Genomic DNA, 265,556 nt, shown 5'->3' on the forward strand with positions numbered 1-265,556 from the left:
TGTCCCGCTCCGAGCTTCCCATCCCACACTATATCACTGGGAGTGTCCCGCTCCAAGCTTCCCATCCCACACCATATCACTGGGAGTGTCCCGCTCCGAGCTTCCCAGGCCGGCCAACAAACTCTATAGCCACACTGCGTATGAATACACCACAGCTGCTCTGGAGCCCGTCGAAGCCGCCTCCTGTTGTTGAGCTCCCTTTACCAGGAAGGGAAAGAAAGGAAAAGAACAAGTAAAAAAATGCAAACAAGGATGACAAGCTCATACACAGGCTGTTCTGCTGTTCAGGATGCTCAGCCTCACTAATATCATAGAGGCATAGAATCCATATCGTGTAAAAGCAAGCTACCCAGCACATCAAGTTCACACTGCCCCTCTGAAAAGCATCCCTCCCATACATTATCCCCATATACATCCCTGAAAGTTGCCACCCAGGTTGATAGGATTGTTAGGAAGGCATACGGTGTCTTAGGTTTTATTGGTAGGGGGATTGAGTTTCAGAGCCATGAGATCACGTTGCAGCTGTACAAACTCTGGTGTGGCTGCACTTGGAGTATTATGTACAGTTTTGGTTGCTGCATTATAGGAAGGATGTGGAAGCATTGGAAAGGGAGCAGAGGAGATTTACCAGGAAGTTGCCTGTTATGGAAGGAAGGTCTTATGAGGAAAGGCTGAGGGACTTGTGGTTGTTTTCATTAGAGAGAAGAAGGTTAAGAGGCGACTTAATAGAGACATACAAGACGATCAGAGGTTTAGATAGGGTGGACAGTGAGAGTCTTTTTCCTCGGATAGTGACAGCTAGCATGAGGGGACATAGCTTTAAACTGAGGGGTGATAGATATAGGACAGATGTCAAAGGTAGGTTCTTTACTCAGAGAGTAGTAAGGGCACGGAATGCCTTGCCTGCAATGATAGTAGACTCGCCAACTTTAAGGGCATTTAAATGGCCATTGGATAAACATATGGATGATAATGGAATAGTGTCGGTTAGATGGGCTTCAGATTGGTTTCACAGGTCGGCGCAACATCGAGGGCCAAAGGGCCTGTACTGTGCTGTAATGTTCTATGTTCTATAACCCTGCATATCCCATGACCAAACTACCTAACCTATCTTTGGGCTCTGGGAGGATACCAGAGCTCCTGGAGGAAACCCACGCAGACACAGGGAATATGTTTGAGATGTCGACAAATTTAAGATACAAAGGATGGGGTGGTGGTTTTAAAAGATGCTGCACAAACAGCTTCAGCTTAACTACTTCATGCAAACTGGTAAATGTTTACTGGACGTCTGGTTAGTTGGATGATGATTATACAACTCAGACTCAACAGCTACAGCACAAGTTCAATTCCTATTCTAACTGATGGAACCTGAGTTCCTACCTCCTCATCCTAGCCCGGAGATTGGAACACAATTGTGAGTCACTACTCAGGCTGAAACGTCAGAGATGGTGATGGCTGAGCAATGCACCCAGTGTAAACAGAAGTTAACATGACCCTGCAGCTCACCGCTCATCACATGCAGAGACAGCTGCGTCAATGTAATGTGGCATTGATGGGCAGTCACACTCCTCTGTGGAAATCAGCCCTTTTGCTGATGCTTGAGCCCAGGCTCCAATGTGAGTTGGTACCTAACCATCCCAACAGAAGCCCCATTGCTGCTCTGACAAAACGTCCCAGACCTAAAACCTTGGCTCTGCCCCTCTCACCATAACTCTCTCCAGCGCACCATGCTTTTAATTCAGATTTCCACCAACAGTAATAATTCATTTCTGCAAGCAGAGACATGGCCTAATAGATCATTGTTGGATTGTTAATCCAGAGACTCAGATTCAAATCCCACCACGATAGATGGTGGAATTTGAATCCAGTAAAAACCTGGAATTAAGATTTTAGTGATGACTATAAATCCATTATTGGGGGAAGAAAACCCATCTGGTTCACTAAGATCCTTTCAAGAAGGAAACTGCCATCCATTCCTAGTGTGGCCTACACCTGACTCCAGGGTCACAGCAATGTGGTTGACTCTTAACTGCCCTCTAGGGATGGGCAATAATGCCCTCATGCCCTGTATGAATTTATTTTGAAAATTGAAGGCAGAGTTGACCACCAAGGTTTGGAAAATTCCCTCTCGCAACAGAAGATTGTGAGGGAAATACTCCAATTCCCCTAAATATTCAATTCTCAACGAACCGTACTGGAATGAAGTGGCCAGCCTGGAGTTAATTTTGTTAGCCAGCAATCTGTTCCTCAAAGCTACAATTCTGTCGAAAAAGATTTTATTTCCAACATCTAGTCACACCTTAGGCTTGTTAATTCTGTACTTGTTCCAGTTCTACATTCAAGTTAAACTCCATTCCACTACACAAACTAATAATGTAATGCTGGCCAGATGGCATCTGTAGAGTCAGACATCAAACCATTCAGTTCCTCCAAATGTGGTGAGAAAGGCTACAGCTAAACAGCTCGCTTTATTCTTCTTTATCCTGAGTTCTCTGCCTGAAGGCTTATCCGCAGCAGTTATTCACCGAACCATGGCAAGGTGCCATGGTTTTTTAATATGGGCAGGATGAAGTCTAGCTCAACTGGTACACTGTTGGCATGAATCTGATCTACACACAGGCTAACTAGTCTCGTCTACTCAACGCACAAATTGATTATTTTCTAATTTCATTAATTGACAGCTTCAAATCTGAGACGGATGGATGATCTTCTTTTCACTGGCCAAAGTATGGAAGCAAGACGGCTGAATGAAATTAAGATGCAAATGAGGCATGCTTTCATTGAACGACAGAACGATCTTAACGAGTTGAACAGCCAAACTCCCAATCGAATGCTAAAATCAAGGAAAGAACTGCAGATGCTGAAGATCTGAAACTAAAACAGAAATTGCTGAAGGAACTCAGCAGGTCTGGCAGTATCTGTGGAGTGAAGGTTATGTTTGAATCCAGTGCTGATGAAGGGTGAATGGACTTGGTACATTAACTCTGCTTCCTCTCTATAGATGCCATCAGGTGCGCTGGCTTCCTCCAGCAATTTCTGTTTATGTTCCTGATCAACTGAGTTTGGGAGGTGTTGTCATGCACAGCAGTTGTGTAGAATTATACAAGCAGCCCAATCAATGTATTTTATTGATAAAGAAAGACAGTCGAGGCGCGAGTTAACTTGACCCCATGTTCTAGTTGCTGCTGTAAAAGTAGCAATTCATGGTCTGCAACAATTGTACAATGTTAGAAAAATTATGTGTAAATAAACCTGTGTGGCATCTTTAGGGTGGCATATAGCTTTTTGCAATCTATCAATTGTGATCTGAAATGTAGTCACTATTATGTCAAAAAAACATGGCATAGAAAAAGATGATCAATTTATCAGCATTGCCTTATCGTGTTTGACCAGGAAAGCTAACAGGGTTCCACCAGGACCACTTTACTCCAGATCTCCATGTACCTATAGTCAAATATAGACTAAAGATGAAGTGAGAGTGACTGCTTGTGAAAATCAAGGCAGCACTTTACCAGGCCTAGCAGCACTGAACCCGAACGACATGTAAATCAATGGGAATCAGAAAAAAAAACTCCACTCTCGGAGTCAGACCTGGCACAATTATTTCAGTCCCAGACCAACTGTGCAGTGCTTCCTCAGGCTAATATCTAGGCCCAAGCTTCTTCCATTGTTTTGTACTTTACCATTTTCTCTATGTAGTTTGAGTTATAAGGAGATGCTGAATGGGCTGGGGCTATTTTCCCTGGAGTGTCAGAGGTTGGGGGGTGACCTTATAGAAGTTTATAGAATCATGAGGGGCATGGATAGGGTGGATAGTCAAGGGTACAGGAGCCCAAAACGAGAGGTTTAAGGTGAGAGGCGAAAGATTTAACAAGGACCTAAGGAGCGTCTTTTTCATGCAGAGGGTGGTGCGTGTAGGGGACACACTGCCAGAGGAAGTGGTGGAGGCTGATACAATTACAACATTTAAGGGTGTCTAGATGGCTACATCAATAGGAAGGGTTCAGAGGGATGTGGGCCAAATACTGGCAAATTTTTATTCATTCATGGGGGGAGGGCATCGCTGGCTAGGCAGCATTTGTTGCCCATCCCTAATTGCCCAGAGGGCAGTTACAAGTTAACCACATTGCTGTGGGTCTGGAGTCCATGTAGGCCAGACAGGGTAAGTTTCCTTCCCTAAAGGACATTAGTGAACCAGATGGGTTTTCCCTGAAAATTGACAATGGATTCATGGTCATCATTAGACTCTTAATTTCAGATATTTATTGAATTCAAATTCCACCATCTGCCATGGCGGGATTCAAACCCGGGTCCCCAGGACATTATCTGGGTCTCTGGATTAATAGTTCAGCGATAATATCACTAGGCCATCACCTTCCCCGATAAGACTAGATCAGTTTCGGATAACTAGTTGGTGCAGACAAGTTGGACCAACGGACCTGTTTCCGTGCAGTATAACTCTATGACTCTATGACAGCTATGGGGCTTGGGGTCACTGATTGGACTAGCATTTATTGTATATCCCTGGTGACATTGGGAACACGGCAGTCTTCTTATACCATTGCAGTCCAGTCATTGTAGGTAGACCCAAAGTGTTGTTAAAGAAGGAGTTCCAGGATTTTGACCCAGCCACACTGAAGGAACTTTGATATATTTCCAAGTCAGGGTGGTGAGTGGCTTAAGGGGAGGTTCAGGGGGCTGGTGTTCCCATGTATCTGCTGCCTTTGTCCTTCCAGCTGTAAGCTGTTGAGAATTTGGAAGGAGTTGTTAAAGGAGCCTTGATGAATTTCTTCACTGCACTTTGTAGATGATACACACTGCTACTAAAAGTCAATGGTAAAGGGAGGGGGAGTGAATGTTTGTGGATGTGGTACCAGTCAAGAAGCTGCTTTACCCTGAATGGTGTCAAACCTCTTGAGTGTTGTTGGAGCTGCATGTGTCCAGGTATGTGGGGAGCTTTCCATCGCACTCCTGACTTCTGCCTTGTAGATGGTGGACACGCTTTAGGGATTCAGGTGATGAGTTACTCACTGCAGGATTCTCAGCCTCTGACTTGTTGTTGTGGTCACAGTATTTATATGGCTAGTCCAGTCAGTTTCTGGTCAATGTTAACTCCAGGATGTTGGGGGATAGTGGGGGATTCAGTGATGGCAATGCCATTGAATGCTGAAGGGTGATGGTTAGATTGCCCCTTACTGAAGATAGCCATTTTCTGGCATTTATGTGGCACAAATGTTACTTGACACTGGTCAGCACAAATTTGTATATTATTCATGTCTTGTTGTATTTGGGCATGGACCACTTCAGTATCTGGGAAGTGATAAATGGCACTGACCATCGTGCATCAGAATATCCCCACTTCTGACCTTATAATAGACCGAAGGTTATGGATGAAGCAGCTGAAGATGGTTGGGTTGAGGACACTATCCTCAACCTGAGCAGAGATGTCCTGGAGCTGAGATGACTGAAATCCAGACCATTTTCTTTCTGCCATGTATGACGAGAATGCTTTCCCTTTGATATCCATTGATTCCAGTTCTGCTAGACCCCTTTGCTACCACACAGTCAAATGCAATCTTCATGGCAAGGGCTATCACTCTCTCCTCACCCCTTGTACTCAACTCTTTTATCCCAGGTTTGGACCAAGGCTGTAATCAGTGGGGAGTTGAGTGGCCCTGGTATCACTGAGCAGGTTATTGCTGAGCAGGCGCTGCTTGATAGTGCTGTTGATGACATCTTCCATCACTTTACTGATGATTGAGAGTAGAGACTAATGGGTAGGAATTGGATTTGTCTTGAATTTTGTGTACAGGCCATAGTTAGGCAATTTTTCACTTGGTTAGTTATATTGCCAGTGTTTTTACTCTTCTGGAAGAACTTCGCTAGGGATGCAGCTGTTTCTGGAGTACAAGCATGAAGTACTGTTGCTGGGATGTTGTTAGGGCCCTTAGCCTTTGTAGTACCTAGTCCCTCTCACCTTTTCGTGATATCATGTGGAGTGAATTGAATTTACTGAATACCGGTATCTGTGATGCTGGGGACCTCCACAGGAGGCCGAGACGCATCATCTATTCTGTGTAAGATTGCTCCAAATGCAGTCAGTTCTGCTATTATGCACATTCTGGTAACACAAAATGGCTATAACGCGACTGGCAAATAGGGAAACGTTACTTTTGAAATGCAAACTTGTGTAGATTATACCGTGATTCCATCAGTGAGTGGAGGTTTACGCATTGACATCACATGATTGTTTTGCGGGGTTTGTCCTGAGCACACGTAATGTTAGTGCTGAATGAGTCTCCACATCAACATCACATGATCGTGGCTGGTTTGTTACTTTTAAGAATCAGTATGCTTTCCATAAAGTAAGGTTATATGGCGAAGCTGTCAATGCAGGTGCAGAGCATGTGATGGCATTTCCTCCCAAAGTAAAAAGAATTAATAGACCAAGAAGGTTACCACTTAGATCAAATTTTCAACTTGGATGAGACAGATTTAGACCAGAAGTAAATGCCATCAAGAACCCAAATTTCTATGAAGGAAGCACATGCTCCAGGCTTTAAGGTGGCAAAGGATCATATGACTGTGCTGCTGGGTTCCAATGCCAGTGGAAACTTAAAGCTCAAGCCTGTGGTAATGTACCACTCGGGCTGATGAGCGAACCTTGAAAAGTTACCTTTAGTCTACTCTAGGCATCACTTTAGGTCAAGCAGAAGAGATTGGATGCTGGGGCAAATTTTTTCTGGCAATTTTGTTAATGTTTACAAAGATGTTTTTAGAAGGTATTGCAGGAGAAGAAACATGAATTTCAAGATACTCCTCATCCTGGATAATGTGCCAAGCCACCCTCAGACCATTGGTGAGCTTTCTGAAAACATCAGAGTGCTATTTCTAGCCCCAAACACAACCTCTCCCCTTCAACCCATGGACCAGGGTGCAACAGCAGCTTTTGAAGCTTATCGTTTAAGATACACGTTTAAGAGGCTGATTGCAGCCCCTGAGGGGGATAAGGACAGTGCTTTCCAATTTGGGAAGAGCTTCAACTTCAAGAATGTAATTGACATCATCATGGAGGCTTGGGGTAATGTCAGTAAGGACTGCTTGCATGCTGTTTGGCAGAAGCTTCTCCAAGATTTTTTTCAAGATTTTAAAACCTTTGATTTGTCAGAGGAGCTCCCAAGAATCAAAGAACATTGTGTCAATCTTGTAATGCAAGTTCGATTTGAAGAAGTGGAAAGTGAGGATGTGGAACAGCTGCTTGAGTCCCACTGTGAGGACCACCTCCAGCTGATCTACAACAACTTGTCGCTGAGCGGAGAGTGGAAGCTGGAGATGAAGTAGTAGTAGTCCAGGATGCAGCACCATGACAGCTTTCCACTTCTGTTTTGTCTCCTATCCTGAGGGAAATTGTGAAGCAGTTGCAGCTCTTAGAAGACAACGATTACAAATGCAGAACACAGCAGGGTAGCAATTTGTGGAATAAGATCTTACTTGGCACCCCAGGAACAGAAATGAGAAAGTTCACTGATGATAGCAGAGTGTTCCCCATCAATTAAATTCTTCAAATTGCAGTGCATTCATCCAAAAAACCTGAACAAAATCTAGGTTTGGGCTGCTGTAGAGCAAATAACATTCATGGCAGACAAGTAGTTAGGGGAAGTGCAGGAGTTTTAGGCTCCCTAAGCAGGACATCAGCCTTATGCTCCCTTAACATCCCAAAATTAACCTTCAAAAAATAATACCATGTAGCAATATGAATGTAAATTATGCTTTTATAATTTCAGTTTATTTTTCATGGAACAGGAGAATATGATGATACTGACTATATATTCTCTCTATTCTACAATACTTACAGAATATGCACCAGAGGAAATACACATTATTGTTCAAGATAACAAAATGTGAGGCTGGGTGAACACAGCAGGCCCAGCAGCATCTCAGGAGCACAATTTTTTTGTGCTCCTGAGATGCTGCTGGGCCTGCTGTGTTCATCCAGCCTCACATTTTGTTATCTTGGATTCTCCAGCATCTGCAATTCCCATTATCACTCACACATTATTGTTCACTGTTTCTGCATCTGTTATAAATGATTTTACCCACAATTTACACAATACATAACCATTACAATATGTTGGGCTGCATTAAATTCGGCATTTGGAAACTATTTACTGGGTTTGTAGCTTTCAGAATTATCATCTGGATGCACAACAGGATGAGGAACAATGTATGAAATTCTTGGAAGTCTGCCATGTAAATGTCTGGCCATTGATATGTAAATATAAATTAACGATCAAAACATCCCATTCCCACCCTTCAACTTGGCTTGCTTACTTATGTAGTTCCATAAACAGGTGATTCAGGATACTGATAGCACGCCCCCCAAGATTTGCTACACCCAGCAATAGCTTTGTTTTTACACCAACCCTTCCAGGTTTTAAAGCAACAAGAGAAAATCTAACCATCTCCCCTTGAAAAGGTCAGAAAGTGGGAATTCTGCAACACTTCCCAACTCCCTAAAGCTTGTCTGCATCTCCATGGCATATTTCAGGAGCATAGAACAATACAGCACAGGAATGGGCCCTTTGGCCCGCGATGTTGTGCCAAACATGATGCCAAATTAAACTAAAACCTTCTGCCCGCCCTTGGTCCATACTCCTCCATTCCTTGCATATTCATCTGCTTATCTAAAAGTCCCATAAATGCCCCCACTGCAAGATTCAGCTCCCAATTAACACGCCCCGTCAAGGAGTTAAATCACGCTGCAAGCACTCTTTACATGCACCTCCAACATACAACATACAGTGGTTCAAGAAGGCAGCTCATTGCCACCTTCTCAAGGGCAATTGGGGATCGACAGTAAATGCCAGCCTTTGCTAGGGATGTCCACAACCCATGAATGATTTAAAAAGAAGAGTCTTTCTCTTCCTATAGTTCCACAAGATTTTATATCTCCATCTGAATGGCCAGATGGGATTGTCAGTTTGATTTGACAAATGGCAGCTTTAACATTACACTGCTCCCTCAAAACCCAGTCTTGGAGTGTGACAGGAACCCACAGTGACCTGAATCAGCAGTGAGATTGTAGCAACTGAACCTAGCAGCTTGAAAATCTGACTGAATTTCGCAAGGAAGCAATGGATTCAGTTTTGTAAGAAAATACTGAGCTCCACCAATAAGCCATAAGTGCACTTCAAGGTGTAAAACTGGAGGGTAAGTTCTATTGCCACAGAAAACCAATGTGGAAGCAGTTTGTGTTGTACCTAAAACTGTACCTGCGTGGGATATTCTATATTCAAACACGAGAATTGTGGGGAATAATGAGAGCACAGTCAAATGCATGAATAAGATTTGTTAGAAGAGAGATATGTTGCAAAGCTGTCTACTATTCTGCACCATGTAACACCAACAATTACTGTCCAGTGCAGATTCTAAAGAAGCATTGACACCAACAGCCTTTCACATACAAATGCACAAAGTGGTACATTTTAAATGGTTTCTTAGAATAGCTGGCAATGTAATGCTCTTACAGAGTCATAAGTTCATGCAGTCAGAAAGTCATACAGCACAGAAAAGGCCCTTCCATCTGTCAAATCCATGTTGGTCAATTTACACAAGTCCCACTTCCCAGCACTTGGCCCATAGCCATGAATGTTAAGAAACTTCAAGTGCTCACCCAAATACTTTTTAAAGGTTGAGAAGTCTCCCGTCTCTGCTACCCTGCCAGGATTCCCACCAACCTCTGTGTGAAAAAAAGATTTTCCTCAAATTGTCTCCAAGCCTCTTGCCTTTCACCTTAAAATTATACCCCTTCATTATTCACCTGTCAACTGAGGGAAGATGGATTTCCTATCCACCCTGCCTCGCACAATCTTCTGCACTTCACTCAACATTCTCTGCTCAAAGGTAAAACACCGCGGGCTTATGCCGTCTCTCTTTGTGGCTCAACTGTTCCGTTCCAAGCAACATCCTGGTGAATCTCTTTTGCTCATCTTCGTCAACACTAAGGGAAAGTGCTGTAGTTCTGCAATGTCCAAATATGCTTGAAAGAAATGATTCTAGTCACCAAGAAGTGGTGAACTCCAGCAGATTGTAAACATCTTTCTGAAAATGGGTTGAGTTTAGGATTCGTGGCCCTCCAGATCAGCTCGAAGTCTCCAGGAATTAAAGATCAATCTTCAGAACACTGCCATGAATAAGCCTGAGTAAAAACGTTTAGGACATTGAATTTTTTTTGTTGTCATTTTCTTTGAACACTTCTCTTTACCAAACGTTTAAAAAATTAAAATTAGGAAAAATGGTTGTTTGGTTGATAATCAAACATCACTAACTAGGTAATCAGTCTTTTTGCTTTCTGTGTATTCTAGGAAGGCAATGTATTAGTCAACTAATGACTTGAGTGCAGGGGCAAGTCACGCAATGAAATCTCCCAGAAATGTGTTTAATCATTGTTAGCAATCATATTTGGCTCCCTCCAGAAATGAGGAAGAATTTCTTCCCTCAAAGGGTAGTGTGTTTGTGGAATTCTTTACCATAAAGGACTGTAGACATAGGGTCATTATATGCATGGTTGAGACAGACAAATTTTTGATCTGTACAAGAATTGAAGGTTCTGGAGCAATGGCATGAAAGTGAAGTTGAGGCTTAATCAGAGATAATGGGAACTGCAGATGCTGGAGAATTCCAAGATAATAAAATGTGAGGCTGGATGAACACAGCAGGCCAAGCAGCATCTCAGGAGCACAAAAGCTGACGTTTCGGGCCTAGACCCCTCATCAGAGAAGGGTCTAGGCCCGAAACATCAGCCTTTGTGCTCCTGAGGTGCTGCTTGGCCTGCTGTGTTCATCCAGCCTCACATTTTATTATCTTGAGGCTTAATCAGATCAGCCACAATCTCAATGAAAGGCAGGGGTGATTCGATGTGCTGAATGGCCTACTTCTGCTTAATGTCTTATGGACATATTTTCCTGACAATAAGTTGTACTCATTCAACCATCTGATGATGGGTCAGGTTCCCTTTAAATATCCAGGTCTGAGCACAATAGATATTCACTTGAACATGCAACTTTTCCCCTCTTGTAATGTAGTTTTCCTCCTAATTTGGTTCCATTGGCTCCAACACTGTTTCCGTAATTGGAAGGATTATTATCTTGAATACAAAGACAGTTACTTTAACATAATAAAATGTGAGGCTGGATGAACACAGCAGGCCAAGCAGCATCTCAGGAGCACAAAAGCTGACGTTTCGGGCCTAGACCCTTCATCAGAGAGGGGGATGGGGAGAGGGAACTGGAATAAATAGGGAGAGAGGGGGAGGCGGACCGAAGATGGAGAGTAAAGAAGATAGGTGGAGAGAGTGTAGGTGGGGAGGTAGGGAGGGGATAGGTCGGTCCAGGGAAGACAGACAGGTCAAGGAGGTGGGATGAGGTTAGTAGGTAGCTGGGGGTGCGGCTTGGGGTGGGAGGAAGGGATGGGTGAGAGGAAGAACCGGTTAGGGAGGCAGAGACAGGTTGGACTGGTTTTGGGATGCAGTGGGTGGGGGGGAAGAGCTGGGCTGGTTGTGTGGTGCAGTGGGGGGAGGGGACAAACTGGGCTGGTTTAGGGATGCAGTGGGGGAAGGGGAGATTTTGAAACTGGTGAAGTCCACATTGATACCATATGGCTGCATATGGTATCAATGTGGACTTCATCAGTTTCAAAATCTCCCCTTCCCCCACTGCATCCCTAAACCAGCCCAGTTCGTCCCCTCCCCCCACTGCACCACACAACCAGCCCAGCTCTTCCCCCCCACCCACTGCATCCCAAAACCAGTCCAACCTGTCTCTGCCTCCCTAACCGGTTCTTCCTCTCACCCATCCCTTCCTCCCACCCCAAGCCGCACCCCCAGCTACCTACTAACCTCATCCCACCTCCTTGACCTGTCTGTCTTCCCTGGACCGACCTATCCCCTCCCTACCTCCCCACCTACACTCTCTCCACCTATCTTCTTTACTCTCCATCTTCGGTCCGCCTCCCCCTCTCTCCCTATTTATTCCAGTTCCCTCTCCCCATCCCCCTCTCTGATGAAGGGTCTAGGCCCGAAACGTCAGCTTTTGTGCTCCTGAGATGCTGCTTGGCCTGCTGTGTTCATCCAGCCTCACATTTTATTATCTTGGAATTCTCCAGCATCTGCAGTTCCCATTATCACAGTTACTTTAACAGTTTGTTTTATAAATTTGCGTTTCTGTGGAAGTTACCTCACAGCCTTATTGAGCTATTGACAACAGCCTTTGCTCATGGTAACCACAATTGCCTTTAAGATGTAAGGTCTGCATGACTCTGTCCACCCCACTGAAACATTCTCTCAGTAAATCTACACCATGTGGAGATCCACAGTAGCAGCTGCTCAAATGAAAACCTCATGCAGTTTTTAACGCGTGACTGATAAAATTTCTAGTATGCATTGTTAGCCGGAGAGGCCCATTGATTTCTGAGCAATCACAGCTATTTCTCTGTTGCCGTGGCATCTTTGCAAACTCCGCAATCGGAAATTAATATTTCCCCTTTCTTTCATTCGGTGTGCAGTGTGCTTGCTAGATGGCAATTCACCCACTCACCCAGCCCTCAGCCTGGTGACCTAATCCACCGCATTACCTGCCAATCAGCTTGTAAGGGTCGATAGGTGAGGAGGGAAAGTCCCTTGCCCTATCACACGCCCCGACACTAGCCACCTGGACCATCAGAAGCTTCTGGCCAATCAGAGACTGACAGAATGAATTCCACTATTCAGACTTTCCTTGCTGTGGCAGGCTGTCCACTGGCAAGAAGGTAAGTCAGACCACAAGTTACAGGAGCAGAAACAAGCCATCGAATCTGGTTCACCATTTGATGAGAAAGAGCTGATCTTATTCTGTGAATCTCTTATTTCTTCTCATGCTTTTTGGAGGTAGCAGTGAGAGAGGACTCAGACCAAGGGCAGCAAGCAAGCTGGCTTCCGGAATCCACCGCCGTACCTCCTGATCCATGTCTCTCCTTCTATTCTGAATGGGGCATACAGAAGCCTCCACACAACTTAGCAGGTCGCCCTGGTTCCCAGTGGGGAATCTAATACCTGTATCTCATGATGTGAAGGCAGGTGATGGGGGAAGTGGGCCATTAACTTCCTGAAGTAGCCAAAGGACGGCTAATTAAGGGCCTTATTTAAAACCATAAGAGTCACGGATGCTGCAAATCAGGAACAAAAAGTTGCTGGAAAAGCTCAGCAGGGCTGGCAGCACCTGTGAAGAAAATGATCAGAGCTAATGTTTTGGGACCTGCGATCCTTCCTCAGAAAACTAAGATCCTTAATTGTTGATGAAGGGTCTAGGCCCGAAACGTCAGCTTTTGTGCTCCTGAGATGCTGCTCGGCCTGCTGTGTTCATCCAGCCTCACATTTTATTATCTCGGATTCTCCAGCATCTGCAGTTCCCATTATCACTCACACATCCTTAATTGTTGGTCGGTCAGAAAAAAAGAATCCCCCAAGGACATTGTTACCCAGCATTGGATAGGTGAGGTGGTGAGAGGGTGTTTCCCACTAGGGCTAGCTCACCTCCCATCACCTCCAGGAAGATTATTGTTGCGCCCAATTGCTTTATTCATTCCTGATGGTGCTGTCTGGTTTTGCTGCTTTTCGGTAGATGAACAGCCTTACATTTGAAAACAAGTCTTCTTACCCTCATTAAAACTGTAAGCATAAATCCTAGCTCCTAAAAACGCTGGTTAAACCTCAAAGCCTCAAAATTGTATCAAATCACAAGGTAACTGATGCCCATGGGAAAGCCCTCGGGGTGGTAACTGGGGGCCACATAAGAAAAGGGTTTTTTTTGCACAGCAACCAACTTTATTTTTATTCATTCATAGGGTGTGGATGCTGCTGGCATGACCAGCATTTATTGGCCATGGGAGTAATTAAGAATCAACAGCGTTGCAGTCAGCCTAGAGTCACGTGTAGGCTTGACCAGGTGAGGATGGCAGCTTTCCTTCTCTGAAGGCCATTTGTGAAACTGATTTTTTGTTTTTAGCAACAATGGTCACCATTAATAAGACAGGCCTTACATTTCAGATTTATTTATTGAGTTTAAACTCCACTAGCTGCTATGGAGGTGGTTTGAACCATATGCCCTGAGCATAAGCCTTAAGATTATTAGGGTTCTGAGGAAGGGTGACGGGACCGGAAGCGTTAACTCTGTTTTCTCCTTCACAGATGCTGCCAGACCTGCTGAGCTTCTCCAGCAACTTTGTTTTTAGTTCCTGATTTACAGCATCCGCAGTTCTTTTGGTTTTAAAGATTATTAGCCTTGTGATATTGCCTCCGCTCCACCATCTCCCCAACTAGGGTCAGTTGAGACAAATAGCAAACATACAGGGGATAGATTAGTGGTGTAGCAACGATTAATCCAGAGACCCAGGTAACGTTCCGGGGCCTGGGATCGAATCCCACCACGGCAGAAGGTGCAATTTGAATTCACTAAAAGAAAATCTGGAATTACAACTCTACTGATGACTATTAACCCATGGTCGATAGTTTGGGGGGAAACTCCATCTGGTTAACTATAATGCCCTTCGGGGTAGGAAATCTACCATCCTCACTTGGTCCAGACCCACAGCAATGTGGTTCATTCTGAAATCGCCTAGCAAACCACTCAGCTGGGTCATTCGCTACAAAGTCTCAGCAAAGAAATTAAGCTGGCCCAACCTCCTAACATTGACCTAGGCGATGGAAAAGTCAATGGCAGAAACAGTCCTGTCAACCTTGCAAACTCCTCCTGGCTAAAACCAGAAGCCTAGTGTCAAAATTGGGAGAGCTGTCTCATAGACTTGGCAAGCAGCAGCCTGACATAGTCACACTCATGGAATCAAATTGACAATGTCCGAGACACAACTGCCACCATACCTAGATATGTCCTGTCCCACTGGCAAGATGGACCCAGCAGAAGTGGCAGCACAGTGGTATAAACTCTGTAAGGAGTTGTCCTGGGGGTCTTCAACATTGACTCTGGAAATTGTGTACCTCCTGTGCTGTAAAATTCCATGATTTTAGGCTGTCATAACACCAATGTTTTCTCAAGGGCAATTGGGGATGGGTGACAAATGTTGGCTCAGCCGTTGAGATCTGTATCATAGAATCCCTACAGTGTGAGAACAGGCCGTTTGGCTCAACAAGTCCACACCGATCCTCAGAGCATCCCACCCAGACCCATCCCTTTATAATCCATCTAATTTACACATCCCTGAACACAACGGGCAATTTAGAATGCCAATCCACCTAACTTGCACATCTTTGGACTGTGGGAGGAAACCAGAGCACCTGGAGGAAACCCACACAGACACAGGGAGAATGTATAAACTCCACACAGATAGTTGCCCGAGGGTGGAATCAAACTCAAGTCCTTGGCGCTGTGAGGCTGCAGTATTAACCACTGAGCCACCGTGCTGCCCTGATGAATGAATAACTTCTATGAATCCAAGTCCCCTGAATAAATAAAAATAAAATATGAATGACAGTGGTTTTGTCAATAGAGTATAATCTGCAATAAATAAATTAAACTTTGAGTACAATAGTGATTCTCCTACGCGCTTCTTGGAATTTAGAGGAATGCGAGGTGATTTTATTCAAACATTAGATTCTGTAAATGCGTGGCTAACAACTAAACCTTGACTGGTGATGTAGGAGAAAGAAGTCAACCTTATGAACACATCAGTCTACTGTGGAAGAAGGGAAGTGAAGCCAGACTGCTGATTCCGCAAATGTTTGGGAGTCAAGGAGCACTTGACACTTGTGGTTGGAAAGGTTAACAAAGTTCAGGGCGGACGGAGAAATGGAACAGATGTGTACTGCTTACTCAACCCTGGGCAGATAATCTCAGGGTCATAGAGTTCATGGGCAAGAGTTCACTTAGCCTTTATTGTCACATGCACTCCAATGAGAACAGTGAAAAGTTTGTAATGTTGCCACTTTGGTGTCATCTTAGGTACAGGGTACCTAGGTACAGAATACTTAAATATGTGTTATAGACTTGAAAGAATTATAAATAAAGGTTCAGCATGAAAATAAGGAATAAAGAAGTCTTCTTTGTAAAAAGTACTCAAAGTTTAGCCTTTTAACCAAGTTTGTGCTGGCACCAAGCCTTCAGAGTTCCCAGGTCAAGTCTCTATACTGCGTTGGACTTCAAACCTCCAAGCTTCGTTTCCAGTCCCCAAGGATCTCATCTCCGCTCGGAGACTTGCAGCCTCCCCCCGGCCTCGGCACAGTGGCTCAGCGGTTAGCACTACTACCTCGGGGCGCCAGGGACCTGGGTTCGAATACACCGTCAGGTGACCGTCTGTGTGGAGTTTGCGTGTTCTCCCTGTGTCTGCGTGGGTTTTCTCCGGGTGCTCCAGTTTCCTCTCACAGTCCAAAGATGTGCAGGTTAGGTGCAACTTGTTACACTGTCCATAGTGTTAGGGGTGTGAGTGGGTTAGCCATGGGAAATACAGGATTACAGGGATGGGATGGGTTTGAGCGGGATGCTCATCAGAGATTCGGTGTGGATCCATTGGGCTGAATGGCCTGACCCTGCACTATGACCCGTTGCCCCCATGCTGGCCTAGTCTGGGACACACCAGCAAAGGCCTTCAGTCTCCTCCATTTGCGTCTGGGTAAGTTTCAGTTAAAAGTTTGAAAAAGAATTGTGGGAGCTCTGGCTTCAGTGTCCTACTCTACTGTCATCTTGGACTAATCTCAAGTGAAGGTCATCCAAAAATTCTGAAAGATTGGAAGAAATATATAAAAGGAGCATCTGGAACATTGGCAGTGATGCCTCTGGAACAAACATTGCAGAAGGAAGGCCCTGAGTTCGAAACTCAGAAAACTTCGAGACATTGGAATGAATCTGGCCGGGACGCCTCACACGGGTGATATCTAAGCTCAAGTCATGTACCTTGAGATTTAGTGCAATGTGTGACAAACTAGAATGGTAAGTTAAATGCCAAGTTATTAATTAAACTACCCGAGCACCTGTATATTTTAAATGATTTAAGTATTTACTTAGTTCTACAAAGTTGTATGAGACTTTAGTTTAAGTGTCTCTTTTTCCACCACAACAGTTGAAACCCCAAAGAGTAAACAATTTTAATGAGGATTGTTGGGCTAGTTAATCCCCCCCACCCTTGAATAGGGGGGCAGTTTAAAGATAAAGGATCTCCTGTATAGGATGGAGTAGGGAGAAATTTATTCTGTCAAATGGTCAGTAGATGTGGAATTCACTCCTGCAGTGAGCATTGGAGGCTGTGTGATTGAGTATATTCAACTTAAGTTCAAAGCTAGGTTAAATAGATTTTATGTACTGACAAGGAAGTCGAGGGAGGCAGCTAGGAAAGTGGTATTGAGGCTATAATGAGATTAGCTATGATCACATTGAATGGCTGGAGGGGCCAAATGGACTGCTACAATTATTTTTTATAATCACATGTCTCTGATAAGCACCTAACAACAATGATAAATTAGTTTAACTTGGAAAGAGCTTGTAAATATCCATGTTCTTCAAGGACCGCAACTTTCCCCCCCGCAAGTGGTCGAGAACGCCCTTGACCGCATCTCCCGCAACACATCCCTCACACCCCGCCCCCGCCACAACCGCCCCAAGAGGATCCCCCTCATTCTCACATACCACCCCACCAACCTCCGGATACAACGCATCATCCTCCGACACTTCCGCCATCTACAATCCAACCCCACCATCCAAGACATTTTTCCATCCCCACCCTTGTCTGCTTTCCGGAGAGACCACTCTCTCCGTGACTCCCTTGTTCACTCCACACTCCCTTCCAACCCCACCACACCCAGCACCTTCCCCTGCAACCGCAGGAAGTGCTACACTTACCCCCACACCTCCTCCCTCCCCCCATCCCAGGCCCCAAGATGACTTTCCATATTAAGCAGATGTTCACTGCACATCTGCCAATGTGGAATACTGTATCCATTGTACCCGGTGTGGCTACCTCTACATTGGGGAAACCAAGCGGAGGCTTGGGGACCGCTTTGCAGAACACCTCCGCTCAGTTCGCAATAAACAACTGCACCTCCCAGTCGCGAACCATTTTAACTCCCCATCCCATTCCTCAGACGACATGTCCATCATGGGCCTCCTGCAGTGCCACGATGATGCCACCCGAAGGTTGCAGGAACAGCAACTCATCTTCCGCTTTGATACCATGGGGCTGCAGGGTTCTCATGTGGACTTCACAAGCTTCAAAATCTCCCCTCCCCAACTGCATCCCAAAACCAGCCCAGTTCATCCCCTCCCCCCACTGCATCACAAAACCAGCCCAGCCTGTCTCCGCTTCCTTAACCCGTTCTTGCTCTCACCCATCCCTTCCTCCCACCTCAAGCCGCACTACCTCAGCCTGCCTCCTTGACCTGTCCGTCTTCCCTGGACTGACCTATCCCCTCCCTACCTCCCCACCTACACCCTCTCCACCTATCTTCTTTACTCTCCATCTTCGGTCCGCCTCCCCCTCTCTCCCTATTTATTCCAGTTCCCTCTCCCCATCCCCCTCTCTGATGAAGGGTCTAGGCCCGAAACGTCAGCTTTTGTGCTCCTGAGATGCTGCTGGGCCTGCTGTGTTCATCCAGCTCCACACTTTGTTATCTTGTAAATATAAGCTATTGTTGTTACTCCATCAAACCTTGGTGATATTCTACACGGAGGTCTGGTCCTTAAATGTCTCAGCTTTAAACATTCTTGCGTCTAAAAACGCTGGATCCGCTAAATTGCTCATTCTACAGTAATACAGTGTCTTTCTTGAAATGCTGCATGAATTCTAACATTCTATCAGGCTAAATAAAAAGGAGCTGAACCAGGCCATTTTGCCCATTGAGTCTGCTCTGCCATTTGATCTTGACTGATAAATTTCTCATCCCCATTCTCCTGCCTTCTCCTCAGAACCCTTGATCCCTTTACTAATTAAGAACCTATCTATCTCTGTCTAAAAATACTCAATGACTTGGCCTCCACAACCTTCTATAGCAATGCTTTCCACAGATTCACCACCCTCTGCATGAAGAAATTCCTTCTCATCTCAGTTCTAAAGGGTCATCCCTTAACTCTGAGGCTGTGCCCTCAGGTCCTAGTCTCTCCTGCCAGTGAAAACATCTTTTCCAACCCACTCCATCCATGCCTCTCAATATTCTGAAAGTTTCAGTCAGATTCCCCTTTTGCCTTTTAAACTCCATCAAGCAAAGACTCAACCAATCCTCTTATGACAAGTTCTTCATCCCCAGGATCACTCTTGTGAACCTCATCTGGAATCCCTCAAAGGCCAGCATACCCTTCCTTAGATATGGGACTCAAAAGTGCTCACAATATCCCAAATGCAGTCTGACCAGAGCTTTATACAGCCTCAGTCATACATCTCTGTTCTTGTATTCTGACCTATTGAAATGAATGATTGCATTTGCATTTTGCCTTCCTTACTGCCAACTGAACCTGCATGCTAACCTTAAGAGAATCCTGAACTAAGACTCCAAGTGCCTTTGTGCTTCAGTACTTCCAAAAGCTTACCCTGTTTAGAAAATAGCCTATGTCTCTACGTGTAGCATTTCTTTCTATGAGTAATTTCTGTAAACATAAACAAAAAAATTCCAGTGTAACCCAACTGATGTCGCGCACAGTCTGGTGCCTGGCAGGATAAAGCATTCATGTTTTGAAATGTTGCGAAATTTTCTAGGTGGACAACTATACCTGAGGACTGCTGCCACAGATGATTTCATGTTACCCTGGACAATCACTTTAACGCTATGGCTCAGACACCTCTTATTGTCTACTCACCACTGTTACTGATATCAATTAACACCCAAATATTCTTGCTGTTGCAAGTTTCTTTAAATTGACAATGGTTAATTCCATTTGTTACCTTTGCCTCAATAGTATCCAGATTCTGTTAGTCAGAAAATACTAGATTTGTATGCACACAGTTCTTTTCGATCATTCCCTGATGACTGGCTTTTACATTGTACAAAAAAGCAACATATGGAGCATGTAACAGGCTCTAAAAACCTTTAAATAAACTAACAGATTGCCCATCACGTTACTTCTGACAAACCGATGATGAGCTGTCAACAACAGGAGCTTTATCTCAAACAAGAAGAGATCAATTATTTTGCTGCCAATGTCTTAACTGTCTTTCCCGTTACAATTGCAAAGTCTAATTGGTTCTCAAAAAATCCCAAAGTGCTTCACAGCCAATGTGATGAATAGTCACTGATTTGCCAGCAATGTAGCAACTAATTTCTGCACATCAGGGTCCAACACAGCAGTGATAAAGGATCAAACATTCGGTTTATCTTCGGCATTAGTTGATAGAGAAATGGTGACCTGTCCCCCAGGGGAAAACTCAGCTGCCCTTCTTTCAGTAAGGATGAAGGAAAGACGAGCAAAACTTGGAAATGATGCAAACTGCTTTGACTTGTGTTATAGACCTGACAATGGAAATCCAGCACGACCATTATGTTTGTATCCCCATATTATTGTTTGATTTTTGCTGACATTTTCATCCAATAATTTACATCCAACCAAACCACCGTCAATTTAACCTCTCACCCACAAAGCAGCACCTTGTAGGGATAGTGTCAGAATAAAAGGGTGCCCATTTAAGACTGAGATGAGGGACAATTTCTTCTGTTGGGTGGTTTTAGGGACTCCTTGCTATATAGAGCTGTGGGGAGACAGTCCTTGTGTATTTATTTTAGGCTGAGATCGATTCTTGATCAGTCGGGGAATCAAGGGCTACAGGAAAAAGGCAGGAAAGTTGATGCGAGGAATGCCGAAAAAGCTCAGCAGGTCTAGCAGCATCTGTGAAGAGAAATCAGTTAACGTTTCCAGTCCAATGACCGTTCCTTTTCTCTTCTCTTCACAGATGTTGCCAGACCTTCTGAGCAATTTCCATTTTTGTTCCTGATATACAGCATCTGCAGTTCTTTCGTTTTTTTTTGTGAGGAATATCTGATCAGCCATGGTCCTATTGAATGGCAGAGCAGTTTTGAGGGGCCAAATGGCCTGCTCCTGTTACTATTTCTTATGGAAGTATCAGCCTACATAACATGCTCAAGTTTCTGGAGTGGGGCTCTCAGCCTCACAAGTGAGAGAGTGGGCCCAAATGACAGCAAAGTGAGCTTCTACTGGTTCACTAGGCACCATGTATACATAGATAAACTGGCTCCTCTACTTATCCAGCCTACGCCAGTGTAGGGAGTATTGCTGGGTTTATTTCGCCGGTTCTGACACTGGTCTAACGTTGTGAGAATGCAGTGTGGTGGAAAACACAGGAGGCAGATGCTTCAGAGGGAAAGAAAACTCTGATTTTAATGAAAAACAAGCAAATTGAATGTACTTGCAGAAAAACAGGTAAATTGAATATGCTTACAGGAAAACAAGAAAGTGAATATCAAACTAATGACTGAGACCTGTCTCACAGTTAACTTGACACCCTGTTAAGACTTACAGCCAAGACTTGATATGGTGGGTAAATAGATACTGTGGGTTGCTGCTACCTATGCTAACGGAGAAAAGAGAGAGAGAGAGAGATTACCTGCTAACCCAAAGTCCTTTCCAAAGTCCTATTTTTCTGAAGAAAGGTCTAGGCCCGAAACATCAGCCTTCCTGCTCCTATGATGCTGCTTAGCCTGCTGTGTTTTTCCAGCTTTACACCTTGTTATCTCCTATCCCACTTCCCTCCTTAGGGTTGCCCTTGTTAGTCCCTGAGCCCCAACTTCCCCTAGCTAAGATTAGTCAAGCTGGATTAGAGGGTCCCGATGGCTTTAGGCTTATCCCCAGAGTGGAACATGATTTTGACCTGCTCTTGTCCATAGTCTCTTGCCTAGGGGCTCCGCAAAGGACCCTCTTTGCTGCTTTCAGTCTCGTGGTACCCGCTGGTCTACAAGGCTCACGAGGGTTCACGAGGTCAATTCCCAGAATGGCGGGACTATCAGCGGTTGAAAGATTGGAGCGGGCTGGGCTTGTATACACTTGAGTTTAGAAGGCTGAGAGGGGATCTGATTGAGACGTATAAGATTATTAAGAGATTGGACACTCTGGAGGCAGGAAGCATGATGGATGAGTCCAGAACCAGAGGACACAGTTTAAAAATAAGGGGTAGGCCATTTAGAACAGAGTTGCAGAAAAACTTCTTCACCTAGAGAGTGGTGGATATATGGAATGCTCTGCCCCAGAAGGCAGTGGAGGCCAATTCTCTGGATACTTTCAAGAAAGAGATGGATAGAGCTCTTAAAGATAGTGGAATCAAGGGTTATGGGGATAAGGCAGGAACAGGATACTGATTGTGGATGATCAGCCCTGATCATAATGAATGGTGGTGCTGGCTTGAGGGGCTGAATGGCCTACTCCAGCACCTATTGTCTATTGGTCTGGTTAGGCGCCTTGGACCTGATGGGTGAATACCTTGGGTTTCTTTTCTCTCTTGGAGGTCCTTGCGAGCAAGTTGTTGTCTCGTTTGGTGGTGGATGTTGCAGGTATGGCCCTGGTCGGTGTCTCGTGTCTCTGGATGCTCTCAGTCGCCTCCAGACATCAAGTGGAGGCTCGCGGTTAGTCAATGGTGTGGCGAGGGTTGGTCTCAGCACGGAGGGTTCGCAGAATCGTTGACTCAAAGGAACTTTTCTCCCGATCGGGTAAGACTGACCGACCTCCCTTCCCTTCCTTATAACTCTGGCTCAAGGACTCCTCTGTGTGCGGGGCCTATTAATTGTTCGGGATCCCACAAACCGCTCACACTTGGCGTGCGTGGAGCCCACCTCAGAGTGCACACGCCAGGCTGGAGTTGGGGCACATTAGTGGTATTGCAGTGCACAGTGCTGGGATGGGGCCCCCCAGCTATGCCCAATCACTGGCTCCTTTATCTCCCACCAAACCTGGTGTTGGCTGCCAAGCTGTTGTTCCTCCTCTTGGGGCTGAATGAGTTTCCTGATCACTGGAGGAGATATGTATGGCTTTTCGAATAAGGTGAAATGGTTTCAGTGGCTGGAATGTTTCCCTTGGACGGATGGTCGTTGAGTTTTGAATAGTAGTGTGAATCTTTTTGCATTCAAAGGTGAAACAGGTTTTCATGTAGCACAAAGGTGTGAAATGTATAGTATGTCTGTGCCTGAGCACTGGTTGGAAACCGAATGGCTTTGAGCTGCCGTAGGCTCCAGAAGATCTGAATAAAGAACTGCTGTAAATCAGGAACAAAAACGGGAGTTGCTGGAAAAGCTCAGCAGGTCTGGCAGCATCTCTGAAGAAAAAAATCAGAGTTAACGTTTCGGGTCCGGTGACCCTTCCTCAGTTCTGCTGAGTGCTTCCAGCAACTTTTTTTCTGTTCCCGGAGATCTGAAGTTGTTTGTTTCCTGCAAATCTGGCTTCCATTGTTTGAGTTGTGTTGTGAATGGGGATCTTCCTTTAGTTTTGTGAGCTAACCCCCGTTCAGGACAACTGCCTTCTGTATTTGCATACTGCCCAGTCTGTCCCAACCAGCCTTTCCCTGGTTTGCTTGTTGCCATGGTTTCTTGAGTCCGGAAAAAGTTTAGTGACTTTTAATCAGTGTAATTTCTGCAAACTTCAGTCTTCAGAGGGTTTTAATGCAGGGTATATCTATAAACTGCTGGGGATTTTTGCCCCACCAGTTATACGCTATTTGAAACTCGTTATTTCACTGTGAAGCATCTTGGGAATTTTTTCCCCACACCGGAAGTATTACAACAAGTGGAAAGGCAGAAAGCTGCTCTTTATATGGTTAGGTGACTAGATAGATTCTGAGAACCCTCATTTAATATTAAGCTCTTAAAAGCAATCTGAAAAGTAGTCTATTATAGTACTTTATTTATAGACCTTCTTAACTCAATTCCACTTTTAGTGTATTAATGTCCATTCTGAATTCTAGGCATATATATTTTATATTGTATATGTTGTATTTTAGTGCAGTAATTATATCCATTCATCTCGACATAAAGGCTTTCCATGGATAAAGAGACTGCCTTTTGTATTTTCTATAATCTGTCAAAGTGGAGAAAGCCAACGAATGGAAATGAAACATGAGCACCCCCAATTGTAAGACTTTAGTATTGCAATACACTGCATGGTGACACAAGGGTCGATATTACATGGAATTGTAGATCTCTAATAAACCACACATGGACAGCACAGTCAATAGCACATCAAATAACACATCAAATTTCAGAACTCCAGTAGACTACGAAAATGTCAGATCATTCAGTAACATGCAAAATTTTGGAATGTAAGGATATCAGAAATAGGTCCAAGGGAAGACCTTTCAACCATCTTAAGATAACAGTTGTTCTTTTCATCTTAATGTCAGGTTCTTACAGTATCTGGATAAAAGTCTTATTGACCTCTGTCTCAAAACTATTCAGTGACAAATTATTCACAATCCTCAGGGTGGAAAATTCCAAACATTCGCTTCCCTGTGAAGAGATTTTCATTTCAATCCTGACAGACCAACTTCCAGATGAATAACTTTATTCTTCCCCACATTGTAATCCATCTGCCATGGTCTTGTCCACTCTTTTAACCCCTTGGAATCCATTTGCAACCTCCTTTTATTCTCATCACAGCTATGTATTTTCAGCAGGCTTGGATACATTCTTTATGGTAACTTCATGACCAACCACAGGAGCACAGGTATTTGATCATATATTCAAGCATACACTATCACTGCGTATCTTAGGGTCAGTTATCAGTCTGAGGAAGTACAGGAAAGGGCAGTATATAAATGTTTTGCCACATGGAGACCTCATTACGTAAATTGCAATCTTGCTTCATGAAACATAGGAAACAGACGTCCATTTTACATCATGGGCTAACGTTGTCAATGTCTTCTCCATCACTCTGTCAAAGGACTTTTAGTCTGGCATAGGTTTTGCCTCCATCAGTTATCAGCACCCATCATCGGCCTGTCTCTGAGCTTCTATCTAAGGCCTTGCCAGAATATTTTGGGAGCACTAATTGTTATTTATAGGCTCCTGCTGATGCTATCCTCATGAATGCTTAAGTTTCATCCAGTACAAGGTTCATTAATTACCCGCTCTTTTCTTTTTCTCTAATTAATCCTTACAATCTAACTCACTCTAGCACCTTAGACTCAATCCCTTCATCTTCAAGATTTTGATGAAACTTGTAAATAACTGATGTGCAAGCACTAATATTTGCAGTACCCCACTAGTTACATCTTGTCACCCCCATAGTAGCCCATTTATCCCTATTTCCTATTTTCTGTCTCTTAATGAATCTTCTACTCGAGTTCACACATTAATGCCAAGCTGATTAACCCAAATTTGACATAATAAACTCCTTGAGTAGCAGCTTTTCAAATGCTTTTTCAAGCCCAAAAGCAGAACACCCACCAATGCCCCTTTCTACCAAACTAGTTACCCTGATTATCGTATGATGGAAGAAAATTTTAAGCAGTTTAGGCCAGGATGTAGCGGAGTATAGAAGAATGAGTGGCGATATCAGCAAATTCACCTCCTAAAAGACACAGCAAACAAAACCTGATATTTTCCACCCATTAATGACATTCCCAGTGTTTGAGTCAAAGTAGCCCATGTGTAGAGTGTAGAAAATACACTCTCAATCTTTCATTCATGTCCTCATCAGTGTCTTCAGGTAAGGTCATGTGACATTGATTTTACAATATACCCAACATGGAACTATACTCAGTGTGCAATCAGTAATGTGAACATATAAAAAAAATGCAGTGTTAAATTAATCTTTTCTGTTCACAACATCAGACAAAACGGATACAGTTTCTGAACTAACCTTAAGGTCCTGCTGTAACAGGAATCAGCATGAGGTTTATCTATTCAGCCCCTGGCTACTATTCAGCTTATCTTTGATTTTTTGAAAGTGAAGCTCTCTTGTAAACAATAAGAAAGTAGTGAAATCTCATTCAGTTTGTCTTTTCTGCATTTTCTTTTCTGTTACTTCATTTACTTCTGAAACACAGTGGGCGGGCCCAGCGTTTATTGCCCATTCCTAGTTGTCCTTGAGAAGGTGGAGGTGAGTGGCCTGCAAGAACTGCCAGAGTCTGCGCTGTAGAATGATCCACAATCCCCTTCGGGAGGGAATTCCAGGATTTTGACCCAGTGACAGTAAGGGAATGGTGATATATTTCCAAATCAGGATGGTGAGTGGCTTGGACAAGAACTTGCAGGTGGTGGAGGTCCCATATATCTGTTGTCCTTGTCCTTCCAAATGGAAGTGGTCATAGATTTGGAAGGTGCCGTCTGAGGATCTTTGGTGAATTTCTGCCGTGCATCTTGTAGACAGTGCACATTGCTGCTACTGAGCGTCGGTGGTGAGGGGAGTGGATGTTTGTGGATTTGGCACCAATCAAGCTGGCACCTTTGTTCCTGGATGGTGTTAAACTTCCTGAGGGTTGTTGGAGCTGCACCCATCCAGGCAAATGGGGAGTATTCCATCACACTGCTGACTTGTACCTTGTAAATAGTGGATGTGAGTTACCAGCCACACTATTACCTAGCCTCTGGCTGATAGCCTCTGTACTTATATCGCAAGTCCTGTTGAGATTCTGGGCAATAGTAACTCCCAGGATGCTGATAGTGAGGGATTCAGTGATACTAATACCATTGAATGGCAAAGAATGGTGGTGAGATTGTCTCTTCTTGGAGATAGATATTTGTGAGCCTCCAACCATTTCTTGATATCATGTGGAGTGAATTGAATTAGTTAGAAACTGCTACCTGTAATGCTGGGGACCACTGGAGGAGGGAAATGCTCCAGCCTCATCTTTTGCACTGATATGCTAGACTCTTCCATCATTGAGGATGGGGATATTTGTTGAGGACCGCCCGCCAGTGAGTTTGTTACTTGCCACTTTTCTGTCCAAGCCTTGATTTTGTTGCATTTGTACACGGACTGCTTCAGTATCTGAGGAGTTGTGAATGGTGCTGAACATTGTGCAATCATTGGCGAACATCCCCACTTCTGACCTTATGATGGAGGGAATGTTGTTGATGGAGCAACTGAAGATGGTTGGGCCTAGGACACTACCCTGAGGAACTCCTGCAGAGATATCCTGGAGCTAAGATGGCTGACCTCCAACAGCCACGACCATCATCTTATGCGTCAGGTATGACTCTAACCAGCAGAGGATTTGTCCCCTGATAACCATTGATTCCAGCTATGCTAGGGCTCCTTGATCCCACACTCGGTTGAATGCAGCTTTTATGTCAGGGCAGTCATTCTCACCTCACCTCTGGAATTCAGCTCTTTTGTCCATGTTTGAACTAAGGCTGTAATGAGATCAGGAGCTGAGTGGCGGAACCCAAACTGGGCATCACTGAGCAGGCTGTTGCTGAGCAAGTGCTGCTTGACTGCACTGTTGATAACACCTTCCATCTCTTTGCTGATGATCAAGAGTAGTCTGATGGGGCTGTAATTGGCCGGCTTGGATTTGTCCCACTTTTGGGAGTGCAGCAAGTTCTCGAGCACAAGACTTCAAGACCATTACCAGAATGTTATCAGGACCCAGAGCCTTTGCAGTATTCAGTGCCTCCAACCATTTCTTGATATCATGTGGAGTGAATTGAATTGGTTAGAAACTGCTACCTGTAATGCTGGGGACCACTGCAGGAGGGAAATGCTCCAGCCTCATCTTTTGCACTGTTATGCTGGACTCCTCCATCATTGAGGATGTGGATATTTGTTGAGGTCTCCCCTCCATTGAGTTTGTTAATTGTCCACGATCATTGATGACTGGATGTGACAAGACTGCAGAGGCTATGTCAGATCCATTGGTTGTGGGATCGCTCCTCCATCTATCACTTGCTGCTTATGCTGTTTGGCACAGAAATAGCCCTTGTTTGGAACCTTCACCAGGTTGACACCTTATCTTCAGGTATGCCTGGTGCTGCTCCTGGCATGACCTCCTGCACTCGCCATTGAACCAGGGTTGATGCCCTGGCTTGATGGTAATGGTTGAGTGAGGGATATGCCAGGCCATGAGGTTACAGATTGTGCTGGAATACAATTCTGCTGCCATTGATGGCCCACATTGCCTCATGAATGCCCAGTCTCGACTAGCTAGATTATTCAAAGTCTGTCCCATTTAGCACAGTGATCGTGCCACACAACACGATGGAGGGTGTTCTCAATGTGAAGGGGAGACTTCATCTCCACAAGGACTGTGCTGTGTTCACTTTAATGCCAATTGGAAGAGGTCAAGTATGTTTTTCCCTCTTGTTCGCTCCCTCAGCACCTGCCACAGACCCAGTCCAGCAGCTGCTTCCTTTAGGACCCAAACAACATGATCAGCTGTGCTGCTACCAAGCCATTCTTGGTGGTGATCATTGAAATCCCCTACCCAGGGTACATGTTGTGTCCTTGCCACCCTCAATGCTTCCTCTGCTGTTCAAAATGTGGTGGCATCATTGTCCAAAAGTGACATAATCATTAAACAAAAGCATGAGATTTAGGAGCAGGATTAGATCATATACCTCATGAAGGCCTTCTCCACCATTCAATAGAATGATGGGCTTCAATGCACTTTCCCACTCAGTGACTATTTTCCAAGATTCCTTGAAAGATCAAGAATCTATTTCAGCTTTAAATATATTACTTCCTGATGAAGAGGAGCAAGAAGGGAGCGAAAGAGTCTTTCAGTCTCGTTGTTATAATTTCTGTTCTGCTGCTCAAAAGCAGCTGCTGAAATATAAATTTAGTGTGTATTCCTGTTTCTGATTTCATAGGTTTTCCATACTGGCTAACTGGCTGGCAAGCCCTTCAGTTTTTCTTTTAAATCATTCAGGGGATGTGGGTATCACTGGCTGGGCTGGCAGTCATTACCCATCTTGGCGGCCCGTGAGAAAATAGTGGACAGCTCTCTCCTTAAACCACAATAGTATATTTCCCAATATGTGAGATTACTGTACAAGTACAAATTAAAACTGGAGATGCAAACTTCTTGACAATGACTGAGTTGCCTAGCCTCGATGTGCTTAGATAAAACTGTTTTCAGTTTCATTTATTGTGTATTGGTGTTCAGGATTTGCTTCAAACAGCTGATCATGCCAGCCAGTTTAGGTCTGTATCTGTCATTTTATTTAAACCACTTTAGTCTATGAAAGATCTCAGGCATGATAATCAGATAATGGGCATTAACATTCGACAGTCCATTTTTAACCACAAAGCACATCCTTCTTTAAATATGGAAACTAAAAGTGCATACGGTACTCAGGATCTGATTTCACCAAAGCCCAGCGCAAGTGCAAAAAGACCTAGGCCGTAATTTCATTCTTAAGGATATATAGATTTTGAACCCTTTGTCTGCTATTATCCTTCATGGGGGCAGCACAGTGGCTAGGTCTGCTACCTCACAACACTGGGAACCCAAGTTTGATCCTGCTCTAAGGGTACGTGGAGTTTGCACATTCTCCCCTGTGTTTGCGTAGGCTTCATCTAGGTACTCTGGTTTAATCCCACAGTCCAAAGGTATGCAGGTTAGGTGGGTTAGCCATGGGAGGTGCAGGGTTGCAGGGATAGGGTGGGGGGGGTGATAGGTATGGCTGCAATGTTCTTTGCAATTTTGGTGTGGATTCCACATTATAGGGATTCTCAATGATGCATCATGGACTAGTAATCTAAGCTAACTGACCTCCCTTCCCCTACTTTATCGCTGGAATAGATGTCCAACAATGAATATTTCCATTATTTGCACAGTGTTGAGAGGTTTTTATGACCCACAAAATCATAGGTGTCTTTTCATGGTTAAACTATTAAGAGACTCTGTGCATACACATTGCCATCGAGGTAATTCAAGATGACATTGTTTATATGGACACCGAAATCAACACTGCAGGGTTAACAAGCCTTCATTATCTATAACGTTTATGTGAATAATGGCAAATTAACTGCTTGAGAGGTGTTCAGTAAACCATTTTTGCTGGTATATTGAGATTGGTACTTTCCAAACCTCAAGCGAATGACCAAGTCAAGAGTCATGGGGTTTGAACACCTTCTGTCATTGGACTACTGGCTTTAAAAACCACTAAGAAAGGCAAGAGACAAAGGAGGAAGTGAAATTCGACCGATTGTATTATAAAATGGATGAGTGCGTATTGACAGCCTGCTGTAGACACTGACCAATTTCCCTTTCAATCAGATAAAACATCAGGTGAGTTGTAACCTATTAGCCATTTGGAAAGCAGAGTACTTCGCTGAAAACATGGGAAAAAGAAGCAGAAAGTCCTCAACATTTTCAGCCATTTAAGCAACATCTGTGGAATCTGAGAAACAGGATTGACATTTCAGGTAAGTGGCCTTACGTCAGATGGAGGTAAAGTTAGAACTGCAAACAGATTTGAGAAAGGGTTGGGTGAGGCAAGAACAAATGGAAGGTCTGGGATCAGTATGAGGACAAGAGAGATTGGGTTAGAAAGGTTAACTTTTCAGGACTAAAGGGAATGGTGAATGGGGCATGATAAGAACCAAAATAATTGCTTTGTACAGACATGGAGCCATCAAATAAAAATAAACAAGGAAAGAAAAGAAAACAAAACAAAGCAAAACAGGGATGAGATTATAGCCTGAAATTATTGAACACAATGTTGAGTCCAGACGGTTATAAAGTGCCAAATCAAAATGTAAAATGCTGTTCCTGAAGAATATATTGAGCTTCACTGAAACAATACAGGATGCCATACAGAAATGTCAGTAAGGTGGAGTGTTAAGGTGAAACTTGAAAGATTTGCCAGGATGTTGCCAGGGTTGCAGGGTTTGATCTACAGCCAAAGGGTGAATAGGCTGAGGGTACATTCCCTGGAGTGTTGGAGGCTGTGGTTTGACATTATAGAGGTTTATAAAATCATGAGGAGCATGGATAGGGCGAATAGCCAGTCTTCTTCCCAAGGTGGGAGAGTCCAAAGCTACACAGCATAGGTTTAAGGCGAGAGGGGAAAGATTTAAAAGGGACCGGAGGGGCAACATTTTCTCACAAAGGGTAGTACATTGATGAAATGAGCTGCCAGAGGAAGAAGGGAAGCCTGGTACAATTACAACATGTAAAAGGCATCTGGATGGTTGTATGAATCGGAAGGGTTTAGTGGGTATGGCCAAATGCTGGCAAATGGGAATAGAATAATTTGGATCATCTGGTTGGCATGGATGAGTTGGACTAACGGGTCTGTTGCTGTGCTGGGTATCTCTTTGACTCTGTGATCCCATGACAAGCCACTGGAAACGTGGGGTCATCTTTCCACCTAATCAGATGTTATTCCACAAAACAGTCACTCAATCTGCATTTGGTCTGTCTGAAATAGAGAAGAAACTATTGTGAGCTGTGAATACAGCATGATGTGGAGGTGGAGATGACACAGTGTGAAGCTGGAGGAGCACAGCAGGACAGGCAGCATCAGAGGAGCTGGAAAGCTGACATTTCAGGTCGGGACCCCTCTTCATTTTCTGTGTTATCTCTGACTCCAGCATTGGCAATTCTTACTGACTCTCGTGATGCGGAGGTCCCAGTGTTGGACTAAGGTGGACAAAGTCAGAAGTCACACAACACCAGGTTAGAGTCCAACAGGTTTATTTGAAATCACAAGCTTTCAGGGAGTAGCCCCTTTGTCAGGTGAATACAGCAAACTAATTGGAAGTAGTATACAAGTTCTGTTTCACCAGCTGGGGGCGGTATTAGGGGCTGTGAATGAAGAGGGGAGGGATAGTTATAAGGCAGATATTTACATGGAAAAGTGCCACGGGTAGAGGCCTCGGTGGTGTGAGAGGAGGGGGCGATTGAGAACAACACCACAGTATCATGATGGGACCATTTACAGTTGCCTGTTTTTACAGCATGTTGGAAGTTGATTTTTTTTTAAATCCCATTATCACTAAAAGTCTTAAAAACTTGTAAACCCTGTGCAATCTACAGAATTCCTACCTTTGTAGCTTAAAGGGCAATAAAACTGTAAAGGAAAACACGAAATTGGCCTCAGCCAAGTTGCACCCGTGATCAAACATTTTTGCTTTTGAATGTGCTTGTGTTTGATACTTTGCGATCTGAACCAATCGATATTTATAGCCATGTGTTTCTCATTCTTGAGCTCCATTTGCAACTAATTAATTTAACTGTTTTGGACTGCTATGTCCCATTTCCTTTCAATTCAAATTAATTAGCAACTCAGCAGACAGCCTTCTAATAGTTTCAGAATAAAGGGATTCTGGAAGACGCACCAAATTCAAACATAACAGCAGAGGCCAAGAGTGAGAAATTTTCCACGGCGTTTGAGACTGTTATCATATTTGGTTCCAAACAAGTTGTATCTCACTTACACTGCCCAGCTCCAACTCCAATTCTCTTGCTTAGATGGGATATTTGTACTAATGGTAGCCCCCTCACCTCTGAGGCAAACTATCATGGGTTCAAGTTCCACTTCCAGAGATTCAAGGATCATATCCAGTCTGACAGTGAAGTGTTGAGAAGTGGACAGCGCTCAGTTGCTCGGTACTACAGGGCATGAATATGGCTGAAAGGATGGACACCTTGCTGAAACTTTTTATTCCGCACTCATTAGGACAAATGCAAGAATGCCAAATTTCAAACAGTTGTAACAAGTAATGCCACAGGGCAACAGGGTGTCCATTGATTAGTGAGTTAACTCTGACTAACTGAGATGTTGGCATGGAGGAAATAATTGTTGTGATCCTTCTGCATTTGGCATTCTTGCATTTGTGCGAATGAGCTATGAGATGAAAAGCTTTGAAACCAAAAAGTTACAAGAAGGAAGAGAAATAAGCCATTCAGCCCTTCCAGTCTATCTTGCCATTCAATGAGATCATGGCTGACCTGATAATCTACAACTCGACTTTCCTTACTTTTCCCTATAATGCTTGATTTCCCTTGCTGATTAAAAAGCTATCTCAGCCTATAACATATTTAATGACCGAAACTTAACAATGCCCTGCTATAAAGAATTCCACAGTTTCACTTCACTCCAAGGGAAGAAAGTTCTCTTAATTATGTGGCGAATCAAGGTTTTGGAGAGGCTTTGTAGCTCGGGTTGTGAGTGTTGAGATTGGTTGGCTCGCTGAGTTGGTTTGTTGTTCCATAGATGTTTCGTTACTATGCTTGGTAACATCCTCAGTGTAACCTTCAATGAAGTATTGGTGTGTTTTCCCGCCTGGCTTTTAAACTCTGGGACCTGTTGCGATGGATTGCCTCACTTCCGATTTTCCTCCGCAGTGGAACGTATATGGGGTCGAGTTCAATGTGTTTGTTAATAGCATGCTTCGTGGAGTGCTGTGCTTCCCAGAATTCTGATGTCTGTCCCAGGATCTTGGTGTTGTCCCAGTCAAAATGGTGGTTCTCCACAGGGACAAGGAGAACCGGGACTTCGACTCCTCCTCTGATGCGGCTTGGCCTGCTGTATTCATCCAGCTCTACATCTTGTTATCTCAGGTCTGACTAGTGCCTTGTATAGATTATTAACTTGTTTGCTGAGCTGGCTCATTTTCATTCAGATGTTTCATCACCATGCTAGATAACATCATCAGTCAGGCCTCCAGTGAAGCGATGTTAATCTCCTCCGTGAGTACAACCTCACCCACTATCCGAGCGACAAATCTTTGCTAAAACTTTAAAAGTGCCTTGTATATTTTAGCACGACTTCCCTATTCTATAGCCCATTCCCTTTGATATAGAGGCCATTTGCCATCCCGGTTTCCCTCTGAATTAAGATGCTAGCCAATTGTGATTTTTAAAAAATTAATTCACAGGACACGGGCAATGCTGGCTAGGCCAGTATTTATTGCACATCCCTAATTGCCCAGAAGGCAGTTAGCCGTCACCCACATTGCTGCAGATCTGGAAATGCATGGAGACCAAACCAGATAAGGACAGGAATTTCTTTCGCTAAAGAATGTGAGTGAATCAGATGAGTTTTTCCGAACAAATAACGATGGCTCTTAACTCCAGATTTTTTTTTTGAAATCAACTTCAAATTCCACCTGGGTCTCTAGATTAATAGTCCAATGATAGATAATAAAGTGTGAAGCCTCCTCCCTCACCCCTATCCCAGGCCCCAAGATGACTTTCCATATTAAGCAGCGGTTCACCTGCACATCTGCCAATGTGGTATACTGTATCCATTGTACTCGGCGTGGCTTCCTCTACATTGGGGAAACCAAGCGGAGGCTTGGGGACCGCTTTGCAGAACACCTCCGCTCGGTTCGCAACAAACAACTGCACCTCCCAGTCGCGAACCATTTCAACTCCCCCTCCCATTCTTTAGATGACATGTCCATCATGGGCCTCCTGCAATGCCACAATGATGCCACCCGAAGGTTGCAGGAACAGCAACTCATATTCTGCTTGGGAACCCTGCAGCCCAATGGTATCAATGTGGACTTCACCAGCTTCAAAATCTCCCCTTCCCTCACCGCATCCCAAAACCAGGCCAGTTCGCCCCCTCCCCCAACTGCATCACACAACCAGCCCAGCTCTTCCCCTACCCCCACTGCATCCCAAACCCAGCCCAGCTTGTCTCTGCCTCCCTAACCTGTTCTTCCTCTCACCCATCCCTTCCTCCCACCCCAAGCCGCACCTCCATCTCGTACCTACTAACCTCATCCCACCTCCTTGACCTGTCCGTCTTCCCTGGACTGATCTATCCCCTCCCTACCTCCCCACCTATACTCTCCTCTCCACCTGTCTTCTTTTCTCTCCATCTTTGGTCCACCTCCCCCTCTCTCCCTATTTATTCCAGAACCCTCACCCCATCCCCCTCTCTGATGAAGGGTCTAGGCCCGAAACGTCAGCTTTTGTGCTCCTGAGATGTTGCTTGGCCTGCTGTGTTCATCCAGCTTCACACTTTATTATCTTGGATTCTCCAGCATCTGCAGTTCCCATTATCTCTGAGTCCAATGATATTATCACTGAGCTAGTTGCTTGTGACAAGGACACCCAAATCCCACGGTTCTGTAACTTTCTGCAGTCATTCTTCATTCAAATTATTTTCAGCTCCTCTTGTCTTCCAAACTAAGTGCATAACCTCATATTTTCCTGCATTATATGCCAAGTTCCGCCACCACCACCCCCCCCCCCACTTAACCTGTCTATATGTGTCCCATTTGCCAGGTGGAGTGTAACACAGATAAATGTGAATTTTGTGCATTTTAGCTGGAAAATTTGCACTTGGGAATCAGAAGATGTGGTGTACTTGGATTTGCAAAAGGCATTTGACAAATGCACATGGTGTACAGAGTAACAAAATAGTTAACAGTTAGCTAACAGGAAGCAGAGAGTAGTGACAAATGGGTCATTGTAGGGTTATCATTGCCCAATGACTGGAACTGGTGGAGTGTCACAAAAATATTTCAGCTCATCACAATCTATACCGAGGATTTGAAATATTGTGACTCAGTGATTAGCACTGCTGCCTCAGGGCCAGGGACCTGGGTTTGATTCTACCCTCAGGCATCTGTCTGTGTGGAGTTTGCACATTTTCCCTGTGTCTGCATGAGTTTCCTCCGGGTGCTCCGGTTTCCCAACACAGTCCAAAGATGTGCAAGTTAGGTGGATGGGCCATGCTAAATAGCCCGTAGCGTCGAGGGATATGCAGGCTAGGCAGATTAACCATGGGAATTCAGGGTGACAGGGATAGGGTAGGGGGTGGGTCTGAATAGCAACCTCTTCAGAGGATCAGTGTAGACTTGATGGGCTCAATGGCCTGCTTCCCACACCACAGGGATTCTATGAGAGGATTGAAAATGTCACAGCTAAATTTATCGACAAAACCAAGACAGTATTCAAGTAAGTGATCAAGGTGAAGTAGAGCACCCGCACAGGGATGTAGACAGAATTAGAATTAGCTTCATAGATGCGTTCAGTGGATGGACAAGAATTTGACAAACATAGTGTAATTGGTGTAAATGTGAAGTTGTACATTTTAGCTGGAAGAAATGAAAAACACAATTCAAGTGGAGAAAGATTGCAAAATTCAGTGCACACAAAGATCTGTAAGCCCTGGGATACACAATTTTTCTTTAAAAAGGCTATTTTACAGAACAAATTGAATGGTGTAATTTACCGAAAGGAGAATAGAATACAAAAGTAGAGATAACAAGGTGTAGAGCTGGATGAACACAACAGGCCAAGCAGCATCAGAGGAGCAGGAAAGCTGACATTTTGGGCCTAGACCCTTCTTCAGAAATGGGGGAGGACAACCGGGTCCCTAGACCTGAAACATCAGCTTTCCTGCTCAATAGATAGATACTCAGGGAACATTTCCTCTTGTAGGCCAGACAAAAAGTATGGCACATGGTTCATAAGAGGGCTTCTTTTAAGATAGAGATGAGGAATTTTCTTTTTCGGATTTGTTAGAATGTAGGATTATCTTACCAAGAAAGTAATGGAGGCTGGGTGTATAAATTTATTTGAAACTGCATTACATGGAGTTTTGACAGACACCGAGTCATGGATTAGGAGGGGCAGATAGAAAAATGGAACTGAATGGTGGAGCAGGCTTGAGGGGCTAAATGGTCTGCTCCTGTTAGTCCAACGTTTCTCGACTCCTGCACTCAAACCCATGCTTCTTTAGCCAGCTTTGCCAAATTAGAGGCATAGAGTAGATGTAATAACACGAAAACTCTAATCAGTAGCTTTAAATACAGCAACTCAAATTATTTTAAAATCTGAGTGTTTACAAACATCGTGGAATCTTTTCCTTCAAATCATAGGGTACACTGCCACCCACTGGCACATTGCTGTATGTGTAGATTGTCTCCACTCCCGAGCCTGAAGTTGCCTTAAATCGAGCATTGTACAAACACATTTCACTGATCAGCACACTGGGAGTTATTGCTGGCCAGAACCATAACTGGATCCACCATATAAAGATTGTGGTGATAAAAACAGTGACTGGGAATCTGTGGCAAGTAATTCACTTCTTGTCCTACCAGTTTGTCCACAAGGCATGAATCAGGATTGTATTGGAATTCTCGGTATTTCCCTGGTGGGCAGGTGCAGCTCCAACAACATTCAAGGAGCTCGAAACCATCCTGGACAAAACTTGATTGGCACCCATCGACCTCCTTCAACATTCACTCCATCTGCCTCTGATGCCCAGTAAAAACAGTGTGGACCATCGACAAGACACACTGCAGTAATTCCTTGAGTCTCCCTGGACTGCAGCTTCTAGCACCCAGAAGGACCAGGACAGCAGATGTACGTTCCCTTCCAAGTCACATACCATCCTGACTTGGAAACATAGTGCCCTGCTGTCACTGGATTCAAACATCTAGTACTCCCTTCTTGTCATGATTCCACCTACACCAGGACAGCTTACCACCACATTCTCAAAAACTTTGAGGTGCTCAGCCTATCCCACATCTCATACAAAAATAAAAAATATATACTTTTTCAACTCAGCTTATCAGAAAACAACATTTTATTTGAATAATAAAATCAGCTCTGTTATCTTGAACAGAACCTTTCACTGAAAATAGCAGTGTTCCTTTATTTATCATTTATATTTTTAATTTGATACATCACTGTTGACACATGGAAAGACTTTGATGTTATAACATGGAAGGAGACCATTCATTGCTACCAGACCTTCCCTTCAATGAGAGCAAATGCCTCTAACAACATGTAGCCACATTCCTCTCTCTCCTTACCTTTCAGACACCACTGCAAACTAATAATGTAAATATTCATTGTTTTGCTTTAACCAATAACCTAGGGAGTGGATAGCATACACCTCGTAACTCCATAGCTGAAGAAAGGTTGCCAGCCATCAGCTCTCTATCCTGCCACATTTGTCCTCAATCCATTAACAAACATGTTGGAGTGGAGTTTTTCTTTTAAACCAAGCCTCCTGCTTAGCCAAGCACTCTTAGGACACATGGTATTATCAGTGAGACACAAAGCACCATCTGTAATCATTGAGGAAGATACAAATGCAAACTTAAATCTGGTTTACACAGCTGGATTTAGTCTGTTTATTCCAACTCATTCCACATGCCTGCTACAACATGTTATCAACTAACTCTCTAGATATCTTTGTATATGTAGAGACAGATGTGACTGTCTGGTCTCTCAGTGACTACTCCGATAGCGTTTCTCCATGTCATTCAAACCACGTCCCCTGACAGGATTCCAATAATGACGCTCAAATGCCAGGGGAGCCATTATTACACATCAGTGTTCACATCCTAGAACCTTTAGCCTCTCTGGAGATAGCTTGTCAGATTTCTACAATTTCTTTCCAGATTTGGCTTCTTGCCTACTCTATTCTGTCAAGAAAGAACATGGCTTTATTTGATAAGATGTGGTTTAATCTGCTTCTGATATTAAAGAATAAGTTGCATTCATACAGTGGATGTAATGTTGCAATTAGTTCTGAAACACTTCACTGGGAACTTTATCGGACAAAATTTGACCTCGGCTGCAAGGAGGTATTTGGACAAGTGACTAAGCATTTGGTCAAGGAGTTAAGTTTTAACGAGTGGCTCAAAGAAGGAGAGAGAGGTAGGGAGACCTAGGGAGGAAATTCCAGAGTTTAGGGCCAAAGAACCTTAAGACACAAACGTCAACTTTCAGGGCTGTGCAAGAGGGCAGGATTGAAGGAGTGCAGGCAATCACGGATGGTTGTAGGGCTGGAGACTTTGGGAACTCTCTATGAAACCATGGGAGGCTGGGTTAATAACTCTCGGTGCTGTTAAAGGCTGAAGTTGCCGACAATGCTGTGGCCTAGGACATGTAGCAATGGGGGTCCAGTGAGTTGCATAGCAACAGCTATCGAAATTGCTAAGTTCCTGATTTGAGCACAGTGCCATGCAAGAGGCTTATTTTGCTTTTGTTTTGCACTCTTTTGCTGCCAAGGGATAAAACAGAATGATGCAGCAATCCCATTTAGTCAACCCATCTGTATTAGTGGAGTTGATGGTTGGTTCGCCAAGCTGACTGATTTTCATGCAAACATTTTGTCCCCCTTCTAGGTGACATCTTCAGTGCTGTGTAGCCTCCATTGAAGCTTGGCGAACCAACCAATTACTCCAGTCGTAACCCGATATACAGATTTTCGCTAAAACATTAAACATCTGTATTGGTGTTTATTCCATATATGGACAGTGGTCCTAATCTGAAGAGGCTTTCGAGCTCCCTCTCCTTCAATCACCTTGTGTTGGTAGACACAGCTGTCAGCTCCATCTTCATCGTCAGGAAATGGAACGAGATATGCTTTGGCATCTGGGCAGGTGATAAAATAAGCACAAGGCCACCCCACAGCAACATCATTACCTCAATATGTGGCTGAATGTGAATTGCTGTGCTGTAAACATGGGGAATTTGCACACAGATGTACTCCCGCTGTGTCCAAATGCCACAGTGGAAGCTCGGACTGTTGCTAAGGTATGCACAAGGTCCTGAAGGGTATCAAGGCAATCTGATCCACAAGGTTACTAAGACTGCTGAGGCACTGTACTGCCAATGGCTCTACACCACTCCACTAGTGCCCTTGCTGATACCCGCTAACAGCCCAGACCATGGCTGCCCATGTCAAGGGAGGACTCCCAGGCCATTGGCTCCTTGGGGTTGTGGGTCAAGACCATGTGGAGTCACCCACTGAACGAACATCAGTGGCTTAACCATCAGCTATGCTGCAGCCAGTGGGGAACACAGACTCATCCCAGTGAGAGTGTACATTCATTACGACCATCTGATATATTCCGACTGCTTGTTCACCTCAGGTTGTGCATTTAAATAAAGACATTCGCATGTGCAATATAAAACTGATTTTCCAAAACAAAATTTTAAAAAACCACTTAATTTAACACTTCTTCCCTGTTCACCTTTCTTTTTCTCTTCAGCCATTATTAGCTCTCAATGAACAGAGAACCTTGGGACTTGACTCTTATAAAAGCAAGCAGCAAACTACATGGGCTTGCAAATATTTCTAGCTCCAGCTTGAAAGGATCGCAAAGCATTAATGTTCATCACCTTGTTAATCTTCACAGTCACTGTCAATGCAGCTGTAGCTGCATCAATAGGAGGGTTTAAATGAAAACGCCCTGACTGAGGTCCAAAGGTTACACACAGTTTTCTAATATCATCTTTCCTACAGCAGAGAGACCAGAAGTGAACACCGTGTTCCAAAAGTGACCTAACCAATGTCCTGTACAGCCACAAAATGACATCTCAACTCCCATACTCAATGCGCTCTCACTTCTCCTCCTCCCTCCTGCGAATGTTTTTCCTGCTCATTTGACCTCTGCCCATTATCTAAATATTACGCTGTTGCTAGGGGAATGCTGAACCTAATTCTGGGAACAACTACTTGTGCAGAAGCATGAAAGTTGGTGAAGGCACCTTCACACTTGTTCCTGTTGATCTTCGCAACTTACAGCAGCTGTAGAAAGCAGCAAACATTTGTAGAATTGAAACAATAACCAATCAACCATCAACTAACCTGCAATTAGCTGAAGGCAGCGTTGATGGTGAGGTCCTTACTGCTGCTAAACACGTTAAGAATGGTATGAACTGAAGCATCAAGCTTCAAGATGGCACCACTGGCATCAAATCCATGTTGCTCTTTGACTAATGCCACTTTCTACCATTGATGTTGATCTGGTGGCCATTCGCTGTGTGTAAGCTAATGCCCTCACTAGTGTGAAGTCTGACAGAATTCGCCCCAAACATGTGCCCACCTGCTGCCAACACCATTTGGTAACACTAAACCAATAGGCAAAGCCAATAGGCTTCAAAGGAGCTCTGTTTCTTGCCCGTGGTATTTCGTTCCTGCTGGCGTCATTTCGGAAAACTTTGGTTTACGTATTCACAAGAGTTCAGGCAGTGAAGCCATGCGTATCTTTTTAAATACATTCAGACTTCTTTGTGTATCCACATTTTGGCTGGGCAAAATAAAAGTAATAAAAAGCTGGCACTGTTACATCAAAACCCATTTCAGGTAGATATGTCTTAAAATTATATTCTTCGCACAACACTGCACAGATGGTTCATCCACTTCTTCAACAGAGCAATCAGACCATTTATTTTTAAATAGGTCAGACACAGTTCGACTTCAAATAAAGAATTTTTGTTCAAATCCATTAAGTACTCAGGGAGCTGAATTTCAAGGCTAAAATTATTATAATTTAAAAAGTACAAAAATTTACAAAAATAAATGCTGCATTATTACAGCCTGTACACGTTTCACTATTAGAAAAATTCACCAGATGTACAATTTGTTTATTAATTCCATCAACTCCAGGTAAAGATGGATTTGATTCTAAATATAACTCTCATCCACACTTGGAATCTGAATAGTTCAAGCTGCTCATTCACTCCGATTCCACACAACATTTAAATACAAAACACTTCTGCAATTATTCACATTTCTAACCCTGAACACAGTCCAATCAACCTGTTGCCCAGCTAAATCTGGAGACAGCAGCACATTTTGGAAGTTTTAGACTTTAGATCAACGTTTCATGTCTCTTTTTAGGTTGATTCGCCTGGGGTCATAAATGAACAGCTTATCTGCAATTAAACAAAGCCAGAACATCCACTAGCAAAGGAGTTAAACATTCAGTGGGAGTGAACTAAGCTGTGGCCATTTCTCCTTGTTAAGTGTGAACTGAGTTCAAACCTATGTACATGGCACGAAACAATTGGAGAATGTGCAGAGAAGAGCTTTTAAACTGATTCCATGTCAATATTGATGAATTAATCAGAGATTGTACCATCTAGAGAGAAAGCAGTTAATGGAGATCCTTAATGTATACGGCACAGCAAAAACAAACTGTACTTTCAAGAAAGCAGCATGAGCAGGACATGGCGGCACGGTGGCTCAGTATTTAGCACTACTGCCTTACAGCACCAGGGACCCGGGTTCGATTCCACGCTCGGGCAACTACCTGTGTGGAGTTTGCACGTTCTTCCCGTGTCTGTGTGGTTATCCCCTGGGTGCTCCGGTTTCCGCCCACAGTCCAAAGTGTGCAGGCTAGGTGGATTAGCCATGGGAGATTCAGGGTGTAGAGAGGGGGAGGGTGTAAGTGAGATGCACTTTGGAGGGTTGGTGTGGATCTGATAAAAGCGAATGGCCTGTTTTCACACAGTAGGGGCTCTAGCCTATGACCAGAAGATGAATGAAGTGAGAAGCAAGTTCAAAACAGACATTTCAGGAACACTTATTCAGTGATAAACAATCAGACAGAGGTCTAACAAATTATACAATAGGCACTGGTGTGTTGTAAATATATTTAGATACTCTAACAGGCTCCTGCAGGGATTAACTCTGTGGGCCAAATGGCTATTTCTCAGCCCGAATGTTCATCACTCAAAATGACAAGGAATTGAGCAACAAGGTTAACCAGCCAAACCTTGGAGACAAATTCTAAATTCCTAGCAAGGATTGAGCAAACAGGATTGGGGGAAATGATAGATGCACAGCCAATTCATTTTATTCTTCAAGTGGCAACGTTCAGGCAAGCACAGGATCACTGGGGACAGACAGCCTGCAAATGTTTTAAACTGCCAATCATACCTTGTCTGCTCACATAGGATTTCGACTGTTTGATATCCACACTGTGCAGGAAATGGGAATAAAGGTTAGCCAGGATGAGTTGGTTGCCTTGGGGATGGGTTGGACATGCTGACTCGTCTCCACTGGAGTTTATCAGAGGGAAGGAGCGAAACCTGGCCGAACTGTGCAATATCCTGAACATCCTTGACAAGGAGGATGTCTCCTCGCGTGGGCCATGTTCCCTGTTTGAGGGCACGCCTTTCAAATTACAGGTCGCCCTTTCAGACGAGGGATGAGGTGATTTTCTTCTCCTTCAGAGGTTCGTGAGGCTTTAGAAGTCTCTGCTTCAGAGGCAAGTGGTATCTTTAACATTGTCAAACCAGGTTCTAGTTAGGCAGGAGTTTCAGGGCATGTGGATTTCTGAACTTAAACAGTTCCACCATGACCTTATTGAAGGGTGGGCGAGGCTCAAGGGGCCAAACGATCTGCTTCTATACCTGTTCTGTATGTTTGCAAATGGTGGGGAAAGCCCAGAAGTCAGTGGTTGGTAACACAACAGCCGTCACTTAATTGCTATAGTGCAAAGGTCCAGCAAATTAGGAAAGCAGAGTAAATGCAAATGTTCAATTCTTCTTTGTTAAAACTTCCTGGTGACTAGCCTCGACCTAATGCAGCCACAAGAGTGGCTCAGTAGTTAGCACTGCTGCCTCACAGGGTTCAATCCCACCCTCGGGCAACAATCTGTGTGGCGTTTGTACATTCGCCCCCTGTCTGCGTGGGTTTCCTTCTGGTGCTCCGATTTCCTCCCACAGTCTAAAGATGTGCAGGTGAATTGGCCATGCTAAATTGCACAAAGGGTTGGGCACGGTGCCTCAGTAGTTAGCATTGCTGCCTCACAGTACCAGGAACGGTCGGGCAACTGTCTGTATGGAGTGTGCACGTTCTCCCCGTGTCTGCATGGGTTTCCTCTGGGTGCTCTGGTTTCCAGCCCCATAGTGTCCAGGAATGTGCAGGCTGGGTGGTTTAGCCCTGGGAAATGCAGGGTTACAGGGATAGGGTTAAAGAGTGGGTCTGGGCGGGATGCTGTTCTGTGTGGACTCGATGGGCTGAATGACCTGCCTCCACACTGTAGGGATCCTAATCATTTCCATTTTCATGAATAGCTTATACAGTACCATTGCAGAAACAAAACAGTTTGTTACTTTCAAAATCATACTTTTAACCTCAAGACTTTTTACTTATCTACAAAATGTTTTGTCAGGGCAGCAAGATTTGTTGAATGTTTCATTCCTCAATGCTTGCACAGAATAATAAGCAAAATTTAAACAAGAAATGAATGGAAGCCATATTTTTCAACAGAACTTTTTTTTCCCCTCTCACATTGCACTTTGGATGCATGCAGTTGGTACAAACAAAGCTTATTCCTTTTCATTACGTTGGGGTGAAAAACATCCACCTCAACCTGAGGGCATCATTTTGCAATTCCTCCTTTCTGCAAAGGCCCTTCATTGTTTGTGAATCCAGGGGCAGGAAACCGCAGTAGCCTGTCCTGAAGTGTAATCGTCTGTGCAGGCTCGCTGGGCTGAAGGGCCACGTCTGTACCGTGTGACCTCGGTGAGATTACATTACCAAGGATAATGCTACGCACTCACTAACTTACCCAGGTATCCAGTTACCCACTGACTTGTTTTTTTTTAAAATGTCCCATCTTTGCTTTCAAACCCCTCCCTGGACTCCCTCCTTTCTATCCCTGAAAATTCTTCCAGCGTCCGAAACGTTTGCACTCTTCTGGTTCCGGTCACAAGCGCATTCCCAATTTTAATTGCTTCACTCCCAGCTACAGAATTCCCTTCCTAGCTCCCTCTGCCTCATTCCATCTTTCCCCGTAACCTACGCTGACCAAGCGTTCGACCATCTCTCATTATGTCTCCTCATGTGGCTCAGTGTCAAATTTTATTGACCATGCTCCTGTGAACTGCCTCTGGACATTTTGATGTCATCGTAAGTAAAAGGTGTTGTTGTTAAAAGCCTTTACCCAGGCTTTAAGAAAAATCATCATTGCCTGGAATTGCACAGAACTGTCATCTGCAAAGATTGCAACTGACCACTTAGCAATCCGTAAACTCTCCTACAGATTGCACTGACCACAGGAATTAGCAGAGACAGGTTACCGGAGGGGAAAACGCAGGGGGAGAAAATAGTAGCTGAACTGCAGGAATGGCTTCCGTTGTGCTTAAAGATAGCATTCTTCCAAAATTCAAGTCCAAGTCTGAACAGATGTATTGGCTTGTGCAGCAAAACATAATCAGTCTGAATCTAGGTCCAGCTCATCGTCAGTAGTGTCGGCCGCAGGGTAAGGCTGGTCATTCTCCAAATTCACATAATTCACTTGCAAGTTGATATAGTGTTCTCCTTGTAACATGGATTGAATGTCTTGAATTTCGTAGACAATTTCAGTAAACAGCGGTCGCATCTCAGGCTTTGGATCCCAGCAACGCAGCATAATATTGTACCTGTGCAAGGGAGAGGGTCATTGAGATAGTGCATGGCTTGTGGGTCAAGTTAGAACTCTACCCCTTTCACGTTGGTACATTGCATTCCCAGCACATTCCCGGCAAACCTTTCCAATTCCATACACATTCATTATATCATCCAAACTCCTGCCTATCCAGCTGACGGATGATTGATTCAAGAGGAAGGATTGTCTACAATCTTCATAGCTACATAAACAATGCAAGCAAAACTAGGACCCTCATGAAAATCAAATGCCAGATGTAAAAATCATTCTGAAAGCAAAACACTGTGGATGCTGGAAGTCAGAAACAGACATGAGAAACTCAGCAGGTCAGTGGTGAGAGAAACAGAATTAACGGCTCTAGTCCAGTATGACTCTTCTTTTGAACTGAAGTCATGTCAGTTCATGGGATGTTGGTGTCACAGGTCAGCACTTGATGTCCATCCCTAACTTCCCCTGAACTTTGTGACTTGCTCAGCCATACCAGAGGGTAGTTAAGGATCAGCCACTTTGCTGTAGATCTGGTTTCAAATGCAGCCATTCTTTTTTCCTTTACTTATTCTCAGGATGAAGGGATTGCTGGGTGAGGGCAGCATTTATTGCCCATCCCTAATTGCCCAGAGGACAGTTAAGAGTCAATCACATTGTGTTGAGTCTAGAGTTACATATAGGCCAGGCCAGATGAGGATGGCAGTTTCCTTCACTGAAGGGAATTAGTGAACCAGATAGGTTTTTCTCCAACAATCAACAATGGATTCCTGGTCATCATTAGATTCTTAATTCCAAATATTTTTATTGACTTCAAACTCCACCATCTGCCATGCTGGGATTCGAACCCAGGTCCCCAGAACATTATCTGGGTCTCTGGATTAACAGTCCAGTGATAATACCACTAGGCCATCACCTCCCCTGGTGACCAGGTAAGGACAGCAGATTTCCTTCCCCAGCAAACCAGATGATATTTTTCTAACAGCGATCATTTGCTTTTCATCACTAAATTTAAATGATGCCATCTGCACTGGCAGGATTTGAACCCATAACTTCAGCTTAGGATGCGGTCCTATAATTACTAGCCTAGTGATATTACCACAATGCCACTGTCTCCCGTGTTATTCTAGTGTAATAATCTTTGAAATGAAGGGAAGGTAGCCAAATAGAAACAAATACTCACAGCTCATCCGGACAATATTCTGGTTGAGGCAATCTTCTTCCTTTTAACAAAAATCTTGTGATGTCATAAGGGTCGATTTCTGGATAGGGTGGTGCCCCTCGAGTTAGCAGCTCCCACAGCAATACTCCAAATGACCACTAAACACCACAATACCAACAGAGAGAACTGTCAAGGAATGCAGAACTTACACAGAGGCACACTGGGATCTAATGGGGAGGGTAATACAAACAGGGTTTGATCGTCTAATCTTCTGCTTCCCTCTCATCATTTCCTAGAACAACTAACTATATATTTAGGGGCTGAATCTTTTTTTGTCATGTGTTAGCCACCAAGTTGGTGGAGAAGTGCTATGCGAGCAGTTGTAAACCCTTTCAGTATTGTTTACTGTGAGGTTAATGATGCATTTGAAATGATTCATTGTGGAATTTCACACTATCATTTTCCACTGTGGTTCAGTCCTTGTGAGATCTAATTTAGTAAAATATAGGGACACATCAATGGCTGGGACCTTTCAGGCTTTTTCCTCAACTAAAGTTTGGCAGTGGGTACCATGATGTGCAGGATATCCCCCATCACTACAAGCAGGAATGTCTGTCATATCTTGCCAGGCAGTGAAGTGGTCACCCAGTGGGCTTTTCAGTGCATCAGGTCCTGAGATGGCAATGTCCCATCTCACCTGAAAGCTGCCTGCTGCTCTGGAGCTAGGAGCAGTGCCTGTCAAGGTGCAATGGGCTGAATAGCCAGAGTAACAATTCTGTGAAGCCACTTGTAGAGGTTGAGGTTTCTGGGTGACACTAAAGACCAGAAGCAGTGCGCAAGGCTGGTGATTTTTCAGGAAGGGTGCAGAGGAAGAAGGAAGGTTGGCTAAGGTCATAGCTAGGACAGGGTATGGCTTTCAGCAGACACACTCCTGCCTCTATCCATGCCCCCAGTTCACCTCCAGATTGAGGGCCCCACACATACACACCTCCAATTCAGCAGACAGACCATTCTGTTCCACCAATTGGGAGTCTGCCAGTGCACTTACCTACCGGGAATGGAGTTAATCCTGGTGTGAAGAGGACCTTATATGGTCATTCATTGAGTGGTGGTGAGTAAGGGAGGCAAAGCCTGGGCCTCCCTACCCAAAATTTAATTTCTGTGGCGAGAGGAAGACAGCAGGGTGACCCCCCACGTGAGTTATAGGGATAGGTAGTTTCAAACTCTCCAAGGTCAAAGTGGGCATTGCCTCCTGAGGAAAACATTGTATTTCTAAAGGCAAATAAGCAAAGTCAGTCCTCTCTCTCAATTTTCCATGCTAGTATGAAATGCAAACTCACTGCGTCTCATAGCCTGACCATCATATAATTGCAGTGTAGGTGGATGCATGATCACACACATTGCTCACCAAATATTTAGGTCTTTACTTGGTTTTGCGAAGAACAAGGCAACAGATTTGTGGTGTTCATGGAATCCTCAACATATCAGTTAAAAAAAACCACGCAAATGTTTATTTCTGAAATAGAATTCATCCAGTCACCAAACATCAGTAATCCTGCCCCCAGAGGCGACTGGATAGTGAGCCGAGTCACAGGAGAACGTATATACCCTCATTCTCTTCATCCCACTCCAAGAAATCAAGATTGCAGTTGTCCCAGTTATAGAGGTTTAGGAGACGCTTGCCCACCCACCAAATAAACTGTAGCATGGTGTGGGACACAGAAATACTTCACAGCAGAACGAGAATATACAACACAAAGCACTGTCAGGAGGAGACCAGAGCTCCAACCTCAAACATCCAGCTTGTTGCTGCTTCATGAGTGCAGAACATAACGCTCACAGCACTGATCCCCACCATAAGGTCCAACTTGCATTGGCACTAAATGTAATTGTACATCTCGGGGTAGCACGTTGATTCTCTTAACCATACTATTTAAGGAAATATGAGAAGGACATGTCATTCACCCGTCAGTAACAGGGTTAGGGGCTACTGCTAGGAGTCTCACAGCAAGAATTCATTAGTAAAGGGAGACCCAGGGGTAAGAACTTTATACACAACTACAGCCAGCATCCTGACAATTCGGTGAAGAAATAAATTACAAGCTGGCCACACACAACAGAAGGACCCAAATGGAACAGATGAAAACCTACCACATCTGATTTAGTTGTGAACTTTTGGGTCTGCAGACTCTCAAGTGCCATCCATTTCACAGGGAGCTTGGCTTTCCGGTGGTCTTGAATGCTATAATACTCTTTGTCCAACACATCCCGTGCCATTCCAAAATCTGCCACCTTCACCACGTAGGTCTCATCCAGCCTGAAGCATGCAAGGTCACACACAGGTCAACAACGTGGAGAAAATCCTCAAGTACAATTTCAAGGGCATGTCCTTACAGAAATCCCGTCTGTATCCCTTCGCAAAAATTAATCGACCCTGACTTTTCTTGGAACACTTATCTCATTCAAGAGGGGTCAACGAGACAGGAAATATATCCAACACTTGTACTTAAGCATTTAATGCAGAAAATCCCATTACTGTTGCTTGTAACAGCTGTAGTTCAGTTGCTATCACCCTTCCTCCTGATTCATAAGTTGTGAGTTCAAGTCCCACTCTGATGAACTTGTCATAAAGACCATGGGCATCTCTCGCAATAGATTACATGTGCAATTTAAGGGGGAACCACTCTGCAAGGTGTGTGGCAAAGCAGGCCCCCATGAACTACAACTGCCAGTACAGGGATTGAACCCATGCTAGGAGGGGTACATCATCCTGCACCAGACTAGTCTAGTTTGGGGTGGCATAGTGGCTCAGTGGATAGCGCTGCTGCCTCACAGCTCCAGTAACCCACGTTCAGTTACAGCTTTCAAGAAGCACCTGGATGAATCTATGAATTCGGAAGGGAAGAGAGGGAATACAGATCCTGTGAGTGAAGACAGTTTTAGTATGATGAGGCAAAATGTGACAGCATGGGCTCAGAGGGCCAAAGGGCCTGTTCCTGTCCTGTACTGTTCTTTGTTCTCATTAATGCCAGTTTCCAACCAAATACCCAAACAACTAATAAAAGTAAAATACTGGGAGGATAGAAATCTGTAACAAAACAAAGAAGGCTGGAGGAACTCAGCCGATTTGGCAGGTCCATGGAGAGAGAAACAGAGTTAAAATTTCAGAGTCATAGAGATGTACTGCATGGAAACAGGCCCTTTGGTCCAACTCATCCATGCCGACCAGATAGCCTAAATTAATCTAGTCCCATTTGCCAGCATTGGGCTCATATTCCACTAAAGCCTTCATAGTCATGTACCCATCCAGATGTCTTTTATATGTTGGAATTTTACCAGCTTCCACCACTTCCTCTGGCAGCTCATTCCATACACGCACCACCCTCTTTGTTAAAAAGTTGCCCCTTAGGTCCCTTACACATCTTTCCCCTTTCACCTTTAACCTATGGCCTCTAGTTTTGGACTCCCCCAGCCCAGAGAAGAGACCTTAGCTATTTACCTTACCCATGCCCCTCATGATTTTATAAACTTCTATAATGTCACCGCTCAGCCTCCGATGCCCCAGGGAAAATAGCCCCAGTCTATTCAGCCTCTCTCTATGGTTCAAACCCTCCAACCCTGGCAACATCCTTGTAAATCTTTTCTGAACTCTTTCAAGTTTCACAACATCCTTTCTATACCAGGGAGACTAGGATGAAAGGCAGTATTCCAAAAGCAGCCTTCAGCTGTAACATGATATCCCAACTCCTGTACTCGATGCAGTGATCAATAAAAATAATCATACCAAACACCTTCACTATCCTGTCTGCCTGTGACTCCACTTTCAAGAAACTATGAGCCTGCACTCCAAGGTCTCTTTGTCCAGCAACACTCCCCAGGACCTTCAGGGCCTTACCGCTAAGTCTTGCTCTAATTTGCCTTTCCAAAATGCAGCACCTCACATTTATCTGAATTAAAGTCTATCTGCCACTCCTTGGCCCATTGGCCCATCTGATCAAGATCCCAATGTACCTTCTTCACTGTCCGCTACACCACCAATTTTGGTGTCATCTGCAATCTTACTAACCATACCTCTTACATTCACATCCAAATCATTTATATAAACGCCTCATCTTTGGAACTCAACCAGCTGATGTTAACCTCAATGCAAAATTGATAACTGCAATATACAAAGCTCATTTTTAAAACAGCTACTGATATTTCCTTGTTCCTCAGCCATTTGGCTCTCTATGCCTCCTAAAGCCATGTAATTTTGAAAAAGTTTTGGTTTCTCTAAGACTTTTGCTCAAGGGGCAAATCTTTACAAGCCTCATGAGAAATCAATGTAATTTATTTAATCAGGAAAGCCATCGTCACTGAATCTAATATCACCCTCATCCCATATTGAAGTGCATGCATCTTTCAACTGCTATCTGCAACTGATCTTTCCTTCTCCCTTGTGCTGATGTTGATGTTAATTGAAGGCAGCTAAACTCACTTCTCCATAAAATCAGCTAACTCAGCACACACCAAGAGTGTCCAGTCAATGTGGACTCGTTCTTGGTGGTGCCTGTACTAATTAGGCTGCTGAACAAAGCACTGTGTTGCTTTTCGTTTCAGGAAGATATATAGCACAGAACATCAAATTCTCAGCAAAATCATTCCAGCAAACTTTATCTACCAGAGGAAATGTAAAGAGAGTAGAAGAGAGAGGTCAATTAAGAGCATATTTGAAAATCAATTGTAAAATACTTGGTATTTCTCTGAATACAACAGACTTGCGAAGTTATAATTTACTCATGTACTTACATGCAGTTTCTTGCTGCAAGATCTCGATGAACAAATTTCATTAGAGCAAGGTATTCCATTCCCTTGGCAACCTGTAGCCCGAAGCCTATTAAATCTTTCACTGTTGGATTCTGTACATAAAAGGAGAAAGATACAAATGGTTGCAATCAGTCTCGACACTCAACAGAGTAAATGGACACAGAGCATCTGTCTGTAATCCTCCAACAATGCCGGTCCAAACTGATCAATGGAATATTGCTAAAAGAATAGCTATTTTCCTCAACCCTTTTCAAGAATGATGCCAGCCATGGTTGGCAAAGATCAAAGCCAAATTGCCTTTTTTAGGAGTATATGAATGTCAATTTATCTTGGCCATTAGGAAGGGTGTTGATTGATTGGCAAATTGACTCTGATTGGCCAAGACATTGCCCTTGCAGAAGGCAGTGGGGAACCAATGACTGACTAAGCTTCCAAGAGATTAAAGAAAAGGTGCAAGGCTTGAACATATTCTTTTTGTTGGAAGGGTCGCTGTATATGAGTGTACACGAACTCCTCGTTACACACAAAATCATTATCTGCAGATCCCTGTGTTTGGGAGGTCAGCCCCAGACTACTTCCATTTTTCCCTAAAGGACAGGTTCCAATGGATCACAGGGTCCCTCATGGTAGATAGGGGCATTCTATGGGAGCACTATCCATATTTTTTTGTGTTATCCACTGGAGGTCCATGTCTCTATCCTCCACTGATAACAGGGATTTGTGCAAATGTCACTTGCAGCAAGCGTAAATGAGCCATGTTTTTAGGCCAATTAATTATATTCAACAATCCTGAAAAATTTGTTCACGGGATATGAGCATCACTGGCTCGGCCAGTGTTTGTTGGTCTTTCCTAATGGCTAAGGGTGCAGTTAAGAGTCTTATGGATGGGAATCACATGTAGACCAGACCAGATAAAGATAGTATCAGAGATAATGGGAACTGCAGATGCTGGAGATTCCAAGATAATAAAATGTGAGGCTGGATGAACACAGCAGGCCAAGCAGCATCTCAGGAGCACAAAAGCTGACGTTTCGGGCCTAGACCCTTCATCAGAGAGGGGGATGGGGGGAGGGAACTGGAATAAACAGGGAGAGAGGGGGAGGCGGACCGAAGATGGAGAGAAAAGAAGATAGGTGGAGAGGAGAGTATAGGTGGGGAGGGGATAGGTCAGTCCAGGGAAGACGGACAGGTCAAGGAGGTGGGATGAGGCTAGTAGGTAGGAAATGGAGGTGCGGCTTGGGGTGGGAGGAGGGGACGGGTGAGAGGAAGAACAGGTTAGGGAGGCAGAGACAGGCTGGGCTGGTTTTGGAATGGGGTGGGGGAAGGGGAGATTTTGAAGCTTGTGAAATCCACATTGATACCATTGGGCTGCAGGGTTCCCAAGCGGAATATGAGTTGCTGTTCCTGCAACCTTTGGGTGGCATCATTGTGGCACTGCAGGAGGCCCATGATGGACATGTCACGTAAAGGATGGGAGGGGGAGTGGAAATGGTTCGCAACTGGGAGGTGTATTTACCACTGTGTCACCTTTAGTTGCTATGAGCACATGGCAACACCTCTCTCTATTCAGCAATATTCTCTACAGCCAAGCAACTGGTTTTCAAAGCTGTAAAGTAAAAAAGAAAACATTGCATTTTACAAAATCAATATAAAGGAATAAGGAAAATAATTTGCACAGATGATTGGAAGTTTGTTGACACAAGAATGTCAACAAGTTGCAATGAGCCCTGTGCTCCTAAAATCATCAGAGCCTCTGAGCTATTTTACTTAAAGTCAGCAACAGATTTGATTCTCTCAAAATCTCTCGAACATGATTTGACATCCTAATACAGTAATAGCAACAATTAGAAGGTACATTTTACATTGTATGCTGCCACTGTGTGATACAATCCTTAAAAGCAACATTTAACTGAGACCATTAGCCAGGGATACTGTGTTGAAACCAGGTCATCTGTGCATCAATGACGGGGCAGCGACAACAACTCACGCCCAGTTAATCATCCCACAATTGATGAATTGGAAAATTAGAAGCTGGGGCAAAAGACAACATGAAATTGACACCCAAAGATCTGTCTAAATTGTAAACTTTGGGGATGAGGTTGATGCTGAGGAAGATCCAGGAAGACAAAGAGCTCAGGAAAATAACACAGATTTGAGGATATGACAGATCTACCACAGAAATACTACAGAATGAGTGGGTCTTTCAGCCATAACCACAATTGTTCATAAAATGAGTTTCTGTATGGCCTTAAAATGTCATTATAAACAGATCAGAACCCTTGTCACTTCCACAAGGATTTACAGATGGAGCTTTGCCAAGTAAATGCAATTCTGGTTTTCACAGGCAGGAACAGGAGAGCATTTTAACTTCTGTCGATTACTCAAAAAACAGCTGATATCGGACTGACCATCGCAATTTTTTTTTATTTGTTCATGGGACGAGGGCATCACTGGCTACGCCGGCATTCGTTGTCCATCCCTAATTGCCCAGAGGGCAGTTAGGAGTTAACCATACTGATGTGGTCGGAGTCATATGAGGGTCAGGCCAGATAAGGATGGCAATTTCCTTCCCTAAATGGCATGAGTGAACCAGATGGGTTTTTCCTGACGATTTACAAACTTTTATCAAATTCAATTCAATTCATAGAATTTCATTGAAAGTGGTGGGATTCAAACCCAAGTCATTCAGAACATAGGGTGACACAGTGGCTCAGTGGTTAGCACTGCTGCCTCAGTGCCAGGGACCTGGGTGCAATTCCACTCTCAGGTGACTGTCTGTGTGGAGTTTGCACATTCTCCCAGTGTCTGCGTGGGTTTCCTCCGGGTGCTCCGGTTTGCCCCCCACAGTCCAAAGATGTGCTGGCTAGGTGGATTGGCCATGCTATAGTGCCCAGGGATGTTTAGGTTGTGTGGGTTAGACATGGAAAATGCAGGGGTAGAGGACTGAGTCTGGGTAGCATGTCCTTCAGAAGGGCAGTGTGGACTTGTTGGGCTGAATGGCCTGTTTCCACACTGTAGGGATTATGATTACCTGGGTCTCTGGATTAACACTCCAGTGATAATACCACTAGGCCATTGCCTCCCTTATAGATACTTGTTTTGGCCTAATGGTTTGCCTACCAGTTAAAACTACTCCCAATAGCCACAATTTAAGATAGCCTGTTTCCCCAGTGATTTCATACAGTTACTATTTAATTAATCATCACTTACCCGGCTTTCCTGACGGATAAAATGTCGTAGGTCTCCATGCTTCATATATGGCAATACTACCAATGGTAACCCTTCCTTAGGAAGGAAAATTCCCAGCAAAGATAAAACATTTTCATGGTGGAAATCCTTCATGATGATCCCTTCTTTCAAAAACTGCTCCACCTCTTCGACGTCTGAAATTCCTGTCAAAAAACCACAGCACAAGGAGGATCAATACCAACGTGATGCAGACTAATTTTAACTTGCGTTTTCGTTTCTGGACTGGAGGGTTTTGGATATTAATTTTGTGTCGCACATTGGTCTTCCCTCCAAAAGGAGGTGCACTGAAACGTGTCCTGTAGCCTGGAAATTCTTGGGACCCTGTTCTGGAGGTATCATGGAACTATAGCACCATTACAGCACAGACGTAGGTCAACTTGTCCATCAAGTCCATGTAGACGAAACCAGTTAGTCCCATTTGCCCAGTCTAACCATTTAAACTTATAGTTTATGGGCACAACTATTCACTTTTCTTCTTAATCTAATCTTGCCATAACTCTGTTCATCTCTATCAATTCTCCTCTTGATTCTTTTTGCTGCAAGGAAAGTAGCTCTAGCATTTCCAGCCAATTCTCACACTTAAGATGTCTCACCCCAGACCCACTCTGATGAATATAGGTTGCACCTTCTCAAGGGCTTACAGATAGAGGACAGAATCCCTGTAAGTGTGCAAGCAGGCCATTGAGTTCACACTGACCCTCTGACAATCATCCTTCCTTTACCCAGATCCCTACCATATAACCGTGTTTCCATGGCTAACTCACCTAGCTTGCCCGTGTCTGGGAACAATGGGTGATTTAGCATGGCCAATCCACAAACCTGCGCGTGTTTGGACTGAGGGAGGAAACCAGAGCACCAAAAGGGAACACACACAGGCAGGCAATGTGCAAACTCCACACAGACAGTTGTCTGAGACTAGAATTGAACCCAGCCCCTCAAGCTGTGACGTAGCAGTGTTAAACATTGAGCCACCGTGCCATCCAATTCATCACAACTCCTCCTCTTTTGTACTCAACATCTCTACTTCTGAAGTCAAAAATCACATGACACTAGGTTATAGTCTGAAAGGTTGATTTAAAATCGCAAACTTTCGGAGTGCAGCTTCTTTATCAGGTGCAGTGAGAGGAGAGCAACTGTTGTCATGTGATTTTTGACTTTGTCTACTCCAGTCCAACACTGGCATCTCCACATCATATCTACTTCAAAAGTGAGTGAGATAACACAATGTTCTACGCTGAGGGTCGAGACAGACAGTATCCAGACCTGGAGGAGTCACTTATATAACCAGAGGGGGCTGTCAGTTCTTTCAAGGATTCATCAGCAGCAGTGACACTGGCTACAGCTACTTAGCCTTTCTTCAGATGGAATAACAAACAAAAAATTTACTTTTAAAAATCTCAAAATTCACACTGGACAGACACTGGTTGGAGAATTCCTTCTGTTTCAGTTGTCTTAATGAGTAATGCTTTGGGCCATTCAAAAGGATAAATGATTGTCATGGTTAAAAAAAAAGGGATCATATACGTTTTCCAGTTGCTCAAAAACTCTCCTCAATGTATATCCTGGATATCGAGTAAGATTGGGAGTTGTCCACCCACAAGATCTCTTTCACTGAGAGCAGTTTAAAGGTATCAAACAAACAGAATCCCAGGCAAGTCAATCTCTAGGTCACTTCTCAGATGCCCTCTCTAGAAATGGGATATATACCTATCCCAGGATGTTGGAAGCTAGAGTCTGATTGTAACTCTGAGTGAGTGTTTGAGTTTTCAGTGAATTGAAATCTTCACTCATTGTCTCACCATGTTCATGGAGTTGCCTAATCTCAATCAGTCTATTGAAGAAAGGGGGGAATTGGGATGAGACACAAGGTCTACATTTATACACAGTGTAGTGGCTTTATCATGACAGAGGCCTGCTGGTAGGTTCCAAATGTACCTCCTTGCTTCAGAAATGGAATAGAACCGTCAGATGATGTGACAATGAGCACTGCATGAAAAAGAAATTAAAACAGGAGGGATGTAGAAGAGCTTAACACTGATTCTAATTATAACAAAGGTGTATCATTGGACAGAAATTATTATTCTAATAAAACTCAAAAAAGTGCAGGATAGCATAGAACAAGGCACAGGCCAGTCTCAAGAAGGAAAAAAAAAACCAGAACACTTACTTCAGATTTGAAATATATAAAAGGACAATTCACTAGGTTCTAGGTTAATTGCCCATCTAGGATGTGGTGTGAGTAGATGGAAAGTGATGTTGAGAACTGATATAAAAGAAGTCAATTCAACAGGAAAACCAACATTTATACTGCTTGAGAGGAAAATATTGATTGGTTGGCAAGTGGACTCTGATTGCTAACCTTGTTACCATGGAAAATGAGCCCATTAACACTGATTGACAGTTAACTACCAGGTTTTGTTTTATTTGAACCGATGTAGAGAAAGATCAAGCACTTTGATATTTGAACAACTGGAAGAGTCAAAAAAACGGATATGGAAAGACACAGAGGATGAAAAAAGATTGACAAAAAATCTAAAACTGTTATTAAGGGGTAAAGAAAGAATTCACAGAAAAGTAACAGCATGTCTGTTATATTCTAATACATACTATTCAGAGACTTCACAGCACAGTGGATTTCTTTCTTGTTGTGGTCTTTGTACAGGCCATGGTAAACACTACCAAAATGCCCTGTAAAGAGAAACATCATTACTTTAACATTTTTTTTTACACACTGAAAACTTCACTACCATTCGTGCAATTTGGTTTTCCATCTAGAGTGTTCAGCAAACATTTATGTTGCACATGATGGCAGTACCCAGTGGTTTGCACGTGGACTATAGTGCAGATGTTGCCATAAAGATTTCACCCATCAGTGCTGATTAACAGTCACTGCCAGGCTTTGTTTAAAATGTAAGTGAGGTAGTTTGACATATTTTTTCAAGGCATTGCCTTCAGAAATGAACCAGTCAGAGGTTGTTTACTTTTTTATTCATTTTCTTTCTTTTCTTTTAATATCCATAAGTGCCCTTACACACAGTTGAATGATATTTTACACCAAATCCTTGGGGTATTGTCCTTCCTCTATTAAACACCACCAGGAAATCATCTGTATCCTCTAATTGGTTAATTTATGTGCAAAGCCCATTAAGGACAATGCAGACCATGAAAAGAGAGGGCAGTTAATGGTTGTCACCTATGCATTAAATTAAAACAAGTGCAGTGCATGTACTTGTTTTTCTGTATTTTTGCAAAATGTCCAGATGGGTAAAAGATGAAAACCTAGGAAAAAAACGTATTTTTTTCAGCAAAATTCAAAGCAAAGTTCAATGTAATTTTTTTCACAACTTTGCTACTAGCTAGGGAGTGGCCAAACATAAAATTCTTGCTTTGCACAAAATAAATGGCAGTGAAAACTTTGAGGGCCGCTGATTGCCTAATAACATACTCATGAACCTACGAGTAATATCAATGTTCAGGGATTCCAGGCTGCACTTGAGAACCGCTGGCATTTGATCAACCAACACTTGGTGCCTGGATCTTTCCTGGAGCGGGGGTGAAGAAGGGTTGTAGTTCTGCGCAGTACTGGCAGCAGCCACTGCCTCCCCAGTGGCACTGCTGAGTACAGAAGAATTGGCCGGTTGCATTCAGAAGGCGTGACCTCTTATACCAGAACCTTCGGCCCCAAGGGGAAAACCTACCACTGACTTCTAAAGGAATCAACACAGACTCCCCAGCCAGCAAGAGAGACCCCACACCATTTCCACTAGATTCAATCATGGAAATCAATTGTTCAACTTGTTTTTTTTCCCCTATTGATGACTGGTCTAGCTGAGGACAGTCTGGGCTCTTGAAACTGGAGGGCCAGAAGCCATCGAGATTGAAACCTGCAGCTGGCTCCAAATAAAGGTAACTGAGAGACAGTGCATTTGTGTTCAAAATGGCACCCTCTCTCCAATTCTGTCAAACATTATCCTCAAAGGTTTAGGGAGGGAAGGGAGATCCTTTACAGAACGGCAAGACAATACGACCATAAGATATAGAAGCAGAATTAGGCCATTTGGCTCATCATATTTGCTCTATCATTCAATCATGGCTGATATGTTTCTCAACCCCATTCTCCTGCCTTCTCCCCGTAACCCTTGATCCCGTTACTAATCAAGAACCTATTCATCTCTGTCTTAAATACACTCAGTGACTTGGCCTCCGCAGCCCTCTATGGCAATGTGTTCCACAGATTCAACACCTTCTGGCTGAATAAATTCCTCCTCATCTCAGGTCTAAAGCATCTGGCCCTTCACTCTGACAATGTGCTCACATTTTCCTGCACTCAGCCAATCACTTTGTATGCACTGGCATTGCAAGTGCGCATCTAAACGCGTCCTAAATGTTTGGGTTTCTGCCTCTACCACCCTTACAGGCAGTGAGTTCCTGCTTTCCACTGTCCTCTGTGAGGAAAAAAAACTTCCTCAAATCTCCGCTAAATTTCCTGCCGCTCATCTTCAATCTATTTCCAGTCATTGATCCCTCCATCAAGCGGGGGGAAGTTTCTGCCTGTCCATCCTATGTATCATGACAATTAATTATTAACTGATGACTGAACTCCGCACCCCTGGCAGTGGATTTGGGACCATGGAACAGTCCCTAGTTCTGTTTGTCAAATGTGCCCCCTCCAGAGATAAAAACCAGCACCAAGACAGACACAGTGGGAAACTGGGAAAGAGAGAACGGAGATGGGCAGATTGTATACCCATATTAAAAGTGACCCATACTAGCTTCCATGAGAACCTCTGCAGCCATTGGGAATTTGAGGAGACAATGCTTCAGTCCTATTTAATGTTGGGCAGTACAGTCTCAAAAACCGGTTGCAGGAATGTTAATGAATCAACAATTGAGCACATACCAACCTTTTCCAATCACCTGGTCCATGTAAGCAGTTAAACATTCGCTAGGGATCAGAATATCTTTTACTTCTTCCAGTAGCTCTGTCCTCAGGTTCTGTGGTTGAATTTCTTTAGGACTTAACAACGGGATCGCTGCACAGTCAGCGCTGCCTTTATAGCCTCGAAATGTGATTCCACTTGACCCAGATGTTGTGTTGGGACTGAGACCTAACCAATAAACAAACCACTTTCCTTAAAAAGTCCACATTCTCTCATCTTTAACATTCCCTAAAGATGATCAAATGAATAAATATTAGGCCATGCTCTGGAATTCTCTGTGGCCCTGCCAGATACATCATGTTTGTCTGTACCAGTGATTATTGCTGAATGGAAAGTTCCAGATAGTTCCATTCCACATTTGTACATTTCCACATGGAAGAGAAAATAAAAGAAATATTTGCATTTACACTTGGCCTTTCCACAATTTCATGAGGTCCCAAAGCATTTTCTGACAATTCAGTCCTTCTGTGATGCAGGAAGTGTAGCAGCCAATCTGCACACAGTAAGCTCCCATAAAAGGCAACAAACATATAATCTAATGATTATTTTGGGTGGTTTGGCTGAGGAATAAATATTGACCATGGCAAGAGGAGAACAAGGTTTCTCTTCACTGAGGTAGTACCATGTTAAGATAAAAGGAATGCGTCATAAACAATTGGAAGCGAGTATTCAATGGAATGCAAACATTCCTCTTACAGGCTGGCTTCAGTTACCACTACAAGAAAATACAGTCTCTGGGGGTTTTCCATAGGGGCCTATGCAGGAATGGAAAAAGCACACTACATAATAAATTCTTCATTTTCAACAGCTACATCAATTACGATTAGTCAGAAATATCACTCAAGCCAAGGAAGCAGCGAGATACATATGTCCTTCAAGTGTCATGAGCAGGTACAGAAAATAAACACAAAGCTTAGGTGGGGATGCTGGCAGTGAGACCAAAACGATGGGATGAAGGTGGTAGAAGTTATGGTTCAGTTGTACAGTTAGTTTATATCTTAATTGGAATACTGTGAACAGTGTGGACACCACATCTTAAGAAGGATATAACTGGCTGCAATGGGAGTGTGGCATAGGTTGAGAATGATGCATGTACATATAGGGTTTAATGATGAGGAGAGATTACACAAATTAGGAGTGTGAAGATAAAGTTACTGGCAAGAAACAGATTTTGTGGGATCATAAGCTGAATTCACACTGGACTCACGAGAATCTCTGTAGTCGCTGGGAGCAGGTGGGACTGCATTGAGAGATATCATATTCACCGATGCCTCCAAACGGTTCAGTAGGTCCGCATGCTCTGGAAAATAAGACAGCATTTTGTCGGCTGGCTTAAAACTCCCCACAAAGCCTTTATTTGAGCCAAATACAACATATTATTATTAGATAATATAAGTAGAACAGATATGTGGGTATTGAGAGGTGATTCATTTTCAGTAAATGGAAATCGCACATCACCATCCGTGGGATATTCTTGAATGTCAGCAATTAAATGATACTTCTGCCTTAATTCACAGGATGTAGTCTTTGCTGGCTGAGACATTTGTTGCCCATCCCTAATTGCCCTTGAGAAGGTGGTGGCACGCCACATTTTTGAACTACTGCAGTCCATGTAGGGACTTTGAGGATGTTGGCCCAATGACTGTGAATAAGTGACAGTGTAGTAAAAGCATTGGATTTAACAGTGTTAACCACTCTATACGCCTAAATAAGCAGATGCATGATATTAGCTGCAGGAAGAAAATCGAGAAGACAAAGGATCATAGGGAGAAAATATAAAGAGCTTTCATTTACAGAGCAACTTTCACATCAACAAACACTACAGGGCAGTTCAGGCCCTTCAGCCCTCGATGACAAGGAGTGTGTTTTGTCTCCAGCAGGGTTTCCTTAACTGATGTGGCAATGTTCATGTTTTGCCATGTAACAGAAGAAACTGGGATATGGGCAACGTGGTATTGAAAGATCCAACAGCCATTTATTACAGCTCTCTGATGTACAACTATTATTTTCACAGGTACATCCATGTCAGGGTTAACATTAAGCTGCTCGGTTACAAAGAGTAACATGCTTCCAGTGGTGTGTCATGATTCAAGTGGCCTGAGATAAGATGGATCTTTATACCTGCAGGTCTGATGATATTGTAAACATAGCTCTTAAAGGTGTACTGATAGTACGACATTGCACAATATCCCCTTTTTAACTGAAGATAGAGAATTATCTGAAAAAAAAGGCAGTACACCACATGTTGTCAATTTGATAATTATACAAACGTGTTAAAAAAAATTTAGAAGATTAACAATTTAAATTCTGAAGTACACTTTGCTTTGGAGGTTTGACAGTTCACCCTGATCCGGTGATCAATGTGTGTCTGGAAATATATGCATAGTTCTCTGTTGCACTTGGCTATCTTGTCACTCAACAGCAACACGCAAGCATCAACAGAGTTTTCACTCCTAGTCTCTCTATGCATGGCTGGTATTCTATGCATTGGCCTGAACTGGTTTTGCTTCCTACTCATTACAGCACCATGATCAGTTACGACTTTGCATGGATCTAGGCTGATCGCATATTTTAGAAACCTTTGCTTGTATTTGAGTCTTTGTATGTGATTTGGGGAAGATTCTGTTATTGTTGTAATGTGAAGAACCAGTAATCAAAAACTCCAGGCTAATGCTGTGGCGATAAAACAAAGAATTGCAGATGCTGAAGATCTGAAACAATAATAGAAATCGCTGGAAAAACTCAGCAGGTCTGGAAACATCTGTGAACAGAAAGTAGAGTAAATATTTCGAGTCCAGTGACTCTTCTTCAGACTGCTGTAGACACACGGGTTAATTCACACCATGACATGTTGGTGATATTTAAATTAGCTGTTTGGAATTGGTGATCCATTATATACTGTAGGTTGTAAAATGGCATGCCACTTTATTTGATTTGATTTATTATTGTCACATGAACCTAGGTGCAGTGTGAAGTTTTATTTTGCACGCAGTACAGGCAGATTGTGCCAAAAAACATGCATTGGGGCAATACAGTGTGGAATACAATGTTATGGCTGCACAGAAGGTGCACAAAGAGTGAGGTCAACATTAAAATTTAAAATCTGAGGTCAATTCAGAAGTCTGCTAACAGCATGGAAGAAGCTGGTCTTGAATCTGTTGATATGTGTGTTTCAGTTTTCGTATCTTAGGCCTAACAGAAGACTTTGGAAGAGATTATAACCGGGGTGGGCGGGGTCTTTGATGATGTTGGCTGCCTTCCTGAAGTAGCCAGAAGTATAGATGGAGTTAATGGGTAGAAGGTTGGCTTGTGTGACAGGCTGAGCTGTGTCCATAATGCTCTGTAGTTTCTTATAGTCGTGGGCAGAGCAGTTGCCATAGCAGCCAGATTGAATGCTTTCTATGGTGCATCTACAAAAACTGGTCTTCAAAGAGTCTTTATGGACATGCCAAATTTCCTTAGCTTCCTGAGGATGGAGAGGTGTTGTTGTGCATTCTTGACTATAGCATCAACATGGGTGGGCGAGGACAGATTGTTGATGAGCTGAGGTAGATGTCTTTCAGGATACACAATGGTAATATGTTGGCATCAGCTCCTATGTTGATGTTAGCTATTTTCAGGAGTTATGATATTAACAGTTTCAGTTGACTGTGTGGAGGTTGCACACTCTCCCCGTGTCTGTGTGGGTTACTTCCGGGTGCTCCGGTTTCAAAGAACAAAGAACAAAAAAAATTACAGCACAGGAACAGGCCCTTCGGTGCTCCAAGCCTGCGCCGATCGAGATCCTCTGTCTAAACCTGTCATCTATTTTCTAACGGTCTGTATCACTTTGCTCCCTGCCCATCCATGTACCTGTCCAGATACATTTTAAAAGAAGCTAACGTGTCTACGTCTACCACCTCCACTGGCAACGCGTTCCAGGCACCCACCACCCTCTGCATAAAGAACTTTCCACGCATATCTCCCATAAACTTTCCTCCTCTCACTTTGAACTCATGACCCTGGGTAGTTGAGTCCCCCACTCTGGGAAAAAGCTTCTTGCTATCCACCTTATCTATACCCCTCATGATTTTGAGGTCCTCCCTCAATCTCCGTCTTTCTAATGAAAATAATCCTGATCTACTCAACCTCTCTTCATAGCTAGCGCCCTCCATACCAGGCAACATCGTGGTGAACCTCCTCTGCACCCTCTCCAAAGCGTCCACATCCTTTGGGTAATGTGGTGACCAGAACTGTGCACATTACTCTAAATGTGGCCAAACCAAAGTCTTATACAACTGTAACATGACCTGCCAACTCGGGTACTCAATACCCCGTCCGATGAAGGAAAGCATGCCATATGCCTTCTTGACCAGAGTTGCCACCTTCAGGGAACAATGGACCTGAACACCCAGATCTCTCTGTTCATCAATTTTCCCTAAGACTTTTCCATTTACTGTATAGTTCGCTCTTGAATTAGATCTTCCAAAATGTATCACCTCACAATTGCCTGGATTGAACTCCATCTGCCATTTATTTACCAAATCTCCATTCTATCTATATTCTGCTGTAATCTCTGACAGTCCCCTTCACTATCAGCTACTCCACCAATCTTAGTGTCATCAGCAAACTTGCTGATCAGACCACCTACACCTTCCTCCAGATCATTTACATGTATTACAAACAGTGGTCCCAGCACAGATCCCTGTGGAACACCACTGGTCACAGGTCTCCACTTTGAGAAACTCCCTTCTACTACTACTCTCTGTCTGCTGTTGCCTAGCCAGTTTTTTTATCCATCTAGCTAGCACACCCTGGACCACATGTGACTTCACTTTCTCCATCAGCCTGCCATGGGGAACCTTATCAAACACCTGACTGAAGTCCATGTTTATGACACCTACAGCCTTTCCCTCATCAATCAACTTTGTCATGTCCTCAAAGAATTCTATTAAATTGGTGAGACATGACCTTCCTTGCACAAAACCATGTTGTCTATCACTGATAAGCCCATTTTCTTCCAAATGGGAATAGATTCTATCCCTCAGTATCTTTTCCAGCAGCTTCCCTACCGCTGACGTCAGGCTCACTGGTCGATAATTCCCTAGATTATCCCTGCTACCCTGCTTAAACAAGGGGACAACATTAGCAATTCTCTAGTCCTCCAGGACCTCCCCCAAATTTAAGGATACCGCAAAGATATCTGTTAAGGCCCCGGCTATTTCCTCTCTCGCTTCTCCCAATAACCTGGGACAGATCCCATCTGGACCTGGGGACTTGTCCACTTTAATGCCCTTTAGGATACCAAACACTTTCTCCCTCCTTATGTTGACATAACCTAGAGTAAACAAACATCTATCCCTAACCTCAACATCCATCATATCCCTCTCCTTGGTGAATATCAATGCAAAGTGCTCATTTAAGAATGTCACCCATTTTCTCTGACTCAGCGCATAGCTTTCCTTCTTTGCCCTTAATTGGGCCAATCCTTTCTCTAGTTACCCTCTTGCCCTTTACATATGAATAAAAGGCTTTGGGATTTTCCTTAACCATGTTTGCAAAAGATATCTCATGTCTCCTTTTAGCCCTCTTAATTCCTTGTTTCAGATTCGCCCTACATTCCCGATATTCTTCCAAAGCTTTGTCTGTCTTCAGTTGCCTAGACCTTATGTATGCTTTCTTTTTCCTCTTAGATAGTCTCATAATTTCACCTGTCATCCATGGTTCCCTAATCTTGCCATTTCTATCCCTCATTTTCACAGGAACATGTCTCTCCTGCACGCTAATCGATCTCTCTTCAAAAGCCTCCCACATATCAAATGTGGATTTACCTTCAAACAGTTTCTCCCAATCTACATTCCCCAGATCCTGCCGAATTTTGGTATAGTTGGTCTTTCCCCAGTTTAGAGCTCTTCCTTTCGGACCACTCTCATCTTTGTCCATGATAATTGTAAAACTTCCGGAATTGTGGTCACTACTTCCAAAGTATTCCCCTACTGTAATTTCAACCATCTGGCCGCAGTTCAAAGATGAGCAGTCTAGGTGGACTGGCTATGCTAAATTGCCTGTACTATACATTAGGTGAGTTGTAGGGATGGGTCTGGTGGGATGCTCCAAGTGCCACTGTGGATTTATTGGGCCAAAGGGCCTGTTTCCACACTGTAGGCATTCTATGACATTCTATGAGAAAACCTTCCGATTGCTACATGCTGTTGACATGGTGCACCAGTTAACAATATGGAAATCTTGATCATTTCGTGAAATTTGCCTTTTACTTGGTTGGCTCTGCGCCTCACTTGATGTGTTGTACACTTTCTTAGCATTTTCCTTGCTGCCAGATTGTGGTGTCATGTTGTCTTCTTGGTCACTTGTGTTTCGTTCTGGCATTTGACTTGGCCTTTCAGAAACAGATTTCCAGCTCTTCTGTATGCAATCTTCCTTGGTGTTGCATGTTTACAGATGTTGAGAAAAGCCAGAGAGCATTTTGGTAGGTACAGCAAACTACATCTGTTACAGATTTTGCTGGTTTGGAGTGTTTTGCTTTTCATTGCAATAGTGTTTGCTGCATTTAAAGCACAAATTGTTGTTGATCTGCCATTATCGTTTCATACTTGTGTCCATGCCCAGGCAATGAGTCAATGGTCTGGCCCCTTTTCTTTTCCAGGAGATCTTTCCTGAAAACATTATTTAGTGTACAGCCGATGACTAACTCAATGACGGTTCCACTTCGGCAAAATCACACTCATGTGCTCTGCTGCGGCATCCGCTGACAAACTGGTCAATAGACTATTGCAGTTACCGTCTGTAAGACATGGGTTGGGGTCTGTTAATCCTGAAATTAACTCTTAACAAATCTTTGAGTATGTTCTGCATCTTTCTGATTGTCCATGGATAGACCAGATGAGTTGATTCTGCAATTTTGATGCCAATGGCGAGCAGGATTTTCACAGCTCTTTTCCTAGGATCATCTATTGCTTATCTGTAGGACGAACTACATTCATTGCTTAAATTGTACTATTGTGAAGGGATCATTGGATGCTTATTTCATGATTAACTTATATGCCTCTGTTTCGAGGCTTTTGTGCATATTTTGTTTTGAAGGAGAGTGCAGTGTTTGATTTTTTTCTTCTTTTCTCCTTTCTGCTTTTTTTCTTTTGTGTTTCTTGCTGCTACTCTCACCTAGGTCCCTTTAAGGGTACTGTTGTAAAGGATAGTCATGTGGATCAAAATTGCAGGCTTTTACTTGCAGGTTTCAGCCAAATAGGTAGTGTCTGCACCAGATAAGGAGGGATAACATCATGAGGATTTCCCTCCCCCTCTTACGCCAATTTGAAGAAATGAACCAAACTCTGGACACAGGTAATTTTGTATCAGAGCTAATGGGAACTGCAGATGCTGGAGAATCCAAGATAATAAACTGTGGAGCTGGATGAACACAGCAGGCCAAGCAGCATCTCAGGAGCACAAAAGCTGATGTTTTGGGCCTAGACCCTTCATCAGAGAGCAGAGAGCCTCTCTGATGAAGGGTCTAGGCCCGAAACATCAGCTTTTGTGTTTCTGAGATGCTGCTTGGCCTGCTGTGTTCATCCAGTTTCACAGTTTATTATCTGGACACAGGTAAACCTTCCTAGTTTTTAAGCATCTTTTAGCTGTACTTTCTTTCAGAAGGATTTGTAATTATGCTTTCAGGGCCAAGGAGCTGCTGCTTCCTAATTTTTCTTTAAATCAGAACATCAACCTGGAAGTTCATTTCATTTTGAAGGAGAGAGACAGAGAAATTACAATATTCATTGACTCAGCTCCTGCTTGCAACACCCAGCCTTTTGTTTTCAAATCAAAAGAAATATTTTTTAATATTTAGGAAGAACGTAGATTTTAATCAAAAAGCCTTGGGTCTGCTCTGCCATTCAAACAGACTCACTGTTAATCCGAAATTCCTCAGGACCATTTTCCCACCCTTCCATACGATGCTATAAAGTAAGGTCAGCTCTTTTCCATTGCGGATTTTATTTTATTCTAACACCGTTCACTGCCACACTCCCCCGCACCATCCCGCAAAACCCTTATTACTCCCTCCTCACTAAACCTTCTTCATATTGGCTTGGATGATGAGAATGACTGGTAACCCTGCTAACTCGGGTAACCCTGGTGGAATAATTCTTTCAAAGGTTGGAAAGGAGGAAAGCAAAAAGCAAAGTTACCTTTATTTTTCTTCCTGTATATCAATAGGATGGCCACCAAAATCAGTACCACCAACAAGATCACAATAATGCCAATGATAATTCCCACAATCGTTCCAAGACTTTCTTCGACGTAGATGACGTGCCCAATGAACTTCTCCACATTATTCACCCAGAGCTAAGGGGACAAACGAGAAAAGAACAATAAAATCACTAAAAAGCCTCGACAGAGAATTTTATTAAGGGCTAGATTTTCTGTCTATTAGTCAGGGAGGGATGGGGGTGTGGAGGTAGGCTCACTGGACGAGTAATCCAGAGTCCCAGGCTAATGTTCTGAGGACTTGAGGTCAAAGGCACTGTTAAGATTTGAAACTATAAAATGAAAAAAGCAGATGTCCATTTGCTTCTTTTGCCAATTGGCATAGAACTGTGACTTCCCATTCTTGATCCTAAAGCATATCACCTAGGGTCATGGACAGAAATCACAGGTCTTGGTGCAGATGCTTGCCCAAGCCCCTGATTTGAGCATAACGAAGCCCCTAGAACTACAGGCCCTGGTTATTGGGCCCAATGTACATCTCCCCTCCAGAGTCCCAGGTCCTGGCAACGGCCAATAGTAGGCATAGAGAAATGACAAACAAGGGTGTCACAGTATGTCAGGGTAAGATGATACAATGCATTGAGGCACAAGAGATAAAATTCCTCTGTGGCTTTATACGAATCGAAATTACGAAAGGGGTCTATGAAGCAGATGCTGTATATCTCACAATGAAAGATCAGAAAATATAGCAAGAACATGTAGCGAGATAAATAGTTCAACTTGTCAACCTTGACTGGAAGCCCTTCGGGGGGGATCAATTCAGTTTCAACAGTGCAGGTGATCTCTTGCACCAGGATCTTTGGATCACAAATCGTGTCTCCTACCAAAAGGGTCACATTCAGGCAGTTCTTCAGATCAAACAACTTTGCGTGCTGTCTCCATAGAAACAAAATGAAAATCGTGTTAAAAAGAAATTGCCAAATAAACAGCTCACCTTTCAATACTTCCAGCAAAAAGACATTTTGTGCCAAAAAAGAGTCGTACATTTTTCTGCCCCATTTTCAGCGTTGTGTTTGAAAACCTATCTGACAGTTCGTGGCCTGTGATTTACATAATGCCCAACATGATCCCTCTGTCAACTGTCAACCTATCCTTTACAGAATGGTTTCTTTAGAAAAATGAAGAGGAATCTGGTGGAGGTGTCATGCATACTGCGCAGTGGAAAGCCAATCAGCCCATCAATCCAGACTAGCTCTCTGTGGAGCAATTCAACTAGTTTCATTGCCCCCACTCTATCCTTATATTTTCTTTCCCTCAAATTTCAGTCCAAGTTCCTTTAGAACTGAACTTTTAAAAAGATGATTAAAGGATTGGATGGAGGAGAGGAAGAGAGAAACTCTTTCCTCTGGACAGGGAGTCCAAAACAATGGGGAGGAGCACACATATTTTACATTAGAGCTGGGTCATTCAGGATGAAATTGTTGCTGAATGGCTGTGTTTATTTGAATCACAGTATGAATGGGATCACAGCCAGCAACCATCAGGTCGGCAGCCTGTGTTAAAACAAACAAGTTGACTCCATTGTAGAACATCTCATTCCTATCAGTGGCACCCACAGAATCATTCAGCAAAAAGTTGTAATCTTATGGCTCTGAGCATATTTCGATCACATGAATCGACTTTTAAAAAAACTGGGCATCTTTTTCTCAGTGCAGCTTTTTCTCCTCAGCTGGAGTGGCACAACGCTGCATCCACTGTGTGAATTTCAACCTCCTGAATGCCCTCAGGATGCCAGCACCAACCACCAGTCACTACCCACTGACACTGCAGTACCAGGCATGGATTCCAATGGTTGGGGATCTGTCTCATCTATGCAGCTAAACCAAAGTCAATGCAGAGCTGTCTCCCAGACTTTGCATGAGCAGCAAACCGGATAACCCCACATTTGGCTTATACACCAGTGCCTTGCTGCATAGCATCACTCAGGGACAGTAAGAACTGCCTGTGCTGGAGTCAGAGATAACATAGTATGGAGCTGGAGGAACACAGCAGGCCAGGCAGTATCAAAGAAGCAGGAAAGTTGATTTTTCAGTTCGGGACCTTTCTCATGTTGTGATTCAAATAAACACAGCCATTCAGCAATAGTTTCATCCTGAATGACCCACTAATGTGAAATATGTGTGCTCCTCCCCTTTGTTTTGGACTTCACACTGTGTTATCTCTTTCTACATAACATGTTACTTTTTCAATGTATTTCCTGTGCACATATTGATATGCATCTAAGAAAGCATCCCAAGAACACAGATTTTCGATCTAATTAATGGAATTCTACATACAAATAATTTTCCCATTTCATTGTGGAAGATGAAGAGCCAAAACGAAAGACTCACTTTGAACTCAATTTCGTCTTCATCCTTGGTTAGCTTGTACACATGGTCCTCATCATCAAATGGAAAAACCTCATAGTCTTCCTTGTACTCCAGTTCAAATGACTTTAGGTTCTGCACACCATCCATAATCACAGTGAGCTTCCCTTCCACTTCCTCATCCTCAATTGATGGGGTCTCACAGGTCATAGTCTCAGAAGATAGTGGTGGCAGATTGCATAACTGCAGTCAGGAAGACGGGATATTTAGGATTGTGCAAACTGTAATACATTCAGCTGATTCACAGAGGTGGCTGGAAGAGGTCAAGATGATAGCTGGGAAATTTGGGACTATGGAAGTAATGGCAGAAAGATTTTCTTTTTCCTCATTCAAAGCTTTATGGCAGAGAGACAGAATTAGACAGGCGGAGAAACAGAGAAATAATAATGTGGAAGGGAAAGAAATAATAACAGTCCATGTACACCCACATCCACCTCATTTCCCTCCTTGAGCAATTTAGTTAAACATGATTGGCTTGTGACAAATCCAGGATCAATATCCCTTAATAAATCAATAGTTGTTAAAGTAACTTAATTTTGTGCCAAGTTATTGTTTTTAAAGACTTTCCCACCATTAATTGTGGGGTCAGTAGGCTGGAGGCTGGTTTGCAATGCAAAGTGATGCCAATGTCTATGGAACTCACCTCCACAGAAGACTGTGGAGATCAGGTCATTGAGTACATTTAAGACTGAGATAGATAGGTTCTTGATTATTAAGGGGATCAAGGGGTATGGGGAAAAAGCAGGAGAATGAGGTTAAGGAACGTATCAGCCACTATTGAATGGCGGAGCAGACTTGATGGGCCAAATAGCCTTATTTCTGCACCAATGTCTCATGGTCTTATGGTCTCACAGTGATGAATCCACTTCCCACAACAGCTGAGGTTACCATGAAGGACTCTCCTTCTCAATCGTTCCCCCCATCCGATGCATGGTGACCCTCAGGTTAAACCACCACCAGTCGTCTCTCGCTTTCTCTAATGAACCTGGTAAGATTATGGTCACGTTACCTTTCCCCACCACCGAGGTTAAGCCAACAGGCTTATCTTTGCAAGGTTCTAACAGTGGTGCTACGTACTTTGGCAACATTCACATTGTCGTCTGGAGTTGTGGAAGCCAACGACAGAAACACCAATCTTCTTTCCCTCAGGTGGCAGACCAGAAACGGCTTCTTGCTCTCACCATCTGCCACTACTGAGGGATGGAAGGATTTGCAGTTTGACATACAATTGAATTGGCTATGACATGAATGCACTCTCTTTGGGCACCAAGATTTGGACAGGGACTTCAACCCAAAGCTCCTGGTTCAGAGGCAGGGACACGGCCCACAGCACCAGAAGCCATCCAGCAAAATCACATACCTCCTCTTTGCTGACTTTTTTAAAAAATGAATATTTAGCTGATCCGGTTTTGTGGGGAAGACAGATGAAACATTTTTCATTCAAAAACCTACCTTTACAAACGTGTCATTTTTGTCATCGGTAAATACTAGTTTTGGTTGGTAGACGGAGTTCAGATTGGTACCACTGATGGTGATGCTGAGGCCACTGTGGAAACAATGGAATAATAAATACATGACAGAGACAGAGTCAAACTTACAGACAGAGAGACACAGGCAGCACACCCTGCACACATTCAACATCGCAGGAGACTGAGTAATTTCTTTTCTTCCCAGAGATGTTTGTCCTGATCATCACTGGGCGCAGTGGGAAATTCTTCACCCTTGAGAAACCCTTCAATAAAGGCCCAAACATAAACAATTCCAGCCTGTGTGTGTGAGTACTCTGCTTCTATCATGATCTGAAAAAATAGCTTTAGATTTCTTCACATTGCCTCCTTACAGGAGCCAAGGAAGTGCGTGAGAAAGAGGCAATAATTTACAGTGTTGCCTTTTCTCCAATGGGTCTGCTGTGAATGATTATTTTGTTTTGAAATCTAGAGTTTAGGAACAGGAGGAAAGTGGGTAGTCCCATGAACCTGTTCTGACATTCAACAGATCATGGCTAATCTTGTGATTTAACCCCATCAAAATTATGCTTGTCTTGTACTCCTTAATACATTTGGCTGATGGACTATACTAATCTCAGTTTTAAAATTAACAAATTAAGAAGTCTGGTGCCAATTTTAAACTGCATCTCATAGTCCAAGACCATCCAGCCAGTGAGAAATAATTTATTTCTATCTAACCTGTCAGTCAGATTGTCAGTTTTATCAGACTATAAGAACTTCGGTGATAATGGGAACTGCAGATGCTGGAGAATCCAAAATAATAAAGTGTGAAGCTGGATGAACACAGCAGGCCAAGCAACATCTCAGGAGCACAAAAGCTGATGTTTCGGGCCCAGACCCTTCATCAGAGCTTTCTGATGAAGGGTCTAGGCCCGAAATGTCAGCTTTTGTGCTCCTGAGATGCTGCTTGGCCTGCTGTGTTCATCCAGCTTCACACTTTATTATAAAAGAACTTCGGTGTTTCTTTTAGAAATCCATTTCAAAGTTTTCCATTGCTATTGCGTAGTTTCTGAGTTGTGGACCTAGTGGATACAGGGGTGAGTGGTTTTGGAGGATACCTGTATTGGTGGGGGGGCGCGGTGGCAGGAGAACATCAGAAATAAGAGCAAGAGTCACCATCTGGCCTTTGAGCCTGCTTCCATAGTCAATAGGATCATGGCTGATCTTAAAGCGGCTTGACCTCTACTACCTTGCCTCTCCCTCATGTCTCCAATCAAATCAAAAATCTGTCTTACTGAGCCTTGAGTAAATTGAATGATTCAGGGTGATGTGGTGGCCCAGTGATTAGCACCGCTGCCTCACAATGCCAAAGACCTGGGTTCAATTCCACCCTCATCTGACTGTCTGTGTGGAGTTTGCACCAGTTTCCTCCCACAGTCCAAAGCTGTGCAGGTTAGGTAGATTGGCCGCGCTAAATTGCCCAGGGATATGTGTGCTAGGTGAATTAGCCATGGGGATACAGGAGTGGGTCTGGGTAGAATGCTCTTCATAAGGTTGATGTGGACTTGATGGGCTGAATGGCCTACTTGCACACTGTTGGAACCCTGTGACTGCAGTGTCTATTCCCTGGGGAAGAGAATCTCAGACACTAACAACATTCAGGGGTAACTTAGGCACAGTGGAGGTGGGAGCTCTCAAAGAGCACGGGATTTGGATAAGTCGGGTTGAAGGGGCGACAGAGGGTTAAGGATCACCAGAGAGCCGGGTTAACCTTCTAACCAATCCTCCTCGGCACTGTGCTACCACTGTCCAAAGGGAGGCAGCAGCTCCACATCCGTGGGTGGCTGAAATATGGTGGGAAGGGGAGGAAGTATTCTGACCGTCTTATCATCTCAATACATATAGCGAAAAGCATACAGCACCAAGTCAAGTTGGTACAGGTAAACTAGACACCAGCCACGATCTAAGTGGATGGCAAAACCAGGGCTGAATCACCTCCTGTTCCGAAGTTCCGCCCAGGAAATGTCTCATGCACAACCTGCAACAGTGAAAGGAGGTTGCACAGGGAGAGAAAAGGAGAATGAGACAGATAGAGCAATTTCACTGCCAGACTTAGCCACTTGCAAAAGACTCAGCTATGGCTTACCTCTGGGTGCTGCAGCTTGGGGAGATGCTGTTCAGGACAGGGTTCTTTCGGTACTGGAACTTGAAGTTGCCTTCAACTGTTACCTTTGCAGAGTCTATCATCACAACAGGAGGCTCTTCCTTCAACAAATCCATCTTTGGAGTTATGCATTGTATACAGGTACTATTCTTGCTGGCAAATAAAGGTGCAAGAAGAAAATTAGGATTAGAACTGTCGGACATTTTCCAAACTTGAAACAAGATGTACTTGTCTCAGCAAAAGGCAAAGTGCTTGATGATCACAATAAATGGAGGATCAAGCTCAATGGGCTAAATGGGCTATTTCTGTTTCTACATTCTGTTCTACTTCTGGACATTAAACAACAGAATAAAAGTCAATCATAAATCTTTTATTTCCTGGATGTGACAGAGTAGAAAATATTTCATTTATCACTTGCATTCTGCTATGAACTAAACAGTACATGGAAAGATCGCACTTTATCTGCAGCAATCCACTGTCTTCTGTCATTCTGGGATCTAGAACTGTTTTGCAAATTGGTCATCATCAGTTAGAGATGGACAGACCCTCGGAGAACCTCAGCAGGTCTGACAATATCTGTGGGAAGAAAGCAGAGTTAACGTTTCAGCTCCAGGGACTCTTCTTCAGAACCCTGTACCCAAAATCCTTCTGAAGAAAGGTCACTGGACCCAAAACATTAACTCCGCTTTCTCTCCACAGCCCTGTTGAGTTTTTCCTCCAGAAATTTTCCAGTTTAAGATTTCCAGCATCCATGGTTCTTTGTTTTATTTATTATTATGGACAGGCCTTTGTTGGACAAGGGCTAAAAGACCTACAGAACAGAATTAAAATACAGATCAGGCACAAGTAAACTGAATGGCAGAGTAGACAGAGGGGTTGAATGGCCTCCTTCTACTATCATACTGAGTTCCTCAAGCATTCTCCGTGTTCGTTTCAGGTTTCCAGAAGCAGCAGAATTTTGCCTTTACTTGGAACTAGGAGATCTGCTTCAAAGCCAAGGCCTTGAAGAGCTGCACTTTGCTCCACCTTCCTTTCTTACCTCTTTATGAGGCAGTCTTTCCCACCAATTGTCACTTTTTGGTTATTGCCAGCTGTCAGATGTCTCCCCAGGAATGTAACCAAAGTCCCACCATCTTGAGGGCCATACATTGGAGCCACACAAGTTATGATAGGTTCCTACAAAACAAAAATTATACGCGTTCACAGCTGCCTCACAGATCCTAAGATTTGCAGGAAGTTTAGGCTACTCCAAAATCCGAATATATTGGCGCGATTGGTACAGCAAGTGCATTTATTAAGACATTAAAGCAGAGAGACTGATTCAAGTTCATTCCTTGATTTTTGCAGAGCTACGTGATTCAAGCTAGGGACCCGTTGAAATAGCAGCACAACTCATTTCGCAGCCAATGACTAGTGGAAATTACGAGCACAGAAAGCTCCCACTTTTCATCACCATCGGAAGGCAGAAGGTGGAGGAGAAAAAAAAATGCTGGAAATCAAGCAGCATCCATGGAGAGACAGCAAGCTAACATTTTGAGTTTAGAATTGTCTTCATCAGAGCTGAAGACAGAGGGAAAACAAGGTTGAGTATGGCTGTGGGGCCCTCCACATCATTGTCAAAATGGCTGCTGATCCTGGTCTTCCCCAAACAGCAGGCATTTACGACCATTACAGGAAAATAAGCTGGAACACTGAAACCACAGTCAGGTTTCCTGAAGAGCCCCAACCATGCTTAGTGGTTAGCGCTGCTGCCTCACAGCGCCAGGGACCTGGGTTCGATTCCACCATCTGTCTGTGTGGAGTTTGCACTTTCTCCCCGTGTCTGCAAGGGTTTCCTCCGGGTGCTCTGGTTTCCTCCCACAGTCCAAAGATGTGCGGGTTAGGCGGACTGGCCAGGTTAAATTTCTCATTGAGTCCAGAGATGTGCGGGCTAGGTGGGTCATCCTCAGGAAATGCAGGGTTAAGGGGATCGGGTGGATCTGGGTGGGATGCTCGTCAAAGGGATGGTGTGGGCTGAATGGCCTGCTTCCACGCTATCAAGATTTTATCTTGGTGGAAAGGATGAAATTTGCAATCAGATTGCCAAACCTATTCAGCTCAGTGGAGGTGCTAAGAGCTTTATACAGAAATTGGCTGCATTTGGAAGCAAAGTTGAGTGAGAGGAGCTGCAAGGAGACAGCTATGAGCCGCTTATACCTTGCTCCGGTCCTGTCCTTTTCTCATTGCTATGTATTGCTGATTCAGAATGCGAGTGGCTTAAATTCGACACTGAAGCCCCAGAGAACTAAAGAATACCTTCTGCATCTACAATTTAAAGGGAACATCTTCATGACAAAATACAATACTCAAAACCAACTTGTGGAGAACAAAATCGTAATGATGATGCTGTGAGAACCTCACCACAAATTCAAATCCAGCGAGGGACGTGGACCCACTGATGACAAACTCGCCGTTATGACTTGCCTCTCGAATAGTGATCTTGATGGTAGTCAAATTGGCAGGCTGAGGCTTTCCAGTGATTTCCAGCTGACATGACAACCTGCCGCGAAACATGACACACTTGTCTTTTCATCTTAGAACTAAACCAGGCATGCATTCCATTTTGAAACAAGGCAGCACGGTGACTCAATAGTTAGCACTGCTGCCTTACTGTGCCAAGGATCTGGGTTCGATTCCAGCCTTGGGTGACTGTCTGTGTGAGGTGTGCACATTCTCCCTGTGTCTGCACAGGTTTCCTCCCACAGTCCAAGGGTGTACAGGTTAGGTGGATTAGCCATGCTAAATTGCTCATCGTGTCCAGGGATATGCAGGCATGGTGGATTAGTCATGAGACACTCAAGGTTACAGGGAATAAGGTTAGGGAGGAATGGGTCTGGGTGGGATGCCCTTTGGAGATTCAGTGTGGACTTGGTTGGGCTGAATGGTCTACTTCCACACTTGGGATTCTAGGATTCTACGTCTAGTAGTCGAAAGGTGTGCCCTCATTCTAACAAGAAAACATTGAATAAAAATTGCAAATGTGCCTTTATCAGGGTGGGAGAGGCAAACTTGTTTGATCACCACAATGCTTTTCAGGAGAAATTCAATTGAATTATCATCCATACTCCAAGAGATAGTTTGGACAGGGTTTTGCCCTTTGGGTCGGGTCCCTAAATGTCTGGGTAAAATGGGTTCAAGCCCACACTGTGTGGAAACAGCAATCAGGCAGTAACTGGCCAGAGTGTGGCTTGGCATCTAATTGAAGATGATGGACATGCTCATAAACAGGAGGTTTAATTGGAAATCTGGGAACATGCCGTTGGAGGTCACCAGCTGGCTTGGACTAGAACACCTAGGAAGGTCCACAGACCAACCAAAAAGTTCTAGTCAGCTTCTGACCATAGCCCTTTAACTATGCATTATTTAGCTGTGTGCTGTTGTGAGTGCCCAGCCCTGTTTCGCCTTCATTCCATAATGATCTAACGATGGGAAGGAGCCAGAAAATCAGCATCAATTTTCATGCCTTACAAACCCACCATATTCCCCTCTTGCTGTACCCCTCACATACAGAATAGAATATTTTATACTAGAAACAAAGCTAATATTGAGAAAACAAACACAGTGTGGAGTTGGAGGAGCACAGCAGGCCCTGAAGGGTCCCGACCCGAAACATCAACTTTCCTGCTCCTCCTGTACTGCGTGACCTGCTGTGTTCCTCCAGCTCGGCACTGTGTTATCTCTGACTCCAGCATCGGCAGTTCTTATTATGTCTAATATTGAGATTTCTCTGTTAAGCTCAATGGCAGTTTTCATTCACAAGCATCTCCAAAGAACAAAAAGAGATGAATAGTTTCTTCATTTTTGAAGCAGGTAAAGCAAATCTTCATCAGAATTTGTACCTACTGCATTAGAAATTTTGTGAAGTCAAGATACCTGGACCACCATGGTTTAGTAATGTGCAGTAAGCTCATGACCCCTTCTGGTCATGCACAGAATCATTGAACAACAGAAGTGAAGTTGCTTTGAGACATTTCCAAGCAACAAATGAAAATGCCATAAAAATATAACTCTTTTCTTTCTTTACCATTGCAGAGTGCTATTTAAAATTATTTTCAATCAAAATTATTTTTAAATAATTTTACCATTATAAGAATGTGCGCGCTCGTGCAGTGATTCGCTGACAACTAGAAGCTTGTCCATTAACGACCTACACAAAGAGTTCTAATAGATTGTGAGAGGTGGTTTTGCTGGAGGCAACAAATGGAGCACCACCTATTTTTAAACTGATTACAACACAGGATGATTGTTGTCATGGGAACAAACAGTGCACAAGGCAACACAACTCCAAAACAGTACACTGCTTTGGTACGTAATGGCTTACCGTCAAAACTTTGCACTTTTGCTTCTAATCCCCATAACAGGAATAGGCCATTCGGCCCCTCAATCCTGTTGGGACACACAGTTGGATCATGGCTGACGGCATGTGAACTCCATTTGACTGTGCTCAATGTCATAGCCCAACAAAAATTGGCTAATCTCAATTTCACCATTTTCTGATCTTCAATTTAAGCTACTTCAATGGTTGGTATCTGATGCCCATCTCCAATTGCCCTTGAACTGATGGGTGGCAGGGTGGCATGGTGGCTCAGTGGTTAGCACAGCTGCCTCACAATGCCAGGGATACAGGCCTGAATCCAGCCTCAGGTGACTATCTGTGTGGAGTTTGCATGTGTGGGTTTCCTCCAAGTGCTTCGGTTTCCTATCACAGCCCAGAGATGTGCATATTAGGTGGATCGGCCATGCTAAATTTCCTCACAGTGTCCAAGGGTGTGCAGACTATGTGGATTGGCCATGGTAATGTACAGGGGGTGGATTAGCCATGGTAATAAGTGGAGTTGCAGGGATAGGGTGTGGGGCTGGTGCTGGGTGGGATCCTCTTCAGAAGTTTGGCTTGGACCTGTTGGGCCAAGTGGCCTCTCTTTATGCTGTAGGGCTTCTATGAATGGCTTACTATACCATTGCTCTGGTGCTACACGTAGGTGAAAGCAGGAAAGAATTACAGATTTCCCTCTCTCATAAAGGGCATTAGTGAACCAAATCAATTTTTCTAACAATTGATGGTGATTTGACAGTCACCATTATTGAGACCTGATTTCATGGAGCTTCTGTAATGCTAATCCAGTGACATTACCTCCTGCTCCATCTCTCCTGCTGACTACACAGCCTCAAGTGCTTTTAGCCTAAGAGATTTCCATATTCCATTAGCCCAGAGCAAACACCATGGTGTAGCTTGGAGGGTGGGTGTGTGATCTGATCCACTTTAGGAGGCAGCTAAGTGTAACTAATGATGCTTTTAGCTTTTCTCCCTCACTCTGGGGAAATCCTCCAGACTATGTTGTGTCCTCAAGTCACAGTGAGGCTGACAGCCCAGCTCATTAGAGAAGCTGAACCTTATTGTGTGGGTATCATGCGCTGGGCTATTTTTATTTTTCTGAAATGAGTACATTTTCTCGTGGGCGAAATGTTTTCAATGAAGGAATTCTTACCAAAAAGCAACAGGAAAATGGGAGATCATGACCACTCTTAGATCAAAGAAATGTTCAAATACTTTTCACTACGGAGAGCGAAAATACTGCTCATAGCACACCCACATCTCACATCAAAAATATCCATTTAATTGTTCCCTATAAAAGATAACTAAGAATAAGGGCAAAGGTCACAAGACAACAAGGTGTGGAGCTGGATGAACACAGCAGGCCAAGCAGCATCATAGGAGCAGGAAAGCCGGTGTTTCGGGCCTAGACCCTTCATCAGAAAGCATTTCTGATGAAGGGTCTAGGCCCGAAATGTCACCTTTCCTGCTCCTAAGATGCTGCTTGGCCTGCTGTGTTCATCCAGCTCCACACCTTGTTATCTCAGATTCTCCAGCATCTGCAGTTCCTACTATCTCTGAAACAAGTGTCACAAGTTTCATTTTAAAATTCTAATTTAATTTACACATCATGTTTGGGCCAAATTTTAATATCCTGAATCCAGGACTTTATAAGAGATGGCATAAATTTATTCAACATATCAGTGAACATGTTTAGGATGGTGCAGGAGGAGTGAGCTAAGAATTAAACGTAATATAGTTTAATGAATATTTTGAGTTGTCATGAATATATTTTGGCTGATTAACTCTAGACATATTTCCATGTTCAGTGCATCAGGCTGATGCCACAAAAACTCACTATCCATGCCAAATGAGATTGCACAATTACATGTCCAATGCCAGGCTAATTCCAAGACTTATTAAAATATTTATTAGAGAGTCATACAACATGGAAACAGATCCTTCAGTAAAAGTATAGACATTGCTGTCCAGGCCACCATTTACTGCCAACTCTAACTGCCCTTCAGAAAGTGGCACTGAGTCAACTTCTTGAACCACTGCAGTCCCTGTGGCCTTGGGAAGGCAGTAGCGTGCTGGTCCTGTTACAGGCTGACAATCTGGAACACCACGTCAGCGCTCAGGGCAGACGGGTATGAATACCACCATAACAGTTTTGAATTCAACCCAAACAAAAATCAACCTGGCCTAATGGTGACCATGGAACCACTGTTAACTGTCATAAAGACCCATCTGGGTCTGGCCTACTTGTGACTCCAGAGCCACCGCCAAGTGGTTGATGCTCAACTGCCCACTGAGCAATTAGGGCTGGGTAATAAATGCTGATATCCCCTATGAACAAGTAAGAAAAGAATGTATCCAAATCATACTGTTAGGGAGAGAGCTCCAGAGTTTTAATCCAGCAAAACCAAAAAACAGTGATGCATTTTATAGTCAGGATGATGGCTCTCATAATGGGAACTTGGAGATGACGCCAATCCTATGCACTACTCAAAGGAATTCACTCTGGTGTCTTAGACATAAAAGAGTAGAGCACAGAACAGGCTTTTTGGCCCACCATGTCTATGCTGACCAAGATGCCATTCTAAACTAATCCTGTCTGCCTGCACAATGTCCATCACTCTATATCACCTTCCTTTTGTGTGTCTGTCTTAATGCCTCTTAAACATTGTTATCATTGCGCTTCTATCACCAACCTACACCCCCAACAGTGCATTCCAGGCACCTTCCACCTTCTGCATAAAAGAACTTGCCTCATACATCTCCTTTAAGCTTTCCCCCTATCACCTTAAACCTATGTTCTCTTGTATTTGACATTTCCACTCTGGGAAAAAGACTCTGGCAATCCAGCCTGTCCACGCCTCTCATAATCTTAGGTAGTTCTATCAGGTTGCCCCATAGCCTCCAACGCACTAGCGAGAACCATCCAAGTTTGTCCAATCTCTCCTTTACAGCTAATACACACCAATCCCAGCAACACCCTGGTAAACCTCTTGCACTTTCTCTAAGGCATCCACATCCTTCCTATAGTGGGGTGAACAGAACTGCATGCAATATGTACTGGCTAATATTGGTTTTATCTAACAACTTAAAATTCCAGTGACTAGCCCAAGATCAGGGGTGAATCACAATATAGGGGCTCTCTCACACATGTAACATAACGTCGGTGTGGCAGTCATGCATCGAGATCATTAACTGAGTGTTTCTGGGCTCCCACAGTTTTTCACCTGAAGATATGGCCATCTTCATGACCTCTGGTGGCTCCATGGTGGGGTGGTTGTTGAGGGGAGGCATGGTAAGGGATGGGTTCTCCAGTCGGACAACTGCCATTTCTTTACACGTTCAAGTGATATGGGCATCACTGGCAGAGTCAGCATTGATTACCTGCCCCCATTTGCCCTCGAGAAGGTGGTGGTAAGCTGCCCTTTGTGAGCCGTTGCAGTCCATTTGCTATGGGTAGGCCCAGCATGCTGTTAGGAATGGATAGTCAGGATTTTGACCCAGAAACACCGAAGAAGGAGTAATATATTTCCAAGTCAGGGTGACAAATGCCTTGGAGGGGACCTCTCAGTTTGTAGTGTTCCCATCGATCCACTTCCCTCACACACCCCTGCCCAACCTCCAAAAAAGACCTCCACCTGCCTGATGCAATTTGCAGGTGGACCAATCAAGAAGCATGCATCCCAGCCATTAGAAACAGATGGTTATTATACAAGTTCATTTTTCATTTGGTTTTGTGGGATGTGGGTGTCACTGGCAAGGCCAGCCTATGTCGTACTTGAACGGAGTGGCTTGCTGGATCACTTAAAAGGAGTAGTTACAAGTCAGCCATATTGCCGTGGGTCTGAGGTCACAGGGTAGCCAGACCTCCATCTCAGGTGAGCCAGAGATGTAATTCAACAATTGCTGATAGCTTTGTAGCCAGCAATGTTGAACCTAGCCTTCAATAATGGGGAGACGATGGCCTAGTGGTATTATCACTGGACTGTTACTCCAGGACCCAGATAATGTTCTGGCGACCTGGGTTCAAATCCTGCCATGGCAGATGGTGGAATTTGAATTCAATAAATATCCGGAATTAACAATCTAATGATGACCATGGATCCATTGTTGATTGTCAGGAAAAACCCATCTGGCTCACTAATGTCCTTGAGGGAAGGAAACTGCCATCCTTACCTGGCCGGGCCTATATGTGACTCCAGACCCACAGCAATGTGGTTGTCTCCTAACTGCCCTCTGGACAATTAGGGATGGGCAATAAATGCTGCCTCGTCAGCGACGCCCTCATCCCGTGAATGAATAAAGAAGGGGAAAAAAATTCAGTTTATTAACTGAATTCAAATTCCACCAGCTGCCAAGATATCAAATGCTACAATTTCCATTCAGTGAGCATATCCAGTGGTCTTTAAAGGGACCTCTGTAGATTGCCAAAAAAAAATCAATGCAGAAGGCTTTTACCTTTATGATAGATCTAGGGAAAGCAGACCTCAAAAGGCTTAGGCCAAAAGCATGCGAGAACAGGTGGGCTTAATTTCCATTCCATCACTTCTTGGTCACTTTGTTCACTACCTTAAAATCATTCCCTAAAAGTTTATAGAGACATACAGCATGGAAACAGACCCTTTGGTCCAACCAGTTCACATCAAACATAATCTCAAACGGAACTAGTCCCACCTTCCTGCTCCTGATCAATATCCCTCCGAACATAAGATAACAAAGTGTGGAGTTGGATGAACACAGCAGGCCAAGCTGTATCTCAGGAGCACAAAAGCTGACGTTTCGGGCCCAGACCCTTCATCAGAGAGGGGGATGGGGAAGACGGTTCTGGAATAAATAGGGAGAGAGGGGGAGGCGGACCGAAGATGGAGAGAAAAGAAGATAGGTGGAGAGGAGAGTATAGGTGGGGAGGTAGGGAGGGGATAGGTCAGTCCAGGGAAGACTGACAGGTCAAGGAGGCAGGATGAGGTTAGTAGGTAGGAGGTGGAGGTGCGGCTTGAGGTGGGAGGAGGGGATGGGTGAGAGGAAGAACAGGTTAGGGAGGCAGAATCAGGTTGGACTGGTTTTGGGATGCAGTGGGTGGAGGGGATGAGCTGGGCTGGTTTTGTGATGCAGTGGGGGGAGGGGACGAACTGGGCTGGTTGTGTGATGCAGTGGGGGAAGGGGAGATTTTGAAGCTTGTGAAGTCCACGTTGACATCATGGGGCTACAGGGTTCCCAAGCGGAATATTTTGTATCCATCCAAGTGTCTTTTGAATGTTGTAATTGTACCCACATCTGCCACTTCAACAGGAAATTAATTCCACACGCGTTTATTCCAAAGCTATGTGTAAAAAATTTGCCTCATGGCTTTTTTAAATCTCCCTCCTCTCACCTTAAAAATGTGCCCCCTCATCTTGAAATTTCCCATACCAGAGAAAAGACAACTACCATTAACACTACCTATACCTCTCATTATTTTAGAGAATTCGATCAGGTCACCTCTCACCCTCCTATGCTCCAGTGAAGAAAGTCCCAGCCTATCCTACCTTTCCTTATAAATCAAACCTTCCATATCGGGCAACATCCTGGTAAATCTCTTCTAAACCCTGTCCAGCTCGGTAATATTCTTCCTTAACTGGGCAACCAGAAGTGGACACAGTATTCCAGAGGCGGCCTCACCAACGTCCTGTACAACATCAACATAACACCCCAACCCCTACACTTAAAGGACTGAGCAATGAAGGCAAGTGTTTAATCCTTTTTTTTTAGAAACTAGGAACTTGAGTAGGCCATTTGGCCCTTCAAGCCTGCTCTACCATTCGTTATGATCAGACTTACTCTCTTTCTCAATGCCACATTCCTGCTTTCTCTCAACATCCCTTGATGTTCTTAATATCTAAAAAATTACCAGTCTATTTCTAGAATACACTCAGCGACTCGGTTTTCCACAGTGTTCTGTGGCAGGAAATTTCCCAGCTTGACCACACTCGAAATGGGGCCAGTGCTTCTTCACCTCAGCTCTAAATAGTCTACTCTGTATCCTGAGACTTTGTGCCATGGTTGTAGACTCCCAGTTTTGAAGAATCATCGCAGTCACCAAGAGACAATACCAACAGAAACAGAAGTCGACTAAAAGTTCAGCAGGTCTGGCAGCATCTGTGAAGAAAAGAAATCAGAGTTAACGTTTCAGGTCCCGTGGCCCTTCCTCAGAACGGACCCGAAACGTTAACTCTGATTTTCCCTTCCCAGATGCTGCCAGACCTGTTGCCCTTCCCCAGCAACTTCTGTTTTTGTTCCTGATTTACAGAATCCGCGGTTCTGTCTGGAAGAGACAGTATCAGACTAAGCCACAGTTCCAGGCTAACCACACAGACAGCTGTTGACTGTGATGAGACTTACACGCTAAAATGGGCTACAAAGCAAAATTGAGTAGAATCACTGACAAATGCATTCCTCCCCTATGAGCTTCATGCATACTCTGTTCATTTTGAACAGAAGGTCAGTGAAATAATGACACCTGCTCCAACAGCTTCGGGAGCACTGGTACCCACAGTCACCACTGTAGACCTCAGATCGGCCTTCTTAAATCTTCAGAAAGTCCCCGGCTGTGCACTCAGATCCTGAGCAGAACAGTTAGCACAAGTATTTGGAAACATCTTTAACCTCTCCTTGCTACAACGTGAGGTTTCCACCTGCTTCAAGAAGACCACTATCATCCCAATGCCAACGAAAAATCAGACAGTGTGCCTTAATGAACATTGCCAGGTGGCTCTGACATCCACCAGTCTGAAGTGCTTCAACAGGTTAATAATGGAACACATCAACTCCAGTGTCCCAGATTGCCTTGATCCAGTACAATTCGCCCACCGTCACAATAGGTCAACAGTAGATGCCATCTCCTAGACCCTACACTCATCCCTGGAACACCCGGATAACAAGAACATCTATGTCAGACCCCTAATTTATTGACTCTAGCTGCACCTTCAACATCTTCATTCCAACCAAATTACTCTCCAAATTCCAAAACCCAGGGCTCTGCTCCCAACTCTGCAGCTAGACCCTTGATTTTCTTACACATACCGCAATCAGTGAGGATAGGCAACAATACCTCCTCAACATTAATCCTCAATTCTGGTGCCCCACAAGGGGCGCATACTCTGTCCCTTACTATTCTCCTTATACACCCACAGCTGTGTGGCCAAATTCAGCTCTAACTCCATTTACAAATTTGCTGGTGACCCCACCACAGTCGGCCGGATCTCAAATAACGACAACACAGTAGAGGAAAGAAATTGATAGCTTAGTGGCATGGTGTAAAAAAATCGCTTCCTTAATGTCAGCGAAACAAAGGAACTGGTCATTGACTTCAGGGACCGGAATGGAGGACACTCTCCTCCCTGTATCAGTGGTGCTGAGGTCGAGGTGGTCAACAGTTTCAGGTTCCTCAGAGTGCACGTCACCAACAATTTGCCCTGGTCCACTCATGTCAACGCTACAGTCAAGAAAGTGCACCAACACGTTAACTTCCTCAGAAGGCTAAGGAATTAGGCATTTCCACCATGGCTGTTACCAAGTTTTGGAGATGCACCTTGGGAAGCTTCCTATCTGGATGCATCACAGCTTGGTATGGCAACTGCTCTGCCCAAGACCACAAGAAACGTTAGAGATTTGTGAGCCAGCCCAGTCCATCACGATAACCAGCTTTCCTTCCATTGACTCAGTCTACACATCCCTCTGCCTGGGCAATATAGCCATCATAATAAAGGGCCCCTCTCATTCTTTTCCATCAAGCAGAAGATACAAAAACCTTAAACACACATCCCAACAGATTCAAGAACAGCTTCTTCCCCACTGTTATTATACTTCTGAATGAACCACTCAAATTTCAAATTTATGCTGATCTCACTCTTTATGCACCTTCTCTGCAACCATAACATTGTATTCGCTCTGTTCTATTACCCAAATGTACTTTGTCTGGTACGATCTGCCAGTATACTGCATGCAACACAAAACTTTTCATTGTTCATACTATATTTATTTTCTTTATTCATTAACGGGATGAGGAGTGTTGCTGGCTGGGCAGCATTCATTGCCCATCCCTAATCACCCAGAGGGCAGTTAAGAGTCAACCACATTGCTGTAGGTCTGAAGTCATATATAGGCCAGACCAGGTAAGGATGGCAGTTTCCTTCCCCAAAGGACATTAATGAACCTCAAGGGTTTTTCCAACAGTTGGCAATGGATTCACGGTCATCATTAGATTCTTAATTCTAGATATTTTATTGAATTCAAATTCCACCATCTGCCATGGTGGGATTCAAACCCAGGTTCCCAGAAGATCATCTGGGTCTCTGGATAACAGACCGGCGATAATACCACGTGGCTATTGTCTCCCCATAGACCATCTGGGCATAGGGATTAAAGATTCCGTTCGAGAATAGAGTCGGAATCAATGACCCATTCAGTTCAATCATCTTTCCACATGCTGCAAGTATAAGAAGAAAATTGTTCACCCTGCAAAAAGGGGTAAATGTGAAAGAAAACAAAAGAGAGAAGGAAAAAAAACTTTAGGGAATGGAAGACAAAAAGTGGAGAAATGAAAAGAGATGTGGCAACAAAAGTCAGCAAACAGTCAAAAACAGTCACAAAAGTAAGGGTAAAGTTGTATCAGAGATAGTAGGAACTGCAGATGCTGGAGAATCGGAGATAATAAAGTGTGAGGCTGGGTGAACACAGCAGGCCAAGCAGCATCTCAGGAGCACAAAAGCTGACGTTTCGGGCCTAGACCCTTCATCAGAGAGGGGGATGGGGAGAGGGTTCTGGAATAAATAGGGAGAGAGGGGGAGGCGGATCAAGAATGGAATAGAGGAGAAAATAGGTGGAGAGGAGACAGACAAGTTAAAGGGGCGGGGACAGAGCCAGTAGAGGTGAGTAGATGAAGAGGAGCACGTATAAAACAAGGAAGAAATTGAGAACAATGCAGCAGTATCAGAAGAAAGGGAGGAACTAACAAAATAGAAGAGAGACACGAGGAACAGAAGTAAGAAAAGACACAAGAAACAAGGGTGCTCACTACAGACTTTTTTTTGAAAATAGAGTCGCTACAGTGTGGAAAAAGGACATTCAGCATAATGACTTTCCAAAGAACATCTCACCAGGACTCACTCTCCCTACCCGCTCCCTATAACGCTACATTTCCCATGGCCTATCCACCTAACCTGAACTGTGGGAGGAAACCAGAGCACCTGGAGGAAACCCATGCATGCAGGGAGAATGTGCAAACTCCACACAGACAGTCACCTGAGGCTGGAATTGAGCCCAGGTCCCTGGTGCTGTGAGGTGGCAGTGCTAACCATGAGCCACCGTGCTGCTCAAAGCAAATGAACCAGAAATGCAACAAAGACAGCAAGACAAAAAAGAAAAATAGGAGGAAGAGAAAGGGGAGCTAGAGATGGAATGAGAAAGCGAAGATAGGTAGTCTAACAGTAGGAAATAACGAAGCAAGCACAGAATTGGTGTGAGGCAAATTCAAATGAGTGAGACAGTAGCAAGAATTGAGAAAGGGACAGCACTGAAATGTATGTGGGAAAGGTGAATACAAAGAGGCTTGAGGGGAGAGATTCAGAAAGTTTTGTCCAAACTTGCCGTCAAGAATGATTATTTGTTTGAGCAAGTTTTGCAGATTGGTGACTAAGCCTGAAAACAACCAGAACTCCTGGGATGCTGCTGGGCCTGCTGTGTTCATCCAGCCTCACATTTTATTATCTTGGATTCTCCAGCATCTGCAGTTCCCATTATCACTGTTTTGTTGCTGGTTGGCTCAAGTTAGAGTATTTAGTGAATGTCAGGCAGCGTGCACAGTTTAATTTGACAACTATTGACACTGAGCCGGGAAAATCTCCACCTACCATTTCCAAAATAAACTCACCATTTACATGATTAGACATGAGCTATCAAAAGGGACCCATTACTTAGGTGAAGCTACCAAACCTTCTTGGGCTCATTTGAATTTGTTTTTCCACCTCACCCAGCCCTAGCTTAATTCTAACTCACAATCTCAGTGTGGAACTGAACCACTGCTCTCCATCCAGCTGGACTAGGGAGGAGAAAAAAGCTAAGACTATCAGATTTCCAACTGCAGTTGTTCCACATGTTTGCAAACATATTCTGTACAGCACAGAAACAAGCCATTTGGCTCAACCAGCTGGACTTTGTGCTGCACTAGTTTATTCTCCAAATGAACCTTCACCTCCGACCCCTGTGACAAAGACAAGAGGTAAATAATCCCAACTGGGGTTTTTAGAGATGGGGTAATTGTGGAATGGTGTAAAGGGGTCAGCAAGAAGCTGGAATATAGCGTGCAGTTTTGGTCTCCTTTTCTGAGGAAGGATATTCTTGCTCATGTGGGAGTGTGGCAGAGATTTACCAGGCTGATTCCAGGGGTAGCGGGTTTGATGTATGAGGAGAGATTGACATGGTTGGGATTGAGGGGGTATCTGACAGAGACCTATAAAATTCTAACAGCACGGAATGGGGTAGGTACAGGGAGGATGTTCCCAATGGTGGATGTATCCAGAACCAGGGGTCACAGTCTGAGAATTCAGCGCAGACAATTTAAGACAGAGATGAGGAGGCATTTCTTCACCCAGAGTGTGGTGAGCCTGTCGAATACATTACCACAGGAAGCAGTTGATGCCAAAATTTTCAATATATTCAAGAGGCAACTAGATATAACTCTTGGGGCGAATGGGATCAGAGGTTATGGGAAGAAAGCAGAATTAGGCTACTGAGTTAGACAACCAGCCATGAATGTGAAGAAATGCAGAGCAGGCCCGAAGGGCCGAATGGCCACTTCCTGCTCCTATTTCCTATGTTTCTGTGTCAGTGGGTGTCTGTGCCAACCCCCATCCTTGATCCTTTGCTGAGATATTGAATGTCCCTAAAAAATGGACACACCCCTAAACCAGAGTCGACAAACAGGCGTGTGCTTTTATTTGTCACATTGAATAGCCCACACCCTCCCACAACGGGTTAATCCCAGCAACAGTGGGATAAAGCTGTCATTAGCTGGCCACTTAAGAACCTCAAATGGTAGTTGGGAAGTCCCATCGCAAGTCTTCCCAAATTAATTCTAGTGGGGGTGCGGTTTCACCACCATCCTGCAGAATTACATAACCTTCCCACCTCAAAGCATGAAATGAGAAAGGACCTAAAATTCCCAGGCTTACTGCAGGCCTGAACATGATCTTTTCACATTGCAAACTCCTGGAGCCATTGATGGGACTGTTTTACAAGACAGAAAATAATAAAAGATAAAGAGACATTCTGAAAGCAAGGGGCCTTTCAATTTGGAGACATCACTAACTTCCCTCTCTCGCAGCACTGGCCCAGCTGCATGTCACCCTGACCTGCAGTCCCAATTGGATGTGGAGTCCTCCTCTACTCCTGGAACTAGGCGCCCTTCTACTGAATGGTCACCAATTAGCCATATGCTGTTGGATGATCTGAGGAAGCGGTGGATGAGGCAGGAGAGCAGGCCGACATCTTAGAGATTATGATCCAACTCTCTTGCTTAACCCCCAACCCCCCAAAAAAGTACATAAAAACCCAAGTCAATGTTCAACTGCAACTATGTTCCACATTCAGGCATTGAACCGAGCACTCGAGACAAGGCGCCGAGCATCTCATTCAACTCAACACCACCTCTGTCTCCATTTACTTCCTGCCCCAGCAATCTAGGGGGTAGAAACAGACAAGAGACAATAGACAATAGGTGCAGGGGTGGGCCATTCGGCCCTTCGAGCCAGCACCACCATTCATTATGATCATGGCTGATCATCCCCAATCAGTATCCTGTTCCTGTCTTATCCCCATAACCCTTGATTCCACTATCTTTAAGACCTCTATCTATCTCTTTCTTGAAAGTGTCCAGAGACTTGGCCTCCACTGCCTTCTGGGGCAGATGATCTCTGCAGTGTTTCTCCTGATTTTTGCGCTGCCAGAAATGGACAATCTCCTCTAGATCAAGTGTGGGGAAAACCGAGCCTGTTATGTGTCAGCTTCAACTTGTGCAGTTAAATCAGTTTGTCACGTGGTCATTACAAAGGTGACTGATTTGCCCCACTGCAGGATTTTACCCTTGAAAAGGAAAAAATATCATAAGGAAGCACATCTTATCCTGAATGTTTTTGTACGAAAACCTTAAATGGGGAACACTGAAACATACAAACTTACTTCCTGGCATTGCTCCTTTCAGGGATGACTTTGCAAGGCCGGTTTCCCACTTGAACCATGTGGGAGGCTGGTGTTATCGGGGGCCCATGTGGAGATTGGAAATCGCGGCCACATAGAGTTAGCATGGTCTCTCCATTGACAGGAGCACTTTTGGGTTGAAACTGTAATTTAAAGAAAATAAGGAGAAAAAGTACAATGAGTATGTGCATAGAGGTGCAGATACATTTAGAGAATGCAAGCCTTTTGTTTTAATTCAGGCATTTGTTCTGATTTATACCTCAATTATCTTGTAATTTCCAAATAGACTTCAATGTTAATTTATTGAAGATTATTCTGCTCCTTTGGAAATGACCAATTCTTTGTGCATGGTGTGGCTATGGTATCTATAGAGGATAGTGTGAGCTTTCATAGACTCTTCATAGACTTTCTTAATGCCACCTGCCTTTACAGATTTTTATTCAGAGAAAGTAAATCATTGCTGCATTGTGATGGGCAATCCTTCTTCCATCTTGCGCCATGAAACACTGCCTATCACACCCTTGAGGCTATAATTTTTGGCCCCATTGGATGTGATCACAGAGGGAGTCAAGAGAGAAATCTCTCATGTTAGAGTGCGTTCAAAAAGATGGGGGCAAGATCTGTTGAGCAGACAGTATGGAAGGAAAGAAGGCTATGGTATCCTGTGGGATGGGAGGAGCATGGAATTTTGAGGGCGAGCTAGGCCTTTCACCCAAATGTGATTCACTGCCTTCCCACCTTTGTGCACACAGGCCTCCAAAACCGGCCTGTCCACTCCCACCTGACCACCCCGCCTGCCAATGTATTGCTTGGACAATGTAGTGGTCAGCTCAGTAGGCTTGTTAATAAGCCTGAATGACCTTTGATTATTTATTCAAATATTATGGTGACAGTCATCCAGCACGGAACCGGACCCTTCGGACCAACATCAAAGTCCACCATGTCTCCCAAACTAAACTAGTCCCAGTTGACTATGTTTAGCCCACATCCCCTGAAACCTTTCCCATCCATGTACCTGTCCAGATGTTTTTTAAATGTCATAATTGTACCAGCCTCGACCATGTACTCTAGCAGTTCATTCATCGTATGAACTGCTGTCTGTGTGCAGAAGTTGCCCCCCGAGGTCCCTTTTAAATCTTTCCTCTCGCACCTTAAACCTATGCCCTCTAGTTTTGGACTCCCCTACCTTGGGGAAAAGATCTTGGCTGTTCACCTTATCTATGCCTATCATGAACTTATAAACCTCTGTAAGACGATTATTGGGGGTTAGGTCAGGACTGGGTGGCAAAGCGATAGACTTGTTACCAAACCTTTTTCATGTGTCCCCTTCAAAAACATACCGCCTGTATAATCCAAATCATCCTCTTCTATCCAACTCATTGTGCCTCAGCACTATTAAATTCAGACTTTTCTTCCTGCAAATGAATGGAGGTCACTGTTCTCACTATGTCATAACTCTTGCTTTGTCTGTTCATATCTTGTTTGGCCCTCAGCCTGAAACCTGCTGCTGTCCCAGAATAAAAGCCACCTTTTTAAAGTTTGCCATTGGGATTTGGGTTTCACTGACCAGGCTAGACTCTATTTCACATCCTAGCTGAACTTGAGAAAGTGGTGATGTGCTATTAAATGGAAAGAAGATTTTACATTTGTATGACAACTTTTATGACCTCGTAGTGTACATCAATGCACATTACAATCCATGAAATGCTTCTTAAGTGTAATCCCTGTTGTAATGTAGGAAAAGCAGCAATCAATTTGAGCACAGCAAGCTCCCAGAAAGTTTAATACAAAAATGATTGGATGATCTTGAATTTTAAATGCTGGTGGTTGAGGGTAGAAGGTTAGCCTGGTCCTTGGAAATACAGCCCTCCCTCATTTTCATCCCAGTGTCACGTTATCCCTCTCATCCACCCGAGAAAATAGATGGGGGTCTATTCTCAATTTAAGAATGGGAGATGTTGGTGTCGTCACAATGTCAACAGACGAGCAATCCAGGGCCCCAAGCCAATGTTTTGGGACAGGAGTCCAAATCACTCCACTACTTAAAACAATTCATTACCAAATCTAGGATTGAAAGCTAGACTCAGTCACGGTGGCCAGGAAACTATCATTGATTGATGTAAAAGCCCAGTCTGATTCACTAATGAACTTGAGAGAAGGAAGCCTGGCAGCCTTGCATGGTTTGGAGTTATGTGACTGCAGATGCAATGACATTAACTCTTCAACAGCCACTGAAATAGCTGAGCACACCATTCAGCTGTACCAACTAGCTACAAGTTACCAGTTGAACTGCAGTGGCTCTCAACATTGCCAAAGGCGGTTCGGTATAGGTAATAAATACTAGTCTTGCCAGTGGCCCCACCTCCCAGGAAAAATCATTACGCCATTTCTTCAGGTCCAATCAGAGTGTCAATGTCCCTTTCTGGTGTACATGTTCCTTGAGGGTAGGACATAAAACCACAACTTCTGACTCAGAGGCGAGAGTATTACCAATTGAGCCACAACAACATCTCAATAAACAACTGTGGAAGTGTTGAGGTCTTGTTAAAGAAAGACCTGCCTCATACAGCGCAAACTTCCGAGTGTGCATGAAGGTGAACTTTATTCACCGTTTCCTACACAGGAGGAGATGCAGGCTATTCGGCCCCTCCGAGCCTGCTCCACCCTTCAATAAGGTCATGCTGATCTGATTGTAGTCTCAACTTCACTTTCCTGCCTGTGTCCCCACCCACCACAACCCTCAACATCTTTGTCGATCAAAAACAACTTAACCAAGCCTTGACTCAATTCACTGACTGAGCCCCCACTGGTTTTGAGGCAAGGTGAAACAATGGCGGAACCAATGGCAGCGCACATCAATAAAACAGAGGTAAAAAAAAATTTAAGGACGTTTTGAGAAGGTCATTGAGATGGACAACAAAATAGACTCAAGGATCACTCCTTGAGAAGGGACGAACAGGTTAGAAAATAGATGGGGACTGTTGATCATCTTGTAAAGATATAGGATCCGTGGTCTCCGAGCCCGAATTTCTGGGTTTGAGCACCATTCCAGAACTTGACGACCAAGCAAGGTATGCTCCCAAATTAAAAGATTACACATGCAGGTTCCTTCCATGGGCTGTCCTCCATGGAAAATGTCCTCCTCACTTCAAGTGAATGCCATAGCAGAAAGATCTTTGCCTTTACAATCACTGGCACGGTATCAAAGCAAGGAAGTAATGCAAAACCTCAATGGTTCACTGGATTGTTTTAGGAAGGATTTTAAGACCTTACAGTCAAAGAGACTAACCTCAGACAGCACCAGAGATGGGCAGCATGGTGGCTCAGTGGTTAGCACTGCTGCCTCACAGTACCAGGAACCTGGGTTTGACTCCAGCCTTGGGGAGCTGTCTGTGTGGAGTTTGCACATTCTCCCTGTGTCTGTGTGGATTTCCTCCAGGTACTCCAGTTTCCTCCCACAGTCCAAAAATGTGCAGGTTAGGTGAGCTGGCCATGCTAAATTGACCATAGTGTGCCAGGGATGTGCAGGTTCAGTGGGTTAGCCATGGGAAACAGAGGGATACAGGGATAGGGTGTGGACTCAAGGGGCTGAATGGTCTGCTTCTGCACTATGATGAGATGTAAGTTTTTAGTTACATGGAAAGCCCAATCTCCATAAAGCAGAGAAGGTCGAGCAGAAATTTAATAGAAGTGTTTTCATTCATGAGATGGTTTGATAAAGTCAACAAGCGGAAATTGTCTCCGATGGCAGTAGGAGCAGCAATCAGAGGACACAGGTTTAGGGTGGAGGAACTGGAAAGGAGATGAGGATTTTCTGTTTTTAAATGCAGTGAGGTGTTATGGCCTGGAATGAACTGCCTGAAAGGGGAGTGGAAGCAGATTGGATAAGAACTTACAAAAGGAAATTCAATCAGCCATAGAAGTATTAAAGTTTGAAGGGCCGGGGGGAATAGAGCAGGGGATTCAGACTCATTGCGTAGCTCTGTCAAAGAGCTGCCAGAGGCACAAATGAACCAAATGGTCCCTTCCTGAGCTCTGATTCTCAACAGCATTGTTGTTCCAAACAGAACAGTGGATAATTGGCAGAATAGTTAACGGGATTGCAACTTGACTGCCAGTAGCCTGTGAAGTTATTCTCTTAGCTGCACTTGAGCTTGACCATCCTGATTTCTTTTGTTTGCTATTTTTCTGCAATTTCCTATTTGTAAAAATTTCAGGGTTTTGATTTGTTTTTAGCTGCAAGATAGGCAGCTTCTCACTTGTCAAGCTTCAATTCGTCCAGTCGAATGAGCCGCTGCCATTGCTTCTCATTAGATTCAGCCATTCTGTCCATTCAGTGGTGAGAACAGAGACAGACACTGTTAAAAATCAACGAAATTCTGTTGAATAAAACCAGCAATGTTGTGCAATCAAAACAGGCTCAGAGTCTTATCTTCAACAGACAAAACTCAAAGGTCATTTGGAAACAGCAAGGGAATGTTGGAGTCCAACCACTTTCAGATAAAATAGGTTAATGTTAACTCTTTATGCGTAAGGCAGGCTGCTAAAACAAATATAAATCAAGCTTGTGTTAGGAGAATAATCCCAATATTGAACCATTCACTTTACCATCAGGAGCCTGTTAATTTATAACAGTGGGAACACGTGAATTATCACACACACCCAACAGTTCGGCTCACAAGGTGCAGAGCTGGATGAACACAGCAGGCCATGCAGCATCAGGGGAGCAGGAAGGCTGACGTTTCAGGCCTGGAACTTTCTTCAGAAAAAAAAAAGTTTGGCTAATTGTTTTCCTTCACAAACCTCCTAAAATTGTTTGTTCATCTGCACTCCTTCCAATCTCTAACACCACCTCTTTACTAAATCGGCTTTCTTCAAGCATGAGTATTGACAGTGAGCATTGCCAGGTCACACACTGGATGGTATCACAGCTAAGCACAACTCAGCAACTTCCAGCAGGACATATACTTCCAACAGTGGGAATCCCAGCTGACCTTTTCCTCTCTGATCATTGGGTGCCCAGGCTGGCTTTTCCACTCGCATTGCCACTCTGATTGATGCATGTAGACTAGTGAGAAAAGAAGGTGGAAGGAACCAATTGGAAAACGATCACAAAGCTGAAAGGGAAAGCAGGAGGTGAAAGCAATGGGGCAGGAAGCGGGGGGGAGGAACAAAGGCAGAAGTCACACACAACACTAGGCTATAGGCCAACAGGTTTATTTGAAATCACCGTTTGTCAGGTGAAGTGAGAGAGCAGCACACAGACATAGAATTTATGGGCACAGAGAGATTAAGGGCAGAGAGATCAAAAGACCATACAAATGGTGTGAGTGGAGTATTGAATAATAAGTCCCTGTGCATGATCTGAAGTGTTAGACGGTGTGAGTAAAATGTCAACAGCTGAATAACAAGCCAAGGGATGGCCTATAATTTGATTAAAATGAGGCACAGAGATAATTACAAAAACATTAAAAATAAGTTGGTGCTGGAGACAAACCAAATGATCGGAATAACATGTTAAGTATCAGGGTCACATACCACAGGTCTAACTAAAGTAACAGGTAATCCAAAACTATACACACTAATTAAGGTAGAGAGATCATAACAATTTACCCAGGTGATGGTGACAAGGCAAGGCAGTAAGGAAGATGTTACAGATACAGAAGTGTGGTGGGGTCACATGTAGCGTGACATGAACCCAAGATCATGGTTGAGGCCATCTCCATGGGTATGGGAATTAGCTATCAGTTTCTGCTCAGTGATTCTGTGTTGTACATCTCGAAGGCTGCCTTGGAGAATGCTTACCCGAAGATTGGAGGCTGAATCGCTGAGCAGACACAGATAGGCAAGTCCCATACCCATGGAGATGGTCTCAACCATGATCTTGGGTTTATGTCACGCTACATGTGACCCCACCACACTGTTCTGTATCTGTAACATCTTACTTTGGTGACAAGGCAGGAAAGTAAGTAAGATGTTACAGATACAGAACAGTGTGGTGGGGTCACATGTAGCGTGACATAAACCCAAGATCATGGTTGAGACCATCTCCATTGGTATGGGACTTGCCTATCTGTGTCTGCTCAGCGATTCAGCCTCCAATCTTCGGGTATGCATTCTCCAAGGCAGCCTTCGAGATGTACAACACAGAATCACTGAGCAGAAACTGATAGCTAATTCCCATACCCATGGAGATGGCCTCAACCATGATCTTGGGTTCATGTCACGCTACATGTGACCCCACCACACTTCTGTATCTGTAACATCTTCCTTACTGCCTTGCCTTGTCACCATCACCTGGGTAAATTGTTATGATCTCTCTACCTTAATTAGTGTGTATAGTTTTGGATTACCTGTTACTTTAGTTAGACCTGTGGTATGTGACCCTGATACTTAACATGTTATTCCAGTCATTTGGTTTGTCTCCAGCAACATCATATTTGTAATTTTCTGTAATTATCTCTCTGTCTCATTTAATCAAATTATAAGTCATCCCTTGGCTTGTTATTCAGCTATTGACATTTTACTCACACCGTCCAACTTCAGATCACAGACTTATTCAACAATCCATTCAAACTATTTGTATCAGAGATAATGGGAACTGCAGATGCTGGAGACTCCAAGACAACAAAATGTGAGGCTGGATGAACACAGCAGGCCAAGCAGCATCTCAGGAGCACAAAAGCTGACGTTTCGGGCCTAGACCCTTCATCAGAGAGGGGGATGGGGGGAGGGAACTGGAATAAATAGGGAGAGAGGGGGAGGCGGACCGAAGATGGAGAGTAAAGAAGATAGGTGGAGAGGGTGTAGGTGGGGAGGTAGGGAGGGGATAGGTCAGTCCAGGGAAGACGGACAGGTCAAGGAGGTGGGATGAGGTTAGTAGGTAGCTGGGGGTGCGGCTTGGGGTGGGAGGAAGGGATGGGTGAGAGGAAGAACCGGTTAGGGAGGCAGAGACAGGTTGGACTGGTTTTGGGATGCAGTGGGTAGAGGGGAAGAGCTGGGCTGGTTGTGTGGTGCAGTGGGGGGAGGGGATGAACTGGGCTGGTTGAGGGATGCAGTGGGGGAAGGGGAGATTTTGAAACTGGTGAAGTCCACATTGATACCATATGGCTGCAGGGTTCCCAGGCGGAATATGAGTTGCTGTTCCTGCAACCTTCGGGTGGCATCATTGTGGCAGTGCAGGAGGCCCATGATGGACATGTCATCAAGAGAATGGGAGGGGGAGTGGAAATGGTCTGCGACTGGGAGGTGCAGTTGTTTGTTGCGAACTGAGCGGAGGTGTTCTGCAAAGCGGTCCCCAAGCCTCCGCTTGGTTTCCCCAATGTAGAGAAAGCCGCACCGGGTACAGTGGATGCAGTATACCACATTGGCAGATGTGCAGGTGAACCTCTGCTTAATGTGGAATGTCATCTTGGGGCCTGGGATGGGGGTGAGGGAGGAGGTGTGGGGACAAGTGTAGCATTTCCTGCGGTTGCAGGGGAAGGTGCCGGGTGTGGTGGGGTTGGAGGGCAGTGTGGAGCGAACAAGGGAGTCACGGAGAGAGTGGTCTCTCCGGAAAGCAGACAGGGGTGGGGATGGAAAAATGTCTTGGGTGGTGGGGTCGGATTGTAAATGGCGGAAGTGTCGGAGGATAATGCGTTGTATCCGGAGGTTGGTAGGGTGGTGTGTGAGAACGAGGGGGATCCTCTTGGGGCGGTTGTGGCGGGGGCGGGGTGTGAGGGATGTGTCGCGGGAAATGCGGGAGACATGGTCAAGGGCGTTCTCAATCACCGTGGGGGGGAAGTTGCGGTCCTTAAAGAACTTGGACATCTGGGATGTGCGGGAGTGGAATGTCTTATCGTGGGAGCAGATGCGGCGGAGGCGGAGGAATTGGGAATAGGGGATGGAATTTTTGCAGGAGGGTGGGTGGGAGGAGGTGTATTCTAGGTAGCTGTGGGAGTCGGTGGGCTTGTAATGGACATCAGTTACAAGCTGATTGCCTGAGATGGAGACTGAGAGGTCCAGGAAGGTGAGGGATGTGCTGGAGATGGCCCAGGTGAACTGAAGGTTGGGGTGGAAGGTGTTGGTGAAGTGGATGAACTGTTCGAGCTCCTCTGGGGAGCAAGAGGCGGCGCCGATACAGTCATCAATGTACCGGAGGAAGAGGTGGGGTTTGGGGCCTGTGTAGGTGCGGAAGATGGACTGTTCCACGTAACCTACAAAGAGGCAGGCATAGCTGGGGCCCATGCGGGTGCCCATGGCCACCCCCTTAGTCTGTAGGAAGTGGGAGGAGTCAAAAGAGAAGTTGTTGAGTGTGAGGACGAGTTCCGCTAGGCGGATGAGAGTGTCGGTGGAGGGGGCCTGGTCGGGCCTGCGGGACAGGAAGAAGCGGAGGGCCTTGAGGCCATCTCCATGCGGAATGCAGGTGTACAGGGACTGGACGTCCATGGTGAATATGAGGTGTTGGGGGCCAGGGAATTGGAAGTCCTGGAGGAGGTGGAGGGCGTGGGTGGTGGCACGGACATAGGTGGGGAGTTCCTGGACCAAAGGGGAGAAAATGGAGTCCAGATAGGTGGAGATGAGTTCGGTGGGGCAGGAGCAGGCTGAGACGATGGGTCGACCAGGGCAGGCAGGTTTGTGGATTTTGGGAAGGAGATAGAAACGGGCCGTGCGGGGTTGGGGAACAATGAGGTTGGAGGCTGTGGGTGGGAGGTCCCCTGAGGTGATGAGGTCATGAATGGTGTTGGAGATGATGGTTTGGTGCTCGGGTGTGGGGTCATGATCGAGGAGGCGGTAGGAGGTGGTGTCGGAGAGTTGGCGTCTGGCCTCGGCGATGTAGAGGTCAGTACGCCATACTACCACTGCGCCACCCTTGTCTGCGGGTTTGATGGTGAGGTTGGGGTTGGAGCGGAGGGAGCGGAGGGCTGCCCGTTCTGCGGGGGAGAGGTTGGAGTGGGTGAGAGGGGTGGAGAGGTTGAGGCGGTTAATGTCTCGACGGCAGTTGGAGATGAAGAGGTCGAGGGAGGGTAGGAGGCCTGGGGGTGGTGTCCAGGAGGAGGACTTGTGTTGGAAGCGGGTGAAGGGGTCAGTGGAAGGAGGGTTGGGTTCCCGGTTGAAGAAGTAGGCATGCAGGCGAAGACGGCGGAAAAACTGCTCTATGTCCGACCGTGACTGGTATTCGTTGATGTGTGGTTGTAGGGGGACAAAGGTGAGCCCCTTGCTCAGGACTGACCGTTCGTCCTCAGTCAGTGGGAGGTCTGGGGGGATGGTGAAGATTCGGCAGGGCTCAGGGTGGCTGTCTCCTCTGGGGTTACAGGCTGTGGAGGTTGTGGGCGGAGCGATGATGTCGTCGGCCGTGGGCGGGGTTCCGTCGGCGTCGACCGTGGGCGGGGTTCCGTCGGCGTCGACCGTGGGCGGGGTTCCGTCGGCGTCGACCGTGGGCGGGGTTCCGTCAGCGGTGGGAGGATCGGGGTGGGCGGCAGCAGCTGAGGTGAGGGTGGTGTGTGGGCTGTAGTACCTGGACGTGGAGGTGGTGACTGCAGCAGCGGTTCCGGAAGTTCTGTGGCCGGCGGAGGCCGATGTGACGTCATCGGTGGGGTCTCCGGCCGTGTCCTCATGGTCAATGGCGGCGGGTGCATGGTGGGGGAGGGGCAGGGACAGAGTCGGGATTTGGGAGGCGCAGGAATCCTCTTGTGGGTGGCAGGGGCCAGTGAGTTTGTATGGTCTTTTGATCTCTCTCTGCCCATATATTCAGTGTTTTGTGTACTTCACTCTCATTTCACCTGACAAAGGGGCTATGGTCCAAAAGATTGTGATTTCAGATAAACCTGCTGGACAATAACCTGGTGTTGTGTGATTTCTAACCTTGTCTAGCCCAGCCTAACACTGGCACCTCCACATCAGGGAAAGGAGAAGAGGAGGATGGAAGGAAAAAAAAGTGGTTGGAAAAGCTCAGCAGGTCCAGCAACTTTGTTTTTGTTCCTGATTTAGAGCATCCGCCGTTCTTTTGGTTTTCATTAGGAGGATGGAAGGGAAGGGTTGTATTTATGTAATGTTTTCACAGAGTCCCAAAGCACTTTATAGGCACTAAAGTGCAACTGTATTATTGAATTTGCAACTGTCAATTTATGCATCTTTTACAAGAATAATTAAATTTTCCAACTCAGGCTGCAAACAGGTTCCATTCTGGATTTGCTTCACGAGTCAAATTGTGAAAGTTAGAGCTCAGTCTAGGACAATGGAAAGCAGTTTTTTATAAGCATAAATGTTCACATGTCTAAACCCTGCATGGGACCATGCTTGTACATTCGTAAATCAGGGCCCCATTTACATTAACTGATGTATTGCAGGTTGAAGATTAAATTGTGCTCCAGTCACTTTGAGAACACTCCACTCCTACTTCAAATATGCCAGGGATCTGTTATGTGCAGAGAGAGTAGGATTTAACTTCTGATCTGCAAGGCAACGTCACTCGCATATAAATAAATTGCAGTTATATGAACCTTTCATAACCACTGGACACGCCAAAGCCAATGGAGCACAGCATTGAGCCAAGACTGTGTGCATGATCCTCTGAAGTAATACTTGGACCTACAGCCCTCTTACTGGGAGCTGAGGGTCTGACAAAGGGATCCAAGACCAGTAATCGACTGCAAGGCCCAGGGACCAACAGATCCACTCGCTGGTTCATCAGGAGAACCAATCTGCTTTGAACGGAAAGTTTTATACATTGTTAGAAACATACCTCAACAATAACTGGTGTACAAGTATCTGGCAACCACTTTTTATGGCATTCCCGCTGCCGAGTGCAGGACCCTTCACACCAACCACATTTCATAAAGGATGGTGCAATCTGACATGATTTGCAGGTGAGGAAGTGATGACAGCCTGGCCCATCAACAGGTACTTTGGTCACCTGAAATCAAAACAAAAAGGAACGCCACATATTTCTTTGCAGATTAAAAAACATTCTAGAGAAATTTCAGCTATGTGGAGAGATGAGGTATGCTTTGGTTGCATTCCCTAGAGCAGAGAGGGCGAGGAGAGGGTCCTGACTGAGATGTTCAAAGTTAGGTCCATTGATTTCCTACATAGGGAGAATTTTTTCCCCCTTAATACAAGGGTCAGTTACTAAGGCGCACAGATTTAAGTTAAGGAGTAAGAGGGTTAGAGAGTATTTGAGGAAAAATTGTGTTACCCAGAGGGTGGTGGATATCTGTCTAAAAGGTTGAGAAAATCAGGAACCCTCAAGGCATTTAAGAGCTATTTAGGTGAGCACTTGAAATACCATAGCATACAAGGCTACAGAGCAGGTACAATGGGATTAGAATAAATAGGACCTTGACGACCAAGAATGATACGATAGACTAAAGGGTCTATGACTGTTCCTAACTCAATTGCAACGTCATAGTGCTCAAGGCAATGTACTGTCCTTGCTAGACAAGATGGAGCTATTCACTTAGAGGTGAATCTTATTAAGGTATGCAAGACCCAAAGGGGATTTCAAACGATAGCTGCTAAAGTGATGTTTCCACTTAGAGAAGAGAGGCTGGAACTCAGGGGACACAGTTCGACAATCAGGGCTCTAATCAAGTAAAGTAGTCATTAATTTATTCTGAAAATGATGGGAGGAGATTTCCTGGGGTCACTGTTAATAGAAATTTGGCCAATGCATGTTTGAGGTCATAGCCAGGTCACCCCTGATCTTACTGACTGATGGAGTAGACTCAAGGGGCTGAATGGCCTATTCGTACCTCCTAGTTTGTACGTTTAAAAGCATTTGCCGATTGTATCACATTCATGAAATACAGTTCCAACCTACGTTAGTCTTCATTACAGCGAGAATTGAACATAAAACGGGTCAATTTGCTTTGAACAGGGATATCAATCATCGGTGCTTTGAAGATATGTTACCAGTAGTCATCAGAATTTTTTTCCATATTTGATTTTACATAAAATCAGGAGTAGGCTCCTGTCCTTTAGACAGATAATCAACCTGCTCAGAGGTGTTTTTACACACCTCTAGAAAAGGTGGGAGCTGAATTCCGGGCCTCCTGGTTCCAAGGCATTGCCACTACACCATTAACAGCCCATCTCATGATCATGTATACTATGGCTCCTCTGTAAATACTTCTGGAACAGCCCAAGGGCTCTCGCCTCTACCAGGCTGAGTTGCACACCCATACCGTCCATTGAGTGGGGAGAAAACGCCCTCTCATCAGTCACTCTGCCTTAAACCATGTGCCCTCCTGTGTTATTGACCTCTTCACTCAGAGGAAACATTTCTCCTAAGTCCCTCAGAACTTTATACAGCTCCTTCCTCCTCAATAAGGAAAACAACCCCAGCTTGTCGAGGCTCTCTTTGTAGTTGAATCTCATCAGCCCAGGCAACATTCCATTTGGTTTGTAGTTGCTGAGGCGCAGTGGTGTGTGTTATTTTGCACAGTCCAGATGGGTCATGCCTTGCATGAGTACATCACAGTAATAGCTGAGAGCACAGAATATCGTGTCACTGCTACAGAGAAAATGCAGAAAAAGAGAAACTGTAACATATAAGAGGTCTGTTCATAAGTCTGGTGAAGTCGGGAAGGAGTTGTTCTTGAATCTGTTGGTACCTGTTATTAAACTTCTGTATCTGCTGCCTGATGGAAGAGGGTATAACTGGGATGGAAGGCGTCTTTGATCATGTTGGCTGCTTTCCTGAGGCAGCAGGAAGTGTAACCAGAGTCAATGATAACAAAGTGTAGAGCGGGATGAACACAGCAGGCCAAGCAGCATCAGAAGAGCAGGAAAGGGGCCCAGACCTTTCATCGGAAAAAACGTCAGCTTTCCTGCTCCCATGAGGCTGCTTGGCCTGCTGTGTTCATCCAGCTCTACACCTTGTTATCTCGGATTCTCCAGCATCTGCGGTTCCTATTACCCCAGAGTCAATGATAGGCTGGTTTTCGTGTTGGACTTGGCGGTGTTCACAGGTCTCTATAATTTTTTGCAGTCTTGGAGATGGAATGTTTTCAATGGTGCAGCTACAAAAAAATTGGTAAGAGTCATGAATAAAAACAGAAGTTGCTGGCAAAGTTCAGCTGGTCTGGCAGCATCTGTGAAGAAAAAAAATCAGAGTTAATGTTCCAGATCCAAAACATTAACTCTGATTTTTATTCTTCACAGATGCTGCCAGACCTGCTAAGGTTTTCCAGCAACTTCTGTTTTTGTTCCTGATTTACAATGTCCGCATTCCTTTTGGATTTTATTTGTAAGAGTCATTGTGGGCATGCTGAATTTCCTTGGCCTCCTGAGGAAATAGAGGTGTTGGTGTGCTTTCTTGATCGTAGTGTTGATGTGGATGGACCAGGACAAACTGTTGCTGATATTTACTCCTAGAAGCTTGAAGCTCTCAATCATCTCCTCCATTGATACAGAGAGGAGCGTGTCTTCCACTCCGCTTCCAGAAGTCGATGACCAGCTCCTATATTTTGCTGATGGGAGAGATCGTTGTCTTTACACCATTCCACTAGGCTATCTATCCCTTTCCTGTACTCTATCCTCATGAATCCCCTCTGCACTCCCTACCCAGATTCCTCCTGTACTGTAGAGGATAGGTTAGCTTCCCTACAGTTTCGAAACAGGCCCTTCGGCCCAACAAGTCCACACCACCCCTTGAAGCATCCCACCCAGATCCATCCCCCTATAACCCACACACCCCTGAACACTACGGGCAATTTAGCATGGCCAATCCATCTAGCCTGCACATCTTTGGACTGTGGGAGGAAACCAGAGCACCCAGAGGAAGCCCACACAGTCATGGGGAGAATGTGCAAACTCCACACAGACAGTTGCCCGAGGTTGGAATCGAACCCGGGTCCCTGGTGCTGTGAGGCTGCAGAGCTAACCACTGAGCCACCGTGCTGCCCCCAAGGATACTTGCCTTTATTAATGGAACCTTGGTCGGTGATGAGTCGAAAAGCATCACTTTGAGTTAACTACATCTCAGGAGGAACTGCTGATCATTAGACTGCCCAACATTTGATACACCACTTTGTAAGAATTTCAAAGAACTCCTGCAGCATGCATGCGTTCGTCAGCAACGATATTTCACAATACATTTCCAAATGTTTCAGAGATTTGAAAGCAAAGCACTGAAAGGTTACAGGATGTTGTTGCACCAATCTGTTGCATTACAGATTATTAGCTCATAAGTTCCCTTTTTACCCCTGGCATCTTTCCATCTGAGCTGTCGTTGGAAAGAATGAGCCAAGCAATTTTTCACGTTAGAAGGCAGCCAATTTTCTTTTTAAAAAAATACACAAATCGAGAGTTTTATATTAATTCAGGGCTCATGAGCAATACTAAGAAGGGCAGCACGTACTATCCATTGCTAATCCCCCTTGAAAATGAGGTAATGAGTTGCCTTCTTGAATCATCACAGTCAATGTGGTGTTGATAGACCCTCGATGATGTTAATGAGTAAGTTTCAGGAATTTGACCCAGCGACAGCAAAGAAACAACAGGATAGTTTCAAGTTGGGATGGCGCTTACCTGGAGAGTAGGTTATGTCTGCACATATGTGCTGCCCTAGTCCTTATTTTTGGCAGAGAGAACATCGCTGACCAGGTCAACATTTATTGCCCATCTGGAACTGCCTTTCCTGAACTGCTGCAGTCCGTATCATAGATAATACCACAGTACCAGGATTCTGCCCCAACTAAATGCACCTCCTGAGGTCTGGCTAGTGATGTTGGGAGGGGTTGTATTCCCATGTACCAGTTTCCCTTGTCCAACCCAAACCCATTGTCGATGATTCAACAATAAGCCTAAGAGATTTAAGTTAGTAAATTAATTTGTTGGACAAGAATGTTATGATTCAAAAAGTGGGGTTCAAAAATTGTTCATAGCGAAAATACAGAAAGGAACTATCTTGTAAATGTTTATATAAAGGTTGATTCTGTGTTGTTTGCCCAGAGCCTCAAAATGAACAGCTATAAAAAACCAAAAGCTGTCTGTAAAAGATAGTAAACATTTGAAATGAATCTTGTGTAACGTTTTGAAGATAAATTCAGGAACTTGCAAAAGGAATACATCAGTGATATCTGACTGGTTCTGTGTTCAATTTTTTCCCTGTACAAATGGAATAACAGTAGACTTCTCCTGTTAAGTTCTTACCTTTGAGCCAGTAACAAACAGCAAAGAGTCATCCAAGTGGGCAACTTTTCGAGAAACCGGATCCGACTCACTCAAGCTGAAATTTGCATGTGGCTTAAAGGAACGTTGAATGATCACCTAGAAGAAGAAAGGAATTATGAATTTTCAAAGGTAGTTCATAAAATCAAAGCAAAGGTTAACAACAATAGCCTTCTCATAACATGCACCTAATCACTGAACAGTTACAATGTAGAAGAGACTGTTTGTCCTATCATTGGCTCTCCAAATGAGAAATCCCCCTCTTTACCTCATGGCCTTACACACTCTTCCTTTTCAATGATAGCGATCATGAAATGATTGTTGGCAAAATTCTTCCGATTTACCAAAGTCTATTGGACCCTTGAAGAATGCAGCCAGCCAGGCAGCATCTACAGGAAAGGAGAAGTCAATATTTCGGGTATTACCCTCCGTCAGAACTGAAGAAGGGGAATAAGTTATACCCAAAACATTGACTCTTCCTTTCCCCCAGGTGCTGCCTGGCTTGCTGTGTTCTCCTAGCCTTGGGTTCCTTGTCTGCCTTGGATTCCAGCATGTGCAGCATTTTTGTCCATTAGACCCTTACCAGGTCTGTCCCGTATGCGATTCCAAATCCACTATAATGTGATTGGCTTTCAACCACCCTCTGAAATGGTCCAGCAAGACATTCAGATCAAGGGATATTAGGGATGGACAATAAATGCTGTCTTTGCTAGTGACAACCACATCCCAACAATGAGTAACAAAAATAAAAGCACAATCAAATTTGGTGTCTTCATTCACATATCCCTTGCTCTTACTCACCACAACTGTCTCTGCTCTTACTCACCACAACTATCTCCGCTGCACCCAGTTTCACACATCACCATTTCAATCTTTTGCACATTCAGCCAGCATTTCAAATTAGGTGGCAGGAAACTAATCACCATCTAGATTCAGAGATAACAACGTGTAGAGCTGGATGAACACAGCAGCTCAAGCAGCATCATAGGAGCAGGAAGGCTGACATTTCGGGCCTAGACCCTTCATCAGAAAATGATTTTCTGAAGAAGGGTCTAGGCCCGAAACGTCGGCCTTTCTGCTCCTAAGATGCTGCTGGACCTGCTGTGTTCATCCAGCTCTACGTCTTGTTATCTCGGATTCTCCAGCATCTGCAGTTCCTATTATCTCTGACACCATCTAGATTCCAACCTCTGAAGCTCTCACCCAAGTTCCTTTCTTTCGTAGATTTTATGAAGAAGGGCCTAGGCCTGAAACGTCAGCCTTCCTGATCCGCTGATGCTGCTTGGCCTGCCGTGTTCATCCAGCTCTACACCTTGTTATTGCTCTTCCTTTCTTTCGTTATTTCTCATTTTCACTACTTCCATTCCTGTTTCCAAAGCTCCCCTTGAAATGCATCTTTTCAACCCCACACCCCCCACTTTCATCAGCTCTCAAAATATTCCTACTCTGGGTTTTCCATTCCTTCTGGCGTGAAATGTTTTGGAATATTTTGGCAAATCAAAGACACCACCTAAGTATCAGCCACTGCAAAACAATGATTAGTACCTGCCTACAGGCATACGTTAGAAAATTCATTCAGAATATGATGTTCTGAGAGAGCTCAAGGATTCTTTTTTGTTCTGCAAACTTGTTTTCACAAATCCAAAGGCTGTACTTTCAATATTGTGTTTGGAATAAGCTAATGAAATTCCCTCCAAAAACACAAATTCCCTTGGACTCACAGGAATTGAAAACAGGAGGGGAAGTGTAACTGTCAGATACAAATTAAAAGGAGGCATGTGCTGACCTTTTGTTCCATTTCTCTTCATTAGGTTGACCGTGAAAAGGCAAGGAGACTGGAGCGCCAAACTTGTGTGTCTATTTAATGCAAGCTGTTCACGGATCGGAGGCACCAAAATGAAAAACTCCTTTGTTAAAGGACACTGACCTCAGCGATAGAACAATGCCAAGATCTGGCTCAATCCAGGTTTAAGGAGAAAGATTAGTGAAGAATAGCAGGAGAAATGAAGAGCTTTATCTACATCACTCAGTTCCCATGAAGTAAACAGGATCCACTCGCATAAGGATGGTAGATTGAAACTTCAACATGAGCAGAGAGATCGGGATCAATAGAATTATTACATGCAATTTGAACAGATGTCAAAATGCAGACCAGTTGTTGTTGGCGTATAAAAGAAACAACACAAGCCACGCTGTGCACACAGGAAAACTCACTGTGTAATAGAGACAAGCATGAGACAAGCTTTGTTCAACAGGAATCTTATAAGAACATGGAGCAGGAGTCGTCCATTCAGCCCCTCAAGCCTGCTCTGCCATTTAATACTATCATGGCTGATCTCATCTCGGCCTCAACTCCACTTTCCTGCCCACTCCTCATAGCCCTTCAGCCCCATTACTAATTAAATATCTGCCTACCACCTTGCTTAAATTTACTCACTGTCCCAGCAACCACCGTACTCGGACGCAGTGGCTTCTACAAACTCACAACCCCTTGTCCTAAAACTATGACCCTTCAACTCTACATTCAAAATTTGAAGATGCAACCCTGGCAGTTCATCAATTTTTTTTGTTGCTGCAATTATTTTTTAAGTTAGAGCACATATTTTGGTGCTGGGTGCCAAATCTGGGTAACAACTACATGATGCACTACATCATAGAATCAGAGAATCCCTACAGATGGAAAGAAGCCATTTGGCTCATTGAGTCTACGCCAACCCTGCACACTGAGCCACCCAACCTCCTACCTCTGTATTCCTGCACACCTCGTGGCTAACCCACCCAGCCTGCACATCCCTGGACACTATGGGGCAAATTGCCAAGGCTAATCCAGCTAACCTGCACATCTTTGGACTGAGCGGAAACCAGAGCACCGAGCAGAAACTCACGCAGCCACGAGGAGAATGTGCAAACTTCACACCTTCATGTTGTCCAAGATTAGAATCAAACGTGGCACTGTAAGGAAACAGTGCTAACCACTGAGCCACCATACCACCAGATATCCTAAATAAACCCATCCAGATGCCTTTTAAATATTGTAATTGCACCAGTCTACATCACTTCCTCTGGCAGCTCATTCCATACATGCAGTATGCTCTGTGTGATAAAGTTGCCCCTCAGGTCCCTCTTAAACCTTTCTGCTCTCAACTTAAACCTATGCCCTTTAGTTTTGGACTCCCCTACCCTGGGAAAATAACCTTGGCTATTCACCCGATCCATGCCCCTCGTGATTTTATAAACCTCTATAAGGTCACCCCTCAGTCTCTGATGCTCCAGAAAAAATAGCCCCAGTCTATTTAGCCTCTCCCTATAGCTCAAACTCTCCAACCCTGGCAACATCCTTGCAAACGTTTTCTGAACTTTTCAAGTTTCACGATATCTTTCCTATAGAATGAAGACCAGAGTTAAATGCAGGATTCTAAACGTGGCCTCGCCAATGTCCTGTACAGCTACAATATGACGTCCCAACTACTATACTTAAATGTTCTGACCAATGAAGGCAAGTTTGTGTTTCTGCCAGATGCCTCCAGTTTCCTCAAAGGTGTGGAGGTTAGGTGAAATGGCCATGGTAAACTGCCTATTGTATTCGGGGATGTGCAGGTTCGGTGTGTTGGCCATGGGAAATGCAGGATTACAGAGAAGGGGTAAGAGGTGGGATGCTCTTCGGAGGGTCAGTATGGATTTGTTGGGCTGAATGGCCTGGTTGCACATTATAGTGATTCCAAGGTCAGCACAGACTAGTTGGACCGAAGGGTCTGTTTCCGTGCTGTACATCTCTATGACATTTAACAGCAGTCACCCAGTCAAGTCTTTTTAGACCATTTTTCAAAGGTTTATTTATTTTTCCTTTCCTTTACTTACAAACACATGGGAAAATTGCTCACTTGGTTCGGCATGGGCCAAGTGAATAATGTTGTTCAAGGCATGAATCGACCTTACATAAAAATTACATACCTGTTTGCAATATTCCAGAATAATCACTATATCAACATATCCCTCTAATTCCACTGTGCATTCTCATGGCCTGCCTGAACCTCTTTAAAACAATGATTTGTTTCAACTGCTAATCAATTTTACAAAACCAGTTTTGTTTTCTAAACCAGATCAACCAAACTTCCTTCTCTGTAACTTAAACTGCGGGTTTCTCTTCAATATTTTAGTCTACTCTTTGCCTCAAACTGTTAGGGGCTATGAGTAATTTTTTTTTGTAAAAACCCTTCCGAAACACAGTGCACCATAAAGAGATACAAGGTATGGTCACCACAACACTTCCTCAGAGAGAAGAGACAGCTCTTGACCACAATGTGTGCTTTAGTTGTTTTTAATTTCAACGAGATTGCAACAGACAACCTGATCTCCAATTATAGCACAACGACATGGACGGTGGGGATGGGGGAGGAGTGGCTGGATGTCTAGAGAGGACAGTTGAAGGGCTGACATCCCATTCTGCCATGTTCGAAGCCCCACTTGGGTGATCCAGCTGGGAGCCCTGTCTTCAGGTTCAATAGCACTCGCTTCCCAATTCCCCCATCCCCTGCCATGCCCATTCCAACAGCTCCACCTCGTTTTGTATTCCCCAGTCTTCTTTTTTTCAATTTTCTACTGAGGACGAGTACAACTTTATACAAAATGTATGGGGGCACAGATCTGTGGAAAATACAATTGAACAACTTGTCGACTTGAAAGGGGAAATCGAACGAGAGAGTTGAGTAATAGAGTGTGAAACTGCAGCTATCCGACTGAGAAGACTAAGCTGCGAGTCTACCATGTCTACATTTTCAGCACAGTCCCCTACAGTGATGTGACCTGCACAACTGCTCGGCAGAAGGAAACCGCCTTCAGTGTTTCAGGTGTTTCCTTGGCATTTCCTTACAGGACAAGCTCCCTAGCTCAGAAATCCTGGAGTGTGCTGACGCACACACCCATTGCTCAGCCAATGACAGCTGCACTGGCCCACTCATGTTCACCAGACGGACAGACTCACACAGTCACACAGCATGGGAACAGACCCCTTGGCCCAACCTCTCCATACCGACCACAATCCCAACTAAATTCGTCCCACCTGCCTGAGCTTGGCTCATTTCCCTCCAAACCTTTCCTATTCACATACTTACCCAAATGCCTTTTAAACGCTGTAACTGTACCCATATCCACCACTTCCTCTGGAGATTCATTCCACACACGAACCACTCCCTGTTTAAAACAATTGCCTCTCATGTCTTTTTCAAATCTTTTTCCTCTCACTTTAAAAATATGTCCCCTAATCTTGAAATCTCCCACACCAGGGGGAAAAAAAACCTGCCATTCACCTTATCCATGCCCCTCATGATTTTATAAACCTCTATAAGGTCACCCCTCAACCTCCGATGCTCCAGTGAAAAAAGTCCTAGCCATTCCAGCCTCTCCTCATAATTCAAATGTTCCATTCCCCTGATAACATCCTGGTGAATATCTTCTGAACACTGTAAATGTAAAGACCTTTTGTACAGTGAGCAGGCCACTGGGTGTCCATAACTTCATTAGAAAGACACATGTCAGTGTGATATGAAGATGGTGGACACTGACAGACGTCGGTTGCCATGACCTTGGGAGGTTAACTTTTTGAAAGGGAATTGGGAGAGGCAAACAGAAATGGAAAGCTCTTCCAATTGAGAGAAAGACAAGCCAGTGAATCATGCGCTTCCTAGGCCTCTGAAGTAGACACCAGGAGATTCTTTGCACAGAGAGGACCATCATGGAGCAAACCAATATCTCTGACGAGACGTGAGATGCAGGGTGGGGGGGGGAGGGGGGGGTGGGGAAGAGATGCCATGGAAACAGCCCAGGCAGCATCAGAGGAGCAGGAAGGCTGACGTTTCAGGTCTCGGCCCTCCTTCAGAAGTCATTAATGCACAAATCTTTAACTTGAACACAGCACTTTGAGACACTTAGACATCCACAGGAGGCAGCCAAGAGACTAACAAACTTCAAGAAACAACTTTCACAGCTACTCAGGAAACAGTAGTTACAAATAGCAATAGCCTGCACAGAGCATGTGTGATTCTGAATTCCTGAGTCAGAGTTGGTCAGAATTCAATGAGTTCCAACAATACATTGAATGGGAACTTCACCTGATGAAATGTTTAATTAAAAAAAAATACACACAGTCAGAAGAGTTAAATATGTGCTTTGTATTAGCCGCAGGCTTGGAAAGAAGCAGAAACATATTTGGAAAAATAACAATTCTAAAGGGTAACCAACTGTTCTGCTTGAAGTACAAACTCCCACGCTGGGAGCAAATGGTAAAACTCAGTTGACACTTAATGGTTCAGGTGTGGCCACCATCACTTTGCAATGTGAAAACTTTCCATTGTCTGATCAGTAACAATAAGGGTGCTGTCATGGTACTGGAATAGCAACCACATATCATGAGCTTGGATCCTGCGACAGCAAATTATCAGACTGTATTGTAAACAATCGGCTGACTAGCACCAGAAAGAAAACCCAGCAGGAGATAACCAGAAACCAAACAGCTCACCAAATAAAGAGTTTTTTTTTCATTTAAGTAGCGCCTTTCAAGGCTTCAGGACTCCCGAAGTGAGGCTACGCACCCAATGAGATGCTTTTCTTCTGTGATGTTGGCAACTCAGCAGCCACGTTGCTCAAAGCAAGCTCTCACAGACTTCAACGTGAAAATGATTGGATAATCTAGCTCTTCATTAGGTGAAGGATAAATATCAAGTGGGGGATACTTAGGAAGAAACACATGATATTTCATATAATATTTCCACGGGACTGGAATTTATTTATTTTGTTGGTGGCATGTGGGCTGCATTTCATACCCATCCCTTGTTGCCATTGAGAAGGTGGTGGTGAGCTGATTTCTTGAGCTGCTGCAGTTCATGTGCTCTGGGTCGACCTACAATGACGTCAGGGAGGGAATTCCAGCGACAGTGAGGGAACATTGCTATATTTCCAAGTCAGGCCCTGTAAAGGCCCTTTATATAATTCCTAATCAAAAATACAACTCTGCTGACAGTGCAACATTCCTTCAATACTGCACTGAACAAACAGTTTAGATTTTGCAATTGAAGGCAGGATTTTTGCGCACGGGTAGGAATCATCTTGCCGGAAGAAATCTAGATGTGAGTTTGCTCGCTGAGCTGGAAGGTTACTTTTCAGACGTTTTGTCACCATTCTAGGTAACATCATCAGTGAGCCTCCGACGAAGTGCTGGTGTTATGTCCTGCTTTCTATTTATCTGGTTAGGTTTCCTTGGGTCGGTGATGTCATTTCCTGCATTGGTGATGTCATTTCCTGTTCTTTTTCTCAGGGGATGGTAGATTGGCTCCAAATCAATGTGTTTGTTGATGGAGTTCCGGTTGGAATGCCATACATACAGATGAGGAAGGACACCGCTTCGATTGGAACACATCTATCCTAGGACAAGCCAAACAGAGACACGCACGAGAATTCCCAGAAGCATGGCATTCCAACCGGAACTCCATCAACAAACACATTGGCTCCAAATCAATCTACTATCCCCTGAGAAAAAGAACAGGAAATTACATCACCAATGCAGGAAATGACATCACCGACCCAAGGAAACCTAACCAGATAAATAGAAAGCGGGACATAACACCAGCGCTTCGTCGGAGGCTCACTGTTGATGTTACCTAGAATGGTGATGAAACATCTGGGGACAAACCTTACAGCTCAGTGAACCAGCTTACATCTCGAACACAATAAAGACCCACTCTTGTGGGCCGGGAGGAGGAGAGTGCTGTCTTGGAGGTGAAAGGCGGACGTCGGGTTGGCTGTGCACCCTTGCGACCAGTGGATCTTAATGCTGGCTTCGGCCTAACGCTGGTTCAGGGGAGCAGCCAACCTGCAACAATGGCTGCAGCAAGTGCTCGTGCCCCAGGTCAGGGGGTCCAGAACACCATCCGTGTTTCTGTAAAGAAGGTGGATGAAGGTGCACCTGTGGACCGCACCTTCTTCGTGAAGAGGGTCCTGTTGGACTGTTGTGGGTTTGCTGCTGCGGACATTTACTGCCTGCAGGATTTCCCCGGAGGAGGTTTTTACGACGTGACCTTCAGGAGTGCCAAGCTTTGCGAGTGCTTCCTGGAGGTTTTCAAGGAGAAAGGAGGTGAGGGCCCCCTCTCTGTATTGACCGCTGTCCCACTGTTTGTGATGCCAGCGCAGAGGAGCCGTATGGTGACTGTACACATGTACAACCCGCATGTGCCAGCAGTTGATGTCCTGACCTTCCTCGGAAGGTATATGAAGGTGGAAGGGGACCTAACTGACATGGTGGACCCCTTTGGCATCTGGACGAGTAAGAGGCAGGTCAAGGTGACGCTGAGGATGGGCGCAGACGGGAATGTCACACACCCACCGTCCAGCTTCGCGATCGGTGGGAGCAGGGGCTACCTGACCTATGCAGGGCAACCTAAAGTCTGCCATGCCTGTGGTAGGTCAGGTCACGTGGCGGCCGACTGCAAAGCCACCATCTGCAGGGAGGAGGGACACCTTGCAAAGGATTGCCCACGAGAGAGAAGCTGCAACCTTTGCGGGGAAGCGGGCCACTTCTGTAGGGCATGCCCGCGGCGGGGTACCACCAACGCCCAGGTCGCCGGCAGGGGACATGCGGGGCCAGCCCCCCCGGAGGAGAGGAAGGCACCAGGGCCCAGCAAGGACCCCACTAATGTGCAGGAGGGCCAGGCCGTGCAGGAGGGCCCAGCCCTGCAGGATGGGCCCGAGGCCAGCAAAGCACCCCTGCAGGCTCCGATTTCCCCCCCTACAACCCGGAGCCAATGGAAGCGGCAACAGGCGACCCAGGGGAGTGGACAACAGTCCCGAAAGCGAGGAGGAAGGTGCGTCGACGGGCCCAGGAACCGCAACCATCAGGCAGGAAGAGGCAGCTACAGGGGGGCTATAAGAGCTCCTCTGACGAGGAGGGTTCGGAGAGGGCCCACCCGAAGCAGAAGTTAAAGGTCTCGAGGGGGAAGGAAAGCAGCACCCCGCTTCCAGGTGACGGGAGGCATCCTGAGGCTCTCTCCGACACCCAGTCAAGTGCCGCTGGAGCACTGGAGGGTCCCCCGGAACTTCCAGGCGGGAAGGAGGAAACAGCGCGTCCCCAGCCTGACCCGGAACCGGACCCTCCTGCCTCCGCACCCCTGACGGGGGGATGCCACCCGGAAGGCAGCACAGACGGTTTCCTGAGCCCGGAGAGGGTCCAGCAGTTAGCCTGGGCAGTGGGCATGAAGGGACAGATGGAGGGGCTGGACCTTGGACTTGGGGAGGGTACTGCGGTCAATGCCCACAATGGGGGTACGAGTTGCGAGCTTTAATATGCGCAGCGTCAAGTCAACTGCGAGATGTGTGTCCACGTTGGCCTACCTGACCACCATCAAGGCGGACCTCCTGTTTCTGCAGGAGTGCGGGATACCGCACCTCGGCAGGTACGGGAAATGGTCCGGCGCCTGGACCTATGGGCCTTCGATCTGGTCGGGGGGTAACGACTGTCGCTCCTCGGGCCTGGCTATTCTGCTGCGGGGGCACAACTTCACCATCTCTCAAGTTCAGGAGGTGGTGGGGGGGCGCCTCCTAGTGGCTGACATCACCTACAGGAACGCTCCCCTGAGGCTGATCAACGTGTACGCCCCAGCGGTACGGAGTGAGCGGTTGGCCGTCCTGCAGCGGCTTCCACCCCTGCTGGCTACGTCCAGGCCGGTCATCCTGGGCGGAGACTTCAACTGCATCATCGATGCAGATGGAAGATCCGACGTGGGGACAGCGGGTGGGGGGAGTCAACTGGACGTCACGTCCAGATTCCTGATGGGCACGGTGAAGGACGCCAAGCTGCTCGACATCTTCAGCACCCCTGCAGACGGAGCGCAGCAGAGGTACACCTGGTCGCGGCCAGACGGGTCTATCCACTCAAGGATAGACTTCCTGTTTGTGTCACAGACGTTCTCGGTCAGGTCCACCGGCGTCGAGCCGGTGTTCTTCTCTGACCACTGCCTCCTGTTGGCCGACTGTCACTTACAGGACGACCAGCCGGCCGGCAAGGGGACGTGGAAGCTCAACACAACTCTGTTGACCCCGGAGAACGTCGAGGAGCTTAAGAGGGAGTACGCCGTTTGGAGAACCGTGAAACCCCTCTTCGAGTCTCCAGGCGACTGGTGGGAGACGGTGAAGGAGAACATCAAGAGGTTCTTTGTCCTCAAGGGTGTTCGGAAGGCGAGAGAGAGGCGGGGAAAGCTGTCGCGACTCCAGAAAAGGGTGCAGAACCTGCTCCTTCTGCAGTTGATGGGGGTCGATGTCACGGAGGACCTCCGCGAGGTGAGGGGCCAGCAAGCCTCACTCTTCGCCGCGGAGGCCTCCAGGATAATCTTCCAGTCCAGGGTCCGCTCCGTGGAGCAGGACGAGACGTGATCGCGTTTCTTCTTTCAGAAGGTGCACAAAGAGAGCTCTATGCTTAGCCGGCTGAAGGAGGACGACGCTCGGTGACGTCGTCTCGGCCTGACATTTTGAGGATCAGCAGATCCTTCTATGCCGGACTGTACGACACGAATCCCACGGACAGCACGGCCTCCGAGTCGTTCCTGTCATCTATCACGGAGGTCTTAGACGACGGCACGAGGGAGTGGCTGGACCGGCCGATATCCCTGGACGAGCTGGCCAGAGCCCTCAAGTCCTTGCAGAGGAATAGGACTCCCGGAAGCGACGGCTTACCGGTCGAGCTGTATTCCGTTCTGTGGGGCCTGGTCGGCCAGGACCTGCTAGAGGTGTACGATAGTGCGCTTCGGGCAGGGGAAATGTGCAAGTCCATGAGGAAGGGCATCATCACCCTCATTTACAAGAGGAAGGGGGAGAGGGAAGAAATTAAGAATTGGCGTCCCATTTCACTTTTGAACGTGGACTGCAAAATCCTGGCCAAGGTCATTGCCAACCGGGTTAGGTCTGTCCTGGAGTCAGTGATTCACCCTGACCAAACCTGTGCTGTGCCGGGCAGGAAGATCGCTGAGAGCCTCGCGCTCATCAGGGATACGATCGCCTACGTACAGGACAGGCGGGTGGACACCTGCCTCGTCAGCCTGGACCAGGAGAAGGCCTTCGACAGGGTCTCTCATGCTTACATGAGGGACGTCCTCTCCAAATTGGGGTTCGGGGAGGGCATCCGCAATTGGATCCGGCTGCTCTACGCCAACATCGTTAGTGCAGTCTTGATCAACGGGTGGGAATCAGACAGTTTTCCTGTTAGATCTGGAGTCAGGCAGGGCTGCCCACTCTCTCCTGCCTTGTTCGTGTGCTGTGTGGAGCCCTTTGCCGCCTCCATCAGGAAGGACGTGAGCCTGAAGGGCGTGACTATCCCAGGCAGCGGAGGCCTTCAGGTCAAGACCTCCCTGTACATGGATGATGTCGCCGTCTTCTGCACTGATCGTCGGTCGGTGAGTAGACTATTGGACATCTGTGGCCAGTTTGAACTGGCCTCGGGTGCCAAAGTCAATCGGGGTAAGAGCGAGGTCATGTTCTTCGAGAACTGGGACGACCGCTCCTTCATCCCCTTCACCGTCAGGACAGACTACCTGAAGGTGCTGGGTGTTTGGTTTGGTGGAGCTGGGGCATGCACTAAGACTTGGGAGGAGCGTATCGCCAAATTGAAGCAGAAGCTGGGCAGTTGGACTCTCCAGTCCCTCTCCATCGTGGGTAAGAACCTGGTTGTCAGGTGCGAGGGGCTTTCGGTACTGTTGTATGTGGCGCAGTCCTGGCCTATTCCCTGGACCTGCGCCGCTGCGGTCACTCGGGCCATCTTCCACTTCATTTGGGGGTCGAGGATGGACCGGGTCCGCAGAGACACCATGTACAAAGACCTGGGAAATGGGGGAAAGGGCAACCGAACGCCACCCTCGCCCTGACGGCTACCTTTGTGTGCGGCTGCATCAAGCTGTGCGTAGATCCTCAGTATGCAAACACCAAGTGTCACTACTTACTGAGGTTCTACCTGTCCCCGGTGTTACGAAGGATGGGCCTGGCCTCGTTGCCGCGGAACACTCCGAGTAGTTGGACCGTTCCGTACCACCTGTCCTTCGTGGAGAAATTTTTGAAAGGAAACACCTTTGACCACAAGGCCGTCAGGCAGTGGTCAGCACGTAGTATCCTCGAGAACCTTCGGGAAAAGGAGAGGGTGGATCCCGTCGTGTGGTTCCCCACGCAGACTGCCAAAGTCGTTTGGCAGAATGCCTCATCGCCAGAACTTTCAAACAAGCACAAGGACATTGCTTGGCTGACGATGAGAGGGGCTCTGCCAGTGAGATCCTTTATGCACGCCCGGAATCTCTGCGCCACCGCACGCTGCCCTCGAGGTGGCTGCGGGGGAGACGAGACTGTCGATCACCTCCTTCTGGAGTGTGCCTATGCGCAGGAGGTCTGGAGGGGCATGCAGTGGTATTTGTCGAGGTTCATCCCAAGCAGCTCCGTGACGCGGGACTCCGTGCTCTACGGGCTGTTTCCGGGGACGCACACCGAGACCAACATCAACTGCGCCTGGAGGACCATCAATGCGGTGAAAGACGCTCTTTGGTCTGCCCGCAATGTGCTGGTCTGCCAGCTGAAAGAACTGACCCCGACCGGGTGTTGCAGACTGGCGCACTCCAAGGTCCAGGACTACATGCTGAGGGACGCGCTAAAGCTTGGGGCAGCCACCGCCAAGGCGCGGTGGGGAAAGACCACCATATGAAGCCTCTCGTCTAGAATAGAAAAAAGGGCCCTATCTGGTAACTGGGCCCAGCTGGTGCCTTCCCCAACTGGTCAGGGGGCCAACTGGGACTGTGCGGGGTGACGACTGCCGGGGCGGTTTCTTTGCTTTGTTTTTTTTTCTCTCTTTTGTTTTTTCCTTTAGTTGGTGTACGTACCCCCGGGTAACCCGGAGCGGCTTGCATGACTGGGTAGGTGTATAAATGTTTTATTTTTTGTACATTCTATGAATAAAGTATATTTTTTCAAATAAAAAAAAGTTGACGAAACATCTGAAAACTAACCTTCTAGCTCAGCGAGCAAACTCACATCCAGAACCTCAACCTGAGCTACAAATCTTCTCAAAACTCGGGAAGAAATCTGTTGGTCAGCACCACCTCGCCCCCCCCTTCGGGCCATTTTCCAGGAGTCAGGAACACCATTCTCCCACAAGAAACATGTAGCCTAGTCTTGGGACTAATTTGCCACACAACTGACACTTTTTATTTAATTCAGGCATGAGATGAGGGCATCACTGACGAGGCCAGCTTTTATTGCCCGTCTCTAATTGCCCAGAGGGTAGTTAAGAGGCAGCCACGTTTGTGCAGGCCTGGAGTCACATGTGGGCCAGACCAGGTAAGAATGACAGATTTCCCTCCCTAAAGGACATTAGTGAAACTGATGGGTTTTTTTGCAACAATCGATAATCGATTCATTCCATTCACTGGTCTAATCAGGGAACCCTGGCTGACAGATATAAACAGGAGTGCCAGAGGATCTGTTCACTCTGAGAGTCGGCTCTGAGAAAACCAGACCAGTGCCAAGTACTACAAACATGTAAATAAACAATGATAGCAGGAACTGCCAATACTGGAGAATCTGAGATAACAAGGTATAGAGCTGGATGAAAACAGCATGCCAAGCAGTCTGTTTTCTGAAGAAGAGTCTCAACCCGAAACGTCAGCTTCCCCGCTCCTCTGATGCTGCTTGGCCTGCTGTGTTCCTCCAGCTTGTCATCTCTGTAAGTAAACGGTGACCGGCTTCTGTGGAGTTATTTCACTCGCCCTGAGCTAGCTTACACAAGATGCAAGTTCTGCAAGATGTTCAGATTCAGAGTTCCCAAGACCTGAGCAGTTCTATAATAAGCCAGTTCCTCAGGGCATTACACATTTTTCTAACTGCACAACAAGTTATACCATCCAAGTTCATCAGACAATAGGGAACGCAAATGGTATTCAAAGGTAATAGAGTAACAAAGTAGGAGGAAGTTCACTAAAACTACACATGGTGCTCGTCAGACCACAGCTGGAACACTGTGAACAGTTTTGAGTCCCTTATCTAAAGAAAGATATACTGGCATAGGAGTCAGTCCAGAGAAGATTCGTTAGGCTGACACCACGCATAGGGGAACTGTCTTATGAGGAAGGGCCTACATTCATTGGAATTTAGAAGAATGAGAGGTGACACTATTGAAATACATAGGATTCCTATAGGACTTGACAAGATAGAAGCAGAAAAGTTGCTTCCCCTTGCGGGGCAGTCTAGGACTAGAGGGCCCGATCTCAGAGTAAGGCGTTGCATATTTAAGACATAGATGAGGAGGTGATTCTTCTCTTGGAGAGTGGTTAACCTGTAGAATAGGTCTGTCGAACCTTGGTCATTAAGGTTTTTCAAGGCTGAGATCAACAGATTGCTTATTAGTAAGGAAATCAGGTGTTGTGCTGAGAAGGCAGAGAAGTGGAGTTGAAGATTATCAGATCAGCAACGATCTCACTGACTGGCAGAGAAGACTCATTGGGCTAAACAGCCTGCTTCTGTTCCTGTGTTTTATGGAGTCTCATAGCAACTGGGCTGATGCTATACCAATGAAGAGAGGCAAGGGAGGGTCAATGCACCCTTCCTCCAGCTACAGCCATAAGCCAGTACGAATGAGCAGAGGTATGTAACTAAGCAAACCAATTACAAACCCCACCCCGTGCAATCCAAACACCTTCTACCTGTAAGAGTCGTCCATCAGCTGTTCCAAGGTGACCCACAGTGTAGGTGCCTATTACCGTTACAATGATAGAAGTCAGTTTCGTGTCATCCAGCTCTCCGTCAAATCGATCGATTCGGTTGAGAGCTTGCGAGGTCTTTGTTGGTTTGTCCCAACACTCTCTCCTGCCCTGAAAAAAAATGTGGAGAAAGCAAACAGTCATCTATCAATCTGTAAGTGGTTGAGGAAGGGGTGGTATTGTTCATCGGGAAGACACTGATGGACACTTTAGGAGGACCAGCGGTTAACATGAAACCTTGCATGATAGAAGTTAGCCTGTGGTGGGTGTTTACTGGGAAGCAATAGAATGATGTGCCTCTACCACGTAACGTTTCAAGAAGACTTTTGCAAGGAAAGACCACAATCTATTTTTGACCATTTCTCAGGGAACGGTGTCCAGTGTATGTATTCTTTAAAGCATTGCTGAGAAAACAGACAGATTGCTGAAGCTTTCCATTTCACACTCATCAGGACCGAATGTAAAATCTCAAAGAGAACAGTGATTTCTTAGACTTGGTATGCTTGCAATTCTGTTCGGATTCTTGCAAAATGGAAAGCTTCTAGGCCCGAAATGTCAGCTTTTGTGCTCCTAAGATGCTGCTTGGCCTGCTGTGTTCGTCCAGCTCCACACTTTGTTACCTTAGCTTCAACAATGTTTCCATTTTCAATAATAACTCAAGTTCTATGCAACCAAACAACATTTTTTGAGGTGTTAATGTGGTTTCATTTTCCCTGGCTTATGAAATAGGCTTGCTTGTACAATAATGAAGAATTTGTCGTGATTTTCATTTGATAATGGAAAATAATTGAAGAGAAAACAAAATTCTGTATTTGTTCATGTTCTGTTTTCTTTCTCATCAACCTACAGTTAACCTGGCCACACAATCAAATCTATTTAAAAGGGATCTCAGTTGGTATAAATGAAAGAAAAGACCTGTACAGGACACACGGTCAGCAAACATGGGTTACAGAATCATAGAATCATGGAGTTATAGAGCACGGAAACAGGCCCTTCAGTCTAACTCACCCATGCTGACCAGAAATCCTGAGTTAATTTAGTCCCATTTGTCAGCATTTAGCGAAAATCCCTCTAAACCCTTCCTATTCATATGCCCATCCACATGCCTTTTAAATGTTGTAATTGTACCAGCCTCCACCACTTCTTCTGACAGCTCATTCCATTCATGCATCACCCTCTGTGTGAAAAATGTGCCCCTCAGGTCCCTTTTAAACCTTTTCCCTCTCACCTTAAGCCTATGCCCTCTAGTTTGCTATACCAGGGAAAAAGACCTTGGCTGTTCACCCTATCCATGCCCCTCATGGTTTTATAAACCTTTAGAAGGTCCCTGCTCAGCCTCCAATGCTCCAGGGTAAATAGCCCCGGTCTATTCAGCCTCTCCTAATAACTCAAACCCTCCAACCATGGCAACATCCTTGTGAATCTTTTCTGCACCCTTTCAAGTTTAACAACATTTGTGCTGGAACAGGGAGACCAGAATTGATTGTAGTATTCCCAAAGTGTCCTAACCAATGTCCTTCATCAACGTAATACCAAAATCCTGTGAATGCCGAAGATTTGAAATAAAACAGAGCATGCTGCAGAAAAAGTATCTCCGCAGATGCTGTCTGTCTGGCACTTTCTATTTTTTCTCCAGGCTCATTTGGCACAGACTCAAGGCGGAGAAGGTAATAGACGATGATAGATGCAAGGCAGGGGGTGGCGAAAGAAAATGAAAACAGAAACCCATTTCAGAATAGAGTGGGCCAAGCAGCATCTTCGGAGCAGGCTTGGCCTGCTGTGTTCATCCAGCTCCACACCTTGTTATCTCGGATTCTCTGGCATCTGCAGTTCCCATTATCTCAGGATAGAGTGGACAGCTTACAAAAATAGTTAGGGTGCAGTGAACGACCAAGAAATGTAGCAATGATAAAAACGAAGGGATGGTGGGGGTTGGGTTTGGAATAGCAAAACCTAGAGTTGAAAGTTCTCAAGCCTTAGACCCTGACAGAGCACGCAACAAAATGTAACGGTTATGTGTCAACAGGACTTGAGCAATTTTGGAGCCAAATTAAAGGCCTTTTATAAAGCCTGTTACTCATTAGAGCCATAGAATCCTGACAGTGTAGATGAGGGTATTTACTCATCAAGTGTGCCCCTCCCCCCGAACAGCATTCCACGCTATCTTTGTAACCCAACATTTAGCATGGCCAATCCACCTAACCTGCACATCTTTGGACTGTGGGAGGAAGCCTGAGCACCTGGAGGAAACCCACACAGGCACGGGGAGAACATGCAAACACCACACAGACAGTCACCAAAGGCTGGAATCGAAACCGTGTCCCTGTCACTATCAGGCAGCAGTGCTAACCGCTGTGTCACCCAAAATGATTGATTTCCTTCTTGAAGAAATATTATTTTAGGGGGCGATCTGGTGCAGACGGTCAGACCATGTGTGGAAGCCCCCAGTGCTCAACTACTGCAATGTAATCTTTATTTGATTCTTTTTTTAATGACTGTAATGTCATTCCTTTAACTATGTGTTATTTCTAACTTATTCTTTAAACACTGAGAAGTAATGTAACTACTTCCTGTATTTTATTCCTCTTTTGTACCCAAGCTAAGTACCTGGGTACTTGTACGCAAGATAGCGCCATAAGAGACAACACTGTAAAATTTTTCACTGTACTCCCGTACCTGAGTATGCGCAACAACAAAGGATATTCTAATTGTGAACCAGACGATCTTTTTATTGTAATGTCATAGTATTATTAAGATTTAATTTTAGTTCCAGATTTTGTTGTAATTCCATTTTCTGCCATGAATGGGATTTGAACCTATATTGCAGCCTATGTCACAAATTATGTTACAAATTTTAAGATCTTAACTTGGCAGGAAAATAACTTATGTATATACTTACAAATTAGGTGCAGAAATAAGCCACTCAGCTGTTTTCGTCATTCAGTAAGGTCAGTATTGACCTGATTATTCCACATTACTGCCTACCCTAATTAATCTTTCATTGCAAAAATCTGTCTATCTCCATCATAAAAATGTTTCAAAGACTCTGTTTCTATCACTTTTTGAGGAAGCGTGTTCCTCATGACCCTCTGTGACAAAAAAAATCACCGCATCTATTTTAATTGAGTGACTCCCTATTTTTAAACAGTAAACCCCTAGTTATAGGCACTCTGTATCAGGAAACATCCTTTCTGAACAGTCAAGGCCCCTCAGGAACTTGCAAATTTCAATCAAATTGCCTCTAATTTCTAACAAACTCCAGTAGATACATTCCGCACCTGTCCAAAATTCCCTCCCGTGGTGAAGAAGACAATTTTCAATGAATATTTTAAGTAATTTATTTGCAAGTTAGTTAATAAAAAGAGAAATGTTTTTTTTTAAAATATGCAGCCAGATCTCTCCTAAGCCTCCAACACTAATTCAGAGTCGAAGATATTTGAGTAGTATCCTGGGAGTAGGGGGAAGATTAAATTTGCCAGGCAATTTCTGCAGGATCCATGCACCTGCATTTTGTACAAAGAAGCCAGGCAGTCGTAGTGTCTCCACCTTTAGGACAGGAAGCATAGGTTCAAGTCCCACCTATCCTGGAGGTGAATCATAACATGCCTGATCAGGTTGATTAAAGTAAGTCTAAAGAAACAAAATCGGCCTATTGTGTTTGACCTACCCTGTTGCCCCCTTCCCTTGCTCTTATCTCCCTTTAGTTCAGTTCACATCATTTTCCTCACCCTTCTGGTATTTCCTCATTACCAATGGAAAGGCGATTAAAATCAGAGTTGCTGAAAAGGCTTGAGTTAGATGAGAGTGGGCAATGCCAGAGGGTTATGGAGCTGGAGAATATGACTGCGATGGAGTGGGGGAGAGACGCCAAGGATAGGTTTGTAAATGAGGTTAAGAATTTAAAATCAAGGCATTGCTTGACCAGAAGCCATCACAGGTCAGCGAGCATGAGGGTCATGAGTGAGAGGGCGACGTGCAAGCTAGCACACTGGGACAGAAGTGTTTTAGAGGACCTCTAATTTATAGAGAGGAGATAGCCAAGTGGGAGTGCATTGGAATACACACGTTTCAAGGTAAGAGGCATAATTTATGTGAGGGAGGAGTGAACTTGTAAGATATTACAGGGTTCATTACATGGTTCGCACATATCACTGGCTTCTCAGGGGCAAATCTGACACCCAGGTTGCAAATAATCTGCGGTTTGTGCTGGTAGCCTCGAGAATGGATATTGGAGGTGCAGGTCCAGCTTTTGTATTACCAAACTATGCAGATCAGAAATGTCAGAGGTTCCCCACCCCACAACTACCACAGCACTACCTATCCCCTCCCACACCACCACAACTCTTTCGCACACAACCTCCCACCCCCAAACATACCCCCAGCCCCATCTCTGCCCAGTTACCCACTATCAGCTGGTATACCAAAGGGAGCACTACATTGATCTCAATGGCTAAAGTTAGAGAGGGAACTCTCAAACATTGCACTTGGATGAGAATATGTCTTTAAAAAAATATAAAAGATATGGAAATCACTTCATAGCTTAATTTGAAGAAACACTCTAACTCATTTACCATACTTATTTGTGCTTATATGCAAAACTTTAATATATTTATATATGAAACTGCACCATCATATTTATTGGACTATTAACTTAGATATTGTAACTTCATGTTCCATTGCAGGGGCAAGAACACAGAAATTTTGGCCCATACTCCAGAGATGCTGTCTTTCAGATGAGGTGGTAAACCAGGCTGCTCTGTCAGAAGGACACAAAAGATCCCATCATTTATTCTCAGTGTCTTGACTAATATTTGTCCCTCAATCAACATCATGTAAACAGATTAAATCATCATTATTAAACAGCTGTTTGCGGGAACTTGCTGTGCTGCCACTTTTCCTACATTACAAGAGCAACTATGCTTCAGGTGTGTTTTGGGACATTCTGTGATTGCAAAAGGTGCTATATAAATGCAAGACTTTACACACACTATTACTTTGGAATCTCCAGCATCTGCAGTTCCCATCATCTCCATTACTTTGGCAGGTTCACTTTTTGAATTCCACTCTGTAAGAAATCAAAGTTGCAGAGTATGCGCTGTAGTTATAAGATAACAAGATGTAGAGCTGGATGAACACCGCAGGCCAAGTAGCATCAGAGGAGCAGGAAAGCTGATGTTTCAGGTCCGGACCCTTCTTCTAGACCCGAAATGTTAGCTTTCGTACTCCTCTGATGCAACCTGGCCTGCTGTGTTCGTCTAACTCCACACCTTGTTATCTCAGACTCCAGCATCTGTAGTTCTTACTATCTCTGAGTGAGTTTTAATGCGCTGTAGTTGATGTATATATCCTCCATCGTGCAAACTTTGGAAATGATCATTTTGACATCATGAAAAAATCAAGTTTTCAGAGCACATTAACTCTGCAACTGAACTGATCCAAAATTGTTCTTAAAGTGCAACAATTCCTCTTTAAGTATATTGACTCAGCTGCAAGGAGTGCATGACCATAAGGGCACCGCATGTTGATTCATGGTCCATTACTCTTACTAAACCATCATGTTGGGTGTTGAAAGATCAAATCTGAGCTCATAGCTCACTAACCATGAACTATTTTTGAACCCAGCATGTTTTTTTTTGATGCCTACAATTAGGCCGTGCAAAAAAATAACTCAACCAACATGTCGAGATTATCCAAGATAACAAGGTGTAGAGCTGGACGAACACAGCAGGCTAAGCAGCATCAGAGGAGCAGGAAGGCTGATGTTTCGGGCCTGGACTGAAGAAGGGCCTAGGTCTGACACGTCAGCCTTCCTGCTCCTCTGATGCTGCTTAGCCTGCTGTGTTCGTCCAGCTCTACACCTTGTTCTCTCAGATTCTCCAGCATCTGCAGTTCTAACGATCTCTGCTGAGATTATCCCCTGTTCCAAGTTCAAACAATGGGTACTCTTCCCCAGGTAGACCCAGACCCTAAGTCTCCTGGTTAACATACGAAAAAGAGAAAAACCTTCCTGCGAATCTTGTGCCCGTCCACAGCTCAAACATCAGACAGCCCTCGGCAAAGAACCTACTACCTCATAGAACAGAAAATGTTTAGCCGTCCGGACTGTCATTTCAGCCTTCCGTGATTTTAGCTCATAGAGTCATAGGTTTATAAAGTCATGCAGTATGAAAACAGACCCTTCAGTACATCCAGTCCATGCCGAACATAATCCCAAACTAAACTAGTCCCACCTACCTACTGCTGCCCATATCCCTCCAAACCTTTCCTAGTCATGTGCTCACCCAAACGTCTTTTAAACTTTGTAGCTGTACCCACATCCTCAAGAAGTTCACTCCACACGCAAACCACCCTCTGTGTAAAAAAATTGCCCCTCATGTCTTGTTTAAATGTCTCTCCTCTCACCTTAAAAATGTGCTCCCTAGTCTTAAAATCTCCCATCCTAGAGAAAAGACAACCTCCACTGACTTTATTATTATTATTTTATGAACTTCTATAAGGACGCTTCTCAATCCCTAATCTGGGATGACACAAATACACCACTTATGAAATAAACAAAATGACTTCAGTAGTTGTAAAACCACAAGCCTGTAACTAAATTTAGAACAATGATGTAAATTACTGTGCATTAAAATCAGCCAGCCCCACTGTGTAAGCAAGTTGTACAGATGAAACCAGGTGCTGACAATATTGCATAGAATCAGTGAATGGGCAAAACTGGGGCAATGCAAGGAAGGATTTGGAAGCCTTTGCACTGAAAGAACAAAACTCCACTGCACAGTTATGAAATACAGCCAGAAAAGCTAATGGAATGCTGACTGTTATCCACATGGTATGAGAAGAGAACTATGTTTCTGTTATACAGTCTTGACAGAACTCTTCTGTGGAAACTTGCATTCAACTTTGCATGCTCTACCTAAGAAAGATCTCAGCTTTGCAGGTGGATGAAGAACAGGTTCACACAGAATTATCCAGGGACTTAAAGGATTAAATTACAAGCATTGGGCTTTACAAACTTGGCTAGTAGCCCCAAGACAAATAAGTTGATCATGTTGTTTGATAGAACAGAATTTTTCTAAATATTGCTGAAAAGCTTCTCAAAATTTTTCATCTTGCACTATTCAGGGCAATTTGCAAGAACACCAAGAAAGCATAAAACCTACATTTTAGTAATATGCGAGAGAAAAGTGCTGATTAGTCAGAAAATTGACTGATTAGTAAAAGCATAATCATGAAGAATGCAACAGTTAGAATCATAGGAATCCTACAAAGCAGAAGCAGGTCATTTGGCCTATCAAGTCCACACTGACCCTCTGAAGAGCATTCCCCCTGGCCCAACCCCCTATCCTACTCCCATGGCATATCCCACAGCTAATCCACCTAGCCTGCACACCTTTGGATACTATGGGGCCATTTAGCATGGCCAGTCCACCCAACCTGCACATTTTTGGGTTGTGGGAGGAAGCCAGAGCACCTGGAGGAAATCCACATAGACACAGGGAGATTGTACAAACTCCACAGATACAGTAAGAGACAGTGGAATCGAACCTGGGTCCCTGGTACTATGAGGCAGTGATGCTAACCACTGACCCACCATGACCCCTGTGTTTTTTTTATTTTTTCTCTCTGCAAACAACTTTTTATACAAATTCTGAGGTGTATCATGTACAAATTCAAAGAAAATTGCAACTTGAAGAGGCATAATATAAATATTATAGCATTATTACTAAAAGTGGTAAGAAAATAGATGGGAGAGTTAGGGAAAGTTTGTTCCAATGTACTATTAACCAGATAGTTGTGGTATCGAACAGCTGATAAACTTGAGCTGTTAGCTTGTATTATCATTTCTTCTTGGCTGTAAATAGATGACCAGTAGTTAGGACTTTCCAGTACCCGATCTCCCAATTCTCACAGTTAATGATGATTGACATTTCTCAGTTCTCAAGGCAATGCCCTGACGAATTAATCAACCTGCTGTGTTTGAAATCTTATACAAAGCCTGGCAGTTAACTGTCAATCATTAACTGCGCCATTGCAACATGTTTACCAATCAGAGTCCATCTAGCAACCAATCAAAATTCACATCTCACGTAATCAACTCCACTTTCCTGTCTTTGCCCAATAACCCATAATTCCCTCATTGATGAAAACTCCATCTCAGTCTTGAATATACTTAACAATTTAGCCTCTAAAGCATTCCGAGGTAAAGAATTTCACTATTCTCTGAGAAGAAATTCCTCCTCAGCGTTTTCCTGAACAGGTATCTCCTTATTTTGAGATAATGCCCTTTGGTCATTTCTTTCCCACCAGGGGAAAAGGCCTTATCTCAAATCAATTCTCTTAAGAATCTCTCATTCCTCAATAAGGTCACCTCTTATTCTTTAACCTCCAAGGAGCACAGGCCCGGACTACACAAACTTTCCTCTTAAGTCAAGCTCTATACCCAGAATCAGTCTAGTGAAACTTTTCTGGACTATTTCCAATCTATCTTTCCTTAGATAAGGGAACCAAAATTGTTCATAGTCTTCTAGGTGTGGTCTAACGAGTGCCTTGCATAGTATCAGCCAAACGTCTCCACTCTTATACACTATTCCCTTTGAAATAAAGGTTAATAGTCTACATGCCTCGCCTTTTACCTGCCTACCTTGGTATTAACTTTGTGTAGTTCGTGCAAATCTTTCTGAGCTGGAGCTTGCTACAGTCTTTCTCCATTTAAACATTACTCAGCTTATCTATTCTTCCTGCCAAAGTGTATAGCCTCACAGTTCCCGCAATATATTCCATATGGCAAGTTTTTGCCCAATCACCTAACCTGTCTAATTCCACTGCAGACTCCATGCCGTCCTCACCACTTGTCTTCCAATCAACACCAACAACCACAGATGGTGTATTGAAACACATATGTGGACCACACATACACGTAAGGTGTAACAGTCAACACAAAGAGAGAATGAATTGAAGTTGGATATTGGTTATGGTTCCAAATTTATGATACAATGATGCTTCAGTTCAATAATACAACTCAGAGTTCTGCAGAATGCTACAAGGCTATTTATACACGTTTTAAAAAATACTATTTATTTTGTCATCGTTAAACTAGTTTCTTGTTTTATGCAGTCTACTACTTCAACTTTGTCTCTTGGGAATGCATCTATTCACTGGAAGCTCAGAGAGAGAGATAAAAGAAGCTGTCTACAAAACCCACTCTTGTTAATACTTCTCAACACAATAAAAAAAATCTCTCAATGTGTTTCACAGAAGCACTCGCCCAAATTTGACAGCAAAGGTATAAGGACAGATGACCGAAAGCTTAGACAGCAAGGCAGATTTTACAGAGGAATGAGAAGCAGAGAGATTTAATTCCAGTAATTGGTATTTAGCCAGTTGAAAGTACAGCTACTAATGGTTCAGTGATTAAAATTGGGGATGCATTAGGTTCTGGAAATGGTGAAACACAGAGATCAGACACTTGAAGGAATGGAGGAGATTACAAAGGCAGGGAGAGTAAGAGAATGTAGAAATTTGAGAACATTGAACTTAAAAATTTCTGGAGCAAATTCGATTGCCATTGAAAAGAAGCTTCACATTGGATCTCTCAAAAGCATCTGGACTTGCATCAGATCAAGTTTGCATTTTCACTGGAGTTTTTTTTTATACTGAACATAATAATTTACATTCAGTATAAAATCAAAAAACACAACCATGAACTTCCATTGCCCCATGTCCACTGAGATCCGTGAACAATAGATGTGAACTCCATCTGCTCCAGTATAACTACATGGATCACATAACTTGGCAAACAGAAAGGAAACGGATTTAACTGCCTTGTGCTAATTTATAATTCCCAATGGAATGCAAACGGACGACTTGAATCAAAGGGTCTGTTTCCATGCAGTATAAGTCTATAACTGGCAAGTCCTAAGAATTGTACACTTCAGCAAGGAATGCCCACCCTTACAAGTTTCCATAGTTGAACAAAGTCTGGAACCAAAAAAGGATGTTTCTCTCTGGTTCAGTACCTGGCAAGAGGAGAGAGAATGTCACAGCATATTGTCACTGAACGAAATAAAACACAAATCCCAGGCAAGCACCTCCTTCAAAAGGAGCAGGAACCAGAGTGCAGAGTTTGAAGTTAATCAGCAAAAGTTTCATGCAATGAGTAATTATGAGCTAGAATGTGTTGCTCAAACATGTTTTTTTCAATTCATTCACAGGATGAGGGCGTCGCTGGCTAGGCCAACATTTATTGCTGAACTCCAATTGCCTAGAGGGCAGTTAAGATTGATTGATTGATTTATTGTCACAGATCACAGCAAGCAAAGTATGTACAGATCAAAAAGACTAAGAGGCATACAGGCTACATTTCAGGTTACATTGTTTGAGGCTAGAGTCCACTCAACAATCAGATAACAGCTGGAAAGAAGCTGTTTCTGAACCTGATTGTGTGTCTATTCAGGCTCTGTGTCTTCTGCCTGAGGGAAAAGGTTGTAGGAGATCATTACTGGGGTGCGATGGGTCTTTGATGATGTTGGCTGCCCTTCTGCATAATTAGAGTGAATAGAGTCCATGGATGGAAACTTGGCTTCTGCGATGATCTGGGCTGTGCACACCACCTTCTGTAGCTTCTTACAATTGTGGGTAGAGCAGTTGCCGTACCAGGCCGTGATGCACCTGGACAGTATGCTTTCAATGGTGCATCTGTAGAAGTTGGTGAGGAACCCTATGGACATGCCAAATTTCCTGAGCTTCCTGATGAAGATGAGGCGTTGTTGTGCCTTCTTGATTGTTGCATCTACGTGGGAAGCCCAGGACGGGTCATCGGTTATCGTCACTCTGAGGAACTTGATGGTCTACTTCACGGAGAGACTTGGCTCAACCCATGCCATTCTCGACTGTGCCCTAGAAGCTGGCAGGTTCTCCACACATTGCATGAACACACCGCATCCTCGGGCAAGGCAAAGGGTTGTGGGGCATGTTTCCTGATCAACACTTCCTGGTGCTCGGACAAGCCACCGCTTCCAGGACCAAGAAGAACTTACAGTAAAACGACGTCCCTACTACTTACCATGAGAGCTATCTCCACCACCCTGAAAGCAGTCTACATACCAACACATGTGGATGTGAAGATTGCTCTGGACGAGATTTACACCACCACAAACACTCTAGAGACAAAATTCCACGAGTCCCTATTCATTGTGGCTGGAGACTTCAACCAAGCCAACCTCAAGCAGGTGATGCCAAAATACCATCAACACATCTCCTGCTTCACCATTCTGGACCACTGCTACATAACCATCAAAGATGCCTACTGCTCAATCCCCCACCCACACTTGGCAAAATCTGATCACCGCACTGTGTTCCTCCTCCCAGCTTACAAGCAGAAGCTGAAATGGGAGAATCCTTCAGTAAACGAAGGACCGTGCTTGCCCGATATAGCAGAAGACCATCGCCGGGACAGCTTAGACTTGGTGGACGGGGCTGTGTTTGCGTATTCAGTGGAAAACCTAGACCAGTCGCCAGGGCTGTCACCAACTTCATTAGCAAATGTCTCGAGGACTGTGTACCAAAGAAATCAAATCGAGTGTTCCCCAACTGTAAATATTAGATGGATCAGGAAATCCACTCCCTACTGAAGGCCAGACGGGCAGCATTTAAGTCAGGTGACATGGACCAATACAGAAAAATCCAGATATGACTTCCACAAAGCCATCAGGGAGGCCAAGAGACAGTACTGGACCGAGTTAGAAGCCCAGACCTGCCAAAGAGAATCCCGTTGTCTATGGCAAGGCCTGAACAACATTGTAGGATACAAAATGAAACAGTGCAAGATGGCAGACAATGACAAATCCCTCTCTGACACACTCAACACTCTCTATGCTCAGTTTGAACAGAATACCACTGACATGGCAACACCTGCCTCGATAGACCCTGATAGACCTGCTCCCCCTGTCACTGTTTCAGAACTCAGATCAGTCTTCCTGGGAGTCAACCCAAGGAAAGCGATGGGCCCCGGCAGTGTCCCTGGCTGAGCGCTCAGATACTATGTGGACCAACTGTCGGAGGTATTCACTGATTTCTTCAACCTCTTCCTCCTACAAGCCAAAGTCCTCACCTGCTCCAAGAAGACCACCATTTCCCTGTACCCAAGAAAACACACACAGTGCACCTTAATGACCACTGTCCAATAGCATTAACTTTGATGATCAAGAAGTGCTTTGAGAGGCTGGTCATGGCCCACACAAACTCCAGTCTCCCAACCTGCCTCAGTCCCCTACAGTTTGCCTACTCACATAACAGGTTCACAAAGCATGCTACATCCCTAGTTCCTGCACACATCCCTGGAACATCTGGACAATAAAGACACTTACATCAGACTCCTGCTAGTTGACTACAGCTCCACCTTCAATACCGTTAGCCCCGCCAGACTGATCTCAAAACTGTTTGACCTTACTCTCGGCCCCACCCTCTGCAACTGGATCCTCGGCTTTCTGACCCATAGGCCACAATCAGTGAGGATAGGTAACTGTACCTCCTCCACAATAACACTCAACACTGGAGCCCCCCGAAGGATGTGTCCTCTGCCCCCTGCTGTACTCCCTGTACACCCACCACTGCGTGGCAAATTCCGAACAAATGCCATCTACAAGTTAACAAAGTGTGGAGCTGGATGAACACAGCAGGCCAAGCAGCGCTGCTTGGATTCTCTAGCATCTGAACTTCCCATTATCTCCACCATCTACAAGTTCTCTGACGACAACACCATAGCGGGACAGATGTCTAACACTGATGAGTCACACTACAGAAGGGAGATAGACGGTTTGATGATGTTGTATAATGAAAACAATCTGTCTCTCAATGTCAGCAAAACTAAAGAACTGATCATCGACTTCAGAAGGAAAGGAGGAGAACACGTCCCCATCTACATCAATGGAACGGAGGTTGAGAGAGTGTTGGGAGACTAACCCTGTGGGTCTTGAGTCACATGTATGTTCCCTAAGGAGCATTAGTGAACCAGATGGGTTTTTCCAACATTAGCATTGGGTTTGTGGTCATCATTGGACTTTTAATTCCAGATTTTTATTGAACTCAAATTCTACCATCTGCCGTGGCAGGATTTGAACCCAGATCCCCCAGAACTTTACCTAGGTTCTCTGGATCAACATGCCAACAATAATGCCACACATTTTTTGTTTCAATTCACGAGATGACGGTGTCGCTGACCCAGGCAGCATTTGTTGCCCATCCCCAATTGGTCAGAGGGCAGTTCAGAGTCAACCACATTGCTGTGGGTCTGGAGTCACATGTAGGCCAGACCAGGTAAGGATGGCTGTTTCCTTCTCTAAAGGACGTTAGTGAACCAGGTGGGTTTTTCCGACAAGCCACTCACAGTCACCATTAGACTGTTAATTCCAGATATTTATTGAATTCAAATTCCACCATCTGCCATGGCGGGATTCGAACCTGGGTCCCCAGAATGTTATCTGGGTCTCTGGATTAACAGTCCAGTGACAGTAGCATGATTGCCTACACTTGACATACTGAATGACATGATGCGGTTGCCTACATTAGTCTACATAACAATCACAGGGGCTGAATCTTACATTTTTTTGGCTAAGTCTGAGTTGCACTGAGTTTTTTGGTGGGATTTCCGCCATGAGGTCTAGTGGAATTTCTCAGTGAATCTTACTAAACTTGCTTCATTAAGTACCTACCTGTCCCTATGGCCTTTATCCTGTCTGATTCAGGCACCAGCTAAACACGCACCATGAATCTCCGACAGGGACCTGCATGTTCTTGTTGAGGTGCAGTTCAAAGGAGTCTTCTTCCTGAAGGACTGGCAGAAGAGGCTATGCCACCAGATTGGTCTGATGGTGCCACCTGAGGAAGTGCCACCCTAACAGTGAAGTGGAATGGCCGGTAGTGCTGCAAGAAAGTCAATACCATTCTCCGTACCACCAGGGAGGTCACCACTTTCCTGTCTTTCTGCTACCTCATACCCACTCCATTTCTGAGATTGCATTGACCTCCCACCAAGGCTGTCACTCTTGTTGCCTGTAACATCATCTCTCACCCACTCTCAACCACCTGCCCTCCCACTTCTGCCCCAACCCGAGCTCCCACACTACTAACCCTGCATTTCCCTCTGTGCTGCCCACTCATTCCCTGGGAACATCTCACCACCTCCGTCAGCTGTACACCCCACTTTCATCTCACTCAATCCCCCCCTTTCTGTCATTACAGGAGAAGGCAGGTCAGGGGAGGGAGGCGGGGTAGGGATAGAAGATGTCTAACATTAGGCTCTCCACCCCATAAGGGGAGAGAATCCTATCCTTCACAAGAGAGGACCAGGACCACTTCTTCGAGATGGCAAAGCATCCATATTGCTCCAACCAGCTGCTACTCACCTGCAGCCTAGTGGTACTCTCAATAAACTATTCATCCAGAGACCTCAGTAATGATCCACTGGCCCAGCTTTGAATCCTGCCATAGCAGCTTGTAGGATTTAGATTCAATTAAGAATCTGGAATTAAAAGTCAAACGACGACCATGATTCTGATTCACTAACGACCTTTATGGAAGGAAACTGTCTGTTCTGTAATTCTAGGCCTACAGCAATGAGGATGACTCTTAATTGCCCTCTGGGCAATAAATGCTGGCCTAGCCAGTGACACCATCATCCTGTGAGTGAAATAAAAAGATCTGACCTTAACTCCGATGCTAGTGTCATACATTGCATGCTGCTTCTGACCTCTGGCCTTCCCCCTTGTGTTTTGTCTAAAAGATAATGTTGTGAATGAGTTGTTTGGTGATGTCTGTGATCATTGTTGGAAAATGAAAAATTTGCAACACTCCGAGAGTAAAGGCTAGTAATTTGGATTGGAGGGTTTGCTCTTTCTGAGGCCCAGCACAAACTTGAATGTTCAAATAAATCTCCTTTTGGGTCACAAACAATTTATGGATCTAGAACAAACCATCTAACTGGTAACAAAATGACAGTTCATCAAACATAGCTGTCTGGTAGGACTGGTTTTAATGGCGGGGGTGCAGGAGGAGCAGTGGTGTTACAGGATGAATTGGAGGGAGAGATGAAAACGAATTAGTGAGAAAAAGTGTAGAAATTGAAGCATGAGAGATCACAAAAGTTGGGGAAATGAAAGAGAAAAACTGAATGAAAAGTGGAAAGACCTAAAATCAGAATAATAACAGGAATAAAGTATTCCCATTGCCCAGTTGGCAAAAAGGAGCATTTCCTCTGCCAAAATTTCAGACTAAATTTCCAAAGTATTTGTCCAGTCCCACTAAAATGCTAAATATTTACTCATTTTAACTGCGATGGTTACTACAACCACTTTGAGCTAAACATGAGCTAAAGGAAGCAAGCTGCTTATGGTGCCTCACAGCCGTCAATGTAGCCATTTAAAGAGAGCACCGCACCATCAAGATACTATCCGAACATTACACAAATGCAAATATTGTCACCATTCCAGAAGCAAAACACCAGTCTGACATGGGAGCTGCAGAATACTGACAACAGAGTTCTCTCTCATAAAATGGATGAGGTAACAGAATTACCCAAAGAGAGAAAAAACGGCATTTCATGTCCACCTACTGCTTAAATTAAAAACCGAAAGAACTGCGAATGCTGTAAATCAGGAACAGAAACAAAGTTGCTGGAAAAGCTCAACAGGTGCCAGACCTGCTGAGTTTTTCCAGCGACTTTGTTTTTGTTACTGTTTAAGTTACTCATTTACTGTATTTCAATACGTTTCTTTCTCAATATTGAAAGAACACACAGGTTTGCACCACTACGTTTTATTGGGTGTAATCATTATATCGGCAAATGTCACTGTAAACCGAGGGGGAGTGTCTATTTGAAATGAAGTATTGCAATAAAAATTGAAAATCGAGCTGACAAAACAAACTGGAGAGGAAGGAATAAGAAGGGGAAAGAGAGAGCGCTAGGATTATGAGAGCATTTTTTAGAATAGCAACTTGTATCTGGTGCCACAGGAATCAGTGCTGGGGTCACAGTGCCCTACAATATATAAAAATGGATAACCGAAATGAATGTACTGTCAACAAGGTGTGTTTGATCGGACATAGCGAGGAAGGCAAGTAACACAAAGTAACACAGAGTCTACAGAGATAATGGGAACTGCAGATGCTGGAGATTCCAAGATAATAAAATGTGAGGCTGGATGAACACAGCAGGCCAAGCAGCATCTCAGGAGCACAAAAGCTGACGTTTCGGGCCTGGACCCTTCATCAGAGAGGGGGATGGGGGGAGGGAACTGGAATAAATAGGGAGAGAGGGGGAGGCGGACCGAAGATGGAGAGTAAAGAAGATAGGTGGAGAGGGTGTAGGTGGGGAGGTAGGGAGGGGATAGGTCAGTCCAGGGAAGACGGACAGGTCAAGGAGGTGGGATGAGGTTAGTAGGTAGCTGAGGGTGCGGCTTGGGGTGGGAGGAAGGGATGGGTGAGAGGAAGAACCGGTTAGGGAGGCAGAGACAGGTTGGACTGGTTTTGGGATGCAGTGGGTGGGGGGGAAGAGCTGGGCTGGTTGTGTGGTGCAGTGGGGGGAGGGGATGAACTGGGCTGGTTTAGGGATGCAGTGGGGGAAGGGGAGATTTTGAAACTGGTGAAGTCCACATTGATACCATATGGCTGCAGGGTTCCCAGGCGGAATATGAGTTGCTGTTCCTGCAACCTTCGGGTGGCATCATTGTGGCAGTGCAGGAGGCCCATGATGGACATGTCATCAAGAGAATGGGAGGGGGAGTGGAAATGGTTTGCGACTGGGAGGTGCAGTTGTTTGTTGCGAACTGAGCGGTCCGCTCAGTTCGCAACAAACAACTGCACCTCCCAGTCGCAAACCATTTCCACTCCCCCTCCCATTCTCTTGATGACATGTCCATCATGGGCCTCCTGCACTGCCACAATGATGCCACCCGAAGGTTGCAGGAACAGCAACTCATATTCCGCCTGGGAACCCTGCAGCCATATGGTATCAATGTGGACTTCACCAGTTTCAAAATCTCCCCTTCCCCCACTGCATCCCTAAACCAGCCCAGTTCATCCCCTCCCCCCACTGCACCACACAACCAGCCCAGCTCTTCCCCCCCACCCACTGCATCCCAAAACCAGTCCAACCTGTCTCTGCCTCCCTAACCGGTTCTTCCTCTCACCCATCCCTTCCTCCCACCCCAAGCCGCACCCTCAGCTACCTACTAACCTCATCCCACCTCCTTGACCTGTCCGTCTTCCCTGGACTGACCTATCCCCTCCCTACCTCCCCACCTACACCCTCTCCACCTATCTTCTTTACTCTCCATCTTCGGTCCGCCTCCCCCTCTCTCCCTATTTATTCCAGTTCCCTCCCCCCATCCCCCTCTCTGATGAAGGGTCCAGGCCCGAAACGTCAGCTTTTGTGCTCCTGAGATGCTGCTTGGCCTGCTGTGTTCATCCAGCCTCACATTTTATTATCACAGAGTCTACAGACGTGTTTAGGCAGGTTAAGTGAGTGGGTGAGAACTTGGAGGAAGGAATCTTATGTGGGAAAATGTGAGGTTCAGCACTTTGAGAGAATGGAGGAGCTGAATATTATGCAAATGAAGAGAAACTGCAGGAAGCTGCAGCACAGAGGGATTTGCATGAATCACTATAAGTCACTGTGCAAGTTCAACAAGGAATAGGAAAGATAACTGTAACGTCAGCCAGTATTAAAACTGAAATGGGCTATTAAAATGGAAACAACTGCAGATGCTGGAGTCAGATATAAGGCAGTGTGGAGCTGGAGGAACACAGCAGGCTAGGCAGCATCTGAGGAGCAGGAACTGCCTGACCTGCTGTGTTCCTCCAGCTCCACACTGTTATCTATAAAAGTGGTGAAGTCTTAGTAAAACAAAACAAAGCACTAGTAAGACCATATCAGGAACACCTTGAGCAATTTTGGTCCCCTTAGTCTAGAGAAGGCTAAAAATAGAGAATTACAGCAGCTAAGAGCAGGAGTAGGCCATTTGGCCCCTCTAGCTGCTGCACTATTCACTACAATCCACTGTCTCAACCCATATTCCTGCCTTCTGTCTATTCTCCTCAACACCTTTAATATCTAAAAATGCAACAGTCTCTTTCTAGAATACACTCAGTGACCCAGCCTCCATAGTTCTTCCCAGTATGGGACTGAATTTCACAGGTTGACAAGCTTCTGAGTAAGGAAACCTTTCTTCATTGCAATTCTAAAATGTCTGCCCTGTATCCTGGTTCCAGACCAGGGGAAATCTCCTCCCTGCATCTTGTTTGTCCAGCCCTGTCGGGAATTTTATACATTTCAGACAGATGCTCTTTCAGTGTTCTACACTCTCGCAAATCCAGGCCCACTGGAACAGTGTCAGCCTTCCTTGTTAGACGTACCTTCTGTGAGCTGTGGTGTGTCTAACCGTAATATGGCTATCACGTCAACTAGCCCCCACACCCAACTGCTGGGGCCTGCTCAGCACCCAAAACTCTCTCTTGAGGCACCCTCCCTCTGAGTGTGCTGATACTGCCAGGCGACGGGTCCTCCAATTAGGTCAGCACTTCTTAGGGTTGGCAGCAATCCTCAGTGAGCTGTATACCCAACAATCTCAAATTGGCATGTGCTAGCAAATACCACACCGTAGAAACAAGGCTCTTCCCACTCAAGGATCCAGTGGCAGGATACAAATTGCCAAACCATTCAAAATTCAGCCCCAAGTCTTGTCTTTCTCTTGCTAGTCATTGTATTCCAGGGAGTAGGCCATAAAATGAAGGGGGAGAGAAGATAAACACCGACGTATTTCAAGCAATGTTGAATCACTATGACAACATGGATGCAGATGCACAGGTTGAACACTCTTCACTGAACAGAGATAAGTCTACATGAAAAACATACTTTTTGGACACTCCTTTGCATTCCACCAATTCCATCTGACTTAATGCAGCAAGTGGCGGATTTTATTGACTTCTCCAAAGAATAGATATTGCCCAATTTTTTTTGAAGAAGTTCTCCAGGAAATTGACATGAGTTTGAATCCTGGCAAATTGTTGGAGTAAAGTAGCTGTCGTCCACTGTCTAAGTTGCACAGGGACAGCAGTTAGGGACACCAGGCTTACTGAGAGATGAAACATTAAATTAAACTACTTCATTGTCCACTCCAAGAGGACATGAGGATCAATGGGGCCAATCGTTTCATGCCAGTTGAAGCAGGACATTAAGATGAAGTTCCATTTTTAATTTGACATTTTGATGGCTCTCTGAAACATCTTTGCACCACCTAGAAATCAGGGATGGGGTTGTCTGAACTCAACAAACTGTTCACTTGTCCCCTTCATCCCTTCAACTACTTCCTATTTTCCCTTTAACAAACATTTTCTTTCCAGCAAGTTCCTCCATTTCAACTCCTCACTGGTCTATGTTTTTTTCCTTTATAGCAAGTAGACAGGCCCTTCAGCACAGTTTCACCACAGCTTCTAAAATTCATAAAGCAATCACAGATGGAGGTAACCCTCACCTGGTTGGTGAGCGGCTCAGTGGTTAACACTGCTGCCTCACAGCGCCAGGGACCAGGTTCGATTCCAGCCTCGGGCAACTGTCTGTGTGGAGTTTGCACATTCTCCCTGTGTCTGTGTGGGTTGGCTCTGGTTGTCTCCCACAGTCCAAAGAAGTGCAGGTTAGGTGGGTTGGCCATGCTAAATTGCCCACAATGTCTAGGAATGTGCAGTTTTGGTGGATTAGCTATGGGAAATGCAGGGTTATAGGGTAGGGGCTGAGTCTGGGTGCGAAGTTCTTCAGCGAGTCAGTGTGGACTCAGTAAGCCAAACAGCCTGCTTCCACACTGTAGGAATTCTATGGTCATCCAGATTGATCCTTTGGCTCATCTAACTGGATCTTAAATACTTTTGAGGCTTTGACCTCCATGACCCATGTCAGTGTACATTGAGGATAACTCAATGGTAAGAACAATAATTTTTCTTTGTGAAACACCCAAAATATTTCTCTGAAGCATTACTAAATAAAATATGCCATTCAACCACGAAAGGGGAAAGAGTCCAAAAATGTTATCAAAGTATAATATGAGGTTTGGATGTGTAGACAGCCAAAAGATCATGAAACAGGGATTATTTAGTCCACTGGCATCAGGTCATTACCAACATGAAGGGAAATCAAAGTTAAACAAGGAAGACACAATGTTTATATGGAATCAGGCCCATGGTTTACATCTGGTTCAGGTAATCCTTTGTCTGATCCTTCTCTTCATGGGCCTACTTCCCCAAAGACATCCTTTCCCCATAACAGGCTCCAATTGATTGCTTTAGCTCCCTCACCATCACTACATGACACTACAGGTCCTGGCACAACTGCTGAAGATGTTCTGTTTGGTGCACTCCCTCACCATCGCCAGCTGCTGCTGGGGTTCTGTCAGAAAAGCAGTAGGTTTCAAGGAGTATCTTAAAGGAAGAGTGCAAATGAGAGAAACAAAGAAACATTAGGAGGGTATTCCTGCACTTTGGTGCCCAGCAACTAAAGGCATAGCCACTAACGGTGAAGTGATTAGAACTGAAGAATGCACAAGAAGCCAGAATTAGAGGCACTTAAATATTTCAATGGCTTGTGGGAGGGAGAAGATGAGGTTTTAAAATCTCAATCCTAAATTGACTTCTTCAAATAAATATTTAGAATTTTCCATAAAGCATCACAATTCACTACTGAAGATCATAAGACACAGGAGCAGAAATTGGCCATTCAGCCCATCAAATCCGGTCTACCATACATTGAGATTGTGGCTGATCTGATAATCCTTGATTTTACTTTCCTGCTTTTTCCCAAAAACCTTGGATTCCAGATTTAGCAATCTGTCTATCTCAGCCTTGAATATACTCAATGACCAAGCTTCAACAGCCCTCTATGATAAAGAATCCCACTGGTTCCTTTCTCTCTGAGAGAACAAAATTCTCCTCATCTTGGTCTTAAATATGTGACCTCTTACTCTGAGATTGTGCCTCCTGGTCTGAGTCTTTCCCACAAGGGGAAACAGCTTTTTGCATCTACCCTGTCAAGTTCCCCATGAGATACTAGGTTCCTCTCTTATTCTTCTAAATTCTAATGAGTACAGGCTCAATCTACTCAGCCTCTTCTAAGACAGTCCCTCCATTCCTGGGATCAGCCTAATGAACCTTCTCTGGACTGACTCCAATACCAGTGTATCTTTCTTTAATAAGCATCCCAAACTGGGCACAGCAGTGCAACGTGGAGGCCCAGCGGTGAGCACTACTACCTCCTACAGCCAGAGAGCCGGGTTCAATTCCAGCCTCAGGTGACTGTGTGTGAAGTTTGTATGTTCTCCCTACGCCTGCATGCGTTTCCTCGCACAGCTCAAAGATGGCTATGATTCCAGCTGTAGTCCAGTTAGGCATTTATCCTCCTTACATTTAGATTCCATTCCCTTTGACAAATAGGCCAACGTTCCATTTGCCATCCCTATTGCCCCTGAATTTGTATGCTAACTCTGTGGTTTGTGTACACGGATTCCTAATTCCCTCTGTTCCACAGCCTTCTGCAGTCTGTCTCCATTTCAATTATATTCAGCTCCTCTGATTTTCCTGGCAAAGTGCATCCTCCCACATTACATTCCACCTGCCCACTCACTTAACCTGCCTACATCCTTCTGCAGACTCTTTGTATCATCCTTAGCATTTGCCTTCCTACCTACTTCAGGCCTCCCTGTCTAGTCCACATTCTCTGTGTGCCTGCATCAGAGTGATGATTGATTTCTCTCTCTGCCCAGCCCTCCCATCTTCCTCATAGCAGCTGCTTCACATGTGGCTTCCCCTTTGGATCTGGCCACATGTCTTTGTACATCAACTTCCTTTCTGTTCACACTGCTTCCAGGTCAAGAGTAACGTGAATCAATGTTTTTTTTTCCATTTCCAATAAAATCACAACAGATCACATCATAAAATGTGCTGTTTCAGAGTCAAGTATCATCAGATAATAAAGTTAGCCTTCACATTAGTGGATAGAAAATCTATCTGAAAGCTATTTTCTCAGGTGGACACAAAAGCTCCCATAGCATTACTTTTAAGAAGACCAGGGGAATTAAAAACCTATGATCTTGCCAATATCCTTCTGCTGTTGCTGGAAGATTGCTTTGTCCCAATTAGTTGCTGTATTTCCTATCCTACAACAATGAGTACACCTCTGAAGTAATTTATTGATTTTAAGTGCTTGAGAATGAGCTTGAGGCTTAAGGTGATTTATAAGGGCAAATTCTCTCCCTCTCCTTACTTTCTATTTCCCATCTATTGCGAGCTGCAGATACTAAAAGATCTTGTTTTTACAATTCATCTAATCCCTTTACTAAACCATAAGTAAATTGAAACCAAAGTATTAACTCAGACACAATCATTTTTAAGACTTAAATTGTTTGGGCTCAAGGATTCCCGTTTACAGGTGGTGAGGAATGTGACCCACCCTTCTAATACCCACTTGGCTTTCCCACCTGTTTCTGTCACTACTTCATTGATGAGGCATAGTCTGCTGCAGTGTGACTTATTGTAGATAGCCCAACCCTGTCTGCACAAGTGCTCCTCGAAAATTGAGTAACTTCATAGGAAACACCTTGTACTAACAATAGTAAATGCACGGCAAACATTCCCGCTTCACAGAACAATCCCAAAGTGGACACACATGTTGCTGCTTTCCATTGGGATTGGGATGGGATAGAATGAAACGAAAAGCCAGAGGATATTTCTGAAAAGGAGGAACTACTCCAAAATGGCTACTATTGCATGCGCAGACAGGGCCAATGATGTCTCTTCACCATGACACAGCTTTCTTCGAAGATATGTGTTTATGACTGCCCATCAAACTCGCTGTTTACTGTGATGAATCTTCCTTCCTTTTGCTCAAAGAGACAGTCTCCCGCACCCTGTGAGACTGACATCCCAGTAAATTCTCTCAAAGTCACTTCACAGTTCCTTCAAACTTCATTGTGAAGTCTATGTTTTACTCCCTTCCTACCATCAGTGTGGCTGTACCTAATCCAGATGGTGCTCTACTCCCAGCTTCAAAATGGTAGGTGAGGCCCAGGTGGACAGAGGAAGCCCTTCACTGATACCCTCAATGCCTCACTGGGGAAGTGCAGCATTCCCATAGATACCTGGAAACCAAGAAGTGGAGGAGCAGCATCTGGGAAAAAGCAGAAGCCAGGTGAAAGCAGCAAAAGGAGCGTGCTGCCATAGTGACTCACCACCCACGCCTTCCTACCACCACCTTTTTGCCCCAAGTCTGACAGAGCCTGCGGTAGCTACATCGGGCTGTACAGCCACTTACAGGTTCACCCCGCGAGTAGAAAAGAGTCATCGACACCTGCAAGGGACCACCAATGAATGAACTCCTCCAGATAGAGTGCAGGGTTTCAAGAAGGCAGCTCACCACCACATCAGAAATGGCCCGGCCAGCAATGCCCAATCCCTTTCAAAGTCGTAAATCTCACATTGAAACGTTTTTAATGATCATCACAGCACGAGGCGATATGTCTGTCTGTCTCTGTGTACTTGCTCTGTCACTGCACCACTCAGAGACATACAGCCATACAGCAGGAAAACAGGCCCTTTAGTCCAACTCGTCCGTGCTGACCAGGCATCCTAATCTGACCTGGTCCCATTGGTCAGCATTTGGCACATATTTCTCTAAACCCTTCCTATTCATATAACTCTATTGTGTAAACACACTTGGAAAGTTGTGAAACCGGACTCCAGAATGGATGGAATAATTAAAGCAAAGTACTGCTGATGTTGGAGATCAGAAATAAAAACCAAAAGTGCTAGAGAGAAACTCAGGAGGTCTGGCAGCATCTGTGCTTATCTCTCCAGACTCAGCATTTTGAGTCTTCAAGAAAGGACTTGGGCTGGTGCTAATAGAAATCTTTTAATGATGTCAGTCCAGGTTGATAAGCTTTACAACAGTTTTTTTTTATTTTCACATCAGACACAAAAATGGAGAAAGAAGAGAAAGAGTCCTACAGTTCACGCTGGCCGTCATAATAAATGGAGCTTTTCTGAATTTCCTCAGGGTGGTGGACGGGGTCTCTGAACTCTACCATCAAGCTGAAATGTGGCTCAGAGACAGTGCGGGAAACAGTCACTCATTTAGACTCCTCCCAGAGCGGGCAATTAATGGCCGGGTGGGTAGGGGAGGGGTCTCATAGGATGCTGTTGGCGGTGGGTACACAAGCTGGCAGTAGTATCCATAGAGAGCAGATGCCCCTGTCCCCACCCACCAGCAGGGTCATTAAATCCCCTGAATTCAAATAAGCCACAGGTAAGAGAAGAAGCAACATGCGAAGGCTGCTTTCCAAAACAGATAGTAAGAACTGCCGATGCTGGAGTCAGACATAACACATTGTGAAACTGGAGAACCACAGCAGGCCAGGCAACATCAGAGGAGCAGGAAAGCTGACGTTTCGGGTCAGGACCCTTCTTCCAAAAAAAAAGGTCCCAACCTGAAACATCAACTTTCCTGCTCCTCTGATGCTGCTTGGCCCGCTGTGTCCATCCAGCTCCACACGGTGTTATCTATGGTTTGCGAAATATCTGTCTTGACCCAAAACACACACACACACACACACACACACACACACACAAAATTAGTTTACCTGAAGTTGTGCGTTTCATACAACACAGACAGATTGCTACACGTCTAGAATAAGCTAAGTTAATATTCCCAATCAATTCTGTCTGGGGCCTGTCATGAGCACTTTCACCAGAATGCGGAGGTTATGGATTCAGCTCCCCCTCCAAAGTCCTGAACATAACTATTTATGCCAATGCTCCAGCGCAATACTGACAGCATGCTGCACTGTCAGACATGCCATCTTTCACATGAGACTTCAAACCAAGCCCCTGTCTGCTAAGGTGTACAGTGACTGTAACATGGTCAGCCAACTGGGCCTCATATTCTATGATTCCCTCATTAGGGTTGTTAATCTAGTTCAATCAGGGAGCCCTGGCTGACATATAAAAAGGGTGAGTAAGAGATACTGACAGTCTGGTACCTGATTCTGAATGAGGCAGTGCTAAAGCCAAGGTCTGTTGAGGTGTAAGTAAAAGGAGATTTTGTGACGGGATACCAGCCTCTGGTGGAGTTATTTCAGTGGCAACGAGAGTAAAGCACGATTCTGAAGAAACTGGCTCGCAATGGTTGTCTTTGTGTTGAGATGAGCATTTCTTACATCATGCCTTGATCTGTTTGACCCTGCTGTCAAGGATTGGACCTGTTGCGTGGAAACAAAGCATCACTTTGTCTCGCAAATGACATTGTAGCTGACGAAAAATGAGTAATTTTCCTGACAGGCTGTAGAGCTGCAGCTTTTTCTGTCATTTGAAGCCTAATTTTTCCTGTGACACAAGGTACTAAAACCTTTCAAGAATTGACGGAAATTGATTGATTAATTGTCACATGTACCGAAGTACAGTGAAAAGCTTTGTTTACAAGCAGTACAGGCAGATCATAGTAAGCGAGGATGTATAGATCAAAAAGACTTCTGCAAGGCATACAGTTTACATTGCGGAGGGCATGTGCTAGGTGAGGTCAACATTAGCAAGATCTGCATTATTTGAGGTGAGAGAGTCCATTCGTAATTAAGGAATCATCAAACCAGTCCTATCTGTGGAATGGGAAGCACCAGTCATTACCGACTTTGAAGCCCGATGGGTCAGTTCACTATTATGGGCATTTTAAACAAACAATAAATCATTGTTCACTGCTGGATAAATTCCCATTCCCTTGGACAGAGGATGTTTACGCAAAGCTAGCAGGAAGACTGCTTTTCACATGGCCAGACAGGAGCCACATTACTTGCAGTTGGGTTTAGACCAGGATTGCTAGCAGTATGCCACAATTAATACCCACAAGGGCTTGTATCAATGTACGAGACTGCCACTTGGAGTTTCGCCAGCCTTTTCAATTGTTCAGCAGATGACAGAGAATATCTTGAAAGGTCTCCCTATACCACCATTCACCTAAATGACATCCTTTTAAGAGGGGGAAACTAATAAGAAACACATAGAGAATTTGCATATTGTCTGACAGGATTTTTCTAAGGCAGATTATTGGCTAAGAGGAAAATATGTATGTTCCAGGCCCCTGAAGAAGGTGCCGTCTTGGCTACAGAGTCAACAAAACTGGGTTATACCTGTTGGAAGGTCATTTTGGGATTTGACACAAAATGAACCTGGAGATTTGCTTGTCTTTATTGCTCAGACCTTGAGTATAGGAGTTGCGACGTCATGTTGAAGTTGCACAGGACATTGGTGAGACCCCTTCAGGAATACTGCGTGCGGTTCCATTTACCCAGTTATCGCAAGGACATTAAAACTGGAGAAGTTTCAGAAAAGATTTACCTCGATGTTGCCAGGAATGGCAGGTTTAAGGTATAACACAGAATAGAAAGGTTGGGACCTTTTTTACTGGAGCACAGGAGATTGAGGGTTATAAGGTTGAACCTTATAGAAGTTTATAATATCATGGGGGCACAGAAAAGGGTGATTGGCGGGTGTCTTTCCCTCAGGTGAGGGGATTTCAAGGCAAGGGGCCATATTTTTGAGGTGAGGGGAGAAAGATTTTTAAAAAAGCGAGTGGGATTTTTTTTAAACCCAGGGAATGGTTCATGTGTGGAGTGAACTTCCAGAGGATGTGGTGAACGCTGGTACAGTTACCATGTTTAAAAGGCATTTTGGTAAGTTCATGAATAGGAAAGGTTTGGAGGGATACAAACCGAAAGGCGCGGCTCAGTGGTGAACACAGCTGCCTTGTAGCACCAGGGGCCTGGGTTCAATTCCACCCTCAGGTTGACTGTCTGTGTGGAGTTTGCACATTCTCCCCATACCTGTGTGGGTTTCCTCTGGGTGCTCCAGCTTCCTCCAACTGAGGAAAGATGTGCAGGCTAGGTGGATTGGTCATGCTAAATTGCCCGTGGCTTTCATGGATGTGTAGGTTAGGTGGGTTATATGGGGATGGTTCTGGGTGGGATGCTGTGAGAGTCAATGTGTACTTGTTGGGCCAAAGAGCCTGTTCCCACACTGCAGGGAGTCTAAGCCTAAATGCAGGCAGGCTGTTGGAAACACGGTCCATGTGGGCTGGTCTGTTTCCATGCTGTATGATTCTATACTCTTTCTAATTTGAGATCATCAGATTTTTAATCAAGAACGAAATTAAGTGATATGAAGAAAAAGCAGGACAATGGAGTTGAGGATGATCACCTCAGCCGTGACCTTATTAAATGTTAAAGCAGACTCAATGAGCTAAAGGGCCTACTCCTGTTCCTATGCCTTCTAATTTGAAACCATTTCTTTATACTGTGTCTGGCAAATTAAGCTAAGCCTAGAACTAATTTGCAATTCAGCTACGAAGGGGCGGCACAGTGGCTCAGTGGTTAGCACTGCAGCCTCACAGCGCCAGGGACCCGGGTTTGATTCCCGCCTCGGGCAACTGTCTGTGCGGAGTTTTCACATTCTCCCCGTGTCTGCGTGGGTTTCCTCCGGGTGCTCCGGTTTCCTCCCACAGTCCAAACATGTGCAGGCTAGGTGGATTGGCCATGCTAAATTGCCCGTAGCGTTCAGGGGTGTGTGGGTTATAGGGGAATGGGTCTGGGTGGGATGCTTCAAGGGGCGGTGTGGACTTGTTGGGCCGAAGGGCCTGTTTCCACACTGTAGGGAATCTAGTCTAAAGGACCATTTTGAAGTCTACTTCTGTTGCAGTTCCTCCTGAAATGACAAATTCAAACCAAAAGCAGCAACTAACAGGCTTTGAAACATGGAATCATGTATGAGGGTTATATATATATGTACAGTTTATTACATGCCAACTATGATTTTTCTTTAAAGTAAAAAAAATTAGTAGAAAGTTTCCAGCAGCACAAGCTTACAGAGATTAATGTGTACCAAATAGTCAGACTCCACAATGAGGCTTGGAATCATTATGACTTGTTACTGGAACTATAAGGTAATCTTGGTGCATCATAATAACATTATGTTTGATGTTGAACATGTAAGAACTTTCGTATAATCTAAGCTCAGGTGCAAAACCACTCGATATTCTTCAAAGAAAAGAGAAACAAGTTTAGTGTTTATCATTAGTCCTAAAATGTAAAACCACAGAGAATGTGCTAGCTCTTTGGAAAACATTGACTCTGGAATCATGTGGACAGTCCTGGCCAGAATACTTAGGAAAGATTTACCAGCAATGTGAGGAGAGTGGGGGACATCAGTTTGTGGAGATTCAGAAATGTGTAGAATCTTAGCCTCAAAACACAGGAAGTTAAGATAAGTGAGTATCAGTAAGGGGAAAGGGCAAGAAAGTGGTGTTGAGGATTATCACATCAGGCATGATCTCAAAAAATGATGGGGCAGACTCCATAGGCTAGTTGGCCCATCTCAACTCATATCTCTTATGTATTAAGAGGCATCCAAAAAGACAGTTTCCAGATAATGAAAGATGTGCCACAAGTTCCGATCAATACTTCTGTTGAATGGGTCAACAGAGGTCACACATTTAAAATTTAACAATAGGTTCCCTGAAAAAATCTAGTGACTTGTGAATGCTAACTGCTGATCATTTCTGATTGCGTCTGTGCAATATCAAGCCAACTTTTAATAAACGAGAATCCTCGTTTGTAAAACACTTTATGTTTCTGACATAATATAGTCTATCATTTTTCACTTTCAGATGTTTCTCCCTTTTTTTAAAAAATGTATTTACAACATATACCGCCACTACTTCGCCTGCTCCTGTATGAGTGTGTCGGAAATTGCAGACAGAGGGGGTTGGGAATTTGTTTTTAAGCTCAGTGCCTTTTCTGTTTGAACAGAGACTGGTCGTGTCAGGCCCTGGAGTTAAAACACCCTTCAGAATCCATCCTCAGCTGCTAAGGGTGTTCCTTTTTTATATTTAAAAGTTTTCAAGTTGCAGAAATGCCACCTCTGACTCAAGGAGCCCCACCACCATCTTATTCACCTGCAAAGGCAGACTGATGCCTCCTCAGGCCCCTGTTGGGCCTTTCCACCTCTAGAGTTGCCAGCCTTTCTGGCCTTTGATTAGCCAATGTGGGCTAAACCGTTGCCAGGAGACAGCACTCCCTCCCCTACATCCCCCCAGAGCTGGCATTGATCTGACCCCCATCTTTAATTCTGATATCGGTGGTCCCAAAGACTGCGGATTTCCTGCTGCCCATTTGGCATGGCGGCTCAATGGTTAGCACTGTTGCCTCAGGGACCCAGGTTCGGTTCTAGATTCGGGCCTGTGTCTGTGTGGAGTTTGCACATTCTCCCCGTGTCTGTGCGGGTTTCCTCCAGGTGCTCCAGTTTCCTCCCACAGTCCAAAGATGTGCATGCTAGGTGGATTGTCCATGCTAAGTTGCCCGTAGTGTTCAGGGATGTGCTGGCTAGGTGAATTAGCCATGGGAAATGCAGAGTTACAGAGATGGGGTGGGTGTGGATGGTGTTGGTTTGATGGGCTGAATAGCCTGCTTCCACCCTGTAGACATTCTATGATAACGCTGTTGCTTCCTCCACATACACTGAGGAGTGTTTTCTAGTTTCTGGATGTGAGTTTGCTTGCTGAGCTGGAAGGTTAGTTTTCGGACATTTCGTCACCATTGTTTTTTATTTGAAAAAATATACTTTATTCATAGAATGTACAAAAAAAATAAAACATTTATACACCATTTATACAGTCATGCAAGCCACTCCGGGTTACCCGGGGGGTACGTACACCAACTAAAAGGGAAAAAAACAAAACAGAGAAAAAAAAACAAAGCAAAGAAACCGCCCCGGCAGTCATCACCCGGCACAGTCCCAGTTGGCCCCCTGACCAGTTGGGGAAGGCGCCAGCTGGGCCCAGTTACCAGATAGGATTCTTTTCCCTTTTCTGGACGAGGGGGCTCATACGGTGGTCTTTCCCCACCGCGCCTTGGCGGCGGCTGCCCCAAGCTTTAGCGCGTCCCTCAGCACGTAGTCCTGGACCTTGGAGTGCGCCAGTCTGCAACACTCGGTCGGGGTCAGTTCTTTCAGCTGGCAGACCAGCAAGTTGCGGGCAGACCAAAGAGCGTCTTTCACCGCATTGATGGTCCTCCAGGCGCAGTTGATGTTGGTCTCGGTGTGCGTCCCCGGAAACAGCCCGTAGAGCACGGAGTCCCGCGTCACGGAGCTGCTCGGGACGAACCTCGACAAATACCACTGCATCCCCCTCCAGACCTCCTGCGCATAGGCACACTCCAGAAGGGGGTGATCGACAGTCTCATCCCCCCCGCAGCCACCTCGAGGGCAGCGTGCGGTGGCACAGAGATTCCGGGCGTGCATAAAGGATCTCACTGGCAGAGCCCCTCTCACCGCCAGCCAAGCAATGTCCTTGTGCTTGTTTGTAAGTTAAGGCGATGAGCCATTCTGCCAAACGACTTTGGCAGTCTGCGTGGGGAACCACACGACGGGATCCACCCTCTCTTTTTCCCGAAGGGTCCCGAGGATACTACGTGCTGACCACTGCCTGACGGCCTTGTGGTCAAAGGTGTTTCCTTTCTAAAATTTCTCCACGAAGGACAGGTGGTACGGAACGGTCCAACTACTCAGAGCGTTCCGCGGCAACGAGGCCAGGCCCATCCTTCGCAACGCCGGGGACAGGTAGAACCTCAGTAAGTAGTGACACTTGGTGTTTGCATACTGAGGATCTACGCACAGCTTGATGCAGCCGCACACAAAGGTAGCCGTCAGGGCGAGGGTGGCGTTCGGTACGCCCTTTCCCCCATTTCCCAGGTCTTTGTACATGGTGTCTCTGCGGACCCGGTCCATCCGTGACCCCCAAATGAAGTGGAAGATGGCCCGAGTGACCGCAGCGGCGCAGGTCCAGGTAATAGGCCAGGCCTGCGCCACATACAACAGTACCGAAAGCCCCTCGCACCTGACAACCAGGTTCTTACCCGCGATGGAGGGGGACCGGAGCGTCCACCTGCCCAGCTTCTGCTTCAATTTGGCGATACGCTCCTCCCAAGTCTTAGTGCACGCCCCAGCTCCACCAAACCAAACACCCAGCACCTTCAGGTAGCCTGTCCTGACGGTGAAGGGGATGAAGGAGCGGTCATCCCAGTTCCCGAAGAACATGATCTCGCTCTTACCCCTATTGACTTTGGCACCCGAGGCCAGTTCAAACTGGCCGCAGATGTCCAATAGTCTACTCACCGACCGACGATCGGCGCAGAAGACGGCGACATCGTCCATGTACAGGGAGGTCTTGACCTGAAGGCCTCCGCTGCCTGGGATAGTCACGCCCTTCAGGCTCACGTCCTTCCTGATGGAGGCGGTAAAGGGCTCCACACAGCACATGAACAAGGCAGGAGAGAGTGGGCAGCCCTGCCTGACTCCAGATCTAACAGGAAAACTGTCTGATTCCCACCCGTTGATCGAGACTGCGCTAAAGATGTTGGCGTAGAGCAGCCGGATCCAATTGCGGATGCCCTCCCCGAACCCCAATTTGGAGAGGACGTCCCTCATGTAAGCATGAGAGACCCTGTCGAGGGCCTTCTCCTGGTCCAGGCTGACGAGGCAGGTGTCCACCCGCCTGTCCTGTACGTAGGCGATCGTATCCCTGATGAGCGCGAGGCTCTCAGCGATCTTCCTGCCCGGCACAGCACAGGTTTGGTCAGGGTGAATCACTGACTCCAGGACAGACCTAACCCGGTTGGCAATGACCTTGGCCAGGATTTTGTAGTCCACGTTCAAAAGTGAAATGGGACGCCAATTCTTAATTTCTTCCCTCTCCCCCTTCCTCTTGTAAATGAGGGTGATGATGCCCTTCCTCATGGACTTGCACATTTCCCCTGCCCGAAGCGCACTATCGTACACCTTCAGCAGGTACTGGCCGACCAGGCCCCACAGAGCGGATTACAGCTCGACCGGTAAGCCGTCACTTCCGGGAGTCCTAATCCTCTGCAAGGACTTGAGGGCTCTGGCCAGCTTGTCCAGGGATATCGGCCGGTCCAGCCACTCCCTCGTGCCGTCGTCTAAGACCTCCGTGATAGACGACAGGAACGACTCGGAGGCCGTGCTGTCCGTGGGCTTCGTGTCGTACAGTCCGGCATAGAAGGATCTGCTGATCCTCAAAATGTCGGGCCGAGACGACGTCACCCAGCCGTCGTCCTCCTTCAGCCGGCTAAACACAGAGCTCTCTTTGTGCACCTTCTGAAAGAAGAAACGCGAGCACGTCTCGTCCTGCTCCACGGAGCGGACCCTGGACCGGAAGATTATCTGGGAGGCCTCCGCGGCGAAGAGCAAGGCTTGCTGGCCCCTCACTTCGCGGAGGTCCTCCGTGACATCGACCCCCATCAACTGCAGAAGGAGCAGGTTCTGCACCCTTTTCTGGAGTCGCGACAGCTTTCCCCGCCTCTCTCTCGCCTTCCGAACACCCTTGAGGACAAAGAACCTCTTGATGTTCTCCTTCACCGTCTCCCACCAGTCGCCTGGAGACTCAAAGAGGGGTTTCATGGTTCTCCAACCGGCGTACTCCCTCTTAAGCTCCTCGACGTTCTCTGGGGTCAACAGAGTCGTGTTGAGCTTCCACGTCCCCTTGCCGGCCGGCTGGTCGTCCTGTAAGTGACAGTCGGCCAACAGGAGGCAGTGGTCAGAGAAGAACACCGGCTCGACGCCGGTGGACCTCACCGAGAACGTCCGTGACACAAACAGGAAGTCTATCCTTGAGCGGATAGACCCGTCTGGCCGCGACCAGGTGTACCTCTGCTGCGCTCCGTCTGCAGGGGTGCTGAAGACGTCGAGCAGCTTGGCGTCCTTCACCGGCGCCTGGAATCTGGACGTGACATCCAGTTGAATCCCCCCACCCGCTGTCCCCACGCCGGATCTTCCATCTGCATCGATGATGCAGTTGAAGTCTCTGCCTAGGATGACCGGCCTGGACGTAGCCAGCAGGGGTGGAAGCCGCTGCAGGACGGCCAACCGCTCACTCCGCACCGCTGGGGCGTACACGTTGATCAGCCTTAGGGGAGCGTTCCTGTAGGTGATGTCAGCCACTAGGAGGCGCCCCCCCACCACCTCCTGAAGTTGAGAGATGGTGAAGTTGCGCCCCCGCAGCAGAATAGCCAGGCCCGAGGAGCGACAGTCGTTACCCCCCGACCAGATCGAAGGCCCACAGGTCCAGGCGCCGGACCATTTCCCGTACCTGCCGAGGTGTGGTATCCCGCACTCCTGCAGAAACAGGAGGTCCGCCTTGGTGGTGGTCAGGTCGGCCAACGTGGACACACATCTCGCAGTTGACTTGACGCTGCGCACATTAATGCTCGCAATTCGTACCCCCATTGTGGGCATTGACCGCAGTACCCTCCCCAAGTCCAAGGTCCAGCCCCTCCATCTGTCCCTTCATGCCCATTGCCCGGGCTAACTGCTGGACGCTCTCCGGGCTCAGGAAACCGTCCGCGCTGCCCTCCGGGTGGCATCCCCCCATCAGGGGTGCGGAGGCAGGAGGGTCCGGCTCCGGGTCAGGCTGGGGACGCGCTGTTTCCTCCTTCCCGCCTGGAAGTTCCGGGGGGCCCTCCAGTGCTCCAGCGGCACTTGACTAGGTGTCGGAGTGAGCCTCAGGACGCCTCCGGTCACCTGGAAGCGGGGTGCTGCTTTCCTTCCCCCTCGAGACCTTTAACTTCTGCTTCGGGTGGGCCCTCTCCGAATCCTCCTCGTCAGAGGAGCTCTTATAGCCCCCCTGTAGCTGCCTCTTCCCGCCTGATTGTTGCGGTCCCTGGGCCCGTCGACGCACCTTTCTCCTCACTTTCGGGACTGTTGTCCACTCCCCTGGGTCGCCTGTCGCCGCCTCCATTGGCTCCGGGTTGTCGGGGGGGATCGGAGACTGCAGGGGTGCTTTGCTGGCCTCGGGCCCATCCTGCAGGGCTGGGCCCTCCTGCACGGCCTGGCCCTCCTGCACATTAGTGGGGTCCTTGCTGGGCCCTGGTGCCTTCTTCTCCTCCGGGGGGGCTGGCCCTGCATGTCCCCTGCCGGCGACCTGGGCGTAGGTGGTACCCCGCCGCGGGCATGCCCTATGGAAGTGGCCCGCTTCCCCACAAAGGTTGCGGCTTTTCTCTCGTGGGCAATCCTTTGCAAGGTGTCCCTCCTCCCTGCAGATGGTGGCTTTGCAGTCGGCCACCACGTGACCTGACCTACCACAGGCATGGCAGACTTTAGGTTGCCCTGCATAGGTCAGGTAGCCCCTGCTCCTGCCGATCGCGAAGCTGGACGGTGGGTGTGTGACATTCCCGTCTGCGCCCATCCTCAGTGTCACCTTGACCTGCCTCTTACTCGTCCAGATCCCAAAGGGGTCCATGATGTTGGTTAGGTCCCCTTCCACCTTCACATACCTTCCGAGGAAGGTCAGGACATCAACTGCTGGCACATGTGGGTTGTACATGTGTACAGTCACCATACGGCTCCTCTGCGCTGGCATCACAAACAGCGGGACAGCGGTCAATACAGAGAGGGGGCCCTCACCTCCTTTCTCCTTGAAAACCTCCAGGAAGCGCTCGCAAAGCTTGGCACTCCTGAAGGTCACGTCGTAAAAACCTCCTCCGGGGAAATCCTGCAGGCAGTAAATGTCCGCAGCAGCAAACCCACAACAGTCCAACAGGACCCTCTTCACGAAGAAGGTGCGGTCCACAGCTGCACCTTCATCCACCTTCTTTACAGAAACACGGATGGTGTTCCGGACCCCCTGACCTGGGGCATGAGCACTTGCTGCTGCCATCGTTGCAGGTTGGCTGCTCCCCTGAACAGGCGTTAGGCCGAAGCCAGCATTAAGATCCACTGGTCGCAAGGGTGCACAGCCAACCCGACGTCCTCCTTTCACCTCCAAGATAGCACTCTCGTCCTCTCGGTCCACAAGAGAGTGGGTCTTTATTTTGATCCCGATGTAAGCTGGTTCACTGAGCTTGCCGGTTTGTTCCCAGATGTTTCGTCACCATTCTAGGTAACATCATCAGTGAGCCTCTGATGAAGCGCTGGTGTTATGTCCTGCTTTCTATTTATCTGGTTAGGTTTCCTTGGGTTGGTGATGTCATTTCCTGCATTGGTGATGTCATTTCCTGTTCTTTTTCTCAGAGGGTGGCAGATAGGCTCCAAATCAATGTGTTTGTTGATGGCGCTTCATCGGAGGCTCACTGATGATGTTACCTAGAATGGTGACGAAACGTCTGAAAATGAACCTTCCAGCTCAGCGAGCAAACTCACATCCAGAAACTCAACCTGAGCTACAAATCTTCTCAAAACCCACTAGTGTTTTCTAGTATTTTTCTGCATTATAAGTGCAGGCAATAGTCTAGAGGCATCATTGCTAGAATATTAAATCGAGGAAACTCAGCTTCTGATCTGGGTACCTGGGTTTGAATCCCACCATGGCAGATGGTTGAATTTGAATTCAATAAAGAATCTGGAATTAAGGGTTTAGTGATGACCATGAATCCAATGTCACTTGTCAGGAAAAACCTATCTGGTTCACTAATGTCCTTTAGGGAAGGAAATCTCCGATCCTTACCTGATTTAGCCTATGTGCGACTCTAATTCCAGAGCAATGCGGTTGACCCTTAACTGCCCTTGGGCAATACGGGACGGGTAGTAACTCTGGCCGAGCCAGCAATGCCCACACACTGAGTGAATAAAAAACCATGTACCTCAGACTTCCAGTATCCACAGTATTTCATCTTCATTGTATTCTTTTGTACAAGCTCTGAGCCCTCACTGTCACAACGGCACTGCATATTTAGTATTCAAATTAAGACAAAATTTTAAAATGAGAGCATATGTTAAACTACTTCAGAAGGTCTGTGGGTAAAACAGCTAATAAGAATTATAAAGACATCTTGGTCTCTGAACTGTCTCTGAGCTGAATAGTGATGGTATTTTCACTTCACTAATTGGTCTGTCCAATAAATCTGACTGGGTCATTCAACGTTAATATTGCTCCCTCCTTTTGGGACTGCAGCTGGTCTAGAGGTCGGCTGACCTCCACCTTCTCAAGGAGGGCTAAGGTCCGGCACTAAATGCAGGCCAGACCAATGATGAGCATGTCCCATGGGTGAACAAAAAGGTGAGCCCAACCAATCATTAAGCTAAGAGCTAATGGGAATTGCAGATGCTGGAGAATCCGAGATAACAAAGTGTGAAGCTGGATGAACACAGCAGGCCAAGCAGCATCACAGGAGCACAAAAGCTGACGTTTCATCAGAGAGGCTTTCTGATGAAGGGTCTAGGCCCAAAACGTCAGCTTTTGTGCTCCTGAGATGTTGCTTGGCCTGCTGTGTTCATCCAGCTTCACACTTTGTTATTAAGCGAAGAGGCGCTGCTTTTCATTTATTCCCGCGTCTCTTTAATTGACGGATTTACTTCATAGTTTCCACAGTTACAATAATGGCAAGGATCCAAGAGCAGAAACGTGGATGGAAATCTAAAATCAATGACTTTGCCATGTGCTTACCCTCAGAGTTGCAGGGCTTTCATTTCCTGCTTCCCACAACGCGGCCTCCCAACAAGTTCGCACACCACCCGCCCCTTACAAGCTCCCACAATGAACCCCCACCCCCACTCAAGTTTCCACACTGGCCCCCAACAAGTTCCCACAAGCGGCCCCCCCCCCCGACAAGTTCCCACAAACCACCACCTCCCTCTGCCCCCACAATTCCAAACAAACTTCCAACAGCTTTCACTTGTGTGATTGACACAGACTTTGCTTTGAGAGTTTCATTCTGTTACCAGGTCCCGAAGCCTGTCCCATGTTAGGGCTGAGACAGAGACATCATGAAGCCTGGTTCTTTCCCTTCTCCATCGACTCTGCCAGACCTGCTAAGTTTCTACAGCATTTCCCTGCGTTTGGCTGGGGCAGGCTCGTGCAGCTGAAGAGGTACCAACAGAAGCCTGTCAGCATTTTCAGCAAAGCAGCAACAGGCTGTAGGAGCTGGCATATAACTGAGAGGTGCAGCCTCTGTGGGTTAGGAGTCACACCCTACAGGCAGCCATTGGCTGGCGGAGAGGTCGGACATCCTTCAATCTTGGTTCGCCAAGCTCAGCAGGCCTTCTTACAATCCCCACAGTGCGGAAAGCAGCCATTCGGTCCATCAAGTCCACACCAACCCTCCAAACAGCATCCCACCCAGGCCAAACTCCCACCCCAGCCCCATATTTCCCATGGCTAATCTGCCTAGCTTGCACCTCCTTGGGCCTGGCCAGTCCACCTAACCTGCACATCTTTGTGACTGTGGGAGGAAACCCGCTCAGACACAGGGAGAATGTACAAACTCCACACAGACTGTCACCAGAGGTTGGTACCGAACCTGGGTCCCTGGCACTGTGAGGCAGCAGTGCCAACTACTGAGCCACAATGGCACCCCTTTATTTGCCCTTGACAGGGCCCTTCATAGGTCTTTCCAGACCTTAAACTCAGCTCCCCCAGTGGGGCCAGTACTTGAAACAGGGACACAACATCGGAAAACCAGACAATATTTGGAGTTTTTAGAAACCTGTTGCGGGCCTCAGTGAGGCTTTGAGAACCTTGCACTGTGTCTTCGCACATTAGTTCACGAGCAAAAACACACGCAGGACTTCACAGTATCTTAAAATACAGCAAAGACAGCCCACTGTCAAAAAGGAATCAGTGAAGACATGTTGCCTCAGGGGCTGGCTGTAAGGTTTGAGAGATGCAAATTCTCACTCTCACATTGCAAGGAATCAGCTTCACGAGAATGTAACTGTTGCCTCCTGCCCTGAATCTTTCCACCACCATAAAAGGAAAATGTATGCAATGGCCAGACATTTCAAATATGTCTCCAGTGTGCAATGAGTGGAATGCTTCTAAATGTTTTCAGTGCTCTGATTAACAAGCCATCAATTAAACAACCCTTACCAACGTTGGAGCCAGAGGTGGGGAGGAGAGTAGGGAAATTGAAGCGATTTTTTTTCCCCATTTCAAATGCTATCGTTCCTTTGAAAAAGACAAGATTTCTGGATTGTTTGCTGAAAATCACAGAATCGCCACAGTGTGGAAACGGGTCATTCGGCCCAATGGGTCCACACTGGCCCTCTGAAAAGCATCCCACCCAAACCTACACCCAGACCCTATCTTTGTGGCCCCTCATTTCAAGTGGCTGATGGAGCTACACCTCCCTGAACACTCAGGGACAATTTTGCCAATCCACCCTAACCTGCACATCTTTGGAAAAGTCTTGGCAATGTAAGCAATGGTACATACACTGAGGGGGTTGGAAAGGAGGCATGCAGTTTTGGGAAGTGTGGGGCAGCGGCGGGGGGGAAACATGGGCAGTGGGTGTGACTGCTTAAAAATTCAGCATCATGCCAATTCTCGCAAAAGGTGAGCGGGCGAGGTCATTGTGAGACGTGTTAGAATCACCGATGCTGACATTATTAAGGTGCCTGACACACCCTTTCGCTCACACATTAGCACTGCCATTGCATTTCTTGGGCACAGGCCATGAAAAGGTTTGGGAAGCAGCTAAAACCAGCATACGGATAGGCAGAGAGGATCGGAGGGAAAATGTTTTCACCCCCAAGGAGGTTGGGAGTCTGGAATGCATTGCCTAGGAAAACAGCAGGGGTAGGAGACCTCACAAACCTTTATAATCAACATGGATGAGCACTTGAAATGTCACAATATTTGAGGCTGTAGGCCAACTGTTGGAAAGTGGGACTCGTGGATACGTCAGCACAGACCTGATGGACTGAATAGCCTCTTCTGCGCTGAATGACTCTATGAAAGGCCACTTCAGATGAAGCCCACAATCAGGATGAATGGCAGAGCCAACCTGGCTGGCCAAATTTTCTAAAGAAGAGTCCAGGCCGGAAACGTCAGTTTTCCTGCTCCCCTGATGCTGCCTGTCCTGTCGTGTTCCTCCAGCTCCACGCCTTGTTATGTCAGACTCCAGCATTGGCAGCTCCTACTATCTCTGGTCAAATAGTCTGCTCCTGCCCCTTCTTAACAGCTGTAGAGCTTTTCCAGCAGGGAACAACAACAATAACAAAGGCAACTTTGCATCCATACAGCGTCTTTAAAATATCCCATTGTGAGAGCCAGAGAAGTGAAGGTTCATTGCCTGTACTTCTTCCCACTATTCAAATTGCCATAACACCTCAAGGGCAGCTTACAATTGTCAGCACCTATAGGCCCAGTCTCTCTGGGCTTGTTTAAGCAAGCCTGCCACTGAGTACTGTTCTGCAGCATGAAATTCACAACCCACGTTTGTCGGCCTTTCCAAATCCAAACTGAAACCTCAAAAATGAAAGATAATAAAACGTGAGGCTGGATGAACACAGCAGCATCTCAGGAGCATGAAAGCTGACGTTTCGGAACCTCAAAAATGAAAGGCTGCTTGACGCTAAAAAGGAAGAAAAAAAAAAAATCACGGAAACAGCAACAAAAATATCTGAATGAGAAAAGGAATAGGCCCTTATCATGAGTAGAAACTGTTAACAGTCACTATTAAGTTTTCACAAATGCCGAGGAGAGATGCTCCAGCTTAAATATTGCCTTACGGTTGCCCTTCCTTTTGGACTCAAAGGGTATGTCCAATATTATCTCATTTTATTTAAACTTTCCATGTTCTTTTCTATTTAATCTGTGACAGTAGTGCTGCCTGCGTCAGCAGCAACAGGTTTTTATGAGAAGGAACCGTTATCGTTGCTGTGGGTCATGGTTTGGGCTAGGATCGAGTGATTATGGGTGGGTAGGCTGTTAAATTAGTTTTACATCACATTAAACTTAGCCTTCTCATATATACAGAACAAGGCTTAGTGCAAGGTTTCACTACCAAACCATCTCCCAGTAGACCATTGTATGATCCTACATTAATTTACATAATAAATATTAATTTTTGTTAAATTGCCATAGAAATGGACTATCAGTATTCAACTTGTCTCCTCAAAGCAAGTCCACCATCTATAAGGCACAAGTCAGGAGTCTGATGGAATACCCCCCACTTGCCTGGATGGGTGCAGCCCCAACAACTCTCAAGAAGCTTGGCACTATCCAGGACAAAGCAGCCGCTTGATTGGTCCCACATCCACAAACATCCACTCCCTCACCAACCAACGCTCAGTAGCAGCAGTGGGTACTACCTACAAGATACACTGCAGAAATTCACCAAAGATCCTCAGATAGCACCTTCCAAACCCACGACCATGTCCATCTAGAAGGACTAGGACAGCAGGTACATTGTCATAGAGTCACAGAGACATACAGCGTGGAAACAGACCCTTCGGTCCAACCAGTCCATGCCGAACATAATTCCAAACTAAAATAGTGTCACCTGTCTGCTCCTGGCCCATATCCCTCCTTTCCTAATCGTGTATCTATCCAAATGTCTTTTAAATGTTGTAATTGTGCCCACATCCACTATTTTCTCAGGAAGTACATTCCACACATGAGAACGCTGTCCCCTGCAAATCCTGACAACGGGTTTCAGTCCGAAACATTGACTTTTGTGCTCCTCTGATGCTGTCTGACCTGCTGTGCTTTTCCAGCCTCACATATATTGTCTCCAGCTTCTGGCATCTGCAGTCCTTCTCATCTCCAATCCCCTGCAAGTGCTCCTCTGAGCCACTCACCATCCTGACTTGGAAATATATCGCCTTTCCTTCACTGTCACTGGCTCAAAATCCTGGAATTTTCTCCCTAAGAGCATTTCAGGTCAACCTACAGCACGTGGACTGCAGCGGTTCAAGAAGGCAGCTCACCACCACATTCTCAAAGGCAACCAGGGACATGCAATAAATGCTGACCAGACAGCAATGAGAGAATCAAAAAAAAACTTTCATCATCTGGTTCCAGACTGAGACCCTCAATGAGCTAGAAATGTTTTATTTTTGTTAAAAACAGGACAAGCATTGACAGAAATAAAAACCTCAAGAACTGCGGATGCTGTAAATCAGGAACAAAAGCAAAGTTGCTGGAAAAGCTCAGCAGGTCTGGCAGCATCTGTGAAAGAGAAGATAGAGATAGCGTTTCGGGTCCGGCGACCCTTCCTCAGAACCCAAGGTTGGAATTGAACCTGGCTCCCTGGCACTTTGTTCTGAGGAAGGGTCACCCGACCCGAAACTTTAATTCTGTTTTTTTCCTTCACAGATGCTGCCAGACCTACTGAGGTTTTCCAGTTGCTTTGTTTTTGTAAGCATTGACCTAAAATAACTGCTGAGATCACCTGCCCACAAAGTTGGGGAACTCATATGAAGTGAAAGAAACCAAGTGTACTGAAATCAAAATTTACCTAAAAAAAAGTCAGCCAGCCATGTCAGTGTCAAGAAATTTGCACCTTTGTTTAATTTACACTTGCGCAGTCTAATCACATATTAAGAAATGAACATTTGTCCGTGAAGTATCAGTTTAGACGGACAATGGAGCACATATCAGCTGCTTAGAGCAATGAAAAATTGCAAATAGAAAGCAGCAAGGAAACTGCAAACCTCATTCTCCCTGTTTCTCAACCATCACCCAGTGAAGAGGCCCTCAAAACAAAACATTCACCAAGTACTCAAGAATATCAACAAACTTTACCACTGATGTAGAATATGAGTCAACAGTCAGATTTAAAACGTAACACCTCCAGGACTCAAAGGACATTTTTCCTCCTATCTGCACTAGATACTTTCTCTTTTAAACTTACTCCTGTATTGGTGTCTGTGTATTTGGTCATTTCTGGGGTCTTGGTAATAAAATTCCTCTGTTGTTCAATCAAGGAAACCTTGTAACCTGCCCCCTACATTTTGATTTAGTCAATTATGGGCAGAACGGTGGCTCAGTGGTTACTTTACAGCCTCACAGCACCAGGGACCCAGGTTTGATTCCAGCCTTGGGTGACTGTCTGTACAGAGTTTGCACATTCTCCCTGTGCCTGCGTGGGTTTCCTCTCACAGTCCAAAGATGTGCAGGGTATGTGGATTGGTCATGCTAAATTGCCCATAGTGCCCAGGGATGTTTAGGTTAGGTGGGGTTAGACATGGGAAAATGTGGAGGAATGGGTCTGGGTGGGATGGTCTTCAGAGGGTCAGTGTGGGCTTGTTGGGCTGAATGGCCTACTTCTACACTGTAGGGATTCTATGATTTGAAGCTAAAAATAATAATGTGACAACCCAAAAAGGGGATTCAATTATTTCTCATTGTCTGGTCATAATATTTAGAATTAAGAGTCTAATTAGATTCCCTGCAGTGCGGAAACAGGCCCTTTGGCCCAACAAGTCCACACTGTCCCTTGGAGCATCCCATCCAGACCCATCCCCCATAACCCACACACCCCTGGTAACCATTGCCAAAAAACATTCATCTGGTTCAATAATATCCTTTAGGGAAGGAAACTACCTTCCTTACCAGGTCTGGCCTACATGAGACTCCAGACCCACAGCAATGTGGTTGACTCATAACTGCCCTGTGGGCAATTAGGGATGGGCCATAAATGCTGCCTAGCCAGCAATACCCTCATTCTGTGAAAGAATTTAAAAAAGACCATAAGAGAGACTGGGAGAGAAGGACACTTGCGCATTCGAAAAATTTATTGGACACGCTTCGGTTTACAGGTGTAGGGAAAAACCTCAAGCCCAAAACTGGTCATCGCATGGCATATACAAACAGAAAATATTTTATTCTCCTTCTTCATGAGTATCTGAACGACTTACTTTAGTGTCATTTCCTCCACTTGACTTCCCCTTCTAACATCTTATTAGCTATATATAATGCATTCAGAAAAAAGCTGGCCACACAGAAAATGTTCAGTTATAGTGCAAAAACCTGCATACAGCATCAGAGCAAGCCAACCAAGGTCGAACCATCCCAGAGCACGGAGAGTTTGATCAGTCTGCACATTTTATCACAGCCCAGGCAAGTATAAAGGAAGAACCAACTTCCTCAAACATGGCTCAAACATGTGGGTTATGGGGGATGGGTCTGGATGGGATGCTCCAAGGGACAGTGTGGACTTGTTGGGCCAAAGGGCCTGTTTCCACACTGCAGGGAATCTAATTAGACTCTTAATTATAAATATTATGACCAGACAATGAGAATTCCTCAAACATCAAGAGCTGGTGGGATTTGCACCCAGGACACTTAGCTCCCACTCACACTGTGCCATTAGAAGGGCTGTCTCATCCATCACACTGCTCCTTCTAAAGGAAGTCTATCAACAATTCACCCAATTTAAATCAATCTGAGAGTATAGAGATAACGGGAACTGCAGATGCTGGAGAATCCGAGATAACAAAGTGTGGAGCTGGATGAACACAGCAGGCCAGGGGAGCAGGAAAGCTGACTTTTCGGGTGGGGACCTAAAACATAAACTCTCCCGCTCCTCAGGTGCTGCCCGGCCTGCTGTGTCCCTCCAGCCCCACACTGGGTTTTCTTAGCAAGTTTAATTGCAGTCATGAGACCCATTCCCGCAAATGAGTCTGGTGTTTCATTAGCTTTCACGCTAGACTCAAGCACTGGCGAACCCCTATCCTTGGAGCTTCAGAACACAGTTTGAAGAGAGGTAGGGATAGAAAGAAAAACCAGGAGGAAAGGATTGTGTACTCACGCTTTGAGGGCAGTACTCCACCTGCTGGTAAAACTCCAGTCCCCTCTTCGGAGTTTCCTCTGATCGCACACAGCAGTCTTCCATTCCCTCTTTGATGAACTTATCGATCATTTTGACCGGGTACGTGCACAGGGCTGACCTGCTCCGTACGTCTTTGCTCTGGGGGTCACTCTCTGCAAAGACCCCAAACAGCACGTCGTCGGTCTCCGAAACAGCCAGCTCCTCGGCAAGGTGTGCCCCCGGTTTGGCCAGGTAAGCGGCTTGCAAAATATTGTACCAGGTTTCTTCCCCGGCGGCCGTTCTCCGCCTTCGCCTCGGCTCGTACTGGCACTCCAGGACCAGCTCCCTGTAATTTCCCACCTCGTACTCGCCGTGCTTCAAGCGGGCAACTCTGGTCTGGTACGAGCTTTTCAAACTCGTGCTGTCCTTCTGGACGGTTAGGAAATAGACATAATCTTCCGAGCTGAAGGAGTAAACGTAATCTATGGGGTAGGTGTCGAGAAATTCGTCCAGCACCGTCAGTGAAGATTTGTTTTTGGAAGGGAATTCAAACCCATCCATGGATCCCAGCAACTGCTTCATTGATATTGACTTGGGGCTGTATGCTTTTGCCACTGAACTATTGAGAGTGGCACCAATGAAGAAGTAAGTAACGAACGACTCAGCGCGAACATGCACTTGGGTTCCCAATGGGCTGGCCACACAGTCAGGACAGTGGTCACGTCTGTTGTTCTTCTCTTTGAATAGACACCTAACGTCGCTTAAATCACCATCCTCAATGTTGTGCAGGTAGCAGATGCCGTGTTGAGAGCTTCCGCAGTTATACAAGTATGGGTCAAACGTATCGAACACAAGGACCTCGTTGTTATTATCTTCCAGCCCCCTTGCTGGCTCCCAGTGTGTCTCACAAATATTGCACATTTGACATTCCGGGCTACCGACCGGACCCGTCCGCAGCTCAGACGTCTTCCCGAGAGACACGTTTAACGCGTACAGCCAATTGCGCACGGCGAGGTAGATGCTTTTTGGGTGAAAATCGTACACCACGATGTTCTGGATGGGTTGCCCTGCGTCGAAGCTGGTCATGTTGTAACGGACGCTGAAGTCGAAGTGGTCCGTCTCTCTCGGACACACTCGCAAATCGCAGCCGAAAAGATTTGGCAGCAACACGAGCGTCAGCCGAAGCAAGGTTTCTGCCCCAAATTGCATCCCGTTGCCAGAAGCGAGCAGGGTGTGGGAAGAGATCGACAGCGAGCCAATTTTTCAAAGGCTCAATTAGAAAATGCGAGGCTCCTACTTCGACTCTGACAAAGTAACGCACAAGGGCTGGGCGCAATACATGAACTTGTGCACAAGAAATGAAATAAATTTTCTGCAGTCCAAATTCAAATCCGCTGCTACAGATGTTCTCTTCCAGGTGGGAAGGCTATCCTGCTTCTGCAAAAGGGAGAAAGAAAATTGTAAAGTTAGCCAATGGAAAGCCAAGGTTGGTTGCAGAAACTTCTCTCCTTGTTGTGATGACCCCCTGCATAGCGATGAAAAACAAGCCCAAGGGACATTCAAGATAACAAAGTGTGGAGCTGGATGAACACGGCAGGCCAAGCAGCATCTTAGGAGCACAAAAGCTGACGTTTCAGGCCTAGACTCTTCATCAGAAAAGGGGGATGGAGAGAGGGGGAGGTGGATCAAAGGTGGATAGAGGAGAAGATAGATGGAGAGGAGAGTAGAGTTGCAGTGGGAGAGAGATTCCCTGAGGTTGGTCTGGAGGGAGGAGGGTAACTTCTTCAGGTTAGGCATCCCTGGAAGAGGCTTCGCAGTGAGGTTAAAATTGTATCAGAGATAATGGGAACTGCAGATGCTGGAGAATCCAAGATAGCAAAGTGTGGAGCTGGATGAACACAGCAGGCCAAGCAGCATCTCAGGAGCACAAAAGCTGACATTTCGGGCCTAGACCGTTCATCAGAGAGGGGGATGGGGAGAGGGTTCTGAAATAAATAGGGAGAGAGGGGGAGTTGGACTGAAAATGGATAGGGAATCTCTCTCCCACTGCAACTCTACTCTCCTCTCCACCTATCTTCTCCTCTAACCATCTTCGGTCCACCTCCCCTTCTCTCCCTATTTATTCCAGTTCCCTCTCCCCATCCCCCTCTCTGATGAAGGGTCTAGGCCCGAAACGTCAGCTTTTGTGCTCCTGAGATGTTGCTTGACCTGCTGTGTTCATCCAGCTCCACACTTTGCTATCTTGGATTCTCCAGCATCTGCAGTTCCCATTATCTCTGATCCCAAGGAGCCTTCCATCTGTTACAAGTACTCACAACATCTACAGTCTATTCAATACAATGGTGTACTCTGGGAACTTATAAAAGTTCTCATCACCAAGGAATGGAAGTCAAAGAAGTTTTGGACCAGATTTTTGCTGTCCACAAGTTTTCCAACTCATTGCTAGTAAGGCTTAATAAGGTTAAGCTTCAGGCTGGGGTTAATTGATTTTTTTTAAAAAAATCAATTAACTATAAAGGGGGAATCAAAAGATTTAGGTTTAGAATCCACCAGACATGAAGATGTGTTGGCTGAAAAAATATTGAAGGCCGATCTTTTTAAAATTAATTAAAACATTTAAAACACACTTGGAGAGGTACGTAGATAGAGGCATATGGGACAAATGCAGATGGGAATCGGTTCAGTTTGGGGAACCTGGTTGGCATGGACGAGTTATGCCGAAGGGCCTATTTTTATGCTGTACACCTCTATAACCTTCTGAGTTACATAGAAACATAGGAGATAGAAGCAGAAGGAGGCCATTCAGCCTTTCGGGCCTGCTCTGCCATTTTATACGATCATGGCTGCTGGCCCAACTCAATAGCCTAATCCTGCTTTCTCCCCATAACCTTTGATCCCATTCACCCCATGTGCTATATCTAGTCACCTTTTGAATACATTCAATGTTTTGGCATCAACTACTTCCTGTGATAATGAATTCCACAGGCTCACCACTCTTTGGGTGAAGAGATGTCTCTTCATCTCTGTCCTAAATGATCTACCCCGAATTCTCATATTGTGACCCCTGGTTCTGGACACACCCACCATCAGATACATCTTCCCAGTATCACCCTGCCCAGTCCTGTTAGAATTTTATAGGTCTCCATGAGATCCCTCTCATTTGTCTGAACTCTATCGAAAACAATCCCAACCTAGTCAATCTCTCCTGAAGGCATTCGAGGGTTACAGGGCTAAGGCAGGAAAGTGGAGTTGTGGGTTATTAGATCAGCTATGATCTCGTTGACCATGCTCTGCCATTCGATGGGCTGAAGGGCCTACATCTGCTCCAATGAGTTAAAGTCTTGCAGTGTATTGAGGGCTATGGTATGCTTTGCGCAGTTGTTCAATCAATAAACTCATTCACAAGGAAAAGGTGTCCTTAATTTACCAGTGGACTGAGCTCCTGCTTAACACTCAGCAGATCCCTGTTAGTTTAAAGCACTCTGTTTGACTATAATTTTGCTCCATGGAACAGGAGCAGGATTTAGCTCATCGATCCCAGGTGGCCTTAGATGGGGGTAGTGCTAAGGCAGGCTTGTTAGAAGACCCAGTCCAGTTCTCTGGGACTTTGTCCAAGTGGATTTGGAAACTGTTCAGCCTTCTCTCCACCATCCTTCACAGCCTGCTCTCATTTGCTCATTACCTTCATCCCATCCCCAACCACCTCACATACCACCCCCATCAACTAACACCTACCACAGGGGCACAAATTTGTAGCCACATAGAAATGAAAAAGAAACATCTAACAATCTGAACAGCTCTCACTCCTACACATTTGACAATGAAAGCCATTCAAAGGATTTAAATATCAAGTGTTAGCCTCTTGTATAAAAATAAAGTCATTTCTATTCAGACCCCCAGAGTCAGCTGATCCTTCTACAGTGTTTTAAACTATCAGATGGTGAACTCAACCTCTTGCTTAGAGGAGTGAATCTGTTGAAACTCAGTCAAGCATTCATTATGATAATAACCCTTGAGGAAAACGTCAAAGAAGTCTGTTATAACTGCACGACGAAGTTGCAATGCCTTTCTCTAACCTACAACAATGGTCATCATCTGCAATGGAGCAGATTTTTCTTCCAAATTTTCACCAACAACTGCAGTTTTTTTTTATTTTAAAACTCTAAGTAACAGGAGATGAGAACATGCAAAACTTCATTCATGACACTTGGACAGATCAAGGTTTCTGAGAAGATTTCCTCAAGACACTGACAGATCTTGAACAAAAGCAAAGTTGCTGGAAAAGCTCAGCAGGTCTGGCAGCATCTGTGAAGGACAAAACAGAGTTAACTGAGGAAGGGTCACCAGACCCGAAACGTTAACTCTGTTTTCTCCTTCACAGATGCTGCCAGACCTGCTGAGCTGTTCCTGATTTACAGCATCCACAGATCTTACCACCCTTCAGATAAGTTTACATTCCTGCAAACATTTGTAATCCCCACACCATGGGTGACGACTTTAGCACCAACCAAAATTGAGCCTGTGAGAACTTCACATGAAGTTCAAAAGTTCAGTTTTCCCTCCTGTATGAGTCATGTCCTATTCCTTCCCTCACACAGAAATTGGATCTGCCAGAAACAGGACTGATACATCCAGGTGCTGACTGCCTTTGGTAATGATCGTAGAGTCATTCCAAACACTCAGAAATTCGGCTAACAATGATTATACTCTTATTCACTGTTTACAAGTCATAGAGTCATACAGCACAGAAACTATTCTTTGGTCCAACCAGCCCCTGCCAACCATTATCCCAAAAGTCTAGCCCCACCTGCCTGCGCTTGGCCCATATCCCTTCAAGTATTTCTTATTCATGTACTTATCCAACTGTCCTTTAAACATTGTAACTGTACCCACATCCATCACTTCCTCTGGATATTCATTCCACACACGAACAACTCTGTATTAAAATAATTGCCCCTCACCTTAAAAATATACCCTCTCGTCTTGAAATCCCCCAACCAAGGGGAAAAAAACACCTGCCATTCGCCTTATCTATGCCTGTCGTTATTTCATAAGCCTCGATCAGGTCGCCCCTCCAGTGAAAGAAGTTCCAGCCTCACTTTATAACTCAAACCCTCCATTCCTGACAACATCCTAGTAAATCTCTTCTGAACCCTCTCCACCTTAATAAAACGTCAATTACAAAGTAAAATCCTCACTGTGACTTGCTACAGAAACAAAAAAATTTCTCCCTCACAACCCCAATCCTGATGCCATTCCCACTTTTGCACAGTCATAATCATCGCAGTCTACAGCACAGAAAAAGGCCCTTCAGTCCATCAAACTTGCACAAGTCAAAGACAAACACCTAACTATTCCAATCCCATTTTAACCTGGTGTATCAGTTCACACTTGCAGATACAGTGTTCCCCTTTGTAACCTTTCCCTTTCTCCAATTCTCCCAGCTGAGATTCCTCAGGGCATGGGTACATCCAGCTTCTGCAATTGTTTGCATTCTTTGCCGATGTTTAAAAAGAACTCTGCAGTTCTGTCTACATGCTGGCCTCTGCCAGTGCCTCCCTGGTTAATATAATAATGGCCACTTATCTATATATTCCCAATCTCAATATCATAATACAGTGTCCTGGATTGTCATCAGTGGATATCAGAGTGTCCTGGCTCATCCACATCAACGTCCCTACTTGCTCAGGAAGCTAAGCAAATTAAGGCATGTCCACAAGGACTCTTACCAATTTTTATCAACACACCGTAGAAAGCATCCTGTCTGGATGATTCACAGCTTCATATGGAAACTACTGCATCCAAAACCATAAAGAAAAACTACAGAGAGCTGTGAACACAGCCCAGTCCATCACACAAACCAACCTTCCATCCACTGACTCCACCCACACTTCCCACTGCCTTGGGAAAGCAGCCAATATTATCAAAGACCTCTCCCACCTTATACTCTTCCACCTCCCCCCCCCCCCCCCCCCAATCAGGCAGAAGTTACACGACTTTGAATACACTTACCAGTAGATTCAAGAACAGCTTCTTCTCTGCTGTTATCAGACATTTAAACGGATCACTCAAATGTTAATTCTAATCTCACTTTCTCTGCACCGTATTCTGCGCTCTGTTCTACTGCCTTGAAGCACTTTGCATAGTACGAACTGCCTGTGTTAGCACACAAACCAACACTTTTCACTGTATCTCGGAATATGCGACAACAGTTGAATCAATCATTTATCTGGTCTGCTGGTCCCCAGTAGCTGCTCAAAACTCACCCATTTAAAGCCAGCACACTCCTAATGTTGTCGGGTTCAGTTAATCAGCTCCAGTCAATGAATAGTGCGTGTAACCGAGAATACCTCACCACGTCCTCAAGCAGTTGACCCAGACATAACTCAGATCCAGAAGGACAAAGCATGTGAACCAATCACATCGATGGGTGTTTCCCCTTTGGATGATATCATCAGCTTTTCAGCTTCTATAAGTACAGTTTACACAAATCCTTAAAGGACTACCTTTGTCCATGAGAAGGGAACAGCCTCAACTTTAATAAAATACTTTGAAGTTTTGTCCCCTGAAATTTGAATGGTTACTCAATTATTACTGAGAAAACCCACATTTTCCAACTCCATAATTAAAAACAAAGCATTTTAACCTCCTATCAACATTCCCCTCAACCCCACCATATCACATATACTGAAATTGAACGACAAATACCAATGATACTTCTGGTGTTAGTGGTTACAAAAAATATTTTTCTTTTTAGCTTTCAGAATTCAATAACTTGTACATACCAGATGGTCATTATTAATTTACAACACGTATTCCAATCTCTTGAAAATTGAAAATCACCCTTCCTTTTACTGCACATTCACTTACACACACCCCCACACACTCACACCTGCCTGCACACTCACTCACACTCACACCTGCCTGCACTCTCACTCACACACAACCCCGCTCACTCATACACTGTCACACCTGCCTGCACTCTCACTCACACACAACCCCGCTCACTCATACACAGTCACACCTGCCTGCACTCTCACTCACACACAACCCCGCTCACTCACACACTGTCACACCTGCCTGCACTCTCACTCACACACAACCCCGCTCACTCATACACAGTCACACCTGCCTGCACTCTCACTCACACACAACCCCGCTCACTCATACACTGTCACACCTGCCTGCACTCTCACTCACACACAACCCCGCTCACTCATACACAGTGACACCTGCCTGCACTCTCACCCACACACAACCCCGCTCACTCATACACAGTCACACCTGCCTGCACTCTCACTCACACACAACCCCGCTCACTCATACACTGTCACACCTGCCTGCACTCTCACTCACACACAACCCCGCTCACTCATACACAGTCACACCTGCCTGCACTCTCACTCACACACAACCCCGCTCACTCATACACAGTCACACCTGCCTGCACTCTCACTCACACACAACCCCGCTCACTCATACACTGTCACACCTGCCTGCACTCTCACTCACACACAACCCCGCTCACTCATACACAGTCACACCTGCCTGCACTCTCACTCACACACAACCCCGCTCACTCATACACTGTCACACCTGCCTGCACTCTCACTCACACACAACCCCGCTCACTCATACACAGTCACACCTGCCTGCACACTCACTCACACTCACACCTGCCTGCACTCTCACCCACACACAACCCCGCTCACTCATACACAGTCACACCTGCCTGCACTCTCACTCACACACAACCCCGCTCACTCATACACTGTCACACCTGCCTGCACTCTCACTCACACACAACCCCGCTCACTCACACACAGCCACACCTGCCTGCACTCTCACTCACACACAACCCCGCTCACTCATACACTGTCACACCTGCCTGCACTCTCACTCACACACAACCCCGCTCACTCATACACTGTCACACCTGCCTGCACTCTCACTCACACACAACCCCGCTCACTCATACACTGTCACACCTGCCTGCACTCTCACTCACGCACAACCCCGCTCACTCATACACTGTCACACCTGCCTGCACTCTCACTCACACACAACCCCGCTCACTCATACACTGTCACACCTGCCTGCACTCTCACTCACACACAACCCCGCTCACTCATACACTGTCACACCTGCCTGCACTCTCACTCACACACAACCCCGCTCACTCATACACTGTCACACCTGCCTGCACTCTCACTCACACACAACCCCGCTCACTCATACACTGTCACACCTGCCTGCACTCTCACTCACACACAACCCCGCTCACTCATACACTGTCACACCTGCCTGCACTCTCACTCACACACAACCCCGCTCACTCATACACTGTCACACCTGCCTGCACTCTCACTCACACACAACCCCGCTCACTCACACACAGTCACACCTGCCTGCACTCTCACTCACACACAACCCCGCTCACTCATACACTGTCACACCTGCCTGCACTCTCACTCACACACAACCCCGCTCACTCATACACAGTCACACCTGCCTGCACTCTCACTCACGCACAACCCCGCTCACTCATACACTGTCACACCTGCCTGCACTCTCACTCACACACAACCCCGCTCACTCATACACTGTCACACCTGCCTGCACTCTCACCCACACACAACCCCGCTCACTCACACACAGTCACACCTGCCTGCACTCTCACCCACACACAACCCCGCTCACTCATACACAGTCACACCTGCCTGCACTCTCACTCACACACAACCCCGCTCACTCATACACTGTCACACCTGCCTGCACTCTCACTCACACACAACCCCGCTCACTCATACACAGTCACACCTGCCTGCACTCTCACTCACACACAACCCCGCTCACTCATACACAGTCACACCTGCCTGCACTCTCACTCATGCTTGCACATTCCCCCGCACTCGCACACACATCCACACCCCCACATTCCCACACACACACTCACAGGCCCCCACACGCTCTCACACACTCACAGCACCCCCCCGTACTCTTTCTCACACTCACAGTTCCCCCCCCGCACTCTCTCTCACACTCACAGCGCCCCCTGCACTCGCACGAACACTCATAGCCCTCCGTACTCTCACACACACTCTCAACCCACTCTGCACTCTCACATAACTCACACACACTGCCACACTCACATACACTCACAGTGCCCCCCCGCACTCTCTCTCACACTCACAGCGCCCCCTGCACTCGCACGAACACTCATAGCCCTCCGTACTCTCACACACACTCTCAACCCACTCTGCACTCTCACATAACTCACACACACTGCCACACTCACATACACTCACAGTGCCCCCCCGCACTCTCTCTCACACTCACAGCGCCCCCTGCACTCGCACGAACACTCATAGCCCTCCGTACTCTCACACACACTCTCAACCCACTCTGCACTCTCACATAATTCACACATACTGCCACACTCACATACACTCACAGTGCCCCCCGCACTCTCTCTCACACTCACAGCGCCCCCTGCACTCGCACGAACACTCATAGCCCTCCGTACTCTCACACACACTCTCAACCCACTCTGCACTCTCACATAACTCACACACACTGCCACACTCACATACACTCACAGTGCCCCCCGCACTCTCTCTCACACTCACAACGCCCCCGGTACACTGTCTCACACTCACAGCAGCCCCTCTGCACTCACACACACTCACAGACCCCCTGCAATCTCTCTCACTCACACCCACCCTCACACACTCACAGCCCCCCTGCAATCTCTCAAATTCACACCCACCCTCACACACTCACAGACCCCCTGCAATCTCTCACACTCACACCCACCCTCACACACACAGCCCCCCTGCAATCTATCACACTCACACCCACCCTCACACACTCACATCCCCTCGCCCACACCAGATACCTCTCATTTCCGCATTTTTCCACCTAGCAAACAGTAAGCAGCCCTTCCTTGGCTCCGCAGTGAATGCACCTCAAGGAGAGATAGTGACTATTGTTTTTTTTCATACATTTACAAGATTTGGACTAGTAAACATTTATCATCTGTCCAAAACTGCCCTTGGTCGAGTTGCGTGCCAGCCCATTTCACAATGTTGTTCAGAGGGAGCAACTTGCCTCCGATCCAGATACAAATACCAGCCAGACCAATCTAAACACTGTTATCCTTCTCTAAAGGATGTGACTGAACCACTTACAATGATACAACAGTTACACAGTCATCAGCATTGATACTAACTTTTTTAAAATTCCAGATTTGTTTCGTCATCGAAATTCTCCAACTGCTGGAAGATCATCGAAGCCATAAACGCTGAGATGTTCTTAAAGTGCTGAAATAACACAACTCTTTCCAATGCAAACATGGATGATAACATAAAGAATGAGATTGTGACTGACAGAATAATTGCCCATAATAAACAAATCTCTCATTGCAGAGCAGCTCATTAAAAGCTGTAACATTTCTACTTGAATCCCCTTCCCCACTACCTGCTTTCCATTTTCCTTTCTAATGGTATAGAACATAGAACAGTACAGCACAGAACAGGCCCTTCAGCCCACAATGTTGTGCCGACCATTGATCCTCATGTATGCACCCTCAAATTTCTGTGACCATATGCATGTCCAGCAGTCTCTTAAATGTCCCCAATGACCTTGCTTCCACAACTGTTGCTGGCAACGCATTCCATGCTCTCACAACTCTCTGTGTAAAGAACCCGCCTCTGACATCCCCTCTATACTTTCCAACCAGCTTAAAACTATGACCCCTCGTGTTAGCCTTTTCTGCCCTGGGAAATAGTCTCTGGCTATCAACTCTATCTATGCCTCTCATTATCTTGTATACCTCAATTAGGTCCCCTCTCCTCCTCCCTTTCTCCAATGAAAAGAGACCAAGCTCAGTCAACCTCTCTTCATAAGATAAGCCCTCCAGTCCAGGCAGCATCCTGGTAAACCTCCTCTGAACCCTCTCCAAAGCATCCACATCTTTCCTATAATAGGGCGCCCAGAAATGGACGCAGTATTCCAAGTGCGGTCTAACCAAAGTTTTATAGAGCTGCAACAAGATCTCACGACTCTTAAACTCAATCCCCCTGTTAATGAAAGCCAAAACACCATATGCTTTCTTAACAACCCTGTCCACTTGGGTGGCCATTTTAAGGGATCTATGTATCTGCACACCAAGATCCCTCTGTTCCTCCACACTGCCAAGAATCCTATCCTTAATCCTGTACTCAGCTTTCAAATTCGACCTTCCAAAATGCATCACCTCGCATTTATCCAGGTTGAACTCCATCTGCCACCTCTCAGCCCATCTCTGCATCCTGTCAATGTCCCGCTGCAGCCTACAAACAGCCCTCTATACTGTCAATGACACCTCCGACCTTTGTGTCGTCTGCAAACTTGCTGACCCATCCTTCAATCCCCTCATCCAAGTCATTAATAAAAATTACAAACAGTAGAGGCCCAAGGACAGAGCCCTGTGGAACCCACTCACCACTGACTTCCAGGCAGAATATTTTCCTTCTACTACCACTCGCTGTCTTCTGTTGGCCAGCCAATTCTGTATCCAGACAGCTAAGTTCCCCTGTATCCCATTCCTCCTGACCTTCTGAATGAGCCTACCATGGGGAACCTTATCAAATGCCTTACTGAAGTCCATATACACCACATCCACAGCTCGACCCTCATCAACTTTTCTAGTCACATCCTCAAAAAACTCGATAAGGTTTGTGAGGCATGACCTACCCCTCACAAAGCCGTGTTGACTGTATTTGATCAAGCCATGCTCCTCCAGATGGTCATAAATCCTATCCCTCAGAATCCTTTCTAACACCTTGCAGACGACAGATGTGAGACTTACTGGTCTGTAATTGCCAGGGATTTCCCTATTTCCTTTCTTGAAGAGAGGAATTACATTTGCCTCTCTCCAGTCCTCAGGTACGACTCCAGTGGAGAGCGAGGATGCAAAGATCTTCGCAAGTGGCGAAGCAATTTCATTTCTCACTTCCCAAAGCAGCCAAGGACAAATCTGGTCCGGGCCTGGCGACTTGTCAATCTTAATGTTTGACAAAATTTTCAGCACATCAGCTTCCTCTATCTCTATCCATTCCAGCATGCACACCTGCTCTTCAAAGGTTTCATTCACTACAAAGTTTGTTTCTTTCGTAAAGACAGAAGCAAAAAACTCATTTAGGGCTTCCCCTACCTCCTCAGACTCCACACACAAGTTCCCTATGCTATCCCTGATCGGCCCTACTCTTTCTTTGATCATTCTCTTATTCCTCACATAAGTGTAAAATGCCTTTGTGTTTTCCCGGATTCCTTCTGCCAAGCCTTTCTCGTGCTCCCTCCTGGTATGTGGCTAACTGATTGGAATAGAGATACAAGAATAATGTCCCATTTTGTTGCACTTAGTGACTGCTTGGCCAGACAAAAGCATCTCACTTTCTACATTAATCACAGGCTCTGGCTGCAGCAGCTCTGCGGTTGAACCTCTCTGCTCATACCATTTACTGTCATTAGCAAAAGCCACATCCTAATGAGGTGCCATCTGTTTCAATCCTCCAGGCAAATGTGTCTGAAACAAAGCAAAAAGGGAGGAAATGCGTGGACATCATTCCAGGGATGAAGGACTCGAATTCGGTGGATCCATTGGTGAGACTAGGCCCCTTCTCTGTGGAGGCAAGAGATTCAGGCGGAGATTTGGTGGAGGTGTTTAAGATTGTGAGTGGTTCGGACAGAGTGGATGGGGACAGGCTGCACCCATTAACAGAATAGTCAAAAAACAGAGAACACCTAGGATGGTGATGAACTAATGAGTGATAGTTGACAAGAGGATGCCTGAGAGTGTGGCGTTAGCGGATTCAATTGTCGTTTTCAAGAGAGAAATGGATAACTATCTCAAGAGCAAGACGAATTTACAGGACGGGAAAGAAAGGGTGGAAAGTGTGGGACTAGTGTGTTGCTCTTGACTTGATTGAGCAAGTGTACTCCCTTTCTCTACATTCATTCCTTGATTCCACTCAATAGTTCCAATAGGTGCTTCGCCAAATCATTCATGTGCATCAGCCACATCGTCCCATCAACAAGCATGGGCTAGATTTTATTTTGCAAAGTCACAGCAAGTTACTTTCATTTCAGGCAGTTTAAGAAGACATTTGAACACCCTATTTTTTAAAAGAGACTAGAGTCATACAGCACAGAAACAGACAGTCCAACCTGTCCATGCCTAGCAGAATTCCAACTAAACTAGTTCCACCTGTCTGCGCTTAGACCATATCCCTCCAAACCTTTCCCATTCATGTACTTATCCAAATGTCTTTTAAACGTTGCAACTGCACCCACACCCAACATTTCCTCTGGACGTTCACTGCACAGTTTAAAAATAAGGGGTAGGCCATTTAGAACAGAGTTGAGAGAAAACTCCTTCACCCACAGAGGGTGGATATATGGAATGGTCTGCCCCAGAAGGCAGTGGAGGCCAAGTCTCTGGATACTTTCAAGAAAGAGATGGATAGAGCACCTAAAGATAGTGGAATCAAGGGTTATGGAGATAAGGCAGGAACAGGATACTGATTGTGGATGGTCAGCCATGATCATAATGAATGGTGGTGCTGGCTCGAAGGGCCGAATGGCCTACTCCTGCACCTATTGTCTATTGCACACGCGAGCCACTCTCTGTGTAAAAAAATCGCCCCTCATGTCTCTTTTAAATCTTTCTCCTGTCCCCTTAAAAATATGCCACCTAGTCTTGAAATCCGCCCACCTTAGGTAAAAGACACATGCCATTCGCCTTATCTATATCCCTCATGATTTCATAAACCTCTGTAAGGTCACCTCAAGTGCTCCAGTGAAAAGACGTCCCAGCCCATCCAGCCTCTCCTCATAACTCAAATCCCCCGATTCCCAGCAACATCCTGGTAAATCCCTTCTGAACCACTCCAGCTTTCTCATATCCTTCCTACAACAGGGAGACCAGATCTGAGCACAGTACTCCAGAAGAGGCCTCACCAACAGTCTGTACAACGTCAACATGACATCTCAACTCCTATACTGAAAGGTCTGAGTAATGAAGGCAAGCATGCTAAATGCCTTTTTAAACATTCTGTCTATATATGACGCAAGCTTCAACGAATTATGTATCTGAACAAAGAGAAATAATGATAATACAGGAAATGGCAATAAAAACATTGCATAACAGAAGGGAAGCTTATTATTTATTATGTTGATTAAATCACCCAGACCTCTAAAGAGAAAAGTCCCTTCCGGTTATTTATACCAGATGCTCCTGTTTTGATATCTTTGAACTGTAATTGGATGGTTGTGGAGGTGCTGGTTTTGGACTGGGATGGACAAGGTCAGAAATCACATGACACCAGGTTATAGTCCAACAGGTTTATTTGAAATCACAAACTTTTGGAGCACTGCTCCTTCATCATGTGAAGTAAAGCAGGGCACAGAATTTAAATGATATGAAGGTTCCGGTGTTGGGCTGGAGTGGGCAAAGTTAGAAATCACGCGACACCAGGCTATAGTGCAACAGGTTTATTTGAAAACACAAGCTTTCAGAGCCTCACTCCTTCTTCAGGTGTTGGTCTAACACCTAAAGAAGGAGTGAGGCTCCTAAAGCTTGTGTTTTCAAATAAGCCTGTTGCACTATAGCCTGGTGTCGCGTGATTTCTAACTTTGTAATTGGATTAGCAATGGCAACACTGCTGTACATCAAAGCTTTTTCTTTACCCATCTCCCATGTCCTGTCCCTCTGGCTAACATAAAGATTTATCTACAGAGATAACGCAGTGCAGAGCTGGAGGAACACAGCAGGCCAGACAGCATCAGAGGAGCAGGAAAGTTGATGTGTATTTCCTGTCCAGAAACGTCAACTCTCCTGCTCCTCTGGTGCAGCTTGGCATGCTGTGTTCTCCCAGCTCCGCACTGTATTATCTCTGACTCTGGTATCAGCAGTTCTTACTATCTCTGAAGATTTACCTACAGCCTGTCATTCACAAAACCAGTTGCAACAAAGCTCTTCAAATTTGTCTGCAACCTCTTTTATTGCCAATATGACATTTGATCTTGGCCCATGTGAAAAGTTTCCTAAATTCCTCCCAATTTCTCACAGGCAAAGTAAACAACCGATACAAATTGCAGAAGGTTAACACATCAGACAAAAGGCCAAGACTCCGATAAGCTGTGAAATCAGGGCAGTGAGCAAAAAGAATCAAATGCATTCAATTTTAATCAGAGATAATGGGAACTGCAGATGCTGGAGAATCCGAGATAACAGAGTGTGAAGCTGGATGAACACAGCAGGCCACTACCTTCTAGGCCCGAAACATCAGCTTTTGTGCTCCTAAGATGCTGCTTGGTCTGCTGTGTTCATCCAGCTCCACACTTTGTTATCTTGCATTCAATTTTAGTCAACTGTCTATCCTCTTGGATGGAAGCAATCCAATTGCAAACCAAAGTAACATGTTTGTTCCTCTTCAGAAAGAGCACAGTGCAAATCTATGTCAGGAAATTGTCTAAAAATTGCCAACAAACAACCGCAAGTTATTGGCGTGGTGGCATCAGGCTTTGCAAAACTCACGTCACAGCAGCTCAAAAATGCAAAAAGAAGTGCAGTTTAAAAAATCAGGAATCAATTGCAAATACAAAAGGTCAATTCTTACCACAAACATTGATACACATAATTGTATCCAATTTACTCCATTTAAAATCCCTTTAACGTAGAGCAAAACCTGAGCACTGCTGAGCAAAAAGTGCATTTTGTCAACGCTGTTCATCTTGCTCTCAACAGGACGATTTGCAAGAAATACCAACATAAAGGGGAGCAATATTTTGACACCATCCGAGCAGAGTGTGTTGATTGGTTGACAGCCAGTTAGATGCCTGACAGTTAACTGCCAAGCTTTGTTTACGTTTTAACCAGGCAGGTTGATTCTGAATGGTCAAGGGACTGCACTGAGCAATGCACCAGAGAATGGCTATCATTTTGGGTCTAGGCCCGAAACGTCAGCTTTTGTGCTCCTGAGATGCTGCTTGGCCTGCTGTGTTCATCCAGCCTCACATTTTGTTGTCTTGGCTATCATTTTGTCAGTTTTGTTGGAAAAGGCAGAGTGTGTTTATTTTTCTTTCCTTCTTTCTTGTCCGGATGGATGCAAACCAAAAAGTTTTTACAAAATCTGCCTTTTGTCAGTTGTGCCAAGAAACATTTACTTAAATAGTAAAACATCCCAAGGTACTTTGCACGGGCATTATCACATTGCAATTGGTAGCCACATAATGGGAAAGTTACTAAAAACATGCCGAAAAGATAGGTTTTAAGGACTGACTTACAGAAAAGAAAAGTGACAGAGATGGAAAAATTTAAGGACAGAATTCTAGAGACTTGAGCAGCTGAAAACATGGTCACTAAATTGGAAGAGAAGGAACTGAAAGGTGCACGAGACCAGACTAGGGAAGAGATTGCTGACTGTCTCCAAAACAGTTCAGTAAAGAAACAGATCAAATTAAAAACAAATTCGCCCCAGCTTCTACTGTTGTCTATCTCCAGGTTTCAAATGCATTACTTAGCAAACAACGCAATGAAATTTGCTCCCAGGCTGACTGCTGTGAATCCTGGGTAGGAAGGATGAGCAGGTCACGGTTTCACTCTGCCTTTTAGTTTTTCCATCAAGGCCCAAGGACAGGGTCAGTCATGCAAGGATCAGCAAGCCTTGTCCCACATAGAGATAGTATTGTAAACAAAAAGCATATGTAATGGCTCAGTGCAACTCCAACGACATGTTTACAAATTCCGATATCCTTTTAAACCTCAGAAGATAAGCACTTGTAAACTACAATGGCCCTGAGGTGTCACATACCTTGAAACAACAGCAAAGGAAGCTATTTTGAAAACTGAAATTACATCTATGCAACCTGATAATGAACAGCTAAATTAAATGGAACAGGTAGATCCCTGGTTCTGTTTTCAGTTACACTGAGTTAGGTGATCTCTAATGGGACATTAAAGATGTAAGGGGCATTAAAAATGGAAATTCCCATTCCTGACGCTCATCCACTGAGCTACTGGAGTTTGGGCAAGATTTGGGACTGAGTTCAAAACCCCATGGTTTCTTTCCCCAGTCTCATTGAAAATTTTCTTACGCTCACTTCTTGTTAGCAAAATTCCTGCAGGCCATTCGGCACCAATCGTCCTAAGAGCATTCCACCTTATTCCTGTAACCCTGCATTTCTCATGGTTAATCCACCTAAGCTGCATATCCCTGGACACTACAGGCAATTTAGCATGGCCAATCCACCTAACCTACACATCTTTGGACTGTGGGAGGAAGCCCGCACAGACATTGGGAGATCATACGAACTCCACACAGTCACCTGAGGCTAGAATTGAACCCAGGTCTGTGACACTGTGAGGCAGCAGTGCTAATCACTGTGCCACTATGTTGTCCATCTTAAAAGTTTGAAAAACAGATAAATTATACCATTTTCCAAGTGTACAACGGATTATTTTCACAAGTGTTTTAAATTGTCTCTGCATCTACATGTCTGCATCCTTGCACCTCCCAAACTACAGCAATTTTGTGACTTTTCTCCAAGCACAGTGAGTAATGACCACAGGCTCATTATCAAGCACAGAACAATTGAAACATTGAACATGGCATGTGGTATTAGTTGACAATACTATAAAGTCATAGAGTCATACAGCATGGGAACAGGCCCTTCCTAAACTGAACTATCCCATTTTCCTGCAATTGGCCCATATCCCACTAAACTTTTTCCTGTTCAAGTACCCATCCAAATGCCTTTTAAATTTTGTAACTGTACCAGCCTCCACCACTTCCTCTGGCAGCTCATTCCGTACCCTCACCACCTACTGTATGAAAAAGTTGCCCCTCAGGTCCCTTTTAAATCTTTTCACTCTCACCTTAAACCTATGCCCTCTAGTTTTTGACTCCCTTATCCTGGGGAAAAGACCTTGGCTATTTAACTAATCTATGCCCCTCATAATTTTGTAAACCCCGATAAGGCCACCCCTCATTGGATTAGGCCATTGAGCTTAATCCTCCAAACATTTAAATCATGGCTCATCCATCTCTTCTCCCCCTTTACTCACATTATCTCCATACACTTGTTACACTTACCTAAAATATTATCTATGATTCACAGTCTTGAAAAATCCCTCACACATAGTCTTGAAAAGAGTTTGAGAATCCTGCTAACTTCAGTCGTAAAAGTGCTTCCTAATTTCACTCTTAAATGGTTTAGCTTTGGTTTTAAGATTGATAGATAGATTAGATTCCCTACAGTGTGGAAACAGGCCCTTTGGCCCAACAAGTCCACACCGCCCCTTGAAGCATCCCACCCAGGCCCATTCCCCTATAACCCACACACCCCTGAACACTACAGGCAATTTAGCATGGCCAATCCACCTAGCCTGCACATCATTGGACTGTGGGAGGAAACCGGAGCAAACCCGCGCAGACACGGGGAGAATGTGCAAACCCCACACAGACAGCCACCCAAGGTGGGAATCAAACCTGGGTCCCTGGTGCTGTGAGGCTGCAGTGTTAACCACTGAGCCACTGTGCCACCTCCATTGTGATTTATTCATTCCTGATTCTTTTGCTTGTGGAAATAAGTTAGCTGAATGCACTGTATTAAATAGACGGTTATGTTTTAAACTGACTCCCTCAATTCAAGGTAAAATGGAAAAGCCCAGGGTTGGGGCAGGGTTAACCTTTGTCAAAATCTGTCTGAAGACAAGCCCATGCAATCTGCTTATTATGCAGATGCTCACTCAAAATCTGATCTCCATAAAAGTAAGGTGCAAACTTGAACACTTGGATATAGAAGAGGAAGCAGTGAATTTTATAAACTTCCATAAGGTCATCCCTCAACCTCCGACGCTCCAGGGAAAATAGCCCCAGCCTGTTTGGACTCTCCCTACAGGTCAAACCCTCCAACCCTGGCAACATCCTTGTAAATCTTTTCTGAACTCTTTCAAGTTGCACAACATCCTTTCTATAGCAGGGTGATCAGAATTGCATGCAGTATTCCAAAAGTGGCCAAACCAATGCCCTGTACAGCTTAAACATGACCTCCCAACTCCTATACTCAATGCACTGACCAACAAGGGGAAGCATACTTTCTTCACTGTCCTGTCTACCTGCGGCTCCACTTTCAAGGAACTGTGATGCTGCACTCCAAAGTCTCTCTGTTCAGAAACTGCCCCCAGGACCTTTCCATCAATCGTATAAATCTTGCTCTGATTTTTCTTTTCAAGCTGCAGCATCTCACATTTATCTAAATTAAACTCCATCTGCCACACCTCGGCCCATTGTCCCAACTGATCAAGATCCCATTGTACCCTGAGATAATCTTCTTCGCTGTCCACTACACTTCCAATGTTTGTATCATCTATAAACATACTAACCATTCCTCCTATGTTCACATCCAAATCATTTATATAAATGTCGAAAAGCACTGGACCCAGCTCCAATCCTTGTGGCACACCAGTGGTCACAGGCCTCCGGTTTGAAAAGCAACCCTCCATTATCAGCCTCTGTCTCCTACCTTTGAGCCATTCATTGACTACTTAAGAACTTCTCTAGACCCAAAGGAGGAGAGGCTACCTGACGCCTTCCCTTCCCCAGTCACATGGAAGGCAGGTTTGGGCTGGTGCTGGACAGTGCTAGAAGGTTATGTGTGAAGACCACACAACCTATTTTACAAGCCCCACAGCCACTTTCAAACAGGGAGGTTGTAAAATTCAGCTCCGTATCTCTCTTCAAAAGTCACCAATCTCTGTAGGGGTCATAACACAGTCCAATATTGTATCCCTATTAACATTTTAAAAACCTCAGTCAGCTCAATCTTCTACAATCAAGGCAAGTTGATGCAACCACACATCTTGACAATATAACCCTCCTGGCCCCAATGTGGTTCTGGTAAATCTGAACTACACTGTCTCCCAAAGCTTTTGGATCCTTCTTTAGATGCAGTGTCTAAAATTGATTGCAGGACTCTCCACGACGGCTGACCAAGATTCTATGCAAAGCTGAGTTTATAACTTTATCCTGTTGTTACCTACCCTCATACTCAATGTCACATCTGCCTTTTTGATTACTCTTTCAGCCTATCTACTAGCTTTGAGGGATTTGTCCATTTGGAATCTCAAACATCTTTGTTCCCCCACAGTTTCCAGTTTTACAACCATTCGTAAAATGCTCGGATTTATCTTTCTTACATCAAGAGTGGATGGCTCCCTCCATGACTGAGTTTAACTTCACCTGGTTTTCCTGTGTTCTTAATCTTTTTGTCCTCCTTCCTAGCTTACCTGTCTCCTTTGCCCTCGCTACTATCTCTCCGAAAGTCATGACCGTGTAACTCTCTTATTCCTTCATAAAAAACTGAGGCCCCAAAGCAGATGCCTGAGTAATGCTATTGGTTATATAACTGTGTAAAACATTGCTTAGTCCATGGCAGTTTATAGAAGGGATGTGATAGCACTGGAGGGGGTGCAGAGGAGATTTATCAGGATGTTGCCTGGGTTGAAGAGTTTCAGTTGGGGAGAGAGATTGGACAGATTGGGGTTGTTTTTCTTGGAGCCGAAGGGTGGGGGACATGATTGAGAATAAAATTATGAGGGAAATAGTCAGGGAAGACAGGAAGAAACCTGTATCCATGGAGGAGAGATCAATGACTGGGGACATTAAGACAAAGGGAGGGATTTAGAGGTAATGTGCAGAATTTTCTTTTCACCCAAAGGGTGGTCGGGAATATGGAACTCACTGCCTATAAGGGTGGTAGAGACAGAAGCCCTCATAACATTTGAGAAGTATTTAGATATAAAGTTTGCAACACCAAGGCTATAAGCCAAGTGTTAGGGAACCAGATTAAAATACTTCAGTGCTTGGTTTTGAATTTCACAGACTCGATGGGCTGAATGGCCTTTTTCCTGTGCTGCAGCCCTCCATGCCTATATCAGGCTTCCCAAAGTCAGAGGATGGGACTCCAAGTGGAGTAGAGAAGCTGAAATGTCAGGGCTATGAGCTCTGAGGCAGCCATAGCTGAGGCTCAGCTTTGACCAAATTATAACAAGTGTACTCCCTGCCTCACAGACCCCACACTCTCAGACCCTACCGTACCCTTCACCTCCCTCAACCCGTGTACCTCATCCCTGAGGGACCATGATGATTTTCATACCTCAAAATGGAATGCAGTGAGAATAGTTTGGGGAGCACGGTTGTTGTATCCGATAGATCCCCTCGTACCCTGAGGACAGCCCCATTAACGCTACTCCCTGTCCCCTACTTAGCATGTTAAAGCAGAAAACAACCCACATGCCTTCATTTTTTCCAACAACGTTTTGTGTGGAATGTTATGGAAAGCTTTCTGAATGCACACACCATTAGTAAACCTTGCTTTGTGTCAACCTTGATAATTATACTCTTCCCTCAAGATATGTAACCAGGTGAGTCATACATGACTTACCTTAAAACAAAACCACACACATCTCCCAGATCACCTCATAATTGTCCAAAGCACTCTGTCACTGATGCTTACTGATAGGTTTCATTAGGTTCCTCACAGCTGCGAAACAGTACGCACTAGCAATCCAACAGGATTCAGATCTTAAATGAGATCAGAGACAGGGAAGAAACTTGGCAGGAAGTGGCACAAAAAAAACAAGAGGCACTCCTTCTCAGCAAGCACATACACTCAGAGAACCTTAAAATTAGTTAGTCATCTCTGCAACTGCCAATTTCAGAAATGTGCAGTATTGCACAATTGTGTCATTGACATCTGCTTGTTAACACTGGGTTTCAACTAAAATAGCACTGGATCTCCCAGGACGGGTTAAAAATACAAACCACACATCCCATAACTGACCACTACTGCAATAAAAAAAGGCTCTAAATATCTCTCCAATTGAGAGAGGTAGGAAAAAGCATAAACTCACAAAGGTTTTAACTGTAAGTGTGATGTAGCAAATTAACTCAGATTGTTAATTCTTCTCTTCAAAATCAGCACAAGCATTTCTTCAGCCTGCACCAGTTGGTAATCCGATTCTAAGAGTTACTCAATAAGATAGTTCCTTCATTCTGGGCATTACAAAATATTTGTAGATTTGTGACCTCAATTCATAGTTGCGATTGGGAACATAAAAGTCTTTCTCATCCATAAACCCAGGAGGGTCTTACCTTCAACAGCCAGCATTAAAAGCTCTGACTAGCTGAAAGTTCATATTAACTTGCACCAGGGGAAATCTGAAAGCTTACAGAAAGCTTTAAGAAGGGGAGAGAATAGAGTTAAAGTGGTTGTACTCACAGTAGAAGGGAATTTTTAGGATACAACAACAACAATGCTTCCCAAACTTTTCTCACTGCGTTCCATTTTGAAGCAGGAAAATCATCACAGTCCCTCAGGGACAAGACACCTGGGTGGATGGAGGGGTTGGGGAGGGGATAGTAGGGTCTGAGAGTGCGGGTCTGTGAGGCAGGGAGTACGCTTGCTACATACTTTGGCCAAAGCTATACCTCAGCGATTGCTGTTTCAGAGCTAAAGATTTAAGAACAGTCCCAGCTCCCAAAAGGGTTACAAATGGATCTGACTAACCAGTTTGAACCACAGGTAGAATCTGGCCCAGGACAGATGGCTGTTAAGGCTGGTTCATTAAGCCTGAGACAAGACAGATATTTAATCAGTAAGGAAATCTAGAGTTTAAGGGGAGATGGCAGGAAAGTGGAGTTGAGGATTCTCAGATCAGCCCATGGAATGACAGAGCAGACTAAATGAGCCTGTTTCTGCTCTTACAGATATCATTCACAGTAAAACAGGAGGAATAAATAGGGAGAGAGGGGGAGGCGGACCGCAGATGGAGAGAAAAGAAGATAGGTGGAGAGGAGAGTATAGGTGGGGAGGTAGGGAGGGGATAGGTCAGTCCAGGGAAGACGGACAGGTCAAGGAGACGGGATGAGGTTAGTAGGTAGGAAATGGAGGTGCGGCTTGGGGTGGGAGGAAGGGGCTGGGTGAGAGGAAGAACAGTTTAGGGAGGCAGAGACAGGTTGGACTGGTTTTGGGATGTGGACTTCACCAGCTTCAAAATCTCCCCTTCCCCCACCGCATCCCAAAACCAACCCAGTTCGTCCCCTCCCCGCACTGCACCACACAACCAGCCCAGCTCTTCCCCTCCACCCACTGCATCCCAAAACCAGTCCAACCTGTCTCTGCCTCCCTAACCTGTTCTTCTTCTCACCCAGCCCTTCCTCCCACCCCAAGCCTGCACCTCCATCTCCTACCTAATAACCTCATCCCACCTCCTTGACCTGTCCGTCTTCCCTGGACTGACCTATCCCTTCCCTACCTCCCCACCTATACTCTCCTCTCCACCTATCTTCTTTTCTCTCCATCTTCGGTCCGCCTCCCCCTCTCTCCCTATTTATTCCAGAACCCTCACCCCATCCCCCTCTCTGATGAAGGGTCTAGGCCCGAAACGTCAGCTTTTGTGCTCCTGGGATGCTGCTTGGCCTGCTGTGTTCATCCAGCCTCACATTTTATTATCTTGGATTCTCCAGCATCTGCAGTTCCCATTATCACTAAAACAGGAGATATGTTGGTTTGCAAAGATTAAGATGATAGGTATTACTTTCTGAGATGGAGGGGGAAGGGAGCTGTGGTTAACTGGTTCAGTCTTAACAGCAAGGAATGTCCCAGGAGACCCTGACAGTTAAAACATTACAGATTGAGTGATGCCATGGAATGAGTTTACAGATTGACAAAGTCTTGACAATTACTAGCTCAGAAAGAAAGCAGTTAAAAAAATCTCCATTTTGTGTGATTCTCTTGTTCCCTCCCCTCTGATAAAAAAGGTCGGTGCAGACCCTGTACCATGAGGCCACTTGAACCATGATTTAGGAATATCTCTATGCTGGGAGGGGGAGGAAGAAAGGATTAGAAAACTGGAATTGCCAAACCACAGCAAAGCTACGTTATTATATTCAACGGGCAGAATCCAGAATATTTACAACAAGTCTAATCATAAACATCAGATCTTCCCTGCCCATACCCCAAATCCTCGCTCCCTTTCGTTTTCATTTAACTCCAGAATTTGATCTGAGCTAAGAATGCTCCTTTTAGAGGACAAATGAAATCAACCTAACATTGGAAAAACTTTCTGACAAGCCGATCTCCCCCTTCCCCAGTCACCGGGATGTCTTTTTCAAGTTGTTTTGTGTTAAACTTGGAGACCTGTCAACTTCCCGCGCCTTAAGCACAGATTTCCCAGTCTTCCAAGTCCTGAATTTCTTTTGAAAAATAAAAATCAAAGATGCTAATCAGCTTCACGAATCTTTCGCGACTCTTCAGAGTGAAGGTGAACTCTGTGTGTGTGTGTGTGTGTGTGTAAGTAGCGTCACTCACCTTGGTCAGTTTCAGGTCAGTTACAGGATGAAAGCAGCAGAGAGGCTGATCGAGACCGTCTCTTCCGCTGCTTTTCTGTCCTCGCTGTAAAATATACACGTTAACGTCGGCTGGTTTCTTTTCCCTTTGGTTGTCCTTGAGAGGTGGGGACTTGTTCTGTCCCCTCCCCTCCCCTCTCACCTGGAATCGAAGAAGCTCTCCGGCTCTGGATTTGCAGAGCTCTAGGGAGGGGTAAGGTTCTGTTTGTTAGCTCGGGGCGTGCTCTCAGGGCGCCGGGCTGGACTTAGACACTGGCTCCTTTCGAAGCAACTTTCCTAAAACCCTAACTATCACTGCAACTTCTCTCTTGGCTGCAACTTGAGCACAAGTCTCCCCCTTGTGGCAATCACCTCAGTGTGTCGAATTTTATTTTAAACCCTGTTTGGGTATTTATTACAGGTGAGATGTTAACATGGATCTCCTGTCTCAGAGCTTTGGACACAACACTACAACTTGCCACAAGCCCCCCTTACTTCAGTACGTGAAATAATTCTCCCTAAAAATCCTGTTCGAAGATGTTATAACACACTTCAGGGCAGGTTGGATTTGAACCTGGGTCCCCTTTATCAAAGATGGGGACACTGCCACAGTGCCACAGACATCCCTATCCTTCAGCAGGTGGAATATGTTTCCTAAAAACTATCTGTTAGCATACACCTCTGGAGCAAGGGGGATGTTTCTTCGCTCGGAGATCGGGGTAGTATCGTTTGTGCTACGCTTCTGTATTTCATACAAATTATCTCCATGCATGTGCTTGCCACTCACCTTGATTATCTTATGATCCACATCTTTTTTGTGCAATTTTTAATTCTTATTCATTCATAGGAATTGATGCATTGCAAGTAGAAGCACCATTTATGAACTAGATGGTTTGTTAGGCCACTTTTAAAATGAGTGACCAAGTTGCTGGAAAAGCTCAGCCGGTCTGGCAGCATCCGTGAAGGAAAAAACAGTTAACATTTCAGGTCACTGCACCCGAAACGTTAACTTTTTTCCTTCACAGATGCTGCCAGACCGCCTGGGCTATATCAGCAACTTTGTTTTTGTTCCTGATTTACAACATCTTGCAGTTCTTTTGGGTTTTTTTTAAGAGTGACATTGTTGTGGGTCTGGAGTCACATATTGCTGGATTTTCTTCCATAAATGGTCTCAGTCAATCATAGAGTTTTGATTTTAAACAATAATTTAACGCTTAGGACTCACCATTACTGAGACGAGTTTCACATGCCAGATACCAAACCATTGCCCCAGAGCATTGGTCCGTCCAGTTACATCACCAGAACACCAACATCTTTTCAAGGCTGAATGCCTCGTGCAGTGTACGTATATTTGTAATGATAGGTCAGAACCACTTCTGGTCATCCTATTTTAGGAAGGATATTACTAATCCAATGTGCCAGGCTTGTGGACATCACACCTTCAAATCCCACTGTCATAGATTATAATTCTGACTAATTTTCATAGAATTAGAGAATCCCATTCAGCCCAGCGAGTCCACACGATCCATCTGAAGAGCATCCCACCCAGACCCAACCCCTTGTGCAACCTTGCATTTCCCCATTGCTAACACATCTAACCAATACATCCTTGGACACTATGATTAGCACAGCCAATCCACCTAACATGCCCATCTTTGGCAGAGAAACAGAAATTGCTGGAAAAGCTCAGCAGGTCTGGCAGTATATACAACATTACAGCACAGTACAGGCCCTTCGGCCCTTGATGTTGTGCCGACCTGTCATACCGATCTCAAGCACATCTAACCTACACTATTCCATGTACGTCCATATGCTTGTCCAATGATGACTTAAATATACTTAAAGTCAGCGAATCTACTACCGTTGCAGGCAAAACGTTCCATTCCCTTACTACTCTCTGAGTAAAGAAACTACCTCTGACATCTGTCCTATATCTTTCACCCCTCAATTTAAAGCTATGCTCCCTCGTGCTCGCCACCACAATCCTAGGAAAAAGGCTCTCCCTATCTACCCTATCTAACCCTCTGATTATTTTACATGTCTCAATTAAGTCACCTCTCAACCTTCTTCTCTCTAACAAAAATAGCCTCAAGTCCCTCAGTCTTTCCTCGAACCTTCCCTCCATACCAGGCAACATCCTAGTAAATCTCCTCTGCACCCTTTCCAAAGCTTCCATATCCTTCTTATAATGCAGTGACCAGAACTGTACGCAATACTCCAAGTGCGGCTGCACCAGATTTATCCAGCTGCAGCATAACCTCTTGGTTCCGGAACGCGATCCCTCTATTAATCAAAGCTAAAACACAGTATGCCTTCTTAACAGCCCTGTCAACCTGGGTGGCAACTTTCAAGGATCTGTGTACATGGACACCGAGATCTCTCTGTTCATCTACACATCCAAGAATCTTACCATTAGCCCAGTACTTCGCATTCCAGTTACTCCTACCAAAGTGCATCACCTCACACTTGTCCGCATTAAACTCCATTTGCCAACTCTCAGCCCAGCTCTGCAGCTTATCTATGTCTCACTGCAACCTACAACATCCTTCGTCACTATCCACAACTCCACCGACCTTAGTGTCGTCTGCAAATTTACTAACCCATCGTTCTACGCCCTCATCCAGGTCATTTATAAAAATGACAAACAGCAGTGGACCCAACACCGACCCTTGCGGTACACCACTAGTAACTGCTCTCCAGGATGAACATTTCCCATCAACTACCACCCTCTGTCTTCTTTCAGCAAGCCAATTTCTGATCCAAACTGCTATATCTTCCACAATTCCATTCCTCCGCATTTTGTACAATAGCCTACTGTGGGGAACCTTATCGAATGCCTTGCTGAAATCCATATACACCACATCAACCGGTTTACTCTCATCTACCTGTTTGGTCACCCTCTCAAAGAACTCAATAAGGTTTGTGAGGCACGATCTTCCCTTCACAAAACCGTGCTGACTATCCCTAATCAATTTATTCTTTTCTAGATGATTATAAATCCTATCCCTTATAACCTTTTCCAACACTTTGCCAACAACTGAGGTAAGGCTCACTGGTCTATAATTACCAGGGTTGTCTCAACTTCCCTTTTTGAACAGGGGAACCACATTTGCTATCCTCCAGTTGTCTGGCACTATTCCTATAGACAATGACGAGTTAAAGATCAATGCCAAAGGCTCGGCAATCTCCTCCCTGGCTTCCCAGAGGATCCTAGGATAAATCCCCTCCGGCCCAGGGGACTTATCTATCTTCACCCTCTGTAGGATTTCTAATACCTCGTCCTTGTGAACCTCAATCCCACCTAGTCTAGTAGCCTGTATCTCAGTATTCTCCTTGACAACATTGTCATTTTCTAGAGTGAATTCTGTCGAAAAATATTCATTTAGTGCTTCCCCTATCTCCTCTGACTCCACACACAACTTACCACTACAATTCTTGATTGACCCTAATCTTACTTTCGTCATTCTTTTATTCTTTAAATACCTATAGAAAGCCTAAGGGATTACCCTGATCCTATCCGCCAACAACTTCTCATGTCTCCTCCTGGCTCTTCTGAGCTCTCTCTTTCGGTCTTTCCTGGCTACCTCGTAGCCCTCAAGTGCCCTAACTGAGCCTTCACATCTCATCCTAACATAAGCCTTCTTCTTCCACTTGACCAAAGATTCCACTTCCTTCATAAACCACGGCTCCCGCGCTCTACAGCTTCCTCCCTGCTTGACAGGTACATACTTATCTGGGACACACAGGAGCTTTTCCTCGAATAGGCTCCACATTTCTAATGTGCCCATTCCCTGCAGTTTCCTTCCCCATCCTATGCTCCTTAAATCTTGCCTAATCTCATCATAATTGCCTTTCCTCCAGCTATAACTCTTGCCCAGTGGTATACACCTATCCCTTTCTATCACTAAAGTAAACATAACAGAATTGTGATCACAGATAACAAAGTGTGGAGCTGGATGAACACAGCAGGCCAAGCAGCATCTCAGGAGCACAAAAGCTGACATTTCGGGCCTAGACCCTTCATCAGATGAAGGGTCTAGGCCCAAAACGTCAGCTTTTGTGCTCCTGAGATGCTGCTTGGCCTGCTGCGTTCATCCAGCTCCACACTTTGTTATCTTGGATTCTACAGCATCTGCAGTTCCCATTATCACAGAATTGTGATCGCTATCACCGAAGTGTTCACCTGCTTCCAAATCTTACACCTGGCCAGGCTTATTACCCATGCTTGACAAATATTGATTTTTTTTATGAGGACATGACCAGTAAAGCAGACAAGGGTGAATCACTGGATGCTGTGTATGCGGACTTTCAAAAGGCATTGACAAAGGTCTCACACTAATGATAACAAAGTGTGGAGCTGGATGAATGTTAAGAACGTAGTGCCTCACAAGAGTGTTAAATGCTGCATCTGTGAAGAAAAAGTTCAGAGTTAACATTTTGGGATTAATGATACTTCCTCAGAACCAGTACCCGTCTTCGGACTGTGGGAGAAAACTAGGGCACCCGGAGGAAACCCACAAAGACACAGGGAGATAACAACGTGTAGAGCTGAATGAACACAGCAGGCCAAGCAGCATCCTAGGACCCTTCATGAAGGGTCTAGGCCCGAAACGTCAGCTTTCCTGCTCCTAAGATGCTGCTTGGCCGGCTGTGTTCATCCAGCTCTACACCTTGTTATCTTGACTCTCCAGCATCTGCAGTTCCTATTATCTCTAAGACACAGGGAGAATGTGCAAACTGCACCCAGTTGCCCGAGGGTGGAATCGAATCCAGGTCCGTGCTGTGAGGCAGCAGTGCTAATCATCGAGCCACTGTGCTGCTCCCAATTTCTTTTTTAAAATCAAAACATCTAGTCTAATGCTGCCCAAGTAATATTGTTGTAAAAATAAATCCATTCAGTTCACTAACATCCCTCAAGGACAGAAATCCACTATTGTTGCCTTTTCTGCCCTACATGTGACTCCAGACTCACAGAAATGTGATTCTTCAATACCCTTCAAAATGGCTTGGAAACCCAATCAGCTCAAGGGCAATTACAGAAGGGCATTAAGTTCCAAACTCACCAATGATGCCTACATCCCATGGAAGAATTAAGGCACAAACAGGAATGAACTACGTGGACCTGACTGGCTGTATATTCCAGGGTGGGGCTTGCTGCCTGTAATTTACCCAAAACCTTTCTTCAGCCTTTTGATTTATTGCAGTCACATGTACCGAAGTACAGTGAAAAGCTTTGTTTGCAAGCAGTACAGGCAAATCATAGTAGGCAAGGACATACTGATCACAGGGTGCTTAGACAGAGTGAGGCAGACAGGGGGTGCTCCTTATTATTCCAAATCCTGGTCCATAATCACCCTTTGATTTCCCTTATCAAAAGAGTTTAAAACAGTTAAACTTGTGTTTCTTTTTAAATATGTGACAAAAAACCCCAAATCTCACAATTTATTTATTTCTTGCAATTGTTTAATTAGCGTACAAATCATTTTCACATACTTAATTGAAATAGTAATTGTAAAAATTCAAACCAAACAATAAACATATTTGCATCTTCCTTAATTACAGTGCATTGGCATTTCATCATGTCCCCTATTTCCACTAGAGAGAGCAATTCTCCAGTCTTCCTCTAGACAGACACAATGCAAACAATATTAAATTCCTTCCAGTTCTTGTAACATTTTAGATGAATTAAGACTCTAGAAAACACATGTATAATTATTACATGTATATTAATACAACATTAATAATGTGAGTAAGATTCTGGTCCTTTAACTCAGCCAGTCACTCTCCCTGAGGAGTAATCTACTACCGAATCCTCAACAATTGTAATTGAAAGTTAATGTGGCACCAACAAATTTTTAATTTTCAGTTAAGAATGTAGTGCCTCACAAACAGTGTTAAATGCTGCAGGTAGGCCTTCATTGATTTATCGATTCAGAGGTGGCAGCCTTGACAATGACATTGTAAGGCTAGTTAAGCACACCAGGGAACAGAAGGGAGCTGTGAAACTGGAGCACTATCTCCAGACACAGATCAGATTTACATTAACCATTATATTACATTCAGGAGAATTCAGGTCCGCCTCCTCAAACTCCAGCCTTGCAGCACCAAGATAAATCTAGGAGAATGATCTCTCTCTCTCTCTGCGAAAGCATTTGAGAAATAATAGATAACCATTGCATGCCCTAAGCAAAAAGAACAAGATTGCTACAATTCATTTTAACAATGGGTCTGACAAAGGTTTATCCACAGTCCACTGCACACAACATGGAGAATTTTTGGTTCCTCCCACCCATTCCAATTGTTGAGAAGTGGTGGGTATTTTTTTGACAAGTAATCAGCAGGTAAAGATATTACTATGTGCCAGTGACAAGTGATGCCTTTTGCTGGTTAATGAGCTCAAAAGCCCCAGTAGATCCTTCAAAAAGAGAATTGGGATTCCACATCTATATCCCAGTCCCTGATTGGAGTCCAGGCTTGTGTTAACAAACAAGCTTGCCGAGGCTATACTCAGCGGTGTTAATATCAAAGATTGCCCGAGAGAGGCTGGGGTGTTCTAACAGAGGTCCAGTAATACATCCATTTGAAGAGCATGATTTGGTCAGAGAAACAATGGAAGCCTTGCTAAGGTCCTGCAGTAGAAACAGCTACCAGAACACTCCACAGCTAGGTGTTTAAATCTGGTCTCAAAGGGTAGATAAGAAAGTGGAATTCAAAACACAAACAGATCAGCCATGATCTTAATGAATGGCAGGGTAAGCTTGAGGGGCTGAATGGCCTAATTCTGCTCCTAATTTGACATTTGTATGTTCTTTCTTTGACTGTTGGCTGAAAAGTATGGTTGTGCAGAAAGCTGTCCATTTCACTATTTATTCTGTCCATGATAGACCCTCAGAATGAGAATGATACATGCTCAGGCCGAGAAGCCTCTTATTGCAGTGGTTAAACTTTACAGAATCATAAAGTCAAAGGAAGAGGCCAATTTGGACCATCGAGCCCATGTTGGTCATCAATGGCGTTCTCATTCCTCCAGTCAATGCCTCTTGGCCCTTTAAGTTTATTTCCCATCTACGTTTCCATGGACATTATTAACTATCGCCCCTTCCATCTACCTCATGGGCAGCAAGTTCCAGGTCATTCCAGTTCATTGCATTAAAAAGAAAATTCTTCTTCTCCATCTTTTGTCCAAGCTTTCAGAATCAGTTTATGTCAGTTTATATCCCCATCAGTTAATGGGTACAGCATTTATTTTGGTCATGAATCTAAACTTGCCCAAGCCAAGCATGCTTCCATTAATCTCCTTTACTTCAACAGGGAACATCTCCAGTTTCTCCATGCTAATCCCTCATCCCAGGAACCATTCTGATAAATCATAGAATCCCTACAGTGTGGAAGCAGGCTATTCAGCCCATCAAGTACACGCCAACCTTCCAAAGAGCATCGCATAGAGACCCAGCCCCCACCCTGTCCCTCTAGCCCTGCATTCTCCACAGCCAATCCACCTAACCTGCACATCCCTGAATGTTGTGGGCAATTTACCATGGCCAATCCCCCTTACCTGCATACCTTTGTCCGTGTAAGAAAACTGGAGCACCCCGGGGGAACACACGCAAACACAGGGAGAATGTGCAAACTGCGCACAGACAGCCACCCGAGGGTGGGATTGAGCCCTGGACCGTGAGCAGTGCTAACCACTAAGCCACTGTGCCACCCAAATCTCTGCCCTACCACCACAGCCGCCTAGAGCTGTGCGTGTGCACATGTGGAATATTTTATTGTCAAACTGCAAGGGTGTCAAATCTCAACATGCAACCTAATAGTGCCGAGCCTGCCACACTCCACCTGCAGTTTGTATGTGTGCAGTGTTTAATGTTGGGGTAAGCTTTCACCTCTACACTCGGTGCCTGGAAGGGAACGTTTTGCATGGTAGCAGCACAGCCTCTCGGCTACCAACAAGACTCCCCTTGACAAGAGGAGATTCTGGCCTTGTGCCTACTTTGCGTTTGATAAAGCTAACCAAGCCTTTATAATGTAACAACAGTTTTGGCCATACCGCGTCACAGGTAGTAATCTGATCACAGTCCCAAACTCGATGCAATTTCTGCACAAAATAGCACTCCCTGTTGCAACAAAGTGACACAGAGCAAAGCAAGGAGCGAAAAAAATAAAAGCTAGAAATACTCAGCAGGTCTGGCAGCAGCTGCGGAGACAGAAATCGAGTCCACGTTTCAGATCTGAGAGCTTCCATTGTCAAAGTCTTTACAGTTTATCTTCGGAAAAGCACTAACAATGAAAGGCAAAAGCAGGAACAGAGAGAGGGTGCAATGGGCCCAGTTTAACATATTGTATTAGGAAAACAGGAACCGTTCAAAACACAAACACACACCACACACACCCACCCACACACACACACACACACACACACACACACACACGTGTCTTCCACAAATACACACATATAAACCTAGATGTAGATACACACAAATAGTGTCACACACACACACACATATATATATATATATATATAATAAAATAGGGTGTAAGACCAATGCTTAAGAGATGAACAGCTGACTCATTTAAGCACTGAAATAAGATATTTTGGCGAATAAACAGTACATCAGATTGCCATGGTCACTAACAGAAAGACAAATAAAGTGAGTCTAGGTTTCATACATTCGCGCTGAGGGCAGGGAGCAGTAATGTTGTTTCATGTAGAGGCATTTACAGCAAATGTATCTATGTACCAAACACATGGCTGGAATGTATTTGCAGTGTAATGTCACATTAGAAAGATATAATTAACACTGAACATAATGAGCATCCCCAGGGAGTTTTACCCAGTCACCATGAAACTAGTATGAGCAGTCAAGGTGTCCACCATCTCAACATGACATGATAACAGCGCCCCACTGAGCAATTCTCAAAACCAATCTCCCAGACATGCCATGTAATTAGTTATATCAGTGTCTCAATCAATAAAGAATGCTAAATTGGTGTCTCACTATTTCCTAGTTAGTCATCAAGCTTATGTGAAAGGAAAAGAAATAACTATCTACCGAATCCAACATATTATGTTTAGATTGTCAGAATCAGGTGAGGTGAGGTGACAAAGCAACTCTTTATTTAATCATCCAAAGTCCAAAGGTGTGCTGCAGCTGGAAGCCATTTACAAATGTTCTCTGGATTGTGTAAGTTGTTAGTAAGAAATAATATCATCTGTTTCAAATGACAGCATTTGCTGTGTATGAAAACATCAGGCTGTTTACAACCTGAAAAACTCACTCGACAGAATTATCAGTGTGTCGGAAAATCCCTTTCTACTTTTATTTCTCTCTTTTTCTCTCTCTCTCTCTCTCTCACACACACACACAGACACACATTCTCCCTCAAACACACCTATGCACATACTGATAGCCTGTGTCATTATGATCTGGTGCATTCTTTAAAAGTCTTTTCACTTTTTATATTCCCACATTCCTCCCTCTACCTCCAGGTGTCTTTTCTGGAACTAATTTTGTTAAGAAACACCTATTTTTGTGACGAAGGAAGAGCAAGACGGAGAGAGAGCGAGCGCGCGAGAGCGAGAGAGCGAGAGACACAGAACGAGACAGACTGCAAGAATAACAGACAGACAGAGAAAGACACAGAGAGTAAGAGAGGCAGAGAGGGAATATACAAGCTCTAAAATAAGCATCATACAGGGCTCAAAACAGACAAACATCCTTCTCCAGAGATGCTGCCTGACTTGCTGTGTTTCTCCAGCAGTTTCTGTTTCCGTTGTTAAAGATTTTGAGGGGTCTTAGCAGACAGTGAACGAGGAGAGGTTTCCTCTTGTGAGAAAATCCAGAACCAGGGATCGCTGTTTAAAAGTAAGGGGCTGTCCATTCAAAACAAGAGCTGAGGAGAGGCCTTTTTCTCCCCCTCACAGAGGGCCTTGAGTACTTGGGACTTGTTTTCCCCCCCCAAAAGATGACAGAAGCACAGTTTTTGAATACCTTTAAGTCAGAGGTGGATCAATTCTTGACAAGCAAGGGGGTGAAATGTTGTCAGTTCTGGCCATGAATGTGCAAGTGTCAGATCGGCCACAATCTTACTCAATGGTGGAGCAGGTTATTGTGGGCCGAATGGCCTACTCCTGGCCTTAATTTGCATATCCGTATGGCTCCAAAGTTTGTCAATCTGATCAAAGTCTACAGCTGACTTTAAATACCACATTATTTTCACACTGCTCTGCTCTTCCAGCAAGTTGCAACCATGAGGGGTTTTTTTAAAAATACATCAGAAGGCAAAGCACCAGGAGTCAGTGATACATGGAATGACATTCTAAAATAACTCACATCACCCTCAATTCTGCCAATTTTCTGAGACCGAGCTGCCATTAAAGTAATTCGTTGACTATTCACATTCACACTTGAAAGCTATAAAGCTTAAGCATTAGGAGTCTGTGTTAGGCTCTTCCTGATGTTCGTCATTTCCAGGACAATTCAACTTGTTTGAGGTTCTCTCAGGACGATAGCCAACATTGGGCATCACTGTCCTGAGGGTGTTGGCAAAAGCAACTGAAAATCTCACTGAATATCCAAGGTTCAGCTCAGTGCCCATGACATAATCAGTGCAACATAAACACCTCAACACACATTGAAACTCTCACATTTTATCTCAAATCCCTCTGGAGCCTCATTCTGCAGGCCCGAAACCCTCCAGGAAGTTGACACTCCTCCAAGCTGGCCTCTTGGGTACTTCATTTCATTTGCTGCATATTTTCTGGCTGTGCCCTCAGGTACCAAAAGGCCTGAGCTTTGGAATTCTCTCCCTGATCCTCTCTGCACTCAGTCTTCCTGGTAGGATGTACTCATTTGGAGCATTGAGAGATCTGGTGTCAAAGTGCATTTGAAAATGCTCCAGTAAAGGATCTTCAGTGACATTAAAGTCCTTTTAAGGAATGAAAGTTGTTGTTCTGACAGAACAAAATCATAGCTGTGTTATTTACTGAGGTGGACCTCCCTCTTATTGCCTAGTCACAGAATGCAAATCACCAGGCAAGGGTCACAAACCCTTCTGGCCACTTCCTGGATTCTCATTGATTTTAATCCACAGAAACCCTCCCACGTTCATCACATATTTTCCACCAAACGTGGCAACAGTCTGAGGAATGCTCACATCTTCGACTTTTTGTTTTATTATTCCTTTCTAATACCCGATTTGTTATACATCGGAATTTACACAAGTTCACTTTAAGGTATGCGACACAATTACAAATAGTCCCTGATCAGCGGAGGCAAAGGTTTTCGGTTATTAGGATAAACTTAGGTTTATTTTAAAACAAAACAGCTGTCGTCTTAAAAGACAAATCTTTGATAGAACGGGCTTGAGGCCAAGTGGCATCCTCCCCACAGTCACAGTTTCCACCATCCGCAGCCTCACTCTCACAATCTCTGGGTTTGTCTGCGGAAAGATCGATGAGGATTTTTCTCCAGGCTCACCTCAGTTTTTGTGGCAGCTTCGGCAGGTTTCTTTTTTGTTTAAAAAAAGGTGGAAACCATGCCAGCGCAGGATGTTGTAAGGATTTCTGATAACCCTGGGCCCCCTTGCTGACTATCAGGGGTAATCTCTGAAGCACCAGGACTAATGTGGAGCTGTAACAATGTTGTACGAGTACTGGGTTAGATTGTTTCTTGTCCCTAGAGACCAGCAAACATCCAGGTGTAACTGCATAGCACAGGGCCAGTTATGATGATAGAGATTCAGGGTTTGTGGGGTGGGGGCAAGAGAGCAGGAATGGGGGAAATAAAACCCAAAACGGTGGTGACACCCAATTGGTGCGCAGTACTTACAAATGATGCAGTGTTTCTTTTTTTCCTAATATAAATGGCTTATATCTCACCGCCTCATCTGTTTGGAAAGAAAGCTGTGAGACAAACATTAGTGGTCAGCAGCCTTCCAGGTCCCCCGTGTCATGTTCAGTCGGTCGGTCAGTTTGGGTTTTTGGTCAGTAGTGAGGGAATCACTCCATCGCAACACCCTGCGTCAGTATGTCACAGGGTTGAGGATGAACAGCTTGTCTTCTTCTTTCCTGATCCACTTCATTAGTTTGCTAATGGCACCTACTGCAGTCGCTTTGGTTGACAAAGGAGAGGAGCACATGTAGAGTTCAAATCCACTTGTCACCTGAAAGGTGAGACAGAGGCAGGGCAGAGGTTAGGGAAAGAAAGAAATGAGAAACTCTCATCATTCACTCACATCAACATTGACAAACATTTCGGCTTTGGGAGGGGGGGTGGGGGGCTTTGAAATGCACTGCCTGGAAGCGTGGCAGGTCCAATCAAGACAGTTAAGGGGCGATCGAATGATTATTTAAGTAGGAATGGTGTGCAGGGTCACAGGGAAAAGGCAGCAGATTGTCACCGAGTTAACATGCTCAGGGGGCTGGGTGCAGACATTTTGGACCAAATGGCCTCTTCTGGCACGCAATAATTCCATGATTCTCCACCAACTCTGCCTTCTTGGAGAAGAGGGGTTCAAACACCGACAGGGCCAGGCACCTTGGTGTTACTTTAACACGAGTTAATAGAAATAGCATTGGCCACATCACATCGACGACATTAATGAGTGTTCTCCTTCTGTAATCCCAGCACAGGCACAAGCATGGGCAGAATCAAGCGTAGGCCATTCGGCCCCTCAAGCCTGCTCTGTCATTCAATAAGATCGCCGTTGTTTGGTTAGTGTTTTGAAATCCATATTCCCACCTGCCGTCAATAGCCTTTGATTGCCCCTGCCCAACAGGACTCCATCTAGCTGTCCCTTCGACATAATCCACAACCCCACCTCCACCACCTTCTGACATCGAGGGGTCCCCTGCCGCAGAAAGGCTGACCCCTGACTTTATAACTGTGCGGCCTAGTTCTGGACTTGCCTTACACAATGTCGATCCATAAAGGATTGGCTTCAGAATTCACTCCCTCTCCAGTTAACCACGCAGCATCCTTAGATCAAGTACTGCACTGGGCTAAGCACGGGGGAAGTCAATTATAGTTACCCCATCAGTTGCAAGTGGGAGAACCTTTAACCCAGATTCAGAGTAATGCCCTTGATACCTGACCTCAACAACACACCTCCCTGGGTCCTGATAACACCGTTATTTACTACAACACAGATACAACACAGATCCAATGCAGCAACTAAATCCAGGTTTCAACTGATATTCACTCACCAATGCCAGTGGCTGATCTGTGTGTTCCTCTCCAGTAACATTACAGGGGTGCATTGCTCAGGGGGCTAGTTGGAAAGTCGGGCTCCTCCTTTATCAAAATTCATTGAGAGGTTCACTTTTCAGTGTCCATGTGACAATAATGAATCGAATCAAAGGGTAGTGGGCATCTCTGGCTGGGCCAGCATTTATTGCCCATCCCTAATTGCCCGGGCGGCAGTTCAGAGTCAACCACATTGCTGTGGGTCTGGAGTCACCTGTAGGCCAGAACAGGTAAGGATGGCAGGTTCCTTCCCTAAAGGACATTGGAATGCAATGAACTACTTTGCTGTAACCACATTTCGCACTCAGGGGATTTACTGCCAAGCTTGCTCTTCTGTCACCTCTCATCCAGAGGTCAGGGGTATTGACCACACATTTCTGGCTCATTCTTGGCCTGTGTAGTGCCTTCAAAACTCCAGGTGACCCATCATGTTAATCGCTGACTATTTTATCGAGTTATTTGTATGATTGTAAATTCAGCTGTTTATATTTGGTTTAAATGAAAGTTGTCGAGAGGGACACCAAGAGGTCTGGGGTGCCACTTACTTTCCGACGATCAAAGAATCCCTACAGTACAGGCTACTTCCCATGGCCAATCTACCTAAGCTGCACATACTTGGACTGTGGGAGGAAACCTGAGCACCCAGAGGAAACCCACGCAGACACGGGGAGAGTGTGCAAACTCCACACAGACAGACAGTCACCTGAGGGTGGAATCGAACCCACTACGGTGCTATGAGGCAGCAGTGCTAACCACAGAGCCACTGTGCCGGCCTCAACCTGATGATTCTAGGATCTAATTTAGAGCCCGACCCGGGAGCTGAGTTTAAGCTCGGAGGAGGTTGGTGTGGAGCGTAAACACTGGCAAGGTGGTGCTGCGTTGATGCAAGGTGCTAGAATGTTCCGAGCCTGGTTTCTTACCCATGCCAATAAATTTTCCCGGTCTCCCGCATAATAGATGTACTTCAGAGGCCTTGCAGAGTTGTGAACCCGGCTGTACAAATACTGATACAATCCCAGCAGCCGCGCCTGTTCTTCCTCAGCTACGTAAGGAGCTTCAACCTCTGGGCTAGCAAACAGAATAAAAATACACAAGACATTTAGATTGCCTTGGATCCAAAGCAACAGCCAAGAAAAATCTGAAATAAGACACAGGAAGAACATAATTCTATGCATATTTGGAGAAATGAATCTTCATCTGACTGCAAAATACATTTGAAAGGAAGATGTTTGCTTGTTGAAATAAACTTTCTGCACCATCCCTGAGGGAGACAGTACCACCACGGCATTTGTATCCCAGGCTTATCCTCTGGGGAAACAAAATAGAGAAAAAAAAAGTGTTGGGAAAACTCCACAGGAGTCATTAATGGATCTGAAACTTTAACTCAGTACCTCTCTGCAACTCAACATGGAATATGTACTCCTTCAGTTTAAGTATTATTAGGAAGAGGGGAACCCCTCCATCAATTAAACCAAACCAAAGCCCCCAATCTGATGTGACAGGAGTAGAGATTCCCTTCTAATAATTACACCTGAAACACCTCGAGAAGCTTGCCTTGTCCCTCGTAATCTGTGAAAACAGTGGTTAAAAGAACGAATACCCCAGATCCGTGGTTTATAAATTACAGAAACAATTTATTTATTTAATCCTAACAAATGAACAAGTTAACGGAATTGCGAACAAACTGAATAAATCCCCCGTAAGTACGAACTATTCCCTAACTGAACTAAATTCTACTGGAATGTTGTTCAAATAAACATAAGTCCCACTTATATAAACCCAATAATAAATTAAAACTTAATTTCTCGAACTTCACACAGAATGTGCCTTCTGGAACACTCTGCCTTCTGTTGATCTCAAGGCATAAACACCTTTCTTCTGCTGATTTGGACATCTGGGATGTTTTCTCTTCAATTTCTCCAATGAGGACTCCAAGCTAAAAATGCCATGGTGATACCTTTGCTGTATTGGAAGTTGCTTTCTTAGAGAGCTTTCCAATTTCTTGAGAGAGCTAGGTGCTTATTTCTCAGATGTCAGTTCGCTCGCATTCTGATTTTCAAAAACCCTCTCCGTATATACCTTGGATGACATATCAATTTTCTTTCAATGGCATTGGTCTGAGGTTGTCAAAGCCATCAGATTTAAATACAATTGGCTTTCAATTGCCATGTGCTTTGTTTAAATTAATTGGCTGATTCCAGTTCATTGACAAAACATCAAAACAAAACTAAGGTTTCCAATCACACAGCTAATGGAAACAGGTTTCCACTTTAGAACTGGCTGTACATCTTCAGCTACACACAGACATTTTATTCTTGTATAAATCTCTAAGCTTAGAAAAGCACTTTATCTCTTGAAAGGGACCACACACTCTACACAACTTTGTAACAGTATCTAATGCTCTATTAAAGTGAGGGGTTTGCTAAATTTAATTTTGAACAAGTTGTGAGTTTAAATTCACTTTGATACAACGAGGTTTCAAAAGAGAGCTGGATATATATTTGACAGGATGAATTTAGAGGCTATGGAGGTAGAGCTGGAGAATGGGGCTAGCTGGGTAGCTCCTTCAGGAGCCAGTATAGGCACGATGGGTTGAATGGCCACTTTCTGTACTTTAAAATTATATGATTTATTTTTTATTCTATGATTCTACTGAGGTGCTGAGCTGAAACTCCATTAGATGTTTTGCTTTTATTTTAATGCTCTTGGAGCACAGATTTAAATCGCACTACAGCAGCTGGTGAAGTTTAAATTCAGGAAATAAATCCAGAATGCAAAATGAGCCTCAGTCACGGTGACCATGACAACTAGCATCCATTCTTATAAAAAAACCCATCTGGTTCACCGACAGTAGGAACTGCCGATGCTGGAGAATCTGAGAAAACAAGGTGTAGAGCTGGATGAACACAGCAGGCCAAACAGCAACAGAGGAGCACGAAGGCTGACATTTCAGGTCTGGACCCTTTTTCAGAAAAAAGTGTTCATCCAGCTCAACACCATCTGGTTCACTAATGTCTTTTAGGGAAGGAAACTGCCATCCTTACCTGGTCTGGCCTAGATGTGGCTCCAGCCCCACAGCAATGTGGCTGGCTCTTAACTGCCCCCAGAGATGGCCCAGCAACCCACTTAGTTCAAGAGTAATTAGGAATGGGCTATAATGCTGACCTTGCCATCAAGACCTACAGCGCATGAAGGAATTTTTTTCTTAAATTTATGGGATCTGATTGCATGGAAAATAAATTAAAAGTAGTTAATTCACCATGAACTGCTTCGGGCTCTACATTTACTCACTCATGCTTTTCACCTGAATAGCCAGGTGTTTCTTGGAAAGGGGCCTAACTTATTACTTCTGTTGGAGCCCCTCGCTGATTTTCCATTATTTTCATGCTTTATTTTATCATTTTTTGCTTTGGAGCTTGGGGCTGACAGCTGAGAGCTTAAAGGTGACTTTTGGACTGTGTGCACCAGTTTCTTTAAGCGATAGAGAACAAACAAGCTGTTATTTCTTTGTGAGGCCTGGCCTGAAAGTTAACCACAGGTTATTTGTTGCTAAAAGGTGCTCTGTAGCCACTTCAACTCCAGAGAGATGTTATGTTCAAACAGAAGTCAGATGTTGAATGTTAACTGGGATCTCATAGGGAGATGGCAATTCTGGCAAGGAGAGGCCACAGTTTGAATAGGTTTTTGCAGTGCATTTTGGGTCAGAAGGATTTTGCCCCGAGAAGTTGTGGGTCAGAAATAAGATTGCTCCCTCGTTGTTGTCTCATTATCAACTTATTGAAAGGTCAGAGAATAGAATCTAAGTTATAGGAATTAATTTCTCTCGAGCCTGCTATCTAAATGCATCAGTGAATTCAGAAACGGAACTCCATCAACAAACACATTGAGTTAGACCCTGTGTACAAACCATTGAGAAACAGAACCAGAAGTGGTACCAAACACCCCAACAAACTGGAGTCATAAATAACAAGCAGGACAGAACACCGATACTTCACCAGAGGTACACTGACAATGTTACCTCGCAGGATGATGAAGCATTTGCAACCAAACTCACCGGTTCAGCAAGCAAGTCTACAACCTCAACAGAAACCGCGCAAGACATAATCCTACTTTCCACTGTCGATATAGATTGTGGAGTTTGCTAAATGAACTAGCCAGTTACATCTCATTTACTTTTCCCTTAATTGTGTCTGTTTGTCTGTCTGTCTTTGTAGGAGAATGAGGGTTAGAATTGAGGAAGATTGGGCTTGACCATAGACACTAATTAGATTACTTTGTTGTTTAAATTTGCTCTGGTAACGTTACTGTGCTGTTGTCATAGAATCCCCACAGTGTGGAAGCAGACCATTCACCCATCTAGTCCACATCCGATCCTCTGAAGAGCATCCCATTCCAACCCACCCCCACTACCCTATCCCTGTAACCCTACATCTCTCATGGCCAATCCACCTAACCTGCACATCTTCAGACTGAGAGAGGAAGTCGCAGTGCCTGGTGGAAACCAATGCAGGCATGGAGAGAATGTGCAAACTCCACACAGACAGAGAGTCACCTGACGGTAGAATCGAACCCAGGACCTTGGTGCTGTGAGGCAGCAGTGCTAACCACGCCGCCCAACACTTGTTCATAAATTGTTAAATCTCTTGCTCTAAAAACTTAGTGTCTAATATCAACTATTCATAAATTCTGGGACTAGTTATTAAAAAATGTCTGATTGGGAACTGTTGGGATCAATTTTTAGGATCTTTGAAAGTTTTTAATTTTACTGTGCTGTGGCGTTCAAGTGCATAGCTCCCTCAAAGTTGCCACCCAAGTGAATAAGGTTGTTAAGAAAGCATATGGTGTTTTGGCTTTCATTAACAGGGGGATCGAGTTGAAGAGCCGCGAGGTTATGCTGCAGCTCTACAAAACCCTGGTGAGACCACACTTGGAATATTGTGTCCAGTTCTGGTCGCCCTATTATAGGAAAGATGTGGAGGCTTTGGAGAGGGTGCAAAGGAGGTTTACCAGGATGCTGCCTGGACTGGAGGGCTTGTCTTACGAGGAGAGGTTGACTGAGCTCAGACTTTTCTCTCTGGAGAGAAGGAGGAAGAGAGGTGACCTGATCGAGGTGTACAAGGTAATGAGAGGCATGGATAGAGTCGATAGCCAGAAACTTTTCCCCAGGGCAGGATTGACTGCCACGAGGGGGTCATAGTTTTAAGGTGTTAGGAGGAAGGTATAGAGGAGACGTCAGAGGGAGGTTCCTCACCCAGAGAGTTGTGAGCACATGGAATACTTTGCCAGTGGTAGTCGTGGAAGCGGAGTCATTAGTGACATTTAAGCGACTGCTGGACATGCACATGGACAGCAGTGAATTGAGGGGAATGTAGGTTAGGTTATTTTATTTTTGGATTAGGATTATTCCACGGCACAACATTGTGGGCCGAAGGGCCTGTACTGTGCTGTACTTTTCTATGTTCTATGTAAGATAGAGGAAGTGAGGCTGACTTCATTTGACTGCCTGTCCCCATGTCAAAACATCCAAGGGATATTCTGTTCATTTCTGACCAATACAGAAGAACATTGATGTTGGACTTCCCAAATGTCTGATACTCTAGTGGTCCTGCTCGAAGGGCAGGACTTGTCATAATGGCAAATGACTGCACAAGCGAGGGCACTACAGAATCACTCAATCTCCAAAAGAGTAAAGAATATTCGAGCTGTACGTTTTCCCGAACAAGAAAAAAAAGGGGGAGATGTCTGCCTGACTTAAGTCTGAGAGAGAATCCTCAGATAGTAGGCGAGAAGCAAAACAAGGGAAAATAAAACTGTTAGATAATAAAATGTGAGGCTGGATGAACACAGCAGGCCAAGCAGCATCTCAGGAGCACAAAAGCTGACGTTTCGGGCCTAGACCCTTCATCAGAGATGAACACAGCAGGCCAAGCAGCATCTCAGGAGCACAAAAGCTGACGTTTCGGGCCTAGACCCTCTCTGATGAAGGGTCTAGGCCCGAAACGTCAGCTTTTGTGCTCCTGAGATGCTGCTTGGCCTGCTGTGTTCATCCAGCCTCACATTTTATTATCTTGGAATCTCCAGCATCTGCAGTTCCCATTATCTCTGATACTATTTTAACCCCCAAAATAAAACTGTTACTCTGGAGGATAATCTGGCGAATTACAATCAGCTGGTAAAATAACAAAGAAGTTGCTATGTGCTGTGACTGCCTATGTAAAATTGGCAAGACAACGCAGATTCTACTCAAGCTGTTCCAAGATGTTAAAAGACACTTCTGGAGCAAGTGGGATTTGAACCTAGGCGTCCAGAGCAGAGGGAGAAACACCACCACGACACTAACGGCAAGCCAATTCCACCTCTTCGCAAACCTGTTCCACACTTATTACTGCAGCAGCCCTTGGAGAGATAGTAGGAACTGCAGATGCTGGAGAATCTGAGATAACAAGGTGTAGAGCTGGATGAACACAGCAGGTCAGGCAGCATCAAAGGAGCAGGAAGGCTGACATTTCTGAAGAAGGGTCTAGGCCTGAAACATCAGCTTTACTGCTCCTCGGATGCTGCTTGACTTGCTGTGTTCATCCAGCTCTACACCTTGTTATCTCAGTCCTTACAGATTCGGAGACTATCAATGACAATTGGCAGAAAAAACTAAGATCAATTTTTGACAGGGGAGCTTGAATGGACTACAAATTGAACAGAGATTATTTGAAACCCATTGCTCCATTGGATTGGAGTAGTTTAATGAAAGCAGCACAGTGGCTCAGTGGTTAACACTGCAGCCTCACAGCACCAGGGACCCAGGTTCAATTCCAGCCTCGGGCGACTGTCTGTGTGGAGTTTGCACATTCTCCCCGTGTCTGCATGGGTTTCCTCCGGGTGCTCTGGTTTCCTCCCACAGTCCAAAGATGTGCAAGCTAGGTGGATCGGCCATGCTAAATTGCCTGTAGTGTTCAGGGGTCTGTAGGTTATAGGGGGATGGGTCTGGGTGGGATGCTGTAAGGGGCGGTGTGGACTTGTTGGGCCAAAGGGCCTGTTTCCACACTGTAGGGAATCTGATCAAACAGATAGTGAAACCATTATCGCACTTGTGTTGTGTTATGATTACTCACTGCACAGCATTCAGTCATCCAGCTGAAATGAAAAGCTGAGAGTTCAAATCTGACTCCGGACTTGAACACAAAATCTATGCCAAAGCACCGGTGCAGTACTGAGGAAGCACCACAGTGTCAAAGGTGCCACCTTTCAGTTCAGGGAGTAAACCAAACACTCTTCTTTGTCCTGGAGCTAAATAATCCCACGGAACTACTGCGAATAAGAGCAAGGGAGTTATCGCTGGTGTTCTGGCTAACATTTATCACTCAGACATCACAAAAGAACAAACAGAATACCTGCTTATTCTCACACTGTTGTTTGTGGGATCTTGCTGTATGCAAACTAGCTACTGAATTCCTACATCACAATAACTTCAGAAGTGCCTTATTGGTATTAAATCACTTTTGAAAATCCTAAGAAAATAAAGAGCGCTTTGCAAATGCAGAGCTTTCGTTTATTTATATCATTTGGATAGCTCCTTACCTCGTGAACAGACCAGAGCTTCTTGATTTGTAGATGAAGTGCCTTAGGTCTGGGATGCCCACTTGAGAAACACTGTAGGATGGAGTCCGCAACTCTTCGAGCAGCGTCTGGAAGGTATTCCGTCTCTTCATGCGCTCCAGAAATTTGCTCTTGCAATTGGAGATGGTAAAGAAGTGCTCGCGGTCGGTGGAGATGAGGAGCAAACACAGGCTGCTCATCTGATCGAGGTAGGAGATGTGAGCATGAAAGAAACCGCTGGAGTTGAACTTGGGCAGGCAGATGGGAGTCCAGGCCTCACCCTCTCGGAAGGAGGTGGAGGCGCTGATGAGGTTGAAGAGTAGATGGAGATCGATGGGGTGCAAGAATTGGTCTTTTTTCCTCACCAGGGTAACCAGTTGGTTCTGAGCAACCAGAATGGAGAAGACGAGACTTTTGTCTTTGGCCTGCTGCAGGCTGCTGCTGATGGTGTCTCTCACAGAGGAGGCCAAGGGCCGGCATCGGACCGCGCAGGTTAAAAAGCTGGGATCTTTGTCCATGAGATCGAGGAGGTGGTCTGTTATCCTCTCAGAGCCCGAAAGCAGCCGGCGGAGATCATAATTCTTCTTCTGATCAAAGATTCTGTTAAGCTGGGTTAAAGTGACCAGGCTAATTATCTGGTAGTAAACATACAGAAGCTCTTTAGCCACTTCCTGCTCTGACTGGCGGGTACGAGCAACAGCGACAAGGACCAGGGGGCTTCGATGAACAAATACCACCTTGTAGCCCTCTGTAATGAACAAAAGCAGGGAATTAATCAACACTCTCTGCACGACAACCCTGTGCTACAAGCAGATGTAAGTGCGGGGAGTCCTCCCATAGCTATTCCATTGCAGAAAGGTAACAAGATGCCACTCAACAAACCAAAATGCCTGCTCCATACGTCCCACTGCTAACTAAAGCCTTTAATCCTTATGGAGAGTTGTGGCGTTCCCAATAAAGTAGGTGTTTCCTTCTTTCAAAGTGTACTGAAAGCTGATCTGCCCACCGCTCACTATTTAAAGTTCCCCTTCCCTCAGAGAGAGCAAGGGGCTCTCTGATCACTCAACCGCATGTTTCACAGCATGGGCCACACAGGCAACTTCAGCTGATGGTCACGGCACAACCATGGTGCAGCTCTCCACTTCAGGGGCAGCACGGTGGCTCAGTGGTTAGCGCTGCAGCCTCACAGTGCAAGGGACCAGGGTTCAATTCCAGCCTCGGGCGGCTGTCTGTGTGGAGTTTGCACATTCTCCCCATGTCTGCATGGGTTTCCTCCGGGTGCTCCAGTTACCTCCCACAGTCCAAAGATGTGCAGGCTAGGTGGGTTGGCCGTGCTAAATTGCCTGTAATGTTCCAGGGGTGTGTGGGTTATAGGGGGATGGGTCTGGGTGGGATGCTTCAAGGGCCGGTGTGGACTTGTTGGGCTGCAGGGCCTGTTTCCACACTATCGGGAATCTAATGTCTTGGTGTCGTCCTTGCCAGAAGGTGCCCAGATGATGGGGCGACTCCATACAAGATATGTCATGGTGGGACCAGGGATCGAGAGGCTTCAGTCACAGAGACAGACTGGGACAACTGGAGACATTTTCATGAAATGAGCAAAATTGCAGATATAGTGAAGAGTTTTAAAAAGGGAAAATGTCAGTCACTTCAGCCATTTGCTGTAAACTCCCCAGTGGCTAATTACAGAAAATGTTTAGGCATATCTGGGAGCATGTATTTACCTCTGGAGCTTTGTCTTAGCCGATGGGTGACTTTAACACAGAGGTTGGTACATGTATGGAATGAGCTGCCAGACAAAGTGGTGGAGGCTGGTATAATTACAACATTTTTTTTCTTTATTCATTCACGGGATGAGGGTGTCGCTGGCTTGGCCAGCATTTAATGCCCATCCCTAATTACCCAGAGGGCAGTTATGAATCAACCACATTGCTGTGGGTCTGGAGTCACATATAGGCCAGACTAGGTAAGGATGGCAGTTTCTTTCCCTAAAGGGCATTAGTGAAACAGACGTGGTCTTTTTTCCGAAAATCAGCAACGGTTTCATGATCATCTTTCGATTGTTAATTCCAGATTTTTATTGAATTCAAATTCCACCATCTGCCGTGGCAGGATTCGAACCCAGGTCCCTGGGCCATTACCCAGGTCTCTGGATTAACAGTCCAGCAACTAGTAGCATTAGGCCATTGCCTCCCCATTTACAAGGAATCTGGACAGATATACAAATAGGGAGGGTTTAAGAGGGATATGGGCCAAATGCTGACAAATGGGACTATGCCTGATTGGGATTTTTGGTTGGCTCAGACAAATTAGACCAAAGGATCTGTATCCGTGCTGCATGACTCTACAACTCTGAACAATGTAGGGAAGAGAGGAGAAGAAGGAAACAATTTTATCATCTTCAGAACTTCTCATCTAATATGGTATTACCTATTCAGAAATGCCTCAAACCAAACAGAGCTAGGGAACAGTTGAGGGTTATATGTTCATTAACATACTGGTTACTTATTCCCCAAATGGTCAGTAGTGCAGGGACTCTTGTATCACATTGGTAGCAGCCCTAACTCAGTGCCAGCAAGGTCTGGTTCAAAACCGACCTGCTCATAACTCATCCAAACAAGTTGATTAAAGATACAGTAAACTTTGTTTCAACCGGCACCTTTTGAACCGACACTCTCAACAGAGCGGCAAAAATCATGTACCTCAAATACCATGAAGTTTACTGTATTAGCACAATCTCTGCGATGCCGGAGTAGTCAGGTGGGGGTGCGAGTGAGAAGGCTCTCTGCTGGTAAGTTTTATTTAAGGCAAAGTTGCATTATTATTTAAGAGATTTATGCTGTAAATAAGGTGTAACAATGACGTGTAGGCCTCCTGTGTTATTATTCTACTGCTTAGTGTGTGTTTGTACATTGACAACATGGACATCATGACTCTGCGGAATATTTGATCAACTGATTCACAGGCAGTGCTGCAGGTGACAGTTACCAAAACATTTGCTGTACCTACATCCAGTAGGGTTGAAGTGGCGAGCAAAAATACAATTCTAACGAGAAAAGAATATGCCTGGACTCTACTTAACTAGTATTCAACCTGGGCATGTAAGAATTGACATTATATGGTTATGGTCACAGTGCATGAACTCTATCACCAGATTGACCAAGAATCTTTTCCACTGTCTGCTAGCGAAGTGCGCTGAAAGAAGTTACAAGTTGATACTCAGCATGTTTGGCAGCTTTGTGAACATATCAGTCTTGGAAGAAGGCTTGAATTGGGGCTTTTGGTTCAGAAGCAGGGACATTACCCAGTGTAAAACAAGGCTGGCAGTAGGTTGGGGCACTGAGTTCATGACCTCGAGAGCACTGTGTTCCTGATCAGCACATGCTACCGAAGACAGAGATGTTTCTGAACAGCATTCACTAACCCTTTCCAATGGGTGACGTTTAGGCAGTCAGACAAACAGATACCAACTTCCCAGCTCGAGATAAGCTATGTTCCAATTCTTTTTGCAAAAAGAGGGATAATGTAAATAGTGGTCAGTGCAATATTATTGTGCTAAGGGGAGGCGGTGGTAATGTCACTTGACTGGCAATCCAAAAAAATCTAAGCTAATGCTCTGGGGACAAGGGTCAAAACTTCACCCATCACTGTAGATGGTAAAATTTGGATTCAATACAGATTTGGAACAAGAATCTAGCCTAATGACGACCATGAAATGTTGATTGTGCTTAAAAACTCATCTGATTCATTAATGTCCTTTAGGGAAGAAAATTTGTCATCCTTAACTGTGACTCATTATCCACAGCAATGTGGTTGACTCTCACCAGTCCTCTGGGCAATAAATGTTGGCCTCATTAGAGAAACACACATCTCAAGAATAACTTTTTTTTAAAAATGATTGCTTCGTTAACCAGTGACATTTTGTTGAAACCTTTTTGCCTTGCACTCATCAAGATAAAGGCAAAAGGGCCAAAATTTCCAAAAGGACCCTTTGTCTCATGTAGTATGAGTTGATGTTCCCTTTGGAAAAAAAAATGGCATTCTTGCATCTGTCCTGATGAGTTTTTCTCCCACAACAATGGACAACAGATTCATGGTTATCACTAGACTCTAAATCCTAGATATTTATTGAATTCAAATTCCACCATCTGCTGTGGCAGGATTCGAACCCGGGTCCCCATAACATTATTTCAGAGATAGTAGGAATTGCAGACGCTGGAGACTGAGATATTTCTGGAGAAGGGTCTAGGCCCGAAACGTCAGCCTTCCTGCTCCTCTGATGCTGCTTGGCCTGCTGTGTTCATCCAGCTCTACACCATAACATTACCTGGGTTTCTGGATTAACAGTGCAGTGATAATACCTCCAGGCCATTGCTGTCCCAAGAGGTGCAAGATTACCAGCGTGAACAGCATATCTGTTTTGTCAGCTGCTTTGTGACTCTGTCCTACCAAGTGACTGCTTGTTGTACCTGCATTACAGCAGGATGGTGGATTTGAAAAGCCAACATTGAGACATGCCTCTTGGAGCAGGTTCACCATCGTGCTCACCCACTCCTTTGTCCACGGGTCCAGTAGAGGAACCATGAAGTCAACAGAACAGTGGAACACAACCAGCTGTAACTGAAACCACTGAACGCACCTGCATGGATGGATTTGATCACATTTTTGCTTGCCTCAATGAAGGACACAAGTGCCACCATCACCCCCATTATGGAGGAGAGAGCTTCCTCTGTCCCGTAACGGGAATAAATCGGTTTCCCAGCGTCACTGAAAACAAAGATGTGTTTCTGGTGCTGCCTCCATGACTCAGCTGTTATGTCCTCCTCTTTCTCCGAGAGCACAGACTCTCTGCGCGACCTCCCAGATGATCCCTCTCCTTCCACGTCGCTGTCCCTCATCTCCTTGTTCACGTCCATCGCGATGCCAGTCAGTTGTGTGCTCAGCTCGTTGAAATCTTTGCTGATTTCTTCGATCTGGGATTCTTCAGTGATGGCCTTGTTAGTACCAACCAGACACCCCTTCATTTCATCATCTGTGGTTAGATCTTCATAAGATCTTGTGTGGATAAACATTGCACTTTCCTGTCCAGCACCTAGACAAAAGGAATACATGCAGATAAATACATGTCTGGCATCTGCCTTGTGACTGGTATTAAGTAAATAATAATGACAAACTGGGAAGGAGTCAAAGGGTCGCTGGATGTACAATAATATCAATTTGGGAAGGAGGTACAGGCTGTAACGTTAGCATAAGATTCGGGTGGTTTATGTGTAGAACAATGGACACATGGGGCAAGAAACAATCTTTGGAATCAATATATCGGTCAGAGTTCAGAAGTCTAGAACTGGAAACCAGTCATAAAATGGAAACCAGTCATAAAATGAAACAGGATATATGTCAGATAGGTACCTGGGATCAGACTATGGCCTGCTGACTATCTGGGAGAAAACTGTCAGGTTGCAGTTGGTCTCTTACTACATGTTTGTTGGCTGCCAACAACGTGCATTTATGTACAGCCTTTAAACTGGTAAGACGTGTGTTTCAGGAAGGTGACAACCTAGTGGTATTATCGCTGGAGTGTTAATCCAGGGACCCACGTAACGAGCTGGGGGCCTGGGTTTGAATTCTGCCACGGAGATGGAGATATTAAATCCCGACAAAGTGGAAGCAGGCCATCCAGATCATCAAGTCCACTCCGACCCTGGGAACAGAGTCTCACCCAGAACCACCCGCTCAACCCCATCCCTGTAACCTTGCATTTCCCATGGCCAGAATCGAACCCAGGTCACTGGCACTGTGAGGCAGCAGTGCTAACCACTGAGCCACCGTACTGCCCTGATGGTGCGATTTCAATTCAATAAAATTATAGAATTAAGAGCCTAATGGTGGCCAGGAATCCATAGTCAATTGTTGGAGGGGGAGCCCACCAGGTTCACTACTGTATTTTAGTAAAGGAAACTGCTGTCCTAACTTGGTCTGGTGTACGTGTGACTCCTGAACCACATCATCTGGAGCAATAAAGTGCTCCAGGCAGCAGTTAAAAGTTGGCCACGTCAATTCTGGCCTGGAGTCACATGCAGGCCAGATCAGGTCAGGACAGCAGATTTCCTTCTCTCAAGGACATTGTTGTAAAAATCAGGTTCAATAATCAACAGTGGTTATGTGGTTGCCAGTAGCTACATTCAGATTTTACCGAATTCAGATTTCACCATGTGTTGTGAAGGATTTGAACTGCCAAGTCCCAGAACATTAGCCTAATGCAGCGATACTACCACAGTACAACAATCCCCCACAACACCAGTAAAAATTTAACAATGAGCCACAAAGGGACCTATGAGGACAGCAGAGCAAAGGCTTGGCTGCAGTAGTAGGCTTGAAGAGAATGGTAAAAGGGGGGGGAAAGTGAGCTATTGAGGGGGGCACAGGTTTAGAGAGGATTTCAGAGCTGATGACTTTAGGCAGCAAAAGGCACAGTTTTTTCCCCCCTTTATTTATTCATGGGATAAGGGTGTTGCTGGTTAGGCAGCATTTATTGCCCATCCCTAATTGCCCAGAGGGCAGTTAAGAGTCAACAACATTGCTGTAGGCCTGGGAACCACATGCATGCCAGATCAGGTAAGGATGGCAGTTTCCTTCCCTGAAGGACATTAGAGACCAGATGGGTTTTTTCCCCGACAATTGGCAGTGGATTCACGGTCATCATTAGACTCTTAATTCCAGATTTTTACTGAACTCAAATTCCTCTAACTGCCATGGTGGGATTCAAACCCAGGTCTCCAGGACATTATGTGGGTCTCTGGATTAACAGTCCAGCAATAAAACCACTAGGCCATCGCCTCTCCCATGGTGCCAATGGTGAAGTGCTAAAACTCATGGTTTCTCAAAAGGCTAGAATCGAAGGAGCATAGAAATCTCAAAAAGCTGTCCAGCAACACAAATGGCAAATTGGGGTGTGTGTGTATGTGTGCGTTTTTTTTGATTAGCGCCATTCATGACCACTGGCTATCTCAAAGCACCAAGGCAAACTTTTATATTGACATGTATTTCTGACATTACATCAGCCAATTTGGACACAGCAAGCTCACACGCACTGTAATAATGAGCATTAAGCTATTTTTAACCAAAGGAACCACAGATGCTAGAAATCAGGGACGAAAACAGATGTTGCTGGAAAAGCTCAGCAGGTCTGGCGGCAACTGCGAAGAAAAATCAGAACTGTTCCGAGGAAGGGTCACCAGACCCGAAACTGATTATTCTAAACTCTGATTTTTCTTCAGAGGTGCTGCCAGACCTTCTGGGCTTTTCCAGCAACTGCTGTATTTGTTAAGCTATTTTTAACCATGAAGGTGAGTGGATAGAAATGGCCAGGACTTCTGGGGAAAATTTCCCTTGCTCTTCTGTGAAATATTGCGTTGGGATCACAGTGCCTTAGTTTAAAGCCTCTTTCAAAAAAATAACTCTCTCACACAACTGCAATATCACTGTGTGGGCCAGTACCAAGAAATAAAAAACCGATCCCTATGTGTGCACTTACAATTAGGATCCGACACTCACGGGGCATCTGGAGCACAGTTTTATTGAGCTTACATTTTTATTAAGAGGAAAGATATCCATTCTGAGAGGTGAAAATTTTTACACCGCTACGAGCCCAGGTGATCAGATCCAAATGTGAGTTCACTCCAGCAGCTTCTACTTTCCAGGTCTCATTAAGCCTAGTACCTTGTGACATTAAGATGTACCACTTCAGCTGCCAATTTATTTTAAAATTATGAGCAGTCTCGCATCTACTGTATTTTTTAAAAACTAATTAATGGGATGTTAATGTCACTGGAAAAGGTAGCAACCAGTAGCCATTGTTGATTGTTTTTCGAAACGAAGCTGGGAGGGAGCAGTAATGTTGTGGCCATGCCAAAAAGCTAGCAATCGAGATCTCCTAGAGGACATGAGTTCAAGCCCACCATAGCAGTTGGTGAAATTTAGAATCAGTAAAAATATGCTGAATACATAACTACCCGAAAATATTGTTAAATACCATATGGTTCACAAAATTTCCTTCGCAGAAGGAAATCGGCTGTCCTCCATGTGACTCCAGACCCACATTTTTAACTGCAATAAATGATTAGATTCGATTCCCTACAGTGTGGAACCAGGCCCTTTGGCCCAACAAGTCCACACCACCCCTTGGAGGATCCCAACCAGACCCATCCCCTTATAACCCACACACCCCTGAACACTACGGGCAATTTATCATGGACAATCCACCTAACCTGCACATCTTTGGACTGTGGGAGGAAACCGGAGCACCCAGAGGAAACCCACGCAGACAGATGATGTTCTAGCCATGTCCACATTCCACGATCAAATTTTTTTTAAAAACTGTGTATTTTTCAAATATTTCAAAGGGCAGTCAAGTATCGAGCATAAACAAGCCAGGATTTTAAAACAGTTTTAAAGTAGACAGTTTTTAAAATTGTCTAGCTATGTTACTGACATTGACATCTTTTTCAAAATGGGAAAAAAGGGACCACAATTTATTTCATGAACCAAAGTGAAATTTCCAAAATATATCAGCGAGATTTGAATGCATAGATTCCAAATCAGTAATCCAAGCCTGCACTACTAAATTAATTGTATATTCACGATGCTACCACACCATTCTAGGACAGAGTTTCAGTCAATATTCTTCTATAACCATCTTCTACAAGATGCACAAGGCATAAATCCATCAGCGTTTAAAACTTTCTGCTCTGCCTTCCTCTATAAAGCTTTAGAAACTCTTGATAATTAGACTTACCGATGCATGCTAATAAGCACTGAGATAGAAGCCAGGGAACCTCACCTACTTATATTCACTTTTACCTGGACCTGCTCGTACTTGCTTGTTGTCCCTTGTCTTCTGGGACCAGCCAGTTGGGAGAAGACAAGAGTGTGCACTGTTCAGACAATATCTCTTATAAGTATGTTTCAAATTCACATTACTGAAACAAGACTGGTTAATGTACAGATCATTTTACTTGGAAATCAAGGTGACACAGTGTTTTGACATAGCAAACTTTTTTTTTTCTCCCTGGCTCACTTCTATCTCAACAAACAAGAAAATCGTGATCTGCAGGATTGGAAAACCCCACGCAATATTTTGTCAAGATAATAAAATGTGAGGCTGGATGAACGCAGCAGGCCCAGCAGCATCTCGGGAGCACAAAAGCTGACGTTTCGGGCCTTGACCCTTCATCAGAGAGGGGGATGGGGAAGAGGGTTCTGGAATAAATAGGGAGAGAGGGGGAGGCGGACCAAAGATGGAGAGAAAAGAAGATAGGTGGAGAGGAGAGTATAGGTGGGGAGGTAGGGAGGGGATAGGTCAGTCCAGGGAAGATGGACAGGTCAAGGAGGTGGGATGAGGTTGGTAGTTAGGAGATGGAGGTGCGGCTTGGGGTGGGAGGAAGGGATGGGTGAGAGGAAGAACAGGTTAGGGAGGCAGAGACAGGCTGGACTGATTTTGGGATGCAGTGGGTGGAGGGGAAGAGCTGGGCTGGTTGTGTGGTGCAGTGGGGGGAGGGGACAAACTGGGCTGGTTTTGGGATGCAGTGGGGGAAGGGGAGATTTTGAAGCTGGTGAGGTCCACATTGATACCATTGGGCTGCAGGGTTCCCAAGCGGAATATGAGTTGCTGTTCCTGCAACTTTCGGGTGGCATCATTGTGGCACTGCAGGAGGTCCATGATGGACATGTCATCTAAAGAATGTGAGGGGGAGAGTAGAAATGGTTCGCGACTGGGAGGTGCAGTTGTTTATTGCGAACTGAGTTGAGGTGTTCTGCAAAGCAGTCCCCAAGCCTCCGCTTGGTTTCCCCAATGTTGAGGAAGCCACACCGGGTACAATGGATACAGTATACCACATTGGCAGATGTGTAGGTAAACCTCTGCTTAATATGGAAAGTCATCTTGTGGCCTGGGATAGGGGTGAGGGAGGAGGTGTGGGGGCAAGTGTAGCATTTCCTGCGGTTGCAGGGGAAGGTGCCGGGTGTGGTGGGGTTGGAGGGCAGTGTGGAGCGAACAAGGGAGTCACGGAGATAGAGCACGGGCCCCAGCTATGCCTGCCTCTTTGTAGGTTACGTGGAACTGTCCCTGTTCCGCACCTACACAGGCCCCAAAGCCCACCTCTTCCTCCGGTACATTGATGACTGTATCAGCGCCGCCTCTTGCTCCCCAGAGGAGCTCGAACACTTCATCCACTTCACCAACACCTTCCACCCCAACCTTCAGTTCACCTGGGCCATCTCCAGCACATCCCTCACCTTCCTGGACCTCTCAGTCTCCATCTCAGGCAACCAGCTTGTAACTGATGTCCACCTCAAGCCCACTGACTCCCACAGCTACCTAGAATACGCCTCCTCCCACCCACCCTCCTGCAAAAATTCCATCCCCGTTCCCAATTCCTCCGCCTCCGCCGCATCTGCTCCCACGATGAGGCATTCCACTCCCGCGCATCCCAGATGTCCAAGTTCTTCAAGGACCGCAACTTTCCCCCCACAGTGGTCGAGAACGCCCTTGACCCTGTCTCCCGCATTTCCCACAACACATCCCTCACACCCTGTCCCCGCCACAACCGCCCAAAGAGGATCCCCCTCGTTCCCACACGCCACCCCACCAACCTCTGGATACAACGCATCATCCTCCGACACTTCCGCCATTAACAATCCAACCCCACCACCCAAGATATTTTTCCATCCCCACCCTTGTCTGCTTTCCGGAGAGACCACTCTCTCTGTGACTCCCTTGTTCGCTCCACACTGCCCTCCAACCCCACCACACCCGGCACCTTCCCCTGCAACCGCAGGAAATGCTACACTTGCCCCCACACCTCCTCCCTCACCCCTACCCCAGGCCACAAGATGACTTTCCATATTAAGCAGAGGTTCACCTGCACATCTGCCAATGTAATATACTGTATCCATTGTACCAGGAGTGGCTTCCTCTACATTGGGGAAGGCAAGCGGAGGCTTGGGGACTGCTTTGCAGAACACCTCCGCTCGGTTCGCAATAAAGAACTGCACCTCCCAGTCGTGAACCATTTCTACTCCCCGTCACATTCTTTAGAATGACATGTCCATCGTGGACCTCCTGCAGTGCCACAATGATGCCACACGAAAGTTGCAGGAACAGCAACTCATATTCCACTTGGGAACCCTGCAGCCCAATGGTATCAATGTGGACCTCACCAGCTTCAAAATCTCCCCTTCCCCCACTGCATCCCAAAACCAGCCCAGTCTGTCCCCTCCCCCCACTGCACCACACAACCAGCCCAGCTCTTCCCCTCCACCCACTGCATCCCAAAATCAGTCCAGCCTGTCTCTGCCTCCCTAACCTGTTCTTCCTCTCGCCCATCCCTTCCTCCCACCCCAAGCCGCACCTTCATCTCCTAACTACCAACCTCATCCCACCTCCTTGACCTGTCCGTCTTCCCTGGACTGACCTATCCCCTCCCTACCTCCCCACCTATACTCTCCTCTCCACCTATCTTCTTTTCTCTCCATCTTCGGTCCGCCTCCCCACCTCTCTCTATTTATTCCAGAACTTTTACCCCATCCCCCTCTCTGAAGAAGGGTCAAGGCCTGAAACGTCAGCTTTTGTGGTCCTGAGATGCTGCTGGGCCTGCTGTGTTCATCCAGCCTCACATTTTATTACCTTGCATTCTCCAGTGTCTGCAGTTCCCATTATCACTGATACAATATTTTGTCAAACGAGTGCCAGTGGCAGCATTTCTTGCATATTTTCCGCCTCTCTGGGACTTCTCCTCCAGATCTACCCTCAGATAAATTAATTTCTGTCTCAATCTTTTCTGAAATCTCACCTTAACAAGGATGTGGAGAGAAAAACATCACTTCTCACTGATTAAATGGAAAATTTGACATCAAATCAGCCAATGGGGGGGGGGGGTATGCTTATGGGTCAGCCACAGCTCAGCTAGTAGCACTCTTGCCTTTAAGCCAGAAGTTAGTGGTCCAAGCCCCAGTCCAAAATACAAAGCACAGAAGTGAAGGTTGTCTCTCCAGTGGAGTACTGAAAGAGTGCTACACGTCTGGCTTTTTTTAAGCTCTTTGTTTCCCCCCCTGAGATGAACATGAGCGAACCCAAGGCAATCTGTCACAGAAGAGCAGCAGAAATTTTCCCCACATGTCCTGGCCATCCTTCACCAACAAAAGTAGCTTAACTCTCATTATCACAGTGTGTGGGAGCTTGCTGTGTACAAATTGGCTGACACACATCTGAGCGCCTTGGCGCACACACACACTCACCACAAAAAGTGCTGGACTGTCAATCTGGAGACCCAAGTAATATTCTGGTGACCCGGGTTCAAATCATGCCAGGACAGATGGTGAAAACTGAATTCAATAAAAATCTGGAAATGCCAACTTAATGATGAACACTAAACTGTTGCTGATTGTCGGGAAAAATGCCATCAGGTTCACTAATGTCCTTTAGGGAAGGAAACTGCCATCCTTACCTGCAATTTCAGACCCACAAGAATGTGGATGTCGCCTAACTGCCCTCAGAGCAATTTCGGAAAGGTAATGCATACTGGCCTGGCCAGTGACGTCCACATCCCGTGAATGGAACAAAAATGCCACACGTATAAACGTGCACACCCACACACGAACACAGGCAAACCTCCTGCTTACCTCTGGCGCCCATGTGGAAAGCACACCATATTTGTTGGAGGAGGAGTGGAAGGAAGGGGAAAAGGGTAGTGAGAGGGATTGTTTGATGGGAACTGGGAACCGAATCCAAGTTGTCAAAGATTTCTACCACTGGGACTTGGCTCATGTCACATCTGGTTCGGTCGATAGGCACTGCTTGCTATGACAAGCCTATTGTTATGTTGTGCAGTTACCTAGAAGGGGTCTGAATGGACCTTAGTCATTTCTACTGCAGCAATTCCTACTCACCCCTACCTGAACCTACAAGTGCTACCAAGAAACTAATCTGTCAGCAGAGAAAGAGTAATGAAGGCCTACTGTTGGAGACAGCCACAGAGTCAAATCTAAGTGTTACTGGATCTGGATGAGGGAAGAGAGACAAACATGGGGCTTCTCTGGCTTGTAATTAAGCTGTGTGTGCGCTCGTGTGTATTGTGTGCGTATGAAACAACCTTCAACATTTACCAGCTGCTTCAGTTAAAAGGTTAGAAAGTACAGTTTAACCATCAGACGTAACACAAGCTCTCGAGAGGCGAGAGCTGAGTGCTCTCTTTCTCTTTTGTTTATTCTTTCCCTTAGTCTAGATCAGGACTTCTTACCAGGCTCAGTGCCTTCCACAAGGCCAGGTGTGGGGCTCTCCGATCTGTTACCACGCTGGAGGTCAGCTGGGGCCAAGGAACCATTGATCTCCCAAGGTACCTTCCTGTTGTGAACATCAGCCTCCATCCTCTCATTCCCTGAGTGACTGAGAACAAGCAGAACAAAGTCAGCCACTGAAAGGAAGTGTTCATTCACATGGTAGCTAAAATTCACAGGCCTGGAAATTAGCAGCCTTCAGACCTCAAAGGGTGACAGATCTAAGGTGATGACAATGACATAAATGGGATCATGTTCCACTTAGATCCCCCTTGTAGTTCATCTCTACTCCAGCATGATCCCAGACAGCAGTTAAATCTACAGACTATTTCCATAATTGCAAATATTGTTCTTTTTTGCTCAAAATTTCCTGATGAGAACAAGATAGCAAGCCTTTATTCAGAAATGTTTGAATGTTATATAATGAAGGAGCTGGTTAGCTCAGTACATAGATAACTACCACAGAGATCAGATTAACCAGGGGTTCAATCCCCATTCCGGCTGAGGTAGGAATATAGGAACTGGGAAGGACTTACAAAACAGCCATTTGGCCCCTCAAGCTTGCTCTGCCATCCAACTAGATCATCGGTAATCTTCTACTTCAATACCCTTTTTCTGCACTATCCCCATATTCCATTGATAGATTTCTAGATGTTAAAGATCTGTTGTTCGTCTTTTATATCAATGATTTGGATGAGAATATAAGGAGGTATGGCAGTACGGTTGCAGATGACACCAAAATCAGTGGTATAGTGGGCAGTGAAGAGGTAGTGAGATCTTGATCAGATGGGTAAATGGAGTGACAAGTGGCACGTGGAGTTTAATTTAAACAAATGTGAAATGTTGTATTTTGGTAAGGCAAACCAGGGACTTGCACACTTAATGGTGGGGCCTGGCAGTGTTGTTGAACAAAGGGACCTAGGGGTGCAGGTTCATAGTCTATTGAAGGTAGTGTCGCAGGTAGACAGGGTGGTGAAGGCAGTGCTTGGCACGCTCGCCCTTATCTGTTAGAGCATTGAGTTTAGGAGTTGGGACATCATGTTACAGTTGTGTAGGACAATTGGTATGGCCACTTTTAGAATACCGCACGCAATTCTTGTCATCCGGCTACAGGAAGAATGTTGTTAAGCTAGAAAGGGTGCAGAAAAATTCACAAGGATGATGCCAGGACTGGAGCGTTTGAATTATAAGGAGAGCCTGGATTTTGTTCCCTACTGAATCAGATGACATTATGGGAGGTTTATAAAATTATGAAAACCATGGATAAGATGAATAGACAAAGTCTTTTTCCAAGATAGGGAAGTCCAATAGTAAAACCTAGAGGGCCTTTAAGAAGAGAGGGGAAAGATTTACAAGGGACCTGAGAGACACACAGAGGATGGTGCATGTATGGAATGAGCTGCCAGAGCAAGTGGTAGAAGTGGGTACAGTTACAACATTTAAAAGATATTTGGATCGATACATGAACAGTAAAGTTTGAGACAGATATGGAATACAGACAAATGGGACTAGTTCAGTTTGGGATTTGTGATCGGTATGGACAAGTTGGCTGAAGGGTCAGTTTCCATGGTGTATGACTTTATAAATCAATGTCTGTCATGAACATAACCAATAACTGAAATCAGAATGCTTGGTAGTACAGTGGTTAGAACTGACTGCGTGAGTTTCCGCTGGGTGCTCCGGTTTCCTCCCACTGTCCAAAAAATGTCCAGGTTAGCTGGATTGGCCATGCTAAATTTCCCCACAGTGAGCAGGGATGTGCAGGCTAGAATCATCACCCACAATATATGCAGTGCTATGGGGATAAGATGACAACTGTTTGGGTGGTCAGTGCAGACTTAATGTGCCAAATGGCATCTATTTGCACTTTAGGGATTCTGTGATCTCCATATATCTGTGACAGATACAGCATTTGGGAAGTTCACCACACCCTGCAGAAGATATTCCTCCTAAATGGCCTATGGCAAAGTACTACAGATTTGAAGACAGAAAGCAAGAAAGAAACTCCGCAACTCTGGCAGCATCTCCTGGGGGGAAAGAGAGGGAGAAAAGAGGAGAGAATCTCATGTTTGGAGTCTAATACATCAGCTCTTCAGAGCTAAGTGGTCTCCCTCATGTTCTGAGATCGTCCCCCTGGTTTTAGACCATGTTCCCAGCCAGAGGGATCATCAATCCTTTGTCTACTCTATCAAGGCTGATAAGCTTCAAATGTTACCTCTTCTGACCTTCAGAGAATACACACTTAGTCTCTTCAATCTCTCCATCTTGCCATCCCAGCCTAGTAAGCATAGAGTCTGCCTCCTAACCAGACAAAAAAAAAACAATACAGCACATCATGGTCAGGCAAAGAATCACCCTCCTTGACGTAAAGGGCTTGTGATGGTGAAGAAGACATTATATTGAGGAACTAACACCACCCATTATCTCTTTATTTTTAAGATGTTTCAAAGCAAAGCTTCATGGCATCATTTACTGGGGAATTCAAATACTAATGACAGCTCCCAGCATCAACTTTAAAATTAGTAAACACCAGCTTAAATGGAAATAGGAGTATGTGCATGTCCAGTTTTAAAATTACACGCAATGTTTCCTTCTCATTTAGACTGTTCCAGATCTGCATTGGGATGCTGAAGAAGTGTGAAGTTTCCTCATTTATTCATGCTTGGAAAAAAAGCATTTGTTCCTTTACCTTAATAATGTGAATTGTGTTCTCATGAATTGGGGAGCCTTTTAGTTACCAAAACAGGAAGAAGTAAATTTTCATATCAAACACTCAACTTTGGGACAAGGTTAAGTCTTGATCCCACAGCCAGTATAAATTGGGCTTAAATTTCATTCACAAAGTTTGTTCGGGGAGTAATTACACGTAATAAAACCAAAGAACTGCAGAGGCTGTCAATAAGAAACAAAAATAGAAATTGCTGGAAAAGCTCAGCAGGTCTGGCAGTATCTGTGGTGAGAAATCAGAGATCAAAGTTAACATCTCCAATCGAGTGACCCTTGCTCAGAACCCAGAGTGGTGAGAAAAGGGTCATTCAACCCGAAACGTTAACTCTGATTTCTCTTCACAGATGCTGCCAGGCCTGCTTGAGTTTTTCCAACAATTTCCATTTTCGTTTGCAAATTATATTTGGCATCTCCTTTTTTTTTACATAAAAAAATTATTAGGTAGTTCCATAAGCACTACAATCCCTATAAGCAAGGGTCATTGCAAGTCTCAAACACCCATGTGCAGCATTACTTAAAGAAGGATGGTGACTGAGAGGAGTTTTATTTGATTCAGGCCTGTAATGAATGGGTTGACTCTTAAGCAAAGTTTGGAACCAAGCACAGCCCGTCCAACGCAGCTTAGAATAGTGAGGGTGACTTGATTGAAGTGTACAAGATCCTGAACGGTGTTGACAAGGTGAAAGTGGAAAGGATGTTTGCTCCTGGGTGAGTCTAGTCTACTTTTTAAATTAGGGGTTGCCCCTCTAGGACGAAGATACATGTGTCTTTGGGACCTGCTGCCTCAAAAAAGGTGGTGGAAGAGCAGTCACTGAATATTTTTAAGGCAAATATAGCTAGATTTTTGAGGGAATCAAAGGACTAACAAATTGAAGAGAATCAAAGATATGAGGAATGGATGGTAATGGGGACACAAAGAGATCAGCCATGATTTTACTGAATGCAACAGCAGGTTTAATGGGCCAAATGTCCTACATCTGCTATTTGATACTGTTGTAGGTGAGATCCCAGGTCTACATTGAGTCAGCTAGCCCTGCCCATCTTGATAATCCTGGATCAGAGAAGCAACACTCTGCACAACCAAACACCAGAGCTCTCAAATGGGATTGCATTCCTTAATGGAGAACAGCATGTCAGGCAGCAAAAGAGTAGGAAAATTGATGTTCTACGCTGTATTAATTATCGTGAAGAAGGGTATAAACCCAAAACATTGACTTTCCTGCTGCTCTGATGCTGCTTGGCCTGCTGTGCTCCTCTAGCCACGCTGTATTGACTCTGACACCAGCATCTGCAGTTCTTGCTGTCCCCTTGTTCTCTGTGAAACTCTGCCAACATTGCCAAGTCAAGGAGGCAGGGGGCAGGCTCACTGTGATGGATTCAGAGTCAAAAATCCAGAGGACATTCACTCTTCCAACTTACATAACAATGGGAACTTGACCAAGGAAGCATCACTCAATAAATAAAACATGTCAGCATAAAGAAAGAAGAAAAATACCACACTGCTATTTCCACAGCAAATGTATAATGCACAGCAAGATCCAAATTTGCTCTGTATCTATTTCTCCTGTCAGCTGCCCAAGGCTATTGGAGCACTTATTTTGGAAATATATAAACTTCTCTTGAACTGTTTCTGCCAATGTTGTTCTTCCCTGTGTTGTGGGTTCAAGTTCCACTCCAGGATTCAAAGAAACAATTTAACTGTCACTTCACCGTCCTACCGGGACAGTACCATGTTACTGCAAGAGCTATTCTCCAATTTAGGTATAAAACAGCCCCATCTGATTGTTCCACACCACAGTTTAGAGTGGAATGGGAAATTCTGAGGCAATTTCGTCAACAACTCTCCCTCAAACAAACAACGACCATCCCCAACCCGGACAAAAACAGCTAAACAAATTTATCAATGTTATTAGCTTGTGGATCATTGCTGTGAGAGACTGTCTGCTACATTCATCCACAGTCAGTGTTCCTCCTAGAAGGTAATTAATTGCAAACTGACAATCAGCGATAAAAGGTTCTACGAAAGTACAATTTCTATCTTTATACTCTGGCTTTAACCAAGGTTGTAAAACATGTTCGGTCTATTAGCAAATAACCACTTCTTATTTGATGTGAGATTTTCTCCCCCCGAAAAATTGTGTCTAGGAAGGATTTCTGACTCAATATATAGATACGCTGACCAGAGGGGAGGCCGTATTGGATTTGGTGCTTGGCAACAAACCAAGTCAGGTGTCAGATCTCTCGGTGGGAGAGCACATTGGTGATGGTGATCACAACTCCCTGGCATTTACTATAGTCATGGAGAGGGATAAGAGCAGATGGTATTGGAAAGTATTTAATTTGAGGGAGGGGGAATTACAATGTTATTAGGCAGGAACTGCAGACCATAAACTGGAAACAGATGTTCTCAGAGAAATACACAACAGAAATGTCAAGGTTGTTTAGAGAGCACTTGCTAGGAGTTCAGGATAGGTCTCTCCCAATGAGGCAAGGAAGGGATGGTAAGGTGAAGGAACCTTTGATTACAAGACATGTGGAACACCTAGTCAAGAGAAAGAAGGAAGCTTACTTAAGTTTGAGGAAGCAAGGATTCACAGGGCTCTACAGGGTGACAAGGTAGCCAGGAAGGAACTGAAGAATGGACTTACGAGAGCGAGAAGAGGGTTTGAAAAAGCCTTGGCAGGTAGGATTAAGGAAAACCGCAAGGCGTTCTGTACATATTTGAGGAACAAGAGGATGGCCAGAGTAAGGATAGGGCCAATCAGGGATAGTGGAGGGACTTGTGCATGGAGTCGCAGGAGGTAGGAGAGGTCCTTAATGAATACTTTGCTTCAGTATTCACCAGTGAGACAAATCATGTTCTTTTGTGAGGACAGCATGAAACAGGCTGATATTACGAAGGAGGATGTACCAAAAATTTTGAAAACCATGAGGATAGATACGTCCCAGGGCCAGACGGGATATACCCAAGGTTCCTACGTGAAGCGAGGGAAGAGACTGCTGCCCCTTTGGTGATGATCTTTGTGTCCTTAATGTCAACCAGAGTAGTACCAGAAGATTGGAGGGTGGCAAATGTCCTTCCCTTGTTCAAGAAAGGGAATAGGGATAACCCTGGGAATTACAGACCAGTCAGGCTACCTTCTGTGGTGGGGAAATTACTGGAGAGGATTCTGAGAGATAGTATTTACGATTATTTGGAAAAGCACAGTTTCACTAGAAATAGTCAGCATGGCTTTGAGAGGGGCAGGTCATGCGTCACAAGCCTTATTGTATTCTTTGAGGACGTGACAAAACACAATGATGAAGGTAGAGCAGTGGATGTGGTGTATATGGATTTTAGCAAGGCATTTGATCAGGTTCTTCATGGTAGGCTCATTCAGAAAGTAAGGAGGCATGGGATCCAGGGAAATTCTGGATACAAAAATGCCTGTCTGATAGAACACAGAGGGTGGTAGCAGATGGAACATATTCAGCCTGGAGCTTGGTGACCAGTGGTGTTCTGCAGGGATCTGTTCTGGGACCTCTGCTCTTTGTGATCTTTATAAATGACTTGGATGAGTAAGTGGAAGGGTGGGTTAGTAAGTTTGCTGATGACTTGAAGGTTGGTAGAGTTGTGGATAGTGTGGAGGGCTGTTGTAGTTTGCAACGGGACATTCACAGGTTGCAGGCCTGGGCAAAGAAGTGGCAGGTGGAAATCAACCCAGAAAAGTGTGAAGTGATTCAGTTTGGAAGGTCGAATTTGAATACAGCATACAGGTTTAATGGCACGACACTTGGCAATGTGGAGGAACAGAGGGATCTTGAGGTCTATGTCCATTGATCCATGAATGTTGCTACCCAAGTTGGTAACGTTGCAAAGAAGGAGTATGGTGTGTTGGTTTTCATTGGCAGTGGGTTGAGTTTAAGAGCTGTGATGTTAGACATTCCAGGAAGGATGTGGAAGCTTTCGAGGGGGTGCACAAGAGATATTCCAGGGTGCTGCCTGGACTGCAGGGCAGGCCTTATGAGGAACACTTGAGGGAGCTAAGGCTTTTCTCATTGGAACAAAGAAGGATGAGAGGTTACTTGACAGAGGTGTACAAGATGATGACAGGCATAGATAGAGTGGATAGCCAGAGGCTTTTTTTCCCAATGCAGAAATGACTATTACAAGGGGGCATAATTTTAAGGTGACTGGAGTAAGGTACAGGGCAGATGTCAGAGGTAGGTTCTTTACACAGAGTGGGGGTGTGTGGAATGCGCTGCCGGCAATGGTAGTGCAGTCAGATACATTAGGGACATTTAAGTGACTCTTTGATAGGCATATGGCAGAACAGTAAAATGTAGGGTATGCAATGTAGTTAGATCCTAGAGTAGGATAATAGGTCAGCACAATATCATGGGCCAAAAGGGCCTGTGCTGTTCTATGTTCTAACTGAAGTTAAACAAATGAATCAGTGCCTGAAAAAAAAGGTCAGAAATTGGTTTGATAATTAATACGCCATAAAACAACATCAAGATTCAGGCTTGTTGATTTAAGGCTTATCATTTGGGAACAACAGCCTTCAGCATTTTGAAGCATTTAAATCACCCCTTTAATGTCCCTTAAGGAAATATATTTGCTTAGAATTTGGTTATAAATTCAAAGGACACGTCCACCCATTGTTGTTAAAGGAATAAGTTTCGAATGCCACAAGAAACAATATTGAAAAGTGAGGCTGTTAAATTGGCCAATACGACAAATTGTACTTCAAACACCTGTGAACTAATTTGAATGTGGTTTTTAAAAAATTGACTTGACTGATGCTGATTAATTTCATTGTATAATCTGTCCTAATATTATAGGGTATAGTTGTGCAATATAGCATGTGATGTCAGCGAGCTCAGTTGGCCAAATGGCCAAAGTCCTGGATTCTCCTGCACAGAAAACTCCAAATTCATAAATATCTAACAGTAATCTACAACAGGAACCCTTCGTTCATTCATTCTTTGCAGAAACACTTGCTTGATTTCCCCCCTACTCTAAAACCAGATAACCCAATACAAAGAAGGGCGGAAACGAAATTTAAGTTTGTTCTCAGTCTAATACTGAGAATAAATGGTCCCTTTTAATATCACAACCACTGCCATTGAGCACACAAAGACAAATGTCCTGCAAGTTTAGACCCAAGCTCTGTGAGTACACCTACATCACATAGGCTGAAGCAATTCGAGAAGGTAACCTAGCCATCCTGTGGAAGAATTTTTAAAAGAACATAAAGTAGCATTTGGGGAGGTTTTAGAAGAATCCGGTAGTTTCATACTCAAAGTTACTGAAGCTAACTTTTAAATTCAGATTTTGTTATTTAATTTGTTTTTCACAATTACCACGTTGGGATGCAAACATGCATCTCCACTTGTATAACCATTACCATGCCCACTTGATAAAATTGTATCTAAACTTCCATCATATTCCTTTATCTAAATAATTCAAAGTTATTTCAAATAAAGAAACTTTATGGATTCAAATCTTGTTAGTTCTGTGTCCGAAGGATGATAATTGGGTTTCAAAAACAGGGTCACACAGCAGCATCAGTGAACATCTCCTTTGAGTGTGCAAACACCTTTGCCTACAATGTGAAACTCTAGTTTTTGTTGTATTCTCCCACGCGTCAAACACTTCACTCCTTCGTGCAGAAGAAAACTCACAGAAATGCTGAGTAACAAACGGACTGGGGTTATGGGTCAGCCACAGCTGCATTGAAAGGTGGAATTGCCTGAGGAGTTAAATAGCCTTCCCTCATTCCTACGTCCTCCAAAGAAATGGATATTGATTATTCGTGAACAAATGTGTTTTATTTTATGTGAGAGCAAACACTCTGAGCCAAAGAAACCCAGCAGGTTTGGCAATATCTGTGGAGACAGAAACAGAGTTAACGTTTCAGTTCAGTATAACTCTTCTTCAGAGCTTGCTCTCTTAACACTAAATTGTTACACAATTGCGATTAGTTTAGGTTTTGATAGAGTAGATAGGGAGAAATAGTTTCCGCGAGGATCAGAATCCAGAATCCTGGCATAAAAGAAGCAAGTGAGAGATGAGGATTTTTTTTCTGCCTCATCAACTGACTCTGATCAGGAATACACTGCCTGAAAGGGTGGCAGCGGCGAAAACAGATTCAACAGTCACTTTAGGAAGATGGACAGTTGCAAATAAGTGCAAGGGCAGAGATATTGGGATCAACAGGATAACTCTTTCAATGAGCCAACAGTTGATGAGGAGCCGAATGGCCTCTTCTGCACTGTACCATGCTATGAACTAAAAAGCTGATGGAATTGATTTCTGTCCCTGCCACCTGAGTGACAATCTGTCACAGAACAGCACCCCTGCTTTACATCAATAGATGAAAATTCAACAGCCTAGTATTCAGACTGGGGTATGCCGTTTTGCATTACTTCACTCAGTGAACTAGACAGTTAGCATGTGGTTCAGAATAACAACAGCCAGGGGTTCAATCTTTGTGCCAGCTGGGGTAGACTTGAGAATTGCCTCTTTGCTCTACCCTACAATGAAATCAAGCCAACAGTCACCCACCCTCGATCAATCGAGGATGTTACATGGGGAAAAGCGAATAGCACTCATGTTCTGGCCTGAACAGTTGAAGATGAAAATCTACCCATGGGTCATGTTAGCCCAACAGCAGTTTAGGCCTATACTCTCTGGGGTTTAAGAGGATGAGAGGAGAACAAATAGAAGTATATAAGATGACAAAGTAGACAGGATATTTCTTCTTGAGGGACAATTTAGAGCAAGACCTCTTAGTTTTAAGGTAAGAGATAGCAGATTTAAAATAGAAATTAGAAATTATTTCTCTCAAATGGTCATGAATGTGTAGCATTCACTACTGCTCAGTGCAGTGGATGCTAGGACATTGAGAAAGTTTAAAGAGGAAACAGATTTTTAAATTAGTAATGGGTTTAAGGATTAGAGAGAGGCAGGACAGTGGAGTTGAGGTTGATGTGAGATCAGGCACGATTATACTGACTGGTGAAGCAGGCTTGAGGGCTTGAATGGCCTACTACTGCATCCAATTCTTATCTCCTTATTACTGTGTGGTTCCCCCCCCACCCAGTGCCAGGATTGATGGCCACTTAAGAGCAGTGGCTTAGCAACGGGTTAAATAATTAATCTCACTGTACAGTGCTGCCGAGCAGTGTTCAGGTGCTTCCCTCACAAACAGGAAGTTAGTCAACTATAAATATAACTTTGAAGAAAATTCATCCATGCATATCTGAGAACATCATCCATCCGGACAGCTGTAGCTTGAGCTAGGGGGAGCATTATGTGACATGAGGATTAGGGATGTCTGTGTGTGGGTCAGTCCCTTAGGATGAGGGTGACACTTCTTCATTGCAAGAACCTGCACGTGGAGTATTTTAATGTGGCGAGGCTATTACATTGCAACTCTCACAGGGTTCTGGCTGAGGAAGAAACTTTCTCACTCTTACTGACTAGCACAGGTAAATCAGAAGGATTTACAGATTGTACCATGGCCATTAAATCAACAAACCTTCCACAGCCATCAAGTCTTGAGGTGGAAATTGAACCTGGCGCTTCCGGCCCAGAAGCAGGGACACAGATATCCTCCTAAAAGCAGGGAGGGTGGGAGCGATTACACGAAACAAAACTAACAGGATAGCTTCCATATCCTTCTGATCTTAACTCACAAGCAGCTCTGGTGCTGGCTGTGAGGCACTGTGGTCGAGGTTGATCACCTCAGTTCCTCTTTCCAACATAATAGTGGTGACTACAAGGCAAGGCAGCGTGCAACTTGGTTATTCTGAATCAGAAAACGCCAAAAAAACAGATGCTTTAACGTCATGACTTCCCTATCCAGTTAAACAGTTGTAATTGCCAAATAATAACAAGCTCATCAACGACCATCTGTGAGAACACAATCCCAAACATGTATTGTCCAACCTATAGACAGTACTGTCTCCATTCATTCACAACCATATGCAGATTAACACCATGGATTTCCTGTCTTCCTAAACGTATTTTTGAAAAAATAGCTTTAAAACGGAATACTAGGGTTGACCTAAATGCACCTGGAATTAGTACCTATCAGCATTTTCTATAAGCAGCAGCAGTGAACACGCCATAGCCAACACGACAGATATTTAAGGGAAACTTTGATCCGTCTTAATGGTCAGTAATTCCCGATTATATCCTTCGACTGAGACAATGCAATCAATTTTCTATTGTCACAAACCTGCTTAATCTTCAGGCCTTTTATTTGCAGATTTTGTCAGGGAGGACTCAGGGTTTATCTGTATATGTATATAAATGCTCTTGGCTATTTTCTCTCGCACTCTGATGTCTTCTCCTCCACTCCCTCGCTGTTTTTTTTTAAATATTGTTTCTTCCCTTGAGGACTGCGTTTGTCGCCTCACGATGTGTCCAGAGTCCACAAGGACGTCTCATGCCCTCTCGGAAACCTACTCCTTGCATCAGAAAGGTCAAAGCCAGCTTCGCAATGAGGAAGAGCCAGCCTCCGTCCCCCTTTCTGCAGCAGCTTGCTGGGATTTGTAGTTTACAGACAAACCTACAACAACGTAGGATTAGTGACCCAACATTCTTAACCTATCCGCTTCCACCACAAGAGAACTCAACTGTGTTCTAAAAATTAGAGCCAGCCCTGTGACTCGAGATCCGGAAACTTTTGTTTTAAACATCACAAACGGTGACAGAAATTCAGAATTCTCTGTTCCAAAAACCAGTTGGAAAATCCTACACAGGCATAAAAATAGAAAGTGCTGGAGAAGCCATATATAACTATTTCCCTCTCTGCAGAGACTGCTGAGTTGCTTATTTTTTTTAAATTTCAGTGATCCAGCAGCCTTCTGTGTCCTCTGTGATTTTGACTGAGCTAACTCGTGCTCCTAATCTGAAAAATATCTGGAAAATCACCAACCACGTGCAGTCAGGAATCCCTGAAAATGGGTTTATTGCTAGAATTATAGAAGAAATTGGAATTTGTCACCCATACCGAGGCTGCATTTCCTGCTGATATGTTTTTGCAATGTAGAAGACCACTTGTGTCACATACCAGGAAATCGCACATAGGAAGCCAACATGTTGGTACTACAGTTCTGAAGAAGGGTCACTCAACCCAAAACGTTAACTCTGATTTCTCTTCACAGATGCTGCCAGAGCTGCTGAGCTTTTCCAGCAATTTCTGTTTCTGATTTGCAGCGCCCGCAGTTCTTTCGGTTTTTATGTTTGTACCCATGATGGATGGAAGGCTGTGTCAAAATGGTTCCTCAGTACACACAGAGTTCCAAGTTGGCAAAAACCCCATGCTGAGGGCAAAGATGTGGGGAAATTTATATCTAAGTTTTGGTTTCTCTATCACTGGGTATTAACTGGGTGGTTCGGTGGTTAGCAATGCTGCCTCACAATGCCAGGGACCCAGATTCAATTCCACCTCCACATGACTGACTGTGTGGAGTTTGCACATTCTCCCTGTGTCTGCATGGGTTCCCTCTGGGTGCTCGTTTCCTCCCACAGTCCAAAGGTGTGCAGGTGGATTGGCCATGCCAAATTTCACATAGGCTTCGGCACAGTGGCTCAGTGGTTAGCACTGCTGCCTCAAAGCACCAGGGATCTCGGTTCAATTCCAGCCTCGGGCAACTGTCTGTGTGGGGTTTGCACATGCTCCCTGTGTCTGTGTGGGTTTCCTTTGGGTGCTCTCTAGTTTCCTCCCACAATCCAGAAATGTGCAGGTTAAGTGGATTGACCATGTTAAATTGCCCATAGTGTCTAGGTATGTGTCGATAAGGGGGATGGGTCTGGGTGGGATGCTCTGTGTGGACTTGTTGGGTCTGTTTCCACACTGTAGGGATTCTATTCTACGAATGTGCATGCTAGGTGGATTAGCCATGGGAAATGCAAGGCTACAGGGATTAGGTGGGGGGCTGGTGGTCCTATCTGGATGGGATGCTCTTCAGAGGATCAATGTGGGCCAAATGGCTTGCTTTTACACTGTGGGAATTCCAAGATCTGTTTCTTTGCTTACTGGAGTGGATTTTGACCTTTAGGTAGATAAATGATGGAGTAACCAGTCACTCAAACTGAGCAAGGCTACTGAAAAATCAAGGTGTCATGATGGATTTGTTGGATATTGTTAACTGTTTAAGGATCACTTGGATGCACCTGAATGATACAATGAGTGGGGGGGGGGGGGGGGGGGGGTATGCTGACGCACTTATGTATGGTATGATTCACCTGCATAGTATGTATAACAATACTTCTTGCTGTATCTCAATACATGCAACAATAATAAAATTAAATCAAATCAAAATATATTACTAATGTTCACAGAGCACTTTGTGGGATGATGTTGTTGGGAGGTTGAATGTAATTTTGAAGATTTTTGGAACAAATATTTATTGAAATAGTGTTACAAAAATTAGACCCTGTTTCTTTTAATTCACTTGTGCCAGATGGTGTAGAAAGAACAGGAAAAACTTATGTGGTGACAATCTATGTAAGCTCCCACAATCAGAGTTATTCTTGGGTTGCCTTTTTAAAAGCCCCACTCTGCACAATACTGAGAGACATGCAAACATGCAAATTCAGAGCAGGAGTTGACCATTCAGCCCCTCAAAATTTAACAAGATTGGAGCCTGAACTCCACTTGAGTCTGCTCACCTGCACTGGCTTTAACTCCCTTGTTAGTCAAGAATCCATCTCCTTCTGCCTTGAAAATATTTCAATGACTCAACCTTCCCAGCTCTGTGAGGAAGAGTTTCAAAGACTCACAATCGTCTGAGAGAAAATAAATTCTACTCTTTTCCAACCTAAGTGGAAGCTCTCTTACTTTGAAACTGGCCCTGTAGTTCTAGTCTCATCCCAAAAATTCTTGCATCCTCGGTCAATCATTCTGCATCAAACCATGTCTTAAGAAAAAATATGCACTGGTGAAGCTTTTCACACCAGCCTGGAATCACAAATTAAGCATGTAGCCATTTTCTGTGCATGAATACAGCAGCGATCATGGAGAAAAAGATCTAAGGAAAGGCAGTGGTATAGTGGTATTGTTGAGGTACTAGACATGGTTTGAATCCCACCATGGTGTCCAGTTAAATCTGAATTAAATAAACAAGGGGTTAAAAAAGCTAGACTAATATAGATCATGTAACCATTGTTGATTATCATGAAATAATAAGTCTGATTTACTAATGTCCTTTAGGGATGGATACCTATCAACTTTACCCAGTCTGGCCTACAAGTAACTCCAGACCCACAGATGCCAAGTTGCCCTCTGAAATGGCACAGAAGCTCAAGGGTAATTTGGACCGCAGAACAAATCATACCAGCAACAGCCAGATTCCAAGTAACTATTAACAAAAACTTTCCAACTTTAATAATTTGAACCCTCATAATCATTCCTGAGGTCCCCTCTGGAATGTGTAATTAATCTCGAGTCTGCAACTCACTCTCCAAGATCCATTACTCTCCATATCATTACAGTACGTTGTATTATATTAATATACTGTGCTTGTCTGAGGGCTTTTTTGTAATGTTCTAAACAATAGTTCAAATGTTAGGGCCAGAGGATGATTTGCATTTGTTTTGGATATCATTTATGTTTATAATAAGACAGGATTATTTTGAAATCATGGCCAGTGTGACTTTTTGCATAATGTTCAGAAGACTAGGGGTGAGGAATCGTCAAATTAAATGCTGTAAAGAACTTCTAGGTTACTGTCAATGTTTGTAAAGAGAATACTTTGGTAAGAACTGTACTCAAACTGTTATGGAAATTCACGCTGTGCCTATGTGAAGAGAGGTGATTTTGTTTTCATATTGTTTATTATCTTCTTTATGTTCTTCTTGGTTATTTTTCCTGAATATTTAAGGTTTCCCTTTGTCGTGTAGTCTCTCTGCTAAAAGTGTCTTTTGGAACCTGATGATGCTGTTAAATGAGCGATGTTATGTGTGTAAATATTAAGTCCAGTACACTGAAGTGGCTTACCTTTTTATCAGTGCTGTTGTTCTCCAAACATATACAAATCCCTTTGTGGCTTCGCCCTTCCTGAGCTCAGTAATTTCCTTCAATACTACAACCCTCCAAGAGGGTTCTTCAGTTCGGGCTTTTTGAGCATTCCAAACTTGAATTGCTCTACTATTGGTGGCTGTGACAACAGTTGTCTTGGCTCTAAGCTCTGGAATTCTCTCCTTGAACTCCTATACCACTCTTTACTCTTTTAAGGCACAATTAAGACTACCTTGATTAAATTTTCTGGTCGCCTGTTCCCATATTTCCTTTTGGCTGACATCAAATTTTGCTTTGTAACCCTCTGGCAAAGTGTTTTGATCATACATAGAAATGTATTCAAGAACATATTCCTCATGGATGATTAAATTTTAGCACAAAAACTGAACGTATATTGACATCTCTTCTCAGAATAAAATTGCAGATACCAGGGAATACTCACCTGTTTGACCTTTCTGCAGTGTTTTGTTCTGAGGAGACAAATGAAGAGATCGACAGAAACAAACACAATACAAATTACGAATGTCCATTCGTTACAGATTTTTTTTCAGAAGCAAAGCTGTAACATCGTGAAGCGACAGTTCAACAGTCTGATAATCAAACCATGTACAACAATCTCACTCTTGGAAACATTCCAGACCCAGAGAGAAAGAGCAATTCTGCCACTGGGAACTCAAATGAAGAAGAATCCGTCTGCATGAGCAAACAGGAAGCCACTGAAGGGGTAAAGCACAATGCATTGAAGGACAATCTTGCAGCTCCCACTCTGCCGTACAAATGCAATAAGGACATAAGCTTAATAAAGAAGGAGCCCACTTCTGCAGTTGTCAGAAAACCTAGACAAATGGAGTTACCACGGAATATGGACAATTTGGGTAAAGGTTTTTTTTGTATTTGCATTAATTAATAAGTACCTCCTTCATTTTAGTTATTCTTGGGTCTTCCTGCTCTATGCTACACACGAGGGGCAGGAGATGGCCTAGTGGTATTATCCCTAGACTCTTAATCTAGGTAACTCAGCAAATGTTCTGGGGATGTGGGTTCAAATGCTGCCACACAATTGAATTTGAATTCAGTTTTTAAAAATCTGGAATTAAGCATCTACTGATGGCCATGAAGCCATTGTCAATTGTCAGATTCACTAATGTCCTTCAGGGAAGGAAATCTGCCATCCTCACCTGCTCTGCCCTACATGTGACTCCAGACTCACAGCAACTCTCAGTTGACCTCTGAAATGGCCCAGCAAGCCATTCAGTCAACTCAAAAAATGAAACTGGATGGACCACTGGTATTGACCTAGGCAGCAGAAACAGCACTGTAGATCCTGCAAAGTCCTCCTTGCTAACATCTGGTTAGTGTCAAAATTCAGAGAGCTGTCTCCCAGACTAGTCAAGCAACATCCTGACACTGTCATAATCATGGGATCATACCTTACCAGACAATGTCCCAGACACCACCATCAGTATCCCTAGATATGACCAGTCCCACAGGTGGGACAGACCCAGCAGAAGTGGCAGCACGGTAGTATAGAGTCGAGAGGGAGTTGTCCTGTCCTCATCATTGATTCTAGACCCCATGAAATCTCATGGTTTCAGGTTAAACATGTGCAAGGAAACCTCCTGCTGATTTCTATATACTGTCCTCCCTCAGCTGATGAATCAGTGCTACTCCACGTGAAACAACACTTACAGGAAGCACTAAGGATGGCAAGGGCACAATATGTACTCTGGGTGGGGGATTTCAATGTCTACCACCAAGAGTGGCTCAGCAGCAGTAGTACTGATCGAGCTGGTCAGGTCCGAAATGCAGCAGGTTGTGAGAGAACCAACAAGACGGAAAAACGTATTTGACCTCATCCTTACATATCTGTCAGCTGCAGATCAGTCAGAATAACCAGAACAAAGTCTTTGTGGAGATGAAAACATGCCTTCACATTGAGAATACCCTCCATCATGTTGAAAGGCACTATCACTGTGCTAAATGGCTCAGGCTATGAACAAATCTAGCAACTGAAGACTAAGCATCTATGAGATGCTGCGGACCATCAACGGCAGCAGAATTGCACTCCAGCACAATCTGCAACATCATGTCCTTGCATATCTCCCACTCAACCATTACCATCAAGCCAAGGGATAGGCCATGATCTAATGGAAAGTGCAGGAGGGCATGCAGGAGCAGAACAATGCATTCCTCAAAATTGGGAGTCAGCCTGGCAAAGCTCCCAATTAGGACTATTCACTTGCCAAACAGCATACGCAGCAAGTGATAAAGAGAGCGAAGCGATCCCAAAACCGACGGATCAGATCTAAGCCCCGCAGTCCTGCCACAGCCAGTTGCGAATAGGAAGACAGTTGTGTTTGGAGGTCAGTCATTTCTGCTCGAGGACACCTCTGCAGGAGTTGCTCAGGGTAGCATTCTAGGCCCAACCATCTTCAGCTGCTTCATCAATGACCTTCCCTCCATCATAAGGTCAGAAGTGGGGATGTTTGCCCATGATTACACAATGTTCAGCACCGTTCACAAATCCTCAGAAACTGAAGCAGTCCATGTTCAAATGCAACAAGACCTGGACAGTATCCAGGCTTGGGCTGACAAGTGGAAAGTAACATTCATGCCACACAAATGCCAGGCAATGACCAATTCCAGTAAGAAACAATTTAACCACCGCCCCTTGACATTCAATGGTGTTACCATCACTGAATCCCCCACTATCAACATCCTGGGGGTTACCATTGACCAGAAACTCAACTGGACTCACTACATAAACACAGTGGCTACAAGATCAGGTCAGATGTTAGGAATAACTCACATCCTGACTCCCCAAAGCCTGTCCACCATCTACAAGGCACATATAACGAGTGTGATAGAATACACTCCACTTGCTTGAATGGGTGCAGTCCCAACAACATTCAAGAACCTTGACACCATCCAGGACAAAGCAGTCCTCTCGACTGGCACCATATCCACAAGCATTCACTCTTTCCACAACCAATGCTCAGTAGCAGCAGTGTATACTATCTACCAGCTGCACTGCAGAAATTCACCAAAGATCCTCAGACAGCACCTTCCAAACCCACGACCATTTTATTTGAGAAGAACAAGGGCAGCAGATATATGGGAAGATCATCACTTTTAAGTTCCCCTCCAAGCCACCCCTGACTTGGAAATGTATTGCTATTCCTTCACTGTCACTGGGTCACTGTGGATGACCCCTTTCCTAAGTGCATTGTGGATCTACCTACAGCAAGACAATTATAGCAGTTCAAGAAGGCACCATCCAGCTCTTCAAGTGCAGATAGGGTCGAGCAGTAAACGTTGGCCCATCAGTGATGTCCATGTCCCATGAGTGAATTTTGAAAACCATCTTTACACTCTCTTCAGTCATGCTTTTGGTTACTTTTCTTAATGTTGCCTGTTTGACATAAAAACCATTCTACCTCATTACACAACCATGAAGTGTGCCTTGGGCTATTACTTGAATTCTGAGATGCTTGTTATGTGTGAGTTGTTGTTTATTCCCAACCTGGATCATCTTGGAGGAGAGCTGTCTTTTGAGTAATGTGTTGATGGCACAAAAGAAGCAGATTTTGCAACTCTTTTGCCTTTGTACATTAGATTTCCTGGGCACTGCATTAAGAAAGGAAATAGAGAAGAGAGTATCTCAGGCAGTAATACAGCCCGCCTACTTCTCGATCCACTAATATCATTATCTGGAACCTCTTATAACTTGAATGTGGACAGAACATAGCTGATGGAATATAAGAGACAACACAGTGTGGAGCTGGAGGAACACAACAGGCCAGGCAGCATCAGAGGAGCAGGAAAGTTGACATTTTGGGTCGGGACCTTTCTTCAGAAATGAAAAGGGGGAAGGGAGCTGGGAAATAAATAGAGAGAGGAGTGGTGGGGATAGGTAGGTGGGATAGTGATAGGTGGATGCAGGTAGGGAATGGTGGGGTTAGTCAATGGGACGGATGGGGTGTATAGGTGGGAGAGAAGACGGACAGGTTGCGTCAGGTCAAGGAAATGGGCATGAGGAGGAGGGTCGGACATGGGATGAGGCCGGGGGGTGGGGAGATTTTAAAACTGGTGACTTCACCAGTTAACCCTCAGGTTCCTTTTAAATCTTTCCCCTCTCATTTTAAAGTTAAGTCATCTAGTTTTGGACTTGCGTATCCTTGGAAAAAGACCTGAGCTATTCACCCTATCCATGCCCTTCATGATTTTATAAACCTTTATAAGGTCACCCCTCAGCCTCCAACACTCCAGGGAAAATAGCCCAAGCCTATTCAGCTGCTTGCTTTGGCTCAAACCCTCCAGTCCTGGCAACATCCTTGTAAATTAGTTCTGAACCCTTTCGAGTTTAGCAACATCTTTCTGATAGCAGGGAGATCAGAATTGAACACAGTAGCGTAAAAGTGGCCTCACTCATGTCCTGTATAGCTGCAACACAACATCCCAACTCTTATACTCAATGCACCGACAAATGAAGGCAAGTGTGCTAAATACCTTGTCCACTACCCTGTCTACCGGCAACTCCACTTTCAGGGAAACATACAACTGCATCACCAGGTCTCTTTGCTAATTCCAAGGTGCCTTGACAGATTAATGGCATCCTAGTGAGACAGGTTATGACAGACATAGGCAAGATTATCATCCCACACAGGTGTAATTGGAAAGAGTGATGGAATGAATGACATGAAGTTTTTGCTTTTGTATATTTTGACTAAATCCAAAATATACATTGTTAGTCTTTACCACCAGAGATTTACAAATATTTTAACTAGGCACCAATTTTGATTGATGTATTTTTGAAAACAGTTAAGTTTTCAAGTATGAGAGAGATAGTAGGAACTGCAGATGCTGGAGAATCTGAGATAACAATGTAGAGCTGCATGAACACAGCAGGCAAGGATCTGGGCCCAAAACGTCAGCTTTCCTGCTCCTCTGATGCTGCTTGGCCTGCTGCGTTCATGCAGCTCTACACCTTGTTATCTCAATTTTTCAAGTATGCAAGTTAAAAGGAAATGTTTTAATTTCATCCCAATTAGATCTATTTCATTACCTGGATGCTGGGAACTCATGTGACTCCAAAATTATTGACTCTCAAGCTTAATAAGGTAACTCTGAAATGGCCCCACAAGATATTCAGCTGTGTTCAAACCAGTACTTGGTTCTCAAGATGGTAATTCAAAACTACGTTCTCTGAGCAATGAGAGATGGCTAATTTATGCTGGCCTTATCAGTAATATCTCTATCTAGCCAATCAATAATGAGGGGAAATGTAAATTTATGCACTTTGGCAGGAAGAATGGAGGAGCTGAATTTTATTTAAATGAATAAGGATTGCATAAAGCAATCAGAGTGATTTGAGAATCAGAAAGAGTTAGCACACAAATTCAGTGGGCAATAGGGAAGGCAAATGGAATGGAGGCTTTTATTTCAAAGGGAATGGAGTATAAACATAGCGAGGTATTACTAAAACCATACAAGGTGCTAAACAGACCATAGCTGGAATACTGCGAACAATTTTTATCCTTTATCTAAAGAAGGATATACTGGCAGTGAAGGCAGTCCAGAGAAGAATCACGAGGCTTATATCAGGACTGGAGAGACTGTCTTATAAAGAAATGTTGGGCTTACATTCACTGCAGTTTATTGGCAGCCTTATGGAAATATGCAAGATTCTTAGGGAACTTGACAGAGTAGTTGCAGAAAGATTGTTCCTCTTGTGGAAGATTCTAGGGCCAGAGGGCATTATCTCAGAATAAGGGAGTGCACATTTAAGACAGAGATGAGGGGGAATTTCTTCTCTCAGAGTATCGTGAGTCAATGGAATTCAAAATCATAGAGGGTTGTAGCAGCTAACTCATCAACTGTTTTCAAAGCTGAAATAGAGAGATTTTTAATCAGTATGGGAATCAATGTCACGGGGAAATGGCAGGAAAGTGGAGTTCTGCATAATCAGATCAGTCATTATCTCATTGAACGGCAGAGTAAATTCAGTGGGCTGAACAGCCTACACCTGCTCTTATGTCATATGGTTCTTGCCATTTATCTCTCTGCATATTAATTCTGTGCCTGTGCGCTTCTGTCCACTTCACCTGATGAAGGAGCAGCACTCTAAAAGCTTCTGATTTCAAAAGCCATGTTGACCATAACCTGGTGTCCTATGATTTCTGAATTTGTCCACCCCTGTCCAACACTAGCACTTCTACCTTATGTTTTATGAATGAGAACAGATCTAGTTGCATCGCAAGGGAATTGAGGAAAGGATGTCATAGGATACATTAGCACACTCTAAGCATGTCAAGTAGCGACCAGACAGTTCACCACAGAAAAGGATGGATATTCAAAAAGTTAATCACTCAAAAATACTATCATGCACCTCTCAGACAGCCACAGGCTCAGCAGGTGGGTTACTGGGGCTAAAGACTTTGGTCCATACGCTCAAGGTGTATCAGCCTGTACAGGACTGTTCAAGAAGCAGGGAATAAGCCTGGGCCCGACCACATCATCACTGTTCTTCAAGGCTCATGCCAACTAAACTTCAAGATTGTGTTTTTCATCAGTGAAGATGCATACAATTCCTGGGGCAAGTGGAGGCTACAAAAATACTGAAAAGATGGATGGATTATAGCAACAATATCATGGCGGCAGGTGACAAATTTTGAAGCTGATACACACAAAACGTGTCACAAGAATTCACAACATTGTTATAGGGACATTAAAATGAAAGCGAAGCATAAATAACAAAAGGATTGCATAATTATGATAATTTCAGCATGCAGGTAATTCAACACCTTGCAAGACGCAGGTCTCCTTAACTTTGCAAAATACGGATGAAAGATCTCCCACAGGGCTGTATTTTGCATTCACATTGATGGGTCATACATTTCCAGATTGACTTCATTATGCTCTCAATTACACACCGTTTGTGAGTTTTGTATAGTCTGTGTATGGGCATCCCATAGTCTATTTGTTCCACACCTTACTTTTGCAAGTATGCCTTATCACCTCAATTCTACTGAGCAGAAAAAAATCAAAAAATACTACTGCTCAATATTCTACAACCTCAAGCTGGAAAGGAAGCCAAACTTCAATTCTACACAATGCACTAGACTTCTTTTCTGACAGCTGACTCTCAAAGCCGCCATCCTGTTTGCCCTTACCCTTAAATGATGATGTACCTTTATTGACTGATGCTTCTGAATCCTCTTTCTGCCAGGTCTCCCAGCGCCAAGATGCAATTCAAACTCAGTTGATGGAGGGGATATGAAAAGCACATCCGTGAGCAATTTTAAATCTGTGAGTATCTGTCATCCTCCTCCGATTTCACAACACGTAAAGAATACTTGTCCTTTCTGTCCGTTGCTTTCTTTACATTGTGGGGCAGACTCTAGCTTCAGAAATAAATACAACCTTTAACATTTGTGGGATTTTATTTCCTGACCTTTACTAATTTGCATTTTATTTTCTTAAATTGCTCTCTTCTTTTGACTCTGGTGTCCATGCAATGGGACCAGAGATGCTACACTTCAGCAGGTGACAATGGTATAGTGGTTATGTCACTGGACTAATAATCTACAAGCCCAAGCTAATGCTCTGGGGCCACAGACCAAATCCTGCTAAGGGACCTGGTTCCACTTCATTACCTCAATCAGTAAAATCTGGTGTACAAAGCTAGTCTTAGGAATTGTGACTGTGAAGCTATCGTCAAATGTCACAAAAATCCATCTGGCTTTCACTTCAGGAAATTTGCCATGCTTACCTGATGAATCCAAACCCACAGTCATGTAGTTGACTCTCATGTGCCCTTTCAAATCACCCAGTTTAAGGGCAATTAGAGATGAGCAAAAAAGGCTGGCCTTGCATGGTTAGACCCACATCTCAAGAAATAATAAATAAAATAAATCACCACAGTAAGATTCTTGATTCTAAGTTGTAGATTACAGATTCAGGTCCACTTCAAAGAGCTGAATGAGACTGAAGCAGGGACTGTTGTGGTGAGTGCTTTGCTGTTATTTGTTATAATGTTAAACTCCGTCTGCTCTCTCAGTTGGACATAAAGATGTCATGGTACTATTCAAAGAGTAACAAGAAAAAATTTCATATGTTTAAACTACTTCATGGGATGTAGTCAGAGCTGTCATGGCCAACATTGTTGCCCATCCCTATTTGCCCTTCAACTGAGGACCTTGCCAGGTCCAGGATAATTAAGAGTTACTGGTCTGAAATCACATATAGGTCAGAACAGATGGCTTTCTTACAGCTATTAATGGTTTGCTGGTACAGTCACCATCAATGAGAGTAACTGTCAATTCCAGATTTATTGACCAAATTTAAATTCTGCCAAATGCCGTGGAAAGATTTGAACCCAGGACCTCAAAGCATTAGTCTGGATCTCTGGCTTACACATCCTCTGATGTTACTACATCACCATTGCCCTGTTGTTCCACAAGTGTTATCACTAAATTGGACTATTTGATTGTTGCCTTTTGTTGTGTGTGGGACCACACTGTGCAGAACTAGGCTATAATTCCTGTATTACAACATTTCAAAAGCACTGGATTGTTTGCATCCTGAAACAGAGGAAGTGCTAGATAAATGTATTATGTTTTTCTTGGCCTGTAATTGTGATTCAGGATCAGTGGTCTCAGTAAGCTCTGCAGCTGTCAGATAATTCATAATAAATCCAATTTTGGCTTCATTCACTATTTACAGAGGTACACGAATGACTCCCATCTCTAATTCACCAACAGCTCCCTCAACTATTCCATTATTATTAAATTGTCAGACCACTTCAAATTAAATATAGGGAGGATGGACAACATTGTTTTCAAGCCCTCTTTCAAGCTCTGTTCTGCAGCTGCCAATGCTTTTTCTTCACGGTGGCAATTATCTGAAGGAAAACAAATCTCTTCACCAATTTGGTGTCATATTAGACCCTGAGATAGACCACCATTAAGATCACCTTATCCACATTTGCAGCATCACCCAACCTTACTCCTGCCTTCGCTCATCTGTTGCTGAAACTCACACTCATGCCTTTGCGAAATCAAGATTTTTCTATTTCAGCACACTCCTGGGTATTACCCCACAATCTACTCTTCACAAACTGAGGTCTTGTATCTGTTTCCTGTGTCCTTACCTTCTCCTAGTCTTCTCTGTCGATCACTGTTGTGCTCACTGATGTACAATTGCTTCAGTCAAGCAACATCTTGGATTTTCAAATTCCCAATCTTGTTTCCAAATCACACCTTTGCCCCCATCTCCACCTCACTCTCTCTATATCACACACACACACACACACACACACACACACGCTGGAAACATTTGCTCTCCTGTAATTCTGGCATCTTGCATCCCTGATTTTAATTGATACACCATTGACAGCCATGCTTTCAGTTGGTTGAACAAAAGTTCCAGAATTTTCTCTTCATAACTCCCATAAGATATTCCAGAAAATTTACGTATTTGCCCAAGTTTTTAGCCATCCAAGCATATTCACCTACATGACACAGTCTCATATTTGAATTATGAATTGCTTCTGAAGAACCTTGGGACGTTTCATTACGTTAAAGGCATTATATAAATATATGTCCTTGTAGTCATTCGGCACATTTCCCTCTGCCATTCGCAGTCAAAACTTTCATCAGTGGCTCAGCAAAGATTGATTCAGATACCTATCTATGTAGCACAATGTTTAAAACTACCTTTAAATGCATTTCCCTCTTGTACATATATTCTGTCCATTCCCCTAAATCCACTGCACTGTACCCAACTGAGAGGTAATGCATATAACACGTCCAGTAAAATTGACCCTTTTATAAATTAGAGTAGCTGAGGAAGGATTCCTTCTTTCCTTTTAAGACAGCACAAGCAATTTTGGGAACACATACAAGGTGGAATCTTGCACATCCACAGACACAAAGTCGGGGCGGCACGGTGGCTCAGTGGTTAGCACTGCAGCCTCACAGCCCCAGGGACCCGTGTTCAATTCCCCCCTCGGGCGACTGTCTGTTTGGGGTTTGCACATTCTCCCCATGTCTGTGTGGGTTTCCTCCGGGTGCTCCGGTTTCCTCCCACAGTCCAAAGATGTGCAGGTTAGGTGGATTGGCCATGCTAAATTGCCCGTAGTGTTCAGGGGTGAGTGGGTTATAGGGGGCTGGGTCTGGGTGGGATGCTTCAAGGGGCAGTGTGGATTTGTTGGGCTGAAGGGCCTGTTTTCACACTGTAGAGAATCTAATCTAAAATATGGAGTAGCCCATTAGACATGAATATACAAGTGAAACTTTCTCCATTCAATGAACCTGATCAAACAGCAGCATGCCACCTTGCTCCTGTAGTAATCAAACTGGAAATGTGCAGATGAGCAACTTGGACACAAAGCCTATGTTTGTACTTGAGAGAGGTCATTTAATATTTGCCAATCTGTTTAACTAAGGAGATATATACAGTGATGTGAGAGGGGGGTTGGCGGAATAGCATTACGTGAAAAGCTCCTCAGGAGAGCCAGCACAAAAGCACTGGGTTATATGGTCTTCTTCTGTTCTGTAACAACACATGATTCCAATTAGTTGTATATCATGCCATCTAAATATATGTCTCAGCAATCCAGAGGTAATTAATTGGGTCATAGTTTCATGTCCATCTCAGATATTAAAAGTATTAACATTTGATGAACCTGGTTTTATACAGAACTTGATGTTGCTGAAAAAGGAGAGATGCTGTTCAATTTTTTTGTCTTGCATTCAACAGGGCATAATCGCAAGAATACCAAATCTTTAAGAGAGAAACAGTATATATATATATACTACATGAGATTAATTGGCAAGTGGACTTTGATAGGTAGAGGTGTTGCACCCAGACAGCTCTGCCTCTGAAAAATCACACTCCTGATTCCTGTCATGGCACCTACCAACAAATTGATCAATTGATTCTCACGTATGTAGACAATAAGACATCAGTTCTAAATTGTTACATCTAAAATTAACTTTAATGCAAAGCTGAGTTTCCAGCATTTCTCATTACTTAGCAGGGTTTCTCTGGTTCTCTTAAAGAGTTACCTTTAAGCAACCCCTTGTTTCGAACAAATATCTCTATTTTCTTGCTTGCTTAATTGATTCTGCAACAATTAAGCCTAAAATGTGTAGCTCCATCCTTTGCTCAAAGAGCTTAAATCTGTATAGGATATCTGTGGTTTTCTGATTCATCCCAGGAAATTTATCAGTTGCTTTTTCTGATGTTCTTTTCCTTTTGTAAACGCTATTGATACCTAGGGATTTATAGTGGTCTTGCTACTGTAAGTTTACACTGTTTGGAGATCCAGCAAATGTGATTCTTTCATTGCTTTTTCATTATGTTCCATGTTACTTCTGTCAATAGCTTGAGCATGTTTAAAATTTCTTTTTTACAGACCAAGTACTCACTTTCCCTGTAGTTTTTCTTTTGTTCTTGGGTCCAAATGTAGTTGTAAATTTTGAACTTCTTCAAGTGTTGTTTGAGGCCTTCTCCTGTGATGTGTAAAATTGCTTCAATGCCTTGTTTTAAAGAAAAATCTCCATCACTGACCACCACATTAATTTTCTTGCATTTTTGACAAGTAACAGGGACTAAGTAATGTGCATTGTTTACTTGGGCATCTCACGCAGGTTTATTTAATAGTTGATATTGCAGCTTGCAGTTATAGACTGGTGTATACACACTTGGACTATAGCTTGCTTTTTTGGAATGTATAAGATACAAGTTGGTCATGTGATTCCATCCTGGTACCTGGCTCAATAATATATCAAGTCTTGGAGTCATACAGATGTACAGCATTGAAACAGACACTTTGATCCAACTTGTCCACACTGATCAGATATCCTAAATAAACCTAGTCCTATTTGCCAGCATTTGGCCCATATCCCTCTAAACCCTTCCTATTCATATACCCATCCAGAGGCCTTTTAAATGTTGTACCAGCCTCCACCACTTCCTCTTGCAGCTCATTCCATACACACACCCTTTGTGTGGAAAAAATTTCACCTTAGGCCCTTTTTAAATCTTTCCCCTCTTACCTTTACCCTATGCCCCCTAGCTTTGGACTGCCCTATCTTGGGAAAAAGACCTTAACTATTCACCCTATCTATGCCCCTCAAGATTTTATAAACCTCTATAAGGTCACCACCCAGCCTCCGATACTTCCCGGAAAATAACCCCAGTCTATTCAGTCTTTCTCTATAACTCAAACCCTCCAATCCTGGCAACATCCTTGTAAATCTTTTCTGAACTCTTTCAAGTTTCACATCATCCTTCCTAAAGCAAGGAGATGGGAATTGCACACAGTATTCCAAAAGTGGCCTAACCAATGTCCTGTACAGCTGCAACATGACCTCCCAACTCTTGCAATCAATGAACTGACCAATCACAGCTAGCATACCCAACGTCTTCTTCACCATCCTGTCTACCTGGGACTGCACTTCCGAGGAACTGTGAACCTGTACTCCAAGGTCTTTCTGTTCAGCAACACTCCCCAGGACCTCACCGTTAGGTCCTACCCTGATTTGCCTTTCCAAAATGCAGCATCTGAAATTCATCTAAATTAAACTCCATCTGCCACTCCTTGGCCCATTGGGATCTTGATCAGATGGGCCAATGTACCTTCTTCGCTGTCCGCTACACCACCAATTTTGGTGTCATTTGCAAACATACCAACCATACCATGTATGTTCACATCCAAATCATTTATGTAAATGGTGTAAAGCTGTCACAACACTACAATGCAAATAGTGACAAACCGATCAACTCATCACAACTAAGCAATAACACACCCCACCCCCACTTATCGCACTCCCTCTATCAACTCACCTCACATACTACTCGCCCATGTTGCTCCCACTGTACCCTTCATCCACCTGCCACTCTACACCTTCACCCATTTATCTGCCACTCTTAGCCCCTTAACGTTTCTCTCAGTAGCTGTCAAAGAGGCTTTAGGATCTTTGAACTGTGTTCCTTTATTGGAATGTAGCAATTGGGGTGTTGTAAAAAGAGATTTGGTTTCTGCAAAACATTTATTCTGGCCCTGCCTGCACAGTGCTGGACTGCCTCTGTTGGGATGGATCCTGCACTGGAAGTTTAGTTTGGAAAATCCTGGAAGAGTAAGTAATATTTTGTGTAACGTGGGTCTGAAACAGCGATTCTGACACAGCTAAGAAGAATCTTGCAAGCATGGGCTGATCCGATTTGAAAAGCCTTTGACAAGGTTTCACATGGCAGACTAATTAGTAAAGTTAGATCACATGGGATTTAGGGTGAATTTGCCAACTGGTTACAAAACTTGCTTTCATGGCAGGAGACAGAGTGATGGTGGAGGGTTGTTTTTCAGGCTGGAGGCTTGTGGTCAGCAGTGTTTCACAGGGATTGGTGCTGGGTCAACTTTTATTTATTATTCACATAAATGTTTTAGATGAGAACATAGAAAGCATGGTTAGTGAGTTTGCAGATGACACCATGATTGGTGGTAGAGTAGAGAGTGAAAAAGTTAATCTAAGATTACAAAGCGATCTTGATCAATTGGTTAATGGGCTGAAGAGTGTCAAATGGAGTTTAATTTGGATAAACGCAAGGTATTACATTTTGGTAAAACAAACAAAGACAAGACTTATACAATTAAAAGTAGGGCATTGGGTAAAGTTGTAGAACAGAGCGAGCTTGAGTACATAATTCTTTGAAGTTTGCAACACATATAGACAGGGTGGTTAAGAAGGCTTGCCTTCAAAGCTCAGATATTTGAGGAAAGGAGTTGGGACGTTATGCGAGATTGTAAAAAGATGTTGGTGAGGCCTCTTCTGCAGTACTATGTCCAGTTTTGGTCTCCCTTTTATTGGAAGGATATTATTAAGTGAAGAGGGTTCAGAAGAGATTCACTTAGATTGGACAGTTTGAGTTACAAGGAGAGGATGGATAAGATGGGACTTTTTCACTGGACCCTAGGAGGTGGAGAAGTGACCTGATAGGGGTTTATAAAATCATGAGGTACAGATAAGGTGAGTGGCAGGTATCTTTTCCCTACAGTGGGAGATTTCGAGACTAGGGGCATATTTGTAAGGTAAGAGGAGAAAGATTTAAAAAAGACATGAGTGGCGATTATTTACACAGAGAGTGTGTTGTGTGCGGATTGTATTTCAAGAGAAAGTGGTGAATGCTGGTACAGTTATGATGTTTAAATGACATTTAGTTAAGTACATGAATAAGAAATGTTTGGAGGGATATGGGCCAAGCATAGGCAGGTAGGACTAATTTTGCTTAGGAATATGGTCAACATGGACTGGTTGGACTTCAGCATTTGTTTCCGAGCTCATGACTCTATGATTCTGTCCTGACGGATGCAAGACAAGAAGCCTTGCTAACATACCTCATTTTCAACTGAATTAACATTTTTTTTCCCTACGGCTTCTTTACCAGGTACTCAATCAGCTGCTACAGGTCAAAAGGAAACCTGCTGGCAAGTATCAAGACAATTCCCAATAGAAAAAACAGTCATTCTTGGAAATGAACATACTGGTGATATTGAACCTCCCTTTTGAAGTGTACAAAAGAAGTCAGGCCACAATGTCATTCACCAGTTTTGCTGGTTTTCCTTTTATATTTTTACTCTTTTCAACATTCCTCTCACATGTTGATGGTCCTGGCTCAGACAGGAACATGGAAACAGGAGTAAACCTTTCAGCCCATCAAGGCTGTTCTGCCATTTAATTGGATCATGGTTGATAAAAACATATTAATGACTTTTAATGACTATCCCCGTAACCATTTCTGTTCTTGGCTATCAGAAATGTCTCAATCTCTAAATGTAGTTACAGGCTGAGCATCTGCTGCCAAAAATGAAAAATTTCAAAGATTCACAACTGATTGAGTAAAATAAAATTTCCTCATCTTGGTATTAAATAGCATCCAAATGGTTTCCCTTCTGAAAATCCAAATATACTTTGTACATTGGTTTTCTTTCCTCAATTTTGTTAGTAACATTCTCAAAAAGTGATTTCATCGAACACCATTTCAAAATTAATTATTACTCTCCACGTGTCCATGTATTGTTTCCTTGCTATTCATTTCTAGCACTTTCATTTTGTAGTTCCTCTTTTCTCTCTTCCTCCCTTAAATAGTGGAGTGACATTTGACAACTTCAAATCTGCAGAATTCATTTCAGAGTATGCAGGATTTTGGAAGATAATGAAGATGAGGGGAACGGAATCCCATAGCTGTCAGGTACCCATAGATGTCTAAACCGGAAGTGAAATAGTTCAAATGTAAATGCAGTTAGAAAATCTGGAATTGAAAGCTAATGCCAGTAATGATAATCATAAAATTATTATTATGAAATAACTCCACGGAGGCCAGTATCCTGTCACTGAGTCATCCTTTATTTATACACCAGCGTAGCACATGGACTCCAACCAGTTAACTCAGAGCCAGACCTGAGAGTATGGACAATCCCTGAGACGCCTGTTTATATCTGTCAGCCAGGGCTCCCTGATTGGCCTGGGTTAACAGCAGCCCCATTCAAGGAACTTGCACTCAATGAGATCCACCTGGTCAACCTCGATCCTATCACTACAATTAATTATTGTCAAAACCCATATGACTTGCAAATTCCCTTTGGGGAAGGAAATCTGACACCGTCACGTTGTCTGGCCTAAATGTGGCTCTGGACCTGCAGCAATGCACTCAGTTCAATTTGCGTTGGGTAACAAATACCAGTGAAGCCCATGCACATGAAAGAATTTTCCTCAGTAAATACACTATGCCTTTTAGATCATGGGATATGTCCACCCTTTTGTTCAAACTCCCACTGCCTCAACTATTTATTTGCTTTCTTAATTTTTCTTATCGTTGACTGAAGTGATCCAACACATCAGCCAACAATTCATTTATCTCTCTCTGTCAGTTTGCAATCCTCCCATCTATGTTTAATTCCATTAACCAAGTTGCTTAACCAGTATAACAAAGTGTGGAGCTCGATGAACACAGCAGGCCGAGCAGCATTTGAGCAGCATAAAAGCTGACGTTTCGGGCCTAGACTCTTCATCAGAAAAGGGGGGAGGCCGAGAGGTTTCGGAAATAAATAGGGACAGAGGAGGAGGCGGATCAAAGATGGATAGAGGAGAAGATAGCTGGAGAAGAGACAGACAAGTTAAAGATGCGGGGATGGAGCCAGTAGAGGTGAACGTAGGTGGGGAGGTCAGGAGGGGATAGGTCAGTCCGGGAGGACGGACAGGTCAAGGGGGTGGGATGAGGTTAGTAGGAAGGAAATGGGGGGTGTGGCTTGAGGTGGGAGGAGGGGATAGGTGAGAGCAAGAACAGGTTAGGGAGGTGGGGACGATCTGGGATGCAGCTGGGGGAGGGGAGATTTTGAAGTTTGTGAAATCCACATTGTTACCATTGGGCTGCAGGGTTCCCAAGTGGAATATGATTTGCTGGTCCTGCAACCTTCGGGTGGATCATTGTGGTACTGTAGGAGGCCCAGGAAGAACATGTCGTCTGCGGAATGGGAGGGGGAGTTGAAATGGTTTGTGACTGGGAGGTGCAGTTGTTTGTTGCGAACCAAGCGTAGGTGTTCTGCAAAGCAGTCCCCAAGCCTCCGCTTGGTTTCCCCAATATAGAGGTGCCACAACGGCTACAGCGGATGCATTATACCACGTTGGCACATGTGTGGGTGAACATCTGCTTGATGTGGAAAGTCTTCGTGGGGGCTGGGATGGGGGTGAGGGAGGAGGTATGGGGGCAGGTATAGTGGGGTTGGAGGAGAGTGTGGAGCGGACAAGGGAGTCAAGGAGAGAGTGGTCCCTCCGGAAAGCAGACAAGGGTGAGGAGGTAAAATGTCGTTGGTGGGGTCGGATTGCAGATGGCGGAAGTGTCAGAGGATGATGCATTGGATCTGGACGTTGGTGGGGTAATACACGAGGACGAGGGGGATTCTCTTTTGGTGGTTATTGAGGGGATGGTTTGTGAAGGATGAGTTGTGGGAAATAGGGGAGACAGGGCCGAGGGCATTCTCGAGCACTGTGGAGGGTGGGAGGGGTTGTTGGGGTCCTTGAAAAACGAGGACATCTGAGATGTACGGGAATGGAATGCTTCATCTTGAAAGCAGATGCAGCAGAGGCGAAGGAATTGGGAATAGGGGTGGCATTTTTGCAGGAAGGTGGGTGGGAGGAAGTCTATTCTAGGTAGCTGTGGGAGTCGGTGGGCTTGAAATGGATATCAGTTTCTGGGTGGTTGCCTGAGATGGAGACAGAGCGGTCCAGGAAGGCAAGGGATGTGTTGGAGATAGTCCAGGTGAATTTGAGGTTGGGATAGAAAGTGTTGGTGAAGTGGATGAACTGTTCGAGCTCCTCAAGATCGCCAGTGCAGAGGCAATGGGTTGAATAGTCTCCTTCTTCGCCATACCAACTCTACGAGGATTATGTTTGAATCTCCTAATATAAAGGACTCCAGTTTGGAACTAGGCTTAGAGTTTGATTAGACTGCCATAGTGAGCGTGGTGATTTTGAATTTAGTTGTAACTATGTTATCATACCTTAAAGTGAAGGATATGGGAAGGGGGGAATGCAGAGAGCAGTGAGAAGTTTGAAGCAAGAAAATCTTTATCTTAATTGCTGGATAAAGTAATAAGGAAAGTATTTTTCTTCGTTTCTTCTTATATTTTTTTGTAGAATTTAATCGACGTGTTCCAAAGCCAAAAGGCCCACGACCTCCACCAGTATCATGGAACAAACCAGCAACTGAGCAGCAAGAATGAAATTCAAATTATGAATCTGTATTGATTTCAGTAAACACAAGTCTTCATATGAGCGTTTTTCATCAGCTCTGTGAGCATTTACTGATCTAGGTCATCATTTACACATTTCAATACATATCTTTGTAGTCTAAGCCAGCCTCATGCTTGTGTACAGGTTATATTTTGATGTCTGGTGCACCCTTATGTAGAGGTATTGAACATGGAACATAGAACATCACAGCACAGTACAGACCCTTCGGCCCTTGATGTTGTGCCGACCTGTCATACCGATCTCAAGCCCATCTAACCTACACTATTCCATGTACATCCATATGCCGATCCAATGACGACTTAAATGTACTTAAAGTCGGCGAATCTACTACCATTGCAGGCAAAGCGTTCCATTCCCTTACTACTGTCTGAGTAAAGAAACTACCTCTGACATCTGTCCTATATCTTTCGCCCCTCAATTTAAAGCTATGCCCCCTCGTGCTCGCTGTCACCATGCTAGGAAAAAGGCTCTCCCTATCCACCCTATCTAACCCTCTGATTATTTTAAATGTTTCAATTCAGTCACCTTTCAACCTTTATCTCTCTAATGAAAACAGCCTCAAGTCCCTCAGCCTTTCCTCGTAAGACCTTCCCTCCATACCAGGCAACATCCTAGTAAATCTCCTCTGCTCCCCTTCCAAAGCTTCCACATCCTTCTTATAATGCGGTGACCAGAGCTGTATGCAATACTCCAAGTGCGGCCGCACCAGAGTTTTGTACAGCTTCACCATAACCTCTTGGTTCTGGAACGCGATCCCTCTATTAATAAAAGCTAAAACACTGTATGCCTTCTAAACAGCCCTGTCAACCTGGGTGGCAACTTTCAAGGATCTGTGTACGTGGACACCGAGATCTCTCTGCTCATCTACACTACCAAGAATCTTACCATTAGCCCTATACTTTGCCTTCTGGTTACTCCTACCAAAATGCATCACCCCACACTTGAGTGCATTAAACTCCATTTGCCAACTCTCAGCCCAGCTCTGCAGCTTATCTATGTCTCTCTGCAACCTACAGCATCCTTCGTCACTATCCACAACTCCACCGACCTTCGTGTCGTCTGCAAATTTACTAACCCATCCTTCTATGCCCTCATCCAGGTCATTTATAAAAATGACAAACAACAGTGGACCCAACACCGACCCTTGCGGTACACTACTAGTAACTGGTCTCCAGGATGAACATTTCCCATCAATTACCACCCTCTGTCTTCTTTCAGCAAGCCAATTTCCGATCCAAACTGCTATATCTCCCACAATTACATTCCTCCGCATTTTGTACAATAGCCTATTGTGGGGAACCTTATCGAACGCCTTGCTGAAACCCATATACACCACATCAACCAGTTTACTCTCATCTACCTGTTTGGCCACCCTCTCAAAGAACTCAATAAGGTTTGTGAGGCACGAGCTTCCCCTCACAAAACCGTGCTGACTATCCCTAATCAATTTATTGTTTTCTAGATGATTATAAATCCTATCCCTTATAACCTTTTCCAACACTTTACCAACAACTGAGGTAAGGCTCACTGGTCTATAATTATCAGGGTTGTCTCTACTCCCCTTCTTGAACAGGGGAACCACATTTGCTATCCTCCAGTCGTCTGGCACTATTCCTATAGACAATGACGAGTTAAAAATCAATGCCAAAGGCTCGGCAATCTCCTCGTCGGCTTCCCAGAGGATCCAAGGATAAATCCCCTCTGGCCCAGGGGACTTATCTATCTTCACCCTCTAATACCTCGTCCTTGTGAACCTCAATCCCACCTAGTCTAGTAGCCTGTATCTCAGTATTCTCCTCGACAACATTATCGTTTTCTAGAGTGAATACTGTTGAAAAATATTCATTTAGCGCTTCCCCTATCTTATCTGACTCCACACACAACTTACCACCACTATCCTTGATTGGCCCTAATCTTACTTTCGTCATTCTTTTATTCCTTCAATACCTATAGAAAGCCTTAGGGTTTACCCTGATCCTATCCGCCAACAACTTCTCATGTCTCCTCCTGGCTCTTCTGAGCTCTCTCTTTAGGTCTTTCCTGGCTACCTCGTAGCCCTCAAGTGCCCTAACTGAGCCTTCACATCTCATCCTAACATAGGCCTTCTTCTTCCTCTTGACCAGAGATTCTACCTCCTTTGTGAACCTTGGCTCCCGCACTGTACAGCTTCCTCCCTGCCCGACAGGTACATACTTATCTAGGACACACAGGAGCGTTTCCTTGAATAAGCTCCACATTTCTAATCTGCCCATCCCCTGCAGTTTCCTTCCCCATCCTATGCTCCCTAAATCTTGCCTAATCTCATCGTAATTGCCTTTCACCCAGCTATAACTCATGCCCAGTGGTATACACCTATCCCTTTCCATCACTAAAGTAAACATAACAGAATTGTGATCGCTGTCACCAAAGTGCTCACCTACTTCCAAATCTAACACCTGGCCAGGCTCATTATCCAGTACCAAATCTAATGTGGCTTTGCCCCTTGTTGGCCTATCTACATACTGTGTCAGGAAGCCCTCCTGCACACACTGGACAAAAACTGACCCATCTATAGTACTCGAACTATAGTATTCCCAGTTAATACTTGGAAAGTTGAAGTCCCCCATGACAACTACCCTGTCTCTCTCACTCCTATCGAGAATCATCTTTGCTATCCTTTCCTCTACATCTCTGGAACTATTCGGAGGCCTATAGAAAACTCCCAACAGGGTGACCTCTCCTTTCCTGTTTCTAACCTCAACCCATACTACATCAGTTGACGAGTCCCCAAACATCCTTTCTGCAACTGTAATACTGTCCTTGACCAACAATGACACCCCTCCGCCCCTTTTACCATCTTCTCTGTTCTTACTGAAACATCTAAATCCCGGAACCTGCAACAACCATTCCTGTCCCTGCTCTATCCATGTCTCCGAAATGGCCACAACATCGAGTGCTTCAGCAGTATACTCCTGGTCTCATAGACTCACACAACATGAAAACTGACCTTTAGGTCCAACCAGTCCATGCCAAACATGATCCCAAACTAAACTAGTCCCATCTGTCTGCTCCCTCCAAATATTTCCTGTTCATGTACCTATCCAAATGTCTTTCAATTGTTGTAATTGTATCCGAGTCTACCACTTCCTCAGGAAATTCACTGCCCACACAAACCACTGTCAGTACAAAAACATCTGCCTCTCATGTCTTTTTTAAATCTCTCTCCTCTCACCTTAACAATGTACCCCCTAGTCTTGAAATCTCCCATCCTCGGGAAAAGACAATTACCATTAACTCTATCTATACCTCTCATCATTTTATAAACTTCTATAAGGGTGCTTCTCAACCTCGTATGCTCTAGTGAATGAAGTCTCAGCCTATCTAGCCTTTGTTCATAACTCAAACCTTCCATAACCAGCAACATACTGGTAAATCTCTTGAAAACTCTCTCCAGCTTAGTAAGACACAACATTAGCCATCCTTCTGTCATCAGAGACCATACCGGTAGTTATAGATGATGCAAATATTTTGGCAAGGGGGTGTTACAATTTCCTCCATTACTTCCCACAACATTCTGAATACATTAGATCAGGTCCTGGAGATTTATCTAGTTTTATATTCTTTAAGACCTCCTGGATGTCCTCTCCTGTAATGTGAACTGTTTTTTAAAACATCAAAGTTTATTTATTTGCATTCTGCAGAGTCCATGTTTCTGTCCACAGTAAAAACATGCATTTTGTATCTCTCCTGTCTCCTCGGGTTCAACATGAAGAAGGCCGCCTTGATCTCTCTCACTCTCTCACACACACACACACACACACACACACACACACACACACACACACTCTCCACCTCTCTCACACACGCGCACACACACACACTCTCCACCTCTCTCACACACGCACACACGCACACACACACACAGAGACAGAGAACTCAGCAGGGTCATTTGAAATTGCAGTTGACTTCAAAAATCTTGGCTGATGTGAGATCTTAATTTGCTCATGCAAGTTACGAATTCATAGAGCTGACAGAAACACATTTGAAGGATACATAAGGTCTGTTTAATTGTTATGATTTGAAGTTGTTTAAATGCCTTGTCTTTAAACATTAAAATAAAAACAGGCTGCAGCAAGCAGTGAGATCTAGGAAGAACTCCCATGGAAAGGTTTGATTGCAGGAGGTTAGATTACAAACAGGCATCTGATTGTTTCAATATAGCTCTTTGTTGACTTTTTCCCCCAGGAATTATAATTCAGTTTTTGGATGATTGGCTTAGTTTCAGTAGCTACAAGCATCTCAGTTGAGAGTTCTGATCAAAAGATTGAGGAAGCTATTAAAGAATTATCTGTCATTGATGTGTTCTATATACAATATTGTTTGATTTTATAAGAGATTAATTAGGGTTCTTCTGGCACCGTGATAGTCTCCCTATCTCTGATTAAGGAAGCCATGGTTGAAGACTCACCATCTCTGAACAGATTGGTTAAAAATATCTCTAAGTAATTAACCACAGCATTTGTGGTGCAGTGATAGTACCCCTATTTCTAAGCCAGCAACCTTGGGATCAAGTCCCACCTGCTAGAGATATAGGATAACATCACTGAGCATTTTGACGAGGAAAATATCTGAGATGTTAATGACTTGAGATTTAAAACCTTTGAATGGATTTTATGAAAAGTGGAGTTTTTTTTCACAATCCAGTGCATGACAGAAAATCCCAGAGAATTAAATTGTGCTTTCTAATAAAATCGCCTCTACAGTCGGAGATAGCAAGAACTACAGATGCTGGAGTCAGAGACAACACAGTGTGGAGCTGGAAACAAAGAAACCTACAGTACAGGAACAGACCCTTCAAGCCTGCGCTGATCAAGATCCTCTGTCTAACCTGTCATCTATTTTCTAACGGTCTGTGTCCATTTGCTCCCTGCCCATCCATGTACCTGTCCAAATATATCTTAAAAGACGCTAACGTGTCTGCGTCTACCACCTCCGCTGGCAATGCGTTCCAGGCACCCACCACCCTCTGTATAAAAAACCTTCCACACATATCTCCCTTAAACTTTCCTCCTCTCACTTTGAACTCATGACCCCTAGTAATTGAGTCCCCCACTCTAGGAAAAAGCTTTTTGCTATCCACCCTGTCTATACCCCTCATGATTTTGAAGACCTCAGTCAGGTGTCCCCTCAATCTCCGTCTTTCTAATGAAAATAATCCTAATCTATTCAACGTCCCTTCATAGTTAGCACCCACCATACCAGGCAATATCCTGGTGAACCTCCTCTGCACCCTGTCCAAAGCATCCACATCCTTTTGGTAATGTGGTGACCAGAACTGCACACAGTACTCCAAATGTGGCTGAACCAAAGTCCTATACAACTGCAACATGACCTGCCAACTCTTGTACTCAATACCCTGCTCAATGAAGGAAAGCATGCCATATGCCTTCTTGACCACCCTATCGACCTGCGTTGTCACCTTCAGGGAACAATGGACCTGAACACCCAGATCTCTCTGTTTATCAATTTTCCCTCAGACATTTTCATTTACTGTATAGTTCGCTCTTGAATTTGATCTTCCAAAATGCATCACCTCGCGTTTGCCCGGATTGAACTCTATCTGCCATTTATCTACACAACTCTCCAGTCTATCTATATTCTGCTGTAATTTCTGACAGTCCTCTTTACTATCAGCTACTCCACCAATCTTAGTGGCATCAGCAAACTTGCTGATCAGACCACCTATACCTTCCTCCAAATCATTTACATATATCACAAACAGCAGTGGTCCCAGCACAGATCCCTGTGGAAGACCACTAGTCACAGGTCTCCACTTTGAGAAACCCCCTTCCACTACTACTGTCTGTCTGCTGTTGCCTAGCCAGTTTTTTATCCATCTAGCTAGCACACCCTAGACCCCATGTGACTTCACTTTCTCCATCAGCCTGCCATGGGGAACCTTATCAAACACCTGACTGAAGTCCATGTATATGACACCTACAGCCTTTCCCTCATCAATCAACTTTGTCATGTCCTCAAAGAATTCTATTAAGTTGGTGAGACATGACCTTCCCTGTACAAAACCATGTTGCCTATCACTGATAAGCCCATTTTCTTCCAAATGGGAATGGATCCTATCCCTCAGAATCTTCTCCAATAGCTTCCCTACCACTGACGTCAGGCTCACCGGTTGATAATTACCTGGATTATCCTTGCTGCCCTTTTTAAACAAGGGGACAACATTAGCAAGTCTCCAGTCCTCTGGGACCTCACCCGTGTTCTAAGGATGCTGCAAAGATATCTGTTAGGGCCCCAGCTATTTCCTCTCTCGCTTCCCTCAGTAACCTGGGATAGATCCCATCCGGACCTGGGGCCTTGTCCACCTAATGTCTTTTAGGATACCTCACACTTCCTCCTTCCTTATGTCAACTTGACCTAGACTAAGCAAATATCTATCCCTAACCTCAACATCCGTCATGTCCCTCTCCTTGGTGAATACCGATGCAAAATACTCGTTAAGAATGTCATCCATATTCACAGTAGCATCAGAGGAGCAGAATTAATGTTTTGAGTTCAATAACCCTTCTTCAGAATGGGCCTTTGGTGACCCATATTTGACTGCAGGATCATGGCATGGGTGGCAATAGTCTGTGTCGACTTCACGACAGATTGCAGCAAGGATACTAATGGTGGGGTTGGGAGAATGATGCAAATACCCCAATACCGGTTATCAGGTATCTGCTCTGTAGAGTCACTGCCACTCCCACAGACTTCCCATCTGCTGCAGAAAGCATGAGGTCCATAGTCACATCAGATTTCAATCAACGATAGGCTTATGGTAACTGTTGGACTTGGGGTGGGGCATAGCAGGGTGACTCTGTATCATCCTCATTCCTGCCTCCAGGACATTGTGGGACAACCCACAGCGGGTGGACTGTGGGTGTTCAAAAAAGCAGCTCACCACCACCTTCTCAAGGGCAACTAGGGAATGGGCAACAAATACTGGCCAGCCAACGATGCCCATGTCCCATGCGTGACTAAAATAAATGGCCTTACTGGGCAGGATGGCGCAGAAACTGTCATTGCTGTCCCCATGATTCTCAGCATCAACTTCTCATCATGTTAATGGGGTGGAGTTTAGGTGGCCTTTTGTAAGTTCTCGATCCTGTTCGTGTATGACTCTCTCCTGTGAGAGAAGGCAAATTGTGCAGCCCTGTTTTTGGATGATATGCCTGGCACCAGATGAATATCCAGAGATGAGTGGTGGCAGCAAGAGCATCATGTTAAATTGATCAATTTAAATTGTCATCATTGTTTGTGGATAAGGTAGAGTGTGAGAATGTTAGCTGTGAAGCCTTTGTGCTGGATGTTGATGAGTGAGTGTGGGGGTACGGTCCACTGAAGAACTTGAGATGCTAGTGGACTCGAATTAATGAATGGTGTGTGCGCTTGTATATTTCATGCTTGGCAGTGAAATGTGTACTGTAATTTGGAAATGTTAATTTGAGCAGAATTGTGCACAAACTGACTGATGATTATCTCCATTTCCAGTGCAAATAAAATGAATACAAGCAGATGTCTTCATGCCTCCTTGGTTTTACAAGATTAGGAACAGCTCTACACGTGTACTTTCACTTCATCTTACCTTTCGTCCATTGTAATTGATAAAGAGATTTCTGTATCATAATTTTGTCAGTTCTGCTGTCTTGATGTTGATAGGGTTGGCACGTTGGCTCAGTGGTTAGCATTCCTGTCTCATAGTGGCAGAGACCCGGGTTTGATTCCAGCCTTGGGCAACTGTCTGTGTGGAATCTGTATGTTCTCTCTGTGTCTGTGGGGATTTCCTCCAGGTGCTCAGGTTTCCTCCCAATGATGTGCAGGTTAGGTGGATTAGCCATATTAAATTGTTCATAGTGTCCAGGGATATACGAACTAAGTGGGTTAGCCATGAGAAGTGCAAGTGGGAGGTAGGGTGTGGGTCTAGATGGGATGCTCTCCACAGGGTCAATGTGAACATGACGGGCTGAATGGCCTGACTCCACACTGTAGGGATTCTACGGTCATTGAAAAGTTGTCATATCGGTTGTTTATCATATGAAATTACAACTTTTCTTGCTCACAATAATGTATCTTGTTCTCACTGAATAGCTCTATTAAACCTTCACACTTTTTTTAAAAGCCTAAATTTATACTATTTGTTTCATTGCTGTGACTTTCGTGAGATCACACCTGAATACTATGTATAATGTACATTTATTAAAGAATGTAAATCCACTGGGAACCATTCAGAGAAAGCTTGCTAGACAAATAATGGGAATGGGTGATTTATCTTGGGAAGATAAGTCACGGCTGGTCTTGTATCCACTAGAGTTAAGAAGAGTAAGAGGTACCTTACTTGGTACACATAACCTCCTGAAAAGTATTGACACAGAGTGCATATACAATGCACGTTTACTCTTGTGGTAGAATTTAGAATAAAGGGTCACTGTTTAAAAATAAGGAGTTGTGCATTTAAAACAGATGAGGAAAGTCTTTTTCTCAAACGGGGTCACGAGTCTTAAGGTAGTGAAAGTAGAGGACACAAATATTTTTATGACAGAGATAGCAAGATATTAGTTAGGCATAGGGTGACAGGTTAGCAGTTACAAGGATAATGTGGAATAAATCAGATATCTTACTGAACAGTAGAACAGACTCAATAAGCCAATTGGCCTCAGCTTGTTGCTAACTCATGTTTTTGTAAGATCCCCTCTACCTGCTCAATCATTTACTTTACAGGACTTGAAGCAGGAACAATGAGTTCACGACTAGTTTATGTTGAATGAAGTAAATTCTGAGGTCCATTTCAGAAGCAAAATTCCCTCTTATTTCAATACCAGACCCCAAAGGGATTTGGAAGGCTTGAGTTATAATGAAAGGCTGGGACATTTTTCACTGGAGAGTAGGACATTGAGAGGTGACCTTATTGAGATTTATAAATTTAAGAGGGAGATATCTTTTTCCCCTGGATAGGGATTTTCAAGACTAACATGAGAGGGAAGAGATATAAAAAAGACATGAGGGGCAAATTTTTTGAACACAGTGGATGGTTTACAAGTGGAATGAACCTCCTGAGGAAGTGGTGGATGCAGGTGCAATTTCAACATTTAAAAGACATTTGGATAAGTACACAAAGAGTAAAGGTTTGGAGGGAGACAGCAGCAGGCCGGTGGGACTAGTTTAGTTTGGGATTACATTCGGCATGGGCTAGATGGACTGAAGAGTCTTTCTGTGCTGTATGACTCTATAACAGTGAAAGCTAGAGACTTGAATTAACAGCTGAGCTTGATGGCACAACAGATATGTGTGGTTTTGCCCACTAAACCTCACTCTCATAAATAATTTAGTGTCAAAAACTTCTTCCTCAACACTTTTTCACACATAGTCAATGATATTCCAAGGATATGAGGTACAGTCTTGGCCAATCCACCCTTATGATCATGATTGTAAAACAAATCTGACAGATATGAAGAAAGCCTGACAAGACTTTGAGCTAGTTATAACCACAGAATGAAGATGCTGAAGGAGAGAATCATACCGGATCATAGATTCATCGAATCCCTGCAGTGTGGGAATTTGGTCCATCAAGTCCACACTGGCCCTCGGATGAGCAGCTCGCCCAGAACTACCATGCCCACAACCTGTCTTATCTCTTTAGCCCTACATTTACTAAGATTCTTTGCTACAGGCCAACTTGGTCCACATGCCAAAAAATCAGCACTCTCCTCTTTGAATACATGTTGGTTTTCCCCTTGAAATGCTCTGATAAGAGGTATTGATGGCCTTGTGGTATTATTGCTGGACTGTTAACCCAGAGACCCTGACAATGTTCTGGGGACATGGGTTCGAATCCTGCCATGCAGATGGTGGAATCTGAATTCAATAAATATCTGGAATTAAGAATCTAATGATGGCCATTGTTGATTGTTGGGGGAAAACCCATCTGGGTCACCAATGCCCTTTAGGGAAGGAAATTGCCATCCTTGTCTGGTCTAGCCCACATGACTCCAGACCCACAGCAATGTGGTTGACTCTTAACTGCCCTCTCGGCAATTAGAGATGGGCAATAAATGCTGCCTGGCCAGTGGCACCCACATCCCATATATGAATAAAAAACAGATGAAAAGCTTTCACAAGTATCGTTTTTCCAGGAGTACGTGGTTCGGTCACCATAGATGAACAGCAGATTTGTGATACATACTGATACCAGCTGGGTTCAGTTCCCTCACAGATGGTGCCAGACCTGCTGAGCTTTTCCAGCAATTTCAGTTTTCATCACTGTAATGGATTGATAATGAAAACTGTCCACCTTGTAGTGATGTTTTGTGGGAAGACAACTAACCTCCAACACTGACCCTTCTTCAGAAAGCCCGAAACGTCAGTCTTCCTGCTCCTCTGATGCTGCTTGGCCTGCTGTGTTCATCCAGTTCCACACCTTGTTATCTCAGACTCTCCAGCATCGGCAGTTCTTGCTATCTCTGACTCCCGACACTATTTGTTAAGACATAGTCTTGGGAAGTGCAACAGCAAAACCATCCACAACAATTACAACATAAGTAACAGATTAAATTTAAAAACCTTACACGCCTTAAGTAATTGAAAGCAAAAAGCAATACTTTGGAGAGCAAGGTTTAAAAAGACAGAGATGGAAACAGGTTTAGTACCACAGGAAAGGTGCGGCATGACTTTAACAGCCATTGGCTTTCTCACACAGAATTAATGAGTGTGGCATAAAGGCCATTCAACCCATCATAAAATAATGCCTGGTAACGAAGTGTGGAGCTGGATGAACAC

General features: G+C 44.8%; 2 protein-coding genes across 4 annotated transcripts; both read right to left on the reverse strand.

The window, feature by feature from the left end:
* Positions 1-40,189: 40,189 nt before the first annotated feature.
* Positions 40,190-188,278, reverse strand: mst1rb (macrophage stimulating 1 receptor b). 3 transcript variants are annotated; one of them, XM_059649768.1, is made up of 21 exons: positions 187,996-188,278; positions 163,579-165,015; positions 119,906-120,073; positions 105,174-105,290; positions 100,762-100,932; positions 90,021-90,181; positions 75,839-75,977; positions 74,478-74,614; positions 73,421-73,591; positions 71,279-71,372; positions 69,791-70,009; positions 68,189-68,332; positions 67,382-67,538; positions 60,409-60,501; positions 59,166-59,369; positions 56,869-56,949; positions 54,223-54,404; positions 50,995-51,104; positions 48,358-48,523; positions 46,228-46,364; positions 40,190-45,054 (listed from the first exon to the last, which is right to left on the reverse strand). In XM_059649768.1, exons 2-21 carry the CDS (start codon positions 164,785-164,787, stop codon positions 44,847-44,849), a joined length of 4,068 nt encoding a protein of 1,355 aa, XP_059505751.1. In that variant the 5' UTR covers positions 164,788-165,015; positions 187,996-188,278; the 3' UTR covers positions 40,190-44,846. The 3 variants fall into 3 exon arrangements, with proteins under 3 accessions (XP_059505751.1, XP_048404116.1, XP_048404118.1); XM_048548159.2 differs by lacking the exon at positions 187,996-188,278 and adding an exon at positions 169,845-169,925; XM_048548161.2 differs by lacking the exon at positions 187,996-188,278 and adding an exon at positions 169,591-169,682.
* A 5,174-nt stretch (positions 188,279-193,452) lies between these two features.
* mon1a (MON1 secretory trafficking family member A) lies at positions 193,453-233,388 on the reverse strand. The gene is made up of 6 exons (XM_048547671.2): positions 233,140-233,388; positions 222,148-222,293; positions 213,492-213,944; positions 208,835-209,600; positions 202,180-202,327; positions 193,453-200,177 (listed from the first exon to the last, which is right to left on the reverse strand). The coding sequence occupies exons 2-6, from the start codon at positions 222,272-222,274 to the stop codon at positions 200,037-200,039; spliced, it is 1,635 nt and encodes a 544-aa protein (XP_048403628.1). The 5' UTR covers positions 222,275-222,293; positions 233,140-233,388; the 3' UTR covers positions 193,453-200,036.
* Between the last annotated feature and the right edge of the window lie 32,168 nt (positions 233,389-265,556).

This window comes from Stegostoma tigrinum, chromosome 11, assembly GCF_030684315.1.
Source record: "Stegostoma tigrinum isolate sSteTig4 chromosome 11, sSteTig4.hap1, whole genome shotgun sequence".
Classification (NCBI taxonomy): domain Eukaryota; kingdom Metazoa; phylum Chordata; class Chondrichthyes; order Orectolobiformes; family Stegostomatidae; genus Stegostoma; species Stegostoma tigrinum.

What these genes read in the sequence shown, in the direction of transcription:
- mst1rb (XM_059649768.1), bottom strand. Translation starts at nt 164,787, where the DNA reads ATGCAATTTGGGGCAGAAACCTTGCTTCGGCTGACGCTCGTGTTGCTG. An exon ending in TGGAGTACTGCCCTCAAAGC is followed by an intron (nt 120,074 to 163,578) that starts GTGAGTACACAA and finishes ATTTTTTTTCAG; the next exon opens with GGCAGGAGAGAGTGTTGGGA. An exon ending in TGTTTGTTACTGGCTCAAAG is followed by an intron (nt 100,933 to 105,173) that starts GTAAGAACTTAA and finishes TTTTGATTTCAG; the next exon opens with GTGACCAAAGTACCTGTTGA.
- mon1a (XM_048547671.2), bottom strand. Translation starts at nt 222,274, where the DNA reads ATGGAGGCTGATGTTCACAACAGGAAGGTACCTTGGGAGATCAATGGT. An exon ending in TGTGGAAGGCACTGAGCCTG is followed by an intron (nt 213,945 to 222,147) that starts GTAAGAAGTCCT and finishes CCTTTTGTCTAG; the next exon opens with GTGCTGGACAGGAAAGTGCA. An exon ending in GGGAAAATTTATTGGCATGG is followed by an intron (nt 200,178 to 202,179) that starts GTAAGAAACCAG and finishes CTCACCTTTCAG; the next exon opens with GTGACAAGTGGATTTGAACT.